The sequence below is a fragment of the Tachypleus tridentatus genome, chromosome 9 (assembly GCF_004210375.1).
Source record: "Tachypleus tridentatus isolate NWPU-2018 chromosome 9, ASM421037v1, whole genome shotgun sequence".
Taxonomy (NCBI): Eukaryota; Metazoa; Arthropoda; class Merostomata; order Xiphosura; family Limulidae; genus Tachypleus; species Tachypleus tridentatus.
This window is the reverse complement of record NC_134833.1, coordinates 94,773,387-95,037,672: the sequence shown is the minus strand read 5'-3', so window position 1 is coordinate 95,037,672 and position 264,286 is coordinate 94,773,387. Positions and strand designations below refer to the sequence as shown.

The window sequence follows — 264,286 nt, the reverse complement described above, 5'->3', positions numbered from 1 at the left end:
GGTACTTGCCTTACTGTTCAAGGACAGACAAAAAATAGCAAGAAGTGGCTCACATATCCAGTCCTCAGTCTCCTTCAAAATCCTTGGAGAAATATCTGGCCCAGAAATCTTATAATTCTTTATTAAACTATCCAGGTTTTCTTAACAAGCTCAGAATTAATGCAGTCGTATTGTTTGATTTTCTTTCTATCCATCAACTGTTCAGGATGTGGAATACTGCTTAAATCTTCATTAGTAAAAAACTGAAGAAGAAACAGAATTTAATAACCCAGCCATCTCATAATCATTAGATATAAGCTTTCCTTTATCATCTATAAAGGGCCCTACCCTTATCCCAGCATTTTGTGTTTACCCTTAATGTATTTAAAGAAACCCTTAGTGTTAAGTTTTATGCTTTCAGCCATCCTCTTTTCCAACATCCTTTTTGATATTCTAATTTCCTATTTGACCAAGTTTTTTGTTATTCTATAATATTGTAAATCTACTGTCAAACCAGTCAATTTAAATTTCTTAAATTTGTGATGCTTTTCTTTAATTTTATCTCTTATACCCTTTGTGAGCCAACCCCTATTTTGTACTTTCAGCCACCCTTTTCTTTCTATAAAGAATGTGTTTATCTTCAATATTTAAAAATTTATCTTGAAATTTTTCCACATTTGTTCAACTCCTTCAAATAACTCAGTTCCCCAATTACAAGAGATAATTCTTGTTGCATCCTTCAAAATTTAATTTTTTAGAATTTTTAACCAAAATATCATTATTCCTTATCTACAAATGTCACAAAACATTGAACCTGATAGAGTAATGATCACTTGCATTCAGATGTGTTCCAGTTTCAGTTTTCTCCACTATTTCTATGTTATAAGTCAGCAATAAATCTAAAATAGCATTCAGTGATGACAAGAAAACCCACTTGTAGAGAAAAATATGTATGTAAAAACAGCTTGTTTGGGTTGAGAAAATTTTTATGTAGAGGAGCGAACAACGTTTCGGCCTGACGATGACTAAAGAAGGCCGAAACATTGTTCGCTCCTCTACATACAAATTTTTTCAACCCAAACCAGCTGTTGTTACATATATATTTTTCTCTAAAATAGCAATATTTCAATAAGGTTCTTTGACCAATTGACATTTCCAAAAGAAAGCCCCTCAGTGTCATCATGGTGTGTCTGCAGACTTACAATGCTAGAAACCTGGTTTTGATACCCATGATGGGCAGGGGACAGATGGCTCAGTAGCTTAACTTCAAACAAACAAGTTCCAAAAACCATTCTCCCTCATGATTTGACTATAGCACTTCCCAGTTTGTAAGCTTTAAATTAACATTTCCATAATTTTGACTTCATTAACATTTTAAAGTCCAACCCAGCCAATCTGCTCATTCTCACATAATAACCTAATCTCAGCATTTAGCCATAGTAACCTACTTATAAGTTCATCTTCAGAATTAATTCTCAGCAGTAATCCTGCCACAAGTAAATTATGGTTTTTTTCTTTAAATTCATATATGAACCTCTTGTTTTTATCAGTTAGCTCCATTTCTTCTAGTTTGATCAACCAAGACTAAATGAAGATAATAGAAATATTAAAATCAGAAATTAAAACTATGCACCAGTTGATCATACAAATTATACTTATCATATTATCCAGTTGGAAAAACCCATCATTTTGTTTTGAATGATATTATATAAACTATAGAAATAATGAAACATGGTAAAAATGATAATATCTTAAATAAGGATGAGTTGGAAAATCAGAAAGTATGTAGATGGCATGACTTTTCTCAAGTATGTAAACTATGTTGTCACATGTCCAGTGGCTGATTATATTGTTGCACTGTATTTGTTTTTCACACTCTGAAGATGATGTGAATTGACATCAAAATATGTAGTGTGTTTTAAGACTGTTGATTGGTCCTAGATTAAAGATTTTAATTTCATTGCATACATAATAATGTTGATCATTGAAGTATTTTAATAAATTTTAATATTTAAGCATGTTCCTTGAACTTTAACCTTCTAAAAGCATGTTTGAAAACCTCAGTTATAACAGTGATAAATAGTTTGCTCATGATATACATATGATATTCATACTGTAGTAGATTAGTACTAATAAGGTAAAAATCATTCATTCATAATGAATATGTATAAACAAGAAGAAGAAATAATATAAAACATGATTTTTAAAATATTAACTGATTAATAATTCATTTTCATTTAATAATGGTTCATTGCATCTGGTAATTCTTATGTCTTTAGAGATGGTCTTCATCTTTGGAGGTTCAGCAACTTGATTTTAAGTTATTAAAGGAAGGGGATTTGACACATACAAAATTATAGAACTGTATTAAAAAAACTGCTTTTTTATTAACATGGGATTCATAAACCAAGATGACTCAAATTACTTTTTACTTCAACAGTAATTATTGTCCAGGACCTCCACAGGTACTTCCATTAGATTGTTATTTCTGCTTTACTTGATGCATTTGTTTTGCACCTAAATGTAAATTAAACTCAAGGGAGATCCAATTCAATCCACACTTTGACCAACATATGTTATTGGGTTATACTAGTTTTGGAGAATTCCATTCATCATTAGTAACCCTGAACACAAGTTAACCAAAAAGAGATGAGCTGGTCCTATGTCATAGTGAAAAGTATCAAATACACTGTTGGAGTGAATGAAAAGTATCATTGGCCCGTATTTTTGGAATACTAAGTTTATTTATTGTATCTGCTATTGTGCAACTGTATAATGTAAAAAAATGAATAGTGGCTTGTGACATTTTTTTCTTCAGTTTACCTCATAGTGACTACAAAGCACATTCACACCAACTTGGTTAACTTGTGTTCAGGGTTACTGTTGAGGTGTAGAATCCTCCAAAACTAGTGTAACATAACACCCTACTTTGATCAAAGTGCAGGTTGAACTGAATCTTCTTTGAACTTAGGTTTTGAGATTAAACATTTTTTGGATAACTAAGTTTATTAAGTAAATCAAGCCATTTATTTTCTTATATCCTAATATTGAGTCCAACTATCAAACTAACAAGCAAAATCAAATGTCTACAAGAGGTACATTATCATCCATCAATAACTTGACAGATGTGTTTGTCCTATTAATTGTAAAGTCTTGAATAAAATTGTATATCATGTTATTTATTTGTTTCTCAATGAAATTACATTTTATATAAAGAAAGATATTTAATGAATATATTACTTGCCTAAAATAATTATTTTTTCCACTTCTTAAGTTTAATCAAAATAAAAGCCACTGTATAAAATTCCAATGCAGTTTGCTCTAACATAATGAAATATACTTAGAAAAAAAAATTCTGTTGATATTCAGGCAGAGGCTACATGAAGTTTTCAAACTTACTGCCTGTGTCTCACAATCACCCAGTGCACAAAATAAAACTATCAATAGAAAGAGCACCCAAATATGTATTGTTTATAATGCTTATTATAGTTTTTTCCTGCAGCAAAGTTGTATAAAAGAATTCTAAATATTTACCCTAAATTGTCACTTACTAAGTGGTTTGAGTGTAAAAAGTACTTTCTTGCTTGATCATACGTAATTTTTTGCTTACACAGAATCTGAGGAAAGTAACAACTCTTATGAATACTTTACATCATTATTTCTTCTTTAGCTTAGTCCATGTTTATGAATAAATATAAATATAGGCAGCTACTCCACTGTGCCTTCATTGACCTCATTTCTTGTAAGCCACTGATTGACACTTCTTACTTACACAGATCCTTTGATGATATGTCATTCTTTTTCTTGGAATTTACTTTACTTTGGGGATATTTTATGTCTAGTCAGATGCTGTGTCTGTATGCTGTTTCATTTAAACCTTAAAATAAGAGACGAAAAATGAATAGAATTAACTTTTGAGATAGTTTTTATTACGCACAAGTATTTTAAACAAATTATTTGAATGTTTTAACTATTATTATGTCTGTAGCTCAGAAAGTTTGGGATATATCATTCACACATTCAATTTATGTAGTACAAGATTTAAATTGTTTATATTAATTATTGATGTTTCATGCAATACGATGATTTAAAACCAAGTTCTAGTAAGGTATGTGATATTTACCTTCCTAAGTAGCACCAAGATTTAATAAAATAATTTTTGAGAACATTTCCTGTTTTTGTTCTTTACAATTACATTAACTTAAATATTTCCAATTTTTGTATTTGTTGATAGCAAGAAAAGTCAGTGTGTTCTTTTAGTTTTGTGTTGTATAATAATCAAAGAATATTGAGTTTGATCTTAGTTTTAATTGCTTTTCAAAAAAGATTTACAGATATTTTCACATTTTTAGTTTAATTTTTTTAAGACATAAGGACATCCATAATAAATGTTATTATAGGATAAAGGTTATAGTGCATGTATATAAGGTTCCAATAGCTTGTTCAAAACTGATATATTTAACTGGAAATTGTAATGGGAAAATACTTTGGTATCACTATTATATTAGCATCACAACAGTGATTTTATACAATATTGCAATGAACCTGTTTAAAACACACACATCATAGCTATCGAGCTTTCATTTATAAAACTGTTTTATTACTGTGAAATGTAAGATTTATGTAGGAAGCATGGTTTGATACCTTTATTACATAAATGTTTGGAATAATATTCTAAGAAACTAATTTCAAAATATATTCTTTTGATTAAACTTTGTTTCTTTTACCCCTACCACTGACTGTGGTGAGAAATATTACGATTCAAGTGAACGTTAATATTACACTTAAGTGTTTGTTCGTGATAGGAAGGATAATACATACTTTAAATGATGTTAACACTGCCATTTGGGTTCACAGTTTCGTATTAATTAACTCAGTAAACAAACTTATTCTTAAAATGTGTTAGGTGGGTATTTTATGTGTCATTATAATGTGTTTTAAAAGACATCTTGTTACCTGGATTTGCAGTTCTAAATCTTTGTGTTTTGACTACAATTTCCAAGTAACAAAACAGATCTTTCACGAGTTGTTAATCTGGAGCCAAACACATAACCTGTATAAAAGTGTAAAAGTACACAATCGTTCAACAGTGCCAGCGCATGAAGTTGTAAACTAGTGAAATATCAATCAAATTTCTATTGTTAACAAATGTTTTTTATGTTAGAAATACATTAGCATTTGTTTAAATTGAACTGGTAAAATAGGTTTGTTTTTTTTACTTTCCCGCCGCCATATTGAAAGGACGTGATTAACACCAAAATATACACGCAAGCACTCATCCTTATATTTGCATTCCATATAAGATACTAAGTTGACAAAAATGATTAGGTATCAAGTTGTTTCTGCGTCATTAATCTGAGTATGTGATTAGTTATAAAATATTGTGAGCACAAACAGAATAATATGTACAATATAGGCCTAATTTCATTAGTTCGATACAGAAGAATTTCCTTATTAAGAGTCCTCGCTTGTACTATAATATAATTTTATTGAATGACTTGTATTAGGAGTTACTTTCGTTGTTAATAGAATATTGATATGCCTGTGTTTACTGTAATAATAAAGAAGATGAAGTAAACCTTAAGTGTCTTATTTTGTCGTTACCCCTAGATTCTAAACACAATTTTATTCTCTTTCGAAACATCCTTAAGATTTCGTAATTATTTTCGTAAAGATCTCGTTTTGTGAAGTAAATTCATTTACTTCCATACGTCATTCTTGACTAAACATTGTTATAATGTCCCATAATATTTTTATTCAATTTGTTAAATTTATTGTTTTAATTGCGAGAAAAATCCACTAAATTTTATATTTGTATAAGTTTTAGTTTAAAAATTAGTTCGAGGAATAAAATTCGAACTGAGTTGAGGAAGACTCCTTCCTCACTCGTTAATACTCGTTAAACTCCAATGTGTCATTGAACAAACACACTTCACACGAGGCCTGGCATTGCCAGGTGGGTTAAGGCGTTCGTCTTGTAATCTGAGGGTCGCGGGTTCAAATCCCGTCGCATCAAACATACTTGCCCTTTCAACTGTTGGGGCGTTATAATGTTACGGTCAATTGCACTGTTCGTTAGTAAAAGAGTTGGCGGTGGGTGATGATGACTAGCTGCCTTCCCTCTAGTCTTACACTGCTAAATTAGGGACGGCTAGCGCAGATAGCCCTTGTGTGGCTTTGCGCGAAATTCAAAAAACAAACAAACACTTCACATGTTCATCTGTGGTGCCTTATAACTGTAACGGCTCATCCGTTCTTTTATTCAGTTCGCAGTTGGTGCTGCCATCAGATTAACAATTCTAATTTACAGATAGCATTAGCCATGGCCTTTTAGCACATGCTGGATGTAAAGTTTGCGTTACAGAAATATTACTACTTAAACCTAGAAACTGAAACGAAAATGTTGACTAAATATCCTAACTAAATACATTATATGCTGGTGTACAAGACAATCATATACAGTGGTACCTCGGTTCTCGAACTTAATCCGTTCCAAAAGGCTGTTCGAAAACCGAATCAATTTTTACCATAAGAAATACTGTAAATTAAATTAATCCGTTACAGACCTCCAAAAATTACGCATTATGAAGCATTTTAAGTAAAAATATTGCTTATTTGTACCTGTATAATAATACTTACATGTATAAAGTCAACCACAAAAACTATAAACACAATAAAAAAACAAGAAATGAAAATTTAACTGCACTTTACCTGTGCTGAGGAGAGTTGATGGCGTAAGTGAAAGATGGTGAGGAACGTGGAGAGTAGGAGAGTTATTATTCTTTGGAAGGGAAGTCACCTTCCATAAAGACGTCAAGTAACTCTTCTGGGGTTCTTTCTCTTTTCTGTCTCTCTGCACCGCTACAACTCGCTTGAGACTCATTGGACCTATTTCTCACTAAAAACTTGTCTAATGAGGTTTGTTTCTGCCTGGCACCCTCCCAATGTCTCACCACACTATGTAAGCCACTTCTCTTCCTAAATTTTTCAAACCACTCCCTACTAGCCTTAAAGGCATCACTTGTATCATCACTCGTTCCAGGGGTGTTTTTCAGGAGGTCAGCATGCAACTGCTTTGCTTTCTCACAAATGATAGTCTCAGAAATGCTATCACCAGCTAACTGTTTTTAGTTTACCCAAATTAACAACAGTTTTTCTACCTCTTCCATTGTTTGTGATCTTTGTTTTGTAAGCACTGTCACTCCTTTTGCAACATCAGCTCCTTTAATGACCTCTTTATTTTTCAGTATGGTGCAGACTGTAGACTTCACCATACCAAACTGTGTAGCAAAGTCAGACACGCGAACACCATTCTCATACTTCGCTATGAGATCTTTTTTCACCTCCGTTGTGGCTCTAACAACTTTTCTTTTTTGTTTGCTGCTTTCATTATTCTTCTTTGACCTCATGGTGGCTTATTTAATTAGAATATTTAGGAAAACAAAAAGAAAAACGAGAACGTTCACAGCAGATTTTAGCGGGGGTGTGGACTGGGCGACAGGTGCGGGTAAAATGTTTTGGGCAAGCTTGGCGTGGGCTGAAAATGGTCGAACGGTCTTTCGGGTCATCAGTCGGGTTATTTCGGGGATTCGGGCCACGACAGCTTGGTTCGGGAACCGAGTTTATGTTCAACAACCGAGACATTTTTTTCTCAAACAATATGTTCGAGAAGGGAGTCGTTCGAGAACCGAGGTATCACTGTATAAGACCACACTGAACATTTTGATAAAATGTCTCTTATAAGCACAAAGCTATACAAAGGGCTCTCTGCGTTATGCCCACCACAGGCCTAGAAAAAATAGTTTCTAGCATTATAAGTCCTCAGACATATCGTTGTGCCACTGGGGGAGAGGGGCACGTATCAGGCTATCTGCAGTATTCATTGAGGGGAAACGAACTCTTCATTTTAGCGTTGTAAATCGGAAGACACCGCAAATTAAATGTATTTCTTTCTTTGGGGTTCTGGTCCGGTATGGCCAGGGGGTTAACGCGCTCGACTCATAATATGAGGGTCGCGGGTTCGAATCCCCGTCGCACCAAACATACTCGCCCTTTCAACCGTGGAGGGCATTATAATGTTATGGTCAATCCCACTATTCATTGGTCAAAGGGTATCTCAAGAGTTGGTGGTGGGTGGTGATGACTGCAAAATTAACCCTCGTGTGGCTTTGCGCAAAATTAAAAAACAAACAAATCTTTGAGGTTCGGTGTATAGATCGACCACTATTGTTAAGTAAGCCCAGGATGTTACTTTTGTGAAGAAATTCTGATAAATTATTTTTAAATTTTGCTGACCTGCACTGTGGAGTAATCAAGAGAACCACAAGTGTTTTTTTTATACTTTTCAAACGTTACAGGCACAACTTAAATCAGAAACGTAATAAAAACTTTACAAAGTTTTAATCACAATTGAATCCCTTTTTGTTGAAAAAATACTAAACCTTTTGATGTAGTGAACTGCTGTTAAGCGTTTACAAAATTAGTTTACATAATAGAAACTTACTTTTTGGTATAATACTAGCAATATTTTAATATAACGAATGAGAACAGTATATTTGAAATAACTGATTTGATTAACTGTAACTAGCATGTGAGATAAATAACTTATAGTTATGAAGACTAGATACAGCTGAAGTAACAACATACTTACAAATTAAACAAAAGTAAAATGAACAACTCAGTTTTGATTAAATATGATATTAAATGAAGAGTTATTACCGGGATTCTATCTTTGAACTTAGGTATAAGACAAGAGGTAAAATCAAGTATTGTTTTAATAATAAAAAGTATGCTTATAGACTGGCAAATACGGTACATTAGTTAGGGAAAGAGACGTACACTGCTGGCCAAAATCTTAAGACCAATGAACATAAAGGAAAAATATGCATTTTGCGTTGTTGGACTCAACCACTTATTTGAGTAGAGCTTTGAAAGATGAAAATAAGAAAAGGGAAAATAAAAAAATAGTATTTAATAGAGAAAATGTGAACACTATGAAATTAGCCTAAATGCCAGCTAGTCAAAAGTTTAAGACCATACTGAAACAAAGCGTTAATCGGTAAACACGTAACGAAATTTAGTCATTTGTGTTCAAGCATTAGCGTTGTCAACATCTCCCACTGACATCTTCTGTATTACATTGGGTAAAAACATGGCAAAGGCTAAAAAGTTGACAGAGTTTAAACGTGGCAGAATTGTCAAGCTGCAAAAGCAATTTCTCTCTGAACGTGCCATCGCTGGTAAGAGTGGGCGTAGTAAAACTACTATTGCAAATTTCTTAAAAGACCCTGAGGGATACGGAACGAGAATTTCAAGTGGTCTGTCCATGAGAATTTCGCTTGCGTTGAGCAGGAGGATTCGACAGGTTGTCCAGCAAGACACCAGGCGATCGTCGAACCAGATTATGAACTTCATAAGCAAGAAATAAAAATATTTGTTACTATTAATTTTGGTTTTATTTACTCTTGAAACGGAACGCTTTTGAGAACAGTGTTGAATTACATCTTGTTTGGATAGTGTTCTGTATTTCTCTCTTTAAGATTATTATTCTATATATAAAACCCAACATAACACTTTGCCGCCAAAGGAGAGATAGGAAATCGTTACTAGTTTTTATTTTAACTCTTCACATCTGTTTGACTCTTTATGTCAATGGCCGGAATGGCCAGGTGGTTAGGGCTTTCAACTCATAATCTGAGGGTCACAGGCTCGAATCCCCATCACACCAAACATGCTCATCCTTTCAGCGGTGGGTGCGTTATAATGTACTGCTCAATCCCACTATTCATTGGTAAAAGAGTGGCCCAAGAGTTGGCGGTGGGTGGTGATGACTAGCTGCCTTCTCTCTAGTTTTACACTGCCAAATTTGGGAAGCCAGCCCGGTTAACCCTTGCGTATCTTTGCGCGAAACTCAAAAACAGACTCTTTATGCCATCAAAGTGAAACGAAAAGTTGTTGTTGTTTTGAATTAAGCACAAAGCTACACAATGGGCTATCTGTGCTCTGCCCACCACGGGTATTGAAACCCGGTTTTTAGCGTTGTAAGTTCGCAGACATACTGCTGAGCCATTGGGGGCAACGAAAAGCTGTGTTTACTACCACTTACTTACGTATACATATTGTAATGTAAATACTATGAGGGGCGTTTTGCAACAACTTAATTATACAAGTATTACACGAATTAATCAGTATAGAATTTGTATTTTTATATGTTTTACAGTTAAATGTGGTTACTGATTATCATTCGTAGAAATTACAGGTGGTTTTATGAAGTATGGCATTCTGAAAATAAATGCTTCACAACGCATACATACTGTCTATTACCACTCGTGACTGAAGCGTAAAAAGATAAACTATAGCATGATACAAAATTGTAAATGTTCAGCGGTAGAAAATCTGTCAACGAAGCTACATAAAGATATGGAAATACATTTTGTGATGTACTTAAGTAAAGTGTTATACATGTGTTCACTTCATACATTTTGTTAGTCTATAAAGTTCACAGCCGCATTTGTAATATTGGACCTAGAATGAATCCACAATGCACAAATTTGCCGCGATCAGCCGAAGCGCCATCGCTTGACCTAAAAGTAATCTTTATAGGTATACAGTTAACGGACATTTCAACGAAGGTGGGGTCACGATTGCTCGGAAACACACTGCTTTTATTTTTATTGCCAGATTTTATTAATCTTCAGTTTTGAATTTTCACAATCAAAACTCTGTTAAAAAGGCGGTGATTGTATTTTTTTTCTAATTTCTTGTAATGCTTATTGCAATATGCCCTCTGAAATATCTATTATGTCACTCAACATCACCGTTTCAATGTTCTGAAGCCAGACAGCTTTGGCATTTGATTTGTATCAGTCCTCTTTCGGGTAAGTATATAAGTCAAACTGAGCAATAAAAAAATCCTTGTTAGGCTGGGTGTTCGTCTTATAAATCTGGATCGTGTGATCAAAATCCGTTGTCGAACATGCTCACCTTTTCAGTCAAAGGGACGTTATAAATTTGACGGTCAATTTCACTGTTCGTTGATAAAGAGTTGACAGTTATTAGCGTTGACTAGCAGCCTGCTTTACATTCTATCACTTTAAAATAAAGAACGGCCGACAAGGATAGTCCTCGAGTAGCGTTGGGTTCAACTCAACAAATAAATAAGCCATAAAAAAGTTAAGAACATTGAAACAAATATAAAGAAATGGTTCTGTGTATTTCCATTCGATTTCTTAATGTATCGTCCCTGTGAATTAATTTATTTTTACTTAATTAGACATATTAATTATTTATACGGTCTCCGGTCTTGATGCTTTGTTTCAGAGGATGACGAGTGATACGTTTTAATAACGAGATTTCTCTATGTAAAACTCACCACGCTTCACACAAAACTTTTAGTATTATACATTGGTGAAAGTGGTATAAAAATATCGCAGCATTAGAAATAACACAGTTAACCACTGTGAACATTGAGCTAACACTGTATATAATCTAGATAATTTAAATATGCCTACGTCTGTTTCGAGTAGAGAGGTTAATGTGAACAGAGGTAAAATTTGTGAATCAAATCACAAATCCTTCTATCAATATTTGTACTGAGAGATGTGTAATTTGATTCGTGTTGTTGTGACTCAACGTTCTTAGTGATAACGCAAAGTAAAACAACGCTGCACGTCACTTTTAACAGTCTCTAATTATACTGTTATAAATTTAAAGTTTAACTATTTACAGACTACAGACGTCAACTAAATGATCGCACAAAACTGACTGATAAAGAATTAAGATTTCTTTTCGTGTATTTGAATTTTTATAATTTGGTTTTAAATATAAAATATTAAGCCTAATAAGGCCTAGTGAATATTGGGATTCGTAGAATTAAAACCCGTTCCTGAAAAAAATCATCCTTTCAGTTGTGGGGCGGTAAAATGTGGCGGTCAATATCACTATTTGTTGGTAAGGAGTATCCTAATAATGGGTGATGCGTGATGTTGACCAGTTACCTTCCCTCTAGCTGTAACTTCAAAATAAAGGACAGCTGGTGAAGATAGTTCTCGAGTAGTTTTGTCCGAAAATTAAACAAGCAATTAAGAGTAGGGTAACATCGTTTATTATTGTTTTTTTGTTTTTTTACTTTTAAGTGGCTTCTTTTAGTATTGAAAATAAGCATGAATTATTTCCCTGCTAAACAGATTTAATTTTGTCGTAGAACGAATAATTTTTAAAACGTCTTTAGATTAGTTAATGAATAAATCAAAAACATGGATCGAAAGAAAAATGCTCTGCCAGTTCGAATAAAGTTTTACGGTAGCTTTAAGAATTAGGAGACTAAGCAAAAGCAAAGACTAAAGTTGCTTTATCAAAACATACGATGAGTTTGTTTGTTTTTTAATTTCGCGGAAAGCTACACGAAGGTTATCCGCGCTAGTCGTCCCTAATTTAGCAGTGTAAGACTAGAGGAAAGGCAGCTACTCATCACCACCTACCACCAACTCTTGGGCTACTCTTTTACCAGCAAATAGTGGTATTGACCGTCATATTATAACGCCCTCACGGCTGAAAGAGGGGCATTTTTTGGTAAGACAGGGAATTTGAACACGCGACCCTCAGATTACGAGAAGAGCGCCTTAACCAACTGGCCATGCCGGGGCCCAAAACATTAGACGGGAAGTTTGTTTGTAGTACAAGATACACAACGACTAATACTCGGTCGGTCTATCGTGAGGAATCGAACCTTTAAAGGTGAAAGTCTATAAACGTGCCACTTATCCACAAGGCTACCGATTAGACAGAATGATGAGAAATTTAAAATGAAAATTCTAGCACAGAATTCACCAGGGGGAGCTGAAGTTAAAAGACGCAGTTAAACTTCTATTGCTAAATATAGAAAAGTTATACATCTAAAAAGACTTGAGTCTGGTGTACCCTTATCCAGCTGTTATGTTGCCGCACTGTGAATTCAAGGATTCACGGTTCGCTTCCCGTTGCCACGTGATTTGCACGTAGTAGTAGTGAATGCGCTATAAAAATGACGATTGAGTTCTACTAATCGCTTCGAGAAGCCTAAGATTTGGCTGTGGTACTGTTGAATGGCTAAATTCTCTTTACACTACCAGCTCAAAATTAGAGACGGATAGCTCTTGTGTAGATTTACGTGAACACGCAAAAGAAAGAAACGTAACTCATTTCTAAGAGTAAATTTTGTTTTTCTAGAAAAAGAGAAGTAAAATGCATACTTAAATAAAAGGCTTATAAGACAAGTTCTTTTATATACGTTTTTTAATTTGTTCTTTTTTATCGGCGCAAAGCTACTAAGACTAAACTAAAACCGTGCCTAATTTTGAACTACTGACCAGCAGAAGGAAAAAAAATGACATTTTATCACCCACATCCACTCTAAGAGATTGACTATCACTCTTATAACGTACTCATAATTTAAAGTGAAGGTATATTTTTTATGTATCCGAGAGAGATTCGAACACTGTTCACCAGCTTCGAAATCTAGAGTACGACTACAGGACCAATGTGTACCAGAAAATATGATAATAATTAACAACACTGGAAGAATAATAAATAGTCATTGTTTTGGCCAAATGACATTCATCATGGTGTTAAACTTTAACCATTTTTTTTACCTTTTTTAAAAGTCAAAGCACTTTTAAAATTTTCTCTAACGTTTTTAGATTTTACCACCTCGAAGTAACTGCACTTGCTTTTGTTTTACAATGTGTGTCAGTTTGATTTTCACACATCCATAAAATTCTTTAAGTATTAAAAACTTTATGTTTACATTTCTGACACCACTGTTAAAATACAGATATCAGTAAAATTTCGGGAATGTAAACGTTTATGTGTTTTTGTCGTAAATATAATTAGAAAAAAGTTATCGAAAATGAAGTAAATATTCGAAAAAACTGAGCAAACAAGTTAATTTATTTTTAAGGCAAAATAACCTTTTTATTTTATTGTGACAAAATTGCACACCGTCTATTATCAACATGACACAAACGAAACGTCTAAAAAAATTCTACAATATGGAAAAGTCAAATTAATTTAAGAAACAAGTATGCATCGTCAACTCTCTAAACAAGCCCAAAGTTGCAGGTTTCTGCATGTTGATAAAGTAGCTAAAGGTTAACAATATCCTAGATAGTAAGATCGTATGTAATTTTAGCTTTACAATATCCAGAAAATAAATAAATATATACAAAATAAATATCAACAAAAACATATAGATTGCTCTAACAGTTTTTCCGCTCTCCATTTTCTCCGAGTGGTTTTATTTTATCTTTAGCTTTCTCTTTGAAGTCCTGTAAGCAGATAAGAATACAAATATTCTGAATTTTTTTGCATGAGACAAGTTTGTTGTAGACTTATTATTTTGGTTTTAATTTTACAAAAACTTAATATTTTGATATTTTCTGAGTGATTATACAGATTCCAAGGTTAGGAAGCAATTACTATAAATTTTGTAAAATGGCCAGAAAGATTTGAACAAATCTTACAACATTCATGTGATCGTTGTTTTAATCTAACTCGTGACAAGATCAACAACCCTCTATCCATGATTAACAATTTTAGAAAAAACTAGTCAAGGCTACAACTTTAGCATGAATAACGTTAAGAATCCGCTCATATCACCATTTGTAGATTTTTATCAAATACGAACAATATGTACTTTTTGATGAATCACGCTTAATTTTGTCTTATCCTAAACATTAAGCCAGCAACTTTCTGTGTGAAATGCAGACAATAAAAAAAGGGATTACATAATGATAAGAAAGCTTCAGACCTTTACACAATCAATCTTAGAAAACTCGTGATTGTGAGTTGAGAATTCTATGGATGTCTATAACTATGCCGTCTCAGTATTGAAAGAGCTTTCTGTAACATGTTCGATATCACTATGCCACACACCATTGACTGATGATAACAAGGTTGCGAAAAAAATTAGAAGTTCACTTTAACACATAACATTACAAACACTTGTCCTGCATGTATAGATTTCTTTGCAGTATCACATTTAGCTAGCTAGAAAACGAAACAGGTGCTTTGTTTTATATCTATAATGAAGAAGATTACAGCATATTTACCTCCATTTTCCTCCATTTGATCTTTATTTCTGATTTGTAGTTTAAACAATAACCTCCATAGATGAAGAATGTCCAGGGGAGAGAGATCGGTGTTCAACAAACTTGAAGGCTCTGAAGACATCGAATTTTCATATTTTTCTGTGCTATATGTGGGAAAGGTGTACGACTGTGGAAATTGTTCATCGTATTTTTTCTCAGCAACAGAGATACCGTACGACCTCTTTCTTTTCCCTCTACAAATAAAGTGTATTTATATGAATAAATAAGCTTAATGTAAAATCAGGTGAATAAGTTTAAAATTACAATCTATTAAAAGGTGAGTTTACTGATTTTCAGAAAAAGACTTTACGCAGTACAAACCTCATTTGAAATATAAAATGTCATATAATAATAATAATAATAATAATAATAATAAAAAAACACTTAATTTGATCTATACTATTAAAATGCATATAAAAATTATGAGATTCAATCGTGTTTAATGAGAGGATTTTTTTTGGACATACATGAGACATTTTTTGCAGATTTTCCACATGTCAAGGTGCAACGGTTTCTTCGAAGACGATTTAGTTCTCGTTATTTATATTGAGAAGAGTACGAGACTAAATAGGCCAATATCATCACACAGTAGTGTAAAATACACGATACAGCGTATGTTAGTTAAACTAACGAAAATAAAAAACTTTTAAAACAAAAAAGTACAAAGACTATAAAAGTGTCGTAAATGGTTTCCTCATTTTTCCACTAATATTTTATTACAAAAAATTTTTGTTTTGTTTTGGTTAATCCTCATATAACGCTATTCACAAACATAATGTTTACGAAGAATGAGGGTCGCGTATCCGTCACATTTTCAAAGATAGAATAATTGTTTTGATAGGATGACCATATGTATGTTCTCGCTACAGAAACTGTTCTCTTACACCGAACCACGCTTATGGTGCTGTTCTCGTGATAGTGGAAGTTTGGTACATTATTATAACTTTAGATTACTCTCGTATTACAGTTTCATTATTACTGTTGTTAAAAACGAAGTGATATAATATTTTAGTATATGCTCAGTAAAATCATTGTCACCTCACGTATTTCGTATCAAACAACTCAAAACATGTGTTTTAAGTATAAAAAGTATGGTCTACGAGTTAGTCCTAAGAACAATGGGTCGATAGTGATCCATTGGTTAGTATGTCGGTCTAAGCATCTGCGGGACCATTATTTGGGTCCCATTACTGAAAAAAGAAGAAAGAAAGGAACAACCTATATTGAAGAAATGGGATTTTTATAAAGATGACGATTTAATCCTATTATCTGGTAAGACAAAAGTTGGCGGTGTGTGCTGTTGACAAGTTACCTTTATTCTAGCGCCTGATTATTCTTCTACAGCTTTGCGAGAATTCTTGAAAAATAAACTGTTCTCTGTAGACAATATGTATTATAATGTCATTTTTGCATCTTTCTTTATTATCAAGTATTTGACACTTCATACCACAACGCAGTATATTTAACACACTTACAAAATTACCAAACCAAACGAATATAACAACAAAGAGGTGAAAGGGCCTTACAAATTCATAGGATCAAACACTCCAAAAGCGACAGGGCTCGTAATCTCCTTAGCACGGTTTCGGGCGTGTTTATACATTGCGATTAAAGTCTCTAATTCGGCTAATCGCTGATCAGAAACTCCACTACGTTTCTCTCTGAAAATAATTTATAAAAATGTAGAATAAATTTTAAAAAGATGTATATACTTGTTTTTTTTCATATTCAATATAGTTTTTTTTCTCAAAAAGAATAAAAATGATATCTGTCCACATACTCTCTATTTTCCCAACAACGTTAAAATATTATTGAGTGTCGTATTGTAAACTGGTAGTGTAAGATAGAAAATAATAATCTAATAACACAATGTCATACTGTAAACTGTTCGTTTAAGATAGAATATAGTTAAGTAATGACGGAGTGTCGTATTGTTAAAACTTATCTGTTACCAATGCCATGAGGTAACGGTGTTGAAACAGTGGCTTCTATGCAAATCAAATGCAGAATATAATTCAGTTAAAAGAAAAATCCCTTGTTACATACCCGAACCAAACAGTTAATTTTCATATTTTTTTAAAATTATCATTTTCCTGTTTTGTTTATTTGTTTGTTCGAGAATTTTGTGCAAAGCAACATAGAGAACTATACGTTTATAGCTGTCCCTAATTTTGAATTACTAGATTATACGAAAAATAGCTATTCCACAGCACGCGCCCAAATTTATTGGCCACGATTTTCTAACCAAATAATAAGTTTATAGTAGGCTAAGAGCTGGTGAAAGGTGGTGCTGACGAGCTGCCTTCTCGCTAGTCTATTAGCTCAAAATTAGGGACAGACAACGCAGATAACTTTTATGTATCTTTACAAATCTGTTTTTCGAAACACATTTTAGTAAATTATTTATGGAACAAATTACTTGTGTGTTAATAACTTGGTTGGTCATAGGATTCTTGATAAAAGAAGGAAAAAAAAACTATCAATATGTGAATACAATCGATAAGGCTAATTTAGCAAGATTCTGTTTTTCAAAGGTATTCTGAGGAACTTGTTTTGGATTAACATGTCCTGTTATCCGTCGACGTCTTGATTTATACTTGCTATGAGACTAATCCAGAAAGCAGGCAAAATGTGCCTTACAGGGTGAAGACAGATTTTGGTAAAGGTGACTAAAATCTATTACACACATATGATAGTGCATTATTATAAAAGGTTCACATGAATACCGTTTTTCCGGATTTATTAATATTACTAAAAACTTCTTCGTTGAGTAAACGGTTAGTTTAAGGACTTATAACAGTAAAATATAGGGTTCAATTTTCCGGGGTGGGTACAGCACAAATTGTCTGTTGCTTAACTTTGCTCTAAAATAACAACTAATTATTAATACATTATGAACATTATATGAATTTGAAAAATTTATTATTATGCTTACTATCAATTTGATTTAATTTTAGTGTTTGATTTATATTTGTCATATATGTTTATACCGAAATTGAAATCTGAAACTTGAAGGAGGGGAGCAAAGGGTTTAAACTGGAAGGTCAAAGCTACACACGTGATACCCTCCCCGTATCAGAAAACAAGCTATGTATTAAAATTTTTATATTTACAGAAATTCTAAACAGTATTTTAAAGTCAAGAGATAATGCAAAGATAAAAGTTATTATAAGTGGATAAAAGGAAAATGAACTTGAAAGCAGGAACAGCATGCTAATTTTACGTGAAACGTTTTCAGTCTGTATATAATGTTCCTAATATACACGTGGTGGAACAAAGAGAGAAACTTATCAGCAAGTAGTGTCTTGTATAGGATATATTTCCACAAGAGCTGATTAAAGAAAGGACATAAACGAAACGTTTCGTAAATATTTACTTGTTATTTTCAAGATAATTAATAGACAAATGATTATAATATGCAGTTTATAATAAACCAATTACAGAATTAACAAATTTTAATTTTTAAAATATATTTTTTGAGCAAAACACTTTTATTTAAATATTTGGATAAAATTATATGAAGAGGTAAAAACTGTTTTTTTTAAATCTACAATCGTCAATCAATAAATATTTTAATACAATAATAGCAAAAATTAAATTCATATTTCTTGTTCAATTAGAAAAAACAAATTTAAATATTCTTTGTAACTCCATGAGAGTAATAGTGTTAAAACTTACAGTCGAATTATTGAATTCTGAGTTGTTCTCTTCTTTGTTTTTTTTAATCATGTAAAGCATCATGATACAACGGTATGTCTGAGGGTTGAAGTTGCTAAAATTAGGTTTCGATACCCGTGGTGGGTAGAACACAGATAGTCCATTATGTAGCTTCGTGCTTAATTCTAAACAAACAAAGCGACGAACTAGTATGTAACATGCTTACCTATTGTAAGGTCTTCCAGCGGTTAAACAGAGCAATACTAGAAAGGTGGCAATAAATAAAGTCGGATTTATCTTCCTCCATAAAGCCATCACCTACTTTGTAAAACTCAAGCTCACCCTTGATGATACAGCGAATTTTTGGTTGGAGTCAGGCCTATTCCAATAGCCTTTGCTGACTTCTGAAAGCTTGCGTCTATTTTACTCGCTAGACAAAGTGGTAGTTTTGCAGGTAAAACTGAAATCATACAATGGTATCAACTTATTAAATACGCTTTGACATTATTGTCTCCGCCCTCTCTCTGTCACTTGACTTACGAACGAATAAGAACGCTCGACGTCATTCACTAAAAACATGACGCAACAGTTTTATGATAGATTCTCGATCAAAATGACGAAATATAATAAACCATTCTTAAAATTTTACTGGTAGAGGCTACAAATCTCAATTCTCATCATAAAAAGAAATTATTAATTACATCAAATAGATTTCCCAAGTCCAAATTGAAAAAAAGTGATGAAAAATATGTTATCTTAACACGTGACCCCACGTGCATCACTCATCTCATATACGAAAGATCTGACTTCATACAGAGTTTAGTGTTATATTATTTCTTATTTCACAACTATACTACTCAATATAGTTACAGAAAAGTCAATAGACACCTGATTAATGTTTCTGAAAAGTTAGGTTTTACAAAACTTTTGAAACTTTCGTTTTCTTAGAAACTTAGCTATTTTGTTTGTGTTATAAAACATACGCAGTGAAGGTGGTTGAAATAAATAATTAATTTTTAGATATCATAGTTAAGTAACTGTTATAAGATACTCATATTTTTTTAATACAGTTCTCTTTGTTTATTATAGTTAAAAATTATAAACACCTTATAAAGAATTACATTTCAAGTTATATCCATGTAGTTACAAAAATGGATGTATTGTTTTTTCGTCTGTTGGTTAGTTTAAGACTATCAAGCATTGCTATGCTAGTGCATACAGATTCTCAGTGTGTAATGATATTTTTTCATTTATGACGAACTGTGAATCTTATTGACCTGTAATACGAGGGAATGCGTCGATTTCAAACCGGATAAATCCTTCTTCGACACAATTCATATACACAGGGAATTGTGTGATAGTCTGACGGCTTCTTATGGCAGCTTTTTGTAATATTGTTTTCTCAGTACAGTTTATGCAGTTTTTGGAAATTTTGTCAGTTCTTTTCAATTTATTTATTACATATGCAACAAATTACTATCTATAGGACTATCTATAATTATTTCTCTTTGTTCATACTGACTCTTTTTTTTGTTGTTATATTCCTCTCTTATTAAGCTTACTGTCGCCCATGAACTATAAACGGCCGAGAACCTTTAATACAAATTTGGAACAATACTTTTAAATTACATCTTTAAACATGTGTCACAGGGTGTGTGTTTTTTAAACAAGTTGTTGAAATATATACCAATTGCTTTACCCTTTAACGGCTCTGCGTGGTCAGGTGGTTAAGGCACTCGACTCGTAATCTGAGGGTTACAGGTTCGAATCACTGTCACGCCAAACATGCTCGCCCTTTCAGTCGTGGAGGCGTTATAATGTAACGGTCAATCCCACAATTCGTTGGTAAAAGAGTAGCCCAAGAGTTGGCGGTGGGTGGTTATGACTAGCTGCTTTCGCTCTAGTCTTACACTGCTAAATTAGGGACGGCTAGTGCAGATAGTCCTCGTGTAGCTTTGCGCGAAATTAAGAAAAACAAACAAATTCCCCCCTTAATAGTGTTGGTCAACAAGTTGTAAAATATGAACCAGCTTCACAACTTTTTAACAAGATTTATTTACATGTTATGAAGCAAGGACCGGCTTATTAACCCTCTCATTCTACGATTCTCTATTTCATTACTGTTGATGTTTTAGAATTTTCGCGCAAAGCTACATCAAAGGATATCTTCGTATTGATGTTCCAGAGTTTGGACAGCCAGACAAGGGACGAGAATTTTGCTCACCGCCAAATCTTGGATTACTATTGTCTCACCCAATACTGGAATTTCACAGTTAATCTTATAGCACATCCATGGTCCAAAATTACTGAAAGCGTTTTTACGACAACAAGCTAAAAGCCACGAACCCTCAAATAAACAGTCGAAGCATATTAACTTCTAGGCCATTCTCGGTCCATTTCCACATACCTCGTAAAAATGTTTTTCTAAGTCTTCCTTATTGTCGTATTAGGCTTTGATTTTATGTCCGTATTTGTGTATTTAATTAATCATGTAATTCTGAAAAGGCATATCTTTCGTGATTGTCGAAATAGGTCTTGCTAGTTTAAACTGTTCCATTCAGAATCTCTAAGATAATGTTTCTAGCAGGATAGTTATGGTTGATTTAAAGAGTGCTTATATGTTTGTTTCTTATTCGGTGAAACAAAAGAAGAGATTTATTTCTCTTAGTTATTACAGTGGAATTTCACTGAACAAATGATAAACAGGATGGCAGTTTCAATCAAAGTAAGTAATAAACAGGATGGTAGTTTCAATCAAAGTAAGTAATAAAGAGGGTGGTAGTTTCAGTGAAGTTTCACCGAACAACCTATATACAGCATGGTAGTTCTAATCAGGCTTTACAATTGGAACAATAATCGACGTGGTAGTTTCAGCCAAGTGTCACAGAATAAACGAAAAGTGGGGAGGTGTTGTTAAATCAAGTTTCACTGAATAAATGATAAAGATGGTAGCAGTTTCGGCCAAAATGCAAAGAATGAAAGGCAAAGGAGGTAGTTATAAAGTTAGTACGGGTGGTTGGAACGGTCTTTAGAGCGATACATGTAACACAAGTGAAATATTTTGGGTATAAACATTAGATATAGTGGGAGGGGGAGGCATGAACTGATTTTTAAATATTTTTCTGATCAGTGTTACAATTATCATGGACGATGACTGGGTTCACCCATAACTGTTAATAGACGTTACGACACGTAACATCTTCCCGAAAACGGTAATTTAGTTAAGAAATCAAATGGTTTTAAGAGTTCTGCAACTAAACAAAAACACACCAATACGGTGCCAGTAGGGGAAGTTTGGTAGCTAAGCTTGATGTGAGAGGTCACTGGGAACTTTTTAACCAATCTGCCGATTGTAATAACTCTGCACCACTTGCATCTTAATTTGTATATTAGCAATAACTTGCACGTGCTGCGTTCCCTAACATTATTTCCAGAAACAAATAGGATACTTTTCCACGACTTCTCAAATATTCACTGAATGTTACATAGCTAGCTATGCAAACCGTTTAAACTACCAATACAGACTTTTTAACCATTCTGTATCAATCTATGAATGAAAATGTGTTATTTTGAAGTGTATATATATATACGTGATAACATATCTTGAAAGAAATATCGTAGATTTTACTGTTCAACTATCGTATTCTGATAATTTGTAGTATTTGCAGTTATTTATAATGTCTAATTCATAATTCCAACCATTAGTTAACAGTTTTTTTAGTAATAATGTCTAACTGATATCTACTGTACTTATTTGACATTTGTTTATAATGTCTAGTTCATATTTGAGTGCTTAGTTGAAAGTTATTTATAATTAAAATATCTTGTTCCTACTTGCTGTGCTTGCTTGACAGTTATTTTATGATTATAATGCCTATTTCATATTTACAGTAGTTTTCCGACAGGTGGTTATTATGTTTAGTTTATATCTACAGTAGTTTGTGGACAAGTGTTTTTAATGTTTAGTTCATATCTGCAGTATTTTATTGATAATTGTGTGTAATCTCAAGTTCATATTTGCACTAGTTTGTTGACAGTTATGTGTAATTCTAGTTCATGTTTGCAGTAATTTTTCGACATATGTGTCATCTTGACTTATTATCATAACAAGTTGCAAAAGTGTTTTCTCTCTTATTTTTACTCATAGGCTTTACTATAGTTTGTCGACAGTAGTGTCTAATCATAAGTTCATACATGCTGGATTAGATCGCTCGAAGAAAGTCATTCACATAATGTCGACACGTTGCTATTTTCTAAGCTTCTCTAATAAGATCATAAGAGTTTGATGAAATACCGACAATCGTAATAAAACTATTTCTAAAAGTATATGCTGTAATTAGAATGTTGTTATGTATCGTTTTAAAGTAACACACAAAAACACCTGTAATTGTTTCATTACATGAAACCTTGAAGTACTGATGTTCTTAGCTACAAAACTTTCACACCCTCTGCAAACAATGTAGCAACACTTGAAGCAATAGTTTTGCTTTTATCAAATTTTGAACCTGTTAAACAGAGTTCAATACTTGAATAATAACACAGCAGACTTCAGATGGCGTACAGGTCAAGTGCTTTAAGAAACTGTGTACTGTTAAACATTTCTGTAAAAGTGCTTCTAGTTTATTATATTAGTATCTAATCTAATCTTGGGATGTTGTCACAAGAATAAACCTGTAATTACTTTACAGTTTCATCAGCATGCTTAATTTGCAATGGCTAAACAAACACAGCCAAGGCGTTGCACTAAGAATTTCGTGGGCTTTCTTGTAGAAGATATTAAGATGTCTAATGACATACGATCTAAAAGAAGAAATTAACTCACGAACATGAGAATTCGAACTTTTTCGACAACATATCATGAAATATTATGAAACGTTTTATGTACCACTAACCTGTACTCACTTTTAGTTGAGGTTTGAGAAACTTGTTTGAGTCATTATTCAAAGAAATATTTGTAGTTTTAGATTTCTGGTTGTTAATAAAAGACTCAGTAAAAAAGCTAAGATAATATATTTCGTCATCCCACTCCGTCTAATTCTGTTTAAATATATTTCACAGTCTAATCATTTGTTTAAAAATAATTCACTCTATAGTATTCTGTTTACATATATTTCAATATCGGGTGTTTCCAGATTTCACGTGAATAACACTCGTGATACACACACGATACCAGTGTTTAAGTTATTTCGCTTTCTCGCGCTGTTCGATATTATTGAATGTCATTGACGTACTTTATTTCATTACAATAATTTTTAAAGTTCATTCTATCGGTAAATATAAGGAAACATAAGGAGAGATTAGCAAACATTAAAAAGTTTTATTATAAAGCAATAAAAGCAATTACTTCTGTAATATACCCTGGTATGATAACAAACAATTAAATCATAGCTCGACCAGGTCCCAGAAATTCACAAAGAAACCCAAGCCTCCAAGCCCGCTTTCTATTTCAACAGTTTCGAGAAAAATTTCCAGAGCAACTATCTGGGTGCTACCATTTTAGTCTTAAAACTGTCTTAACTAAACATTACAAAATCTCAATCTTTATGGAGTTCTTCGGAAAACGAATAAGGGCTTAAAAGAATTTCTAGGAAAAGTTATTAAAATAACAAACACCAAGACTGTAATTTAGAAAAAAAAAAATATATTTGCTTATGTTTTACAGAGCTTTAAGAAAACTTTAATATATAAAGTTAATCAGTGTGGCTATTCTCATCTTTGATTCGAACTGACCTACGAAATAAGTTTTTTTGCTTTCTTGGTAGATAAACTTTAATTTTTATTAACAACATATTCGATTTGTAAAATTATTAATTCCATAACAATAATCAGGCACTAAGTTAATCACAAAGTTCTTTTAATTTCTATCTGAATGGTGTGTTTCTGTTATTGCACGTTATCGTAAATTTATATTTTATACTATAGAGTATTTTTAACTTGAAAACACCTCAAGCGACACATATGGACTAAATGGATGGACCTTTCAAAGACCTCTAAGATTTAAGTTATAGCCATTTACAACTTTAAATCAGTGATTAGAGGGACAGGTAACCACTCAGTAAAATCTGCCGCCACGAGGCTTTGTCCGATTGAGTCTATAATAGGACTGACCATCTCTCTTAAAACGTGACCACAGCTGAATGTGTGAAATCTTGTTTAGCGACATCCCTTTACGAACTTTGGACTTTATATCACAGCTAGGCGTACTAACCTATAAGTCACGCCCAGCTCTTGCATATTCTAATCTTAATTGAAATGTCTTATTTTTGAGTGTAAGTTATTTTACATTCTGTACCACGTGTCTTACATGTCTCGTGAAACAATAACAATGTGAGAATAAAATAGTGTAGTACTTCACATTGATCATCAACCCATCTTTCATGGTCGCTCCCTCCGGTGGCTTAGAGGTAAGTCTGAAGGCTTATAAAGCTAAAAAAATAGGCTTCGATACCCGCAGTAGAAATAGCACAGATAGCCCATTGTGTAAAATTATGTTTAATAAGAAATCAACCAACCACAGACGTTAATGAGAATTAAAAACTTCTGTTGCATTTTATATATAGCCCGTTCCTATAGCAAGTGGTCAAAATAATTTGTTCCGTCAGTTTTGATTGACTATTCTGTAGTCAGTGGTCAGATTCTTCTGTCCCCTCCTTCCTTATTAACTATTGTATTGTCAGTGGTCAGACTCTTCTGTCTCCTCATTCTTTATTAACTGTTGTATTATTAATGGTCAGACTCTTCTGTCTCCTCAGTCTTTATTAACTATTGTATTGTCAGTGGTCAGAATATTCTTTCTCCTTAGTCTTTATTAACTATCAATTTTCGGTGAGTCTATCTGGTTCCTGTAAGTTTGGGCGCTGAGGTGATTGTTCGTTTGTTTCATCCTTTTCTACACTAGTGTGTAAAACAACTGTTCAACTTGTAGAAGGAATTAAAAACATACAGCCATCACCTTCTAGAGTTTAAAGCTAAGGTAAATATCAATAAATGAAATCTGTGACCCGCAATAACTTATATTTAAGAAAAGTGTTTTTCACGCATGGAAGAGTATATATTTATGTAATTAATTATAAGAAGAAATTATAAAAAAACAAGTAAAAATATCTTTCAGAAAAACAACGTTTCGGAAGAGGTAAATTCTATGCATATTTTCGACACAGATATTATAGCAAGCAATACTAAATTCGTGAATAATTCCTGACGGCCTAAATATAGAACTGATAATTACTTTCTTTGTATGTTTGTTTTACACGTACTTCTTACCTCTTCCACTTAATCATCCTGCACAGGCACTTCTGTTGTAAACTGCAACTGGAGTTCACATTTGTAGACAACTAAACGAAACGGGATATGTACACCGTTATAAAGCCTTTCAGAAACCACTTGACTTAGCACAACTTAATATAACAACAACCAATAAACGTGCCCATTACAGATATATGACCTTCTTTCTCTCACACACTACGTTGAATTGAAACTTATGGCTTGGCATGTTTAACTGTCTTAAGCCATTTGGTTTTAATGCTTTTAGCAGAAGATGATGTTAATACTGTCATTTTGATTCATATTAATTGTTAACTATTTTTCAGTAGACTAAAACCTTCACTTATGATCCTTTTTCTCACAACATATTCTCTTTTGGCTGATATAAAGTCGGTTAAAACACAAGTCACCATCAAAAACCTACGTCTCGTGCTTTAAGTTTTTATAAACATTATACTTGGTCTGACCGTTCGCCATAGTCTTACATCATCGTCAGTTGAATGATCTAATTATCATCACATCTGTTTTAGACTGAAGATAGAATTTTATGCCACAATATTAAATAAGTTTCTTGGTTTTTACACTCACGGCATTTATATACTTTCATTTTTTTTTCTTCTCATTCCAATAAGAACGAATTCTGTTTAAATGCTGTCAGTTTCTGCTTCCTGTACTTGACGTTCTTTACCAATGCTACACATAGAAGTAGTTATAAGTTATACACTGTCCTCTAGCAGTGTTATAGTGATAATACAAATGAATCCTTCAGTTAGATATTTTGTTGTTACAAGCTGCTACAATAATCTTATACAAATCGTATTATATTTTTATAACACATCGCATGTGTATTACTTTTAACCAAATCATTGTTATTTATGATATGTATATTTCTGTCAAACTAATCATTAGAAATCATCACAGTTGTATTTCTTCCAAACCAAATCTTCCTCAGTAACATGTGTGTTATGTGTTATTTCATCTCCTACCGTGTGTGTATTTCTTTTATACTAACTCTTGATTTTCTACATGTGTATTTCTTCCATACTAACTTTTAATTTTCTACTACATGTGTATTTCTTCCATACTAAATCTTTAATACTTATCACACGTGTATTTCTTCCAATAGACCTTCATACTGGTTGTACAAAATGAAGCCCGATGGTTAGCGTGTAGGGCTGTGGATCTCAAGTTCTGTGGTTTGCGCAACATCACTTCCATAAAAATAAAAGCTCCTTATTTTAGAAACATGAGGATGCATTTTAAAAATGACGGTGAAATCCCACTATTCGAATGATATAGCACACGAGTTGGTGGTGGGTACTGTTAATTATCTGACTCTCATTTTCCATATCACTTTAACACTAAGAGAGGCGACTTCAACAAAATGTTACCAGTTTTCACAAGTGCATTTCTTTTCTATCTCGTCTTTACCACTCACTTGAAGTAAAGCCCACTGGTGAGTCAGGGTAAGGCCGTGGACTTATAAGGCTTAAACTCGGACTGCGATATCCGTGGTTGGCAGAGCTCTTAGCGCCGTTTATATAACTTAACAATAAAATACTTTTAAAATATTGTACTTCCTAGTAACTGTCACCAATAGAAGCAGTTTACACTCATTTCTTCGTGGGAGTTTACTCAGAATTATTATTGTTATTAATTATTATGTAATCAATTATGGCCAAGCGTGGTAAGGCGTGCGACTCGTAATCTGAGGGTCGCGGGTTCGCATCCCCGTCGCGTCAAACATGCTCGCCCTTTCAGCCGTGTGGGCGTTATAATGTGACGGTCAGTCCCACTATTTGTTGGTAAAAGAGTAGCCCAAGAGTTGCCGGTGGGTGGTGATGATTAGCTGCCTTCCCTCTAGTCTTACATTACTAAATTAGGGACGGCTAGCACAGATAGCCCTCGAGTAGCTTTGTGTGAAATTCAAAAAACAAACAAACAAGCAATCAATTAAATTTGAAGATCTGTAAAATATTAACTCAGAAATACATTACTTTTTGTCTTTAAATACACAACCACAAATGTTGTGATGTTCAATAGTATTTAATACATAACTACAAATGTTGTGATGTTCAATAGTTTTTAATATTCTATTGAACGTTTCCCCTATAGAACAGCGGTATATCTGCGAACTTATAACGCTAAGAAACGCGTTTCGATACTCATGGTGGGCAGAGAACAGATAGCCTATTGTGTAGCTTTGTGCTCATCTCCAAACACATAAATAAATTCTGATGAAAGCATGGTTGGATTCTCAGTCTCCATAGTAACAACAACAAAACAATTTATCGTTTGCTCTTTTAGCCTTCTCTATGGTATCCAGTCCCCATGGTAACAGCTACAATAAGATAGATTGTCATTTTTATATTTCACAATACATGTAAAAATGAGGTTTGCACACTTACAGAGTTTCACACATAGGATCACGTGTTTTTTTATAGTAAAGTTGGAAATCCTCATTTGTCCTTAAAATTAAATTTGGCAGTGTGACAAAAATCATATTTAATTAGCTATGTTTATTATTAATTACATATGTTTAGTTTGACTTATTACAGATAGCTTGCTTTGATCAGAAGCTAATACTAATAAATGGTAGACACAGTTTCCGAATATGAGCTAGAAGCACGTGATTTTACACGTGAAATTGCAGTAGGTAATCAATTGTAGACAAGAATAGCAGGTTTACAGTTTGATAGCAAATTTTCTACAATGTATTTCACGCGTACAGTTGGTGATGGTCAAATTCTCAACACAATTGAAGGAGTCGGACAGTAGACAAAGTTGTTGTCTGTCATATTGTCTTTAGATCGGTCAGTCAGAATCATTGGCTTCTACAGTATTTCACAATGCCAATAGTATTTCCTTCTTGATTGACACTGTTAACAAAACCTGATATGCTCTTTATGATCAGAATGTATGAAAAAATTATGTTGCAAAAGAGCTGTTATGCAGTCTTCCCGAAAAAGATAAATTTGTTAATAGAATCATACTACTCGCAAAAACATTCTTTGTTTTCCAATGCCATTAACAACGGGCCATGCATAGCCAGGTGGTTAAGGAGCTCAACTCACACTGTGAAGGTCGTGAGTTCGAATCCCCGACCCAGTAAACATGCTCGCTCTTTTAGCTGTGTAGGCATTATAAAATTACGGTTGTTTCCACTATTCGTTGCTGAAAAAGTAGCCCAAGAGTTGTCTGATGGTAATGAATATTAGCTGCCTTCTCTCTAGTCTTTCATTGTTAAATTAGGGATGGTTAGCGCAGATAGCCCTGACGTAGTTTTCTACGAAGTTCAAAACAAATATAAGGGATATGTCCATTTTGTTGGCGATGAGAAACATCTGCCAGATGGGCAAAATATTATTGAAATTATATCTTTTTTACTCAGCATTTTTTGTAAAGAAGTGGTAAAACCTTTTCATTTAGCTGTTTTTGTTTTGTTAGAGATGTGAAATATTATGCGATTACACTTTCTCTTATTTGAGACATTAAATCTATAATATAATACCATTTAAGCTAATACTTTAAGCTTGGAAATCTCCATGTTTAATATGAGGTGTACACGTCTCGATTATTAGGATGCACCATGTGTTTGTAGAGGGAGTTTCTGAAGCAATAGTGTAAACAGTTTTTTTTGTTCTTTTGCGCATAGCTGCATAACGGGATATCTGTCCCGTGTTTATCGCGGGCATCGAAACCTAGTTTTTAGCATTATAAGTTTCAGACTTATCACTGAACCACTTGAAGCATTTGAAACAGAGATTGAAGACACTGCATCACAAAGTTACAAGTATGGAAAGTACAATTAAAATCTACTGACTCAGCATAAACGAAACTATATATATGTATATTAATTAACTAAAAATATTACTTTAGGGCTAACATATGTGTCCTTAGTACAAACATTAACTATAAATAAAAAAATAAATGTTTTACTTCGGTCAAAATACTGAGCCATACGTTCATAACAGTAAAAAAAACTATTAATACAGCACAATATATAGAACTTCTAAATATATATATTAAGAAAAAGGATTTGATATATCACGATATATTGTATATCTAGATATAAAGAAAATACTTTTATTAAATAAAAATAGATAAGGTTTGAGGATAATAAAACTAGGATAAATCACGAAATATCGAACTTATGAATACCAACAAATACGTATAATAAATCACAATATACTTTGGCTATGAATCTTGAGAAAATCGGCTTACTGGATAATAAGAAATTTCACATGGTAAATATTTATATGTTCAGTTTATGGATAATAGAAATGCGTATAATAAATCACAAATTAGAAGATTACTGGATGATAATAAATTGTACAGAATAAATCTTTATATGTCTAGTTTATGAATAATAGGTAAATACGTAGAATAAATGACAACATATTAGTTTTTTGGATAGAGAGAAAGCATGTTTGATAAATAATATGGTATGTTTGTTATATTGTGTCATAAACGTTGAGCCCCAGCATGGTCAAGCGTGTTGAGGCGTTCAACTCGTAATCTGAGGGTCGCGGATTCGCATCCCCGTCGCGTCAAACATGCTCGCCCTTTCAGCCGTGTGGGCGTTATAATGTGACGATCAGTCCCACTATTTGTTGGTAAAAGAGTAGCCCAAGAGTTGACGGTGGGTGGTGATGACTAGCTGCCTTCCCTCTAGTCTTACACTGCTAAATTAGGGATGGCTAGCACAGATAGCCCTTGACGAGCTTTGTGCGAAATTAAAAAACAAACAAACAAAGTGGATAGCCCTCGAGTAGCTTTGCGCGAAATTCAAACAACCATAAACGTTTTTTTAAAGAAATTTTGATCATTAACTATTGATAACAACGTTGTCGAATTTTGACAAAAGGATTATTAATAAACACGGGAATCCTCAAGATATTTCCTGGTAAACAAAAGTTTCAATTTTTTTTCAAAAATTAATTTGCAAACTATCAAGAATATTACAAATTCTCTTTGTAGAGTTGTGGGTTACGTTATTCATAGGTAATAATAAGTAACTGGGGAATATTCATAATGATAAATTATATTCGATTTTACAGCCAGAATTAATACAATTCCAAAGAATTCGTGCTCATAATTTTTCTTTTGGCTGGCGGCATAAATAGAAATATTTTTAAAGATGAACCTATAACGATATGTCATTTCAATTCAGGTAATTTAGTAGTCAGTATTTGCTTAATCTTTGCTTCACGTTATAAAATACACTACATAAACGCTAAAAAAAAGGTATTAAAGATATAGAGTTATTAAGTATTTCAGAGATTTCAAGATATACTACAGCATATAGTACTTAGCCTTGTACAATCCAACTCATAGTGATGATCCAGAAAATATGTATATTGTGTATACCTAAATTTAAAATGAAACATCACGAATAGTTAAACTTTACAGTAAAATTATTATATACTACATACTGTTAATGTGTACTTATAATACTGCACATTCTATATTTATTTTACTATAATTTTATAATGAATTAATGCAGTTATTCATTATAGTTAACTTGATTTCATAAAGCAAATGTGGTTTGCATTCGAGTGAATTTGTGGATCGTAATGTGTGTTTGTAAGTTTTCTTAATTCTTTAATATTTTTTATATTTTTTCATCATGAATGTTTAAAGTTTGTAGTGCCTGATCTGCTACAAAACAGTAACTGTGTAAGTTTTATTTTGTATTTGACCACAAGAATATTAACTCCACAAATGAAATCGAGCAAAGAAAGCCACAACTATGCCTTTGTCAAAATGTACATAGGTTAACTACTGTAAAATCGTGGTAATTAGAAAAAAACTGTTTATTAAAATGATAAGCGAAATGTCAAAAATATCGAGTTAGAAATTATAAAACGTTCTGAAGAACTGCTAGTTAACTCGGTGTGTTTGTTTTTACAGATATAATTACATGTATAAAGTGATCAGATAAGATCCTAAGGAAGTCAAGGTTATCCCCCATTGGTTGTTTGAACTTGTCGGGACTTGTTTCAATTGTTTGCTTATCAACCCAGGTTCGTTACAATAAAAACAGGAACAAATAAAGACTAAAGGTTAATTATAACACTTGAAAAAATTCACAATAGCGCTTTACAATTCTCATACGGTATAGCTGTGTGTATTTGTGTGTGTCTATGACGTTCACATGCGCTTTAAGACATTTACGACCTGGTCTTTCGCTATAACTCCCCATACTGAACATTGTTCTGTTTCTATGGTGATCCTCAAGTTTTATAAATTGTTTTCGGTCGCAATTTCCAGTTCCGGATCTTAATGGCATCTACGTAACTGCTGAAAGAGAGGTGAAAACATAACACGTGGAACCACAGCGGATGTAATGATAAATATATTTGATTAAATTTTCGATTAATAATTATGTGGTAATAATTAATGAAGTAGACAACAAAATGACATCGTTAAGCGTGCAGTTTAATATAAACTTAGACACGTCTCCTGAAATACATAACGAGGTGTCACTTTTACTGTCCAATATACACACATAAGCAATTTTCTATTAGCATCACAAATGGATTTGGACTGTTTGGTGAGTTGAGCGAAGAAATTGCAAATGACTGTTGACTCTAATAAATGCAAGTTAATGCGTGTGGAATATCACGATTCAAAATATGAGTATAATTTTGATGAGAATAACCCTCACAGTGTTATGAATTAAGCAGTATGCTGTTGTTAGTGGAAGGGCAAATAGGATTTTATGTTGCACGTCAAAAATATAAAATACAGGTCTAAAGAGGATATAATATCTTTATATATTAGCCACTGGTTAGAACATATTTGGAATGCTATGTTCAATCTTGAGTTCCTTACCTTAGAATTGTTGAAAAGAGTTAAGAAGAAGACTGCTAAGATGATATCTGGATTGGAAAGGTTAAATAGAAAAAGAGGTTAAAATCTCTGAAATAGTTTTATTTTGAAAAAAGAAGAATTATGTGGGATCTGGTTAAGGTGTTTAAGATGACTAAGGAAATTTACAGTATTGACGAAGCATCTACAGTCATGTGAAAAAGTTAGGACACCTTATGAAAGCATGTGTATTTTTGTAACATTTTTGGATATATAGATATTTAATCTCAATTTTAACAATACTGAGAGATTATAGGAATATAACTAGACAATTAAAACTGAAGAAAAGACTTTTCAAGATCTTCTGAAAATGTAATTCTACAAAAATGCATATTCTAACTGAGGAAAAAGTTAGGATACCCCCACATTTATTCCCACTTAAAATGGCTCAACTCACACACAGGTGTATCACACCAGGTGCACATGATTAGAAGATCGTTACTCAGCATTTTGAATGAGGCTTGCCCTATTTAAACCTCATACATTTAGTTTGGTGTGCCCCTGACTGTTGAAGTGAGAGTGAGCACCATGGTGAGAGCAAAAGAGCTGTCTGGGGTCTTCAGAAAAAAATTGTAGCAGCTTATGAGTCTGGTAAGAGATTTAAAAAGATCCCAAAAGATTTTGAAATCAGCCATTCCACTGTCCGGAAAATAGTCAACAAGTGGAAGGCTTTTAAAACAACTGCCAACAAGCCCAGGTCTGGTCGTCCAAGCAAGTTCACCCCGAGAGGAGACCGCAAGATGCTAAAAGAGGTCTCCAAACACCCTAGCATGTCATCACGAGACCTACAGCAGGCTCTGACTACTGTTGATGTGAAAGTGCATGCCTCTACAATCAGAAAGAGACTGAATAAGTTTAACTTGCATGGGAGGTGTGCAAGGAGGAAACCTTTGCTCTCTAAGAGAAACATCAAGGCCAGACTGCAGTTTGCCAGAGAGAATGTAGACAAAGACCATGACTTCTGGAAAAATGTTCTTTGGACAAATGAGTCCAAAATTTAATTATTTGGACACCAGAACAGAAGACATGTCTGGCGTAAACCAAATACAGCATTCCAGGAAAAGAACTTCATACCAACTGTGAAGCATGGAGGTGGAAGTGTCATGGTTTGTGCTGCTTTGCTGCAGCAGGACATGGACAGCTCACAGTCATAGAATCCACTATGAATTCTACTGTGTATCAGAGGGTGCTTAAGGATCATGTGAGACCATCTGTACGAAAATTAAAGCTGAAGTGGAACTGGACCCTGCAACACAACAATGACCCAAACCCAAAACATACCCGTAAATCCACCAAGAACTGGCTGAAAACTAAGATATGGAGAGTCTTGGAATGGCCGAATCAAAGCCCAGATCATAATCCCATTGAGATGCTGTGGGGTGACTTGAAACGGGCTGTACATGCAAGAAACCCCTTAAACATCTTACAGCTGAAAGAATTCTGCATTGAATAGTGGAGCAAACTTTTTTCAGACCGATGTCAGAGACTGGTAGATGGCTACAAGAAGTGTCTCACTGCAGTTATTTCAGCCAAAAGGGGTAACACAAGCTATTAGGGGGTAGGGTGTCCTAACTTTTTCCTCAGTTTGAATATGCATTTTTGTAGAATTACATTTACAGAATATCTTAAAAAGTATTTTCTTTAGTTTTAATTGTTTAGTTATAATCCTATAATCTCTCAGTATTGTTGAAATTGAGATTAAATATCTATATATCCAAAAATGTTACAAAAGTATACAGACTTTCATAGGGTGTCCTAACTTTTTCACATAACTGTATATTCTTACTTGATGGTGTGAATCTAAGACTAGATAATACTTGTGTAAACTATGGCTGAGTAGGAGTCATTTCAGCTAAGAAAGTGTTATTTTTGTAACAAGATGGTTGGCCTTTGAAATGGATTGCTTTTAAATGTGGTGGATATAGTTAAATTGAGGAAGTTTAAGGAAAGACTTGATAGATATTCAAATGATAATTTTTAGTGTTTTATTTTTATCTCGGAGTTAAGTATAATGGATAAGAGGGCCTTGACGCCCCAGTAATCCCTTTGTTGTTCCTAAATTATATATATAACTTGCAGCCAATAAAAAGTGTAACTCTCAAACAATTTAGCCATTCATAGATGAGAGGTTGTTGTAGTTTTATACTTGTACCCTCAATGAATGCTTCCTCTCCTCGCTTTTGATATGAAACATCTTTTGGGTACTTGACATTTGTATATAGTGCTTCACAAACAACACTTTTTTCATTTATGCTTAGAAATACATTTAATCAATATCTTGTGTGTTGTTTTTCAATTTTCAGTTATGTAGTTCTCTCAAGTTAATTATTTTATATTTGCAGCCAACATGTGTTATCTCCGTTTTTTGAACTGTGTGTATGTGTGTTTTCTTACAGCAATGCCACATCAGGCTATCTGTTGAGTCTGCCGAGGGGAATCGAACCCCTGATTTTAGCGTTGTAAATCCTTAGATTTACCATTGCACTAGCGGGGGACTTTTCGAGCTGAAAATCATTAGGTCGTCCAGTTATAAATGTCGTTTTTAAACTGCGAACTTTGTAAAAGAATAAATCAGTGTTGTAAAACATGCTTTATTTAAAGTAAGCACCATTTACTTCAACACTTTTGCCATCGTGTATCGATGTTGTTTATGCCTTTGCTATAGAAATAAAAGTATCCATGATTAATGAACTCCTTAAAAGCTTTTTCTGCAGCTGCCTAGTTTTGAAAACGTTCAATGTTCAAAACGTTGTCAAAGTGCTTGAACACTTGAAAGTACTTCAAAGTGCTTAACAAAATAAAAATCTGTTGAGGAAAGGTCTGGGGAATAAGGTGGATGAGGCAGAACCTCGATTCCCAATTCTATTCAATTTTTGGAACGTCATCTGTGACAGGTCTCATTAAGCCGATTTTGTTGGCCTTCAGTCAGCTCATGCGGAGCCCTCCGACCCAACTAACTTTCCAATCGCACTCAGTTGGTTAGCAATGCTTGATTTGCTTGTACTTAGCTTTTCTGCAAGCTCGCGTACTGTTATGCAAGGGTCTATCTCAACTGCTTCCCTTAATGTGTTTTTATCTAAGGATGGCTTCCTTCCACGACCTTCGTGATCTTCAAGACTTTCAAATCCATCTCGAAACTTTTGGAACCCGCTGAACTGTACGTTCAGTAACAGATCCATGGCCAAACGCCTAATTGAAGTTCCATGCAGTTTCGGTAGCTTTATGTCCAAGTTTGAAGTCGTAAAGGAAAATCAGACGAAAATACTTCTTGCCTGTGCTACCTAAGGGGTTGCGAAACTTACTCTGAGTAGAGTTGAAACAGCAGACAATTAAGACACCTTGTAAGCGAGAACACCAACGATAAATAACCCAATATTCAGAATCTAAATGTCATCGTGAGAATTCCAACTTTTATTTCTGGAATACCTAATAAGTTCTATCTTGCCCTGAAGTTTTTATATATTTGCACTGTTGACGAACGAAACGTGTTAATAATTAGAAGTTATGAAATCTTTACTAAATCTTATTTTTCCTATTGTTGATAACAACTGTCTTTAAGTTCTGTATTTCGAAAGTAAAAAAAATCAGCCATTCCGTTAATATCCTTTGAAACAACTTTCCTAGTAGATTATACTAAATTATATTAAATAAAACTTACTTTTGGTTATTACAAAGTTAAACAAAGAAATGAGTTTGTGAAATAATTAAAATAATGTAAAAGCTAATAATGTATGAACAAAAGTTAAAGTCAATATAAAGCTAAAACAGTGGGCGCCATGATAAACAGGAAACGGCTTTTATTGTCATTCTGGAGTTTTTGAGCAAATTTACACAAGAGATTTTGCACATAATTATTTCGAATTTTGAACAGATATGGAAGAGCGCAACTCGAAAACACCCTTTGCCATATTTACTGCTAATCTTATATGACCGAGTAGAGGAGTTTGACTATCACACTTATAACACATACAGAGCTTAAAGTGCGAAGAGCATTTTTTCAGCAACTAGACACGAGCTATGAATTCTCAGTTCTAAAGTTCAGGTACGTGTACGTACTACTAGATCACAACTTGTTCGTGATAGACAAATATTAAAAACACTGCTATGTATTCATATCGCACAATTTTTTTAAGTTTCATGTAATATCTTTAAATTCATGAAACCATTTAGAAACTTCTTATGAAGTGGGATTAAAATTTCTATGTACTATCAGTGTGAGAAGTACAGAGATAAAGGAACGATGTTGTCCTTGCTTTGTATGGGTACTACTAAAACTATTGAGTATATTACACTAATATTGAAGAATTGGGTACTATGGTTTGTAAATGCGCGGTTCACACATCTGCACGTACCCATATATTAAATGTGTGGTGTTTTCAGCTATTTTTACCCATCATACTAAATCTTTACTTATATAGGATTTCAAAAACATGTAGTGTTGATGTTACTGATTAATGATCATGAATTCTTCAGTAAACAAACTGATCAAAATACTAAGATAAATACTATGTCTAGTCTATCATTCGTTTCACCACTTATCACTAGGTTGTAAAGATTTTAGCGAATTTCATTTGCCGGGTAAGTAAGAGACGACCTCCAATACAGATAAGAAATATAAGAGGACTATAGTCTTATTTTTCCTATTTATTGACATAACTCACTAACAAGTAGTGAATTAAATGAGAGATTTTTTTATTTTTAACAAACGTACAGTTTTATTCAATAATAAACTTTAAAATAGATACAATTCGTAAACTTGACAAAACTTAACTGAATAATTTGTGTGAAGGTTAATGAATGCATATATTTCATGCATAATACATATTATGCACATTCAGTAAAATAATAATAATTTGTTTGTTTCTATTAGTGCAAAGCAGCAAAATATGCTAGTCACGCTTTATTTATCGCTGGGGATCGGATCCAGCATTTTGGCGTTGTAAGTACGTAACCTTACTGTGATCCACTGAGGTAATAGAAAAAGAATGGTTTTATTTTTCAGAGCCCTATATTGGTTTGGTTTGTTTTGAATTTCGCGCAAAGTTACACGAGGGCTATCTGCGCTAGCTGTCCCTAATGTAGCAATGTGACGGCCAATCCCACTATTCGTTGGTAAAAGAGTAGCCCAAGAGTCGGCGGTGGGTGGTGATGACTAGCTGCCTTCCCTCTAGTCTTACACTACTAAATTATGGACGGCTAGCGCATATAGTTTTCGAGTATCTTTATGTGAAATTAAAAGACTAACAAACAAAACAAATCAAACTATTTTTCAAGGTCTACTCTATGATCTTTTCTCACCACAGTTATGTTCTTCTGCTCGGTTTTTATGAGCTTCTAAAATGCCTAAAGAATTTTAATCGTGAATTTATGGATAATTTTAAATTTTATGTATCAAGATGTTACATATGAAATGTCGGATTTTCGTGTGCAAATTTGAAACTCCATTTTTAGTAGCTGGAAGAGAAACATTATAGTAAATTTATCATAATAATATAGTATATTGTCTGGTTAATTTCAAACTCACTTTATTTTTCTTATTCCAGAAGCTATATCATATTTATATTAATTTTTGGCACCATGAATAACATTAATATTCGTGTAATTTTTCTTGTAAGAGTTCAAGCTTGGTCACAGTGCGGCGACAGCAGCTCGTCATGTCAATTATGCATTTGACGATGGCACAGCTAATGAACACACAGCTCAGTAATGGTTTAGGAGATTTCGATCTAATGACACAAGTCTTGAAAATGAGCCTCTGGCGACCCTCAGACAGGCATTAATGAAGAATAATTGAAGGCCTCAGTTGAATCAAATACTTGCCAAACCGTGAGAAAACTTGTTGGCAAACTTGTTGTTTATTATTGAACAGTTTTTCGACTTCTTGAAGCAATTGGTAAGACAAAAATCTCGATAATGGGTACTTTACGAATTGACTGAAAAACTATCAAATAAAACGAATTGAAATTTGTTCCTGACTCGCAACAAAAACGACTCGTTCATCCATAGAATTGTCATCTGTGATGGATGTTTTTTCGAAAGTCGCCGACGATCCGGACAGTGGCTTCACTATGAAGAAGCACCAAAACATATGCCAAACTAATCTGTTTACCCATAAGAAACTTATGGTCAGTGTTTGGTAGTCGTCAGCAGGTGTGATACATTATTCATTCTTAAAACTCAAAAGAAAAATTCACAGCAGAGAAATACTGTTGTGAATGTGAAATTATGCGTCAGAAGTTGTCACGAAAACATCCAGCAATAGTCAGTCGCAATGGACCTGTACTGCTTCATGATAATACTCGACCTTATGTCTCATGCATTACTGTCCAAAAACTATACGAACTTTAGTATGGATCTTTACCTCATCCACCAAATTCATCAGCTCTTTCTTTTTTCAATAACTTATCATTTTTTTAAACAGTTAGACATTTTAAAGGAAAAAACGTTTACAGATCAAGGTTCAACTGAAAGTGCTTTCGAATACTTCTTTGCAACAAATGACGTCCAGTTCCTTAATATGTTATTTATAAGGTTTCAATTCGTTGGCAGAAGAGTGTGGAGTCTAAAGGAGCACATTTTGATTAAATAACTTAAAAAAAAAAAGATGTACTCGTTTCACAATTTCCTTTAAAATCCAACATTTCATATGCAACTGCCAGGTGCTTGGCAGATTATTTTTTTATTTATCCATGTAATTTTTGTGTTTGTCTTTTGTATTATTATTTTTCCTTAACTGCTCTTGTAACTAGCGTCGGTTCATTATTCCTAAGGCAGAAAGACTTTCACAGCTAACTTAACGATTACTAAGAGGCTAAGTTCTCATCATGCTGTGTTATGACTGTAGGTTACAGGTTAGAGTCCCATCACCGAATATGTTTGTCCTTTTTCTGTAGTGGAGGTAACGGTCATTCCCATTCTTTGTTGGTAAAAGTAGCACAAGAGTTGGCGGTAGGTGATGCTGGCTAGTTGCCTTCTCTCTAATCTGTCACTTCAATTGTTTGAAAAGCTATTGAAATGGGACATTGATTCAATGATAAGCCATAAGGGGACAGTAAAATTAAAATATATGAAGGAGTTCAAACTTTCATAAACTCAAACCTAGTAAATTGAAAACATTCACTTGAAACAAAATTTTCATCTGATTGCATTGTATAACATCCATAATTCTTTTCTACTTTGAGTCAAGCAAGAAAGTCGTTATATAATAAACAAATTAGTACAATTGATTATTTCATCACAATTCATAATTATTTATCAACCGCATTCTCTGTGTTCTATTATTTGTCTAATATATTTCATAAGGTTGTATTTAGTGGGTTGAATACCTTGTAATCAAATATATTGTCGCGCACGAGTTTTGAATAATTTAAGATCGCTGATTTTATTATAATAATACTCTCAATACACAAACACTATCGCGGGTTCGCATCCCCGTCGCACCAAATATGCTCGTCCTTTCACCCGTGGGGGCATTATAATATAACGGTCAATCCCACTATTCATTGGTAAAAGAGCAGCCCAAGAGTTGGGGTTGGGTGGTGATGACTAACTGCCTTCCTTCTAGTCTCACACTGCTAAATTATGGACGGCTAGTGCAAATAGCCTTTGAGTAGCTTTGCGCGAAATTCAAAACACAAACAAACTCAAACAATATTATAATTCGAACTTTAACTAAGAATATTACGTTGATCAGATGCGTTGTTGTTCACACGAACTAAGAAATAAATACAGGGAATGATAGATAATTAATTAAAATTTTATCGTAAAGAATCTATGGACACTTTCAAGAAATAAATTAAATAAAGATGTGACGTTGATCTTAAATTAAAGTAATAGATTCAATTTAAAAACGCCTCAATTTTGAGAAAAGTTCAGTTTTGTAAATTTCTGCTGTAACAAAGTTTGTGCTTTAAATAGACAAGTGAAGATACGTACAAACAGCACCTAAGGTTGAAGGAAATAAGGAGTATGAACGCTAAAAATAAAACTCACAGTAAGTGGAATCGAAGAAACATCGAGAAAGTTTTATATAAAATTGAAATTTCCGGTAACTGTTATTAACTGGAACTGTGTGAAGTGATGGAATTGTACGAACATTCAGAAGACTTAAATTTATGATTGACGGTATCTGATATTATATAAAATAAAAAATAATAGAAACGAAGTAGCACTGAGAACACTTGAATGAAACTCTGGACTTATATTTTAAAGAAAAAAAACGTTTGCAAATAAAAGTTCAACTGAAAGTGCCTTCATATACTTCACTTCATCAATACTTGCAGAAAGCCTTTGATAACGAAATATAAATCATTAGTAGCTTATATCATATGTGTCTAATCATTGTTTAATTACACTATGTAACAAAATGTTTACTTTTTCTTGTTCCTGAGCAGAAAGTATTATTTCCCAATTACTTATGTGAAAAGTAAATGGAAAAGACCTATTTTTCTTTTCAAACTTTGCTTTTGTGACCTGGGTTATGAAATTTTCAAATTTATCCATTTTACAGAACATTCCAGGTAGATTGAGTGCTGAGCAGCTGATAGAAAAGTTTCTCGAACTTACGAGAATTTTCAAGAACTTTCTAGAATATTGTAGAACTTACAAGATTTTTTTAGAATGTTGTGGAACTTCATTCATCAAGATGGGCTCTACTTCTGCCACAATGTATCCGGTCTGTGGGAGGCAATTGGAATTGCTTGTAACCCGAACAAGTGGCGCCTATTCATTGATAGCTCATGCGGAAGCCTCAAAGCTGTGCTGCTCCATAACGGGAATAAGTATCCGTCTCTTCCCCTGGCTCATTTGGTTCACCTCAAAGAGAAATACAACAGCATCAATACCTTGCTAGAAGCCTTGAAGTGTGATAAGTATGGCTGGGAGGTTATCGGAGATTTCAAAATGGTGGCATTCATGATAGGTCTCCAAGGAGGCTTTACCAAGTTTGCATGTTATCTTTGCCTTTGGGACAGCAGGGACACCGCAGCGCACTACAACAGGACCTTGAAGTGGACTATAAAGTGCACAGAGTTCCCCAAAAAGCTTAGTAGTAAGGAAAAAAAAAGCTTGGGGCAGTTTTGTCGCAGTGACTTGAGGCTTCTTGGGCAATCACAAGGGCGAAAATTATGTGGAACTGGTTGAGGCTCTGGCGAAGAGCTATGGCAAAATGGGCTGCAAGATACCCCTGAAAGTCCGTATCCTTGATGCTCATCTTGATAAATTCAAGGAGAACATGGGAGCATACTTAGAGGAACAAAGCGAGCGATTCCACCAAGATGTACTGGACTTTGAACAGCGCTACCAAGGAGCGTATAATGAAAACTTGATGGGAGACTATATTTGGGGGCTGTTACGTGAAAGTGATTCACATTACAGCCGCAAATATCGAAAACTATTCACTTTTAAACATTTTTGTATAACTTTAGTATCACATGTAAATCTTCATTCATATGTTGTTTTATTCAGACCTTATGTAAATGAAAATGTGGAAAGTTGCCTGATTTTACATAGAAAATAGGTTAATTTCTAAATTTCATTATCCAGGTCACAAAACAAAGTTTGAAGGGAATAATGGTCATTTTTTGTACTTTTACAACATGATCAATTAAGAAATAACATATACTATCAAGGAACAAAATTTGTGTTGCATAATGTTATTGTTTCTTTCTAATTGTTTATAACTACTATTAATCATTAACTAGTTCTTATCCTGAGTTTCAACTGGTAATCTGCTGCTGTCTTCAAGGAGAAGAAGTTAAGTTGAAAAATGTCACTACCTGTAGATTTAGGCTAACACAGGGAAACTCTATTAAATAAACCCTCGAAAAAAAACCCAGAAACAATTAACATCAGTCCCTGACACCACTCTACACGTTTATGACTCACCTAAAATTCACAAAATATACAGCTCTCTAAGTCCAATAGTGAACTGTGGAGGCTGACCATGCCTCTTAACTAGATATTTTATCCATCTACCTGACAAGTCAGTTCATGTTGTGTATATTATAAAAGAAGTGCAATAACATTACAAGACAGTAATTAGCTTCAATGTATCCTATCTCTTCACTTAGGTGACAACCTCTGACATACTATGTGTATTCTTCCAACAGTGTGAAAATGATAGGACTCTCAAAGAATAAACACAACTGATAATATTTACAATAATGGAACTCAAAAACAATTCACAGAGAAAATAGAAAAAGATAATTTCCCATTCCTTGACATGATAGCTAGCAAGTCATATAGCTTGTTATAACACTTGTTTACAAGAAGAACACAGTTTCCGGTAAAAGTAGGTACCATTGCCTATCAAGTTTCCAGAATGAACATCTGTAATGCTAAAGAAAAAAGAAAAACAAATCACTACAGCCTTCCTTAGCAATGGATACCAGTTACATGTGACAGAGAAGATAAACATAAAAAACCAAGATTAAGGGAAATGCATATACAGGAATATTGCCCAATATCAGAGATCTCTCTGAAATATCCAGATATTACATAAACAGCATCAAGTGAGAAGCCACACCGCAATACTGTTGCATTTAATTCGCACCAATCAAAGTGAAGATCCAGCAAAGAGGAAACACGTGATTGAGAATATGCCTTGTCATTGCGGTTTCATAAATATTAGAAAACAAAGATATAACAAAATAGGAATATTTTACAATAAGAATACTTCACGATAAAATGAAATAATGCTAAAAGAATAGTATTTGAAACAAACACGAGGAGAACACATGAAAAATATAAACAATCTCTACATCTATCTAACAGATAACATTCAGTCAACATAACAGAGAAGCCAACAAAACACTCAAATGATTAAGTCATTGAAATTTAAACAACACAATTCAGTTGAATGTATAATAAATTAGGACAGCAGCAGAGTAACAAACAAAATTTACGACATGAAATATATTTGTAGCAAACAATAATTAGCTACCAAATAATAATTATGCTTAGATGGTCGAATAAGTTCCCAAAAGGTCTCATGTAAAATAGAAATACGAAAACGTTGTTTTCAGAAGAATTAAGAAAAAGACACATAGAAGCAACATATTTTTACGAGAAAATCGACATCTGTTTATATGGTAATAACACTACAGAGCTACTCAGATTCTAAAGATAAAAAGCTTAGTACACAAAGGCTATGTTTAATAGAAATGTTCTTTTGTTTCAGCTTTTAGTAATGTTTAATGTTTACGATAACCACCAGGTGTTTGTATTCTGAAAATGAATGAGCTATAATTTATGAAAAACGTCTGAAGTTGTATGTTTAAAGGAATGAACTTCAAGTTGTAGTTAATTCAATGGTTCAACTGATTACGTGAACCAGAAGTAGTATCATCAAATAAATCGGATGTAATAAATCAAAATTTTTAAATCTCATAAGATTTTTAAAATAAAATTAACATAAATTGAATCAACTTTCATAAAAACAATTATGTGAAATGAGTATAAGTTTTCGACAGTTTATGGTACATTTTTGCAAGAAATAATACGTTAATGCTTATGTTGCCAGTCAGAAAGAATTCTAGGCCTACTGAATGTGAGGAAGTGTAAAAGCCTTGTTAATAAAAGTGTAGAATTACTTTTGTTAAGTTCGACCATGTTTTCTTGCTCTAATATTTCAATGGATCATGGACAATACAGCAACAAACAATAGGTACGCTATTTTCTGAAATGCATTACAATAACCACAATACAACCAAATGTTCTTTAGTCCAACTGTCTAAACAAAATATTTTTTTAGCTCCAAGTTCGGGCCCAACACTTTGTTTGATTTTATCGTAATGTCGGTAGTCAACGTGTTGTGCTATTCTAATGATAAAATTTACTTCTAGAACACAGATAACAAAGAACTTTATTATAGACATTCACTTTGTGTTTGAAAGGTTTCTCATAATCAAGCAATAAAGACGTAAACAACAACAAACTAAGACTAACGAAACTAGAATTCTGAAACATCAGTAAAGAAGAATATTTGGCATCGAAAACCGTAGAATAATGAATGGTAAAATAAGATCTTCGATCCAGATTTAAACTGAAAGATATATAACATAACAACCGGAAATCTTTCAGCTAAAACTTAAAAAAATTAAAAACTTTCTCAATAATGATGGCCTCTTTTAACAAACAACACTTAACTGAATAATTTCAATTAATATGTGATTTAACAATACTTTCGTGTCTTTTGTCTCATCGTAACAAACTGTATTAAGTACACAACTCTATAGAAATAGCAAGTATTAAAACAATCATAGTGCAACATTCTCTGAATGTTGAATTTAGCATAGAGCTGCTCGGGGTTTTCTGCTCTAGCTTTCTCTATGTTTGAAGTGATAGACAAGACAGAAGACATGTAGTCAACACTGCTCACCACCAATTCTTTGGCATCAAAGAATAGTGGGATGAACTGTCACATAATAAAGACCCACGATTATAAGGTTACGGGATTTGGTCCCGTGGCTGTTTTTCAGAAACACACATGCTACAGGAAATTTTACTATAATAAAGTTGCTATAATATTTGCATCATACATTAAATTTCAATATACGAAAGATGGTACAACATTTGCATCATAACAATTTACTAATAAATACATTAATTTCTAGAGTCAACCATCTTTCTTTCGTTACAACTGTGCGAATATTGTTGGTAACTAAGTTACCTATATTTGTTAATGTGTACAAGAACACATCTGACGAAACTTCATCTTCCTGATGGTGCATTCACATTGGCAACAAGGTTAAGCTTCAATTAATCTAATGTTAAGGAATCACGTTAGGGAGAACAAAGAAAATTAAAAACAGCTACAATTTTAAAAAAGTGTTATAAAACCGCAATATGCGCCATTTCGATTCGAAGATTTATCATTGTCTCAGTGAGGTAGCCGCTATTCACGTGTTTAATATCATTAGCCTGTTCTTTACAGCTGACAATAAAATTCAATAGAAAAAGGCTTCAATAAATTATGTTGTGATACCTTTGATATTTTATATTACAGCTATTACTTCGATAAAGAGTGTTAATAAACAGACGCCCACTAATTGTTTACTCGAAGAAGAAACTATATAATTAATATAATTGAGGGGTTTCATACACGGAAATATAATCAACAATTAAAACAATTAACTGTTTCCATAGCAACTTGTAACAGCAAACCGGAAGAATGAAGTCTCTAAAACTGCCTTTAGATTTACTTTAATTAGATGGCTGTGAGTGGTTAGAGCCCGCGAAGATTTCCCAGAGGTATATTAGCTAATTGTTAAAGTTCCGCTAAAACTGAATATCAGCAACAAACCTTTTATGCATTACCCATAATAAATTAAGATAAGTCCTAAGACTAATTTGCCTGATATCTAGTCACTTGTTAAAAGATTTTATTTGTTGACAATCTAATAACTGTAATCTCTTATAGAAAAACACTACATATAAAAAACAAACAAACCCGTGAGCCTAAGGCCCGCATTTACAGTATAATACGCTATAATACAGATTTAATGCTTGAACTATTACTCTGTATTTGTCAATTTAATGGCCATTGCCGCTATAATGCAGGTTTAATTTATTTGAACAAATCACGAACAGCAATTAGTAGACCTACTTATTTAGGCGTTCTAATGTAAATCAATGCTAAATTTTGGGTTCAGTTTCGTCGAATCTCTATGAAAGTGTTTTCGTGAAATACCCACCTTTCCTGTACTGGTAAAATTCTACATTTTATGAAGTATACAATTTTATATTAGACACTATACGACTGAATAGTAAGTTAATTTTAGAAAGAATTTCACCCGTGAAAAATCCATGTGTTTTTAAAACACATCATATTTCCTTTTTCTCTTTACAGTGGCATATCCAAAAATGAATACCAGCATTGTTAGGTAACGTTTTAGATAAGGTACCTACTCCCATAACACTCGTATATTTCGAGTATATATTCACCGAGATTAATGTATACAGATCCACTTGTTAAATACCACAGGCTATTGTGTTAAAAAATCGACTGTCAGTTTTTAACGGTTAAGTTATAGAAAGTCACGTGCTAATTTCCATGCATTAAGGTGTGAAAACCTTTGGTGCTAGTTACTATAGGTTAAAATTAAAAATAGACAAAGTACAACAAAAAACATTTTATAAGTCATCACAGGTTAATTTCTAAAAGAACCACGTGTAACTTTATGTGCGTTATACTTCCTTGTTAGATACAAGATCGGTTTTTATCCGTTAATTTGTGTGTTTAACTAACACAAAATTCGTGTAACACAAACTTCTAGATATATTATACGGCGTTGAAAGCAAATAGTGTGCCAATCTCCTCGCTATACTAAAAATGTTTGATATTCTATCATGTTAGAAGTGTATGTTTTTGGAAAACAGTTCAGTTTGCATTTTACAGTGTAACAATAAATTTTAATACTAAAAATCACGTAGAGATGATCGAAAATTGTATCAACCCCATATTCTTGTTTGCATTATTTTGGCACTGCCATCTCTATATCATTTTGCATCAATAAAATATTTTTTTATATCTTGTTTGGTAACATTTCTTTCCTTGATTGGAATTTATTGTATTCTATTAATGTGTGTAATAAAATTTAATATCATGTGTACTGGTTTTTTTTTTACTCTTCCACTTCCTACATAAAATATGGATTGACTACCTAAAGACACCAATTATATAATGTACAATACATTGAGTATTCTACTGTTACAGTCATTTAATATTAATCTATTACTGGCTGACATATTTTGTTTTATTTCATACTTAAACTTTTTTTAAAGAAACATCGTATTTCTGTACAAAATGTAACTTCAAGGAGAAATGATAACATAGCTTACACTAGAAGTATGTTGTTGTTGTTGTTTTAAATTACCACTAGTTATTACGACTGAGCGATGACATCGTATACTGTCCAGAAACACATAGAATGAATTTAGATTTAAACTAACGTTAATGATAAAGTAGTTGTAGAGTTAACTCAACTGAAACAAGAAGAAGAAAGATGAACAGTTTAGTGGGTTGGTAACTTTCTCGTTTGTTATTTTAGCGACAGTTGCTTGCTTTGTTTTTTAGTTTGTTGGGTAGAGAAACAAATAAAAGTAATGATGAAACTTTGTAGAATGAATGGCATTGTGGAAACACAAGTGTAGAGGACGACGTTTCGAAAGTCTTCCGTCTTCAATCTATCAAAGAATACAAATAAAAGTAATTGACAATAATCTTTTTTAAAGTAAAACTTTCTGTTATTGTAGATTTTTAGTACGCACATTTGTATTATTCGTATTGCCTATTGAGTATCTTGACTATCCATAAAACTTTACCAACTCTGTCATAAACTGTATAACTAAACAAATTTTTAAATGTTCATTTTAGACTTTAATGGAAGTGGTCTCGAAGTAAACGTCCGTTGGTGAAGGTTTGGTAAAAGTGCATGAGTTTTATTTAAATATTCAAAACAAAGCTAGGGAATTTTTTTTTTTTTTTTTTGCTAAGTAAGACCTGGATCTGCAACAGAATATCAACTGTATGTGAAATGCTTACAGGTTTTTGAAGGTGCTAAAAGTTTTGTTGTTCAAACAAAAGAAAAACTATCACCTTTTAGGAAATCGAGAAACACAAACAAGGTGTGAACAGAAATAGAGGACAGAAATTAAGAGTATTATCTTTCATTTCAGTTATATATTTTCGAGATTTCTATTCATACTACGCATAAATTCCATAAATACCAAAGTTGAGAGCTAAAATTTGAGGTAAATATCTTAAGATATTACGAACAATAAATCCAGTGTCGCCATCTGAAATGAAGTTATAAAAGCTCAGGTGGTTTTAACATATCATAAGACGATACATCAAGTGATTGGGCTTGATCCAAGCTTCAACAGACTGTTCACCTTTCTGTAATGGATAAAAAGATGAGTAGAGAAGTATTCTCTCTAAATGATTGTTTCATCTGGTTGAATATAGTCCACTAATATGTTTCATAAAGGTTTAGTTGTTTAACCATGGGTATATAAAGTTATAGTAAACAGCAAAACCATTTAGTATAAACGTCAAAACTGTTATGTTCTCTGCACCTTTCAAATATTGTGGAATTAAATCTTTTAAACTTTCTAATACTGGATTTATCTCAAAGGTTTATTTAAAGCGTACAGAATATTTGCATTGCAAAAAATACAAATTTCAAATATTTTTTCTTTTCAAATAATTTGTTTTATTCAGCGGAATTTGAAAGGAGTGTTTCGATGTTTCAGAGAGTAGATATTTGTCAAGAACTATTTATTAAGCTTGCTACAACACAATAAATTAAGCTTACTTTACAGTCTACAGCAACAAGAAAAGTGTGTGATAAATCGAATATGTAAAACCCTTTTTAAGCTTTAACATTACGAATTCCGGAAACGCGAAATTATTTTACAATGGTCTAAATCTTTAGAAAAGGATTTACGTTTCACTCAAACAAATCGTTTGTTTTATTTTCGAACGTTTACAACTGCAACTGTCGGTAATTTGCAAGTGTTATAGAGGTGGTAATAAAAGAATGAGAGGAGAAGCGGTGAAAAGTACGTGTCCGTTTTAACTACCGCTGGGCTCCTTATTATAAGATACTAATGCGTTATTATTTGTATTATATGTATTAGTGGTTAACGTTTTCTCACCACAATATTCCATATTTTCCCCTGATGACTAAACGGGAGTGTACAATTAAACTTGTAGTAACAGGCTGTATCATTCAAGAAATAAGAAATAATTTATTTGATTTACCTTTGGAGACGCAGGTGTTTCCTTTGTTACAATCCTAATTCCCTAAATAACTCCAACCTTCTCACGTCTACTCAGTCTACCAGTTAATTGAACGCTTTCCTCTGTTGCTATCCATAATCTACTGATTGGTTGAAGACTTTCGTCTACTACTATCCTATTTCCCTGTGGAAACCTCACTAATCTACTGATTGGTTGAACACTTTCCTCTATTATCATCTTATTTTTCTGAGTAAACCACACTTATCTAAGCCCCCCTCCCGCTAGTACAGCGGTATGTTTACGGATTTACAAAACTAAAATCAGAGATTCGATTCCCCTCGGTGGGCTCAGCATAACCCGATGTGGCTTTACTATAAGAAAAACATACACTAACACACTTATCCAATGATTGGTTGAAGACGTTCCTGTTCAAACATTGTATTTCTCTGAAGAAACCCCACTAATCTATTGATTGTTTGAAGACTTTCTTGTACTACCAATCAATTTCCCAAAGAAAAACTTACTAATCTACTGATCGATTTAATACTTTCCTCTATTATCATCTTATTTGCCTGAGTAAACCACGTTAATCTACTGATTGGTTGAATACTTATCTCTATTTTTTTTTTTTCCTGAGGAAACCCACTAATCTACTGATTGTTTGAAAGATTTCCTCTATTACCACTCTATTCCCCTGAGGAAACCCCACTGAAAACTGATTAGTTGTCTCTATCATTTAGTCGTTAGTAGTATTTTCATTCCAACTTTTTGGTGTGTCGAGCTTGGCTGGTTTTATGGTTAGTCTGTCGAGCTGTGAATCTGGGAGTTCATGGTTCGCGCTCCGCTGCAACAAAATCGTGTTCCCACTTTGGCTGTGGATGATTTACAAAATGCATCTGTCAAATCTCACTACTCGATCAGTGTAGCTCATGAGCTAGCGGCTGGTGTTGGTGTCTTGCTGCCGTCCTTTTAGTCTGTCTTTTGAAAGTCAGCAACGGCTCACATGCAAGCTCTTATATGGTCGGAACAAATATACTTCTCTTATAGTGACAAAATCTACAGTATGGAATATATGCGCTGTGTCAGCTGCTGAAGTCTATCGTTATAAGCTCTTAAGATTACTGTTGAGTTGTGAGGAGAGATTATTCCGATTTTATTCTTCAGTAGATGAGGCTGTGAATATACAGTTTTGTAGATAGATATACGATGAAAACTACAGGTCGAGCAGAGCTTACCTAACTATGTATGATATAACTTAATATGTCGCACAAATTACCTAACCAGGTAAAACTAAGATCCAGGAGGGCTTACTTAAATGTGTAGAACTACCGATTTACCATGTATTTATAAAAGTAGAGGTCTAGCTATTGTGTTTTCTTCGTTACCAAAATGAAGATCACTTTGATTTTAAGTTTTAAGCTGTTCTAATTTAATTTTGTTAAAAAAGACATAAGATACCGATATTTCTCTTGAGTGTTCGTTTTTATGTTTTATTTAGAGAAAGTAGATTATCACACCACGAAATCATGTCCTATCACAAAGTCAGTAGATTCTATATATAGGGATGGCCAAGGTACTCAGTTGGCATAATGCAAATATGCACGCTACAAATCAAGAATGACCTATAGTTTTACTTCAAAAAATTATTGTAAATTACTTTCATTTGTTTTTTTCTACCCAATAAGCTCCAAAACAAGGCAAGAAATCATCGCTAAGATACCAAACTAGCAAGTTACCAACTCACCACATTTTTCATCTTCTCTCTTCTTGTTTCAGTAAAGTTAACTCTACAACTATTTTAGCACTAACGTCATTTAAAGCCTAAATTCACTTTATGTGTTTCTGAATAGTGAACGATATCATTGTGGTAATTTAAAAAAATAACATTATTTTAGTGTAAACGATATTATCATCCCCCTTGAAATTAAATTTTGTATATAAACCTAGGGTGCTTTTTAGAATGTTTAAGTGCAGAATGAAATAGGAATTACCAGCCACTAATCGATGAATATTAGATGACTGGATCTTATATAACACACAATGTATTGTACACTGTACAGTCAGTGTCTTTAGACAATCAACCCCTGTTTTATGCAGGAAGCGAAGAAGTAAAAATATCAGTAGATATAATATTAAATTTTATTACACACATTAATAGAGTACAATAACTTTCAATCAGAGGAAGAAACGTCACAAAATAAGTAATAAAAACATTTTGTAAATGTAAAATGATGTAGGGTGGGAGCGCCAAAATAATGCAAACAAAAATATAGTGTTGATACAGTTATACGTGGATCATCCCCACATGCTTTTAGTATTAAAATTTATTGTGGCACTAAAACAACATACTTGACTTTAATATTACTGCAGCTGGAACTTATATATTCCTGACTGTTGGTATGCAGGTTATTCACTATAATATAATGATCGTGTCATGGTTTGGACCAATGTAATGTAACTAAAAGACTAGAAGTTATGTACAAGAGAAAACAAACTGAGTCAAAACAGCTCACGATTATTGCAGACTATAACAAACTTTCGCTGTCAGGTCGGTCGAATTAATCGACATCGTAAACATTTTGAATTTGTAAATTTTAATGTAGCATTAAATTTTAATAATAAAAATCCTGTAGGGAGATATACTTATAATTGTATCATTCCTATATCCTTGTTTGCATTATTTTTTGGTACTGGTATCCCTACATTATTTTACAGTTACAAAATGTTTTTATTACTTGTATTTCACAGTAACTAACCGAGAAATTTATGATTACTTAAATAGCTTTTCTAAAACATATTTCTACTCGCCATATAACTGACTCTCACGATCACAAAATGTTTCAGAAAAAGTTTAATTAATTGTATATTTTTAGATCTGTAATTTTTATCTGTCTTTATCCACATCTATCTATCTAGATTGAAGTTCTTCGGAAAAAAAAGCTCTTACTTTTTCAAACTTGCAACAACCATTACATTTATGTTTGTTATTCTTTCGAACTTTAAATATTTGTTTTCAACAGTTATTAGTTTTTGTGTGTGTTTTCTCTATCAATGGGTTTAGATTTTGTTTTCCCCAAAATTATATATATTTTTTAAAATCCCATTAGACAGGTCGGCAACGCTGGGATACGTCGCGATATCTCAAATTAAAATTTCATTAAATATATTGGTATTGCAGGTTAATTTATATATTCTAAAGATGGAAATAGACTTAGATATTTCGATATGCCAGATTACTGTTGACATATCCCAAGAAAAATACAGTACAAGTAAATGTGTCGGAAGCAGCTTAATTAGATTTAAGTTCTTAAACATATAAATCAGTAAATTACAGTTTTCTTCTGGTTAAAGGTTACACGGTACATAAAATTACCATTTATAATTACACGGTGTAAAGAATTATCATCTTGAAACTGATATAAAATTTGTATAATCGATTAGTGCAGTCAGTTAAGCGATTGAATCTACAACAGCTGCAAGACCTCCAAAAGTAGTTAATCAAAGCTCTAATATAGTACAATACTTGAACAATCACCATATATATATAGAAAATCAAGAGCATGAAGCTACTATAGTATCTTCAGAAATTATCCACTATAAACAGTTAGAAGATGAGTTGCCCAGTGTATACTGTCAGGAGCTTAAAAGTATATATATTATAGTACAAAATTTGAATGTGTTACCCACAGTATACAAAGTCAGTAGCATAAGACTGGTATAAGCCTTGTATAAGTTACACACTGTAGACAGACAGCAAATTTTAATTAGTCTAAAACATACAAATACACCCAATATAAGGAATAAACAGTTTAAATCTGGTACAACACCTTCGTGTGTTATCCAGTAAAGATATTGGTTAGATCTCGTATAAGTCCTACCTGAGTTACACAGTGTATACATTCATCAGCTTATATCGGATATACATCTGGATGAGATAACCAGTAAAAACATTCATCAGCTTAAATCACATAAAACACTTGCGTAAATTGTCTAGTATAGATAGTCATTACGTAAATGAGTTATAACATCTTCATGAGTTACTCAATATTGACAGTTATCAACTTATTGAATCGAATTTTACACCGGCATGACTTAGTCATAAACTTGAAGTTAGAACCGTGTTCTCCCACGTGACAAAACGTTTACTTACTCCTATTCAAACTCATTATTTAAAAATCGAACTTGATTGTTTAAAAAGTTATTTCTTGTCCCCTGTTTTGAGATTATTAAGCAATCAGAAATGTTAAACGAAATTTATCAACGAGTAACAAGGATATATCTGTAAAACTTGATATTGATTTATACCGGTTTTGAATTTCGCGTAAAAGTGCACGCTAATGAACCATAGTTTAACGTAGGCTACTCTTTTACGAAGAGTGAATAATGGAATCGATGGTTAGTGTGGATTCGAACCCGTCTTACGGTAAGATTACGAATACAGCACTTTAGCCACCTGACCCTGCCGAGCCACATTCGTTTCTTCTCAGAAAAATATTATATCAAGTAACACAGTTAAATTTATTAGTTTATTTTGTTAAGAGTCTGGACCATATGTTTTTTGACTCTCAACGCTCTCCATCTATATTTTTACGAGGACATGTTTTAGGATCTTAAACTTTAGCAGAAACTAGTGACAGCTATGAAAAATAGCCACACAGTCACGGGAAATAACGTCTCATGTATCTGTTTATAGATGAAGTTACTTATTATTTTCTATTCACATAATAATGTAAACAGGGTTAAAAACACTTTATAATTTAGTTAAGTTAAATAGTGGAAGTTTATATACAAGTATAGAAGCCTGAAACCGATCAAATAATAAAACAAACAAGGAGTGGAGCTGTGTTGTTGTTGTTTTTTTGTAAGTGTCTAGACAAGTCTACAAGTAGTTTTACTCTCTCTTCTGGAATGAAGCGAATTCCTTGCAACACATATACTCATGACTCTCTGTAATATGTTGTAAAGCACCAATCATGCAATCTGACGTAATCACCGTCAAGAGTGCGAACAAAATAGTGCTGATGAACGTAGCTTCCTCACGCAAATCATCTGGAGAAATATTATACTTTATACATATTTAAGTAATTTTATCTGTAAATAATAACTAAACAAACGCCGTTTTAAATTACTAGCGACTTTAGCACTTCTTTTTTTTTTTACAGGCATTCAAAAAATGCACAATTTAAAATGTCACGAGTGCTGTAGACATGACATTTTACCATAGTTACTACTAACAGCATAATAAAGAATTTCATACCGACATGTTTGAAAATAAGTAATTAGAACCTAGTGTTTGGTGAAAAACCATCGTGTAATACTGAATCTGGCTGAATAATATAAAATAATAAAAACAAAGTGAAAGCAAGACATTCCAGACAATAATGAAACATATCATTTGATTGTGTCCTATGCATCCACTACGGCTAAGAAAGAGTTGGATAATGTATTTTGAATTACTGGATTTTGCCGATTACTTTGAACATTATTGTCCTGTACAACTATTTAGAACTTAGTTGTGTTTTTTATTTCATATAAAAACAACTGAGTCGCAGAACTTTGTGGAGATGTCATCAGTCTGAAACATTAACGATATGCTTATGGTATAGAAATACTTGATTTCATACTTGTATGACTTTCAGAACATTCTTTAGTTAATTTAATTACCTTTTGACAATTCTTCATTCTCTTAGAAATAACTGGTATGAAAGTTATAAATATGTATACACACTCACACCTGTTTATTTTCAATGCGTCAGACATTTAATGCAACATCAAAATACAACTACCGTGTTTCTCCGATAATAAGACCTACCCATAAAATAAGACCTAGTGTGATTTTTGGGGATAGTTTTAATATAAGCCCTCCCTTAAAATAAGCCCTAATTAAGAGTGGCAGGAAGAGGAAAGAAATAAAAAAAAATAATTTATTAATTAGTTTAATAGTTAGTTTATTAGTTTGTTTAAGTATTAATCAGTTAGTTTAATAGTTTAATAATAGTTTATTTTAAATGGTTAGTTTAATAGTTTTACTTTGTAACTTCATTTTTTTAATACATCAAAATAAGACATCCCCCGAAAATAAGCCCTAGTGTCATATTTTGGAGTGAAAATTAATATAAGCCCTGTCTTATTTTCGGAGAATATGAATTTTAATTAAATAAGTATTTGTAGCTTTAACTTGACGTGATACACGTAGTTAGTTGAGCTATTTTTCAATCTTTGAAAATGTTTACACAACACATTTTCATGAAGCATCAGTTCACACATGTTCGATCACAGTTGTTAGAAATTTAGTACGAAATCTACTTATTAGCGCTGTTCAGGTTATATGAACACCTCCGTTTAAACTCCATGAGGAGATAACACGTGAAATTATATTTGTTTTGTTTGTTTTTTGAATTTTGCGCAAAGCTACTCGAGGGCTATCTGCGCTAGCCGTCCCTAATTTAACAGTGTAAGACTAGAGGGAAATCAGCTAGTCATCACCACCCACCGCCGACTCTTGGGCTACTCTTTTACCAACGAATAGTGGGATTGACCGTCACATTATAATGCCCCTACGGGTGAAAGGGCGAGCATGTTTGGTGCGACCGGGATTCGAACCCGCGACCTTCAGATTACGAGTCGAACGCCTTAACCCGCCTGGTCATGCCGGGCCGAACTTATATTTCCCGTTGAACTTGTCTTTCTGATAATAAAGCTACTTTGAGGTCCAGTTTATCGAAATTACAAAAATAATTAACAATTTACAGTTCTTCTAATTTTAGAGACCAAACTTTTAAGGAAATCGTAAATAAAAAATTATGTGACTTGTGCCACTTACAGCCAATTTCCCAAACTGATTACTTTATAAAACTGTTGTTCCTCTGCAAGTATGATGAAGGTTCATAATATTATAATCTGCTGCTTTACTACCCGTGGTAGGCACAGCACAAGACAGCCACCTGTGTAGCTTCTTACTTGATAACAAAGAAACAAAAGTCTTTCTACAAAGTTACTTTTTATATAACCTATTTTATTTATGGAACTCGCTGAAAAATTAAAAGAAGTGGAAAAATACTAGAGTTTTGTTTTTTGATATTCTTAATATGCCAGACGTCTTCTGTCTACAGTAAACAGAGAGAATGTAAAATACAACTAATTAGACATTTATTTTAATTAAATATTTGTATTTTTTAGTTGATATGATAGGCGTAGTTGGTTGAACTCGTTTTCAGTCTTTAAGAATGATTAATGCTTAAACATATTTCATTCAGTCATATTAATTATATGAAAATTTAACCTTTTGTGTTTACACAGTAACAACTTCGGATATGTTGTGTAAAATGTTGAAGCTCGGTCACTACGACGAAGCATCTCCTTACATCTAAACTCAACCTATTTTAAACATTGATTCTACCGGATTCAGTGCCTGTTTTCAAGTACATCCTGTCTTACTTGGCAATGCTGGCCAGACGTCTTTCGCAACTCCTGAAAGTTAAGCTACATAACGATGGGTAATATAAGGACACGCGTTCCGAGAGACACGCTGTTATTAAATGCAGATAGAACGACAGCTACGTTTCTATTTCAAAATTATATAGAAAATTAATGAAAATAAATATATTATCATTTCTAGATAGTAAAAATAATACGCAACCAAGAGCTAAAAACGTTTTGGGTTTGGTGTTCGATGTTAAGCAGAAAACTGCACAAAGAGCTATTTGTGGTGTACCCACCACATGGATCGAACCTCAAATTTTAGCGTCATAAGTTCGTAAACTTACCGGTGACCCACCGAAGGACTCCTTAATGATACCGATAATAATGCAAATAATTAAAAACATAAAAATGCATTTTTTTTAATTTTTTTAATAACATTATGTTATACCCGTTTAATAATGAGTGTCAGTTGATTTACCGCTGAGTTAAACCATTTCTTACATTCACAGAAGTGTACAATTGAATGCCCACTCCTAAAGTTCATGCTTGAAATGGATTTTGAGATTCCATGAATTTTTTTCTATCATTGTATTTACGTTTCAGAACATTTTGTTGTTGCATGACAAGGTTGTCTTTGTTGACGTCTTATGCAACTGAAAGCACTTTACCAAACACCTCCTCTCTCCTGGTAAAATAATCAACTTTGTGTCCTTTTACTTGAACGTAGTAACCGTGTTTTAAGTACTCTTTCTTTATAGCAAGTATGTACATCTAGAGCAAAGACCCACAGCATCTAAAAGCTCTACAGATATATTATAGTGCAACTCATCAATTTCTACGTTCTTCGACACAAGAAACCGCGCGACTTACATCATGAAAGCTGTTTCATAAAGCTTAGAGTGATGGTGATGGAAAAGCCAGCACGTTTCTCTTATCGTATAGCGTGCATACAGTTTTACGTCATTTCTTGAAAAAGGTGACCCAGGCTTCAGAGTAACGTAATAAACATTTATGATAAGCAAGGTTCTAATTCGATTTTTGTAGCACTCTTGCATGGAGGAATATCTAAAAATCTCGTATTAAATATTAGTTAGAAGCATCGTCTGTCTGGAGTGAAGTATTTGTTAAATGCTCCTTTTTCCTTAATTGAAAACAATAAAACCTAATTAAAAGTTTGTTTGTTTCTTGAAATTCGCACAGACTAGAGGGAAGGTAGCTAATTAGTCAACACTATCTATAGCCAACTCATTGGGATATTCTTTTATCAATGAAAAGTGGGATTGACCGTCACGTTATGATGTCCCAGTGTCTGAAAGGTCCAGCACATTCGGTGAAGGGAACCGAACTCACGACACGCAGACCGTGAGTCTAGTGTCCTAACCACCAAACCACAAAACGCCCATAACTAAAATAAATAATACAATAGATACCTCCATACATTCATCATGAATGTTTTAAAATTATATACAATTTCCGAGCCAACTGGAATTAACTAAATTTTTAATCATGCTAGGTAAAAAAAGATAGGAAGAACCATTTAATTATTTTAACAGGAGAACATAATATTTGTACCAGTCATTCATAATGTCTTTCTCAATTCTAGGGGTCGCTGACTACACCAATTATACTAATTAAATCGATTTTCATCAGGCTAAGAGAGCTTTTTCCTACCACTCGCAGTTTCTTCGATTTTATTAATCTGAATCTCTGTCAACCTTCCCTCATATCTAATTACATGCTCAAAGTGCATCCTACGTTTTTGACGTATGTGTAGTGTTTTGTTTTTCTGCATGTTCCACTACTTTCACGCTAGTTTCTGTTCTTCTTCATCATTATTTTATAACACCACATTCCAAACGTTTCCAACTGTCGTTTCGTTTCAGGAGACAAAACGTAGGACTGGCCATACGTAACATTTTAATAAGCTCTTCTTCGGTAATTATTATGAATGGGTCCTAATATTTTAAATAGAAGAAAATATTTTATTTTAATCAGTACTCCTTCCACATAGATGGAACAACAAAGTAGAAGGAAGTTTAAAAAAATCATTTAAGTTTGCAATTAATATTAACTTCTGATCAGAACAAACTATGTACTTATGGCGGAACTAAGGATCAATTTGTCAATCAGTACAGCAAATTAAAATCATTTTCCTTACGTTATTTTTATAGATTAAAATGCGTTCTTTAGTCATTGATGTACTTTCGTTACTACGATATTTTCGGTCATAATCCCAATACTATCTCACAAAACTTGGCTAGCTTAGAAGCTTTAGGTTATTCCTAACTACATGTATTAAGCTAACAGTGCAAAACAACTTTTATATCAAAAGTAATATAGTACAAAACAAATCAAACAAAAGACTGGTGACTTTTGCTTTACTAAATAGTATAACCAATAGTGTTAATGAGAGTTACAACAGATAAATGTCCCTCAGTGGCAAAGCGGTATGTCTGCGGACTTACACCACTAAAACCCGGGTTTCGATATCAGTGGTGAGCAGAGCACAGAGAGCCCATTGTATAGTTTTGTGTTTAGCTCTAAACAAACAAATAATAAATAATATATTATACCCTAATTAAGGAAAACAGAAATATTACTCCTCGGCTTCAACTACTGTCGTAAAATAAATTTGTTTGAAATACTTAAACTTCCTATAATACGTCTTTGTTTTTATCTAGTCTTTTTGAACAAAGAAAACTCATTAAGCCGCTCCTACCATTTAGCTTTGCATGTTACTGTTTAAACTATTTCGAATTTGTAGTAATAAATGGCAGTAATGTTTCCATATTACAACCATAAACTAATGTTATTAAATATACAATATAATAAATAGAGAATTAAAATAATATCTGACCTGTTAAGAAAATATAACAACATCAAATGAGATACAAATAAAAAAAACATTTTAAGCATGATATGTGTTGTGACTATCAATTTTATTTCTCTTATTTTCATATAAATGCTTAAGTTATTAATTCAAGGCATTTTAACATATATGGTTCTGTGTGAAACGTTGTTTTTATGTGTTACAGACCGAAAGAAAACATGGTTAAACTCTTACGATCATCTTTCAGATAGAAATGTTATTTGTATGAACGACATCTATCGGCAAAACGTATACAAAATTAATAACTTATAAATGATAAGGTTTTACTCAAGAGCTATTTTATCTAAATACTACGGCTTATTCCAAAACGTCATCTTTATAAAACTACAAATGTTTTGGTGAATATAAGTGGTATCGATTGCAAGAGTGGTCAACCTATTTCTTTATAAAAGTGTAAAGCTAAATTATGTTATGAGTTCTTATTTTGTCATAGTTAAACAACTTTCACTAGAATATTTTGCGGCAAAACCTTTAGAAAGAAGCATGAGTTAGTCAGATCAGCCTTATAAAGAACTTCCAATAATTTGACTATATTGCATCACATTTTGAATGTGGCTTCATACGACTACAGACTGATGACTACATTTATTTCTTGTTTTTCAACTCCAAACATTCATGAACCAATTGTAAGCTATGATACATTAAAAAAGCTACAAATAAATGGTACTTTACTTTCCTTTTGCTGGTATTTTGTTTCCTGCAATCTGAGAGGTATTGTGAAGACAACCTGTTTTGGGTGATTTGGACATTGCATATTTTAAATGCATTGAGTCAAGGGTCGAGTAAAATATTTACTGAAAAGTGACGAATTCCCTCTACCTTCCATTTCACTGGAAGTGGTTAACGAAAAGGGTAAAACTACCACACCTCCCAACTCATTGAAGATGCCTACTGAAAAAGGGACATAATTTCGTATCCTCTGGCCTTCCATTTCAATTGAAGTTCAATACGAATTGTATACTAAACTCCATTTCAAATTCAGTTTTGTATTTTAATATATATTGTTCGCATTTCTTATTAAAGTCATTTTAGGCTGAGATAAAAATTTTAAAATAAATAATTTTCTTTAATAAAACAAACGATAATTAGTTCGTACATTTAAGAAGAAATTATTTAAATGCTTTTATTAATGGCTTCTGATCAAAGCAAGCTACCTACATAAATCAGGACTGATAATTAGTTTGAAACATATCTATCTAACAGACTAGAAGTATGCAGTGCTACTTTATTATTTTTGTCCCACCAAACAAGTTCGTCATTTCAGCCATAAAGGTGTTATTATGAGACAGTCAATTCTTCTATTCGTTGGCAAAAGAGGAGTCCAAGTGATGTGTGTGGTGATGACTAGATGCTTTCCCTTTAGTTTTGCGCGAAACTGAAATCAAACCAATCGTTATTTTTGTAAGCTCAAACACAGTTGTTCTGTTTTCGAAGTCCTAAATAGCGTAATGTCATTATTTTATCTGAAACCTTTCCATTTTTTAGACGTTAATATTAGTTTAAGATATGGGTTTAGAAGTTTTTGCTTGCTTTTTTGTAATTATAATTTAAGCCATAAGAACTTCTGATGGATATAAGGTCAAAGCTATATGTTGATCCTTCCATGGTGTAATCTTTACGGCACGTTAAACCTTCCACCAAAGTATTAAATATACTTCACAAAAAATCTGATTTTTGTGTGCATAAACCATGTAATGTTTACTAAAATCTATTAAATTTTGTGAAGATTCGCTTAATATATTAGAAATTAGTAGTATGTAAACCGTAACGAGTACAAATTATTACGATGTTGGTCATATCGACCTATTCAGTGTTCAAAGTCTAATTTCTAGTGAATGTTATTGCTTACTGCAAAAAAACTATATTTTAAAAGCTTGTGCTTTTCTTATAGCAAAGCCACATCGGGCTATCTGCTCAGCCTACCGAGGGGAATCAAACCCCTGATTTTAGCGTTGTAAATCTGGAGACATACCGCTGTACTAGAGGGAGGCGTTTTAAAAGCAACATACGTTAAATTGATCTACCGATTGAATGCAATGTAAAAGAAAACTTGAATTATTTATCGTCTAAACTGGATTGATTCTCCAAATGGTTAACGGAAACCTCTTTCATTTTGTTCATTTTTCTCATTCTTTTAAAGCAATGAGGTAATAAAATTGGTACTCATCTTTACTTGAAAAGGAAAAGCCAGGGTCGATATTAAGCTCTTACATCAGTGATAATTTAGTTTTAACACAAGTTCCGTAAAAGATAATTCAAAACAAAACCTAGGTTCAAACGGTATAGAATAGACAAGGTTTGGAAGAAAACTTAAGAACATATAAGGCTTGCGTGGATAAGATGGATTTAAGTTTGTAATGTAACGATGAGGAAAATAATTTATAAAATAAGGACATTTTACGGATTTATTGAACAAGACACAAGGCAACTTAATACTACAAATTTTTCTTCAGAAAATAGCTACAAAAGAATGAGCAAAGATTACTAATTCGACAATGCTGTGATTTATTCTTGAACTTAAAGATGTGTTAAATGTAAGATGTTATGAGTGTTTACATCAAATGTTATTAACGTTCGTCTTTCTCATATACACATATCTATATAAAATAATTACCTGTATTAGTTGTGTTTTTAATCCTCACTACACCAACAAACAATGTTGTAAAATTTTTTATGACTATTGGTACTTCAACATCTATGCCTATCCATGAAGGAGGAATTAGGTAAGAATGAAAGTGGATCACAACCTGGTTCTATTCTTGGTAAGCTTAGCTGACATCTACTTGTTTCTAGCTCTTGCAAATATTGAGAGACAGAATAAAAACCAATATGAACGTTTAGTGAGCTTATAATTAAGATAAAACGTTTTGTTAATAACTAAGTGTCTTTATATTTTTAAACAAGCCAGATTAAAAACACAACAACATAGAGATATCGTAATAATTCTTCGCGATATTCGTTAAAGCACTACTGGCGGTTGGCATTTTTTACAGAAAAAAATTTGTGATTTTGTAAGCTTTTTAGTAAAAATGTAATATTGAAGAACATCTAAAACCTTTTAAAAGTTATTATACGAATAAAGAAATAATTTAATTTTTATTAATTCAATTTGAGATTTTATTAATTGCTTGCCGCATTAAGCCACACCCTGTAGTGTTGCAAAGTGAATAATAATTATGTATATTTTGCTTTAAATATGTCTCTATGTGACAGTTGAAAAATATTATATTATAATTTAACATTAAAAGCCTTGGTGCAAGTCTAACATTCATTACAGGAATAGCTTTACGTATACGAATGGCTTGTTCTTGTTCATTTAGTACAAAGGTAAGCAGTTGGATACTGCTGGAAATTAAACCCTACATATTAGTATTGTAAGTCCGAAATATTACTGTTGATCCAGCAGGGTACAAGTATAGGAATCCTTCCCGGCCAGTCTTACATACGCCAGTTGAGATAAGTCATTACATATATAACACAACTGGTTATATCTGTTCAACAAACTTGTCAAACCAAGCCACAGGGAGTCTAGAAACCAGATAAGCGTGAACGTTAGAAGAGATGAATATTATACATTAGACACTACATGGTAGAATGTGAAGGTTCTTTTTTTGTGTGTGCTGTTTGAAATGTGCTCTGGTGAGTTTTTGGAGGCAGTCAACATTTCGGGACCATTTTCACTGCATAAATCACAAATAGTATTACTTGATTGCTGGCTATGTAGTTGATCTCAAACTGATTATTTCTGATACCTGTATGTTGAAAAAAAAAAAAAAACAACCGAAAAATGATTAAGCCTAACTGGTTTTCTGAGTACAAGGTAACAGATATGAGAGTCAATGTAAAATTAAAGTATTGTTATTTTTAATTATCTAGAGGTTAGACGGATCATGTTCATTACGTTAAGTGGTAAAGTTATACTGGTATTCGCCGGTACTGAGTATCGGAGCTTATTTTTTTAATGAGGTACTACTGGAACTTATTTCAGTTGCTTTACACGTAGATTTCTTGTTAATTTTCAAAAACAGGTTCATTTCACCAAGCTGAGTATCTCTACGCTTTTTCAAAAAAAATCACCCCTGATTATGTTCTTTTTTCTTCTCCACTTTCTCTTCTTTCCCCTTATTTCCTAAATCAGTTATTCTATCTACTTTTCAACTTTTGTAGGAGATTACTTAACAAATTTAGTTTTTATTTAGTCAGCTGTATATACAGTTTAGATATTTAGGTTTTCCAGGATCGATTAAATTCTATCATTTCATTACAAAGGCTGTTGCACGTTCCTTAAAAAGATGTTTAACAACAGGTTGCGTAAAAAATTCAGTGAATAAATAAGTAGAAAAGTCCGAAGATGATAAAACAAATAAAACAGACTTTTAGTTTATTTCTGGTTTGGAAAAGATCGTTTCCTTGAAACGTCGCGAAGAAACTAAATTTCAACTATACTAATAAACTAAATTACAACTATACTTTTTAAGATGATGTATCTCCGAAAGTTTAATTTTTTATCACCCTCGCATTCTTCGCCACGACACAGCGGCTCACAAAATGCTCTAATTATTTTTTTAAAGTATAAAATTGTATCTTATAGCTCCGTCGTCTAATGACCGACTTAAGATCTAATTACAATTTTGTGACAAAATAGATCACACCCTTTTGATTTACGTATTTTACCGTGCCCAAGGTCTCATAGATTAATTTATTATAACCTTACTTTAGAGAATTTCAATTTGAGGTAGGCTGGTAGAGATCCTGATCACTAATAAAGTCGAATCGGGTATACCCGCGCTCTAAACATTGTATTGTTGGCGCACAAAAATATAGCTAATCAAAGTTGGGGGAGGTATCATAGATTAATTTATTTTAATCCGGCCTAAAATAATTTCTAGGGTCGCGGCTATTGAGAATTCCCTTTTGTTTTTCAAGTAAAAAATTCAAACTCACAATTCCATCTCTTGAGCGATTTCAAAGCTAATTACAGCCGCGACTATTAAAGATTCTTTCTTGTAATGCTTATTTATTTTATAAACTATATGTTGTTCAGTTGGTTAATTGGGTTCCTGGAGATAAACTAAAGTGTACTGCTTCGAGCTGGATATACGATTTTCGGGAGATCAACTAAATTATATTGTATCCAGTTGGATAGTTGTTTTTTTTTCAGGAATTATATTGAACTCTATTGTATTCAGGTGGATATTTGGTTTGCAGATGTGAAAGAAATTGCAATGTGTCCAGTTGGGCGTTTTGTTTTCAGAAGATAAACTAAACTGTATTGTGTCCTGATGGATGTCTTTTTTTTTTCCAGGAGGTAAACTAAACCGTATTGTGCACAATTGAAGATTTGTTTGTCAATGTGAAGTAACCTGCATTGCATCCAACTTTACTGTATACAACTGAATATTTGGTTATGAGAATGAAGTGTAATACGAACTTGTATGTAGTGAGGTTTGTATCTAAGAATGGAGTTGTGAAACCACGTTCTTTCGCTGTAACTTAGGTCAGTGGTTTAATAGGACTGATGAAACTTGTTAGCCTTTTCAGAACTTTCTTTGTTCGTTGGATAAATCAGTTTTTCTTTGGATACTTCGTAATGTATAGAAATTGAGTTGCATGCTGTTAACTTATGTGCTTATTCTGTTGTTACGGTGTTTTAAAACAGAGCTTTGCAGTTGTCAGGGTTAGGTACAATTTCTGTAGATTTATTTATTTATATACATTGTGCACGAGATGTCACTAAGAAAATTATAGCTTTTTTGTTTGTTCATTGAAGCGCAAAGCCACATTGAGCTATCTCCTGTGTCTACAGAGGGAATCAAATCGTAGAGTTTTCATTGTAAGCTCGTAAACTTACTGCTGACCAACTGGGGACACAATTAATCACTAATTTCTAAATAATCTGAGAAGAGATCAAAAGTTATATTGTTTTAGATATCATCGACGAGTGGTGTTCATATTTAGAAGAAATGAGGTATGATGCTCCTACGTAAACAGCTATTGGTATGATCTTACACCTCGTACAGGAAACTGTAAAGCAGGGTTATGCAGTAAACAGGCTATATAAACAAAAGTTTACTTGGGTTTAAGGAGTCGTAAAGCGTTCTACAAGCTTTCAAGCACGAGGAATTTACGTGTGTACAGAATCAAAATAACAGAAAGATCCTGTTTTCCGCATGAAATTAATATAAATAAAGTTTAGAAGAAAAGATTCACATTTATTAAAAGAACCTCAGGGTGTTTATACTAAATACGGGTTTGTATTAGCTTAAGCTACGATTTGATCTTGCTTTTCTAACACGGAAGTTTTAATTATCCACGCACCAAACAACCTTTTTTCCAATCACCCATGACCTCAACAACTGCCACCCGATTCACCTGACAGGTTTGACCGCCCTGACCTTTCGTCGTGCCATTTCTTAGTCACGTGTATTTCTCATTACTGAATAAACCGGTTCGTAACGGGACTCAACGTCCAAGGTACGCAGAAGTTACGAAAGGAAAGCCAGTCCTGCTTTTCACTTGCTGGTGTTAAGGTATACATTGGACAGACTGTAACGGCGTGTCTAGTTAAGATGCCAACTAGTCCCGAGGTAAGAACTTACTAATCAACTATATTATATAACCTACCCCTAAACTTACCATGTTCAGTAAAATTAGTTTAAAATAACATGGTACGAAGCTGCTTAACATGTAAAGTGAGATCAGAGGTGAGGTTTGAATAATTCTGGTATGAAGCAACTTAACATGTTCAATGAGGTTAAAGTTCTATATAATCTGGTACCAAGCGATGACTTTTCAAGTAAGGGTCTGCGATATGTTTTGTAAGGCTCCTCAAAAATACAGCAACTCGTAATTAATAAATTATTCATACTTTATAATATACAGTACTTTCTCTATTGTTATTACCAGAAATGTTTATCACTCATTTTTAGTTTCTTTAACTTTGAAATTATCGCATACCGTGAACTTGATTTGCAACTGTAATAAGGACAGTAAGTTTGTCAGTCCATTTTATCTCTGCAAATATATTGCTAGTCATGTCTTACAGTAGCATGTAATTAAACACATTTTACAGTTCCAACAGTTTGGGAGCAAAAATTAAAAACTGAAACCTCGGAAAAGTAGGACGCAGTAAATAACAACGAGAATGTGGTAAATGATAAAAAAGTAAATGGATGTTTGGAAGCGGTAAATAGAATGTCATTTATAAATATAAAAGGACGTCTTTGCCGATATGTGTGTATAACTAACTTGTTGAAGACAGTATTGGGAGCTAAAACTTTTACTGACACAACTTGTAGATAATGGATTGAGAAGACCTGAAAATGTATATAAAGTCCACTTAAATCATTTACACGTAAATGGTTTGGTAGTTTTATTCGTCAAAACAGATCACAAAATGTGTGGCTATATTCTTCTATCAGTCGAACATCTTGTAACATTTATCACTATTACACAGTAAATGATCCAAAAATAAAAATTATATTTTTATTATTGTTACGCAGTAATTAATCAGTTTCTGAAATGTAAAATCTTCAGCATCGTTATATAGTAATTAACAATGCTCCGAAATAAACAGCACTTACTTTTGTAATGCAGTAGTTAGATTCTGTAATGTACAGTATTTATCATTATTACACAGTGGTTAACCAGATTCTGAAAAGTGCAACATTTGTCATTGCTACGCATCAATTAACCAGATCTTTAGATCACGTCCCATACAGCATAACCACATATGCACAAATGTCAATCAAGAGTTGATTTAATCTAAATATAATAATTTATGAGTGTAAATAAAAGTGTAATAATATGTCAAACACACTGTATAAGCTACATATATTTAGTGCCGATGAGGCTTTTTGGTCAGTGCTAAGGCTTAAAGACGTTAATATCAGTTCTTTTTTACAGCTAACTGGTGGGGCATAAATTTGTTTTTCATATATTTCACTTGTTACAGTAAACGTTAGTGTGTTCATAAAACATTCATGACAAAACGTTTAATTTTCCATATACTTTTTTAAACAATAAGCATCTATCTAATTAATAAAGTTAGTATCGTTCTAGGGTACTATTTATATTCTGTGAATTAAGAGCTGTTTATATTAACGAAGAGCACTCTTCACCTTGTGCGAGTTAAGATCTCCTGCTTCTATTAATTAATATAAGTCAGCTTCATCTTATGTGAGTTAGAACTCCAATTAGTATCACTTTAGGGTAATATTTAGCTTCTGTGAGTTAGGAAGTCCTGCTGGTATTAACGCAGGGCAACCTTCAGCTTCTAGCAGTTAGGAAGTCCTGCTAGTAACCCTGTAAAGCACTATAAATTGCTGACGATTAAGCTTTGACTTCAGTTGACACTAGCATAAAGGTAAACGTTGTTTGACAAAGTGAGTAGATGGAATACAGCTGTTTAAGTAGTGACTTCAAATCATACCAGTGATACAATAACTGTTGCTAACAAGTACAACTAGTAGATGGCGTACAACCAGTGTTGACTACAGCTTAAGTAAATTTTACAATAAGTTTCTTCAGGGACTAACTTAGGAGGTGAGATACAGCCTTTGAGTCATTTTTTTAACAAGCTACTTAGAAAACTAGGTGAGATACTAAGTTTTGGTGGATTAAATACTGTGTTTTATGCACTTAAGTGCAACAAAACTTCGTTCCTCATCTAAAATCTGATGAAAATTTTATACTCATACGAGTTTTGAGTAACACTGACGTAAGTACATCTAAATGCCTTTTATTGTTCCAGTATTGACGAAGTTTCATGAAAATGCATCTAAACACCTTATTTCTTCGAAGTTGTAATAAATATATTTTCGTCTTTTGCTTTACAAGTGGGAAATACTCACTTTAGAACATGACAATTCACGCACGTTTAATCAAGAGGTTCTCTAAAAATCTCTTTATAGCATGCTAAAATAAAGGAAAATAGCGAACTACATAAGACAATAAATATATGAAGAAAGTTTCATTTTTTTATTTTTATATATGGGATGAAGCGACAGAGTCGCTTTTATTGCTCGATATTTTGTATTTCGATTTAAAACAGAACATTATAGAACATCGTACAGTTTCTAAACAACTAAGTTGGGCCTATGATGTAAGTAGTTTCCGAAGAAGCCTCAAGACAAAAAAAAATGTTTCTTTTAAAACCATCTCTGTGTAAGATCATGATATATTTTTTAAATGTTTTATGAAAAAATTTGTCATGTTGAGCCATAAACATAATAGTCTCTGACGTTATATAAACAGATAATTTCAGGAAGGTTAACTATTTTTGAGAGTAACTTAAAATTCTTTAAGGCAACATTGTATCCGTTAGCTCCAATAACTGATGTCGTAATTGATATAGCGCGTTAAATATCCAGTTCTAGTATTCAGATTACTTAAGTATCAAAGGCACGTTCACGTCTGTATTTTTGCGCTGAAACAAAGATTCCCTATGTAATGATATCTACAGTGCTTAACATGTACAAACTGTAAACACAATATAACATACAGACAATTTACACAAAAGTAAGTCGCTTATTCATTTGTACACAAGAGAGTTATCAATTATTAAGTTAATTATGTATGGTTACTTGGAGCGGAATTAACAATTTATAAGAAGCTTGGTAGCACACGTACAATGTAAATGATTCTTTATTCTGAAAAAAAAATGTATGTTTTGAATAACACAGCATGCCATTATCTCACCATGTTAAAATAACATAGTTATAACAGATACTAAGTTGTTTCGTATCAGGCCCCGCTCCAGTTTGTCACCAACTTAATTCTACGTACATTGTCAAGTTGCATAGGGTTAATCGCCTTGTAAAGTATATGACCGTTTAAATTAGACAAATGTTATACTTTGTTTGTTTTAAATACAAAACTGCCAAGATCCTACGTAACAATAATGTCCAAGTGACATGTACGTAGTGAATATGAACTGTGTAGCGAGCTAAAAAGGAAAACAAAATAAAAAATAAACTACTAATTATCAGTAAAATATCACAAAGCCTGAAATGTTTTAATAACTTTTTATGCAAACGAGTTCCTGAACTAAAACAACTCACGCAAGGCCTGTTCTTCAGAAGGAAATAATATCTTCCAAATGTTTTAACCTTATATCGTCATTACATATGCACAGAAAACAAATTAACACGATTTTCTTATACTAATTCAGCTAAGTAGAAATCTCTTTATACAATTTACTAGAGTCATTCAGCTACTTAAGTATTTATGTTTACATTTATTCCGCCAGGTGTCGTTTGGTATGTGTTTGTGTTTTTTTCATAGCAAAGCCACATCGGGATATCTGCTTAGCCCACCGAGGGGAATCGAACCCCTGATTTTAGCGCTCTAGATCCGTAGACTTACCGCTGTACTACCGGGGGAATGACTCGGGTAAATAATAAAGAAATATATTTTATCGACTTCTTAAATCTTTCACACCAGATATTAAGGATTAATCACATTTTACGTAAAACTTCCACTACAAAATATTCAAAGGTTATATAAAGTCTTCAAATTAACTTTTTTGTTCTTTATTTTAAAAATCTTAAATATTGATAAACAGAATAAAACAGTCTTTTTCCGATAATGCACAATAAAAATAACAACATATAAGTAATTATTGTTATGTATAATAAGCTACTTTTTATAGTTATCAGAATTCACTATTGTCTACATTTGTTTTAGAAATAAAATTAAAGTAACTGCAATAACATTGTTTAGTACCAATAATAATTAATAACATTGTTTAGTAACAATAATAATTAATATCAGTCAATGACATCTCTTGTATGAAAACATTTAAAACAGAATCATGGTTGTCAGTACGAGTTTTAGAGATTATCCAATCGTATTTCTGACTTTGGTACAAACGTGTAAAGAAATGTAGTTATAGTTGTTCTCTTGGTCATACAAGCATTTTAAACTCTAGTTAGCGCAGCTAGCCTTAGTGTAGCTTTGCGCGAAATTCAAAACAAAACAAACAAAAACGAAAAACAAACAAACTTGTTCAACGTTATGTTTATCAGTATTGCTTTTAGCCTAATTAGATGAGACCGTATAATGTCAGTAGCAGATGCTTTGGACATATTTAATTAAACCAGTAATTAGCTTGAAATGGATATTGCTCATTTATCAATTACTACATTGTTAAGAAGGTATGTTTAAAATTAGAAGAAGGAACTTTTTTTATTAAAAATTAGCCAATTTAATTGTTTTATTAAATTAAATTTCAGTGATATTTTGGTTGGAGTATGAAATACTTTAATTAATTACAAAATTAAGCCTTTACATATCATGTGTATCTCACACTCACGTACGAGCTGCTCGTCCTCAATCTCATGATTCATCTTAACGTAGCTTGAGTAAGATCGTGACATGTTTGTACTACTTCTGTTTAAGGTAGGGAATACCTTCTGCGGAGGAATCTCCGCTTATCCTGAGTAAACACAAAACTTTTCAGAAAAGCTAGTTTCTGATTGTTCTATTCGTTTACCAGAGTCTGTGACCCATGTACGTGGCATAATATATCATACTGTAAGGATAGGCCTAGTTGTGGGTGTATGTAACGCATCTTGGTAACTATAATGTGGGAAGTGAGGTGAAAGTGAAACGTCTAAATACAATATCTGTAGATCATGTTTTATATGATTACTCATCGGCATTTGTTTTATATAAAATTCGAAAGATTACAGATATAATTAAACAATAAACCGGAACACTTTGTAAACTGACCTTGTTCCTTCTCGGCAAAATATGGTACTTTATAATATTGTAATACTTGTTTCAGTAGTTTGTAATTTTCTTTAAATGTTCACATTTCTGCACTTCTAAGACTTATAATAAGCTGTTACTTTCTCCACCAAAAATTTGATGTGATAAAATTATATTTTTAGTTGGTTTTAACAATAATTTTTTTCTTTCAAAGATTGGTTATAGTCAGTTTGGAATAAATTCTTATTATTTGTAAAGCATTGTAAATTCACTAGTTTTTTATATTAATGAAATATTATTTTCACCTTCAACCACCTACATTTTTTTAGTACTAGAATTATGGTGAGATTCAAATTGATCATATCGAATTTATTAACATACTTAAATCAATTATTTATGCATCAAATTACTTGTGAGTTTATTATTTTGTTGGTTAACAGGGTCATAATGATATATAAGTCGCATAAAACAGTGTAAAAAATATCTCAAACAATTCCACTAATTACTACTGGGGTTTCTTATGTATTTTAGATAGAAAGTGAACTAGCTCATTTATTTGCTAAGAGGCAAATACAAAATTGGAATATGATGTAATATATGATCCTTGGGAGTAGTGTATGTTAACAAATTGGTAAAGTGATGGTTGAAGAGGTGAAGGGTCTTAATGAAGTAAAACAACTGATTGGCTCTGTATTTAATGTTCCCACGTCATGTTTGCTATATACAACAGAACCAAGTTCAATTGAAGCAAAAACAACATACTTATGAATGTTGTCAGCTTTTCATACCTAGACACCTGAATCGTAGGCTACACGTAGCTAGGGCACAGAGCTTGTGAGTTAAGTCACCGGCCTAGTTTCATTCAGCGTAAATTTCAAAGTTTTTTTTTAATACAAGTCCTAATCATCCCGAACAGTTTCATTCACTAAAGTTTCATATCTTTGTATTTATTAACAGTCGTATTAGAGCTAGAAGCATATATACTAAAAAATAAGGTTAATGAACTTTATTCTGCATTTCTAAAGATAAGCGAACATACTTGTAGAAAAATATTATATAGACTGCAGATGTTTTTTATTCTATTTATTTTAATTTGTTAATTTCGGATTTCTGATTATAAGGCTTCAAAAATATAATTTCCTAGCTACATTGTGTCTCCCACAAGTCATTAGCCAGGAAGTCTTTCGTTCAGTACCAAAACTTGTAAGCTTGTTGAAATATGAGAAGCAAAAGATTACCTGAAACGCTATTCATACACGTTGTATCAACCTGTTAAAATTACGTATTATTTGTATATATTTTGTTATTTGTCATTCTTCTGGTTAACCGAATACTTCCGAAAAAAATTACATTTTAGCTAATGTTATTACGAACGACGTTTACGTTGAAATAGCAAGACGTCTGGTAAAAGAGATGATAAAAGTATTGGTTTGTTTTGGGAGGAAATGGTTCTTTATTTTGTAATGATCTAATATAAAAATTTAGAAATATTTCTGGGGAAACACTTGATGACAATACAATAAAACGAACGCAACTCGTATAACATCGCACCAGGGTTGACTTCTGAACAATATTCTGCCCAAATTATATCATTTGTAACTTATACTCTCAAAAACAGCAGCTGATAATGATTTGAAGTAACAAAAGTTTTGTTTGATGAGCATGACTAAGAAGTAAGACAAATTTGTAAAATTAACTGGGGATGAAATTATTCGCGTTTAAGTTTTTAATTCAATGTCGAAATTAATTTTGATATTTAAATAAATTCTGAAAGTTGGGAGGCGTGTCATCTAAAACATGAACTCTTGCTTCAAAGTCATAAAGTAAGTATTGTGTTAAGGTGTCCATAAATGACTCGTCAGCTTCAACGACACAATGTAAGTATTGCATAAAAGTGTCCATAAATGAATCTTCAGCTTCAAAGTTACATTTCATTACACTAAAATGTTCAGAAATTACTCATTAGCTTCAAAGATAAATTTCAGTATTATACTAATATCTCTAGAAATGACTCATAAAATATGTAAAAATCTATTTTACTAAAGTATGCTGACCGAGGGTAATCATTAAGTACTTCTAACTGTTGTTTCTTTACCTACAAACTGATTTTTAAATAAAATAACCAACTTTGGGTTCTCAGTAAAAGATTTTCTTTATATTTCCATATATTTATTTTAATTATCGATAGTTTGCTGAAATAATTTATTAAATACTATGTACTTACTTAACGAGTACTGTTTTAAGTAATTCTAGACCTTACTCTACTTAAACACTTTGTGACCTATACCTGATTAAAAGAGTTTCATTGTGTATTCTTTATATTTATGTACTTGACAGAAGATATCTCATTTCTTTTTATTTGATCTAACTTGGAAAAGTAATCTGAGAACTGGAAATCCAGTTCATTCTGTCCCACATACACACCTTGAAATGAGATCTAGTTAACTAATTCTGCCTTTATAGTTTTGATGTTATCAAACTTCCGTCAAGCACTGGGAACTGTGTCATCAGCAAAGACAGCGTTTCAACAATTTAGATGGTTCAGTAAACCTGAGCAAGATGGCAGATAGTAACAAACACATCTGAGTGTAATAAATAGTCTTTTGATTGTTGCTACAAGCACCAACAACACTTAGTATTTAATTGCAACTTGATAGTCCTACTACATAAATCAATGTTGTTTGCATATGTTTTTTTAATAGTTCTCTTGATGAACACACAACGAATATTAGATCAGTGTTGTGAAAAAAAAAAAAACCGTATCAGATCTGTCTTTCGCCTGCCTGATCTTAAGACATTCGTTAATAAGCCTTATCAATGTTTATCATATAGTCCAGACCTATGTGACATCTAAAAGTTTATATGAAATATGTGGAACGAAAACTTATTACAATACAGTTAAACTAGGTATTATCAACAGATACAGGACAAGTAAATATCCATAAAAGTAGGATTAATGTACAAAAAGGTAAATACTGAAAAGTATAATGTATACTCAACAATAACAACAGCAGCTTGTTTCTATTTAATAACCACCTTTTAGCTTGGTACTATTTTCAAGAAAGAGAAGATTTTATAAGTTTGACTAACTTATTAAAACCTGTACTGTCACCTTAACTTTGGGGTAGCCAATTTTAGTGATGAAAAATATAGGTAGGGTTTTGTCATGAAAGTTGGGTTACAACATAACAAGTTTATAAAACCAATTCATATGCTTTAAATTACATAGTATAAGACAATCAAACAACAAAACATTTGTATTTCTTCGTAAATATGGCATTTCAGATAATCAGCTCTCTAGTGTTATTTGATTTTAAGTCTGTAGTAGACTAGACAAGAAGATTGTGATAAGTGTTTTCTAAGGAAAACAAAAATGTTAGTTATGAGTTAGTTTCCTTCACCTGCATAAACGTCTCCCGCACTTAAAAAATTCATAAAAAACTATTCTTCTTACAGTCTTAAACGAACACATACGAGAACCATGAAAAGCAAGTAATTAATAGTTAACAGAAACCACAGAAATTATTTTCCTTTCACAAAAAGCAGATGGTCAGCAGTCAGTATGAAGAGGTGAAGGGGTATGATCATGAGAAGCATGAGGTCAATAGTTAACTTGAACAGTGGGAGTTACAATCTTTACGTAAAAAGCAAGCGGTCAGCAGTCAATATGAACTGCAGGAGCTATTGTCCTTCCATGACAAGAAGGCGGCCCGGCATGGCCAGGTGGGTTAAGGCGTTCGATTCGTAAACTGAGGATCGCGGGTTTGAATCATCGTCGCACCAAACATGCTCGCCCTTTCAGCTGTGCGAACGTTATAATGTCACGGCCAATCCCATTATTCGTTGGTAAAAGAGTAGCCCAAGAGCTGGCGGTGGGTGGTGATGACTAGCTGCCTTCCCTCTAGCAGTGTACTGCTAAATTAGGGACGGCTAGCGCAGATGGCCCTTGAGTAGCTTTGCACGAAATTAAAAAAACAAACAAACAACGACAAAAAGATGTTCAGTAGTTAACAAGAACCGTAGCAATTAGTGTCCTTCTATGAAAAGGAAGTGGTCAATAGTCAACATGAAACACGAGAATAAGTGTCTTTCTACCAAAAGCAAGTGGTCAACAGAATAAGGAAAGTTCTAAGAAGAAGCGTCACTTTGGGAATCGAACATATACAGTATAATTGATTTTAGTACAATTCACTCAGTTGAACATTAGATACAGCAGGTGTTTTAGAACGTAAACTATAGTCTTGAAGACTCGGCAGCAGCTAACAGTTTACATGACGACATGGTGGTAACTAACTTCACACAAAATACGTATTAAGGTGATTAAAAAAAACAAAAGTGTAAGACAAAAACTGTGCTAAAAATAATACTATGTTTGTATTCATAATGTAGGTCACCAGAATACAGTATTGGTCAAAATGTTTGCATAATGTTCTATGCTGATATTATTGTCTACATGCATGCAATAGTTATTAAAATACCCGAATAGTAAAGTAAAAGGTAGCGTATGATCGGACAAATATGTACGACTTGTTATTCTGGTATGTGTGAGTTGTTTTTGAGCATTTGTTCGTCAAAACGCACATACGTATTTGATTTTGAATAACAGAGTGTGCTTCTAGTACAATCTTTTTTACAATATTGAAACAGCGTCCGACTAAAGAAGTCTACTGGTAGACGTCAAAAAACTACTGCTCGAGATGCCCGTGTTTTGATCATGTTAACACGTTAAGGTTGAAAGAAGTGTTACAACATGAATACATTCATTCCAAAATATCTACAAGAACATTTGATAGGTGATTAACAAGACAAGGTTATTTTGAAAGAAGAACCAATTGAAACCGGTATTAACCAGAATTCTCTGCTGTAAACGTGTTACATAGGCATGCTAATTTACGGTTAGAACACTAACGGCATGTAATTTTTTCAGATGAGTCCTGTTTACAGCTTGTTAAAGCTAGTGGTAGGATTCCTGTTTGTCGTTTGCCTAGAGAACAGATGACGAAAGATTATTTTTTTCCGTAGAGAACACACAGGAGGTGGTACAATTCATATTTGAGCAGCTGTTAATCATAATGGAAAATTGCTCTTCATATTATCCAAGGAAACATCAATGGCGCCTTCTATAGGCACCACATGGATGTAGTATTTTTGCCATATGCTAGGGCAAATTTTGGCAATAACTTTGTGTTTTACGGTGATAATGCTACTGCCCACTGTATGCTTACTGCATAGGATTGTCTTGACCAGGAGGACGTTACAAAGTCTCCATATTGTAACATCGTTGAGAACTGTTGAGCAGAATTGAGCGGAAAAATTGCTAATCATGATCCTAAACCAGCTACCGTAGTTGAGTTACAGCGTCTTCCAGTGAAAAGCTGGAATGAAACCGTGATGCATTACATCAATAACCTCATTGATAGCATGCCATATCGCTTTGCAGAGGTTATTAGAGTCGAAGAGGATTAGCAAAGTACTGAACATTTAATACAAGATAATTAAAAATTGCTATTTTAAAACGAGGAATAGGAATCGTGAAGAAAAACAGAAACAAATTGAGTTAAGTATACAACTAGGTACTAAAAATGAACAAACTAGGGTGGAAGTAGTATCTATATTATCTTCTCAAGCTACAAATCTCTGTTGTGACTTCATGTCTACATATAAATGTAGGAACTATTTTTTGGAACATTTTGATTCACCTTTTTCTTTGTATTTTTCACGATATCTCTTCCAATATAAAAACTTGCAATTTTTAATTATTTCATTTTTCAGCTTTTTTATGTATATTTATGGAGAATTATTTTGCCCATGGTTATATAATTTTAAAGTTCGGATAGCAGGCATCATTACTAGATTGTGACATGTTTTAATATGTATCTATGTTATAAATAATTTATTTTAGTGCTTCACTTAAGTATTTAAAAACTTTCTTCAGAAATGTTTAAGCAAGCGTTACTTGGAGATTAATACCATTTCTCATTACAAGGTTGTTTATCGTGAGTATGTTATTAAAAAAATACACGCAGAAGTGGCGCTCTCTACAACTAAAACGATATTATTTGAAGCCTGTGCGATGGATTTTCAAATATATACATTTTACGGTGTTAACCCAGTATTCTCGCGTGCTGTACACGAGTAATAGATAGATAATCGCAGAGTAAACTCGGCATTTTCATCTGCAGTAACAAGCAATAGATAAATAGGAATACTAAAATAAATGAGTACATAAAACATGATAATAAAGAGATTCAGAAAACGTTTACTTTGGGTTTTTAGATGGATTTACTGAAAACAGATATTTTGTTTGTATACTGACATGAAACTGCTGACGTACTTTGATCCATTTTCAGATAGATGTGGATAAGTCGGTGTATTTTGATACTTTTGTACACTGATGAATCTGTTGATGCATTTTTATTTATGCAGATAAAATTTGTCATCGTATTTTGAGTGCTTTAAACTAAACAGAGAACTTTTCAGCCTTCAAAATAAGTATGTTCATTGAATAAATTAGAGATATTCTTATTTTTCACTAATTTGTAATTAACTCACAGAAGTACGGCCATAAATATCGTTAACAGTTAGTGTACCCAACTGATAAATGAATATATTATAAACATTATTAGTAATAAAGGTGCTAAATTCTTTATTGAGTTAATTTGCAGCTCTGCTAAATCTTCTGGCCAGTCTGCAGTATTCTTACTGATTTAAAATGTTAAAATACGGTATTCGATACCCGCAATGGACAGAGTATAGGCAACCTTTGGTGCTGTTTTGCGTTAAAACAACAATGACGAGTTCTGGGCTATGTAGGTAACTTGTTTTGATCAGGAATTTTGATAATTGTAATGTTAAAATAGTTAAGAAAACTTGATAACTTTACACTATTTGTTTAACCCAAGTTTACAATGTAATGTTTCTTTGATGCAGCGTTTTATTTTGAAATTTTCAGTCCGAGAAGGGCTTTTATCACAAGCATTCACTAACGTCAGCCTTCAACGATGGATTTAGTAGCAGCAACGGCAGTGCCAGTAGTGAAAGCTGTGGAAACCACAAAATTAAATTTACGAAGAAAGACGGTTGTACACCAACAACGTGGATTTGCGTGATTTTGGCGCTGCTTTTCGTGACGGTAGGAGCAGCAGTTGCTATTTATTACGGACGTAAGCATAAGTTCATTTATTGATGTAGATTTGTTTTGGAATTTCGCACAAAGCTACTCGAGGGCTATCTGTGCTAGCCGTCCCTAATTTAGCAGTGTAAGACTAGAGGGAAGGCAGCTAGTCATCACCACCCACCGCCAACTCTTGGGCTACTCTTTTACCAACAAATAGTGGGATTGACCGCCACATTATAATGCCCCCACGGCTGAAAGGGGCGAGCATAGAAGAGATAATACAATATATACATCATAACAGGGTTTTTATAAGGCAAAAATACAGTATCAAAAATATTTTATGTATTGTTTTGGATCAACAACAAGAAAATATTGCTATTTTTTACAACGTCTAAAAGGAAATAAAACGGTTCAATATTACTTCTTTTGGATTCCAGCTTAAACTTATTGTTAACGCTGATAATTAATTTGTACATTCACGGACGCATTAAGTAATTACCAAAGGAGATAAATGGCTCAAAATTTTAATGTGCTAACCTGATTACAACAGCTAACCATAATTAAATAGACATACTAGGAATACTAACTGACCGTTTCCATGACGTCATATGCATATAATTCCAACGTTAAATACATGTACAGCTCGATAAAGACCACAGGATACTAACAGCTATGCTACGGACAAAAATATCTCGGAAATCAACAGTATTCTCATGGTGTTGTATAGTTGGACAATAGAATGACATTGAAATTTAACGACAACTTTCCAGGTGTTACGTATTATTATTATTATTTATTTCGGACGAGTTTCCGATTTATTATGTTATATACATTACGTATTACTATTTCAAATAATCGGAATTTTAATTTGTGTTTAGTAGTTAATTAAATGTTAGTATGTATTAAATTTATCTTAATTGCTAACAAGATTGATACACGCATTTTCCTTTTTTAATACAAATATGTTTTAATATACAAACATAAAAACAATACAATTTATAATAACGGTTATTACTAATAGTTATTACAAACAATGAGTTATATACAACAGTTTTACAAACTTACAAACATCACTGAGTTTTATATCCGGTCTAGAACTAAATAGTTTATCGAAGTCCCAGGTCTATGACAAGCAAATTAACTCTGAGTTGATGTTGTTACCCTCGACTAAGCTAACGCTGTTAGTGTAAGCACTAAAATAATTGTACAACGGTAAATCTGTTATATTGGTCACTTGTAAACTCACTATCCACAGTGAGTAGGATGACAGTGGAGTTTCAGTCATGTCTGAAACAACCCAAAGTCAGCAAAACAGATTCTTCATGTTGTGAGAAATGTCTTCCATGTGAAGGGCCATGCTGTTGCAGGACAGATACAAGTGTGTTTCTAAACCATCAGAAATTATCTTCATGGACTAGAATTGAAAAGTAGCTAGATGGAATCTACTTCTTACTTTGGGCAATTTGTGAACAGAATTGGGTATCACAAAACATATCACGAACACCTCCTTTCAGGATGTTTTCTAGCGAGTCCAGATTTTTACAATTCTCTGACTGATCATTCATTTGGGTTTGACGACTATTCTCACTTGAAATGTTATTGAACCATCTGCCAGCCACGATAAAGTATGTTGGTATTTCATTTATGATGTGGAGTGTCATCTGTGCGTCTGGACCGTCACAGCTAGTGATATGCTAAACGACTACTGCTGCACAATATATAATAATTATCAAGCAAGTCCGTTTACCAGCTCACCAAACAACGAATTGATTCATGCTTATTTACCTCAAGTAACAAAATAATAGTTTGTAAATGAGGGCATTTAGATTCTCTGGATCAGAACAATCGTCGAATAGGATATGAATTATTCGAGCATGTGTGTCCCATCGTTGATCACTTCCTGCAAAAATGTCCAAAACAAAGAAATCCTAGGGACATCAGTCCCTCAATTCTTCGTCAGTAATAGGGTGTAAATTAGCTGGCTAACATTTCAGATCTTGTAAATGCCATAACAAAGGGCGGATCCGCTAAATACTAAAGTTACATATGTAGTATTCGTTTCACGTTATTTTTGTAAACAATACTGTAATCTACTTAGAGTGAACGACTACTTACTTATTGGTAAACTGTGTATATTTAGCAGCTTTTTCTGATTATCGTAGGCTTAATTACGATCTTCACATCGTAAACGGTGAATTTTATATATAATAAAATATGAAAATAAATAAAATCTGTATAGATTTAGTTCTGTGTACTCCATAAACGAATGCTTTCTGAATATCCAGATACACCAAATCTAAATCCTTACCCTTATCTCTATATGAATTAATATTTTCAAAGCATATCAAAATATTTTTAAGGCAACTATTTCCCTGAATAAATCCATGTTGCCTGTCTGATAAAATTCTATACTTTGTTAGCTTTAAATTTATTTTGTGACTACAGATATTAATTGCCATCTTTGTTTCTTTCTTTCTAGTCCACTATCTAAATAAAGAGAAACATAGTGGTAAGTTTTCTCGTTTATCCTGTGGTGAGCACTAGAAAAGTAAACACATTGATCTTTTATTTGATACTGGAATAAAGTATATAAAATCTTATCTTTTGGTTAACACCATAGTAAACTGTAAACCTTTATCCTATGTTTAACGCTGTAGTAAAATGTAAACATTTAACCCCTAATAAGCACTGTAATAAAAGAACATGAACATCTGATAATAAGTATCAAATAATCACAAACTTAGTCAATGTTACGTAATAATACATCTCAGTTCAGTTAAGATCCTTGTTAAATAGAATTGATGAGAAAAATCAGGAGATGAAGTTAGTTCTTCTAATTAATAGAATATATCCACAACTCCGTGAAAGAAGTTCTGTAATTAATCTATTGTTACAACTATGTTAACACGTTTAGAGTTAAAATGGGAGATTAATAGCGTGTCTTACATTTTAATATAAAGAACAAATGTGTTGAGATTCAGATTCTTTTCAGAACGCGTCTTCAAGGGAACGTTTTCTGTAACAGACGGAGATAAATTCACAGAACGTCTCAAGGATTCTTTATCAGATGAATTTCAGACAAAAGTTCAACTTTACAAATCAAAGGTAAACTCCTTTTTCATTTAAACTGTTCAACCGAGATGAAAAAAAGACAAAAACAAAAATTGACTACAATGTATCACTTCTTAATGCTCAGCCAAAAAAACAATTTTAGCCCTACCCACGATAAATTTTTAATAAAATAAATAATTTAATTTTAAAATAAAGTCAAAATAATGAAAAATAATGTTTTGTTAATGCTTCATGGTACCATCACATGGTTAGAGAAGAAACTTAAGAGCTTCCATATCAAGGTTTCGTCCGTCCATTAAAATGTTTTAGAGCTTCACAGTGGAATAAACAACTGCAGTTAGATTATAAATGTTTCCGATTGAACCAGAAGAATCATTGCCACCTTTAAAGAGCAACTTGTCCAGTCTATTACATAAATCATTGGACTTAGTAGATTTCTGATTTATTAAGATACAATAATTTAAAGTAAAATTTATCTAACCAATCGACATAGTTATCAGATTTAGTGGCAAAAGCTTGGATTATCAGTTACCTACAAACTTAGGTCGTCAGTTATGTACAGGGTAGACTATATGTTATGTAGATACCAACAGCATCAGTTATGTACACTATGCATCAGTAATTATACAGAAATCTAAACCAACTGTTAAGAACAATCTGGGCTATAAGTTATATACAAGCCTAGACTATCAGTTATGGACAAACCTAGGCAATCAGTCATGTACAATATGCATCATAAATCATGTAGAAATATACATTATCAGTAGAAATCTCAATCATTATTTAACGATGAGTCTAGAATACCCGTTTTCAAATTAAGTGTCGTCCACACGTGTTTGTTTTATTATTTTCTAAAATCAATTCAATCAATTATTCTCTCGTTCAAAAATATTAAAAGCTTAAAGTGTGCTTATCTGTTCCCTTGAACAGAGTTTTTAGTAATGAGTACAATTTAAACAAACTGGACTCTTTCATAACAACCTTTAGATTAGTTAAACATTACTTCCAGGAAGTATCTTACAGCTTGTCTGTCACTTTTAGGGAGTATCATATTACCTGTTTGTCACTGTCAAGTAATGTCTCACTATCTGTCTCTCAATACTATCTGACTACCTTTATTGTCAGTACTAGAAAGTATTTTATTAATTGTCTTTCACTACCAGGAAGTGTTTTGTTACCTGTCTGAAAATACTAGTGAGTATCTGATTACCTGTCTGAAAATACTAGTGAGTATCTGATTACCTGTCTGAAAATAAAGTAATATCGAAACCAATGTAGTTCCAATACATGTTATTGAAAGTTATATTTTAAAGTAAAGTTATCTCTGCTATGTCGGCTGAGGATAATCCAGAATATTACCATAATGAATCCTCAAGTTTATCACTAAGCCACAACCTTTTAAAGAGATATAAGATTGATACTGAGTTATATCATCTGAAATGTTGTGATATTTGATATATAAAATATTGTAAAGTGCAGTTTAAAATTAATTTAGTGATACATATATCAGTATGAATTAATAACAACATCTAATCAAAGCGAGCTACCTAATTACACTATAACTAAAAATTATCCCACCGTAACGAGTGTAGCTAATAAAATATTACGTTCTTACTTATGACAAACAGGATTTGTTGTTGCATCGGCTAGGTATCTTTTGTATTAACGAAATTTTCTGTAATTGTCTCTTGATAGGTCAGCAGTAAGTTTAACGACTTATAAAAAACTAAGCTCCGAGTTTCGATTCCCCACAGTGAACAGTGAGTAACTTTACATTAGAATAGTAACAACAACCTTCTATAGAGGTGTTTCTTTGTAAGATTGCAGCAGTCAGACTCGCTTGACTCGACGAAGAAAAACTCGTCACGGCTTGATTGTCTCTTTAAGATCAAGTTTTATGGATTTCTAAAGTAAACGCCCGTCACATCATGCTTTGAAATATTTACCATGAGGTATGAGAGAGCTAGATCAAAGAACAGGAAACGCGTCCTTAAAATATAATCTGCTTGTTAGCAATGGTTAAAGAAATCACAGCGTGGAACTTTTATCTTGTTCTTATACATTTTTTAATTTTATTTATAGTTGGAGATGCTTTTCAACAGTAGTGTTTACAGTAGCGGTTTTGTACGTGCAGAAATTATAGCTCTAGAAAGGTGAGTGTCTGTAAAACTCTCAACAGTAGTGTTTAGTGTAGTGTTTTTGTACGTGCAGAAGTTATAGCTCTAGAAAGTTGAGTGTCTGTAAAATACTCAATAATAGTGTTTAGTGTAGTGTTTTTGTAAGCGCAGAAGGTACAGCTCTAGATAGGTAAGTGTCCAGAAAACAATCAAGCATGATGATTTTTATACGAAGAAATTACGGTTCTAGAATTGTGAGTGTTAAAAACACACCTTATAAGGGTGAATAGCAAGCTAAAATTCAGAGTGAAAATGTATTTTAATCGACATTTCAGAACATGAATAGTAGTAAATACATACTTTTATTGTAACTAACTTTGTGTGTTAAGCGTTTCGTGTTAATTTTTATATTCAGTTTAACTAAACATAACATGAAATATATCTTATCACCATACTTTTAGTTACTTTTATAAAACCAACGTATGTAAGTTGTGAAAACTATACCTGGTAAAGTAAAATTTACTATCATATTAAATAAATACTGTAAAGTGAAATGTAATAGTTGGTAAACGTAAAACTATATTTATTAAAGTGTAAAATCTGATTTCTGTAACGCTTTTATTAAAATATGCAAATATATAAAATATATTTAGTAAAATGCAAAATCACATTTAATAATGCGTGAAACCGTATTATAATAATGTATAAAACTACACCGAGTAAATGTGAAATAGTGCCTAGATATATGTAAATATGTTAATCCACATTTAGAAATATGTAATACCATTAACATAGCTCCTCGTTAAAGTAACCTGTCTAAACAGATAGAAACAAAAAAAAGACAAGTAAAATAACACAGATCATTTACTGTTCTGTTATAAGTAGGAATAAGCAAAATCTGAAATAAATAAAAATAATTTTGATAGATTAAAATGTATGCATTCAAGGACCGGGCGTGGCTTATTTATTGGCGTGGCGATCTGTAGTTCTGAAGATTCGTGATTTGATTTACTTAAAAATAAATTGCATTTTGAGGTCGTGAAAGTTATAAGTGGAACAGTCAAATCCCATTATTCGATTGGAGTAGTCCAAAAGTTAATGGTGGATGTTATTGATTCTGTTTTTCTTCTGTTCTGTCAGTTCAACTTAGGAACAAATATCACAGATGGACTTTGCTTAGCCCTAAACAAACCACACAATATAACTTATTTATCAGTTGGGTCTTCTCGTTATTAGCTACAGTCACAATAATGTCTCACGAGGTTCGACTAGTTTAAGAGATTTAGGTTCGTTCTAAGTCCATATATATTAATCTAACAATGTAAAATTATCTATTTGGTATTAAGAATACATCTAATTAGGACCGAAATATAAGTATTAAATATTTTAACCAGTACTGTGAATGAACCAACATTAAAACGAATAAAACTCACTTTCCAAACACATGGAGACTAGCTATATTTAAGGAATGTACGATGCAATAATAAACAACATCCAATAACAAGTAAAATCACATGTAAAATTGTATCCAGTAACACATAAAATCAAGTGCATCATCTTTCTTTTTACTTAGCGGACGCCAAAGTGACGATCTAGTCGTCCACTTCAACGTGTATCTTTCAACAGAAAACTTCCAAGGAGACTCTGGTGATCTATACGTTATTTTAATGGAAGAATTTTCCAGTTTAAAGTACGGTGTCTTTAACGGGATAAAAATTGATCAAAACTCTGTACAGGTTCAAGGTTAGTAAATAAACTGTTTACTATACTTCACAATTTCAAAATTTAATATTGGAGCATTGAATTATATAAAATATGTAATATTAAAGCGATTTTGAACATGCAACTCAAAAGGTCACGTGACGACAACCATGGCCGATATACAGTCACGACAGAATGGATTTATCAGATCAGCATTTTGACATTGTTTGACGTTAAACAGGTAACGTCATGCCATTGAAAATCGATTGTTTGTGTGAAAGGTATGTAACAGCCCTCAAAATATTAATGCATTCAGATATTAAAGATATGTTCAGATGGGGAATTTAGAACTTTCAAGATAGGAACATCTTTTTACTTAATGTGGCTGGAAGAATTTACAAGGACCACTCAGAAAGAGAACTGGGACAAGTTGTACTCCAGTAACAGTGGACGAAATGAGAATCTTGTAAAATATGAGAGCCCATGAACACAAACGTCAGTGAACAGCCACCTAGTTATCCCAGGTAACAGTACACAACATAATCAAGAAGGATCTTCATATGGGAAGGCAACACAATTTGTTTCCACATCACACCTGTTCAGCCGTTGCATACATCAAATAGCTGGAGAATAAAACAGGTATTCGTCTTATTCCATTCGAAGATATACTAGTCAAATCACAAGAGTTATATACTTTCAAACTATTGAAACTGGTATAGAAAAACGTTTGTGCTCTACGCTAGATGGACGATGAAAGGCATGCAGGGAAAAGTAGTGTACTCTGAACATGACAGCCTTAAAAGGGAACTTTTTGCAATGACATTTAAAATTCATAGCTATTTTTGAGACATACGATCGTCAGTATGAGCATGACTGTAAACATCAACGTTAAATGTAACGAATTTACGAAGCTATAAAACTGTTTTAATATAACGTATTCAACTTCTGAATTCTACTCGTTATTAGTTAATGCAAACATTGAGTCCAGCGAATTTCAGTTTCTCTCCTAATTTTTTACAGATTTTGAATAAACTCTATCTGAGAATTAAAACGAATAATGTGATTTATTAATATTGATAACTTCATAGTATGTATTATTTAATTCCTACGTCTGATGATCAGTTGCTTTTTTTTTTATCTTATACAGAAAGAACCGCTTCAGAAACAGAGATCTATGATTCTTGGATACCTCGCCAGCAATACCCTGGGTACCTTGAAGGACTAACCACTGACATCGTTCCTGTTACGTCGCCACTGCCAACGATACTGCCACGTCGCTGTGGTCCAATAGCGTTAGAATTCTGTAAAACCTTGTCTTATAACGTCACATCATACCCAAATCTGGTTGGTCACAGTAATACAAATGAACTCAAAGAAGATTTGATAACTTATCGTCAGATTGTGGACTTTGAATGTTACACTCTGGCTCAAGAGTTTGTTTGTCAAATTCTACAGCCTCAGTGCCAGAATGATGACGTCATATTACCTTGCAGGAACTTCTGTGAAGGTAAAACTAAGCTAATGCCATCGAATCTAACAATGGAGATTATTAAAGAAACATTGATTATTCGGCTTCTTTATGATGAACCCGTTTTTTTTTCCCTATTGAATAAATTTAAGAGCTGAAAATCCTGTACTTATGGGCGAATCAAGGATCAGACGGACTTGGGGCTGAATTGTTCTACTGGGCCTGTTATGATAGTGACTAAGACTAATATAAAAAAAACTAAACCTCATAATGTGTATTTTATTGGTTTTCATGGATGTGCATGCATAAAACTTAATTGCTGAGCGTCAGTGAACTAAGATTATACCTCGCGACTCAAAGCTAAGTTTTCATGTTAGATGAATTATAAATAATGTGTTCTGATTAACTCAAAAATAGCTCATACATATTATAAAGTTCTATTTCAAGTTATTATTGCTCTGTTTCTTCTATATAAATTTAACAAAATCTATTAAATGTTTTAATCTTTTTCCTTATTAAGCTCCAGACCTTAATATACCAAAATCCAAGGTCTGATCTTTCCAACTGACACAGCGCAGCTACCTCACTGAGTGGTTTATGTTTAACATTAAAATCTGGTTTTAAGACACTTCCACAGTTTTTGTTCAAAAGGTTTAGACATTTCTTCTGACGTAAAGTTTAAGTAAAGTTAATTTGAATTAAAATGATTTTATTGACCTGTTTAACTGTTTGTGAGTGGAAATAGTTGGCGAAATGTAGTCCCTCACTGGTACAGCGGCAAGTCTATGGACTTACATCGCTAAAAACAACGGTTTTTATTCAACTCGGTGGACTCAGCAGAAAGCTCGATATGACTTTGGTGTAAGAAAATATATACATGCTTTAACTGTAAGTGGACAATGATTGCTATAAAATAACATGAAAGAGTTATAAGTCCAGTTCGTTTCTTATGAACTTGTAATAGTTTTTTTTTGTTGATATGCAGATTTCTGGAGCTCTTGCAAAAAATTGCTTCCAAAAAAAGTTCATGACAAGATCAATTGTTCGACATATCCGAAGTACAAAGGTCCTGGATCGTGTAATCCTAAGCCCGGTAAGTTGAGTATCTTATAAACAGATTTAATATGAACACTGTTTAGATAGAAAAAAGGATCATCAGAAAATCAACTGTTCGACATTTCAAGGTACAGACAGCGGCTTCGGGTTTTGTAGACCTAAGTCTGTAAGTTGTTTATCTTATAAAATAGATAAAGAAATTATTTTAACCTTGGTAAGCGTTATCAACTCGGATATTCTAACGCTTATCTTTCATTTCCACTTTAAAATCAAGGATTTCTCTTCCTCGGCAAAAAACACCGTATAATAACTATTAAATCAATATTCTGAAAAAAAAAAAAAACGCCCGAAGTTCAGAGAATTATTTCAATCTTTTTCTCCGCTGAAGGATTTCTCTGAGTACGTAACATCGACTAGTGACTAGAAATAGAAATTATACAGCATGAAATTGAGTTAATTATTTGAATTTGTTTAACGTTCTTCCCCACCAAACATTTCTCTTAACAGCTTAGAGAATCGGGTTGAATCAACTTTACGCAGTCTTTCATCGTGAATACATCCGTAGCCTGATTGTTATGTTCAAACATGCGTAAAATATCAAGCAATGGTTTCCATTCACAGCTGGTCCACAAGACGACTGATTAGTTTGTTTGGTTTGTCTTGAATTTCGGAATTTCGCGCAAAGCTACACGAGGGCTATCTGCGCTAGCTGTCCCTAATTTAGCAATGTAAGACTAGAGGGAAGGCAACTAGTTATCACGACCCACCGCCAACTCTTGGGATACTCTTTTTACCAACGAATAGTGAGATTGACCTTCACATTATAACGCCCCATGACTGAAAAAGCGAGCATATTTGGGGTAACAGAGATTCGAACCAGCAACCCTTAACCACCTGGCCATGGCGTGCCCAAGACGATTTAAGAAAATTTGTTTTAGAATATAAAAGTACTGAAGTATATTGTTTTACAATGTAGCTTAAAAGTACTTTAAAAATTGATTATTGTGTGAAACTTGTACAGAGCTAGCTGATTCTCAGTTGGAAAAAGGTCAGAGACTGATCTAAAGTACAACTTGTCTCTTTGTATTCATGTAATAGATTACGTTAAAATGATAAAAAAGTTGCAAGGAAATTTAACGAATTCATGGAGAAAACCAGATTTTTCTTTATTATTATTTGGATAATCTTACATGATGATAATGTGACCAAACTTCGGCGGAACTGTCCCGTTTTCGAGCTACTTGTCACGTTGTCCCACAGAAACTTTAGTGGACGGGAAAATGTCGTGCTATGGGAAATGGTAAATACGGTAGTATTTAGTATTTCATAGCATCAGTTGATGCTAATGATTTCAAGAAAACATTTTATAATTAAATAATATAAAAACTTTAATCTTATCTACATTATATTTTAATCATAGAACGGTAGCTTCATGACTTCACACAATATTTGTCCTGTTCTAGTATAATATTCTTTACTTTCACATATTAACGTTCAAATACATAGATAATCATATACTTATTAAAGATGTAATAATGTGACATTAGTTTGTTTACTGTCTCATAAAACACCGTTACGCGTTAGCCATTGACTATGTATTTAAATTCATACATGTACAATGAAATCATTGAAACGTCGCATATCAGCTTTCACTATATAGTTATAGTGTTATAACTGACAAAAAAATATGAAATTAGTTTGCTTTATTTCGGGATATGTGCTGAATGTCAAAAATATTTTTTACAATTTAATGTAAACTCTATTATATCTTAAATTTTTACAGTTTGTATCGGTCTACATAGTTATTACTGTAACATTTCATTTATAGACCATTATCATTATATTAATATCCTAAACAAAATTTTATATTTTTTGAGACAATTTTGTTAGATAATTATCGTGTTTAAGTTAATTATAACTGCGGAAAAAACTGCGAAAAAAATGACCGTTTATTATATACAAGGACACGTCATTAATTTTTCTGATGCAACTTGTCAAAAAAATAACAACAACAACCTCAGGTTGTTTAAGAAAGACGTACTCTTGATTTCTTCAAAAAATAATGAAAATTATAATAATAAGATAGTATACATAATTTGTGAAAGGATGTTTTAAGTTTTGAATGCAACCAATTTTTTATTCATCAGCTAAGTGTCCCGCTTTGGAATCCAGAAAATTTGGTCACTTTACATTGATACCCCTATTGTAATCATGGTGATAACCCTTATGGTACCTCTACTGTTATCACGTTAGCACCTCTGTTGTTATTATTCCAGTATCTCTAGTGCTATCACATTGCAATCTTTTATTTTCAGGTTGTGCGAATGAGCTGAAGATCAGAAGTCAATTTGGTAAACTTTGTGATGGAGTAATTGACTGTCCTGATTTTTCTGATGAATTCTCGTGTGGTAAGATTTATGTAGACTATAAAATTGAAGATCACCATACATTAATGGAAATTACAAGAACAGAATAAATCTCAGCCATAAAGATGAAGTTAAGAAACAAAAGAGGGTTTGACTAATAGTGAATAATAAAAATATGAGAATATTAGCGATAAAATAAATAACAAATTTGGTTGAGAAGCGACAGTCTTCAATACATCCAGAACCCTAAGCTTGCCTCCTGGACTTACAACGCTGATAGCTCATTGTATAGCATTATGCTTAACTTAAACAAACAGTCCTTGTTTAAATGGTCAATGACACAAAATATATTAACTTTCAGTGTATTCAGAAGGCTCTCCACTTTTATATGAAACAACTGATACTAATGATTTCAAGAAAACATATTTTAGTTAAATAATATAAAAATGTTGATCTTATTTCCATCGTAACCAGAACTTTTGCTAAGTATTTTTTTAACTTTACAATTATGTTTTAACTTCATATTTTTATACGTGACGCCGATATATATGGAACTCATACACTGTATGGCCAAAAGTATGTGCTTGTTGAACATCTCATTCCAAAACCATGGGTGTTAATACAGAATTGGTCCCTCTTTGCTACTATAACATCCTCCACTCTTCTGGGAAGGATTTTCAGTAGATTTTGGAACATGGTTGGAGGGATTAGCTCATATACAGTCACAAGAGCTTTACTGATGTTGGGCGAGAAGGTCTGGCTCGCAGTCGGCGTTCCAGTTCATCCCAAAGGTGTTCGATGGGGTTGAGGTCAAGGATCTGTGCAGGTCAGTCAAGTTCTTCCAAACCAACCTCGGAAAACCATGTCTTTATGGACCTCGCTTTGTGCACGGGGGTATTGTCATGCTGAAACAAAAAAGGGCCTTATTCAAACTGTAGCCACAAAGTTGAAAGCACACAATTCTCTAGAATGTCATTATATGCTGTTGCATTAATATTTCCCTTCAATGGAACTAAAGAGACTAGCCCAAACCATAAAAAACAGCCCCAGATTATTATTTCTCCTCCACAAAACTTTACAGCTGGCATTATGCATTCAGGCAGATGGCGTTTTCCTAACATCCGTCAGACTGCCAGCTAGTGAAGCGTGATACATCACTCCAGAGAACGCGTTTCCACTGCTTCAGAGTCCATCACTTAAACTGATACTTGGCATTGCACATGGTGATCTTAGGCTTGTGTGCGGCGGCTCGGCCATGGAAATCCATTTCATGAAGCTCCCGACGAACAGTTCTTGTGCTGCCGTTGCTTGGCCATGTTTGGAACTCGGTAGTTAGTGTTGCAACTGTAGACAGACGATTGTTAGATCTTTACACGCTAGGCGCTTCAGCACTCGGTGGTTCCGTTCTGTGAGCTTGTGTGGCTTACTGCTTCGTGTCTGAGATATTGTTGCTTCTAGACGTTTCCACTTCACAACAACAGCATTTACAGATGGCCGGGTCAGCTCTAGCAGGGAAGAAATTTGACGAACTGACTTGTTGGAAAGGTGACATCCTATGATTGTGCCAAGTTGAAAGTCACTGAGCTCTTCAGTACGACCCATTCTACTGCCAATGTTTATCTATAGAGATTGCATGGCAGTATGCTTGATTTTACGCACCTGTTAGCAATGGGTGTGGCTGAAATAGCCAAACCCACTAATTATAAGGGGTGTCCACATGTAGTGTATATACAGACCTAGTAGCAACTATTCTAGTAAACACATTTAGTTATCTACTTGAACTTACTTACATAGGTTAAGTTTTAACTTCAAAAATATTTTTTGCGAGTGCACAATTTATGATAAACTGTACTCTAGAAAATCCGTGATCTTAACAACGAACTGGTTTACTTAGAGAACGCGATGTTAGTTAAAACAACACATATTTCATGTTGTTTTTATTCCACCTTTAATGATACATATTAAATTAAGGGCATTTTGAAGAATAATTTTTTCTTTCTAAACTATGCTACTCAAATATCTATACAAATATTACAAAGATCGTGAAACAAACACTTAATTTACTTCTATTTATTTGTTTTCGTTTCTGAGATTTTTGCATAATTATTAAATCAAGTTAATGCATTCTCTGTTTTATCTCCACATAGAAAAATATAGATACATTATTTTTCTGGATTTCAATGGCCTCTTTCCAGACATCTTGAATAAGGGTAATACACTGTAGAGTCTTGAAACACAAAACAAAGAATAACTACGTGACCGTACGATAATCGTAACAGAAGCGCTTGCTGATATAAACAAAGCACGCCATCTACATCTTTGAAGCTTGAAAATGTACTCTACATTTCTTAAAGAAAAATACTGTTTTTGGCCAAATTGTTTCTTTTTTTTTTTGCATTTCGTGTTTAAAAATTGTTTATATCTATCCCAAAATTCCGTGAGGGCGAATATACAGTCCATGCTCCAAATTTATAGATCACGCTTTATAATTTCCGTATGGGCGAAATTCCATAACCCGAACTTCCGTAACATGAGGGCAGACTACTTTCTTCAGAAACCGGATTTTGAAATTCTTGTTTTGCTAAAGAAAATTGTATACAAGGTCAGTTCAGTTTTTCTCTTTGACTACATGTAATTGTTTATTTATATACTATTTTGAATAAGGACAGTTTTTGCTAGAAGAAATTATTTCACGTGACTGTTGTTGGCCTCCTAGTGGCACAGCAGTAAGCTTACGGATTCACACCACTAGAAACCGGGTTTTCAATACCCGTGGTAAGCAGAACACATATATCCCATTGTAGCTTTATGTTTAGTTAAAACAAACAAACAAACAAAGTCAATTGTTGTTGATGAAAATGATTATTTAGGTAGCACCTTGACCACTACTATATCTGAATGTATCCCAATCGATTTATTAAATCCTGGTATTGGGAGAAAACATACTGACTCCACTGGATATGCCAGATGCAGTGTAATTAACATATTATTACATATTCTTATTTGCTTTTGCTCGCATGTTCTTAGAAATGCTTCTTTGTTTACAGATTATTGTGATGAAGGTCAGTTCTTCTGCGGAAATAAGCAGTGTGTACAGCAGAGCAAGAGATGTGACACATCTCCAGATTGTTTCAATGGAGCAGATGAACGAAACTGTTGTAAGTGGACACAGTTATTTTAAAGCACTCAGTCCTAGGCTATCTTTTATTATTTAAGTATTGATAACTGTTTCTATTTTAACTTTCTCTTTATTAAACGAAGATGACAAAAATATATATATATGAATTTTGAGGAATGTTACAAACACTATAATTTCACAATGCTATAGATGTTTCTAAAATAAAGTTAGTTAACAACACTACCTGTATTACAATTAAACGTAATATGAACATTTAGAAAGATATCGTAATACACAAGGTTTTGGTCACAGTATTTAAGCGATCGGAATGGGCGTAGCCACGTGGTTAACGTACTGGACTGTGGATCCGAGGGTTCATGATTCTTGTTTCTTTGCAGAGAAAATATGCTCCGCACCTTGGAATTGTGAATGCTATAAAAGTAATGGTCAAATAACATTATTTGACAGAGAGGGGTAGCCCAAGATTTGGCGATAGATGCTGTTGGCTATCTGCCCTCTCTAGTTTATTATTTCAAAATTAAATACATAAGTCCTTACATAACTTTATGCAAATATACTAAGCAAGCTGAACATTTAACAATTTAAAAGAATAAGCATTTACGTTTATTTACTTGTTTCAGAATAAATCAATATATTTTGTTTGTTGCTTAAGTAATTTAGGATTGATCTTCAATTAATAAATGAATTATTGAGTTAATAAAAGATAGTTACAAATCTGTTTTTCCATTTGTCTCTGTGTCTATGTCCATGCACAAATATCTATTTCTGTTTATAAATAACTCAAACAGACTTATCATAAAGGGAAGTTAAGAGAAAGAAGTGTGATCACTTATTGTCTAATTGTACATTAAAACTCAGTTCACGATAGAAATTTTTAAATCCTTAATTTGTTGTTCTACCATCCCTCTAGTGGCTGTAGCACCCAGCATATCCGATCTCAAGAAAACACCTCAGTTGAGATATCATGAAGGCTATTTGATATACATCGAAAGAGGAAAGTTTGGAAAAATATGTACAGATTCCTGGAAGAATACCACATCCGCGCCTCAAATAAATATGATACTTCAAACCTTAGCCATCTCAACGTGCAACATGTTAAATTATCAGTAGGTTAATCTTTTCTTTAACCCTAACTCTCTAATTCCCTATGTTCATGATGAATGTTCTAATTGGTACGAGTTATTAAGATACTTGAGATTACCGTGAAGCATTTTATTCAAACAATTAAATAACCTTAAATGAATATAATTTAAAAATACATTGCGTCTTTCCTTATTTCCTATACATTAACAGGGATAAACTTCAAGAATGAAAAATATAAATAAATATATACTAACGATAATTTAGCTTCAACAACTTACCAAGGCTGTTAATATAATTAATACAATTTCCTCATTTATGTGCTTTATACATTTTTATATGAGTTAACCATAACAATTTATTTTAAGATAGAAGTGATGATTAATAAAATGTTAAGGTATTTTATATCTGTTAGTTATTTGGTTACTCACAAATTCATACGGTAACAGTAAGTTAGCTTTCGTGTAAGTTATTAGTATTATTTGGACACTTTAATATTTAAATTAATGTAATTAAAAATTCGCAAATGCATGATTCAGTCTTTTTATTTACGATTACCTGTTCAAGAAACGAATAATTCAAGCTTTGCCAATTGGGTATTTAATCTGATAATAACATTTTTGTGCATACAAATCTTGATTGTTGAAGAATATGTATTGGTTTTAGAGTTCCACTGTCTAAAATTGTGCACTTTCTGAAATATAGCATTATAATATTTTTACTAATTACTGACATTAAATTTAAACTACATCGTCTGATAACTTATTATAGCTTGTAACAACTACTTTATTAATTGACTGAGCTATTCATTTGCAGAGAAAATGTTCAGAACCAAATTTTTTGTAATTATAGAACGGCAGATCATGTAGAAATACGTAAAGATGTGGAAGAAGATGGACTTTATGTGGAGTCGAAAGAGCCTTTATTGTCCACTGTGAAGTAAGTATCCATGCTTTTGCTTATTAATATCTTTACTAAGCACCATTTTTTTATATGAATGGCGATTGACTACTTATCTTTCACTATAAAATATTGTTTCTGAAAATGACAATTTCCCAGCAAACGTTTAATATATGAGATAGGGTTACGAGTTTTTTTCTGTATTAAGACTAAATCAACCTACGTGTTTTTTCTGACATCATGAATTACTTATTCATCGACCCTCACTGCCCTCTAGACTGTCTAGTTTTTATCTAGAAATTGCATATAATTTACTCATTTCATTTTCTTCGCACTTTTTGTTGCTTGAATACAGATTTTATATCACTAATGAAGTAAAAAGTTCACTCTTCTACTGATAATCAAGTTCTCCAGTTTTAAAATTAAAATGGATTGATCGTATTTTATCTAGGATCTTGATTTCAACTTGCTGACAATATATTTTTTTTTCTTATATAATAAACACATTACAGCATCATCAAAGTTTCAAATTTCAGATTCAGCAGAATGAGGCCTAGGTTAATCTTACCAGACTTATAACTCTTAACTTCATTATGACTGGCTGGACAGTCTGATTTATGATCTGTCAAAAGCTTTAATTTGAATGTTATTAAGCAGAAAGCTGCACAATGAGCAATCGTGCTCTGCCCATTGCAGGAATTGAACTTCTAATTTTAGCGTGATAAGCTCACAACATTATCGCTGAGTAACCACTCGATTTTGTTCTTATTTCATAAATAATGATAGAGTGAAATAGTTTTTAATAGTAGAATTACAGTAACTACGCCTAATACTCTCTTCAATGTTATTAAGTTAAATTATGCAAAACTTGCATAAAGAAAATATAAGTTTTGCCATGTAATTAATACATAATCAGTGATTTTTTATGATGCATTTATTTCAAACTATTGACAACATCATTCTAATCTCGCAGTAAAAAATTTGAGGACTACTTATAAGTATAATGTTTCAAGCCTTTAGAATTAGGTCTTCAATCTTCAGTCGTGCTTGGCCTGTTGGTCATATTTACGTACTATTGCCCAGAACCACAACTGTCATTAAAACAAACTTCTGAGAAAAGCAGAGAAGTCAATTTTAGATCATTTTTTTTTTACAGATTTTACTGAAGGCCTTCTACTTATGCGTGAATATTTGCTTATTGGACCAGTTTTAAGCATATGAAAAAAAACAACAACAAAAGTACACTGGAAGACTTGACACTTATTCTAACAAACAGATTCAAATATTATAGTTTCTTTGACTTTTTCCTATGAAAAATCCATTGATTTCGGAGATAGCCAGAAGCTTGTAAACTTCTGTGAACTTCAAATCCTTGTTCATTATTTTGTCATCTGTTAATTAGAAGATACACCCAATTTAATTACAATAATATTTTGGGTCGGAGGGTTCTCTTTTGTAAATATAACCTGCACTTTGCAGACGAGTGGTTTTTTTTTCGACTGGTTTTAAAGTGTGACTTCTTCGGAGTTTGTTTGTATTTGAAATACTCTGCAAACATTAAAGGTTCCCTTTTTACAAATGTTGTGTTCTTTGGGTGTGAGATATATCAGTGATATTGCATTTCCAGAATGGTCGGAAGCTCGTCTTGAACTAAATATATACATAGGTGCGAAATATATCTCCTGCAGCACCTCAGCTCAACACTCCACAACATTAGCAAATGCAAATCGTTGTTATAAAGTGCGGGTAACCATTGGCAGTAAAAGGTTCTACTGAATTAAATAAAAAATCAAATAATTTCGAAACGTTTATGAAATCATAGTGAACATTATAGCATGAACATAACTAGATCAAATTAAAATTAGAACTAAACTATTAGTTAACTGTTTTGGATTAAGCGATAACCCTATTATTATACTAAAGTCTAAGATAAAAATAAAGTACGTTAAGAACAACAACAAAAAATAAAATTGAAGTTCTGTTGTGTACTTAATTGAGGGTTAGTTAGTTATCACCATTAGATTCCATCTAGGAACATAGGGCCGCAATCGCTTGCGGATTCTTCAACAAGTATTTAAGTGAGTAGTTTGTTAGCCCACTGCACTGAGCCGTCCCTAATTTAGCAGTGTAAGACTAGAGGAAAGGCAGCTAGTCATCACCACCCATCGCAAACTCTTGGGCTACTCTTTTACCAACTAATAGTGGGATTGACCGTAACATTATAACGCCCCCACGGCTGGGAGGGCGAGCATGTTTGGCGCGAACTCTCGGATTACGAGTCGCACGCCTTACTCGCTTGGCCATGCCAGGCCAATTGAGGGTTACTTTATTCTTATTGTTAGCTTTTATATAAGAACACTTTGAAAACGGTTGAGTTTAACCTGCTAATGTCTGGGATTGGCTCGGTTTTGTAAAAATATGTAACAAAATTTAAAATTATATTTTCATTTAATGATTTGAGATATTAATATTTTCGTTGGTATTGTTATATTCAACAGTCAATAACAACCCGTAAGACTTGGTTTAGTTTAACACCAGTAAGTAAGCGTAAGTGTATTTATTTCATTTTAGCACAAGCTATTTCTACTATGAAGAACCCTCAACGGGGAGAAGGATCTCCGAATGTCTTAAATATAATATATACCTTTAAAACATGGGCTAAAATTGAAATGGACATCCACAACAGTATTAATGTTCGGTTTGACCATCATATTGTTTGGTTTTGGTGTATAGAGCATAAATAGCTAATCAAATATTAAGTTAGGTCTCTATGTTATATTTTTTTTAATAAAACTCAAGTTTTGATGAGGGAAAGAATTCAGAAACACATACACATTGGTCTTATGACTGAGATTCTAACTGTAGGATTTTACATTGTTTCTGTTAGGTTCTCAGAGACTCCCTGTGAAAGTCGTCATGTTGTTTATATGAAATGTGGAAACCTTGGTGAGTAACAATTTAAATGGTAACGCATTTTGCAATCATGATGAAAATTATGTGTGATTATTCTGAAAACAAGAATACTTTAATAAAACATGCCAGTAGTTAATATAGATTAATTCTTTAACTCACTTGGGAAAAGCGCTTGTTACTTCTCGTAAAATACTGTCAATGATGTATCATGGATTATAACAGTGCAATTAAAATGCATTTGTTACTATCAGTATACATAAGTCTGTAATCATAAAATAAACAAAAAATAAATGTAAACATATATTAAACTAAACTATCCAGGCTTTATCGGTCCAAAAAAGATTTTCAACGGTTAACTGGAAGAAAGTTTAAAGGGCAAGATATATGTAAAATCATGTTTTACAAAGCCTACTAAAAAAGACATACAAAAACACCTAGAAGAATATTTGACAAAGAATGTCTACTGAGAAAGACGTACGAGAACACTTCAGATTAGATTTGACGAAACACTCTGTGAGAAAGATACATGAAAATACATAGTCAGGTTATACGAACAAAGCCTTATGAAAGAGACATACAAAATCGCCTGGAAGCAGTTTCGTTTTGTTTGTTTTGAACGTAAAGCTACAAGAGGAATATCTGCGCTAACCCTAATTTAGCCCCGTAAGGCTAGAAAGAAAGCAGCTAGTCATCACAACCCAACGCCAATTCTTGGGCTACTTTTTTACCAATGTATAGTGGGATTGACAAAGGATTATAACGCCCCCATGGCTGAAAGGGCGAGCATGTTTGGTATGATGGGGATTCAAACCCGCGACCCACAAATTGCAAGTCGAGCACCCTAACCACATGGCCATACCGGCCCCTGTTAAAGCTGGTGGTAGGATTCGTGTTTGTTTCATGCTTGTGGAACAGATGAGGAAGAACTGTTTTTCCTATAGAGAACGCGCAGTAGGTGGTACAGTACATGTCTGAACAGCTATTTATCATAGTGGAAAACTGCTCTTCATATCCTCCAGGGAAACGCCAATGGCTCCTTCTACAGGCATCTCCCTTATGATAGTGCAAATATGGCAATAACTTTATATTTCAGAATGGTAATCCCACTATCTACAGTTTGCTTATTGTACAAGAGTGTCTCGACCAGAAGGATGTAACAAGCTTGCCATGATCATCAAAGTCTTCATATTGTAATCCCATTGAGAACTGTTGGGCAGAGCTGAGTCGGAAAATTGCTAACAATGACCCTAAACTAGCTACTGTAGCTGAGTTGTAGAGCCTTCCAGTGAAAAGTTGAGATAAAATCTCAGTGTTTTACATCAATAACATTATTGACATCATGTCACGTCGCCTTGCGAAAGTTATTAGAGTCAAAAAGTGCCGAACGTTTAATACGTGACGATTAAAAATTACTATCTTAAAAAGAGGATAGCGATCGTTGAAAGAGTACAAAAATAAGTTAAATGAACGTGGAAAGATTTTATTTTCAAGTCTACAACTAGGGACTAAAAAATGTAAACAAACTAGGCTGAAAATATTATCTATATTGTGTATACTATACTTAACAATTTCAGTGGACTGAAAATAGAGATTTTTTAGCTTGAGAAAATAACGTAGATACATTTTATTTACATTTGAATTAAGCTTGTTTGAGAATTATTTTACACTACCTATTCTTCTTTATAAATTAACAGTTTTTAATTATATTGTTTTTTTTTCTGTTTCTTATGCCCATTTATGGAGAATAACTTTTAAGCTACAGATATGCATATGTATTAAGTTGAATGTTACATTTTTTTAACAGTTTACTGTCGAACTGTTTTTTTTACCCAACTATTATTTACTGAGTCAAGTGGTTTTATGCCTGATCTTTCGTATGAACATACGTTTAACAAACGTTGAGAACAAAGGAACCGTTAACCTGAAGATGACCTAGGAAGGTCGAAACGTTGTTCTCTGCTTATCAATAAAAGTGTTAATACCCATATCAGCCGTTCTGAGATACATTTTTATTTTAAGTGGTCTTCTCGTTAGCAAGAAAGGAACTATTCACGACAACATCGCATAGATTATGTATTCATAATTAATTGAATGAACGTTCAATGAAAAACAATCAACTTTTTAAATAAGTCATGGATATTCGCAGTGTTTTGTATAGTATCTGTCTAGGTTTTGGTGGAAAACAGCCAGCTGATTTTGCTGTAGGCTTGTAAAACAAAAATGTGAATAACAATAATAAAGTAATACTAAAATACACACTCACGTTTTAAGGGAAATTGAAAAATTAGTATAATAGGTCACCACTAACAAGAGTAGAGAAATTCAGTATGGTAACTGTTTACTGTTAGCGTTCTTACTGAAATGATACCAAAGACAAAGTAAAACAGTGAGCTTGAGAAGTAATTAATGCTATAGATTGCACAAATTATTTTATGATTAATGTATATTTGTAAAACACCCGATGTTTTAATACAGAAATTTAAGGGCTTAGAGATATTCTTCAGGTCAAAGAAACGAAGAGTCTGGAATTAATTTTAAAACTATCCTGTCACATATTCAAGTCTGTAGTGGCATAGTGGTATGTCTGCTGACTTCATTGCTAGAAACTGGATTTCTATACTCATGGTGGGTTGCACAGATAGTCCATTGTATAGCTTTGTGGTTAACTCCAACAAACAAACAGACATGCTAAATACTGCATTTATTACTGTTGTCCAAGTTTCAGTAAAATACTCGTAGCCGTTTTTTTTTCTGTAGCGGCTTGCAAAACTATAATAAATAATAATGAGGTTGTAGAAACTGCTATAAATATACACATTGTCTAGCCTAGTAAAACGAATCTTTTCTGATTAGCATAATGGTGCCTTAGCACCTTCTATGTTTTTTTTTATGCTTAAATGGCGCCCCCTGCTAGTACAGCGGTATGTCTTCGGATTTACAACGCTAAAATCAGGGGTTCGATTCCCCTCGGTGGGCTCAGCAGATAGCCTGATGTGGCTTTGCTCTAAGAAAACACACACTTAAATGGCTTCGATTTGTTTTGAATTTCGCGCAAAGCTACGTGAGGGCTATCTGCGCAAGCCTTCCCTAATTCAGCAGTGTAAGACTAGAGGGAAGGCAACTAGTCATCACCACCCACCGCCAACTCTTTTACCAACGTATAGTGGGATTGACTGTCACATTATAGCGCCCCTACGGCTAAAAGGGCGAACATGTTTGGTGTAACGGAGATTCGAACCTGCGACCCACAGATTACGAGTCAAGTGCCTTAACCACCTGGCCATGTCGGGTCAAATGGCTTCGAAGAGTTTATGTTGGTAGCAAAGAAGAACTTACAAAATTTTAGAAGATGGAAATCTCGACTTTCAAGAATCAACTTAAAAATAGCCTTACAACACTTGCATGAGATTATTTAGTAGATGTACATTGATTTTGGCGCATATGCCTAGCTGTTTTTGCTGTAGACTTCGGCAATTGAATGGTTTCGAAGAGAAGCTTGACCAGCAGCGATGACAAAACTAATAAAACAATCCCTCTCTTTCAAGAATCAATACAAAAGTTATCCTATGCCCTGTGAAAGAGTTATTTTTAATAGGTTTGTCCAGGTTTGAATAAAACATTCATATCAGCTTTTACTGAAGGCTTCTGAAAGAACAATAATAATAATAACATAAAGGAAAAAATGATGAATTTTGAAGTTTGTCTAACAATAATAAATCTACTTTTTTTGTACCATTAGTGTTTTAGCAGCCTTAGCCATTGAGATAGAAAGTCTTGAGTATTGTTTCAAGAACAAGTCTCCTTTTAAAGACGATTTTTGCCCTATACTGTATTCTATATTTTGTGAAATTTTTAGGCGAGCCCTATTATGAACTGATAAGCCTGTTTCAGACACTATATTATTTATAACAGTTTGATGATATATATTATTATTATATATGTTTTGGTAATGTTTTATTGCGATAACTGGAATACTGAATGACGCATCTTTCTAGACATTTGATAAAATGGTTTGTTATTCTAATAAATTTCTCAGTTCGTACGTAGCATCCGTCTCATTATACAAATTACATATTTAAATGTTTAATATAACGAGTATTTCTCAGTTTGGTACCGCTAATCGTATTTTTATTCCATCTTAGTAACAATGATCTTATGTGTTACAAAATATGTAACCATTTTGGCAAAATCTGTATTGATAGCAATTTTGCTTAACAGACACATAATATATCAATCCGAAAATTCTAAAATGGAAATATTGAACTGTTTTGTCATTTGTTTTCTTGCATACAAACACTAAACGAGCTCGTTATGTCTGACAGTTTGATGTTTTCTCTCTTCAGAATGTGGCATTAACACTCCATCTAAGAACAGTCTTCAGCCTGCACAACTACAAAAAGTAACCCATGGCAACTGGCCTTGGTACGTCGTCATGATACAGAATGGAGAACACGTCTGTGATGGTACTTTAGTTGATCGAGAATGGATCATTACTTCCACTGTTTGTTTCAGCAAGTAAGGACGTTCGTGTGTTGTTAAGTACAAAGTTAATAATGAGTTAATTGTGATGTTTTTATTGCTAGTATCGAAACCAAATTTCAAACATTTTAAGCATTCACACTTGCCACTGAGGTACAACAAGTTAGGATCATAAACCGTTTGGCCTTATAGTATACAGAAACATGATAAATGTAGACATCTTAAGCACATTTTCATTCATTTATTGTATAGAGCTCACACAAGGGATTAACACCGAAAACAATGTCAATGTTGTTAATTGTTAACAGTCCGCACTAAGTACAAGTAGATACTTCCATATCATTACAGGTTTAACAACTTTAGACTCCAGTTAGCATTTAGATATACAGTATTGTGCAAAAGTGTTAAAACAAGGCATTTTATGGTACTAATTCTTCCAAATTATTACACAGTATAAATTTCAACACTATGGTAATGCTTCACTGATCTCTGTTGACAACTGAATAAACCAGGGTGAGAATACTTATCATTCATTAGACTTCCTTCATACTTGTACCAAGGGCACGTCATAAGGGTTCTTCTTGAATGAGCATACTGATCAACTTAAGTGTATGGTACCGTATGGTACCGATATATGTTGTATAAATCAATTTAATGGAACTCCATAAATAAACTTTAATGAAAACAGTGTTTAACATGATATATTAAGTTTTATTGTCATGCCACAACTCAAAAAGCGTAGAGAATTGTCAGTAGATCAAAGAGTTCAAACAAAAGCTTTATGTGATACTGGTTGGACACATTGCTGCAAACTTGAAATGCTTCTCAATACTTCCAAATACTTTACACTGTAAAGTATGTTCTAGATCGTGAGACAGAGGCAGCTAAATTTAAAGCTAGGAAAGGAAAAGGCAGAATACTTAAACTTAATGATGCTGATATTAAGTATCTTCATTTATGCAGTCTTCAGGACAGAAGGAAGATTGCCACTGATCTCAAGCATGAGATAAATGACCATCTACCAGATACAAAAAAAGTGTCCCGATCTATAGTTTCAAGCAGACTCAACGACAATGGAATATTTGGTCGTATAGCAGTTACAAAACCTTTACTTCGATCTCCAAATATTGTGAATACATTGAAATCTACTAAAAAAGTACAAAACTAGACTGTTGATTATTGAAAAGGGGTGTTATGGATGAATAAGTCCAAGTTTGAAATATTTGGTTCAAAGCGTTGGTTGTACGTCTGGCGGAAGGAAGGTGAAAGATAGTTACCTAGATGTATAGCACCTATGAAGCGTGGGAGAGGTAGTGTGATGGTTTGAAGGTATTTATCTGCTGAGGCGACAAAAGATATTTTGTAAAATAGATGAATAATGGAACAACACAAGTACTATTAGATACTTATCTTTCATGATATAGCCAGTGGTTTGGGTATTATTGGTAACGGATTCTATTACAAAAACATAATGTTCCCAAACACTTATCTAACTTATACAGATACCACTCAGCTAAGAAAGAAGCCACTGGAGTCATTCAAATGATGTACCAATCTGACAGATCCCTAATATCAACCCAATTGAGCAGAACTTCTAGTTGATAGATCAGAAATTTAACAAATCAAAAGTTACTTCCAAAGGATACTTTCATTGAATGTGTTGCAACAATACCTTAAAGACTGTATGCAATTATTATAGCAAAAAAAGAACACAAAATGTTAACCGTTTACTGAACTCAAGCACTTCTATTGAGTTTCTGTTGTACTAATTATAAATATTTAAAAAAACTTTCACCTTCTATTGTTCTTTGAAAGTAACCTGAAATCTAATTTTTAACTTTGCCTAACACTTTTTCATAGTGCTGTAAGATTATTAATTTAAAAACTGAAGTTGTTCATGACTATTTCAGGTCAGATTATGAATAGAGTGTAATGTGTCACAGTGTTTAAGTACAAGTTATCTTATGCATCGCTCTATAAGGTTATTGGAAATTATTTGATCCAGATATTCGCGCAAAGTTATCCAAGGACTATATATACAAGCCGTTTCTATTTTTAATCTGATAAACTGAATGGAAGGCAGCTAGTCACTAGCACTCACCATTAAATCCTGGGAATCTTGGGTTAGTCTAATTGAATAGTGGGATTTTGCTGTCACTTCCGCAACACATTCATAGCTCTACAGCAGGAGTAGGCAACTTGTTTTTTATATTGTCCATAACTGTGGCTAATTAAAACAACGTTGGTCACACTATTAAAAAAAATTGAAAGATGTTAGATTAATCAAAGTAACTGCATTTCAACTAACCTTCAATGTGAAAATTGATTTGGGTTTTCGTGAAATTTGGCTTAATATCTATGCTCAATGAGCATCTCAGCTCTGCCTCTAACTTTATGTTAGTAAGCCGAGATCTGTAAATAGACTTGAGAAAATTTAGCGTAGAGAATGTTGACTCACACACCTATGTGGATCCAAACATGGCAAATAATTTTGAAATTGCTATCTGTAAATCTGAAAGACTCTCATTTATCTGAATAGTGAGCCACATCTCTCTGATAAGACATTTTTATTTACCTTTCATGTGTTCTATACTTTACAGGGTAAGCATCTCGTCTTCAAATCCACACTTATCCAAAGACAAAAAAGATGTAATTTCCTTACTGAAATCTTCTAAGTCAAATTGAAATGGATCATGCAAAAATTCAAATATCAATTTCAAATTTTAAAATTCGGAGAAATGTGATTCAAATTTTTGAGATAACTTTTTGATCCAGTTTACACAGAGATAATCTTTAGCATCAGAGAAATCATAGTCCTTATTATTTTCTAGAAAACTATTCAACTTTGCAAAATGTGTCAAATCATTCTTTTGTAATTGTTCTGCAAGAAGGTTTAGCTTTAGTTGAAATTCATGAATAGACTGTGATTGCTCGCTTATTATTTTACCTCTTCCCTGAAGCTTCGTATTCAAATTATTCAAGTGAACCATCATGTCGCACAGAAAGTGCAAATCACATTGCCATTACAAAGTTTCAATTTCAGGGAAATTTTCAGTCTTACCTTTTTCAACAAGATACTCTTTTATTTGAGGAAATAAGGAAGTAAATCGTTCCAAGACTTTTCTTCTATTTAACCATCTTACATTTGCAAAATCAGTAAGATCATCAAAAGTACAGTCACTGCTTTTCTTCAAAGACTTAACAAACTGTCGATGGATGAGAGAGCTTCCACTTCTAGTATAATTTAAAATTTTTGCAACTTTTAGACATCTGAGCACATAAAGTTTTCTGATGCAAAATCTAGTGGAAAGATGGCAGTGTGGGTTTCACATTATTTTCAATTAAATGCTGCTTCAAAAGCGAAACAAATCCTAATTTTGCCACAGTCATGGTGCGAGCACCGTCTTTTGTGACAGAAACCAGATTCTAAAATCCAGACTGAATGTTTTTGACATTTCAGTAATTTTCTCAAAGATGTTTTTTTTTTTCCACATGTTCGATCTCGTAATCCACAAAGACCAAGCATTTTTTCCTCACTAGAAGATTTGAAGTTACATATCGAACCCCAAATACAAACTGTGCAGTGTCACTAACATCTGTTGACTCATCTAGTGCTAAAGGAAAATATAAACAGTCTTTTTGTTGTTCAAGCAACTGATTTTTCTATGTCCTTCACTAACACTAGCATTCTGCGGACAATTGTTCTTCGACTTATTGCAAATTATTTACCTTTTGAAGAATATCATCTTTATTTTTGAATCATAATTCTCCAACAAAGTTTCAATGACCACAATCAGTATTTCTTCTACTAGTTCAAAGTCAGAAAATGATTTCTTTTTTGAGCTAGAATCTAAGCTACTTGGTAGCTAGCTAACGTAACTAGTTCTAATAATGATAAAAATCATTTTAGGCTTCCCTTTTCTTCATGAAATTCAGACGGCTAATCTTATTCAAACGATTTTTGCTATCAACTGGAAATTTTGCATCAAATTCGTTGTGAAAATTGTTAAAGTGTTGCTTAAGGTTATATACTTTATTATTCCTGAAACCTTTGTTACACAAAATACACTCTGACTTATTATTTGCTTCAATCACTGCAAATTTCAACTCCAAACTTTCATTAAATTCTCGTTTCACGTTTTTTCAGTCACGCGCCATTCTCATTTCGGCAGTAATGCAGAACTAATTAAAGTGTCTTTATTTTATGAGTGTTCACCATCATCTGGATTCTTTCGTTTTCGAATTATCCACTTATCCATATTATGGGATTAAAAACAAAATATATTTAAACACTTGAAAGTTGCACGATAAAAATATGTTTGCAAGCGCATGCAAAACAACGCACACTCGATAATAAACATCTCAACCCGACTGATGCTACAAAATGGGCGGAGTCTGTAGCAGTGATGAAGCGCGCGACATTAGTGATGACGTGAGACAGTGCAATTGCTGATTACCAAATTTGCGATAAAAAATAAATTATGGGTAAAGTTGATTCCTAAACTCGAGCTTGCCACAGTTGTGCTATCCACTGGCCTCTCTACTGTATGGAGCGCAATTTGTGGCAATAAAACACGAACCGTGGATCCTTAGATTCATAGTTCAGCACGCTAGTCGCCACATTACACTAGAACAATAACACATCTGTTCTTCCATTTCAATAAATGAAAAACTAAATATGTACAAATTATCTAATTCACTATAGTTTCAAACTTTCTTATATTTTAACGCTGCATAATGTTACATTCTTGTAACTTAGATACCCCAGGACCAACTGGACCATTCGCCTTGGAAGTGTAAGATTAGGATCGTCTTCACCATACGACCAAGAACGACGAATAGTTGGAGTCTTAAAATCGCCTTTTGGAGCTAGAGGAGTAACTCTAATAAAACTGAATACACCAGTGACTATGACAGACTACACTGCCCCTGTGTGTCTACCTCAACCAAACATGACAATTTTACCAGGAGATAACTGTTTTACTCTAGGATGGGATACCAAAGGTGAGTTAAAATGTCCCCTGGTAAAAGAATGTTAATTACACTTTACATTTTATTAGCATAATTTTTATATGTCAGTGAAGTAATCAGCCATTGAAGATACATGCTTTCACACCATGAGTGAAATGTTTACCATATTTGTTTCACTGAATTTTTTTTACCATGCTGCAGTGTAATGTAAACAGTATAGTTGAGTTAAAAGAGGCGCCATTTTCATGAAGGGAATCTTTTATGTTTTCTTTTAAATTAAAAATAATTATACAGCAGAATATTTAGGACAGCATCAGTCTGTGAAAACCACAACCCAATCCAATTTTAACAAAGCACCCGCAGAAAAGTAAAAATTTGCAAAGATAACCTTTGAACCCTAGAAAAAGCCATTATGATGGGAAGTATGTAGCTTCTTGAACCATTAAGAGTATAACGAACGGAAATTTGAGTGTTAACAACGGTTCACAAGCCAAATGTTAACAAGCTTCCAGCTACGCCTCAAATCAGTTGATGTTTCCATACGAAATGTGACATAAGAAAAATCAACGAAAGAAGCCACACTTTTGGAATAAACTATTAGTGCAAAGACTAGAAAGCTAGTTTTGACTCTTTAGAACTAGATAAGACGTACACAAGTTTCAATGCAAGTTTCGCACTTTTCGTCTTAATATTTTGTTTCAAATATGAGTTTTTCCATTGATGTGGTTAACATACATGATATCGTGAAATTGTACACTAAAATGGGAATAGTAAATAAAATCATAGAAATCTTATTTTGCTACACACCTAATCTGTTCAAAGATGTAGCCATAAAGGTGTTTTGTAACTTTATTTTGGTTACACGTACTCCAAGAAGACCTAATCCTCATACAATGGAAGGTCTGTAGAGTGTTTGTCTGGAGACGCTGGCTGTTTATTATTCATCTTTTTGTTCTTACGGTTTCTTGTAACAGATAACAGACGTTGTCGATTTGGACAACAGTGAATATTTGTGACCATCTATGCTTCACAATAATAAAAGTTGTTCCAAGGGCAGAAGGGAACCTGAAACACCTCTTACAAACTTAAAAAAATGATAACACTTTATCTCCAAAGACGTCGTTGCAAACTTAATGGTTTTGGATCATTAAATAAACAAATAAAGGAAACCAACAAATTTGCACTGCCATGGGGAGTATGTTCATAGTAAAGTTAAGTACAGAAATGAAACTCAATAACTCGTGCGCTTACAAATAGTGGACTTTTCTATATTAGCATTTGATACATTCGTGGTTAGTTATTTCATCTAGTTACGTTATTGTTGATGTTTTTGATACTAATATTAGCTTGTTGTGAAGTTTTTCTCATGCTTTGTTATGCTTAAGCATTTTTAAATTTGTTGTGATGTGTCATGAGATTTGTTAGAGTTGGATAAGTTGGTATTAAATTTTTGAGGAGTTTACCATATATACAATTTTTTAGGTTTGTAATGATATTTACGGCATTACTCATGGTTAAGTGTGTATTTTTAGGTTTGTTACAACAATGATTTGTGCAGTTTGCCATAAATGGAAACTTGATCATTATTTGTTTTTCAAGGTGATCAATTACAGCAAATTATGGTGAGGATAAGCTTTCCGGAATCTTGTACAACCAACGAATCATTTCCATCCCACGACATTGAAAACATATGTGCCGAAATGGTTGGAAATACTTCAACTAACATATGTATGGTAAGACTTTCGTTATTTTCGTGAAGTGTCTTTAAAATCTGCTGTTCGTTTTGTAATGTTCTTGCAAAGCCACATAAGAAAGCTATCTCTGCATATGCGTTCCTAGCTTTGAACTGATAAACTGGAGAGAAGGCAGCTAGATAACAGTATTCACCATCAACACTTAGGCTACTCTTTTCTGACTAAGTTGTTAAATTTTATCTTTATTCTTATAGAGTGTCCACGCCCAGAATGCATAATGTATTCTTTCTGTAAATAAATGTAAACCATAAACCTTCGATTTACAGTCTTGGCCTGTTAACCATCAGGTCACGTTTTCCCAAAAATTACTATTAAATTTATGTCTATATATTTGATGAAATTACTGTGCAAGTTTAAGTTTATCTCTCAATAGCAATACATGTTACTCATCCTTGGGCGAGCCAAACAAATGCACAGTGGTATGTCTACAACTTATACTGCCAGAAACTAGGTTTCGATACCTGTGGCGAGGAGATCGCAGATCCTTTGTGTAGCTTTATGCTTAACTACAAACAATAACAAATTAACATCATTGGACTACAGCTTTTGAAATATGTCAGCTAGAAAGAATAGAATAAAAGCGAATATAATAACGACCGAACAATGAATCCTTTATAAAACTAGCTCATTCACTCTAGTATTTAAATATAGCCCTTTCCTTACCGTTTTTCTGGAGACATGAATAATATGTTTTACAGTTTTACACCTCATAGATAATGTGCCACAGTTATGTTTTGTTGTTGCTAGGTTTCTACTGAATGGAATATTTAGCTGTATAAGATTATAAGAATTTAACTTTCATTTTACCCTGTTTTCAGTGTATTTTATATTTAACGTTTGGTGATAATACTACGTAGTAAAACGATTTAAGTTTTTTTTTTTATCGTGACTACATACAAAACAAACAATCGGTACACATAATTTTAACAAAAGAGCTGGTCTTCTGAGTATCAGCTTGTAACCAAGTCAAAACGAATAGTTCCAACAAGTGAACCAATCTTGCAAGCTTCACCTAATATTTAACAAGTCTTTTCAACATGCAAATTAAATCTTTAAGTATTACATCTAAGTATTAACTCTCTAAGTGTTAAATCTTTAAGTATTACCTCTAAGTATTAAATCTTTAAGTATTAAATCTCTAAGTATTAAATCTTTAAGTATTACCTCTAAGTGTTAAATCTTTAAGTATTACCTCTAAGTATTAAATCTTTAAGTATTACCTCTAAGTGTTAAATCTTTAAGTATTACCTCTAAGTGTTAAATCTTTAAGTATTACCTCTAAGTGTTAAATCTTTAAGTATTACCTCTAAGTATTAAATCTTTGAGTATTACCTATAAGAATTAAATCTTTAAGTATTACCTCTAAGTATTAAATCTTTAAGTATTACCTCTAAGTGTTAATTTTTTAAGTATTGCCTCTAAGTGTTAAATCTTTAAGTATTACATCTAAGTGTTAAATCTTTAAGTATTACCTCTAAGTATTAAATCTTTGAGTATTACCTATAAAAATTAAATCTTTAAGTATTACCTCTAAGTATTAAATATTTAAGTATTACATCTAAGTATTAAATCTTTAAGTTGTTGCCGAATAATATTTTAATTTTTCTATTCTTTTTCATTCCACAAAACTGCTTATTAATAGTGTATTGTTTCAGTTACACTATCCAATATTAACGCGAATAATAAAGTTCTTTTTAAACTTCTGAAAATATTTGAGAAAATAGTAAAGCAAATAGTTTGTGAATGGAACAGTCTAAAGTAGGTAAGAGTGGCCGTTCCATATTTAGAATCATAGCTGAATACTAAACTAATGATTATTTATCTTGAAGTTTCTTTAGTTGAGAGGTACTTAGATGTTTGGTCTATTATTGTTTTACGTTCTTGTTTCATTCCACTGCAGGGAAAGGAACTAGGAGGACGATCTCTATTTTGTCAGAAAAACACTAAATGGTATCTAGCAGGAATTGGAAGTCAAAAAGAAACTTGTGAAGAATATGCCGTGTCTCGCGTATTTCAGAGAATAACAACGCATAGTCAATGGATCACGTACACCATAGAATCTCTTCGACCAACCTGAGCTCAGGAGGTGTTTTATTAGCTAATTGGTACATACTGCTGCATCATATCAGATAGTGACCTCACTAGTAATAGGACAAAGGTTTCATTAAATTCGTGTTATATTCATGATTTATAGGCCTCAAGTTGGCAGATAAGATGTTAGAAATAATAAAACTAAAACAAACTATTACATACTTGTTATCTCATTCCATTTCGCCGCTTTGATATTTCATGAAACCAATTACGAAACAAACAAAATCGAGCCTTATCTACACTGGATTTTACTTCTCCACGCAAGCATTGTGTCACTACAAGAAAGGCTGTATTTACTTCCCTATGTAATTGTTCATTGTCACTACAAGAAAGGCTGTATTTACTTCGCTATGTAATTGTTCATTGTCACTACAAGAATTATTGTATTTACTTCTGTATGTAAGCACAGTTTATTGTAACTACAGGAATAGCTGTATTTACTTCTCTACGTAAGTGCTGTTCATCATTACTACAAGAATAGTTATTTACTTCTCTTTGTAAACTCTGTTTTTTGCTGCTACAAGAAGGATATGAGATCCAGTTTTGTAAAGCTGTGTATATTTTGTATGAATAGTAAAGAAATTTTGATTTGTAATACAAAACATTTTTAACGCTTGTACGTGTGTGTGAATATTTGTTTGTTTGTTTTGAATTTCGCGCAAAGCCACTGGAGGGCCATCTGCGATAGCCGTCCCTAATTTAGCAGTGTAAGACTAAGAGAAAGAAAGCAGATTGTTATCAACGCCAACTCTTGGGCTACTCTTTTACCAATGAATAGTGGGATTGACCGTACCTTTATAACGCCCCCACGGCTGAAATGGCGGGCATGTTTGGTTGAGACAAGGATTCAAACCCGCGACCCTCGGATTATGAGATTTCTATCTGGAAGCAAATTTGGATAACTTATAGTGCTTAAATGTTGCGTCAGTGCAGCACTGCTACAAATGTAATTTTAAAGAGTTCATGTATCATGCATAGTGAGAAACTGTTTTATTCCGTAAGGACCGTCTCACTGCCTCTTCGCATGTGAAATACATAAAGAACTTTTACCAGAAGTCAAGAAAAACTCGGCTTGTAAAAAAATATATCATTGTATATTTTTATTTTGTTTTTCTACTATCTTGTTGTTCGGATGAGTTCAGTTTTAATAGATTTAAAATGTGGTCGCATTTCTGTAAAACATTTTCTTTGAATCTGAAAATTTACAGAAATATTGTAATCAAAGAAATAGTCATTCATGGTCGGCATGAAAATATTTGCATTTTGTTGAATTGACACCAGTTGGTACAAACGTCAAAGTAAGAACGATGACCTTCTGACCTCAATTTAAATAAAAAATATAACAAGTGTTAACAGAATATTATATTTTAAAATTATAATCAACGATAGACATAACGGACTAAGTATCTGGTAAAGACGTATTTCAATTAGAATTAATTAATAAAGTACAAAGAAATCAATTTTAATAAATTAATAAAAAAACAACATACATATTTCAAGTTTTTCCTTTATAATTAATACGTATTACACTAATGGTGATTGTTTCTCTATTGTGCTACCATCTAGTGAGTATATTTATATATATTATAGCATTTATTATGTATAGTAATTTCAGACAGTTTAACGCTTGTATATATTTTGACTATTCCTCAAGCTCAAATTATTTTGTATATGCGTTTTCATTGATGGTATTATACTTTTACCCATATTTTGGAACTGATTTTATCTAACAACTCTTATTTCACCACGTATCACAAATTATTCGAGTAAAGTATTCACTTTTGAAAATCATAAAATTTGCCATCTACTGCCAAAAAACGAAGATAAATTATAATAATTTCTAAGTATTTCTATGTGATGTTTAAAAGACAGAACACATGATCAACTAATTAAGTAAGGTATATTAAACATTTTTCATAATATATTAAAATATAAACACCATCCCGAAGTTCTACATCAGATGCCTAACAACGTAATATTTCAAATGAGTTTACTGAGTAGAGTTTTAAAAAATAAATCTATTAGTAAAGTATGCATATTTATTTGCTCAATAAAATATGGGTGTATGTGTTCTCGGGCTATCTGCTGGGTCCATCGTGTTTAATAAAGAAAAAAATTGTTTTAAGCGAAACATAATGACAATTAATTTCGAAGTTGTAAAATTATTGATATTTTGAAATAATGTTTAGGGACAGCATTTAACTCTTTAACAAAACCTTATTTGTTATTCACACTTACAAGATTGCTTACTTTAAAACATCTTAATAAATACTTTAAAGGTTAGGATCTACGTGCCTAAAATACCTGATTTGATATCTTATGAGTGTATAAGAAATAAGTTCTATTTGATAGTATTTTCTTGTTAAAAGGCTATAAATGAGTTCATTTTATTTGCATTTGTTTTAATGTGTTGATTATATTGTTGTAGCACAAAGCTATACAGTTGGCCATATATGCTCTATCCACCTCGGAGAAATGAGCCTCGAATTTTATCCTTCTAAGTACGTAAAGCTGCTACTGATTTACCGGGGGCTGATTTTATCAAAAGAGCCTAATACTTTAATAGCTTTGTTGTAAAATGTTATGCTGCTTTTCAAGTATATTGGTAAAAGCTTTACATAGCGAAGGGTTTTATTTTAGTATATATATTAATACATTTTGTTCACTTTCAAATTTATAGTTACCATTTTAATGTTTGCTTGTACTTGTATAATTTTCACAATGACTGTATCAAACTTTAGTGATTTCCATGGTTGAAAATTATAGTTTTTCAAACACACTCACTCTCAGTAGATATTTGGAAGGGCCTATTAATTTTATTTTCAGCAACAGATAACAGATGGCATTCAACCGACGTAACTAATACTTTATGAAGTTAATTTATAAATATTTATTGCAAATATATATTTTATTATATATTAAATGTATGACTGCTAATTTATCATTTGTATCGCTGAATATTTATTTATTCATTCGTAAGAGTATTTCATAACAAATTTCTGTCAAACTAATTTGTTATAATAGTGGCATCTAAAAAATTATACATGAAAAGACTTAAGGTTGTAAGGCGCAGTGAAGTGCTTAATCCATTTATTATGCTGTAATATGCCATATTTACATCTTTACTTTCCATAAAAGATTTTACGGGCCCTATGGTGCTACTTTTGTAATTTTAAATAAATGTTCTAATGCGGTGAAAAACAAACGTAAAGCTTTGCTTTTTCGTGTATTTATATTAAGCTTGTAATTTGGTGATAGTTCTCGTACTCGAAGAAGAGAGAAGCGTTGCTTGTATGAATGAGTGAGTGTTAAACTGATTAGTCAGTTGTGGTACGGTACGAGGTGGTGTGAAAAACACGAACATAGTTCTAAAAGCTACCGGTATCTATGCCTTTGTTTTTGTAGTAACATAACTATTATAATAATTTTGTATTCGAATTAGTAAGTTGTGTATTTCATTTATAAAAAAAGCGTGTGTACAGGAAGTTATGTGACACTGTTGTACTATTTTCACTTAACGTTATCAAATAATGTGATAGGGGCTATTGACAAAGTGCAAAGCAGTAATGGCCTTCAGTGTGTTTATTCAAATTTCAAACTGGAAATGATTCATTTTGTTCAAATAATAAAATCAGGTAAAAAGGACGATTAAGCGATTATTGGTAAGTTATATATATATTTAAAAAGTTTTAACAGAAAATGTAAAGTATTAGTATTGCAGAAACACAGCGAAATTGGAATTAATTTAATTAATTAATAGTGTTTTGATCTGCAGTAATGAGGTTGAGCTAAATTAAAGACAGTTTGGTAATTGAAAATGTGTATAGTATTGGTTTAATATCTTTCAGTTATTGAGATATTAGATGAAAATTTGTAGTCAACATGTAGTTAATCTGTCTTAATGGTATCTGAAGCATTGGATATAAGCAATACAATGTATAAAATGATTTGAGTTGCATTGATCATTTGTTATAAAATATTTTTATGAACTTTAGGATATTTTTTAGATATTAAAGAACCAAAGGGTGTTTTTTGCATGTTTTCAAACAGTTTTCCTTTCTCTAACATGTTTTAGCTGGAAACTGAATGAATGATAGGTATTAAATGGTTTTATAGTCTATAAATTAGATAGACCATCTAGATTATAATTTGTGTTAATGATGTGTTGATTAATTTTAGATTAGTTAAAATATTTTGTGTTTATTCAACACTGAATAACAGTAATAAAATGTCAGAAAAGAAAAATGTAAACATGCAAACTGATGAGAGTTAATTTTGAATATTTACAGCAGAGTGATAAATTATACATTTTAAAATGGTAACCAGAGCTTAAAGTTACTGTTTACTGTTTTGTTATATATTTTTAATTATTTTCTACTGTAATGTACAACAGCTAAAAAATAACTTCACTCTTTCTCCATAAACAACTCTCCAAATGCAAGTGAAAATAAAGGGGAAACAAATATGTTATACATAAGTTGTTGACTAACTCATGAAAACATTATTAGATATTGTTAGTAAATATGAACTTCCAGTTGGAAGTAAAAAATAATATATAATATGTCAATTACACTGTACTTGGTATGTTCAGTGCTGAAAGTAGCACAACTCAATTGCAATCAGAACTATGGTAACTAATAGTTTACAACTGTAGCAAAAATTGACTACTGCTTTCATGTATTTTGTGAGAGTATTATACAGTGATAAATATAGAACTAAATGCTATTGCTCTAACTGAATTTTATAAAATTTTTGAGTATTATTCAATGATAGTGATTCTTCCTTACATTTTAATTTTTAAGTAATAATCAAATGACTGAAAGCAAAGTGACATTTTGTGTATGCTGAACTTCAGATTTTTTCTTTCAAAGGGCCAGCATTTATTTTCTAATTGGATACCTTTATGAATTATATATTAGCTGGAATTTCTGGTTTTTGTCATATATTAAGTGAAATTTTATTGGTAATGACTAGTTTTATTTCTTCATTTTTTTGTTGTAAGTACCAGCTTAGAACTAATTATAAAACCATAACATGTACACAGATAGTCATAGCTTGTAAAATTACAAAAATAAATAAGTTAGTGTTACAAATTCAATTTAAAACAATTTACCAGTGTGTATGTACAGTCAAATTTTTGTTTTATTTATTTGGAAGCTATCTGTCAATATGATTGAGTACAAGTTTGAAAATTCCCTTACTTCACATGTTGAACACCTGATATTGAGTTTCAGCCTGTTACAACATAGTACTCGTATCAATACTATACATTTATAATATCTGTGTAAGGATTGAAGGACAGAAAAGTTGACATTTTTTTCTAGTTTTTCATCTAAGAATATTTGTTTGAGGTATGTGTACTTAGCTTAAGATGGTAACCACTGTTTTACAAAGGTGGAAGTCATACCTACATTTCCATGGCTGGTTTCGTTTTACATAAAATGCAACTAGTAACATGTCATTATAATGTACTACAACTTTATCAACACATAAATATATATATTCTTTTTTTAAATAACTTTAATTTGCTTTCATTGTTGTTATCGTTTATTTTCAATGAGAAGTGATTGTTTAATTAGCAATGGACTTTTAACAAAAAAAAGGCTTCTGTTGACAAAATAGAAAATTGATGGATTGTATTAACTTGTTTTGATTTCTGTAATTTTCATGAAATGTGGCAAAAGAAGATACAGTCTGTAGAAAGCTCAGAAAGACTTGCAACATGTGCTGACATAATATTTAGCACATGATAACAGTGGTTCTGTACTTTTTTTTATCTGATACATTACGTACTTTGGTTCTTGAGATAATATTAGTTTGCATAATGGTAATCATTATAGTTAGAGCTGGTACTGGTTATGCATTTCATGTAATCTTGCTCTGATCACACCATGTCTTTAGTGCTGCTTTTTATATGTTGTGATGTTCTCGATGTGATTCAAACCCTGGTAGCTTAGTAAGCTGGAAGACTTTATTATGAGCTAGAAATCATAGTTTCAAGTGGTGATTATGGCAAATTGCTTTTTACGTGTTTCACATTATCACAATTTATTACTCATATAAATATGATGCATTTATGCTATGCATGTAAGAATGAGGTGTTCATTATATAACCCAATAACTTGAGGAGAATTGTATTAGAATAGCTTGTGAGATTAGTGCATGTATTTTGTAATGATGCTTGTTGTTAGAGGTAGGAATAAGGCACGTTATGTGATACAGTTTTAAGTCGGCATTTTTAGTTTCATTAGTATGATATCAAACTTGTACCATTTTCTTTTTCTCTTGTGGGTTTAGAAACAAGACAAGAAAAAGAAAGACCTCCTGTGGTAAGTTTCTATGGCTCAGGATATTGACATAATGAGTTTGCCACCAGATGTCCGAGATAGGCTTGCTGAATTGGAATTGGAACTATCAGAAGGTTAGACACTGCTGCTAATACTACAAGTTTTACATGTCCAAAAGATAGCCTACATTTAATGTGAAATGATGAGAAGTGTGATGAACATGTCTTATATGGATGCGATGTATGCAGTTGAAGATTGTAAAAGTACAAAAGTTAGTCTTATATTTAAAATGTAAGAAAAGAAACCTTTACAGGTTCAAAACACTTACTGTAGTAAAATATTTGTTACAGTTGTACCAAATTGGTATTTATATGATAGATAATAAAGTTTAAACAGTTTACTGAAAATCCTTTATATCGATCTGTCATAAAATTGTTTTTTTTTTTAAATTATGAAATGTTCTAGTTGTGAATTCCTTCACAGGAAACAGTGGCTTATTAGTGTGTCTGGAACAGTATTTAGCTATTAAAATGTTTTGTCACATGTTAAGATGTATCATATGTTTTTATTGCAGCTGTTTGTAAATAGTTACAGTAAACTACAGGAGAGAACACCATACAATACATACAAAATATTTAAAGAATTAAGTTTACACTTTATATAACAATATCTCTTAGCTCAGTACATGTGAGACCAATCTTGAAATGATGGCACAGTTAAATTAAGAATCATTAATTTTCTTAAGTGTAAACACTGTGAACTTTGTAGTTAAAATTGTTGTTGAAGCTGAAAAGTTTGACCACAGAAAAAGATCTGGTTCCTGTGTTATAAGGAATAAAAAAAACTAAGGATTGTGAGCTTTGTACCAGCAAGATAGTTACACAAAATTTCTTTTAAAGCTAAACAGTTTTGATCATGCAGCAGGATCTGGTTTCTGTATCAAAAGAATTGTGAACTTTCTATTAACAAGATAGTTAAATAAAATTTGTGTTCAAACATAACAGTTTTGATCACACAGCAGGACCTAGTTCAAACCTTGTTAGAAACAAACAGGTGGAATAAAGTTACTTTCAGAAATGAATTTATGTTACATGGCACTAAGTAGTATAAAGAAATTCAAACTCAGGCAAAAGTGTATTGTAAACACAACCTCTTGCACTGTGCTTTTGTGTGGAAAGAAATTTTATTGAATGAATTTGTTATATGTGATATATATATGTATGGTTTTCACTTATTAGATGTATGCTCTCTTGCAAACCTATATTCACACAATTCTGGTTCCTGTGTTATAAGGAACCAAAAATTATAAATTTTGAACTTTGTACTAGCAAGGAAGTTATATAAAATCTTTGTTGAGCTAAACAATTTTGATCAAAAAAGTAGTTCTTGTTTATGTATTAATATGTAAGTGGCAAGGTCTACTGTTGTTTTCTAGTTAACAGTGTGTATTGTACCAATCATGATTTAGAGATTTGTTTAATATTCTGAGATATTATAATGTACAGGTGAAATATTTTTTATATATATTAAAATATATATAATAATGCACGCAGTCACTTCCTATAGTATTCAGTGGATAAATTTCATTGTTTAGGATGTATATTACATAGGTTCTTCCACATCCAGCAAAATGTATGGGAAAAGACTGTAGCAGTCATAGAATAATGGCCTTAATATGTTTTATTTGGTAGTAAACATACACAATATTTTTAAAGCTTTTTATGTTTGCTGTTAAATGAATTAAACAAGACTCACTCCAGAGGTGTATCAAAAATAGATCATTTGTTTTTTATCCAACCTCTGGAGATGATACTGATCACTAAAATAGTGATGTCACATTAGTTTAAAAAAATACATAGCCTTTGAAAAGGCACATTAAAAGGTTTTTAAGTTTGTTAATAGGATTCAGATCTTTAACAGTAAACAAGTCTTATTCATACATAACAGAAGTGTTAAACCTTACATCATATTGCTCGGAGTACATATGTTCCATAATTTTTATCTTCAAGTACTAAAATAATTTTATATGTTGAATACTAGTTATAATGATAAATTTTCACAAAACAATTCAAACCTTATGTTGAAAAGCAATAGTCTGCATTGTTTCTACTTTAACTTTGATCCAAAATAATTTTTTTTGTGGAGAGAAAAAATACTCCATGATAAATGCTAGTTTTAATTTTTTTTATTCAAAAACAATTCTGTATTTAAAAATATCTAAAAATGTTATTGCTAAGTTTGATGACCTCCTGTGTTTTAAATTTTTCATTTTTGAGTTACCCAACAGACAAAGTATCAAACAAGTAGCTCTCCTCATTTGTTTGTAACTCAACATGAGAATCTAATTGTCCGTATTTGTTGTAGTTTGGCATAAAAATTCAGTTTCCATTCCATTGTAGTTTGGCATAAGAGACAAGCTTGTAAGGCTATAAGTACATTGTTGTAAACATATAAAACGATCCAAACTTTTTAAAAGACCAATTATTGATGAAAACATTCATAGAAATTCTACTCATTTTTCTACCCACGCCTTTACTAAGGGTGAGTAAAAATTCTAAAGACCAAAACATATAAGAATTGAAAGGCGACATAGCAATTCAGTTGCTCAGTTCTCTGTCTATGGATCTTATAAGGGTGAATAAAATAATTATTTGAAGGCACAGCAAGTGATTGAAGAGTAACTTTGCCTATAGTAGCAAGGCCTAAAGTACCTTTTCAGTTTAGTTTTAAGTTTTATATAGCGATATTGAAGTAGCAAGCCCTAGCAGTACCTTTCAAGTCACATTTATACTTATCTGTTATTATATATGTAGCCTTTTAGTCACATATAATCTGCAGAAATAGGTTAGTTGTTCCACTGTAAACAAGTTAAGTCTTTTACTTGTCCACAACTGTGTGTCTATACGCTTATCTCTCATGCCAAGCTTCAAGTCTACTACAGAATAACGAGGGCTGGATTCTCGTGCCAAGCTAACAATTAAAGAGGAAACTATATATATTCATGTCAAGCTACAACCAAATAAAGAACCGATGGTTGTTTTATTCTTGTAACAGACAGACGATTTTCGTAGTATAATTTTTTAGCAGGGTGAAGAGGCTAACGAACTTACAGGGGAGATAGAAGGGCTAAAACGATGTGTATTTCCTTTATTTAATGTTGGCATTAGGCAATATTACTAGTACGTTACTGAGTGAGCGATAATCGGTAATAGAAGACTGTATCAAATTCAGGAAGATAGTTCAGCGCGTGTTGTAATATTGGTAATGTAGTTTCAATTCTTGTGTGTAGGGGTGTTAGCATGGAACGAATGTGGTGCGTTTTGAAACATTATCATGTAATACGATTATTTCTTTCTTACAATAAGGCTTGTGTATTTGAGAAGCACTTTGCAACCAAGATTTTCAGCTTGGCTATCAGAATACATATATTATCCTTGCATTATCGTTATATGATACAATATCAAAAACAAACATACATACATATTATGTCTTGGAACTTTGTTTCTTGGTTCAGACAATGCCCAACTTAAAATTTATATCATAGTTCCTATATTCACCTGTTTGTGAATTAATACATTTTAGCAATATAATATCGAATTTGTTAATTGTATTTTAATCTCAGTAGTAATACGTTAATTTATTAATGTAACAAATGTATCTATCTGTGAGCAATTTCTTACGAAGTTTGCAAATATATTTTACCTTTGTTTTCTTAGGTGTATGAAAATTTGTGTTGGGCAAAATTCGTGTATTATTATTATTTAACTTGTTTGTTTTTGTATTATACGATGTTAAATTATTTGTTTTCTTTTCTAATTGTTTCTTGGTAACAAAAATTTTAATACAGTTTGAGTACAGAATTGTTTAGGGAACTATATTTTAGTAGTGGTAGATGGTTTTATAATAACATATTAAAATAATCTGAAGTCGCTTAGGGTTTGCAACAGTGTATTAATACTGGCAGATAACAATGATTTATAACAGTGAGTTAATGTAACTAATTAAAATTTTTAAACAATCGTTTGACAGTGGTAAACCAAGTAAGAATTTTAACAGTGATAGGACCAAAACCGGGTTTCTAACAGTATTAATAGTGATGCTCATAAAATATTTATGACACCTATTAACAGCAGTAGACCTCTAGAATTTTATAACGGTGTAATAATATAGTTTGATCACTAAATTTTGGTTTGTAACAACGTAATAATAATTTTAATGCTGGAATATGACTAATGGTTTTTATAATGCACCAGTAGTGTCCTCACTAAAATTTTGAACAATATATTAACAGTAGTAGCTCATTACGAGTTTTTGATAATTTAGTGCTTCAAGGGCACATACCGCTATTTGTGTAGATGAAAACATGCATTGCAGTTGTATGACGCTGCTGATGTTCATATATTGATCTCGTGTCTATGGGTGTGAGCGTGGGTGTATTTAAGAGTTAATAAGGGAGTGTGTGGAGTGAAAGATATGAGGGTGTTGCTCGATAAAAAATAGAAACATTGTTCAATACGTTTTTATCTTAACAGATAAATTTGATTAAACAATATTTTTGTGAAACTCGACATATAATAAAACCAAATGTAGCGTAAAGGCGTAATTAAACCATGTTTCTTTGATCTTTTAAAACTGTCAAAGTAAAGAAAAGGAAACATGAATGCGTTGTACAGTATTTGTTTTTACTCTAAGATCAAAAGAGTTGCGAATAGATAAGGACAGTTTTATAGATTTAGTTATTAAGTTTCATTATACTCCGAAATTCCTATGAACTTAAAATTTAAAATACATAAGTAATATAGAAAACAAGAGTTTATACATAGACATTATATATCTACTATATAAAACAAAGTATTTGTACGGGAATAAAGTACGCGGTCAAATATGCATCTTTTCTTATCTGTTCCTTGTACGTTTCCACATTTATTGATCATTTAGTACCAAACTTGGTACAGTGATACGGGATGGCAGGAGGAGGTTGGATCCTCCATTTAATTTCATATTGATTCAATTATTGAAAATAGTATGTTTTTCATTTGTGTATTGGCACCTCCATGTATTTTTAATGCACTTTTAATGTTTAATTATGTTAAGAAAAAATATAGAAACAATTCCCTAACGTTTGTTACAAACAAAATTTTATTTCTACTGTCTAAAGAACGGTTGCTACAGCTAAAATATATATTTATATATCTGTATGTGGGTGTGCGCGTTGTATTATGGCTCAAAATAATATGCTCCCAATGACGAGTCTAAAGGTTGAATACCGATTTCGATACTCGTGGTGGGCACAGCACAGATAACCAATTGTGTAACTTATTACGTAATTAGAAACAAACAAAACAATATGGCGTGTTGCTTTACAAATAATTCTATACTTTTCAATGGGTACAGAACGGTCAATCTCGGTCTCTGTAACGTGATCATCTTAGTAAATAGCCTCTTCAAGGCTGTGTTTCTTATTTTTACTTACAAGACGACAGCAACCAAGTCACGACCCAGTTTCTTTCATTGGCTAATTTTTAAAAAGAGATTCACGCATATTTCGAGAGTTTCGCTTCAGGAAACTGGAGAAACTGAACTATGCGAATACGTGAGAGGGCAAAGTTTTGTTTGTTTTTGGAATTTCGCACAAAGCTACTCGAGGGCTATCTGTGCTAGCCGTCCCTAATTTAGCAGTGTAAGATTAGAGGGAAGGCAGCTAGTCATCACCACCCACCGCCAACTCTTGGGCTACTCTTTTACCAACGAAAAGTGGGATTGACCGTAACGTTATAAGGCCCCCACGTCTGGGAGGGCGAGCATGTTTGGCGCGACTCGGGCGCGAACCCGCCACCCTCAGATTACGAAGCGCACGCCTTAACGCGCTAGACCATGACAGGCCGAGAGGGCAAAGTTCCAACTTTAAAAAATACGTGTAATTTCGTATCGACTTTACATCGGAATTTCGGATATTTTTAATATATATGTTAAAAAAGAAAACATGTTCTAAAAACATGAAAAAAGTTGCACTGTGTCATATCCGTCAGTCTTAATGTGTTATGAACGAGTTGATTAAATTAGTCAAACTTTTTGTTGTGGTTCGTGTTTAAACATTCGTAATACTTTTTTCGGTTTGAAGTTATTTCCATGCTGTGTATATACCCATATTATATATACATGAAGTTGGAATAAATCACATTATTTTTTAAGAACGAGATTTTGTACCATTTGAAATTCGTGGGCTTCAGAAAGTGGTTAATTTAAAATTAAATGATGATTGATTTTAATTGTTTATTTAAAAAATTACCACCATTGATATGATCTATGATTAAATCGATTTCATTATTCAGTTTATGAGTACATATTTTTAATTTATTGGTTTCATTAAAAATTCTTCAGTCACATTCAAACTCAGATTTATTTTTGTTAATAAATGGCTCTTATATTCTGATTCATTCAGGACTTCCTTGTAACCATAAGTCTCGTGTGATTTTGCGAGAGATGGTTCGTTCCTGAGGGACTGGTTCAAAACAGGTGTTTGTTATGTACTCGAGAAATACACGCGTACTTATCTAAAATTGATATACGCTTGCTTATATCTTTCTAGAGCGTATAGTAATGAATGTGTGGAGTTATTCTGGCCACAATGGACTTTAGTTTTCAAATCTGTTGTATACGCTAATTGGCGTGTTAATGTATAGTACATTTGTGGCATATTCAATGTTTTTAAGTTTAACCAATTGTCACACGAAATTGGACAAACTTTACACTATTCAACTTCTAGAAAGTACTGCTGAAAATTCAGTCACGTGGATCAAGTTACTACAAACATTTGGAATAACAGATCACCCACGTACGCGGAGGGAGGGGGTATTCCACCAAATCCCCTAACTTGAATACTGTCAGTAAGTTCATGTTCATGGTTGACATCTGCTTTCCGCCTGTTGAGTAATTACCTGAGTGCTCTAGCTTTAATGCGTAATTGTTAATTGTTATGACACTGCGTTGAAATTATATGTAATGTATTTATGGAAAAGCGTCCCAACAGAATAGAACACGTTAGTATGTTACTTCAGTAGTACATATAGTGATTGAAATAGCTAACATACTATTGTAATACAGAGTTATTTAAATTAGTAACATAATTTAACAATCAATAATTACTCTGTATGTAGATAGTACAGTACTATAATAAAACATATATATTTATGTTAATGTAACTCAAGCTCCCCAGGTAGCGTTACAATAGAATGATAATTTCTTGACGTTTCATTGGATGTTTGTGTGAACAGCCATGTTAGTGTTTAATCTATATTTCATGCAAAATTTCTTCCAGATTTAATCTTATAGCACCTAATGGTGATTGTATTTTGCACAATGTGTTGGCTTTTGCTATCAGAAATTAGACCCCACCATTTTCAAGTATTCTGCAGTATGGGCCTGAGATATTTTAAGTTGACACATTTGTTATTTATCTATTTTCTTGTAAATAGCAATGCATTCACTTGAAGGCAAAATGTAAATATTTGTTTGATTAAAATTGAACATATACTACACAGTAGGCTATCTGTGCTCTGTTAACCAAAGGTATTAAAACCTGGTATCCATCACTGTAAATCTCTGATATACCACCATGAAGGTGGAGGGGATATGAACACTTGCATTTTTTGGGAGGGGAATATTGTTTAAGTGTGACATGTTGTTGACTGAAGATGGAATTTTCTCAGATGGTCGTACTCTGTTTGCTTCTCCTATTTCTTAATAATGATCCTGTAGTGGCACTTCACTAAGCCTGTGCTTCTTCAGACAACAGTCATGTCACTGTTTCACTTTTCTCTTGTGCATCTTTCTGAAACTGGTCGATGTCTGAAGCCCATTATATACTAAGTGTGTTGCAGTAACTTTGTTACCTAGAGTATAGAATGTGAATATTTTCTGTAATTAGTAATTTGTTATTAGATCATGATGCAAAATCACCCATTTTTCACAAAATAATGGCCTCATATGGTAAGAAATTTTTTGAAGATGTTTAACATCCTAGAAGATTTTTGAAATTTTATTTCTGTAACATGTGTATATACTGGGCTTTATACCTATGAATATAAAGCTCATACTAAAGCAGAACAAAAGTACAAAAGCCACTGGAACTGCTTAGACTCATTTAAGTATGTTGTTGAACCCAATCACTGATTGGGATTTCTTTAGCATCTTATTATTGTGATATTGTGGATGAGGACATGTTTGGCTGTCATTGTTTTGAAGTCTATTGCTCTTCATGATTACACAACCTATAAAATAACCCAAAGAGTGTGATATGCAGCCATACAATGCATTTTCTACCATCTTATGTTAATGTATAAATATTCAGAAAATTTCAGTTATATGTATTTATATATTTTCCACATAATGCTTAGTTAAAAAAATGTCTAAGTTTTTTTTTAACTACCTCTGTTTTCAGTCATTTTTGTAAAGTAAAAACGATTGTCTGCCCATAGATGGTATAGCTGTTAAGTCATTTCCTTAAGATAATGTCTTGTCTGTCTCTGAAAGGTATAGTTGTTAAGCTGCACCTTTTCCATGGAAATTGTGACAAACGTTTCCTCCAAAGGTAAGTGTGTAATTGCTGATTTAATTAAGTAACTGAGTTTTATCTGGTCTAGAACAAGCTTTTAATGAGTTGGTTCACCTGGAATAAATCTTGAAGTAATTCCAATCTAATTAATCTAAGTTTAACAAAATGACTATCAATCATCCAGAATAACATGCACATATTATTGTTTTGTGTTTGAATAAAGTGTTTCAAATTCAGTTAGTTTTAGTAGAACTCAAAGTAATTTTTTAATTTTTTGTCAGTCCTCCCCATTATGTAGTGGCCCTGCCTGATTTGTTCTTTTGAATGATACTGAGAAAATGTTGGTACCACGACCATGGAAAAGTATTCTGATTTTTCTGTTTTCTGTTGTTATTCATATTTTTTGTGACTCTTAACTTTTCCAGAGATACCAATCATTACGATTTGAGCGTAATCATTATGATTTTGGTGTATACATTACGACTATATGCTCATACAGACAAATATTACGACTTGTTGCAACTCCCAAATTATTATATATTATATAGGCCTACACAATAAAGTGATAAATTGTTCCCCCAGGGCTTGAAAGGGGTGAAAAGAAAATTTCTAGTGAAATACAAATAAATTTAGTTAATAAATAAAAGACATAGTCCAAATGGCTATTTGCGATAATCATGTTTGTGCTTGAAATAATAAAACATATTTGTATCTTTGACATCTACCAATAGTTTGAGTGCAGTGCTTCTCCATACTGGGTATGTGGGGGAATCCATAGTTATGTCATCAATGCTTGTCAGCCAATCAACCCTCACGTAGATGGGTATTTTTTGTTTTTAAAGTGGCATAGAAACACCAATGTGATTGTTCACAAAATGAAAAAAAGAGGCCTCGTTCACCAGATTGTCTTGTTTCTGGCAAATCTAAAAGGACTAAAACTGTGAATGAAAAATTTAGAAAAAAGTATAGTGCAAAATATCTGGTCATTGCATCAGAAGTCAGTGACAGTCGTGCGTTTTGTACAGTTTGTCACATCGATTTTTCGGGTGGCGCATGGCAGGATAAACGATTGTTCCAGACATACAAAATCGGCATCTCACCAACAAAAGGCTGAGATGAAGACAAAAATGATGCAGATAATGATATTATGAGTAAGAATTCAGAATATGAAACCATAAATGTAGAAGTGATGTTCATGCAATTCGTCATTGCTCATAATTTACCCCTAGCTGTAGCCGATCATGCAGGACATCTATTGAGAAAAATGTTCCCAAACTCTGATATAGCAAAAAAATATGGCTGTGCTAGAACCAAAACTACAGCCATTGTACAAATGTTGGGTTATGAAGGTGATAAAATGATTTCAAGCATATTTACTAACAGTGTTTAAAGTTTAGCCACAGATAGATCCACAGACATGGATGACTCAAAACTGTATCCAGTGATTGTATAATATCTTGACCCTTTGCTTGGAAAAATTGTTTGTTCTCTTTTGACAATGGTGAAATGGAAAAAAGCTTCAATGGGAGAGAATATTTTCTAGCTTTTGGATCATGAACTGACAAAGAGGAAAATTCCATGGGAAAACTGTCTTAGTTTTTCTTCAGACAATGCCTCAGTTATGTCTGATAAAGGTAAAGATGTGAGGGGACACATCTCAAGATGACAGCCTAGCATTTACTTCATGGGCTGTGCCTGTCACCTCATGAATATTGCTGCCCAGAAAGCTTCCAGAGAACTGCCGTGTCCAGTTTCTGATATATTGATAGATATCTCTATTTTCTGGACAAAAGTACTAGCAGAAAACAACATTTCAAAGAGTTTCAAGGATTGTATGACAAAGAAACAAGAAAAATTCTACAATGTTGTTAACACAAGATGGCTATCACTTAGGTTTTTGCCTCAACAGAATATTGGACATGTGGAAGCTATTGAAGAAGTATTTTCACTGTGAAAAGGAAAAACTAGATTCAAAAGGATCTAAACGTGCAACTCAGTCAGGCAGCAAGACTTTAACAGTCGGGATATTCTCTCAGCCGCACAGGGACACAAGACAACAGTTTACAAAGACAGATAAAGAAACATTTGATATAACTCAATATATGTTTGAACTAAAGAAGAGACAATCAATGAAAAAAGAAGAAAACAAAAACTAGCAAGGAAGTAACCAAGAAAAGTTGTGTGCAGAGCAAGTTAGTTAAGTTAACAGTTTTCTTGGACAACAAAGTGAACTTGTTATTTTGTCTTTTTCTTCAGTCTGCAATTCCTCTATTTGAGCAAGCCAATTTGATATTGCAAAGAGAATAACCTTGCATACACATTATGCATAGAACTCTGATTACACAAGTTAAAAATATACTTGTCAGATACATCAAGCCAGAATATCTTGAAGGCAACATCACTGAACTTGACTACAACAGTGAATCCTTACACAAATATGATGAGGCAGCTTCTATTGGAAATGCTGTCAAGGAATACATTGTTAAATATGAAAAAGATCTGGATCTGATCAGTTTCTACACCAGTGTCAAGAAATACTATATTGCAGCTTCAAATTACATGATGAAACATTTCCCTCTAAATGATGAACTTCTGATTCACGCAGAGGTTGCTGATCCAAAACTGAAAGTCAGCAAAGATTACTCTTCTCTACGCTTTTTCACAGACAGGTATCTTGTCCTTGTCAATACACATGAGCATGACACTATTGACAAGTTGGAAGGGCAATATTTGAACTATCAAATTGATACTTTCTCAGAAACTGTTCTTCAGTTGAATGTTGACAAGTTTTGGGTTCAGCTGTCTACAGTTAAGGATGGAAATGGCAACCATAAGTATGACATTCTGTGTAGGGTTATGAATGGAATTTTTACAATCTTCCATTCTAATGCTGACAGTGAAAGGATATTTAGTTTAGTGACTAAAAACAAAAGCAAGTTTAGACCAAACTTGAGTACCTCAGTTTTGAGCTGTATTATAACACACAAGATGTGTATGCAGTCAAATGGACAATGTCGTTATAACTCCCAACCATCCAGAGACATTCTCAGGAAAGCAAAGGCTGCAACATCTGCAAAACTATTACAATAAGTGTCATAAACATGATATAAACTAGTTCTTACACAAAGGCTTTTTCTGCTTACTGTTTGTGCATGTTCAATATTGTTTTACCAGTATGTTTGTTACTCTGAACTAAATAAAAGACATAATTTCAAAAGAATTTTTTAAATTTATTTATTAAATACACATAACACAGTCATAAATGAGCAATCTATAGCAGTAATAAATAATAATGGGTATAATAATAATATAATGATAAACAGCTTAGAGACATTGGTGAGGCCTAGTAGCTGCAACTGATAAAGGGCTCTGTCTATAATCATTACCCTCAGTCATTTGAAATAGTTGGCATCTCTGCTTTTCTGTTATCAAATTTAAAGATACATTTTTTTAAGATATGACACAAGTAGAAAACTCAAGACCAAAAGAGTGAATGATCCAGTAAAGAGAAACAGTTAAGTAAGAGAATTCTTGAGTCTAGGAGATGACTTTTACACAACTTTGGACTTTTGCCAGTGCTGCAAAAGTCAATGAATTTAATCCCTCTGCAGCTGAAGATGTAGGAGTATCAGCCAACATTTGGTGCACTCAGAATGGCTGATTAAGTGTTACCTTTTAGGATCAATTTCAATGTAAGGGAAGCATGAAGCAGTCTGTACAGGACTCCTAGACCTTTATCAGCCAGAGTAATCCAATACCAGCTTTTTTCAAATCCACTTGAAATTGGCTGAGGAAAACAAGTGTTGGTGATGGATGAAATTCACCATTCAGAGCTGTTTTCCTAGTAGGTGAGACAGTAGATTCAGAAAGGGGCAGTAAAGAGCCTCTAAGTAGAGCATAAATTATAAAGAAAGCTGAAGTTGCACAGAGCATATGGACAAGTTGCCAACAGTAACTGAATAACTTGCTATTTAAATATAACTGATGTCACTATGGGACCAAATGTTAATTGGGTTAAGCAATGATACCATACCATCAGATAGGTACACGTGATTCTTGTATTCCTTTTAATAAAGAAAATACATTTAAAACTAAAACCAGAAAAATGTTTGCTCATATACACAGAAATGGAATTTGTCAGTCACATAATGCTGTGACTTTGTGTAGAGAGTTTATTTTTGTTTTATGTATAGATTAATCATCACTGGCAAAGGGCTTGGTATCATATGTATTTTGTACATTTTAAGGAAATGCTGTGCAATACTGAAATGATAATTTTATTTTACAGGGGATTTTGTGTTTTGTTGTGTCTTGTTTGTGATCTGTCTCAAATGATGTTTTATGGGTATAATGTTTTGTGTGAATTTTGTGTTTTGGGTTTAATATCAGATGGTTTATGTAATGTGTTACTTCAGTATTTTTTTAAAGGATAATTTTTTTTTCTGAAACTGTTGTGAAAATTTGTTTCTGTTGTTTTAAGTAATTTCAAATGGTTTGACAATTGTGTGATAAATATTGAATGGTTATTATAATATGTATATTATTGTGTTCATGAACTCATTAATAAAGGGCATTCCCTTTTTTGTAATAGACATTTTACATTAAAGGATTTTATTAATATATTTTATTGAAGAGGGATTTTGTTGTAACGTCTGAGTGTCTTTGTTGGAGAATATTTTTCATGTGTGCTTGGTAAAAGTTTGTTTAAGAATTATGCACTGTTGCTTTGTTAAAAATTTGTGTAATCTGTGCTGTGTTTAAAATGTTTCACAGGGGTGAAAGTTACAGCAATGCTTGAACACTGTACATGTATAAATTTAATTGCATGCAAAGTTAAAGATTCATGCTGGTTTGAGGATAAGCCTGAAATATAGGTTGGTGGAAAGTGTGGTATGTTGTCTTCCATTTCATTCCTTCTTATTTTAATATATAATTTTTCAAACATTTTTAGTTATACAGGTATATGCACAGTTTCATTCATAATGTTGTGAACAAAGTGATTAATATGTTTTTAGTTTAGCAACCTTTGTTGTTAGTCATTTCTTTAGAGTAACATTTAGTGGTTTTCAAGTTTGTTTGTTTCTTGCATAATTTCAGCAAGTTTTAGCAGAACTCATAATTATTTCATAATATATTTTATATATTATGTCTCTCATTATATAATGGACCTATCTGACATACCCTTTAGAGAAATTTGTCTTACCTGAAAATTCCATGATTCTGCACAAATTTGTTTTTTTTCTATATCTAATTTTGTAACTAGTTAGGATTATGTTACAAAATTTTCCACGTAGATTTTTCTGAAAAATATTCTCTAACTATATTTTAGTTCTATATTTCACATAGATATTAATACTATTCAGTATAATACCACACAGCAAATTATAGATGTGGTCATAGAATGTGTCATATAGATTAACGTTGGTATAGCCAGTATATATAAAAAATATTTTGTGGCAAAAGACTGGTAAAAGTTAATGTCGCAACCATTAATTTATAGAGACATTCAATGAGATAACATGAAAACAACAAAAATGATGTGAAATTATAAATTCCTGTGGTTTTGTGTTGCAAGCAATGCAGTCTTGTCTCTGAAAAATCGAGTGCTATTTTATTTAATTTGTAAATGTCATTTACTTTGTTACACATCTGTATGTATGTTCAATGAGCACCTTTAGTCTGCTTCCATTCACTTTTTCTCTACTCATCTGATAAGGGTTTAGTCATCTAATGCAATATATATATAGACCTTGGCATTTTTTTATGCTTTGTTGATTTTAAGTTAAAAAAGATCAAAGTATTGAACTTTTACACATAGTAGTTACATTATACTTTAGGGTGGAAGATTTACCTACACTTTGCACAATCCTTTATAAATATGATTCTTTTGATTCAAAATCTCTTGAGAAAGGCTCATTTATGCCAACATACACCATATGAAGGTGATCACACATTGTTGTACTTCAGTTCACTAACATCATGTAACTTTGATGAAAGGTCAGATTTCCTTCTGTCCAGTGATAACTGTTGTTAGTCAGGTACACATTTGTCCACTGAAAACACATGTATTATTGCAGTTCATGTTTCCTTCTGTCAAGTGACAAGGTATAAAAGTTGTGGAAGATCAGATGTTCAGTCTACTGACAACATATGAAAATTGTGACATATTTATTATCAGGTCATTTATGTGCACTGTCAACGTGTACAGATTAGGATAATCCAACTGCCTTGTTAGATCTTAGTTTCAAAAAAATGTTAGGTTCCAAACTAAAGTTTGTATGCCTTCTAGAATGATTGAGGGACATAAGGTGTTGATAATGTCCAAATTGGAATATTCGTGTTAATCAGACATTTGTTGCCACTTGTTTGTTATTCTGAGTTCATCATTATTACGGTCACCAACTTTACACATGTTTACTTATCATGATTAGAAATTTAATACATAATATGTGTTAAAAGTCAATCTCCAAAAACAAATGCGCTCACAGTGTTCCCTGTGATAAATGATGGTGACTACAAGTATAAGTACTGGTTCAAAATGCCACTTTTCACAGTGTATACATGACTTAACATGCATAAATTGTTTTGTTTATGTTTTGTTAAGAGTTAGTATAATAACAATTAGTGTGTACTGAGAAGGAAAGCAATAAATAGTCATGTGAACAACACCTTGTGGAATTTCAATGGCACAGTCTCAAAAAAATGAGCCTAAGGTTTTAAACCTGGAGAGGAAGTAATCCTCACTTGAATCGAGTCTAGTGTCTTTGGTGACTGATGCAGAAACTTAAATCCCATTGAAGTTCATGTGTGTTTTTTGTAAAGTGAAGGTTTTTGATCACATACTTGTTTAGAAGTGTTTTGTCAGTGTCAGGTTTAAGTTGTGTCCAGCGAGTTTGCATTTTTGTGTTGAAGCTTTTTTTAATTTCTCAATTTGTTTTTATTTCAATACACCAATGGAGTTAATTTTATTTCTCTGTTTCTCCAACATGAATAATCTGTCTAGTTGGTATTAAGTCAAACAACCAAATGTTAAAATATCGTTCTTAATCAGTTCTAACATTCAGACTTTTCCTTAATAGCAAACAGTGAAGCAATTAGTGTAAAGTAGAACCTAAAGAGACTAGATTTAATTATTACTTAGCTATAATGATTGATGATCAGTATGTGAGTGGGGTTAAAAATCAACAAATTAATGAGAAAAACAATATTCTCGTGCTACAGTACCCTTTGTGAATTTGTATTTTTTCAGTGTAAAATTAAGTTTTAATAATCTGAATAAGAGAAATTACACACCTAACCCTTACTAACATAATATATACATATTTGTGTGTATGTGTACGACTAGTGAGTGGGATGTTTTCCACCCATCATAACGTGTTACTCAGTAATGTATACATGGAACTATGAGGTGGTTTTCAGTGACGGTATTATCATATAGATAATGTGTTACATATGATAGTGCCATTTAGATAATGAGATGCTTGTGATAATGCCATATAGTTGACATGTTCTTTTCATTATACCATCTAGATACTCAACTGTCTTTGGTAATGTCACACAGATAATGTGATAATGCCATATAAGTAACGAGTTGCATATGATTATATTTGTATTCTTAAGACGGCTCGTATGGGTATTAAAACTTTAATGAAAGTACACAACAACATTTCGACCTTCTTTCAAACTCTCTTTATTAACCTGAAGATAACATAAGAAGGTAGAAACTTTGTTCTGTACTTTATTTTAATTAAAGTTTTAATACCCATACCAGCTGTCTTGAGAATACATTTTTACATTAAGTGGGTTTCTCATCATTAAAAATATGATTATATCATCTAGATAATCAATTCTTGTAGTAACGCCATCTAGATAATAAATTGTTTATGCCAATACCATCTGGGTAATATATTATACCATCTACCTATCAAGTTGCTTGAGATAATGACATCTAGGTGTGTGTTGCTTGTGGTAAAATCATTTAATTAATGAGTAAATTGTAATAATATCATCTGAGTAATGAGATGTATGCAGTAATTTTATGGAGGTAACGAGTTGTGTGTGATAATACCAAATATGGAAAATGAATACTTTGTGGTAGTGTATTGTAGGTTACGAGTTACTTGTAGTAGTAACATCTCGATTATGAATTAATTACCAGTAGAAATAACATCTAAATCATGAGTTGCTGCTGGTGATGCAACAATAATTAAACTCTAAACATTTTACAGTGGTATAGGAAGCCACATGGTAACATCTTAATTAACACAACCACAATAACACTGTAACAATTGTACAGTTTTGTAACTTGTTTGGATTTTTGAATTTCGCGCAAAGCTACTCAAGGGCTGTCTGCGCTAGCCGTCCCTAATTTAGCAGTGTGAGACTAGAGGGAAGACAGCTTGTCATCACCACCCACCGCCAACTCTTGGGCTACTCTTTTACCACCGAATAATGGGATTGACCGAACTTATAACGCCCCCACGGCTGAAAGGGCGTGCATGTTTGGTGCAATGGGGATTCGAAACCGCGACCTTCGGATTATGAGTCGAACGCCTTAATCCACCTGGCCATGCCGGGCCAGTTTTGTAATTAATCAAGTGATAACGTTGCTAAACCAGAATTACGCTTGACTGAGTTTAAGCAAGGAGGACTGACGTGTTATATTTGCTTATTAAATTTACAAGTTTAAATCAAAGTGTGAACAAAGCAGTAGTAAACATCAAAATCTCACACCTTGTTGAGTTATTATTCCTCTGAACAGAGGTATTTGAAATTTGCTTGTTGTCATAGTCGCTGTCAAAAACCCGGCATGACGTAACTTGCGTATTTGTCGTATTTTCCTATTGTATTCATTCAGCTTTTGTACGACAGCAAAAGGTGAGTGTGTTCTGATGTGTAGTGAATATTCTTACATTTCTCTGGCAGCAGTTTTCTTCGTAACAAATGGGGACAAAAAATTCAATCTGCGAAAAACCAGTGAAGTACTTTTTGTTACCACGTGTTTCGTGGGGCTCTTTTGACACATGCGCAGCGGTAAGGCTTGGTAACAAAAGATATGTTGAACATTAAGGAAACATCTGTAGATTTAAATTTTTCTATATTTTTTTAAAGCTACCATTAAATATATGAAGCAGTTGAATGTATTCTAATTGGTGTGTTGGTTTGTTGGTAATTCAAGCAAATGAAATGGAAACACTAAGAAACTCGAGTCATATTTTTGACGTATAAATACTTGTTTAACCAATTGACTGTGGTTGCTCTAAACGCACGTGGAAATTTTTACAAGTCTTTCGTACTCTGTATACGGCACACTCCCATTCAACTGCCGATCAACTGTCAATGGGCTAAAAATGACTTGTGTACAGAGTTACTTATTTTCTTCTCCCAGTTTCAAGACGTTTTGGGTATTATGCATCCCAGTTTAGGGATTTATTAAGTATTTTTAATCCTCCATTTTTACGTATTTAAACTTTATGGATGGCAATACATTTCTTAGTTTTAAATCATATAGTGCATGTGTGGATTTGTCAATTCAAGTTGATGATGTACTGTCTCACTGTTATAGATTTATATTAATTTTTACATCCGAATTTGACCCATAAAAATACTCCTTTCCCAAGGTTCTTGTAACAGGATAATTTTTTGTTTTGTATTATTTTCTTCTTGCTTATCATATTTGAACGTCACTTTTTTGTTTACCCAGAAACAACATATTTATGTATTTATTAATAATTTATTGAAAATAGTTAAATACTATAGATCAAAACTAAAAAAACACAAACTTCTAAGTTAATGAAACTCATTTGTAAAACAACTTGACAAGAAGAAAATAACAACATAACACTACGTGAGAAAACTAAACATTGATTATGATTAGAGTGTATTGATTTATCATTTTTGCAATGATGTTGCTATCGAGGATTTCGGTCGTAATCGCAGTAATATTTCACGAGATTCAATCAGTTTATAAGATTTAGGTTATAGTTGTAAATGCGGATACTAAGATGCTCTGCAAAATTTTGTTTGCAGATGTAAAGGCTAATTGCAGTTCGAAGAAAAAAGGTTTTAAAGGTTATAACCAACAGTATTGATGAAACCAACTTGATTGAAAAGTGGGATATATCGTTACTTACTAAACACCCAAAACCCATTTGTTGCTTAGTTTTATCAATAGTTCTTTAGAAAATTCAGTGTTTCTTTCTGGATTCTATAGTTGAAACCGTTGGGAGGATCATTATGTAATTACGTTTTTAAGAATGTAACATATTTTTCCTTTTTCTAGTTGCAACTTTCATACAACCAGTAATGAAATTGACTGCTTGTCATTCGGTTTCATTAACGTTGAAACATGACTTAATTAAACACACTAACTAGAAACCAGCGTTGCTTTTGTTTGATGTAACATTGTTTATTGTTATTTTGGTACTTAATCATAGTGTATTATCAAAATACATGTTTGCTTTTATTCATTCGTTGTTTCGTTGTGTCTCTACTTAAGGTGTTTCATGTAGTTTGGAAACAAAAGATAACTGTGAAACTTAGGCTTATCTATAAATATTGACCTCACTGTCGTTATCGAAAACGACTAGAGGAAATGGTAAACGAGTGATGTAACATTCGGTTTTAAACAACGTTGTACCTAAAAACGCAGAGGTGGCGCTGTTTTACATTTTATTTCTTAAATATCGGGTGTAAAGTTTTCAGGATGCCTTTCCTATTTTTCTCCATACAAAGAGAAGTTTCGACGGGAATCAAGCTGACTGATATACGTTTATGTTTAGTTCGTCATCATCGTATCCGGAGAAGCATTGATTATGAATGACATCATTCCTAGCCCTTCCTAGAACTTAACGAGTCCTATTTTATTGGTTGTTGTATGAATGGCGAAATAAACAATTTACGTTTAGTACACATAAATTGTTTTTCCAGCTGTGCTTTAGTGTCAGTAACGCCAAACTATTAGTCACAACAGTTTCCACCTACAAAAAATAACGTCACCAAATGTTTATATTATTCATTTTCTTGAATATGATGTGTATCTATATTTGAGCCTCTGGAAATAAATGTCAATGCATTACCAAACTTGGAAGAATCTGCACGTGTTGGAATATCTCATCTTGCCCATAATAATCAGTGACTGGTTAGTTACTATTAATTTAAAATGTCATTGTGTTGCAGTGTTACGTTTCGTGTGTGTGAATCAGAGAATACTGGGACATTGAAACACTGATATTTTATTAATGTTAAGTGTGAAATGGTAAGGAGAACTAATGGAACAGAAACGTTGAGGTTTTATCTGTGGTTAATGTGATAAGATGAATGCAGGTATAGTGAAACACTGAGGTTTTATCTGAGTTTAGTGTGAAATGATAAGGAGAATGCTGAGAGACAGAAGTATTGGGGTTTTATCAGTGTACAATGTGGCTTAATAATAAGAATGTTGGAAGATTGAAACATTCAAGTTTTATCAGTGTGTAGTGTGGTTTGATAAGAAGAATGTTGCAAGATTGAGACATTCAAGTTTTATCAGTGTGTAGTGTGGTTTGATAAGAAGAATGTTGCAAGATTGAAACACTCAAGTTTTATCAGTGTGTACTGTGGTTTGATAAGAAGGATGTTGCAAGACTGGAAACATTCAGGCTTTATCAGTGTGTAGTGTGGTTTGATAAGAAGAATGTTGCAAGATTGAAACATTCAAGTTTTATCAGTGTGTAGTGTGGTTTGATAAGAAGGATATTGCAAGATTGAAACATTTAGGTTTTATCAGTGTGTAGTGTGGTTTGATAAGAAGGATGTTGCAAGACTGGAAACATTCAGGTTTTATCAGTGTGTACTGTGGTTTGATGAGAAGAATGTTGCAAGACTGGAAACATTCAGGCTTTATCAGTGTGTAGTGTGGTTTGATAAGAAGAATGTTGCAAGATTGAAACATTCAAGTTTTATCAGTGTGTAGTGTGGTTTGATAAGAAGGATATTGCAAGATTGAAACATTTAGGTTTTATCAGTGTGTAGTGTGGTTTGATAAGAAGGATGTTGCAAGATTGAAACATTCAAGTTTTATCAGTGTGTAGTGTGGTTTGATAAGAAGGATGTTGCTAGACTGGAAACATTCAGGCTTTATCAGTGTGTAGTGTGGTTTGATAAGAATAATGTCGCAAGATTGAAACATTCAAGTTTTATCAGTGTGTAGTGTGGTTTGATAAGAAGGATATTGCAAGATGGAAACATTTAGGTTTTATCAGTGTGTAGTGTGGTTTGATAAGAAGGATGTTGCAAGACTAGAAACATTCAGGCTTTATCAGTGTGTAGTGTGGTTTGATAACAAGAATGTTGCAAGATTGAAACATTCAAGTTTTATCAGTGTGTAGTGTGGTTTGATAAGAAGGATATTGCAAGATTGAAACATTTAGGTTTTATCAGTTTGGTACAGAATGATACCTCGACAGGTTTTGGAAGATAGTTTGAGAAGCAGGAACGAAACACCAAGGTCTAAAATAAAATTTAGATGTAATATAACAGAAAAGCATAACGTTTAAATGGATGGAGGTTTCTAGACTTTCGCGTGACCTCTTTAGTCCACTTTTTGTTTGTGAAAGAGCAGTTACACCCAAGTTCATGAGAATTTGTCGCAGTATTTCACTTGAGGACGTAAATATTTTAGACACGTGTTGAAAAAAAAAGCCACGCATGAGCACATGACTAGTTTTAAATTCGTCGACCCGTTGTCATCTCAACATGCATATTGAATATTTTCAAATAAACTTTATATAAACGAACATTTAATTTCATAGGACGTAAAAAGAGAAGACAGACTGCTTAGTATAACAGAGGAAAAAACTGTTGTGAATATACCTTCCTCCCCTCAGTTTGTATAGTGCCCAGTTATTTTGTTAGTATGTAGTCATCCATGAATGTAGGCGTCAGTTTTATTAATAATAAAAGATAGAGTAATGCATATTTGAATACGAAGTTAAGATAGTTTATGTTAAAAAAAACGTGTTTTTTTTATTTTCGTGAAAATGTTTGATTTAATTATTATAAGTTAGTTTTTCTGCTTTTGTAATAATTATGTCAATTTTTTCCATTTTGTTATATGCTAAAAAATTGTATATCAAGGTTTGTGAACTTTCATTGAAAACTTTGTAGGTTTTTAATTATATATACACATTTCTCTCTAGAAATTGTCAATCGCATGAGTCACAGGTTTAAGTAAGTGCTGCCCTCTAACAACAAGTAAGCTCTAACTTCATATATTACGTTTCTACAGCATTTAGAAAACTTAAAGCTTGGGCATTTTGTGCTTTTAATCCAAGACGTTCGATAATATATATATATATATATCAATTATAAGAAGCGTGTACGATGCATTCCAAGTTTTGTTGCTCCTAAAGATGTATTTCACGTACCCACAAGGACGATCGATTTTGCAACTAGCACGTACTTCTAAATCTCCCTCTTTCAGAATGGTTGAACCCTGAATATGGTTCAACTGTCTTGGACCAGTCCGTTAGTAACGATGAGTTGTCTATTATCATATTGGAAGGTTATGGATTTTTGTCAGTTTGCATCAGTTTTCGGTCTTTGTTGTATAATCGGTTTGCATGTTAATCAACGGAAACTCTTTGTAAGTAAAGGGTACGTGTATTGTAAGGGTTATGGATTATCTGGATCAAAGGCAGCGAACAAACATTCGTTTTTATCAACTTTCTGCTAAGACCGGATATGAAGACCACGTGGTTTACTGATGTTATATTGATGCCACTAGAAATTCCTAGAACAAGGAGGTACCACATGTTTGAGAAGCAACTGTTTGTATCAATTAATATTGAACCTAGGAGTTCTGAAGACAAAATAACTGACTGAATGGAAGACTTCGTGTGTTGAGAATACACTTTACATAATAAAAAATCAGACAGAACCTATCTAGTTATCGAACGTGCTTGTGGCTGATGATTTGTGACAATGGACAACACTTCTTGGTTTTTAGTATGCCAAAATAACAGGTGATTATTTATACACTATGTCTTGGCAAATGACTAAACCCCCTACTTCTCGCCACGTACCACCTCTCTGGGCTAACCTCCCCCCTGCCCTCTGGTCAGCTCTCATGGAGGACGGGGGTGCATGTTCTCAGTCTGATTCGTGTTCAGAATCGTCAATGTTTTCTTCTAAAGTCTCGTCAGATGGTTGTGATTCAGATTTAGAAGGTGAGATAGAACAGAAACATAGTAATGTATACCTTGGTACAGATATATTTGCATGCATGCTATTTTGTTAAGTTTATAGCAAATCCATGTTTATAACTTTTTGCGTCAGAATTGTATTACGTGTATTGAGTTGTACTTCTTTTTATTCTTAACGAAGTTTGCTGTTGTTTACAGATTTTGATAATAATAGACAAGCAAGTAAATAAAATTATATTGCTGTAAGTACGCCATTCATAATTGTTTGGTGATTTATATTAAACTTTGGGTTTATAAGTACCAGTAATAGCAAGTAAAGGTAATATTATTGTATCGCAACTGGAGAATGTGTTTACATCAAAAAATATTTTCTTCCTGAAATGTAAACATGAAATTGAGTAAAAAAATACCTAGAGGATAGTTAAACAAGCATTGACTGCCAATTTTTAGCAGGAAATTCTTCTTAAAACTGTCTCATTGATTATTTGTTTTGTTTTTTATTCGGGTTTGAAATTCTTGCATTCGTTCAAAGAAAGGTTGATGATAAATACACAAGAGCCAGAACGTAGCAACAGACGAACGTTTTGCGTTGTATGTAACGTTTCGGATTTATTAACGACTTATTATTTTTAGGCCCCCCGTGGACTTGGGGATGTGCTCGTTATGTCTGGTTTATTTTATGCTTTTAGTGAAGTATGGGTGGGGGGTGGTAGGAAGCGACATTTGGTCGTCTGGTGGGAGTGAACTAGCGAGTGTGGGATAACAAGGAAAGAGATGTCTCCCTGCGAACCATTACCAACAAGATTAGACCTAATTAAAAAAAATGAACGGGGAACACACACACAGTTCATGAAAGACGTATATGGGTAACGTTAACAGCTATCTGTACCAAAAAAAAAAATGTACATGAAGATATATCAGTCTTTAATGTAACATTTGTGATCATGGTTTGGATCTGATTTCGTAATTTTTTATTGTGCTTAAATAAATGATGCAAGTAGAATAGAGGTCAAACTTTCACCATACATCATTCAGTTAATCACTTTTTATCTTGTGATGTATCCCTGTTTAAGAAAACTTTTGACAAAAATGATATTTGATCAAGTGTCCAAGTATACGAAAACCAGTGGCAAGTTTCTTTTCATTCCGTTATTGTAGTTTTATGTCGAGCGCTAATAAGTTATTTTTATTGGTTCTTAAAAAAATAAACAACCCAAAATCACTACTTATTTATTTTCCTTGAGGAACTCGAATTCTAACAAAAATTGTGGTTTTGTACCGGTATAAGATTTTCTAAAATTTCAATCCTTTAGTTACTTGCTACATTAATGTCTTGTGATTAACAAAATAAAATGTCACTAAGAGTATGCTTAGTTTCCAGGGGAATTCTGGTGTTGGCAACTGTTGATATAACAATTAGAATATGGTGTTCCCGGAATGAATTCACACGTGGAAACTGCTAACGTTACTTACATTTACATCACTGAAAACTGGTATATAATATACATTTAATGAACCTGGGTGTAAAAAAAAAAAGACATTCAAAAGTATTGTTAAGTGTATTTTAATCAAACCAAATCTTTATTATTAAGGTAGCGGATACGGGAGCAGGATTTAATTTCCACAGGAAGCTGATAAAACCAATCGTTAAGGCCGTATACCGTTTCTGTTGTTTCGAAACTACTTGTTACCACGACTACGCAGTAACGTGTAAAGTAAATATTTTTATTCATTATACAATTACCGCCCGAAGGAATAAGTCAAAACAGAACAAATCGGGCGAAATTGTTTAAAAATATGTTCTGTTATAAGATTATAAATCATCTGGAAATATTTTAACAAACTTGTACCTCCTGTTCAGAACTGAGGAACGTTTCGATCTGCTGTAGCGCTAGAAATTCGATACGTCATCTTGAAAGGGGTAAATGACTCCTGTTAAAACCTTGAAAATGAAAAAAATATTTTTACTCTTTATGTGAGTACCAAGCTAGAAACTACCAGCCCACCACTTTCCGTCAAATTTTTACAACCCGTAAACGTTATAGAATATTATGAATGTGATAAAAAAAAATAATTAAAACTGCAAGACAATCATAAACATAATTTTATCTAGCTTTCAGAGTCTAAAACAATCATCAGGGTATGAGTTGGATGACAATATGTCTGTCTGTTGTGACAGTATGTTTCAGTATATGTGATATACCAGTAGGTGCACGTTTACATAAATTACTGGCTTAACTCGGTCTTAGTTCACAACATAATTTTGCTATTGAAATGTTAATGTGCTATACTTTATAGATAAAGATATATTTTGAATGTTAACGATGTTATATTTTTGTATGTGTTATTGGGAAGTGCGTAATAGCCAAAGATGATATCGTTCCATGAAAATTATGGACCGAAAAACAAAGTATTTATGAAACATAAACTTGAGGAGAGGAAACTGATATTTTAAATATATAGTTTGTTAGTGTTCACAGAGTAACTTAAAGTAGCAACGCGTGTATTTGGTTTGTCACAGTTCAGAGTATGCTTTACTGGTAACGTGAACATAATTTGTCACTGTCCACGGAGAATACATTGCTGGCAACGTATATTTCTGGTTTGTTGCTATTTACGGAGTATTAATTGCATTATTTGTTCTGCTTCAGTTACTTTGTATAATAACTAGTACTCAACAAATGTGTCGAGAATTCAGTAATCGAGTGTGAAAGGAAATATTTTGTTATTGAAGAGGTTGTTCAAGCTGTGTGAGAAGTAACATGATGAGTTTCTGTGAGATATACTATGTAATTCTTGCTAATTTTACTTTCGGTGACTAAAAGCGGGCTGGTCCTGTCACGTAATTAATTTATCACCCCCCCCCCGAGTAAATAATAACCAGAACAAACGCCATATATATTTTAACAAATATTGCGTCCTGTTCAAAAAACAAACAAAAAACACTTCGTGTCAGTCTTTATGGTTTTCTTACCATTCTTCATGGTATGTATGTGTTTTGTATTTTATGGTGTATCATATTGAAAGTATCAATATCATTTTGTTTACGTTACGAAATAATCATATTTTATGGCCTTTTTCTTAATGAAGTAGATTAGTTTGCATATAAATTCGGGTTTTAAGTCTTAATAATATTTACATATTAGTTTTCTTTCACTTGCGTTACTTTATATTATTGTGAACTGCAATCATTTTTACAGCAGCAGGAATACTATAGTTTAACTCCCTTGTGTGTGAGAACAGTGCAGTTCAGAAATATTTCATCTTCTTTGATCATATTTTGTACAAAGTTAAATGTTCCCCAAGGACTATTTTATTAAATTTTGTTGAATATAACTCGCAGGTTAAGGCTATACTGTTAGAAATTTTCAACTCGAAACCTAGAAAGAGGACCTTGACAATTAGACTTGTAACTCTGAAAGTATATATTTTGTATATATTTTAAGTTGTTAACCAGAAAAGTCGTAATAATTACAGGGTGGATGTTGCAGTGTGTAAGTGTCTTTCCATTCTTGTTACCATTATACAGACATTCTATATATGTATAAAAAATATATATATATTCGTGTTAAGTGTAATTTCCCTTAATTCTAACTAATTTTCGAATGAGACTTTCTACTGAATTTGTTATAATTAATTAAATATTTTCTCCCTTCTTATAGTAACTCAGGGATAAGCTTCAGGTCTTATGACGCTAAAATTATGAGTTCTATCTTCGTGGCAGATGCAACGCAGACAACTCATTGTTAGCTTTGTTTTAATCGTTGTTATTATTTTTGCAGTTTTAACGTGAATACAAAAGCCGTCAATTTACCTTTGTTACATAATTATTTGGGGAATGTTGGTGAGATTCTAAAATGAAATTGGAGAAAGACCAGTTAATCGGATTTAGTGAGTGGTTGGACAGAAAAAGTTAAAAGATTGTCAGTAATGAAATTCAAGTCAAACTAGATCCATGTGTATACTAATGTAGACATATTTAGTAAAGTTTACTGATGACATTCATGTCGTGGGTGTTTCCAGCTGTATTGAGGATGTTGAGGTATTACATAATAACTTGGACCTTTAGTTATAGTAAGTACAAGGTAATACGATGTTAGCATAATTTTAGTGAACGTTTAATATTAATGGGAGTCAATTCAGTAGCGTGATTAAAGAACAGGATATAGGGATGGATCAAAACGTATTAAAACAGTGCATAGCACTGCTTATGTCACACAAGCCATCGAAGCAACGTCTTTACTAGTTGAACGTTTCGGAATTATACACAATTGGTCTTGAAACTTCAAGCCCCGCTTAATTCTTCTATACATTATCACAGAGAAACATCATCGCCCCAAAGGCGTCGCTAGGCGCTAACACGTGGGATCTGTGTCCTGAATCCCCAGTTGGCATCCTGAAAAATCAGAATAGAAAACCGTTATCGATGCCATACTGAAACGCCGAAACATTCTACATTCTACGATTATGAATTCGTGTCCCAAATGTTTTAAGCACGTAGCGGCACCTCTCATCCTCTCCCCATTCCTTTAGAAGAACTTGCATTTCTAACTTACTGTTGTGATAATTGGGAAGGTCTGATAAAGTAAAGTTTACGTTTTACGAATGAAAACTCAAACTTTAACAGAAATAGTAGCTCTTTTTTCCGTGTTTTATTCAAACAGAATGTTTAACATTTCACTTTCCTAACACAGGTTTATTATATTTTGATGTTACTACACTGTATTGAAGTATTTTGTTTTGATCATTCTTATACACTGCTGGCCAAAATCTTAAGGCCAATGAACATAAAGAAAAAATATGCATTTTGCGTTGTTAGACTCAACCACTTATTTGAGTAGAGCTTTGAAAGATGAAAATAAGGAAAGGAAAAATAAAAATAAAAAACTTTTTTAGCATTTAATAGGGAAAATGTGAACACTATGAAATTAGCCTAAATACAAGCTGGTCAAAAGTTTAAGACCATAACAAAAGGAAGTCCTAAACAGGGTAGGAAATGCCCAACAAGAGGTCTCAGCAGTGAATTGCACGGCCGTCATTGCGAATAACTTCAAACATTCGCTTTGGCATGGCCGATATAAGCGTTTACAGAAGGCTGGCTGGAAGGTTATTCCACGGGGTGAAAATGGCTTCACGAAGATCATGCACTGTTTGGAATTGACGCCTATTTCTATAGACTTCCCTTGCCATCCATCTCCAAACATTTTCATTGGAGTTCAGTTCGGGTAAAGACGCTGAATGGTCCAAAAGAATCACGTTATTTGCCATGAAAAAGTCCTTTGTCCTGCGGGCATTGTGAATTGCAGCGTTTTCCTGCTGAAAGATCCAGTCATTTCCACACAAGCGAGGGTTTTCAGTCAATAAGGATGTTCTCTCCAACATGCCAATGTAACCAGCTGCTGTTTGACGCCCCTATATAACCTAAAGATCCATTGTTTCATTGAAGGAGAAAACACCCCCAGATTATGATGGAACCTCCTCCACTCTGTCGTGTAAAAAAATGTCTCCGGTGGGATATCCTTATCGTGCCCGTAACGCTTGAAGCCATCTGGATCATCCAGGTTAAATTTTTCTCATCAGAGAACAAAACCTTCTTCCACTTTTCTACGTCCCATGTTTGGTGCTTCTCAGCAAAGTTTAACCGAACTGTTTCGTGGTGTGGAAGGAGGCGTGGCCTTTGAAGACCTTTATGGTTTTTAAAGCCTTTTTCTCGTAGATGCCGTCTTATTATTCTTGAGCTGCATTCTGCGTCCGTAAGGGTCTTATTCTGATTCGACGATCGGCTGGTGCCTTGCCAGACAACCCATCGAATCCTCCTGCTCAACGCCAGCGAAATATTTTTGGATCGCCCACTTAAAATTCTCGTTCCGTATCCCTCAGGGTCTTTTACGAAATTTACAAGAGCAGTTTTACTACGCCCAATCTCACCAGCGATGGCACATTGAGAGAGACCTTGCTTTTGCAGCTCGACAATTCTGCCACCTTCAAACGCTGTCAACTTTTAGCCATTGCCATGTTTTTACTCAGTGTAACACAGGAGATGTCAGTGGGAGATGTTGACAACGCTAAAACTTGAACGCAAATGACTTGCGTGTTTACTGATTAACGCTTCTTTTCAGTATGGTCTTAAACTGAGACCTCTTGTTAGGCATTTCCTACCCTGTTTAGGACTTCTTTTTGGTATGGTATTAAACTTTTGACCAGCTAGTATTTAGACTAATTTCATAGTGTTCACATTTTCCCTGTTAAATGCTAAAAGGTTTTTTAATTTTATTTTCCCTTTTTTATTTTCATCTTTCGAAGCTCTACGCAAATAAGTGGTTGAGTCTAACAACGCAAAATGCATCTTTTTTCTTCATGTTCATTAGCCTAAAGATTTTGGCCAGCAGTGTATATTGCTGATAAGGGAATACGTATAGTTTCGAAACGTTGAACTATTGCAAATACAACTGTTACTGTGGCTGTATTCTTTATTATTTGTAGTGCTTTGTTGTTAATAGTAAAACTAATAGAAATTTATGGTATATTTATATACATAGATTATAAGTCCAAAGAGGTAGTAATTATGTTTCTGTATAAATCACTAGCTGGGCCTTATTTAGAATATTGTTTACAGTTTTGCTTTCTAAAAAAAATATGTAAAAGAAATCTACAAGGATGATTTTGCGGACAAAAGTTTATCTTGCATGGATTGATTAAGATCTCTCTTGCTCTATTTTTTCTTATATTGAGAAAGTTCCCAAGATTACCTGAGTGGGGTCAAAGATTAAAGACCTTCGATTTTTTTGTTCTGTGTTTTGAAAATAACCATAAAGAGAGAACATAAGTTTAATATTTGGAAAGGATAATTAAACTAGTTTTCAGTTAAGACCATTTTATTTTTCTAATAGGATGATGGACTTATAAGTTATCGCCCTCAATGGTTGAGGCCATCGTTTTACAGGAGCTTAAGAGGATAATAGATAATTACTTTAACGATAAAGGTCGGGTTTAAATTTTTCATTTTCCCTATGGTAAGTGTACAAGGACAACTTAAAAGTCGTCTTGGCTCTCTGTTATTTCTATGTTACAAATTGGTTTTATAAACTTTTCCAATAATTTGTTTTTAAAGAAATATTTTGAATGAGTACCATATACCAGCTCTAAGGAAAACAGGATGCTGTGGTGGAAAACCTATTTTCCTATGTTAACATCTTTAATCCTAAACGCTTTCAAAACAGTTTACAGAACAGTCTCTTGGTCTACAGAATTTAAACCATTTTTTACGTACACACAACACTTTACTGCCAAATGGTTCTTTTTAACTACTGATACGACATTAAAACTTGAAAATCTTTAAACTTTTGTTAGTACAAGTGTGAAGTTTCTCTTGTTCGGTAAGTGGCTTTTCAAATTTAAAATTGTCGTTTATTGCGGAGCGCATTATTTATCAAAGTGTGGTACATGTACCACCGGTGATACGCTGCAGGGGTGGAAAATGAATGGGGATACCCGCTTTAAAATGTTTTGCTTCTGAGCCCATAATTGGTCTTATTGACGTGGGGCCGCATCTGTGTCTTAAGCTCACCAACATCGAGCCCGATATCCCTGTCTGGTCACAGCTAATTCCACCCATCACAGGTCTGGCATGGCCAGGTGGTCAAGGCACTCGACTCGTAATCTGAGGATCGCGGGTTCGAATCACCGTCTTACAAAACATGCTCGCCCTTTCAGTCGTGGGGCGTAATAATGTGACGATCAATCCCACTATTCGTTGGTAAAAGAGTAGCCCAAGAGTTGGTGGTGGGTGGTGATGATTAGTTGCCTTTCTTCTAGTCTTACACTGCTAAATTATGGACGGCTAGCACAAATAGCACTCGTGTAGCATTCCACGAAATTCAAAACAAACTCATCTAATCCGCCCATCACAATGGGCAATCATCATTTGTATTTCCAGGTACATGTGCAAATTTAAGTGTAATAATTATTGCTTTACATTTAATGGATAGTATTAATAAAATACACATAAGCTTTTGTGCATTTTTCTTTATGTACATTATAATATTATTATGTGACTGTGCTCCTTTCTCGTACAGCAGTCAGATATTGCTGACAAACTCCGCCCCCGGTAGTACACTGTTGAGGCTGAAGTCTCAAAAGTGGTACACAGATTGTTAAAGTTTGAGAAACATTGACGTGGTGTATATCTATAGAGTTTAGGACCTGTACAACGTCAGTCAGATTTTTGTCATGATATAAACATTAATTAAAAAACACAAACACATAGCGTTGTTCGTGTTATTAAAGTATTGTAAATTGTTAACATTAACGTGCATTGTTACCTCAACAAGCTTTGATATTATAGTAAATCGAAATCGATATTTGAGGCTGTCTTTGTCCTGTTGATAGACAGTCGACTTATCGTAGAACGTCTTTTGCGGCGGAAAATATACGAACAACTTAAAGTGTAATGGCGGACGGTCGAAAAGGTTCAGCATAGAATGGGCTTTAAATCTTTCATCATTTGCCTTAATGTTTTCTACTTTTCGCACATTTGTTTATAAATACATCTAATGGACATTTTATCCTCGGGTATTAGTTTTATTTGTGAAGCCGTTCAGATGAAGCCTCAATTGAGCAGAGAAGTGAACCAATGGAAGTTGGGGGGGGGGTGCAGGTACGCAACAACAACGAAAGACTTTTTGTTACAAACGAAAACATTAAATGTTACAATTTCAGGGGAATTTCATACACAGTTAATTAAGAAACACCTATATAATTTTTCCGACATTTCCTTTCCAGGAATATGCATTTTAAAAAAGTCAGTCTGTTAACAATTGGTGTAGTAATTTTCCTCTGTGGAAACTTGTTTGTACGAGTATTGCCTCAGTATTTCATTAAATACCAAATTGTGCATATCTGGCCAAACTATTGCAATTGCAAACACTTGTAAGTAATACCTCTCAAAATATTACATAAAATTACCAGCTTGCATATTTTTACTGGTCTGTAATTTTGGTTCCTGGAACATTAAGTAACGTGAGAAAAGTCCAATGTTTACTAATTATAATAACAGAAAATATACTATGGAGATATAGTAACCCTAACTGGCCTAGAATGCACCAAAGAGCAGGTACACCCTTTTTGCTTCCTTGGACTCGTAACCCCAGCTTTCGGAGGTAAGATCTAGGATCAGCCAACAAGAAACTAGTAAATTAAAACAATAATAACTATGCCCAGAAATCAAATAAGAAATGACAGAAAAGTATTAAAATCACAAAACTGGGACAATTACGGTACACGTCTTAACTAAAAAAAAATCAATCATAAGGATTTCTGGACACATTTGGAAAGGTTCACGAAGTGAAACAAAACAAATACCCATACCTATCCAACACTAAAACAGCAGCAAACTGGTATACTGCAACAAACAGAAAATAGCATCAATAAACATTAAAAACTGAACGAAACTAATATGAATAACCATTTTTCTGAATACCGTAAAAACAATGTATAAAAATAAATCAACATTTATATACATCTGACTTCACCACTAAAATCTCGTACAGCGAAAGAAGTGAGCAAGATGAATACGATAATACAATTAATTAAATACATCACAATTTCAAAAGTACAAAGCAACATAAAACTAATGAAAAATAAGCATTGGAACAAGACAGAATCCAAAGTATTCTCCTCCTAAAAGGGCTTTTGTGATCGTGTGAACATATGATAGCATTTTTTGAACTTTTTTTGTGATACCAGACCGCACACCAGTCGCTTGGTAACGCGCTGATGTTGTTTTTTTTTACCCGAATGATGGTGAACCAGCAAAACACTCTGAAAACTACAGAACCGTAAGCTTAACCAGTTTTTAGAAAAATTATTAGGAAAAAATGTATAAGTAGTAGACTACTGACGTATCTCAGACATCATCTCAAATTCAAAACGGATTTTATAAACCTAGACAGACAACGGATCACTTAAATAAACTTACAGAATAGGTAATCAGTAGTGTCATTAAGAAACACTACACTGTTTAATGTTTCATCGATGTTGAAAAAGCATTCGATAGAATATGGCAAAACGGCCTTAAATTTCAAATGTCTAAAATGGGGCTTCAGAGAGAAATAATTAATTGGTTTCCTAAATTTCTGGGGGGTGGGAGCATCAGAGTACTTCTGAGAGAAATAATTCGCTTTTTCCCTAACTTTCTGAGGGGGGCGTCAATGTCTATGTTGAAAAAATATATACTCAGAAAACTTCACCCCCAAGGTAGGTGTCCCACAAAGAGGTGTAGTTAGCCCTACATTGTGTATCATGTGTGTAAGCGCCATGTTTCTAAAAGATCCAAATTTCACTTTCTGCTAACCGTTCACAGATGATGTTGCTATCGGAAAGTGGTGCCGAAGCATAACAGCAACTTATACAACCATTACTAAATTAAATAAAAAGGTTCTGTAACAAATGGAGAATCAAACCAAACACATATACACAAGTAGTACTGTTCAACAGTACAATCAAAACACAGAGAATAAAACCATGGATTTATCTGGATGGGACTCTCTCTCTTGGTAGCAACATCAGAAAATGCTTAGTAATTGTTGTCTATTCTAAATTAATGTGATGGTAGCACGTAAGTAATATTAACTCTACAATATGGCAAAGAGCATGCTATTTTAGGAGTTTGACGGGAAATAACCAAGGATCCTTGCCCAAGAACATGCTAAAAATATACAAAACCTATACAAGACCAATTATAGAATACACTTGCATAGCTTGTATGAATGTATTAAAACACACACAACAGATTACAAAACAAAAACGACAACACACAGAGAAAAGTACATACTTACAAAAGCTCAGAGTTCCATGATCAACAAATAATTCTGTACAAATATTCGAATACACTATTCACATCTGACAGACTCCCAAATAATTCGCTTCAGTGATATAACAAAACAAACAAACATGGACAACAACGAACTAATGAGCAACCTAGAGCTACATCATACGTGATAAACCTTCTCTAGACATAGTGGTGTTTTATAAAAATATTTATGTCAAAGTATGATTATGTGTGTATGTATGTGTATACCTGCACCATGTGGAACAGGACTGACTGTATGTGAAATCGTATGTAAATGCAGTGTAGTGAAAAAAGTAAAAGTTATCTTTACCCCAAGAATGGAAATGGCTTGAAAAGGATATAATAAATTAAAATATTTGCAATCAGTCGTCGATGTATTAATATCCTTGAGTTATGCATCAAAGCAAATGGATATTAGCAATAGACCAGTGAAAAACAAATAACGAGAAGGAAGATGTCTAATGAGCGCCTAACACACCTGTAGATCACAAGCCTATAACTACTGATCCAGCATACACAAAAACCCAATGTAGATAACGTGTTAGACATCTTGTTGTAGTCAAGCTACGTCTTTTCTGCAAAATACGGAAAACTGCTGTAATTGTAAGAACGCATGAATCGCGTAACGGCTCAATAAATAACTGTTCGGTTAGGTTAGGTTTGGTTTAAATTTCGCGCAAAGCTACACAAGGACTATTTGCGCTAGCCGTCCCTAATTTCGCAGTATAAGACAGCTAATCACCACTCACTGCCAACTTTTGGGTTACTCTTTTACCAACGAATAGTGGAATTGCCGTCACATTATAACGCCTCCACGGATGAAAGGGCGAGAATTTGGTGTGACAGGGATTCGATCACGCGACTCTCAGATTACGAGTCGAGTGCCTTAACCACCTGGCCATTCCAGGCCGGTCCAGTTAGGAGGAAGAGGTGTAAAACGCACTTGACCTGCCATTAAAGTTCAAAATATCATGTATTATTTAGGAGCCTTTGCTGCTTGAGTTATATTACATCATTTCCTTGTTCTAAAGGCACGTGGATAATGTTCACAAGTGGGTAAAGAGTGTTTCCACATTTCCCCAGGATGGGGATCCAGACCATCACAGATTAACCTCAAGCTGTAGCTGGCACCCATTTTACATCTGTGTTATCTGAAGCAAATTTTCGAGACAATGTCTTGCTCAATAACACAATGGTTATAGGCATTGGTCAGATTCGAACCCGAAACCTTTCGATTACAAAGTACTGACCACTAGGTCATGCCAAAGTTGTTAGAGCAACTGTAATACTGAAAGAAAAAAAAAATGTTTTTTTAATTATTTTTGAACAGCGAAAGGTCCTTCTTGGTCTCTTGTTATGTTCATGCTTAGTACGGTTTTCGTAGTAAAGAGTAAACACCTAGTTTATTTACATTATGTCTATCTTTACGTGACAGTTTTGCACTAGTTTATGTGTAATGTATTTTTACTGTGTGATAAGTATGAAATAGTTTGTTTTTAACGTATTTTTATTTCATGTGATAAACGTGCACCAGTTTGTGTGACGTGGTTCTACTGCATGCAGTAACTATGCATCACCAGTTTATATGTAATGTATTTTTACTTCTCGCGACGAGTGTGTAACATTATGTGTATTATTGTTTTTTGCGTCATACGACAGGAGTTTTCTTTATTTCTGGTTTTTGTTGTTTTCTTTTTTCTGATTAGAGTGAGAATTTTATTTTGTGATTGACATGGGACGGGGCATTCGAGTGCCGAAGTTGCAACATACATATGAACGTGGTCTGATTCCCAAGTATTATGTGACAAGTATGTCTGAAATAGCACTTAACCTTTTCACATCATAAGTTAACATCTAGAAATAAATTCTTAAAATCAGAAACAAATTCAAGATGGGTGTAGGGGCTGAGAGGTTCCTCTTCTGTCCTATGGAAACAAAACCCCTGACGTAGTAAGTTGACACCAATAAATGTGTGAAGTGTTTTTACGTTAGTGATAAGTACACATATTACGTATTTATGTACGCGTTTCATCACGTGTATTATATGTTTCCTCTTCTTGTTTATTCAGTTTTTCATTCGAAAATTCTTCATTTAGGAGACTTTCTTTGAAACTGTTACACGAACTTTCAGAACCTCACAACAAACTTATTTTCGAAATGCGAGGACGTTGTAGTTGTTTAATTCTTAGGGATTTTTCGATTATTTCTAACAATAAGATGTTGTCTTGTAGTCCATGTTAAGTCTTAGGAACGTCACGCGTGTGGATGGACTAAAGGTCAACGATCAGGTCAAGTTCTAGAAGTGACACAGCTATAAGAACACTGTTTCCTTGTGCTATTTCGTGAGCTTGTCGTAATAATTTTACAAGACTCGTTCTAAATTGTTTAGTAGTTCACCGGCTGCAGGAGACAACATTTTCAGTGCACGTGTGAAAACTGTTTGTTTATTTAAATATAAGCTATAATTCCAAAACTGACGTTCTTGACTCTTGCATTACCGAAACGTAACACCGCTGTGAGCCCTCGAAATACACCATTTTAACTGGTATATTACTGACGTTTCTCACATCGTTCATTACCATTGAGGGCCAATACAGTGCACCGATTTAAGTAATGTTGCTTTTTCCTATCACAATACAGAGAAATTCTCAGCTGTTATTAGTTGTATTAATTGGTAGATACATTTTAAATTTTATTTTACATTTTGTATGTAACTGTAACCAACAGTCAGTTTAATGCATAAATAGTACAGAAAGTGTTTAAAATGATAATGGCACAATCCAAAGCATTATTAATCAGTATATATTTTAAAGTTTTATGAGAAGCATAATTCCTAATATGTCATAAAAAGTGATATCCTGTTTTATTATCCTTCACTTTTTTTTCCAATAAATATTGATTTATACAGTGAACTATATTTCCATCTCATATTACAGTTTCATAGCTGTGATAAGACAATAAACAGTGCGCTATACAGTAAAAAAAATGTTCTCATATTACGAATTTAAAACCTTTATGCAGTATTTCTCTAAGGGTGGGTCACAAGTTTCCAGGGGTTAAGGAGCTGTCTGCGCTGAGTCAACTCTTGAGGCCCAAAGGTGTCCGAGAGGTGCACATATGGCCTTTTATTATGAACTGCTACGAACTGGTCAAGATACATCAATAAAGTTTTCATCCTTTTTGTTTGACTAATTTATTTGACAAACACTTGTAGTAAGTCAATAAACACTTAAAAAATGTATTCTTACAATACAGTTTAAAACATTAAGTCAATAAACACTACGTTACCCGACAAAATATATTCCTATAGTACAGTTTAGAAGACGCAGTAAGTCAATTTAGCGATTGTTTGATGCAGAATTTATTACTGTTATTGTTAGATGAGCTAGTTACAGCCGTGTGACTCTGGAATAGAGAATAATGATTAATCATATAACCTGAGCGAATAAACCAAAACAAAGAAAAAAGTTGTATAGAGCGCACTACCGATGTGAAGGTGGATATGACGCAGTTCATGTTTGGTTTGACTGAAAATTAACAACAATTACATTATATACACAATTATGTATATGTTATGTATAACGGAATCAACCAATAATCTGTTAAATATTAGAGAAAATACTATTGGGGTAAAAGTGGCTTAAATTTAAACAAAACATTGAGAAGTGAAACGTTAATATAGCTTTCATTAAAGCCTCTTCTCACCAAGATCGGCATTGAACAAGAAAGTCAGAATGAATGAGAAGTCTGCAGTATTGATTAGTGGTATCAATTGCACAATTAGCGGTATTTTTGTTTATGTGTTTTAGTGTTACTCGTGCGTTTTTAGGGATCATGTAATCAACATATGAACAACAAGCAACTTGGTGCATAAACGATTTATAAAACATGTTTCAAAAGCATGTAGTGTTTTTCATCGATAACTCTTTGGTTAAAATACGTTCACGTGGGTCCCCTGTGTGTTATATACAGAAAATGACTAATTTTTCACTCACTTTCTTTGGCCACTTTTTTGTGTTGTAACAGACAAAAACTTAAAAGTGCTCAACGAGTCTGTGGATTAAACCTATACCTGCTTGTTTTATGTACTTCGTTCATTCTGAAAGTAAAACCTTAACACTCAGGTCCACGTTCCTACTTACTTAGTAAGTGTTAATAACATACGGTGTGTGTGTTATGAATATTTCTGTATATAAAATGTTGGTGATATAACCTTTGGTAATGTAACCTGAACAGCACATTTATTCGACACGTGGATACATTCTTATAACGCTCCCATCACTACTACAAATGCAGTCTGTGTTCAGCTGAATATCGCGAGCTTGAACCTTGGACCTTCTGATAATCACCCCAGCTAGCTAAACATTAGATCGTAATTCAGATCGATCTTAAAAGTACTTAAATTCATATGGATTTTGTTCTAGTTTATTTATTTTGTAGGAACAATGACTTGTATGTTTCAAATTTGTTGGAATAATTTTTACTTCGTTAGCAATTACATGCGTATTAAAACAAAGAAAAATACTTTTCAAAATGATGAAACACTCTTTATCGTTACTATTTGTAATTTAAAAGTATATACTCAGCCGCACGTTTGTTATATCCATGACAAAAAATGGAAAATCATTAGAATTAGTTCTGACATGAGCTCGTTTTGTGCATTGACTGTCTAACGGAAATCAATATGTGGTGTGGGATAACCTAGCGTTAGTGTACGATCCGAATGAAGCTCGTTGGATCGGAGGTAATGTGGCTTTGGTTCATAAGCATAAGCTCGCTGTATTCGGGGTAACATGTGGTTGTGGCGTTGATGTGCAAGCTCAAGCTTGCTGTATTGGAGGTAACGTGTTGACATACAAGCAGAAGTTCGCTCTATTAGGATTATTATGACATTGACGTACAAGCAGTAGTTTGTTGTATTAGTGTTAACATAGTATCGGTGTACTAGTAAGAATCTCGTTACATTAAGGGTAACATGGCGTTAGTGTACAAGCAGAATATTATTATGTTGGCGTTGGTGGACAAACATAAACCTGCAACATGCAACACTGGGGTAACATGGCATTGATATATACAAGCAGAAGCTTGCTGCGTTAGGGGTAATGTGGTATTGGCCTTAAAGCAGAAGTTCGCTGCTTTAGGGGTAACATGGCGCTGGTGTACAAGTAGAAGAAACCGTTATTTTTTTGGTTGTGCAGCTGGAATTCAAGAGGCTACTGAACCACATTGGTACTTACATTTAACTTCATCACCAACCATTCATTAGTACAGGGCTTTCATAATTTTCATGCATCCTAAAAAAATTCTGCATATTTTCAAAAGCTAATTTTCAGGTATGGAAAAGTTGTGGAGAATTGTGACCATATGAAATGCATTATCTGATTTAACACAGTTGATAATCTAACTTAATTAAAATGTGATTAATTATACAAGTCGTAAAAAATGGTAAAGAAGTAGGTACAAATGGTGATGCAAGTGGTACAAGTAGAGGGCTTTCAAAACAACTGCCAACTGTGCTTGTTTATTGTGCTTTAAATACCAAACCTTGAAAATCAATTGATGCAAGCTATTTCACTCAGCATTTACCTTCTTTGTGGATAAATACAATTCTGGTATGACTTTGTACTGGAATTTTAACCATTTTATTTTAAGATAACACTTAATATGTTTAGATCTTTATTTATGCAGTACAAAAACTAGCCTTTTAGCTTCAAGGATGTGTAAAGAGAAACAAATTAGGTTAATGATGAATTACACTTGACAATGAATCATTAATGAAATTTGTTTGGTAAATGCGATGGGCTACTTATAACAAGACCTCTGATTGGCTGCTCACCTCCTGTAGTTTGCTTTGAATTTGCTTTGAAAGCCCAATAGGCTTGTAAAGATTCTTATCGATGGGAATTAAAGATTGCTAACTGACAAACTTCTTTTGTTTTTATCCCAACTAAGTTGCATAACTAACTGTCAAAGCTATAATAGTAGTAAAAAACACTAGTTGAGTGTTTCAGTAAGTTATTGATACCCATAACAAACATTTATTAACTGGATGTGTCCAAGAATTTTCAATAGCATTGTGTATAGTCTGTTTGTTTTGAGTTTCGTGCAAAGCTACTCGCGGGGGCTATCTGCGCTAGCCGTCCCTAATTTAGCAGTGCAAGACCAGAGGAAGGCAGCTAGTCATCATCACCCACCGCCAACTCTTGGGCTACTCTTTTACCAACAAATAGTGGGATTGACCGTCACATTATAACGCCCCCACGGGTGAAAGGGCGAGCATGTTTGGTGCGACCGGGATTCGAACCCGCGACCCTCGGATTACAAGTCGAACGCTTTAACACGCTTGGCCATGCGTGTATATGTGTGCCCAGTGTATATATATGTGTGTGTGTGTGTGTGTGTGTGTGTATATATATATATATATATACTCTTCAAAACAAGAAACGCAAAAGGAATATTTTTTTATTTTAAAGAGAAATATATGTAATAACGTTACAAGCTCAGAGTATGTGATGTTACACGTGTGAAGACACTGATTGTCAGACCAAAATGACAATAACAGTTGTGCACTTTGAAAACGGAGGAAAACATCGGATTTTTCGCCAAAACGCATGCGTGTCCAATAAATTTGTTTGAGAGATCTGCATGTTCTGCAAGTGCAACATGTGCAAAATCCCTATAAAAAGTGACGGGTTCTCGGTTTCCATAGCTCAGTGTTAAGCCACCGACACGCAATACAGTTACGCCAAGACTGACTGAAGCACAACGCAACAACGCCATTGGTCGCTTGGAAGCAGGCGAATCTTGATCAGATGTTGCCAGAGCTGTGAATGCCCACCCAAGCACCATCACAAGGCTATGAAATCGTCACCAACAACATGGATCAACTCGTGACCGTCCACGATCTGGCAGACCTCGTGTGACCTCGCCCGCACAAGATCGCTACATCCGGTTACGTCATCTTCGGGATAGGACCACCACTGCGACGTCTACTGCCTCAACCATACCAGGGCTGCGTAGGATTTCCGGTCAGACCGTACGCAACCGTCTACGAGATGCAGGAATCCGATCTCGATGTCCAGTCAGAGGCGTCATCATCACCCAGCAACATCGTCAAGCACGGCTGCAGTGGACTCGGGTACATCGGGTATGGCCTCATCGACGATGGAGGCATGTTTGTTACAGCGATGAATCACGTTTTATGCTTCGTAGGCAGGATGGAAGGACCCGTGTTTACCGTCGCCGAGGTGAACGTTTTGCAGCAAACTGTGTGCAGGATGTTGACAGATATGGTGGTGGCAGCGTCATGATGTGGGCTGCCATCGCCTACAATGCCAGAACAGACCTTTTGCACATTCGAGGGAATCTTACGGCTTAACGATACGTCGACAAGATTCTTAGGCCCCATGTGCAACGTCATTTTTCAACGTCAAGACGTTTTTCAACATGACAACGCCCGTCCTCACACAGCCCGACTCACCACTGTCTTCTTGAGACACCATAACATCAACGTTCTTCCCTGGCCCTCCAGATCACCAGATTTAAACCCCATCGAACAGCTTTGGGACGAGTTAGACCGACGTCTGCGACGGCGACAACCTCAACCGCAGACTCTACCTCAGCTTGCAGCAGCTTTGCAGGCTGAGTGGACAGCCATTCCACAGGATGTGATTCGTCATCTCATCGCTTCCATGGGCATGAGATGCCAGGCCGTTATTGATGCTCACGGGGGGCATACTCGTTATTGACGTTGAGTGACGTTAAACTTCACCTAGTGAGCGTGGACTTCGCCTTTGCAGACTTTGGATGTTCAGCAGTGGGATGTGCAAAGTTTCACACATGTCATACAGAACTACACGGAATAAACTTGTTAACAATTTATCTCATATTTTGCCTTTTGCGTTTCTTTTTTTGAAGAGTATATTTTTGCTATCCCATAGAAACCAAGACAAGTAATTTTATTTCTAACTTCATTTTGTGCAGTATTTTATTGGTTGTTTTTTTATTTTTTCAGTGCTGTTATGGTATTATTCACTAAGCATTTCTGTGGCATAATAATGTTATAATGATGAAATATGTAATATGCTGTAATAAATATTTTTTTTATTTTAGTTGAGTTTATGGCTCAGAGGTAGTTTGTTTGTTCGTATCGCTTAAAGTATAGGTTCAATACTCACGATGGTAGCAAAGCAGCTAGCCTGTTGTGTAGCTTTATGTGTAAACACGACAAACAAAACAAAGTATGATAAGACAGCCTATACTAAGAAACTTAAAATGGTGGAAAAATTATTTTCACTCTTGTTTTTTTCTGTAATTTTTTTATGAGAATGTGTGTTGTGAAAATGTCAGGACTAGTGTAAAACGATTATGGTTATTATGTAGTGTAAGCTGATTCATATATTGATCATCCAAACACAACAGTTAAACTACGTAATGCATGATGCGTACAAAGTTACATCAGCAAACCTGTGATAAACATTTGCTTTTAAAAATAGCTAAATTTAACACTCACACTATATTTAAAATATCTACGTCATAATACTTATATTAACTTAAACAGTCATGTATATCTAACAATAACATCATTTTAAATATCGGGCACAAAGTCTGTTTCTTATTTTAATATTTTATTATGCTCCCTCTGGTGTGAATAACTTCTTGACATCACCGTGACATAGTATGCCTGAGGGACTGAATGTAGTTCATTAATCCTCATACGGATTAGTACTTCCTGCAGTTCCAATGTGCTTCTCTTTCTTTTTGTTATCCATTACCTTCCAGTAGATTTTAATATAGTTAAGATCTTTGCTGTTGCTCGCACAATGGCATGATTTTCTCCCTCCTTCGAAGATAGTGTTATACCTGAAGCATTTAAATAAAATATAAAATGTCTTTTTAGTACATGTAGAGTGAAATTTTACTTCTATTGCATAGAGCCCGTGAATATTAACAGTTTTTCTTGCCCAAGTCATTCTCGAATATTCAATGACCATCTTCACTGGACTGGTACCGAATTTTTTTCGTTAACCAGGACTCGAGAATCTCTATGCAGTTGCCAGCATTGATAGTACTTTTCACATAATGGATCCATTTCACACCCTGGTCAATGATGTTTCGCCATATCACTTGACCCTGCGGATGCTCCATAACTGCATTCAAACAATGAATGAAATTTTTACCCACATCGGACGTTGTTTAAAGCTCCTTTCACCAGAACCATTGAAGTTGGACTTTGATTCTTCTGAGATCACTTTGTTCCACGTTGCGTCAGTCTAATTACCATATTTGGCCAAGTTGAACCACATATTGTTGGTGAGAAGGAATTTTTTTCTTGGCCATCTTGCTAGGAGACAGGCTGAATATAGTATCGTGATAGATTGTTGGCAATGACCGTGAAGTTTCCTGACTTGTTCTTTTGATATCTGTGGCTAACAGCCGACGATCCAGCAAGTTCACGCATTTCAGAACATGATTGTCAGCTGCTGTAAAAACATTCTTCCTGCCTCTTCCCTTTCGCTAGTCAACACTGCTTGCCTTTCTTTATCTCTTCACTCAGCGACTGATGGTGGACTGATTAAATTCAAAATTCTTCTAGCAAGCTACCTTGTTGGAAGTCCCTCTCTGCTCAGCGAATCATTAACTCCTTTTTTCATAGTTAACTCGCAACATTTGTTCCTGGTAGCAGATTGACTTCTAAATTAACTGTCAGTAAGAACCTCTGTTTATAGGCCCGAAACTTCTGATGCAATGCACAAATATCCTATAAAGATCCCAGTGTAATAATTATAAACAGTATTGCATCATCCATGAAACACATTTATACTTTCATGCATTAGGGTCTAAAACAGACAATTATCCCGAAGAAAAGTGTGAAAACAATTGGGTGAAGCAATATTTTTTTTCACGACTGAGTTCACTCTTGTAGTTTGTCAGTGGGTTTAAAAGCTATTAATTAGTTGACTAATTAATTCATTTAAAATATTCTAATAAATGAATTTTTTTACAGACTATTTTATGAACTTTATATTTTGTTTTTTGACACACGAAAACTTAAGACAAATTTTGAACTCTGACCTTTGTACAGACGTACTTATAATTCCTGATGGACGCTAATACGTCAGGAAGCACTAACCGTATTTAATAAACATACTGTGGTAGCTTACAGAAACAAAGCTGGTCCTTGGTATCGAAAATGTTTAAAAATCCTGGTGTAGAGAAATGTTGTTGAACTTCTGAGTTTAATATCTTTTTCTGCCGTGTGTTTATTTATACCTCTCTGTGTGTCATATTTTGTACATAAGTACGTTTACATGTCTTATCCAACTCTCTTTATGGTTTCTTTATGTAGTTTTTGTTTACTTGCATCTTTTTACTTTCTTCAATATTGTAGACAGTGTTAATTCTCTTTTGTTTTCGGTTAGAAATCTGGCACATGAAACCAAGAATGAAAGATAGAAAGACGTCTGTCACCTTACGATAACACGTTATGGAATAAAGAATAAATTGACAATTTATTTTAGTAACTCGGAAACACACCCATGTCTGTCTGCTCGATTCGTAGTCAGAACAAGTCCGAGATTGTTCGATTTGATTGTCTGAACACGCCCCTGAGCTGGTTCGAGCCGCATTTCTGTTCATTTTAATTTGAATATTTTAATTTCTTTGATACGAAATGCTTTTAGAATTAATTTGTAGTTGATTCGTCGTGCAACATTTATTTTTTACATTAATTCGAAATGTTTAGAACTAATAATGCCTACTTATATTGTTTTGTGTACTAGCTGACGTTAGAGAATTCTTCGAATGTTTATGGGGTACAGTAATATTGCTGTTTTAGTAGTACGTAATTATAGTCGTGTATATGTTTATACCTTTCATTCTGGAAGACAGTACTAAAATCTATTAATTACAATGTAAGACGCTTTCCTTGTTTAATTTCTAGGATGAGTGATTACGTAAAACTACTCAAAAAGTGCCCAGTTATTTTATGTGAAGTTTTTAATTTTCATACAGCTGACCATCTAAAACTACCACTTTTCTATCTTCATGACGGCCTTTATTGTCAGTTTAAAGGTCAGATTTGAGATTTCTTACTAACTATATCATTGAGTGACTAGTATAAACTGTGGTTTCTTAGCTAAACACAAATAGTCGTTTGAGTTTACTGAATTACACAGTTAATACAAGAGTTTGGAACAGGTTCAGGAGAGTCTCGTAGTCTAACCTGTTGTCGATGGAATACAATATTCCAGAAATGGTGCTTGTCCCTGTACACCTTTAGTGTTATGTGTTCCATTTCTAGGTAACATCATATGTTTGGTTTGGTTGTCTCATATTTTAAGTATTTAATTATTTTTTTGTTTTTAGATTAAATCTTGTATCAGCTTTGGTTGTTCAATGTCTTTTGAGTTATTGCTTAGACAGTCCTGGCGTGGCCAGGTTAATATATCCGAAGTGTGAACCAAAGATTTATTAATTCTTTTCTGTTACTACAGAGATAAGGTGTAGCCCAACAAATGACCGTGAGTGCTAAACCGCCTTCCATTAAGTTTATCAGTTTAAAATTAGGAATTACTGTTAGCAGATAGCTGTTTATGAAGGTTTGTACTGTCTGCAAAACTAAATTTGGATATAGTAACCAACAAAATGTCCCTCATTTCTGCCAACGATAGGACAGTTATGAAATCTTTTAGTTAAATAGGGAGGTAGTTCTTGTAGTAAATTCCCAGGATTGTGCACGAACACCTGTGTGTAAATTCTTCACAATTTTATTGAATATGCATTAATTAATTAATAAAAGTCTTATGTAGTTGTTAAAACGGCAATAAGAAAGTTAAAGATATACATTTTAAAAGAAATTTCAGTTAAATAAATGAGTAAGTGAAATATGTGGTTGTGAAGTGTTATTGAGTGTTTTGTAAAAATTGTATCAGGTTTTGATAGCAGTCATAAACAATTACTAAATTATGCATCATGAGAGGCTATCCTCAAACAAGTAATCATACTGTGTCGTAAATTCATTCATCGGCACGTTCTTATATTATGCTATCAGTTCCTACATGCTAGATAAGTTATCATAAAAACTGATCCCAAAATAAATTGTAATAGTATGTCATGGATTTCTGTATGCTGAATAATTTACCGTAAGAACTGATTTTTTCATAATGGTATAGAAGTCGTGGATTCCTATACGCTGGAGTATTTAACGTTTAAATGCAAAGAAGCGACACATTTTCTTAAAATGTATATTATTGTAGTTTACTTGTGATTCACCTCACTCATGATAAATTTTTATCTCATGTATCTGTGACAAAATTATCTTAGGTTTTGTGTTTTCAAAGGAATAAACTTAATTTACTAATAAGTCGTGTCAGAAATTACTTAATCATACCAAATTTGCTCAATATCCTTTCTTTATTTATATAGAAAACCGTTATTTTTCTTTCCATTGTATTCTGTATTTACGATGTTTAGGACGTACGTGTGTGATTAAAGTTTGACTTGCATGAGCAATTTTCAAATCCTTGATGTTTGATTCTGGAGTGACTTGGATTTCGAGATCAAACACAACTTTGTAGGGAATGGTGTGATGACTCATGCTTGACCTTCACACACAAATAAAATTTCTTTTTTTTGTTATAGCTTTTGTCGACACTTTAAACTGTGCAGCAGAATTAGGTTTGCTTGTCGCAAAAGAACTACTACGTTTAGTAGATCAGTCGCAAATTAGGGCAAACATGTTTGTTTTATACAGTTCACCTAATTTGAGTTGATTATTAACAAATGTGGAATGACACTAATTTATATTAAAACTGTTTTGTTACTGGACATTTGACGTTGCATAACAACATTTAATAATGATGTTCAGCTTGTTTAGTTAAGACAGCCCTTGTTTCATACTGTGGCACGTAGAGCATATCAAAATATTTGCATTTTTATTTTATTTTACCAGTTCCCGTTCTCTTTTGAAACCTAACGTTTAGTGAGAACATGTAAACGTAAAAGAGTAATTTATTTTCTCACTTTTTAAAAATCTAGTGACTACAGATGATGCTCAGTTAGCACATGTAAAGGAGTAACTTGTTTGTATTTAATCTTTAGTTGTTTTATGTTTTAAATCTAGTGACTATACAGATGATGCTCAGTCAGAACATTTAAAGCAGCAACTTGTTTGTATTTAATCTTTAGTTGTTTTATGTTTTAAATTTAGTGACTATACAGATGATGCTCAGTCAGAACATTTAAAGCAGCAACTTGTTTGTATTTAATCTTTAGTTGTTTTATGTTTTAAATTTAGTGACTATACAGATGATGCTCAGTCAGAACATTTAAAGCAGCAACTTGTTTGTATTTAATCTTTAGTTGTTTTATGTTTTAAATTTAGTGACTATACAGATGATGCTCAGTCAGAACATTTAAAGCAGCAACTTATTTGTATTTAATCTTTAGCTTTTTTTTTAAATCTAGTGAATAGACAGGTTTTGCTAAGTCAGAATATGAAAGGGAGTAACTTGTTTGTATTTAATTTTTAGCCATTTTGTGTTTTACATCTGGTGATTATATAGGGGATTCTACGTTTGGGCACAAAGTTTCTACATTTCTTGCTCCATTTCTCTTGATGGAAAGTTATTATTATTTTTTAAAGATATGTCCCTTGAGTTCCTTTATTTAAAGTGCCATAAAAAAGAATGTGCCACAAACTTATATATAATGATTATACTATAATTTCTTTCCAAATGAAATGTCTAAAACTTGCTTTTTTTACATGTTTCAGGTGATATCACTCAAAAAGGGTACGAGAAGAAGAAAGCAAAATTAGTAGGTCCTTATCTCCCAAGCCACGCAGCAGGTAATATTTGCCTTCCAGAAAATGTTCATGTGTGCATGCTTGTTGTAGACCTGCTTCGTAACAATAAAAATAACATTGATTATGTAAAGATAATGCCATTTTTCTTTATAAAATCAAGTTAACTTAGAAGTAAATTTATATGAAATCAAATGTACATATTGAATCTCTATTTTAACATAAACAGCTTTTTTTCATTGCCAAATGATACGAAATTTGTGAGAAAGCAATATATTTTCTTGGAAAGGCTTTTATTGTCAAAGGTATGTCAAAATATTAAGCTTGTGGGATCTAGACGGTTTGGTTCATTAACCACAATATATAGCAATTAGCTGGATTAGATGAACCTTCTAGTTTATTGGTAATATAACATGATAAATAATTGCTCAATGACATCGTTAACTTTATTAGCCATGTGACGTGACAAATCATAATTCAACTAGATGCTTGATTTATGGGCTGCATGATATAACAAACCTTAGCTGGACTAGATTGTTTCATCAATTGTTCACATGATGTGCAAAATCATAACTGAACCAGATGGTTTCATTTAATAGAACTTGATGGTACATATTATAGTAGCTCCAGATGGTTTGGTTCATTGGTCACATGATATAACAAATCATAGCTGGACTAGGTATTTTGGTTCATTGACCACATTATTTTACAACTCACAGTTGGACCATATAGTTGAGCTTACTGGTCATATGATGTGACTAGCCATAACTGGATCAGATGATTTGATTTAATGGGCACATGAAGTGACAAATTATAGCAGTTCTAGCTAGCTTGATTCATTGGCTACATGATATGATAAGCCATAGCCAGACCAGATAACTTAGCTTATTGTCATGTGATAGGACAAATCATAACTGGACTAGATGGTTTAGATCAGTAGCAGTGTGATGTGAATCATTGCTGGACTAGATGGTTTGGTTCATTAGCCATGTGATCTGATAGTGCAGAGTATTCTATAGTTGGTTATAGTAATGTAGTTTTTGTATAAATAATTGAGTTTAACACTGTACTACACAAACTCAAGGTAGTGGTGAATGGTTGTCCATTGAAAGAGAGGCGAAGTTTACTTTAGTCTGAGTTTTTTTTAACATTTTTCAAATTAATAAGATAGAAATTATTTAATCAGTAGGCAACAGAGACTGCTTATTTATTTTACTTACAACTTCTGACACCAATGAAAGGAGTTGGTTTTTGCATTTTCAAAACTAAAATTGATGTGTAGTGTACTTAACTTCACTTTACGTCATTTGTTTTCCACATAACTTTAGGTTGAACAGTTTAATTAGTATTATAGTTGATGACAAGTGAAAAACAATTCAGTAGGTTTTTGTTGTTTTTAACTTTTAAAAATATTTAATAAAAGTTTGAAGAATTAAATATAAGTTGTTATGTTTTTCATTTAAATTTATAAGATTCATATACAGTGTTTCAACTAGTACATAAAAATAGATGTGTTATGATCATGGCACTCAAGAGAGGATCAGGATTTTTGTATTTTGAGAGTGTAACTCATTTTAGGATCTGGACATTTATAATGCAAAATAATGTCACATGAAACCCAATAAAAATTAACTATATCGGTGATCTGTATCTTATAACACTTGTTCACAGTTGTAGAGAATGAAGTGAAAATAGTGCTAAAGAATCCAAACAGTAAGGTAAAAGACTGAAACTAAGTAACTTGATAGTCATAGCAGGATTAGTCAAAACTCTAGTTCCTGAATGGAGTGAATGGACAACAGTGAATTATTGGGGTGCTTGGAAATATGAAAATGGAATTCAAGGCATCCAAAAATTTTGACAGGTGCACTCAGAAATTTGGACAAATTGCAACACCCATCTGTTTATGGTTCAATAGAACACTGAAATTGGAAGGTGGGGTAGACAAGTTAATCATAATTGTAGAATTCTGCATCGATTTCCCTGTATTCAACCCCACATTTTTAAATTTATTCAGAGCTTCACACATACCAATATTGCTTCCATAATGACCACATGATATGAAAATTCATAACTGTATAAGATGCCTATATTCATTGACACACGACATTACAAATCATAATTGAACCAGATAGTTTGACTCATTACTTACTTTACTATGACATCATAAAAGAGTAGACGGTTTAGTTTATTGGCCACATGTTATGACAAATCAAAGTTGAATTAGATGGTTTAGTGAATTTGAAAGCATGAATGACAAGTGACAATGGTTTTGTCCATTGTGACAAGATATGAAAAATCACAGCTCTACTAGATGGTTTGGTTCATTTGCAACACAATATTTCAAATCATAGCTGAACTACATGGTGTGATTCTCTGGTTGCATGATGTGACAGGTCATTTTTGGACTTCATGGGTGGGTGATTGGCAGTATGATATGACAAATTGTAGTAGACTATAGTGGATTATAATTATTATTGCTATGATATAAAGTATAAGTTTAATACTGTATTGACCAAACTAAAGACACTAAAAATGTTTGCATATAGACAAAGAAGCCAGATTTACTTTATTCTAGGTTTGTTTAAACATCCTGCTAATTGATAAGGTATAGATTATTTAACTGGTACATTACTATGTTTGATTATTTATATTTCCTACAACGAGCAGCATGTGACTGATGCTGTAACAAATGTAAAGAATAATCATTATTTATTCTTATTATTTATGAGACCAATGACAGTAAGATGGTTAAGTTCATTGGCCACATAATATGACAAATCACATTTGGATTAAGAGGTTTGTTTTGGTCACTTGGTACTAAACATTGTGTTTTTAGTTACTGCATTTTATAAATTTCATTTCATTTGACTAAGTGAATTTTAATTTTGTGCATCTTTGGGATTAACAGAGAAGACATTATTTACAATAAAATATTTTGATTGGCTGTCATTTTTCTGACTTAGACATTTGTGTTATGTTTTGATTAGATCACATAATGAGCACACTGCAGATAAAAACTAAAACTTTTCTGAAAGTGTAGAAAGCATCTTAAATGATATAAAAACATGAGTTAGACCAGAGATTGTTTGTTGATTTATTATAATATCTACCAGTTAGTTCAGCACTGTGTGATTTTGTTATTTTACTTATTATGAAAGATACAAGAAGCATTGTTTATATGAGAAAAGTTTAGAAAATTAGCCTGGAAATCGAATGCCTATTGAAGCCTTATTTATATCTGAAGTTGGTTGCATCCTTAGCTGTGTGAGACAGGACTTTGTTTTTCTTTGCCTGAAAAATCTCTGAAAAAAACCTGCCCAAGAATAGAAATTGTAATAACAATGGTGTGTTCTCATCTTCATGCTATTGTGTCCTTGATTAACTAAAGTCTGAGATGTAATGTTCAAGTCTTCTGTATTTATAGTAGTTTCCTCTTCTTGTCATCTTCTTGGAGCAGCTTTACTTTTATGAAAGCTTTTATCTGCAGTTGTAATATGTCCTCTAATGTTAGAACTGAAACACTTTCTTTTTTATGATTTACTTCGTTCATCCTGAGTAAACAGTTGTGTAATTAAATAATTTTGTTCACATTTCCTGGAAATATGCCTTTTTAAGTTGCAGTTGAAACATTTTCTGTTTTATGGTTTACTTTTCCATTCTGAGATAAGTGTTGGCTAACTTATCCTTTGAGTTATTCTAAACTTCCATCAGAAGTGGTTAATGTTGTCTCAATGTTTGATTTAAGGATCCCATTAATCCATCATGGTGCTTTTAGTTGTTTATCTGCAAATTTAAGTTATTCAAGTCCTAGCACTGAATGAACATCTTTCTTTGAAGATATACATTGACTTTTCATTAGCTAATTTGCATATTTTGATCCACTATGGCATATATGAATTTGCCTCGTGTCAACGAATTCATCACATGAACTATTTGGATTAGATCATCAGGCAAGCCTTTCCATATCTTTAAACAAGTTTCAGTCTTATCCTTCATTCCTACATTGCTCTTGAATTTTGCTTTAGAAACTTCCTTGTGGTGTGCTTCCCAAATCTGTTTGTTCAGCCACTAATGCTTAGTAGTTATTACAGCTCTCTCTAAGAAGGCTGCTTAATGTTGTTGAAGCTGGTCTTTTTAAACATGCAGCAGCATGAATAGTTTAATGTTCTCTACTCTATCCACATATCTTGAAAAGTAATTCAAGCCTTCTCCCTGATATACATATCCTATAATACCTGTTCTTCATAGTTTGTTGGTTTATTAAATTCGGTGATATTGTTTAACTGCCTTGCCATATACCAAACTTGATGAAGTAGTGATGTAGCTGAAATACTCCAAGGAGGTCATGAAGTCACAGATAGCAAACCATTAGTGGTAACAATTATAAATGGTTTATAGCAATTGATATTTGGGAATTTTGGAGCAGATTTATGGCAGGTTTGATTCTTACATTTTCCAGGTCAGTGTATAGAGATTTTATTCCATTTAGTGTTATTTTATACATTCTTTTTTACTTCTTCAGTTTTTTTGTTATCATCCTGAGCTTCTTTTGTTTAAAATATTTCTGTACTTCTTCAGTCATTATGTTTTCCTTTTTATCTTCAGTCTGTACAGTTTTTATATCTTGTCTTCCATCAAACTGGTCTTGTTTTATAATCCTTCTGTAATCCTAATATCTCGTTCCTCTAAATCAGTGGTTTCCAACCAGGGGTGCGAGATAACATTTGTTTTGGCCACCTTCACCTCTATTCTTAAATAAATAATTACTGTGAGGGGTGCGAGAACATATTAAAATTTTTTAGGGGTGCGGGACATAAAAAAGGTTGGGAACCACTGCTATAAATCCTCTTTTAGATTTCTGTTTATTTTCATTTTGTATCTCTTTCTTCATAATTTCCTTCTTCGTCTTTAAATTTTCTGTTTCTTTCTTCTTGGCCTTTCTTTCCAGTGGTGGTTTTACAAGAGATTAGACCCTAGGCAAGAATTTCTTATGGGCCAGTGAATATGCACACACTGTTTTACAATGCCCCATGTTCTACCAGCACTTGCTTAATGAGGCATGTTTAGGTTTCTCACAATCCATGTATATGCATGACAGAAACTAAGAATTCTTGGATATGCATACAATTAATTATTATTTTTATACATACTCACTGCCAGATGATATACCTGTTCAATGTGTGGGGAAGACAAAAGGATTCTGTACTGTGACGTAGAGTGATCAGTTCCAAATGCTGACCTCTCATATTACTCTGTGTGAATCCTAGATATATACTTTGGGTTTGTTGGCAATCTCTCCAGAAAATTTTTCACTTATAAATAGAAATACAGGGTTTTCTCATATAATGGTTTAGATGACAAATATTCTAAAAGTAATACAACACATTTATTAGCAACAAATTTTTCAATAAATTGCCATTTCAACAGTACCATAAGACAACAACCGATATCTTAATAATGGTTACACCATGTAATTATAAAGATAGTATTCGCTCATGGGCCGTGGAAAACTGGCGTTAGGCTAGCGCGAACCCAGATGGATCTTTAGAGTAAGCCTCAGGCAGTTCCCTGGTTCGCGTAGGTCTAGAACCGCTACTGAATATTTTCACTGTGGCATCATGAAGCTGAATTTTGATTTTAGTTTGGTTTTACTGAAATAATCCCACTCCTAACATTAGTGCTATAAAACTTTTGTTGTTCGGCATGTTCTTTATGGATTATTCGGTAAAGAGAAGGATACAAAGTTCAGTACACTTAACTAATAGTAGGCCTAACTTCACAAATAAATAATATCACATTGGGATATTCAACTTAACTGATAATTTTCTCTCATTTATAGTGCTTCGTAATAAACACAAACCTAAAATTTACAGAGCAAAACTAACTAAGCAGCTAACTCAGTAATCATTCAAAAATCTGATATCACGTTTCATGTTGTTAAAGACATTCCCTACACTTTGAAGAAAGCTCTAATTATTATTTGCTAATAAGCCAAAAACAGTACAAAAGTCTAAGCTATATAAAGCTCGTAGTCGGCTATCCATTTTATTCTATGAAAAGTCACCGTCAGTTTTTTTTTGTTTTTTTTTTGTTCATGTTGCTGAAATTGGAAGACTGGAGGAATGCTACGTTGTCATGTTTCGATTTTTCATAATCCAGAAGTAGTAGTAATCTTTTTACAAAATGCGTTGGAAGTCACTATTTATATTAAGAGAAGCAAGTAATTTGATATAGTAACTATCCAGGCCACTTTTATGTCTGTATAACGCAAACGACCACCTAGTAACACAATACTTAGTTAAGCTGTGTTTGTAGTACTTTTATCAATTCTAAAGGAACTGTGTGGCAAGCAACTTTTGGCCCACCCTGTAGATGTGAGGATAACAGCAACCAGTAGGTAACATTTTAGAAACAAGCATCTCACAGTTTATATATATATAAAAAAGGAGGAATTGGCACTTAAGATGTAAATTTACATCTGGCTTTTCGTGATACAAGAAAGAAAGAAAATTATACGTTTCTTTAAATCGCATAGTACTAACTACCGTAGACAAAGCATGATCGCTGAAAGCGTGGAATCTTGTTTTACTGAAATAGTATGGATAAAAATATAAATATTTAGTCTCCTTATACGGTATTATAAATTCAAGGATTACGGTAAGCTCTAAATTGCTGAAATGTTTTATTAAATAGAGTGAACAGGTAAGATATGGAGACTATTTGTGTTTCACTTTTCATTGACTTGTTTGGGTCAGTATATAGTTCTAGGGTTTTTTTTACCTAAAGTAATTAAATTTTACTGTTTATACGAGCACTAGTATTTGAACTGGAAGTTAGTATTTATGAAACGTTAAAAAATAAAGAAGCTTATGTTCATAAGTTATGAAATTGACAGTCTGTTTAGACTTTGTTAGAAATATTTTCAAGAATCATTTCTTTTTTTCGCACACAAAAGCTACACATTAAGCGATAGTGATGTAATATTAGGGAGGGGTTTTGTGTAAAAGTAAGAAACGTGAGGTTACGCCAGACCATTCATTATAGCGGGAAAAAATACTGGCGACTACTTCCAATTTGCTAGTAGTAGACCTTGCAACCAACCGTCTGAGATGAACAGTCTTCCTCAACGTAACTTGTGTTCACTAATACTAGTCTGGTGCCTCACGTTGACGTAATTTCAACCGAGGTGAAAAAAACAAACAAAACAAAAACATAAACTCAGGAATGTCTTACATTAGATAACAAGTTTTATTTTGTAGGATGAAGCAAGCGTGGTAAAGTACTGACTTAGAAAAGTATGGACAGAAATCTAAAGACTGAATATATTTGGTGCAGTGAAAAAGATTAAGCGTTAGGTACTTTTTCTTTTCTATAGCAGTGCCTAAGAAAGCCATTGACCCTTTTTGTTTAATGATTTTAAGACACAATGGTACATTTAATATACATTTAGATTAAGTCACGTTGAATTTGGAGTTATTCTACCTTCAGTAATAGTTTTAAGACATTACGTTTTATTGACAATTTGATGTAGTTACTTCACATCGCTATCAGGCGATAAGTCTGAAGATCTATAATGTTAAAAAAACTGGTTTGATACCCGTAGTGAATACAGCACAGATAGCCCATTTTATTGCTGTATGCTTAAGAACAAACAAAAACAAAAAACAGCTCAGACCTGGTGTTATTTCACCTTCTTTCTCTTGATTTCAAGACGTAACGGTATGTTTGATAGACAGTTGGATTCGGTCACTGTTTAGATCTGGAGTTATTCCACCTTAGTCATGATTTCAAGACGTAATTTTATATTTAATAGTTGGATTTAGTCACGTTAACTTTGGCGTTATTCCATTTTCTTAGCCATGAATTTAAGATGCAATGGTATGTTTGATACACAGTTGAATTCGATCACGTTAACGTCGGAGTTATTCTGCATTCTTATCAATGATTTCTAGAAGTAATTGTATGTTTTATAAACAGTTGGATTTAGTCACATTAACGTTGGCGTTATTCTGCATTCTTATGCATTATTCTAAGAAGTAGCATTATGTTTTATAAACAGTTGGATTTAGTAACATTAACGTTGGCGTTATTCTACATTCTTATGCCTTATTCTAAGAAGTAACATTATGCTTTATAAACAGTTCGGTTTAGCTACATTGATTACTCTCATTTAACTTTATTATTAAAATACTTCAAAAATTGTGAATTATCATTTATCTCTGTTTTTGTTTTATTTTAATATTCCTTTTAAATATATTTAACAAGCTATGAAAAATAAAAACCTGTATCTGAGTGTGATCTTGCAAAAACAGCCCAACTCTTTAGATTCGCCCCTTCTTACTTTCTGAGTTCCTGAACTGTTTCTATAAAGCTAAGATAAATAAACATTACTTTTTAAATTCATTTCACGTTCTGTTTCTTTTATTACATGTGCAGTCATTCCGAATTGAAGGATGGTGAACCTTTTTAAATAATAACAAATTAAGTAGCAAGTTGTGTTTATGGATCATATTGATGTTATATCACAAATTTGAAAAAATAAAATAAAAAGAACAAAATGGAATGTAAGTAAACCACAATAAGATTAGAATTTATCTTCAAAGTCATTCAAACCTTTGGAGTTGGATGCATGATGTGATGAGTAAATAATGTCAAAGTAAATTATTTGATGGAGTCAGGTGGAAGATGAAATACAGTCAGGAAGGTTATTTAATGTAGTCATATGGATGATCTGATGAATGAGTAATGTCAAGGTGGAATAGGTGGGGGAGTCAGATGGATGATCTAACGAGGGGGAACGGTCAGGTTAGGTTATTTGGTGTATTTGGATTATTTGATGGGTGGGTGATGTGAAGGTGGATTATCTAATGAATGGATAGGTTCATAATGAATTATTTAATTGAGTCAGGTGGATGATCATGTGAGTGGGTAATGCGAGGCTGGATTACTTGATGGATGTATCTGGTGGATGATATAAGTAGCAGGTGGAGTCAGGAAGAATTATTTGGTGGTATCAGACCGACGATAAGTTAGTGGTTTAAGTTGTAACTGAACTCAGTTTCACGTGTGTTGTAGTTAGTACTAATGATGATTTTGACAGATGTATATGAAAGTATGAAAAAGTGAACTGCAGGAGACAAGAAATCTCCTTGATTGTCATCAGGCCTTGCTAGCTCTCATTCTCCTATCCTTCACAAATTATAATAAATACTTATATTATCGCAGAAACAATCATCTATAAGAGATACTGTAAATGTTCCATCGAGAATTTTAAAGGCATTTTTGTGTTCATTTTACACATGATCTGCAAGTCCTGATGTGTGAAATTCTGTATCAGAGTGACCTTGCAAAAACAGCACCATTTCTTAACGCTCAAATTCTCATTATATATGAATATATGAATAACTCATATGTGTTATGTTGCTTTTTCAATTCATTTCTCATCTTGTTTTTTATTACATCTTGTAGCTTTCGATTTTGAGGGGCAACGGATTTTTCTCAAATGTGTAGTATTTGTCGCACTTTGACGTATGAATACAGTGGCTCCGAGTTTTAAGTAATAAAATATTCACTAGACCTAAGTAATTGACTTTACTGCGGTATATCTAACACAGAATCTCAAAGTAAATGACAAGCTATAGTTCCTTAAATATGCTGATTTGAACAGACAAAACAATGTTAAGCCATATGAGTCAGTGAATTGCATTATTTAGCTAAAAATGACAAAGTTAAACTAACATAAAAGTGTAAAATAACCGGAATTAGTTACAAAAAGGAAACTGCAAGTATTAAAAGCAGTCGTATTTCATTAAACTTTGAATATACCAGTTATTTAGTAGAATGTGTGGTGATAAAGAAAGACACGGCGTGTAATAATTTTGGAAAAATAATCTTTTATTAAAGATAAAAGAATTCTACTCTGAAGAGATTTGTTACGAGAGGAGCTCTATTTTCAGTTGTCTCCCAAGAAGAAGAAAAAAAAAAGAGGAAACACAATGATGAAAGAAAAAAAGCTCTTTTATGTTTGTTATTAAGCACAATCTGTGCTCTGTCCACCACGAGTACCGAAACCCGGTTTCTGGCAGTTTAAGTCTGCATACATAACGCTGTACATCTGAGAGGGTGATTTATGTTTAGACTTAGGAACGATTAGTATTAAATGGGATAATAGTTGTGTTACTATTAAAAGGAATACAACAAAAATTTTGCACTGATCAATCTGCTCCTAGTGGAAGTTGTGAATAATTTTAGTGTTGGTCATTATATTTAAATATATTCGTCTTTCTTACCTATTGTTTCGCTTTTTTTTTTTTTTTTTTTACTGGTAGCATTGGTTTTACCATGTACCTGTACTATCTATTTCTTGTTGATTATCCATTTCACGGCGGTAAGACCGGATATTTATAGTAAGTTGAACGACTGTAAATGAATACACGTCTGTATTTTATTTAGACGAAGTTTTTTGTTTTTTTTTGTCAAACTTGTCAGGTACAGATTGTCTTTTATAACCGACGACGTAGCTCACGTTATGTCTAGCGCATTTATAACCCGGTTAATGAATGAATGATATTATTTTTGTGGCACGTGACATTTGTAAGCGACTCAACACGTAAACATGTCAGGTGGTGACGACAAGATAATATACGAGCGCTGAAGCTTTCGCTCAGTATCTCGATACCACGAAGCCATTTTTATGTAAGTTACGTGTGTGATATTCAAATATAAATTATTCTTAAACATTCATGATAATTCTGGCAAATAATGCCGACCCCATGATTTCACTGTGCCATTCTTGAAAGCTTTTAACAAATCAAGATTGACTTCTTCCAAGAACCTGGACTTTGTGACAAAAGTTAAGGACTGTGAACATTCATAAATTAGGTTAACAGCTAAAATATTAGAAAAAATATGCATATTTTGGGTTACATCGTTTCAAGATCTGTCAGAGATTTATTAATTGGTACGATTTTTATGAAGTTTTAAACTTTAGTATATAATTTCAAATAAGAGACGTAATGGTTTTATTTGTTTGTTTAATTTCGCGCAAAGCTACTCTAGAGTTATCTGTGCCAGCCTTCCCTAATTTAGCAGTGTAAGACTAGAGGGAAAAGATAACCATCATCACCCACCGCCAACTCTTGGATTACTCTTTTACTAACAAAGAGCGGGGTTGACCATCAAATTATAACGCCTCTACGGCTAAAAGTTGGCGAGCATATTGGGTGTGATGGGGATTCGAACTCATGATCCTCAAATAACGAGTCGAGCGCCCTAACCACTTGGTCATGCCGGGCTGGTATTATTACATTAAGAATTCAGTAACCTGAAATATTACTAATGTTCAGTCTATGTTATAAAGTGCAGAATTTTGAACTATTTTCTCGTAAACGAATGGTTTTGGGCATTAAACACTGTTTAGGAAAACTGTGTGTCTATCACAAAATCCAAAATTAGCGCAGTTTTGTTGTATGATGTTTTCCATTTTAAGCAGTAGATTATTGTATTTAGTCTGCATTATCTGATGCTAGGTGGCTCTATCATAATTTTATTGTGGTCATTACATTTATTTATTGTGGTCATTTATTTACCATACGTTGGTACGATGTCTATAGGTAATTTTGATAGATTATTATATACATTGTATGCTTTAGTTACTTATCATCGTTTACTGCATAAGCTTGGTTATTTGTATTAGTTAGTACAGTTTAATCAAATGTTAGAAATGTAACATTTGCAGTAAAAGTGAAACACAACTGCACTTAAGAGTATACTTTTAATGATCGACTCTGAGAAGCACCGTAAATTACATTTCACATTAAAAAAGCAGTAAGTAATCGTATGACTACATGTTTGTGTAAAATATACGATGACGAATTGTGTTAAGTATATTACAAGCTTTTCGTTGATAAATTATAAATGAATGGGAAAAGTATTTGTCTATACGTATTTAACATCACTCTTGTTGTATATACTTTGATGTAAATAAATACATATGTGTCGTTCCTTAAACACGTTTCGAATGCATGTCGCCAAACATGCTTGCCCTTTCAGCCGTGGGGGCGTTATAACATCGATTAATCCCATTATTCGTTGGTAAAAGAGAGTAGCCCCTAAATTGGCGATGATGACAAACTTGTTTCCCTCTAGTCTGTTATTACTAAATTAGGGACACTAGTGCAGATAAACCTGGTGCAGCTTTGTGCGAAGTTCCAAAACCAAACAAACCTTAAACTATCGAGCTTAATAATCGCCGAGTAAAGATACTTATGTACAAGAACACTTACGTTAAAAGTGAGAACAAGTAGTCAAAATAGGCTCACGTAATTTTATTATATTTTTTGAAATATTCATGCGTATATATCTATATATTGATTTTTGTTTCCTTTATTTTTTCATGTATAATTACCATGGAGTGCATGTAAGACCGCCGAACAGGAAACAGTTAATCGGTTTAAGTTTTGTTTTTTAAAGGTCGTATTTGATTTAACGTAGTTTGTTAACTGTCGGGAAAAGTTCTGAATGTTATTTTACTGAGGAATTAGGAACATTTTGAATAAAAACAGCCGGAATGTGGCCGTTTGTGTTGAAGGGCGTATATAAATATTACATGCAAATGTGAAAAACAAACAAAAACTTAATCACTTTCTTTTAATATCATGTATGTATTTTGTAATCTTCAATTTTAATGTTGCATATTGTCTATACAGTATTAGTTTTCTCAGTAAAAATAACATGATTTACAACATTTCGATTTGGATTAGTTTATGTAGCCGGTTTGTATGAAAATGTGTTAATATTCCGTGTTGTGATAAGGCTGAACGTTTCTATGACTCATAAGTAATTTCCTTTTTAAGAAAATACCGTTTTAGCACAGCTGGCGTTAACGATAAAACCACTAGAGGGCGTTAAAAAGCTGTTCAAGAATGTTCCAGCCAAGTTATTCTATCTTTTGCTTTGAACAAAGCTAAAAACAAAGAGTAAGGGATAATAAGGCAGTAGTTCACTTAGTAAAATAAAGTACTGTAGATAGAAAGTTAATAGATGCTGTACTTTTAAGTTTTGTTTTTAAACAATACAGGAAAAATGTCATTATCCGTATATATATATATATATATATATAGCGTTATCATTTATTAAATGTGTCAGATGAGAACAGACAAAAGACATGGAACAAAATTCAGGTATTGATTTTTATAATTTTAATTAAACCAAATTTCCCAATCAAAACTTCAGTTATGAACAATATCCTATTATTTAAAATGTTTCTAGTTAGAGGCACCTGTTGCAAAGTGAAATGATAAATTTAGGTTTAACAGAAGTTAAGGTTTGTTCATTAACAACACAAGACTCTACATTTATCATATACTCAAGTTATGGTAAGTGTATATAAATATATTTCTATTGAAAAATAATACAGTACAGTGTACAAAACCTTGATATACATTTAATAAATGTACGATACGCGTTGTTGTTGTTCTTGTTTTTGTATTATTGTCTTACTTACCTTCATAACTACAGCGCCACCTATCGTTCCCGGTTCCGCCAGCCCTTCTACCCGAGCAAAACGGCTTGCTCGGCGAGCTCAACGAAGACTCACGAGACACGAGAGTCGATATCACTCAGGTAAGTTCAAATTGCATCTGAGTTGCGTTAAAATCATGGCTCATAAATCATAAAATGTTTTGTATACAAAGTATAAGAAACCTAATTTACTCTTTAGAATAGAATTAGTTTTCCTCTAATTTTCTTTAATACGGAAAGTTGGTTCCTTGCCCAACTTCACTGCAGAATTCGGATGTGGGATTAATTCTACCCAAATCTCTAATTTGATTCTTTATTAAACAACGTTTGAGGTTACTTATACACATATACCTTTCGTTTACGCTTTCAGAGATTCAGTTTACTTTCCGACGTTGTGCTAACAAAGTTGCATGCTGTTATAATCTATACATAAATTCAAACTAAAAAATCTGTTGTATCAGTAGCTTTTATTTCTTACTGTGTACGAATTAAGATATTATTAAATATTCAGTAAAACTGTTATCTTTATAATCTCTCTTCCCTTTCGTACTAATTATATACAGCTAGTCCTGTGTATCTCATTCATACACCTTTTGTCACGTTATCACTAATATCGTGAATGTGTGTGAAACTTGTTTATTGAATCGGTAGGGATTTTCTCGTACAAATACTGTCTAATGCTGAGTACAATCAATAAAGATTACAAGTTTTAATTGCTATGTCTGATACGCGAATATTATGTAATATATAGCATAATAAAGCACTGTTGCCCAACACTTTTCTGCAATTTATTTACTCTATTAGGTTGCTTGGCTTTCTTTCTGGACTTCTTGAGAATCTCTTCAGTGTGAATAAACAATGGAAAACTTTGATAATTTTTCTGTATGTTTACAAGACGTGGGAACTTTGGCATTATTGTTTTAGATTAAGAAGTTGACCCTAAGAAGCTAACTAAATGTTGTAGACAAGAATGTTTAACCTCTAGGGATAGTACATTGCATTACCTTTGAAAGGCTCGAGTGAATTTCAAACGGTACACGGTAGACCTATGACTGTTAACTTATACTCTATAAAGTTATAAGTCTAATTAGACAAGGACGAGTTTCATCTACGAAACAGTACACAATAGGCGTACTGGTAATTGATTTTAGTAACAGAGTCCTACCTGTTCCCTTTTTATCTAAATACTATTCCCTTCTGTGGTAACGCATGTGTGTGGTGTGATATAAATGGTACTTAAACGTTAAATGTTCGAAAATAATAACATAGTGTTACAATAATGCTAACAAAATTTCCAATATTGCCTTCATACCTTTTGGGTAGTGTAGGTAAGTTGATTTAAAACAAATGATGGAAATCACCATATAATGAGTTGGACAGAGGATAAAATTTAACAGAGAGAAAGAAAGATGTGCTAAGTAGAATAGGATTTGGATGGGAGATGGAATTTAACAGACAATAAGGCTAAGTGTACTTGAGATAGAATTTGAGTGATTTTTTTTTTTTTACAATTAGAGAAGGTGTTTACAGGAGATAGAATATAACAGATAGAAATATTAGGTAGAATAGAATTTGGACGGATATAAAATTTGACAGATATCTGTGCTCGATAGGGTAGGAAGTCGATGGGGAACAGAAAATGGCAGAAAGCAGAACAAGTATGACAGATTTGGGTGGGGAATGAAATTTGAATATAATTTTGTCAAGCAGGGTAGAACTTGGACTGTGAAAGAACTTGACATAAATGAGTGTTAAGTAAGATTGAATTAGGCGAGTGTTGGAGAGTATTAGTAGTGCTAATTAGAATATAATTTTTCATCATATTATAATTAATAAATTAAATATAGCCCTTTATATTCATTATTTACTATACCTTTTTGTTTATCGTTAAGCTCAAAGCTGAACAATGGACTACTTGTGCTGAGCCAACTTCGGTATCGAAACTCGTTTTTTAGCGTTATAGTCTTTCATTCTTACTACTGAACGACTGAGACCCACTGTGCTTAAAAATCACTGGTTGGGAGTTGTTTTCGCGTATTTGATTAAATGCGCATATTACATAGATATGCAGTATAACTGATCGTAGATATACGAATAACTGACATTATGATTTTCATATTCCTGCCTGTCGCCTCTCCCTCCACTTCTACCCACTTTCAGGTGGCTCAGCTTTAAGATTCAGGGCGTATAAAAGTAAAAACTGGGTTCCTGAGTTTCGGTGGACTGGACAGAGCGAAGATCATCCATTTTACAGTTTTGCGCTTGAACGAAAACAAACATCTAAATGATTCTGTTATATTGGTTTCTTTGTACTTCACGTACGAAATGGACATTTTAGTATGCATGAATATTATTACATTGAACCAGTTTTATTATCTTGGAAAATTGTGTTAGTAAATTGACATGAACAAATTAAACAAAACTATTATGACCACGCGATTGCTTGACGTTTGGTTTCAGCGAAATAATTATGTATATATTTGGATGTAAAATACTCAAAATAGTTACTGTATATCTGGTGTTTGATCAGTGCAAACATATATCCGAAATAACTTTATCGAAGTCACGTTTACACTGAGATTTTTCACTTAGGTTATAGTTACCTAAACAGCTATTAAATTACATTTAAAGATTTAAATAACATTAGTGTTAACGTATGGTAAACGACGAATAAAGCTAAAATGACAAATTCTATAGTGTAATTTTCAATATTTTCACTGATTTTGAGGGCATAGTGGTTATGTCGTACTGTGGATATACGGGCTTATCGTTTACCGAAAATCAAACAAAAATAGTTAATCACTCCTGAATTAAGGCGCGTCTGATTAATTACTTCCCTGTAACTCCAGTCAATACATCAGTTCATAATTAGGGACGATTAGAGAAAATGGCCCTTGGTTAGCTTTGCAGAATATTCTAAGAACAAGCACTAATTTAAATCCTAATTTCAATAAGTTTATATTCGAGAAGATTGAAGAGTTGCATATACACATGCAAAATTTGTACAGCTAGTTTTACATACATATATTTATAAATTATTATTTTATTTTTATTTTTTCATAAATTGCTTTTGCATAATACATAGGTTAAAGGAGTTGATTAGTCGGTGCATTCCCTTTCGAGCAATTGTCGTTAGATACGTCATACCATTTGTTAACATTTCCGTTTTACCGGTTTCTGCTGTGCCCAATATGAAAATAATTCTTGATAGCAGAGCCAAACTTAATAAAGATGAGTAAAAGATAAGATTTGTTATATGTTCGATTTAAACTAAGGAAAATATGCTAAAATATAGCTGTTTTCTTGGAATAATTGTTTTTTGATTTTTTATTGGTTTATATATAATTAGTATATGATTCTAGTTTTGAACAATTTCTACGAAACTTATCAAACATTGTTGCACCTTACTATAGTAAGAATGGTGGTTTTTAACTACCAAGTTCTTTTGGGGCCATACTGTTTCACTAATCAGTTGCCCCCCCCCGCTAGTACAGCGGTAAGTCTACGGATTTACAACACTAAAATCAGGGGTTCGATATCTCTCGGTTGACTCAGCACATAGCCCAATGTGGCTTTGCTATAAGAAAAACAACTAAATACTAATCAGTTTGGATGTGAGATTTAAAATTGTATAATTTGAAAACAAGTTCTCTGTTTAGCTAAAGATAAGTGTTAACAGTTGCTTGAATACACGAAACCGTTTGGTTTTCTTAGTATTTATGTTATTTGGATACCTCGTTTGAATTTTCCCAATTGCAAAGAAATAATTATTCCTTATTGCGAAGTAAACTAGTTGTGTGGTATGTCCTGGTGGTTAGAGTGCTTGACCGCTAATCTGTAGGTCATGTGTTTGAATGGGACATTGAACATTCTCACACATGTTAAGAGATTGTTAAAGATTAGCACAAGAGTTGACAGTGAGTGAATCTGGATAATTGTCTCCCCTCTAGTTTATTATTTTTAAATTAAGGATAACTAGCACAAGATAACCCTCAAATAGCAGTGCACAGAGTTCAACAAACAAAACAAATAAGCTAAGAAAACCTACTATGAAATGCTCAGAATACAAACTTTATTAAACAGAGCAGAAAAAGCTGTAAAAAAAAAGAGAAAGAAATATATATTTGAAGACACATTTTAAAGACTAATATTGGTAACAGTTATCATTGTTAATTTGTCAAAAAGTATTAGAAGAGGTCATGTAAAACAGTATAAAAATATTTCCTGTCCAAAGTAAATATCAATTTTATGTGTTTTTGTATCATATCCTGACAGGAATGATTAATGATTAATCATGCTAAACTTAGGGAAATTTTAAGATTAATTTTTTTTTTACTCTTATTTTATTAGATGATAGTTACTTATGATCTGTACTTAATTACTTAGGAAGAAGCTACTTGCACAATTAAAGTTATTGAATAAGTTATAATTTCTATTCCCAAATTAATGCCAGTTAATGAATGTGAACATGTATAGATGTTTCTCAATAAGTTAGACATGAAATTTAATAGTCAAAATTTTATGTAGATCAATTCTTATAGATAATACTGCAAAAATGATTAAAAGTATAGAAAAATATGTTATTGCTTTACCGTATCACATCAAAAGTTGTACAGCTTTTTTTATAAATGTTGTTAATGGGTTGTTTATGAGATTTTGTTAGTAACATCAGTAAAAATTACATGCATTTGAATTTAGGCCACAACCTATTCAATAAAACTGAATGGAGATTAAATAAAAACTGCATCCAATCAGGAGTTTGTACAAGAAAGGCAGGATATAAAATGTTAAACTTTATCAAGACAACTTACCAGCAGGAGTTCTATTTGATATATTTTATTTAAGTGGGTATGTACTACAGACCTCAATATGGTACTTCAGACTGTCAAATACTTGAAGTTTTAGTGATTTGCAGGAACAAAGAGGCTTGATAAGTTGTGCAAAGGAAATGAATACTGTGTAACATTTAAACAAAAATCCTTGATATAATTGTAACAAAATATATAAAATTTTGATTACATTAAATTTAAACTAACTTAAAGTGTTTTAATTCAGCAGTTGAGGGCTTTAATATACCATTTGATACTTGGATCATAACAAATGTGTAGTCTTCTCATTTAAGTTAGACATGTCAATTCCTGGCTTATATTTAAGAATGGAATGCTGATACTCTTTGTAATGTTTACATATTTTTACCATTGTTTAGTATATGTAAAGTCATTAGTGTCCATAAAATACTTATAAAGAGATTGTGTAAGAAAGTAATCTTGGAATTCTGTCTTTATGAGTAAGAAGCAGTTTTGGATTAGATGTCCTCTCACTTTGGTTGGAACTCCATGTTGTTAAATTTCTTGATATCTGCTTGGTAAAGTAGAAAATTAACTATATATAAGTGTCAAAGAAGTTGGAAATCCTTAGAGATGTCACAAGAAACTAATAAATTTATATGCCATACAATAGATAAAATTCTACAATATTTTTCCTGTTAGATACCCATAAAGTGCCAGGAAAAAAAGATTTGTTATCACTTTTATTGTGATGCAATTCCATAAGAACTCCAAATGTGAAAAAATGATTTAGGTTTAGAATGTTAAATATATTATAGATGGACAGCCAATCTGTCTTATGTCTTCATTAGAATTTGTGATGAAGTTAAACTCTGGTGTAATTAGGTTTCAGAAATGGGCAGAGCATCACAATCTTTTGTAATTCACATCTTGTTGGTATAATGCCTAAATAAATAGAAAGATCTTTAATAATGGTTCAAACTAATTAGAGAAGATGATGTTCTTAGAGCAGACATTATTTCTTTGATACAGGTCTGAGAATTGAGTCAATTCTGTGAAGTTTAAGAGTTCCAGGAAGTTACTGAAATAAAGTCCTTTGTATTTATCCCAAGGCAGCTTTGTCCATTTATAGGAACTTGTTTATAAAAAAGAGACTTAAAAAAAGTCTTTATAGGTTTTTATATTGTAGATAAGCAGTGGTATACATGCTTAACTTTTCAGCATTTTTATGAAGGATGTTTATTTTCATGTTCATTTAACTTGTTAGAATTGTACAATCATATATTTGATATATGCAGTAGATTACAGAAATATTAACTTCAAAAACATTATTTAGTTTAGATGTATTTACAGTGATAATATAGAAAGTGATAAGCTATTTGTACCACATGGAAATGCAGGTATATTATATATGACTATGATCAGTATTTAAAAGTTACAGTATAACTGGAAAATAGTTAATTCCAGAAGCTACTGTTTTCACTTTCTTTTTAGAATAGTGTAACTTTCAAAATAAGAATAGTGCAAATGAGGAAGTGTTACATATGCTTTTGATAACATGAGAAAATAAATAAGTATTCTGATTATCATAAACATAATACTCAAATAAGTAAAAAAAACAAGAAACACATGTTACATTTAATAACATAGCAGTTGTAGTTATATTTTATTAGTTTTTACAGCTGTTCAGAGGTTTAGATAAGATTAATTTAAACCCTTTTTTTTCTTCAGAGATTAATTTTGGCTCAAAATATGAACAACCACTTATATGGTACTCTATTGAGTACTTGAATATATTATTGATTAATTATTCCCAGGCTACTGTGGTCAAGAGTAGTGTAAATATTAAATACTCACAATTTGTAAGGTGCAATTGGTGCAAGTATTGGGTTTTATTTGGGAATACGGGACTGACGTATATTTAAGAAAACTAGTAGTGAAGTCGTACAGTTTGCTTATAGAGGTTTTGAACGTTGAAGGAAAATTTGGAGGTTTCATAAATATGGTAGATGCTATGGATAAAGAGAATGGTAAAGTGATAGTTATGGCACCAGAATTTAAATAATAAATTAGGTTTTATGTTTGTGATAAAAGATAACAAGAGAGACAGTTAGGGATAAGAATGAGGTTATTGTTGTAGGAGATTCTGCAGTATGATATATGGGGCTAAGTAGGGAGAAAAGAATTAGTTCCTGGTGCAAGGGTGGAGGATATAATTGTTAAGAGTAAGTGATTTAGCAAAAGGTGCTGGAAGTAATGCAGTTTTTGTAGTGCATATATTGGCTAATGATGTAGGAAATGGTTGGTGAGAGGAATTAGTTTTTACTACAAGGCATTAATAATGGTCTTTAAAAGAAGGGTCATAATAACATAATTCTTTCAGGGATACTGCCAAGACTTCACTATGTTCATGAAAATGTAAGTTGTCACTAAGGCTGAAAGCTAGACTGAGGTTAATATGCAAGGATGAACTGGTTTATTGTTTTAATTGTTTAAAAAGGTTATTGCTTGTATAGATTAGAGTATAAGTGTGGATTTGGTATGGATTTTCAGAAAGCATTTGACAACGTGCCACAGAAAAACTTGTTAAAAGTTACCTCTTTAGGTGTGAGGAATAAGTTAACTAATTAGATGGAAAACTTTATAGAGGGAAAAAAAGCAGACGGTAATAAATGGAGTGCATTCAAATTAAATTAATGTTATGAGTTGGGTATCTTGGGGCTCAATATTAAGACTTTTGTTCTTTTTAATTTACATTAATGATGAGTGTATTGGTGAAGGAATGGTTAATATATTATTAAGTTTGCTAATTACATTAAAACTTTGGACGCTGCTACTTTACAAAGGTATTTAGATCATTTGGTGAGTTGGTTAAATAAATGGCTGGTGGCTTTTATTTATAATAAGTGGAAAGTAATGCATGTAGGATATCACAGTTTGAATTATGAATATAATTGTGATAGAATAACCTTAACAATGTTATGGAATAAAGAGATGTTGGTGTTCTGGTTGATCAGTCTCTAAAGCCATCCAAGCAAGCTAATTGCAGGGTGAATTGGATTTTAGGTTATATCTACAGGAATTCTGAACATAAATCTAAGAAGGTTATAATGTCATTGGGTAGGCCACATTTAGTGTACTTTGTTCTGTTTTGCTTTTTACTCAAGAAGAGACATTAAGTTTTAAGAAAGGGCTCAGATGAGGGCTATTAGGATGGATTAAGGTGTTTTGAGATTGTTAAGTGGATTGATAACACTGATACATCATCTTTTTTTTTGTATTCAGTGGTGAGACTACAGTACACAAATATAAATTTTATGCAGGAAAAAGTTTTCTTTAGCCACAACAGTTTTTTTTTCCTAACATGTAGTCTTTAGATGTAGTAGGTGTGTTAAGCGTACAACTTTGAATGATAAAGGCTAACTTTGTAGAGTTTGTAGTGTTTAGTTTGATTTAGTAGATGGTCAGCCAAGATGGCCCAAAAGTTCCTGTGTTTTCCTTCACTGTTATGTAATGCTATTTCAAATCATTTTATTAACAAAAAAACTGCTAAAGGTAGCCTGTTAAGTTATTGTTCGTAGTTTTCTTAACCAATAAGTATTATTATACAGTTATGAAGATTTTGATATATTTGATTTTGACAGGTTAATTTTGTTTGTCTCTCATATATAAGTAATTATTCCTGGAAAGACATTCAAATAATGAAGGTCTCATTGTTTTATGTAATAAATGATGTGATATCAGCTGTATAGTGTTTTTTTATGTAAACTGTATACCATTGTAAGTGAAAACAAATATATGACAAGAAAACTTGTGGGAATCACATATTTGTTAAAACAGAATAAAACAGAATAAAACAGAATATAAAGTAGTGGCTGGAACTGAGTAGAAATACTTGTCAAGAGCATATTTTTTCTGTTTTCGTCAAGAACAAATGGATTGAATGTACAAACTTCAGATAATGACTTTTCAAATTTAAGTTTAATTTTATGCTAATAATATTATTTAAAGCAACATAGTGATGGCTGTATCTATTTAAATTTAAGGAAGTTATTGATGTAAAATGAGATGAGGCATTCTTTTTGTTATTTCACATTAACAATATAGAATACAAGTAATTTTGACTTGTCCATTTAATAACATAAATTTAACAGTTGTGCTTATTTTATGGTGTTCTTAAAGTTTAACTTCAATTTGTTTTCAGTTCAATCAGAAACAATGTATTTGATTATAATATATTATTTTTCACTTTTACTGCATAACACTTTTTATAAAGACATCATATGTTATACTCGGAAGTACTAATATTTAGAGTACACAAAGTTTTATAAGTGATTAAAACAATTCATCTTTTTAACCATAGAAGTGGTGAAAATAATTATGCAGCTTTTTTGTTATTGTCTAGTATTTTCCTTCTTTTGTCCCAAACACATTTTTCATTTAATCAGTTCCAACATTGATGGAGTTTGCCTCGGGGAGAATCCATTTTCAAGGACTGAATATATTTTTATTCATTTTTATACTATTGAATGGAAGTGTTTTAATGATTTCTAATTAGTATTTGAGATGATGGTTCATTTGAACTACAAAAAAAAAGTAAAATGTTCATAATCATAATTACATTCTGATTGGCAAATTTTAAAAGCAGTGATTGAGTTAAGGTCACTCTTGTCAGTTCAAAGATTTTCAGTGTTTGAAAATGTCTTACTTAAGTTTTCATGCCTGCTAAAATATAGATTAATTTATTTATGTAAAACAGTTTGTACTGGTTGTTAATTTCCATGTCAATTGGAACTCTACAGGAACTTTAATGAATTTGAGCAGAAATTTCATTTCTTTCTTTTAAAATTCAGCCCTATGATTAATTTATTTCTTAATTTTAAATTTTCCAACATTTTTTTTGTAATATTTTTTTTATTCTTAGAAGTCAGACAGGAGGCCGTTCAACAGGCCATAGCTGCTATGCAGAATAGAGGCAAGCCTTCTGTCCCAATGCCTTCCAAGAGAATCTCTGTAATGGCCACATCACCTTCTAGAGAAAGACATCAGTCAGGTTGACATTTTTGTATTATAATATGCAAATTAATTATGATATTGATAATAAAAAACAACACAATATTGTGTGTAACAGTTGGTGAAAAATAAAGTAAATGTAAGAAAATGCCAGAAGTTTTTGACATATAATATCTTGTTTTGACACGTTTGTGCACCTTCATCAGTTTTACATACAGGATGTGCAAATGTGTCATAACTAGTTTTTGTAATATCAAGACTTCTTATAGCTTGTTGCATTTACTGTGGATTTTCATTAGTTATATCATACATGTCTCATGTATTGACTAAAGCTGGATTTAATAGTATACAATGTTTAGAACCACAGTGTGTCAGAAGTTACTTCTTTAATAGAGCAGTTGTCTTCAGATTATTTAATAACTGTACTTACTGTGCTTTAAAAAGAGTTTGTCATTATATGATACATGTAGACATTTTTTTACCATTTTTTTCAAAGCATGAATTCATTTTTATTTTTCAAATTAACTGTATGAACACCATGCTTAATTTTACTTTGTGTCAGAACTTTTTAGTTGTGTAGTTGATCATTGTGTAAAATAAGTTACTTTTTTACAGTTTATTTTATAGACTTTCACCATAAAATACAATTATTTAACACTTAGGTAGTAAAATATATTATTCATGGACTTCCATCATTACTGTATTGACAAAGAGAGAGAGAGAGATTTATTTAATACATAAACAAGTATTTTAGCTATTAAAATGTATAATTCTTGGACCTTCATGATTAGTGTAAAAAAAAAAAAGAAAGAAGAAGAAATATTTATTTAACAATTTAACATTCTGTTAAATTGTTATAAAGTGTTATTCATGGATCTCCATCATTGCTGTAAAAATAAATTTATTTAACACTTTAACAGCCAACTTGGATGTTATATGTTATTCTAAATAAACAAAGTGTGCCTATTCAGTGTTGGTACATCACTTTTTGTTATTTTTGTATCATGTTCACAAAAATATAGAATGGTAGAAAGGTATTTCAAGGAATTTCTAGCATTAATAATCCTGAGTTCAAACTGCCCTTAATCTTTAAATGTTATTTTCAAGTTGTAATAATTAACAATTCTCAGAAGTGTATTTACTAAAATTGTTTTTGGAACATTATATATTGTACTTTTCTCTTTAAATTTGCAGATAAATCTTTAACTTCTTTTAAGTAATTGAAACAGCTTTTGTTAGAACTTATATATAGGCAAGAATGGCTCATTTGAGTTGAGATTTTTTTTTTTTACGTAAAGGAGTGCACAACGTTTTGACCTTCTTCGGTCATCGTCAGGTTCACAAAGATGGTGACCGGAGAAGGTCGAAACGTTGTTTGCTCCTCTATGTAAAAAAAAAAAATTCTCAACCCAAACGAGCCATTTTTACATATATATTTTTCTCAACATCACTGATTTGTTAGAACCTGTTTTTTTCTTTAGAGTCATCATTAATTCTTCATTATATTATCATGTACTTTTTCAGACTCCTCATCAGATGAAGATAGTGTTCTGAATGAGGGGAGTACACCTGAACAAGAAAGATGTTCTCGTCCTTTTCATCAGATCCTGGGGGTGCAATCTGACACTTCCAGTACCTCCTCAGCCAGGGAAACTCCTCCTCCTTGTCAAACAAATATTCGCTTTGACAATAGCAGTAGAGGAGGTTTGGAGTTGGAACGTAGTGGTAGTCGACATGAAGGAGTGACAAATCTGGCAGATGTGATGCAAAATCTTACACCTAGTTAGTAGTTATGTAATAACTTATAGTATAAGAGCTGCTAAAATTCTATAATAATTACAATTTATAATAAATAGTCTTAAGTATAAGTGGTAGACCAATATCCTCTAAGTCATCAATTGGAAACTTTCATTGCAAACTTTTAATTAAACTTCAGTTAAACTGTTTTACGTGAATTAATTCCAGTGTGAAATAAAGAGTAAGGACATAGAGTGAAATGTGACACATTTTCTTCAGTACAATGCACTATGGTACGTAAAAGAGTGGATTTTTATAGTTAACACTAGATTTTTAAGTTTAAAGTATGAAAATATATTATTTTTTCTATTTTTCTTAGTTTCTTACTTCTTTGTAAATTGTATGGTTTTTATTTTCCAAGATACACATGCAGCTATTTAACTTAAATAATTGTTCTAAAAAATATACAAAACTGAAGAGAAATTGCTCTTTAATTATATAGTTTTCCCCCTTAAAAACAGGCAGACATTGAAGGGTCACATTTTTCTCTGTAATTAAAGAGTTCTAATCATTTCTAGCTATGTTGTGTTTTGTATTTGTTATTCAGTGTCAATGTTCTGTTGTACAGGATATCGGACACACACTAGGGCTAAACTGAGATTGACAATGTAATTGTTACTTTATGGCTGTGCAAACAAAACTGATTTGTGTCCTAATGGTCATTGGTAAGCTTGGGAGTGTTTTATACTTAAATTTAAGAGTTCTGTCCTTGTGGTAGGCACAGCACAGATAACCTTTTCAGCTTAATGACGAATAAATAAAGCAAAATTAGTTTAAATAAAAATGTAATTCTAGGTATTTTGTTCATAGAAGGTGCATTTTATTGTACTCCTGTGACACTCTTATAAATAGATATGATGTAAGAGTACTGCTCAATTTTACTCAACAGTATGAGGAAGCACGTAATGGAATTGGTTGAAAGCAGGTTTCAATGATATTAAAAGCAATAGAGATTAGACTTTGTTCTGTAATCCTTACTCTTTGGATAGGTATTATTAATTGAAGTAATGATAAGTATGAGTATCCAGTTGATGATTGAATGTAGTGTAATCATTATTGTTTTTGTTTTACTACATTTCATATTCCTTGTCAAAGTAGTATATTAAAGTAGTTAAATTAAATACTTGGTTGATTTTTAGACCTGACTTGTCTGTATAGCTTGCTATGATAAGAAAAAAAACTCATTTATGACTTTGGACATGGTAAATTAGTGCCAAGTTGATAATAATTTTATTCAGTGTCTTGACTTTTTTAGAAACTTAGCCCAACAAGTATAAATCTGAGTAAAGTATGTAGTATCCACCACTTGATTTATTTTTAATTTTTCACTGCAAATGAACCTTTTACTTGATCATACTTGTTTAACCATCCAATGAATTGAGAAAAACCTGGCTGTAGAAATGTTCATAAATTTATTTTAAAAAGTAGAAAGCCTACCCTTTTTTTTTTCCTTAAATGAATATCAGAAAAAGATAAATAGTTCTTGGTATTATTGAAGGTGAAATTGCTAGTAGTGTATCATTTAATCACCAGCGAGAGTATCACATATCTCCCCTTCTTTTGAAAGTGTCTTTGAAATATCTTTCGTGTTCAAAAACAAACTAGCCTATGTTATTAAAGATTTTATATGTTTGAAATGTCTTGTCCATTTTGTTCCCTATAGGTATTAGTCATATAACTTATCTGAACTTTATATTTAGAATACTTAAAAACATTATTTTATTCACTTATTTCCACATAATTATTTTGAATGATGGAAAATACAAGTCTTTGTATTTGTAATCATAGAAAAATTATAAATTCTGATATCTAATGTTCTTACCTCATAGTGAGAAAATGATGTTGAAATACTTTCACAACTGTACTTTTAATTTTCAGAGAAAAAAAGTCCAAAATCCCAAAACTTGCGAGTTTAATTTCCAGTTAAGAACTGTTATCAAATCATGTTGGTCAGTGTATTGTTTGAGTAAAATTATACACTTTTTTAGATTTGAGTATTCAACCAGATCTCACTAACAACACTGATTTTCGAAGTCAAGGAGACCAGTTACATGGCTACAACCAGGCTCACATGTCTTCAGTACGTGTTACACAATTCTCAGCTACAGGCTTAGAATACAATACAGGTGAGTTGCTGTATATAGTTAACAGATTGTACCTGCCTTTAAAAATTGGTGAACTATATTTGCTGTGATATTTAACTGTGGCATTTAAAGAAATGTTGTTTATCTTCTTAATAAATGCAATTATTTAATTTTTTTAAACAAATAACAGAAGAAAAACATATTGTTATGTAATTTAAGCTACCATATAATGTCTCTTTTCACTTTTAAAACTATACATGAAGTAATTATCTAAAACAGCTGTATTGTGTACTGTTTGTAACAAAAAAGATGTTTATGGTATTTACTTGATAGATAAGATGTTTATTATTTTCACTGTGTTTTTTATTGCTTCTCTTGTAAATTGATATGAATAAGCAAGATAAACACATTTTAAATACACTCTATTTTTGTGATTGAACGGCTAAGTTAAGAGACCATTGAATAATTTTAGCAAATCCATTGAAGTGTCACATAATTTCCCAGTGGGACTGTCAAATGAACCACAAGTAAGGAGTGCAATGTAATCATTCTTTTTAGCATTATCACATCCTCAAATGAATTGGTCATATAATTTTTAGTTTTTAAACATGACTCATTCCTCATCAAGAATGCTGCATAATCTCCCAGGGGAAGTGTTACATATTCCAATCTGTTGAATATGTCACATCGTCTTTGAATGAATTTCATATAATATCTTTCTTTTAAAGTTTTGCACAATCCTCAGTGGAAATACTTGATGATTAATCAGTGGTATCCAGGTGAATACTTTGTTACTAAGTGTCAATCAGTAACATTTTATTATTTGGAACTTTGATTTAAATTGCAAAATGTATTCTTTTCCATATGAGTTTGAATACATAAAACCTGTTAAGTAGTTAAAAGTCTTCATCTTGGTAATGTTTATGTGTTTGGTATAACTTTCAATTTTTTAATAGTAATTTGATTTATTATTAGAAAATATGAAATTTAAACAATTTAGTTAATTCAGTTTTTTCCTTCCTAGGAACTGGTAAATGGAAAGTTTCATCCAAAATTCAGCAACTGCTCAACACGTTAAAGGTAATTAAATTAATATTCCTTCCTATATAACAAAGTCATTTGATAGTTCATATCAGTTTTTATGTGTTATCTCAATTTATCAAATTAATGAGGTATTTGCAGCTATTCACGTATTCTTTTATACTAAAAGTGTAACTAAACCAGGAACGAATAGAAATGTCAGTTTTGCTGTTTAATTCTAAAATTAAAGAATACTTTCTTTAACCTCAGCATTATAACTTTAGTCTTTTTTTTTGTAACCTTATAAAAGGGAACTAATTAGACTAATATAATATTTAGATGCAACAAAAATCGAACTTTTTTCTTGAAAAAACAAAATGTACATAATTTTTACATTATCTAATTTTAGCGGCCAAAACGAAAACCTTTACCAGAGTTCTATGTGGATGATGAAACACACTTAGAGAGTAAGTAAATTTAACCAGCAAATTCATAAAAGTTAAAAGATCTAAAAAATGTGTTGAAACATCAAAGAGATTTTAAGAATAAGAAGTAACCATGTAGGCTTGGAGACATAAAAAAGTTGTTTAAGAGGTAGTAGTTTGGAAATAAAACTAGCTAAGAAAATGAATGAAGATACGCAATCTAATAACATTATAAAGCAAACTTAGAAATTGAGTAACTTTTATGAAATAGGCTTGAAAAACTGTTAAGCTTGTAAGTCATATGTAAAATGTTAAAAACTATTTTCTTTATTACATTCTGAAGTAAAAATGGATTTAACATTAGTTATATGTATTCTTGGTTTTTATGTGTTTCCTAGTTTTGTAAAGATAGGGTGTTATTATAAATGATCTAATATCTTACTTGTCGAACGTTTTGATTTGATTTTATATTAGTTTATACAGCAGTGTGAATGATTCATGTTTAAAATTCTCAAAGTAATAATAGAAATAACAATATTTAAGAATGCTGAACTTGTTTGTGTAGTAATTGAATTTCCTGTTGTTAAAACCACATAAGACTTTAGACACACCCACACAAATTCCTTCATGCTCTCTTATTGCTGAAGGAGGGTTAAGTGTTCTGGGACTTTAGTTTCAACTTCAAGCATAAAGCTACTTGGATGGCTGGTATACAGTATTCAAAGTGTTTAGGGAAAGGTTGTGCTACTGCTTGTTGCATGCAGATTGGCTTCTCCTATATTGTTATTATTGCAAGAACATAACAAAACATTGGTTGTTACAAATAGGAAGATACTCCTTGGTTTAATAGGACTGGAAGATCAGTTTTGTGTAACAGAATAACAAAAAGTTGCAACTGTTTCTATTCCTAGATGTAACAGTAACTGAACATACAAAAATCCCAAATTATAACTTAGGATATTTGACATGAATAAAACCATTCAGATATTAATATAAATATATTTTGTTCGATTAAGCAGTGTTCTGAATAACAAGAAACATTTTTGTTATAATCTTACTTTATGGAAAACTCATTAAATAGTAGGTAAAGTTCAGGGACATTGTTTAGTTTCAGTTCATTATTTAGTATTAACTATGACATAAAGTGTAGTGATAATGCTTAGTAGATTCAGCTAACCATTTAGTGTTAATCATGAGGTAAAGTATAATGACATTGCTTAATTTCAATTTAATGTTAACTATGAGATAACTTGTAGTGATACCGCTAAGATTCAGCTAACTGTTTAGTGTTAACTGTGACTTAATTGTATAATAGTGTAATGTTTTCAGGTCGAACTGATTTCCATACAAATATTTCATAATAACAGCAGGGTCAAACAGTAGTCTGTATTTGAAAACTTAATTAAGTTTTCTGGTGAATGAAGCAATGAGACTGAGCAAATTTAAAATCAAGTAAACAATTTTTATCTCAGCTAAGCAAAAAGAAGATGCAATTTGCTTACTTGCACAGACAATAAAACTGCTGCTTTTACCAGTTCATGATTAGGTTTGTAGCTTTATCTTTCTCAAGATAGACTTCTGTATAACTAAATATGCAATATCCAAAAAGAACTATCTTGTAGACCTTCAGAAAAAAGTGAATTAAGAAACTAATCTTTAATATAACAAGTAACCTTGGTTTCTTATCCAGTTTTTGTGTCCTTTGTAACATATAAGTATCATCCATTCAACCAGCAAAGAATATTATAGTCAGTGACTCTTTTTCCTCACTGGTTTGCATTATTACTGCAATATCCTCTTGAACAGAATAAATGTTATCTATTATAGAAAATAAAGTAATTAAAACTGAGCAACTTTAGTGGCTTTCAACCAAGTGTTTGTATCAAAACTACATAGAAACTAGATTAAAGAAAAAGGTTTTTAATTTCTATACAACTTGAAGCAAGTGAAAAACATATGATATGCCTGCATATCAAGTGAAATTATTTAGTTTCAGCTAACCATTTAAGTATGAGATAAAATATAGTGATACTGCTTGGAACTAACCATATACTTCCAAATATGAGGTAAAGTGTTGTAACACTGTTTAGTGTTAACTACCAGATAAAATGTAGTGACACTGCTTAATATCAACTAACCATATAGTGTTATGTGTGAGGTAAAGTATAATGACATTGCATTGATTTAGGTAACCATATTGTAACATGTATTAGCTTAATTTAGTTTTAAAATATAGAGGCATTAATTAGTTTGAGCTAATAATTAAGTGCTAACAATGAGGTAAAATTTAGTGACACTGTTTAGTGCCTATCTTAAGCTGATCATTTCATATTAATTATCAGGTAAAAGTGACTTTGATTAGTTTCAGCTAACCAACTCCACCCAAATTCCCCTCAACCAGAAGGAAGCACAATGAACCCTCATTTAGGTGAACAGCTTATGGTAAGTAACAGTAGTTGATTTTCAATGCTGAAAAAAAATAAAATAAAATAAAATGAGTAAGAATTAGCTAGTTGTGCAGTTTATTGGTGTTTTTTTAGATATTACAAAATTATGCCATTTTTGTAAGTTGACCCTTTCTATACTGGTGAGCTTCTTTCAGGGATCCAGTGCAAACATGAATATTAAATTTCAAAATTGAAGAAAAAATAATAATTTGAAACCTATTTCAACACCTTTTTTATCTGAAAATATTTTGAAATTATATTATCATTTTGCAACATTCATTTGATGTAGTATACAATAAATGTTTCTCACTGTCATGAGACATTTCATCTGTAAAGAACTCTTTCATTGATCTTAGAACTGTTTTCTACCCATCCGAAAGCATAGGTTTATATTTACTAAGAAACATTAATCCATTAAGAGCATAATTATAAATATTTTGTTTCTCACTGGATTTTTGTTCTCTGTTTAAATTCATTAATGCAGTCTCTCAGTTTGTAAATAAAAACAACATAACCACCTTTTTATGATCTCATTGCAGGAGCATGAACAGTATTAATGAAACTTAGCTTTCGAAAGAGCTATAGGCAAATTGTAAACACTATTTATAGTTAGATTAACTACTTATATAAATGTAGAGTGAATAAAGTGGAGTAATTTATTATTTTATGGGAAAGTTTTTAGATGTAGCTTCTGTTTAGAAGAGGAATTGCATTTAGTTGGTGTTAGTTATGAACCACCAATCTGGAAGATTTTGCTAGTTTCTTTAGATGTTATGTTTGTTTCTGAAAAAAAAAAATTGTGTTAATTATATTTTTTAAGGTTATAAAAATGTTTTGTATGACAGGACATCAAGTAAGCCCAGTTAGGTTTAGAGAGTACAGTAGGCTACAGCAGAATATTCCAGTTATTGAAATATGACTTGTATTCCTATTTAATGTTAAGTTTATTGTATTAAAACAATGTATGTAAATAAATAATTTAATCTATTGAAAAGAAACCATATTTATTGGATTTAAATTGATCACTGCCAAGAATATTGTCAGTATTAACATTATTATATAGCCTTACCTGATGTAATTATGACTGATCACATTGTAGGTCATAATAAATCTTAATCAGTTTTGCCATTTTTATTACGATTTGCAGTTGGCAAAATAAAGTAAGAAAATAAATTTGTCAGTGAGTAACAGTCTGATTGTACATATCAACTGGAACTTTATGATGAACAATAAAAAAAATTTCAATGAAAGTGTTTTTTGTTTCTTTTTCAAATGGTGTCTCATAAAAACTATGTCAGTTTCACAGTATGAACGTATTAAAAAATGAAACAAATTACACAATTTTTCCAAACTGAAACTAGGTACAATTTAGAAAGTTTTACTAATTTTCATACAATTTAGTTAAGTATTTCCAATGTCAAAAGGAAAACATCGAGGGACACCTGTGGTTCCCCCTCCCTTCAGATCAGTATATATATATATATATAATGTTTCATATGCCCAATACTCTTTTTATTACCTGAAAATATCCTTTTGACCCATAATAAGAATTATTTACCACTTTTCATATAAAATTATATTTGAAAGCTTTTATGTTCTAATAATAATAATTTTAGGCTTTAAATATATTTTGGCATATTTTTGGTAGTAAATTTTCAAACTATTGCATATTTTTATTTTAGGACATAACCTGAAGATTGCATAAGTCAACAAAACGTAATGCAATTAATATGAAAGCAAACTCTATGGTAGTCAGGTATTCATATGAGGAATAAAACTCCATATCCTTCATTACCATATTTTAGGTGCCATCTGGCCTTCCCAGGAATTTAGAAGCAGCCATTCAAAGATATGGTTCTGCCACTTTCAAAGCCCCTGTAGTTACCGTTTTAGATACCAATGGAAAGATTGGAAGCCCTCTGACATATGGTAAGTCTTCGAGTTTTACCTTAAGTTTTCATTGGTAGCTTTCAATCTAATTTTACACAAGAAATATGGGTGCATGTGATAGTGATTGGTCCATTAATGTGATTATGTTCAAATATTTCACTTTTTTCATCTACATTGTTTTTAATGCTCAAAGTCTTGATTATAAATAGAAAATATTTGAAATTGTATACAAAATTTGTCAAATATTATGATAACTAATATGTAACAGAACTGCAAGTTAAATTGTTTTAAGTTGTTATATACAAGAATGAAATTCTAAAAAAAAATAGAGATATTCAGTTGGGTGAAATGGAGTTGTTTTCAAAAAATAATAATAAATTGTGTGTAAATTTAAAAAAACTGTAAAGCAGCTCAAATAAGTTCTGGTACTAGTATAGCTTTGAAACAAGTTTTGGTATTCAGTACCAGTAGGTACCAGCAGAATTTCAACCCTAGTTATATAGATACCTAAAACAGTAAACAGTTTCTGCTTAGTTATGTATTAATTGTCTCTTTTATATCCCTTGAGATACTTTTAGCTGTAATAATTTCTGTTGCATTTCTCTAATTTTTTTTTATTTCTATGGGTACTTTACAGAGACATTGTTATATGTGAAATATAACAGAAATTACAGAACATTATTTTCAGAATAAAACTACTCATTCATCATGTTTCTTTTGTAATGTCTTTAACCGTATCATGTAATCCTGAAATACTTTACCAACATATAACTTTTGAAAACCATCCTTCAGAGATATTTGTCACCAAATTTTAGAAAAATAAAAGAAGAGTCATGGTAACATAACATATGCTTCTGTAATAGAATTATTGTACAACAAACTCATGCTGTGGTCTCTTGGATTGAGGACTCCATTCTAGGGTTAAAAACTTTACTGAGTTATAATATTGCAGTATAATATGTTTATTTAGATTCTAAGTTAGTAACACAATTTGTGTGACTTCATTTTGATTCTATTTTCCAAAATAAATTCCTTAATTGTTCCATTTATTAATTTTTTAAAATAACCAAAATTTAAAGGTTTTATGGAAAGAAAACATTTTGAAGTTTTAAGTGTCTTTTTACCTTTTATAATAAGTGAATCACATCATTAAAAGCACCATCAAAGTAAAAACATCTTTTTTTTTTGTCATCAGGAAAGCTGCTAAGTCGGGCACAGAAAATAGCTTATAACATTTTGAACAAAACAGGACTAAAAGGGGAAGATGGAATTAAACAAGGAGACAGGGTTAGTTGATTTTAATTCATCTTCATTAATGTAATGTACTCATCATGGCCTATGATGAATCTTGTGCTTTATTACTGCAGTTTATTTTGATGAATCAAAACATTTTCAAAACTGTTCAAAAAAGATGTCAGCTATTTCCTTTGTTACAGTTGGTTCTGTAATATTTTCATTATTCAACACATAATTCTGCTTGATAGTCAAACTGTCAGCTGTTTTGTCTTTTAAAATCAAATAAATAGTGTCATTGTTGATGAGCCACACATAATTTTTATTAGCAAATTTTAATAATAATATATTTGATAAATTAATGAAGATTTGAAAACTAAATTAATTTTCTGACTAAGCATTGTCAATAATTAGAAGTAGTTATGCTTAATAAAAGCTTCATTTGGCACATTTGTTACCAGTTCAAGTACACACCTATACTATAATCTAATAAAAATGTGTGTTGTTTGTGGTTAATTGTTTTCTATATAATAAACAAAGAATTGCATTTTTGTTGTTTTTATGATAATATGAGATTCAAAACATTTTTTTTTACTTTTCAAGGAATTTTTTTTTTTATGTACAAGTACAATAATAGTAACTAGATGATTGAAATGCCATCCATATCAACATGAGATTGATTGTTATTATCCGTGTTTTGTTTCTGTGAGACAAATAGTTTGTTTTCTGTTGAAAGTAACTTGACATTTTACTACTTTTTACTTTTTTAAATGAGTTGAGACCAATATTGTGACCATTTTCACCTAAAGGTTGCTCTTGTCTACCCGAACAATGACCCAGTGTCGTTCATGTGTGCATTCCATGGATGTCTGATAGCAGGTGTAATACCTGTACCCATCGAGGTCCCTCTTACGAGAAGGGTGAGTATTGTTGTTCTGCCTGAAAAGTTCAAAAACCTACAATTCTTAATTTCTGTTAATGTGGTCCAACTAAGATGATGAGAATGATAACACTTACTTTTTGAACTATGTTACTTATGTTTTGATCTTTAAAGTCACTCATATTCTAGGAAAAGAGGAATCCCAATATCTGGAAAAAAATATTAGAAGTATAAATTATGTACTGAGATTTGTGGTCTGTTTGAATAAACTAAAAGAGGTGTACTGTATGTTTATTATAAAATAATGAGATTCACTTATTTAATTGTAAAAGAAAAAATGTATCAGTGGGTGAAAACAATATAATTCAAAAATGAAGTACTAATGTTTGATAGAAAAAAAAAGAAGAAGAAATGTTAACTGAATGAAAATTGTTTTGAGGCATTATAGATACATAAAAGAAAATGCTGTAAAAACTTATGGAAAATGTTTAAAAATAAATTTTGTAAACAATAAAAAGAACAAAAATAATCTAGATTTTGAAAACCCCTGGTGTCCTTCCTTCTGAATAAAGTAGAAGAGCATAAATAGGTGAAATGTAAACTACATAACTTCAATGTGAAGTAACTGATTGATTGTACATAAGTTAATGTGTTATTTCTTGATGGAATTATAGCTAAAGTCCAAATGCTAGTGACTCAGTAAAGGCTTCTGTGACACCCATGAAATAATCTCTGAAATAAAGAGCCATTATGGTGTTAGCTATACACTGAATTTGGTAGTAAGAAAAAGTTTTGTCAGAATTTGTTTTTGATTAATGCATTATATGTTTTGGAGAGAGGAATTCATAATAAATTCTTCCATGTAAAAATATATGTGCTGCTAAAACAGCATTGCCATTGAATGTAAATATACTATGCTTCTATAGCTTTAGTCATGAGAAATCATATTTTGGAGCAAATAATTTTAAACTGTTTGAAAATCTCACTAAAACATGTAGAGTCTCTTACCTCCCTGGCCCAGTATGGCCAAGTGGTTAAAGTACTTGACTGGTAATCTAAGGGTTGTGTGTTTAAATGCCTTTTTCACCAAACATGCTCACCCTTTCAGCTGTGGGGGCTTTATGATGTGATAGTCAGTTCCACTATTCATTGATAAAAGAATAGGCCAAGAGTTGGCAGTAGGCTGTGATGACTAGCTGCCTTCCCTCTAGCCTTACACTAATAAATTAGGGAGAGATAGCCTTTATGTAGGTTTTGCACAAAATTAACAAACTATCTTCTCTCCCCCCCCCCCCCAAAACAAGAAAAGTTAATATCCTAAAATTTCAAGATGATAATAAACAACTAAAGCTAAAATCATTTCACAGAGTTTGTAAAACAGTTGTGCACTTTATTTTATCCTGTGTTTTACTGATCTACTGACATATTAGTTACTTATTTCAAATATTTTGGATACCTGGCTACTGCTTTACAAAATGTAAATAAATGGCAGATGGCTTTTGATTATAATAATTTCAAGGTAATGCCTGTCAGTTATTATTATTTAGATCATGCTGTAATTTTTATGGAAATGACCTTCTTAGGTTTTCTTTAGAGAAATATTGAGTACAAGTCTAAAGAAGTTATAATTTTATTGTATATGTATAAGCTCTCTACCTTAAAATATTGAATTGATGGAAAGGTTTCAGAGGAAGGCTACTAGGATGATACCTAGGATGGAAGGGTTGTCACATGAGGACAAGCTAACTGAAATTATTTTATCTTAAAAGAAATAAGTGTAAGAGGTGCTTAAGATTGTTAGAGAAATTGATGATGTTGATAAATAATATTCCCTGTAATTAATGGTTAGATTGATAAGACTTAAGGACACAAGTATAAATTCTGACAAGTCAGGAGCCATCTTCAGTTAAGATAGCTTTACATTCAGATATGGTAGAGGAAGTTAAATTAAGAGAGTTTTATAGAAATATTAATAAGTATTTTAATGATAATGGCTAGCTTTGAGCTTTTTTCTTTTCATTTTGTATAGTGGATGAGACAACCTAGATGAATCAACAGTTCCTTTGTTGTCTGTACATGTTGTGTTATATGTATGTGTGGTGTATTGACACATCAGTTGGTTACTTAATTCTCACTGTTACTCTTGAATGTGGTCATGTAAATAAAACAAACATGCCTTATAACAATGTTTAACTCCTTCATTATAGGTTGGGTGGAATCCACCTTACTTATAACCACAAAAGTGTTAATGAAAGTAATAATAATATGACCTTTGATAATGTATGCATATGTTTACAAAAACTTTCCAGGTCATTGGTAAATATTACAAGGCTTTTGTACACAAAATATCAAGTTTTTGAATTAAGTATTAATACTTTTTAATTAAAAATATTCTTGTAAATATTTTTTTTCAGAATGTTGACTATCCAAAATGCAGAATAATTTTCATTCTAAGATTAAAAATACTTTTATGCATCAGATAATTATCAGATGTTTTTAAGAAAAAACTTTATATCTTCATCTGTAATTTTCACTATTGAATCATAATCTTTGTATGTGTTTGGTAGATTTGATCAATCTTGTAATCACCATGAAAAAATAGAAAATAAATATAAATTATGCTTTTTTCTTTCTAGAATGACTTCAGAACACACTTATCTAGCCTGAACAGCTTAAATGTCATAACATTATATGTTTAGATATATTTATTATTTTTTATTATATTGATCTTTCAGCTATTGTTGAATAACATCATAGAAGTTACAATGACATGGTGCATGTGCACTCATGTTGTTATATCCAAATATATAAAACTGATCTCTATAAATTGACTTTTCTTGGCTGTGTTTTAATGGACCACTATTTTGTAATACACACTTTGTAATACATTATTACTACTTACAAAAAGGTTTTTAACTCATTTGTCTTAAAGCAATGAACAGTAAATAAAGAATTAAAGAAAACAACCGTCTTATCTAGATTTGCACATGCAGGATAGGTATAAAACAAATACTCTTTTGAGGGATTAATTATATACATTTGAATAACCAAAAAATCATAAGTTACTATATCAGTACCATAGAATTCCATTATAATGTATTGAGTGTAGTAACTAATCTTTATTTGGTTTTAAAAAATATGAAACTTTGAACAGACCAAAGACTTAACTTACCAGCATGAAGATTTGTTTCAAATGAAAGAGATTACACCGTTATATTTGAAAATGACTGAGAATATCACTATGGTGGACATTTTGTTGCTTTTGATTGGTTTTTCACATATATATAGAAGTAAGTGTATATCAGGGACTGTTTCCAAAAATGAAAGAGATGTGTGTGACCACTATGTTTGATTAATTACATGAACAATATCTTAGCAAATAGAAAAGATAGGAGCTTCTTATGCTGGCTTTTCAGTATTGGTAATTTGAGTTCCTAGGCTTTTATTTTGACATCACAAACAATGAATTTGAACCAGTTCTGAATCCAAAATGCCACATGACATACAAAAATCAATGTTTAGTTATGTTTTCTAATATTTACTTTTAAATTAACCTGTTGACTGCCAAGTATTTCAGCTGCTACAATACAAGTCTAATGCTTCTTAATTTTGTAACTTTTTTGTGACGCCATTTTGGATTGAAAGTGAAACAATTTGTAAGTAGGTCAAATGCATGTATGGTGCTGACATCTAGCGTTGAAGTAAGGTATTATTGAGAATGAATTAACTCGTCCGTGGCACTGTGTTACCAATCGGCTTGGATGAGCTATCTCATCTACGGCACTGAACAGGTTAAATAATATATAATATGAACATTTGAATAATAATCTACAGTTTGATACTAACTTTAATGGTATAAATTCATAAAATAGTAGTTTGATAAATTTTCAATGTGAGTTAACAAATGTAATGGTGTTGCTTTTGACCAATGACCCATATGGAAAGGGCTATGACTACATAATCTGTGTTTGGGACATAAGTATTGTTAGCAAGTGTTGATATTTTACACAGTTTTTTCTAAATAGAACATCTTAATAACAGTTATATTGAAAGCTGACAATTTTAATAATTCAGTTTTAGCATCACATTATGAAAATCTGCAACTTTCATTCCAGCCAAAAATGTCTTTCATAGTGAGGGCAACCAACTTTAGAAACAATTCATTCTAGTTTTTATGAGTAACAATGTATGAAGAGTATTTTTAGTTAGCTGTATTCATTACAACATCAATTTTATAAATTCGTTTTTGTAGTGACTTCTGATAATTCAGTTTTACAGTTTCCTCTTGAAAAGTTGTCACCTCAAATAATCCTATGTTATTTGAATACTGATAGATAAGAGGAATGGCAGCTAACCAACATCACCTACCACTAACCCATGGATTACTCATGTGTAACCCTAATTTGTTGATAACACAATTTTCTGTTGTGAATAATGAATCTGCATATCCACAGTTCAGAATGTTAACCATTAAGCCTGTTCATCTCATACTGTTATATTAGTTTGTACTCTTGTGCAACCTGAAGAAAGGATATTCTTTTTCAAACTTGCCAGAGTTTACCAGTTTTAAGTTTCATTTTACGTAATGAAATCTTTAAACATGCTTGTTTAGTTTTATATAATGTTTATTTAAGAATAAACCTAATAGTGGCAAATTGTTTATTTATAAATGTGACTTATATATATATATAATTGAAACATTTACTCTTGACTTAAGTTGAAACTGGTGAGAATAGAGTAAAATTTGATGGGTTTTGGTTCAACATATATTTTACAACATCTATATTTTAAGATCTGTTTAATCATGACTAGACATTATTTAAAATTGAATTTATTAGTAACATGGAAAATATTTTATCAAATAACTGAATCAATCTAAACTTATCACTAGAAGTTACTAATTTCAGATTTTAAATTTATGGTAGAAATTTATATTCAGTAGTTTTTGTGTTTTTTTTTTTTTTTCCAAATTGTGGAGGCTAGAGGCTTTCCTTGTATGAGTAGTTGCTATCACTTGAAAGGTGTAACTCACAGTTCAAACTGACAACAAGAATATTGTATACATACTTTTCTAAAAACATTTGACAAGGAGTAACCAGTTTTCAGGTTCTAGTTAGTAGTTATGTTCACATGGCTATGTCACAAGGAGTGAGAAGTTTGGTCATTACAAGTATAGGTTATGATTTTATAGTTACTACACTCAAGGTTACATAGGTTAAGAAGTCTGGTTATTACAGGAAAAAGTTTTGTTTGTATTACTGCCATCCCCATGTTCAAAATTGCTTGGGGTGAGAAACCTGGTTGTTACAAGTCTTGAGAATTTTTATTTTAACAAAGTAAAATACTTATCTAATTTTCAACTTAGCATCATTGTGGATTGATGTTTCTTACACTTTAAAGTAATGTTAACAAATGAAAGTATATGTTTCTGTCTATAATTTTTAGAGGAGTTTTGTAATTGAAAATAATGAATAAATCAAAATTACTATTCTTTGGAAATTTCACCTTATGATTGTTCTTATCTGTCATTTTGTTTTGTGTGTGTGCATGCTGCATTAGATGAATTTGACTTGTTTTATCTTCAGGATGCTGATTCATTGCAGATAGGGTTCTTGTTAGGAAATTGTGGGGTTAACTTTGCACTAACTTCAGAAGCCTGTTACAAGGGCTTACCTAAAACTTCGGCAGGGGAGGTCCATACTTTTAGAGGTTAGTGCAGCTTAGTCAAGCTTGATAGTATGTAAAAACTAAACAGAATTTTTTCATGCAAAAATTTCATTTTTAAATCTAATACCAATTACCAGAGTTCATAGCATGCACTGTTATAACTGTATTTTTAACTTCTAAATAATTACCTGTGTTCACAGCATTTGAATATTGTGATTTTTACACATGTATTAGTACGACAATGATTATAATTTCTAAACAAGTACTTATGTTTACAATCTTACTGATTGGTTTAAGCATGATTCTAATTTTTAACATGTGTAGACAACACATGTGAATTGCTCTAGCATTTTAATTTCTTAATAGTTACTTCTCAAAAGTATTGTTATAGCATGACTGATTGTTAATAATTAGATATGCACACTTGTGAATTGTTATGATTGTATAACTAACAAAATTTTAATTATTAACAATTACTTTTGTTTGTAACATATTAGAATTGTTATAACATGATTCTAATTTCTTGACAATTTAAAAAAAAACATATTTGTGTGTCAACATTGGAGAATGTTAACATTACAAGAAGGTTGGCTTTTATTTTCTATAAAGGTTTTTTTGTGTGTCAACATTGATAAATTGTTGACATTACAAGAAATATGTCTTTTAAGTTCTATCTGGCATGTGACATCAATTGTGAAACCACATGTCTAGTGTAACACCTGTGGTTTAATTGGCGTTTCATCATTTTCTGTAATGAAAATAAGTATAAAATTTGTATTTGTAGTGAAATTTTGCATATACAGGGGGTGGACAAAAAACTGTAAATGTTGTTAATTTATTATATCTTTTATAAAGAAAAATATGTAAAACCTATGTGCACTAGAATGCACTTGACAAGATCTGTTTAAATATGATTTCATATCTTAATTTTAACACTCATTTTCATGAATATCTTAACTTTTCATGATTTTAGTTACATTTTTTATAGAAAGTGTTGTGCACCTGCTCTAGTTTCTTAGATCTTATTTCAGTTATCAAAATGATAAAACAAGTTTATTTACAATAATTGAACACAAAAATGAAATTCAAAATAACACAAACCAGTTTCGCAAATTAATATTTAGTCAGCATTCCTTTGGGTTTTAATACTGCTTTACATGGACATGACATGCTTCAAGTGAGTTTATGCAGATATTCCTAAGTGATTGACTGTTATCTTTCTTCAAGAAGTTCAGCTTCTGTGTTTGACTTGTTATGGTTTGTTAATCGGTTTAACTCAGCCCATAAATTTTCAGTCAGATTGATATTAGGTGATTGACCTGGCTATTCCATAACATCAATTCTCTTATTTCTAAGACATCTTTTAGTGACTCCACAATTGCAGAGAAAGTTGTTTAATCATTTTGTAGGCTAATTGTAATATGAAGATGTAAGAAACTACAACAGGTCTACAACACTTGTTATTAGAAAACATAGCTAAAATCAGGTATTTAGAAAAGCCATTGTTAAAATTAGTACTTGAGATAATATTTGAACAGATCTCGTCAAGTGCATTCTACAAACGTATAGTTATACATACTTTTCTGTTATCTAATAAATGATATAACAAAGTTACAACATTTTCAAGTTAGGCCACTATTTTTTATCCCACACCCTGTATGTTAAATGAATAATTTTTAATTCTTCTAACATTTTGTGTAGAGGTTTAATGTGGTTTTGGATGCCTTTTTATACTTCAGTTTCATGGTTAAATTTCATGTACATTTTAAAGACTGCAAGATTTGACAGCTAAATTGTTTTTCTCTGCACAAACTTAAACTATGGTTATTGCATGTGATAAATGATTACACATTAACTATTGGTTCATAGGATGGCCAAATCTTCACTGGTTTATCACAGATCACCTAAGTAGACCTCCAAAAGACTGGATGCCTCCACCTAAATTATCAGATGAGGCTACTGCATACATTGAAGTGAGTAAACAATCTTTTCTAGTTAAGGAAATGCTGTAAAGTCCAATCTAAAGAAACAACTAATTATTTTTAGTCATATAAGATGTTATGGAGAAAGCAGTTTTTAAGGTATTCCAAAAATGTTGTTTGTGCCTTTTAATATGTGTTAATAATGGATCAGTCATGTTTAGGTAACATACTAATAGCTTAACACTTTTCTTTAGGTAACTTGTTAACAATACAGTACTATTGTGTTAGAATATTGTGCTAACATTGTTATACCCATTTTCTATATTGTGTTAAAAATGGAACATAGATGTTTGAATATTAATTAATTAATAGTTGATAAAAGACTGTTACAAAAGCTGTAACAGTTTCATTCATTAAAAAAAAAAAAAGAGTTGAATTTAGCCAAATTGTATTGTATTCTGCATTTCTATTCACAAACTGGCTATTTAGGTTAGCTGATACAACTGAGCACAAAACACTAAAATAAACAACAAAGTTATTAGTGATGTTTTGGGTCAGTGTAAAATATTCATTTGTAAGATTTGAGGTGTTAAACCTATGTTCTTTTATGAACAAAATATATCAAAAGTGGGTTTTTTATTGTAAATTTTATCAAAAATAATTTATCTTCTTGATAAACTTCTGTATTGTTAGCAATAAATATTTCCATTTTTCATGTTCGTATATACCTGTTAGAAATGTAATTTTTAAATACAGATTATATACATTCCTCATAAATGTAAGTGTGTACATACATTGCTAGATGATAAACTAAAAGCTCTTAATTTAGATTTGAAGTGGTTTGAATTGAATTCTAATAATTATATAATTAAAAAAATGTTTTCATGTTCCAAAATAATAAGATGCTTTAAAGTAGTTAATTACTGAATTTACTGTAATCAGTGTTTCATTTAATTATAACAACAATGCTAACAGCATAGAAATAACCATCATCAGTGGTCAGGTGACAGATCTTGTTTTCTCTCTTTCCAGTACACTGTTGACAAAGATGGTTCTATGAAAGGTGTAACTGTAACTAGGTCAGCCTTGGTAAATCATTGTCGAGCTTTAACTGCAGCTTGTAATTATACTGAAGGTATGTAGGAAAAAACATTTGTTTCGAACATTATAACTTACTTATGAAGGAAGGGTATGATATTAAATAATTCTGAGTAATTTTCTTTTAAACTTCTGCCATGTATTATTAAATATAAAACATTGTTATACTTCTGTGAAGTACAGAAAAATTTATAAGTAGATGTGATCATGATTAGTGTAACTCAACATCATGACTACTACAGCTCAACATAATGATTTGTGTAACTCAAGATAATAATTAGTGTACGTGTCAACTTCATGATTATTATAACTCAAAATAATTAGTATAACTCAAAATCATGATCAGGCAACTCAACATAATAATTAACACAACTTAATGTAATTATTCAAGTAAGTCAGTATAATTAATAGGGTAGCAGAGTTAACTAAACATGATTTTGTTGAATAATATGAAGCATGTATAAAGTATGGCATTTTTTAATTTTAGAATTTAAAAAGCTGTTAATCCAAGCCCTCTTATTAACTCAGTAAGAAGCCTTATATCCAATTACTTTTATTAAGCAACCTCAGCACTTCTGTTAAATATGTGGTAAACTTAATAACTAGAGCACTCTTATTAAGTAAGTGATAAACTTGTTAACCTGTTAAACATTTAAACATGTGTTCTTCATATGTTACATATCTCATATATTTTAAACTTTTAAATTTTTTCTTCTTTCAGATCTGTTGATATGTTTTTAGGTGTTTATATAACATTTCAGCTATTCATGAATGACATGAGTAGATTATGTAATATTTTTGTAGGAGAAGTTATGGTATGTGTGTTAGACTTCAAGAGAGAAGTTGGGCTGTGGCATAGTATTCACACTGTAAGTACTGATTCTGTAGTAGTAATGTCTTTTTTTTTGTCCTGTAATTGCTTTAATAAATTAGTTGTATTTAAACATACAGTATTGAATGTCATTTAGCCATAACTTTGTTTTTGTTCATTGTAGTTTTTGAAAATAAAATGCTGCTGTTTGATTTTATATATATTTATTCTCATGTCATTATTCTCTATTATATTAGCCAAAGTAATGAGTCATAATCTTACACATCATAAAGACATGTTTATGTTGTTTCAGATTTGAATCCTATTAATTTGTATAAGTTTCTGAAACATACTATAGCTACTTCTATGTGTGCATATGTGTATATATACTTTTGTTTATTTTCTAGAGTGTGTTCAATGGAATGCATGTCATCTTCATTCCATATTCGCTTATGAAGATTAATCCAGCATCTTGGATGCTAATGGTCTCAAAATACAAAGGTAATAAATACCTTGAGAATTAAACTGTACAGATGTATTTCTCTTCAGTCAAGTAATATCTTTGCTATTTCTTGTTAGTGGAAGGTGAATTGTACTAAAAGGACTTCAACAGATGATCTTCATAATTGTGTAGTAATCACTCAACAACAAAACCTAACAAAGGCAGATATCAAAATATATAAACAGTGCCTCAAGCAGTTAGTTTCCTGGAACGTTTTTAAATATCAAACTTCTGCTGATACTTAGCTAATGTATGTTTCAAATCTTTTAAACTTTTGTCTAAAGCTTTTCTGGTAGATTTATATGAAATATTCCCTTTTCTTCAAACTGTTCTTCTTGTTTAATTCCTAATGATTTTCAGAAAATGATGAAATGAACTAACTGTATGTTGCAACTAGTAACGAAAGTTTTTACATGAAACTTTTAATCACAATGTATGTACCGTTAACTTTCATAAGTTATTTAAAATCTCCAACAACAGAAACCTCTGTTGATAAATTAAAATATTGCATTTTTTGAGTTTTTTTCACTGTATTGATTAATGCACAAAATCTAAGTAACTGCGTGTTTGTTGTCTTTGTCATAAATAAGAAGTGTTGTTTATAGTCTAGATGAATTTAGATTTCTTTTTTAATATAAGAATTAACAATGCTGTTTTTATTATAGAATGCATTAGAAATTACTCTTTTTGTTAATTTCCATTATTATTGAGCCTTGCATGCTTTGTAGTTAAGGCATGTGACTTGTGAGTTATAGGTTATAGGTCCACTTTTTTTGTTGATAAAGAATAGCCCAAGAGTTGACAGTGAGTAATATTGGTCATCTGCCTTCCTTGTAGTTTGTCACTTCTAAATTTGAGATAGTTAGCATGGGTAGCTCTTCAGAAGCTTTACCTGAAAATCAAAAAACAAAGAACCATTTACTTTTTTTTCATAGGTTCTTCTGCCATTTGCAAGTCTCGTGACTTACATTGGGGTCTATTGGCCACCAAGGATCACAAAGATGTCAACCTGAGTTCTTTAAGGATGTTGCTTGTGGCTGATGGATCTAACCCATGTAAGTTAAGTACTACCTGTAAGTCATCAAAGTAGTAACTACAGTAATCCATGTAAGTCATACAAGAAATAAATTCAGTAAATCATGTAAGTTTTACAAGTAGTAATGCAGTAATCCATATGTCATAAAAGAAGTAAGTTCAGTAACTATATAAATCATGCACAGTAATTGCAGTAATTCATGTAAGTCACATGAGTAGTGAATTCAGTAATCCATGTAAGTCTTTCAAGTATTAACTAAAGTCATTTATGTGAGTAAAGTCATGCAAGTACTAACTACAATTCTTTACTGCTTTTGTATCTAATCAAAGATGTAATCCAGATTGTAAGGGTCATGCAGTTAAAATGACAAAAGAGATATCAGTAATGGTTTTCAAGTTTGCATGTGTAGCACAGTTGATCAAATTAATAACATGTCCACCTTGTATCATTATGAAAGTAACGTATGACCAAATGGTTGTTATGCAATTAGAGACATGGTGCCTACAGATTCTTTTTTTTTTTTTGGGGAGTGGCAAAAGAACATGTGCTTAAGTGGAAGCCTAAATTTTACTATTTGATCTTTCTCCAGGGTCTTTGTCATCTTGTGATCAATTTATGAGTGTCTTCCACAGTAGAGGGTTGCGACCTGATGCTATCTGCCCCTGTGCAGCTACTGGAGAAAGTCTGACAGTGGCCATCAGGAGGTAAAGAAGGAGAAAGAATAAACACAAAATCACAACAAAATAATAATTTCAAAACTGAAAAGTGTTTTACAAACAGTATCCTCTTTCTTTAATCCTTTTATTTAACCAATCTCGATATTGATTGGTTAAAGTATGAATCTCTTGAGGCTTTCACAGAGTTACTTTTAAAATTTGATTAAACTACTTTATCTGCAAAATTTAAATTATAATTAAACTTTTCATATTATATCAGGTTTAAGTTTTTTAATTTTCAAAAAGAAATATTTAAAATTCTCAGTCTCCAATTTTTTGTATCATTTGATATTTATTTGCTCTGAATTACACAGTTTAGAATTTTTAATTGACTGCTCTCCGTATAAGGTTAACTCATTCTCACAATCAGTTTTGAGGTATTCATCATCAATCTTATAGTTTGCTATCACTTAGATCACCTAGATCAAATAAGGTAATTATTTAAAACACATATAGCTTAGATAGAAAGCCAGTTAAAATTGTAGTAGCTTTGTTGCATGTTAATATTTTATGTTCTAAGTTGCACAGTAAGAATAAATCTTAAGTTATGTTATAAGGGTTAACTTTCATTGTGATTTCAGGAAAAAACAAATACAAGACCGTAATCTTTGGTAAGATATTTAATTAAAAAATCCTGTTGTTTTTTCATATAAAAGTACATATTGTTTACTGAAAGCTTACTACATTTCTTGAAAATACACTTATTACATGAATAGTTACAGTATTTATAGTTTTGTGGTTACATGGTGATTGAAAGCTCAGTCAAAATGACCTAGCTTATATACTAAAAATTAAGAGACAGATAAAGTACTGAAATATGTTTATTTAAAACAAAATTTTATATGTTTATACATGATTCAATAGTTATTAAATACTAGGAAAATTTGTGTTAAAAGTGATGCATTTCAGATTTTAAAAAACAATGACATCACTTTACATACAAAGTAAATTTCAGTTGAACCTTTATATTTATCAAGACTGTAATGTTGAGATAAACATGGTATTTGAAATGGTTACACTTATGAAATTTTTAAAACAACTCTGCTGCAAAATAGAATTAAATTTAAGTATTGGAAGATGAGCATGATTGTAGTTCAAGAATAGTGGGTTTTTTACAAAATAACTTGGATTTACTTTTTAATTGTATAGATTAATTTCTCTTGTATCCAAATAATTTTCTAAAGATTAATTCAGTATTGTATTTATGTCACTTTTACTAAGATCTGGTAGACCAGGACCAGGTTCTAGTGGTAGAGGAGTATTATCTATGTCAGCTCTCAGTCATGGGGTAATCCGAGTGGATCAAGAAAACAGTCTTACATCTCTTACTTTACAAGACTGTGGACTGGTTATGCCTGGTGGTTAGTTTATTTTTTATCCTAATGAAGATATTATCATTACAAACAAAGATATCACATTCTGAGCATATGCTTTAATTAATTATTTTAAAGCAATTTATTTCTTAAAAGAAAATTATTTATACACTTGTATAAAACTATAATAAATGTAAATTGAAAAACATTATACAAGAAATAAAGGATTTTCAGTGTTTCATAAAGACATAAATTTATAATTTTAGCTAAATGTTGTAGAATTCAGGTGAAAATTTTCTTTATAATTATAATATCAGAATTATCATAGGAGTACTAAACAAATAGTTTGTAAAGGTACATTGTTTGCTTTCCAATAAAAAGATGTGAAAAGGTAGCATAGTAGGATATTACTGTGACATTGTCTATCTGTTTGTTAGTCCATCCATTTATAGACAATTACTTCCTGCATAATAACTAGAGTTCTAAATAGCAGACTTTAAATAAACATCATGGATCATCTCTTTTGAGGATGGAGAAGAACTCTGATGATTTTAGGATTATAAAAGCTGAACATGAAGGTCAAGTTCACCACTTCCAAGTAGAAACTAAAATTGGTTTCTACTTGATACCTTAAGTTCTAAAACAGCAGATATTAACCAAAATTTGCACATCACTTTCCACTGAACTAGAGATGAACCCTTTTGATTTTGGAGCTAAAAGTCAAGGTTTGAATTTCAAAACAGTAGAAATTTATTTGCTGCAAGAAAGCAAGCCACAAAATTCATTCTACAAACAACTAGAAGAAACACAGAAAGCTGATGATTGAAGGTATTTGTGCATACTACTGATGGCTATTCTTATTTAAATTGATGCCTTGAGTCTAATGTTGTTACTGATGTGGATTTTGAAGAAGTTTTAATTTAGTTCAGACATTATCATATTTTGACATCAGCATGTCTGTTTTATGATTTCATAAAATAAAGACTTTGAATAATATGGTGATATCGTACACATTTTTTATTAGTGTGTTCTTACACACTGAAAGTATCATTTTTTATATTTTTTTAGCTCAGGTAGCTGTTGTAAAAGTGAATGATCAGCCACATTTGTGTAAAACTGATGAAATTGGGGAACTCTGTGTAAGCTCTTCGATGACTGGAAGTGCTTACTGGGGACTTCAAGGTCTCACCAATACAATATTTAAGGTGATTAAGGATTGAGTTATGAATACAGAAGTTTTGAACTTATTATTAGAAATATGTGTAAGGCATTTTAACTCTTTTTACCATTTTATAGATAAACAACACTTCCAATAGCAAGTTTATCTTTAGATGTGTAATAAAGAACAAAACAAGGTATTTCATTTTATGTGTTGAAACTGGTAAACTTTGAAGTTTGAAGAGAATATATTTTGCTCATAGTATACAATTTTGAGCACACAAGGCAGTAGCTAGAGATGAACATTTATAAAGACATACATACAAGTAAAAAAAAAAAAATTCAAAAAAGGAAATGAATGTGGGGATGGCTAATATTAATTAGCCAGAAAAAATTTTCTTACAAAAAAAATTGTTTGCTTTAATTCAGTTTTTCAATAGACATTAGAAGGTTGTATTTATAGCCAAATTCTAAATACAATGAAGTTCCAACTGTAATATTTATTTTTTATTTATTATTGATCAGTAATTTCTGTTTATATCCTGTACTTAAGGATTATTAGAGAAACCTCAAATTTGTATAAGCTAGCTGACTTCAAGGGGTAATGATAACATTGTTTACTCTAGATTTGTAATTTATGACAACTGGTTATTAATAATACTTATAAAAGCAAATACTCTTTTTGAAATTGTGTCATCTTTGTGAAATTGGTTGACACCATTGTTTTTGTTTTTGAGTTATCATGTAATAAAAAAGAGAGAAAAATTTGAACCTTTTGCTGTGATTTTCACCAACATTACCAGAAAATGTGACTCATTATGTAGATATATTTTATAAAAGGAAACACTGTATAGTATTGTAAAATGTTGATGACTTATTGAGAAGATATTTAAAATATCATTTCAATGAAAATTTTGAACCATCTCTAAGTAAGCAGTATTACAACCTCCATGGCAGTGAGATTTAAAAATACATATTAAAGGTGTTAAGAGCAATAAATTTATAAATGTAACTTCTGACAGAAATTATTACATAAAATAAACTTGAAAAAATTCAAACTTTAATTGATAGGTATGTTTTCATTATAAGAGATGTGGTGTATAAGCTTTTCAGGACATTTATTTAAACATTGTATTACAATACATGGTTTGCAATAAACACTTGTGCTATAGATTAGCAAGAGACTATTTTAATTGATTTAAAAATATTAAAAGTTCTGTGAGTAAAATTCTTTATTTTGTAAATATTTACAAGTGGTCATAATACTATTTTCATTCTGACATTTAGAGTATTTAAAAGTAACTTGTAAAATCAGTTGGATATAATTTATAAAGTTTTTAAAGTAAAAAACATGATTGAAGAGGTATTCAATGAATAGATGATGAAGAGGTTTTACCTTACTGGTATTTATTAAGTGTAATTTTCCATTTACTGTATTTTATTCATCATCATCAGGTTCCAAATACAAATTTAAACAGTCATTTTGAATGGTACAGAAAGAATGTAATGAAATGTGAATCTTGTACAAATTTCAGTATATATAAATTTTGTACACTAGCTGAAAGCTTGTATTCAGTAAGATACCAACATTGAGTAAATTATGTTTTTTTTATCTCTTTATAAAATATTGAAGGTTGTTACTGTACCAAAGTAATACTAATTAGCTAATTATTCTTTTGTTGAAGCAATAAGACTACTTAGGTTGTAATTATTCCTTTTACATTCATATACCATATTACTATTGTATCGTTTTTAAATATATATTTATTAGTTTGGATTTTTCTACTCTCTTCCACTTCCATAACACACATGCATGATATTTTACATGTTGTTACAGGTTAAACTATTAACTCCAGATGGGAGGCCTGCAAGTGAGCATAATTTTATAAGGACTGGTTTGTTGGGCTTTCTTGGTCCGGTATGTGTCAAAATTTGACGTGTTTTTTTTTTTTTAAATCAAATACTGCTTTTATGTAACACGTGTAAAAAATTTAACAAACATTAATTAAGAAAGGGCAAAATACAACAGTGTAATAAACATGATGTATTTATGTTAGATTAGCCTTTTTTCATCGTATTGTTCTAACATTCAAATTAATAATTATTAATGAATGAATAATATAAAATAGTGTGTTTAGGTAGTAACGTTTATTATGATGGACAAAATCTTTTACAATTAAAAGACTACAAAAACTATTGTTGGATAGAGAAATTTCACCTATATTATTGATAAGGAATAATCTAATAACTAGGTGAAATATGTCTTTGAGAAAGTAGATGCTATTTCAGAACATTAACCATTAAATGGGTATTTTTTTTCTCCTTAATTATCAGTATCCTAAAATACTACTGAAGGTTTCTCAAGTTTTTATTTTGTAAAATGTATGTGAAAAAATAGTACATTTGTTACAACTAAAGTGTTTTGTATGAAGAACAAAATTATTTTGTTTCTGAGTAATTATTTTATTACAGATGTGTATTGTTCATTAATTCATCTAAATAAAAATTGAGAAGGTTGATAAGGGATCTTCTATACAAATTGATATTTTCTTTTAAAGTGTGGAACAATTTTTGTTATTGTTTTAAAAACAAAATTTAAATGACATTGTATCAAAGAAAACTTATGTTTAAAGAGTTTATATATAAAATAGCTTTCACACATAACAGAATTCAAACTGTCAGCTGCAATATCGTGTTTATAATATTTTGGCATTGGTAAGGAGTTTGTTAATTTATCATTATGACTTTCAAGAAGGAATTGTATTCATGTTTAGCCTAAGTCACAACAAATTAGGTTTTGACTTTTTTTATTTTAACTGTCAAAGAAGAGTTATGTTTGGATTATCCCCAATTTTTGTTTCTGTCTATCAAAGAGAAATGTTTAATTTGGTTGTCAAAGGAGGTTTGTTTTTGTTTTTGGCTCAATTGACTTCTTTATTCTGTGGTATGTCACCCACCTAATTTTTATGCATGCAGATAGACTATGCAGCTTTTCTTGGTGATTATAAACAAACAGCTTTTTATTTTATCTATTAGGGAGGACTTGTTTTTGTCTGTGGTACCCGAGACGGTTTAATGCAAGTCAGTGGGAGGAAACATAACAGTGATGATATCATAGCTACTGTTCTAGCAGTGGAACCAATGAAATTTATTTACCGTGGCAGGTGAGCAGTTATTGAAATATGTAATAAAAATTCATAAAGTTTTGTTTCCTTACATAGAAATTATTTTTCACAGATATTTGTGTTATTACTTTTAGTAGAGCTCCAGTACAGAAACACCAGTTCTTATTTTATTTTTTAAAATTATTCAGCTAATTATGAATCATAATTAATTCTAAAAATGCATGCTATTTCAGGATAGCCTCAAAGTAATGATTTTTTATGAGTAATTGTATAAAAAACACTTTGCTGAAATGGTTATATTTCTTTAAAACACTTACAAGATATTTTTTCTGAGAACAGTTCTGATTATTTAATAACTACAGTACAAATAAAAATTGTTACTTTTTTTTGTACAAAACTGTTTGAAATTTATAAACTCCAGGTTTTTGTATTTTTAAGGATCGCTGTGTTCTCAATTCGTGTGCTCAGGGATGAAAGAATATGTGTGATAGCAGAACAACGACTAGACTGCACTGAGGAAGAGGTAATATGCCCCAAGAGCTTGCTCTGCAATTAATATTCGTTCTTTAAATAGTTAATAAAGCTAACACTTACAAAATTGATGACAATGGTTTTTTGTTGTTTTTTTTTCATTACCTTAGCGTCATTTGCTGTTATACTACTAGCTATGATGTGGTAGATAAAAATACTTTTCAGTGCAACATGAAAATTAATGATGGGGGAGATAAATCATAGCAACCTACATACTAAAGATCATGCATAGTGTTTTGAAAGTTATTTTAAGTTGACAAAAGAAAACTGAAATTACGTTAATCTACTGTGAAAAACAAAAAGTAGATGTTTGGATGAAGGGTTTTATAATTTTTATACCAAGTTATTGCATTTGTTAATTACATACTGATAAGATTAAATGTTTTGATGCAGAGCTTTCATTGGATGAGCAGAGTTTTACAGGCAGTTGATGGTATTCATCAAATTGGAATTTACTGTTTAGCCTTAGTACCACCAAACTTTTTGCCAAAGGTGAGCATCATAGTTGTTTGTCATGTTTACTCTATTCATACTTTTCTATTTTATAAATTATAACTTTAATAAACTAAGAATTCTGGTCTGTTTTCTTCATGTTATCTGCTACAGTATTTTGACTTTTACAATTTGAGAACAACATTGGCTTGATTCTTATGAATGAAATTTAATTTTAGCTAATTCTTTACTCTCGTTTTATATTGTATTTTAAGTCTTGTTATTTTGCTTTACTAAATTGAACTCATAAAGTGAAACACGAACTTTCAGTTGAAACCTATCTTAAAATTAATATATTCTATTTGAAACTAAATATCTATAAATATAATAACACTATGTGTCAAGAAAAAACCTCTGTGAGAAATGTACTTTATATATGTGATGAAAAGAACTCTATTCTACTGAAACACGTTTTGATATATTTTATGTTCTGTATATTTTGCATTTATTGCACATTTTTAGAGTAGAAAACTGTTTTAGAAAAATAAAAATGTTTTAAGAAACCCCTTGGTATTCATGCTTTTAAGACTCCTTTGGGTGGAATTCACTTGTCAGAAACTAAACGAATGCTTTTGGAAGGAAATCTTCATCCTGTTAATGTGTTAATGTGTCCCCACACATGTGTTACCAATCTTCCTAAACCTAGGGAAGTTCACTCAGGTAGGTTCCTTGAAACACCTTTCTCTAAAAAAAAGTTAGTTAATAAACATCTGTAATGTCTATTTCAAGAATATTGTAATATACTTTAGAAGTTAAAGCATTGGATGTTTTTAAAGTAGTGTAAAAGAGAATTTGTTTTGCCAGAAATGTTTTTTCTGTGGTAATTTCCACTGTGTGTGCATATATCAATTATATTAAGTACATTCTGTAGGATTTATTGGCAGTTAGATGTGTAGGAGGAAATACTTTAATACTTAATTTGTTATTGGTTTTGATGTTTTGTTTATAGAGGTTGGACCGGCATCAGTTCTGGTTGGAAGCATGGTTCAGGGTGTCAGACTGGCATCAGCTCAGGGAAGGGACGTGGCACTAGTTGAAGATGTGAGCGATGCCACACGCAAATATCAGTTCATTTCAGAAGTTCTGCGATGGAGAGCATCTACCACTGCAGATCACATTGTCTTTACATTGTTGAATTCTAAGGTGAGTGTGGCATTACTGGTTCATTGTGCTTTCTTGTTACTGTATTTAGTAATAATTACACTTTTTGTTCTATCATTGTTTTAGATGTAATTATTTTAACATCAAGGTAGTCAGGATAGGGTGTTTACTATGCTGTATAAGTGTTACTCTTCAAATCATAGAAAAGCCAGTCCTACAAAAGTTGCCACAGAAATCACCCTTTCAGCATCTAGAGAAAATTTACGTGCTAAACAAAGTGAAGGTCTAAACAGGATACTTTACACATATTACAACAGTTACACATGCTCAGCAGAAGAAAGATCTAGACAGGATACTTCACACCTGTTATGACAATTGTGCATCCTTAGTAGTTCAAAGATCTTAGACAAGATACTTCATAAATATTAAAATAGGTGCACATCCTCAGCAGAAATAAGACCTAGACAAGAAACTTTACACTTATTACAACAGTTGCACATTCACAGCAGTACAAAGTCTTGATAGATTGGTTACATCACTTCCATTATGACATAATTACCTATGTATTTTTTCTGTTAGGGAGGAGTGGCATCATCTCTAACTTGTTCACAACTACAAAAACGATCAGAGAGAGTTGGCTGTTTATTGTTGGAGAAAGGGAAACTCAACACAGGTGACCATGTGGCTCTTGTCTACCCTCCGGGTGTTGACCTTATCTGTGCCTTCTATGGCTGCCTTTATGTTGGTATGTAATCTGTTTTTTATTAATTATTTAGTAATGTAATAACAATTAAGAAAATTGTCTAAAATTTCCCAGAAAATTATCAATAAAAGAATATTTCTAGTTATAATTCTAATCTAGTTCAAATATATATATATATTATGTATAAACTTAATATTTTGGAAGAATGTGGGCACCATGAATTCTAGAAACTTTGTTAAATATTATCCATACAATGACATACCTAGATTAAATTGTAATCCACTGTAATTGAAGAGACAATGTTTTTGAAGAATGTGGCTACCTGGAATTAAGAAAATATTTAAAATTATCAATTGAAATTTATTTTTAGTTAAAATGTTACTCTAGTTTGAATATACAAGCATAATTTTTGAAAGAATGTGACTACTTTGAATCTAGAGACTTGGCTAAAACTTCCATTTAAAATTATCAATACAAGAATATTTCTGTATAAAATTATAATTTAGTTTGAATATATAAATATGATGTTCTGAAAGAATATGACTATTCTGAATTAAGAAAATTAGCTACAAATTCCATTGACAGTAATACATATGAGGACATTTGTATGTAAAATTGTAATCCGTAGTTGTATTCATATAAAATGGTAATTTTTTTTCTGAGGTATATGTTTTTGCACCCTGTGTTAACACTTATTTTCTATATAAAATTGGGCGACTAAACCATATACCTTGCATAGGATGCTTGACTTAATATCTGAGGATCATGGGTTTGAGTCTCATCCCACTAAACATATTTTCCCTTTCAGCTGTGGGGATATTATTATGTGCCAGTCAACAACACTATTCATTGGTAAAGGAGTAGCCCAAGAATTGCTTGTGGGTAGTGATGACTAGCTGCCCTTCCTGTAGTGTTTCACTGCTAACATTGGGACAACTACAGCAAATGTCCTTTGTGTAGCTTTGCTTTAAATTAAAAAAAAAAAAAAATTGGCCAAAATAATTTCAGTTCCAGTTATCTATGTAAAGCTGTTTGTGAAAACTGTTTTATTTAACCTGCTGCAAGAACATTTTAAGCTGCTTCTGACACATGCCATTTTTTTGTTACACAGTGTTTTCCACCTGGATTGAATATAGTCATATGATTACAACACCGCAGTCAATGCATATTGGAATAATAGTGCACAAAAGGAAATTATTTGTATGAAACACCATATACCCATTTTCATTTTATTGTGTCTTATTTAATTAATTTCTTGTCAACATGTTACAAAAACATTCAAGCTAAAGTTTACATAAAAAAAACTATTTCAAAGATAAATATGTTGCTATTATATTTGATGTTTTTATTTCTCTGAGCCATTTATGGTTTAGTTAGCTTAGTAACATTGCAAGGAATATTTAGTTGTAAATACCTGTGAGTGCATTATAATTGTGAATTATACTTAGTTTGTTTTGTTAATTTTAGTAAAGTCAAATCCACCAAACTCAGATCCTTAAGATTAAAATATTCATGATGTTGGACCAATTTCTGTGCAGTCCACGAAATCATGATTTACATGGAGTCTTAATTCTAAGTGAATGACAATATGAAAACTGTTTGAGTTGAAAAAGGTTTATGATATAGAAACATTTTTTTTCTTAATTTACTAGCTGAGATGTGCCATATTCAATTACAAAATTTTGATCCAATGAAGAAATGTATATATTGTTTTTGTTATTGTAAAAGGTGTTGTACCAGTTTGTATTCGGCCTCCTCACCCTCAGAATTTACAGACAACACTACCAACTGTCAGAATGATTGTAGACATCAGTAAATCTGCATTAGTTTTATCTACAGCACCTGTTATCAAGCTACTGAAATCCAAGGTGTGCAATGCTTTTACTACATCTATAATTTCTGTTAATTTTCTTTATCGCAACAATAATCCCTCTTTCCAGTAGTGTTATACCACTCTATTTCAGTAGAATTCAATTGTTTAGTTATTATTGGCATACTTTTATATAATTATAACAATTAATATTTACTTAATTTGAATGATATTTCATAATAAAAAAATCCTTAAACTCTAAAATAATATAAATATTAACTCTATTCTTTAATGAAATTTAATGTCTTGTTATAACTACTGTGGTGAAAAGGAAAAATATAATTTTTTTGAAGCTTAAACAGAAATGAATTGAAAATGAACAGTTACTAGCCTTCTGTTGAAAATTACTTTTATGAATAGTGTGTGTATCTCATGTTTTGTTTAGGAAGCAGGTAATGTGGTAGATGTCAAGACATGGCCTACAATACTGGATACTGATGACCCACCCAAGAAAAAATTAACAAATATCTATAGAGCTCCTACTCCAGAAATGATTGCTTATCTGGACTTCAGTGTTAGCACAACAGGAATGTTAGCAGGAATAAAAGTAAGTCAGAACAAGAATTTTAACATAGGTAAAGGTAAGTCTCTCTGAGAGTATTATCAGAAATAAAAGTAAATCACAACAGAAATGTCAGTATGGATAAAAGTAAATCACAAATTGAATGTTATGGATTGGTGCAAGTCACTACAGAAATGTTAATGTGGATAAAGAGCCACAACTGGAATGTTAGCAAGGATAAAAGATAAAAAGGAAGCCACAACAGGAATATCAGTAGATATAAAATTAAGTGACTACAGGAGTGTTAGGTTGTAGGAAACCAATCAATTTTTCAATTCAACTCAATTTTGTAATCTCTAACAATATACTGTTTAGTTAAACATCTTTAGGGACTAAGATGTGTTTTATTGATTTAGCAACAAACTCTTTACAGAATTATAAAAGGAGTTGGATTTAGACAGTAACCACTGTATGATTCTAAACAAGTCAGTAATTTAATTTTTAATGCATGTTATGTACTGCTTATCTTTAAAAGTAGTGTTTCATCATGATAATTTTGAGTTCCTTCTGAAATCTTCAAAGTCCACTTATTTCTGATGCATTTTTTAGTTGTTTTATTACTTTTCAATCTGTTTTACTTTTGGGTGAGATATTTAGCAGATTGATTTGATCTGTCTTTAAATATTTTCAGATGTCTCATGCTGCTGCTACCTCTCTCTGTAAGAGCATGAAATTGGCTTGTGAACTCTACCCATCTCGTCATGTAGCTCTATGTTTAGATCCGTACTGTGGGCTTGGCTTTGTGCTCTGGTGTTTGAGCAGGTAAGATAGTTAAAATAATAACAGATACAAACCTTAACTGGCAGAAGTAGTCAATCTTACATATAATAATGGAAAAGATGGTGATCAGTTGATACAGTTGGTATTACAAATAAATGTTAATTTATTGCAGTGAAATTCAATTTTCAAAGAAACTTTTTTACCTGTTGAGTGGGCTGATGGATTGTTTTACGTGCATATTAAAATAAGTAAAAGAAAACTGAATATTTGTAGACATTAAAAAATAAGATGCTAAAATATGGTTTTAATTTTTTAATATTTTATGAAATATATCATTGTTTTACATTCTTAAATTTTGATAGGTGCACCTTGGAATCAAAATACAATTACTCACTTCTGTATATGAAAAGCTTACTTTTTTAAAAAAACTTTGTTATATTTTTTAGAAGTTACTATTTCAGTTACTGATATTATTTTTAATTTTGAAATCCAGTTGTTTTGAGGAAAGGTAACACCATAAATAGTAACCAAAAAAATTTAAGCTTTTGGTTATTTTTGACATTTTTGAGTATATAAAAAGTTTTACTTTTGTTATAATGAATGACATTTTTTTCAACAGTGTCTATTCTGGCCATCACTCAATCCTCATTCCTCCCTCTGAAATAGAGGTTAATCCAGCTCTGTGGTTGTCTGCCTTAAGCCAATTTAAAGGTAGAAAGGTTTTTGTGAAATATAACTACAAACTAAATAGTTTCATGAATATATTGCATCTGGGTCTTGTAACTTTGGTTTTTTGTCTTCTTTAGCACTCTTCTATGGCCAACCCTTACCATTTATGATTTTGTTTTCAGTTACAGATGTTCCCAAATTAGAAGTGTTTACTTTACTTTGTACATGCAAGGGATCATTTCTGTGTTGATTGGTTCTTTTTTTCTTCAGTTATTCATGAGTAACTTGAAATTTGGATAACAGTAAGTTGTATTCAGTAAAGGATAAATGTAGGACTTTACACACTGAGTTATTCTAAAGCTAGAATGTGCATATTGTCTTCAGTTGGAGTTAACAGCATACATTTGATTTTCAACCAAAAAATGGATATTTTGTTCACATAAAAGTTGTAATATATAGAAAATTTTGAAAGTGTCATTATATAAATTGCAGTATAAAAGATGTCATTACCTACTCTCATCAAAATGTTTGTTAAATTCAATAATTATATTAATCTGAGAAAAAAGGAAATCATAGACTGCTGGAAGCTCAGAAAATTGTGCTTTTAAACATTTCAAGCTGGTTTTAAAGTGTTATCAGAGCATCACAAATTTTCAATTGTTTCATGAGAAGTGACAGATATTGATCAGCCTTGCAAGCAAATTGTAAGTCAAGTTACAGTATCTAGTGTGGCTATATATGAAAGAGCATTATCTGTGAAGTTCATAGAATGTGCTATTCATAAATATAAGTACTTGTGATGAGGAAAATGTCCATTTCTCCCAAAAATGCTTGTGACTGTTCTGTTTTTCTGTAAATTTTATCAGTTACTACAACTTAACAAATTTTGCACATTTTGTGATCTAATGAGGGTGATTGTCCCATCTTCAAAAGTGGACAATCACTTTCATTCTCAAGTATTGTTAGGGATTCTTAAGTACAGATTTAAAAGTAGGCAGTAAAAATGTTTTGGGTGTATTTTTGCATATAAGACATGGGATTTGTGTAAAATACTTGCATACCTAAAGACCTATGGATAGTAAAACATCTTAAGTGAGTGTGTTCCATAACTCTGACAGACATTTGTCACTCGGCCTATGTTCCTTGCCATAGAATATGTAAAGAAATATTTTACTTTCAAGTTTGATGAAAAGAAGCCACATTTTAGAAAAAAGAGAGAGATAGAGGGTGAAAGCAACATCTTTAATGAAAATATTCACCTTGAGCCCAGATTTTAACTATATAAAACATTCTATAACATATATATATATATATATATATATATATATATTATAGTGAAATTAAGTAATTTGTATCTGAATAAAGTTAAATCAATAAAGAAAATCATGAGGAAGGACTGTGATAAGAACAGCAAATTCTCACCTCTGATTAATTATATTATAACCTACCAATGGCTTGAATATATTATGGTTATAATATAATTAATCAGAGGGTGGGATTTGCTGTTTATAATGCAGTTCTTCCTCATAATTTTGTTTATTCATTTAACTTCATTTAGATATAAATTATTTAATTTCACTAAAATTTATTCAGTGTATGTGAATGATCACTGTCTATGTTGCACCTTCCATTGCATTTTTCAAACTTTATGAAGTGAAGTTTAATAGCCTATCAAGGACGTGAATATTTTGTGGTTATAATATAGTATATATAGTTTATTTTTTTCATTAAACTATTAAAGATATTTTAAGGTTTGATGTTTGCTGAATCTTTAGTTAGTTGGTGTACTATATTTTTGTTTTTAGTTCGAGACACTTTCTGTTCATATGGAGTGATGGAGATATGTACCAAGGGATTAGCGTCCTCTATCAACCAGCTCAAGGTAAGTAAAACTTTCCAATTCACTTAGAGCGTAATTAAATATAATGTTTCTTAATGTGTGCTATGATTCACAAGTTGTGATGCTTTGACATGAGAATTGGGTACTGGAGCTGACATAACCATTTTAGCATAAAGAACAGGTGTATTTGTGAAGATTTATTACTGTCATTAGTTTGAAATCTTATCCTTATATATATAAAAAAAAAGACAAAATATAATAGTATTTCCAAAACAATTCTGAAAGTAATCTGTGAAAGGCTAATCTCAGAAGTCCACAATTCAGTTTCTTAAAACAAATGGTCCTTCTCCAAAGTAAGGCAGAACTAAGACTACAATCCTAGCAAAGCTTGTGCATCAAATAATCTCTTGTTATAAAGACAACATGACCAGCTAATAATGTCCAAGATCCTTCACTTATGAGAAAACACTGAATGAAGGAAAATTCATATTATTAATCATACAGTTTGACTTATTTCTAATAATAGTTACTGTTCTAGGTAAAAGTAAAAATTAATGTTAGATAAAGCCATAATTTTTTAATGCTAACATTTCATTGAGCTTTGTTCACCAGCAACGAGGTGTCAACTTGAACTGTGTTCGGACTTGTGTGGTTGTAGCAGAAGAAAGACCCAGAGTTTCTCTCAGCAATTCTTTTTCCAAGCTTTTCTCCAGCCTAGGACTTTCTCCTCGGGCAGTCAGTACCAGTTTTGGGTGTAGAGTCAATGTAGCTATTTGTCTTCAGGTGTGTATTGAAATAGGAGCCTCTACTTTTGTTTCTACCACATTAACATCATTCTTGTATTATGTTAATAAGAAATAAAAACTTCTGTTAGTAAGTAAACACTTATTCCTTTTTATTTAAAGTTAGTTTCATTAATATTGTTGTATAATGTTTGAAATAATTTGGAATATTATTAGTGTTTACACTTATGAATATTATTTTGTATTGCTTAATATTTTGCATTTAAGTTGAGCCTTGTGAGATGTTTTAGGATTTATGGTTGTAAATAGTATTAATTGTAAGGGTACTCAACTGATGAATCAATGAATTTTCTTTGTTATAGGTTTTAGTCTTCTTATGTAATGATTTAGGATATTAAGTATTTTTGTCAGTTTCTTTTTCAGAATGGGCTTCATTAATTTACAAGTTACTTTTTAAAAATGTTCTACATATGGATTATACCATATTAATAAGAAGTTTATTTTGTATTAGTTTTTGAATCAACCATCTGCTTCATATATGTTGGTTGCACCTGTATGAAACAACTTTAAAAGTGGTGATATTATTCATACATTTACAAAAATGTTTGTATTGAAATACATCAGGAACCATTAAGTACACATGACTTTTCAGTAGGTACTTTTTTTAAACCAAGAACTTTACTAGTAATTCTGACAAATACCTCCTGTTAATTTTCTTTGTGTCATTTATTTTCATTGTTGTACGCAAGGTAATTGTAAAGATGCACCCATATTTAAAATTTAGTTGTCCTAGAAGAACTAATTTCACCATAGACACTGTAAGAATCAAAAGTTTTGTTAGGAAAGTTTGTACAGGTTGTTACAAAAAGTGTTTAGTAACCTTTTTATTACTGTCACTCAGCATACACCTTTTCTTGACAGTGTTCATTAATTCTTGTGATATCCTATTACTATCATATTAGTACAATATGGTTTTAAAACAGTAGTGAAACTTTGTTTCTCTGTAAGAAGTCATTTTTAAGCTATAATCATTTCAACTATTGGGTTTCCCTTATAATTACTTTGTTTTCGGTATCTTTTTATTAGATTTTAATGATGCATATCTCTTTAGGGAGCATCTAGTCCTGACCCATCGACTGTATTTGTAGATGTACGTGCCCTTAGAAATGACAGAGTGACACTAGTAGAGAGAGGAGCACCTCACAGCTTGTGTCTTGTAGAATCTGGGAAGTTATTGCCTGGAGTTAAGGTTGTTATTGCTGATCCTGAGACCAAAGGTCATTGTGCTGACTCACACCTTGGAGAGGTATAATAGAGTTTATTATTCAAATACTTATGATGCAAAATGGGAAATTTATTTGAGTTTTATCGCATTTGATGTGCTGGCTTATGTGATTGAGGTATTATGATGATCTTATTTCAGTAAGCATATTAGGTTGACAGGAAGTATTTATGTGTTTACTTGTTACTTATGAACTTGTTTTTGTTTAACTTAATTTGGAAATAATAAAAATAACTGACAAATATATTTTTAAGATGATGAATTGGAAAATGTAAAGAATGCTAAAAAATGCTAAAAGATAAAAATGTCTTTAATGTTTTGATCAAACACGTAACTGTGTTTTTCTGTACTAAAAGATGCCAAGGACTTATTAAAATAGTAGAAGGAAGGGGGAGTTGTCTGTTATGGAATTGTTACCTCTTTGTTCTAATTCTAGAATTGCTAAAAGCAATCCTTATTTTTGTTCATAAATTTTGTGTATTTAGATTTACATGAGAAATACTGCTGTCTTTACAGATATGGATACAGTCCCCTCACAATTCTACTGGCTATTTCACCATTTATGGAGATGAATCACTACACAATGACCATTTTAATGCACGTTTAATGACAGGCGACACTGCACAAACGTATGCTCGTACAGGCTACTTAGGGTTCTTAAGAAGAACTGAGTCAGTACAGGCAGATGGTGGTGAGGCTTAAACTTTTAAACATTGAATTTTTATTTAATATCTTACTGAAAAACTCTAATATGCTTTTATATAATTATTAGCTCTTTAAAATAATTGTTTTATATGTGTGATGGAAATAAGTAATTAATGGACTAAATATTGAAGAAAAAGCATAGTCTGATAAAAATGAATTATTTTTTAAGTTATAGACTAGTTTTAAATCATTTGGTTTTTTACTGAACTAAATTATAACACTTGATTAGTATAGATGAATTTTATTGTATCACTAAGTACAAAAGAGCAGAAAATCATCATATGGTTGAACTATACAAACTATTATTTTAATTTCCTTAGAAATTAAAAATGTGCTCATAGAAACATGTACAAGAACTACAGTTTTAGTTAAAGATGACATTAATGAGATACTTACTGTTCTTTTTTTCATTCATTAACTGCATTCGTAAACAAACAGAAAATATAAAGTTTTTATTAGCCAGTGTTTAACATTTTATTTTTTATACTTAGAGCTTCATGATGCAGTGTTTGTAGTTGGAGCACTTGATGAAACAATTATGCTGCGAGGTATGAGATACCATCCTATTGATATTGAAAACAGTATACTACGCTGTCACAAAAAGATATCGGAATGGTAGGTTTTTTTATTTTTAGGGTTTTGCCTTTATACAGTAAACCAGAGAAAAAATAATAATGCATTGCATAAGAAATCCCATACTACTGACTAGTTGTAGTTTTGAAATCTGTCACAAACCAGGTTGGAAACAGGAAACATTGCATTACTTAGGTTATTCAAGGTCTGTAACAATTGTTTTCACATCTTGCCCCTGAAAATTTCCATGATGTGGAACTTGCTAACTTAATAACTTTGACAATTGTCAAATAAGATTGCATATGGTTATTTCATGTTACAGCTATAATATTAAGTTAAGTGTCCAAATGCTTGAGAAAAATGCCATGATGAACTCTGCATAGCCTAAAATTGATGTGAGGACACTACTATATCACAAGGAAACAGCTTTATATCTTTATACAAAGTGGATGCCAATCAGATATGGTTCCAAGAATTCAACATTCTGATTCATCTGTAAATCAAATACTTTGCTCAAATGGACTGTTCGAGGGCATAGACCATGTATGGTTGATGTACCTTGGATTACATGTGAAAGGAAGTGGTACAAGAATGAGTTCACTATAGGGCATAAAAGTTGCCTGAAATAGAGATTTCTATTAATTAAATTTACCATTAATGTTGGAATATGGGGTTTTAAGGCATAGACACACATCTGTAGATAAACACCAACCCTCTCTGTGTTCTCAAGACATGGGAAAAAGCTTGGTGAAAATTTTATTTGCACATGTACCTTTCTAACCTTTGACCTAGATGTATTACACATGTATTCTCTTTAACATGATACAGTAAGTTGTAATTTGAAATATATTTCATTTCATTGAATAACAAATCTTGTGCCAGGGACCAATGTCAGCAAACTTGTTTAGTACTGAAAAAGTCAAATTGCCACAAGTCCATTTTGTTTTATGTTCTTAAGCACACTTTATCTCTTTATCTGAAAGTCACAACTTGTCATTCAGTCTTCAGATAGTTTCAAACACACTTTGTCTCTTTGTATGAAAGTCAAATAGCCTCAAACACATTGTCACTATCTTCAGATAGTACATAAAGGCACTTTTTCTTTCTCATTATATGAAAGAGTAGGAAAAAAAAAAGAGTGTTTTTTAAAACTAATGATTTACAGTAAAACGTAGTACCTTTTGTATAGAAAAATATTTGGTTGATATTGGTGTATGCAAAATCCTGAAAATTTAAGAAAATACATAATTGACATTTATAAAACTAAACAAAAAATCTGTGTGTTAGATGGCTTTTTCATCAGTGGATGTAGTATGGTGACTCTGAGACTGCATACTTTTTTAGTAGCGTTCTTTCAGTTTCATATACAAGGTGGACAATAGCAGTCATCCAATAAATATGCTTAAGATGTTAATTATGTTGTATTTGATGCAACTGACTAAAGTGGTGATATATATATATAAGTGATCACTTCTTATTAATTTCATTTCTCTTTATTGGAAAGGCGGTACATTCTTACTATGGCCACCCTGTGTGTGAAGTGTTAAAAATATTTTAATTTTTCATCACAAATAAGATAGATTTTAAAAAACTTTTAGTTTCAGAACTTGTATATTTAATACACTGGAGCCAGTCCCATCATAATGGATTCTGCTAAAGTGTGCTACTCATTATAACACAGGTTCGTTTTGAACCTCAGAATTTTCATTTAAATATATATTGTTTATGAGGTCATTTTAATACGTTTATCTGTAGATTTTCAAATGGCTTAGCACTTTTTCAAAGGACCTCGCTATAATGCGGTTTCATGATGTGGACTGCATTATAACAGGATCCGAGTGAATTCTTTTCTGCTAGCTTCATCAATACAGACATTCTTTGAATTGATTACAAGTGTATTTTTAAGGTTACTGCTAAACTTAGTTTTGTTATTATAACTGAAATACTTGATTATTTTCAGTGCTGTGTTCACTTGGACCAACCTGTTGGTGGTGGTGGTAGAACTTGATGGAAATGAAAATGAGGCTCTAGATCTGGTTCCCTTGGTGACTAATGTTGTCTTGGAAGAACACCAGCTCATTGTAGGTGTAGTAGTTGTTGTGGATCCAGGAGTAGTCCCAATTAATTCTAGAGGAGAAAAGCAGCGGATGCATCTTCGAGATGGATTTTTAGCTGACCAACTTGATCCAATCTATGTGGCATATAACATGTGACAAAAATGACAACTCTTCATAAGTTTCATGGCAAAAACTTTTGACCAATCAGTGATATCTGTTACTACTTGTCTTTTTTTATTATTATTGATTTTCAAAGAAGGTGGATGTAAACTTTTTATCAGTCTGAAAAATGCATTGCAAAGTTATATATATATATTATGGACCATTTCCAAACACCTTAAAAGAGCTTGGTTATACTTAAATAGGTATTATAATAAAAGATGTATGCACCATGCAAAGACATGGTTTATTCATACATCATAAAGAAGTACTGTTTAATCTATCCATGAGACATATAGATAGATAAATATGTTGTGAGTGGTAATCTGTGCTTGATTAGGCAATCACTTTATCTTAGAACAAAGTCGAAATTATATATTATTTTATAAGTTTTCATCAATGGGTCTGGTGTCCTGCAGAAGGCCCTAGATAGTTAAATGAAGTTAGCTCATTTGAAGACTATGGTTCTTTATTTTATGGCATGCAGTTACAAATGAAACATCCCTGTGAAACAGTTTTACCAAGAACATGCTGACCTCTGGATCTTACTAAACAGGACTCAATGACTAAGAACCTAATTTAATGTGAAAGGTTTTTAAACACCTCTGTAATAAATATTGCCTTGGCTAGGTAGGCTTATACAAGTGTTTTACATATCAAAATTTAGGAAGTTAAACATTATCTGTTTTAGTAGTACTGTGTAGTCAATAACTGTTAAAGGTTTGCAGTTGCAGCATCATATCAGCAAAAGAGAAACTTGAAGTTTTTAATTTATTGATCCATAGTTTAATTTTTAAACAGAACTTTCCTTTTATCTACTGTATTAATTATTGATTCAGAGCTTATGTAGCAGTTGCACTTAATACCATATTGCTAATAAATTTAAAAACAAAGCATACGTGTTTCACTTAACTAGATCAATTATAATAAGGTGAAAAGTGGCATTTAGTGTATAGAAAGGAGTTTACCACTTCCCAGATGTTCCATGAAATGTCAAACTGGTATTAAGTTCACTGTACTAGGACTGATAAGTTTTAATGTATTAGTTTAGATCAAAGTCTGTCAGGAAAGACATTTTTTTATATAATGTACAATGTATCATTCTTTAAGAAACTTTGGTAATCTGTTTAGGGAAGTGAAACTTAATGTTTTTGTTTGCTTCTAACCAAAGAACTTTATAATATGCTCATACGTAATGGAAACAAGTGTCATCATAGACTGTATTAAATATTTTAAGTTTTTGGAGTGAAAAAAGGCTATGTGTAAGTATTGTAATGATGTTTTTTTCTTTAAAACGTACATTTTTTTTAGATATAGAATAAATTAAGTTGTGTAGGATACAAATTAATATTGTCATGCCTACATTCCTACCCAGTGACTTGAGTGCTTGTAATGCTAAAAAAATTGTGGTTTTATCCCTGTAGTTAGAATAAAACAGGTATTCCATTATCCAGCTTTGCCCTTGAACAAAAAGAAACAAACATATTTTCATGCATAAATTAAGAATTATATATTTTATTTGAATATTTCTTCATCAGTCAGTAAGGTTTCTATCTTAAATTATTAAATTATCGTTCATCAAAACATATTATGGTATTTGAATTCTTTTTACCATAAAACGTCTTTGATAGATTGTTCAAGCAGTGTGTTCATGATCATTACCCTCGAATGGGGAGCAACTGCCTGTTCTGTTAAAAAACCCAAGTGTAGAGGATGACGTTTGAAAAGTCTTCCATCATCAGATCTTGAAGACAAGTGAATTTTCAAATGTTGTCCACCATGCTTGTGTTCTCTATAACAGTTCCAGTGTACTCAATATTGTACATACTTAGCTACAATGGTTAAGAAACTTTACACTAGGCTAGTATGAAAAACAGAGGTTTGATGTATGACTAATATTATTTAAAACATGGTAATGACAAGATTGAACATTCACAGTAAAGTTAATAGTGGATTTCGTTAAACTAATTTAGCTAATGCATGTATAAGTAAGAGAGCTTTGTTAAGTAAGTCTGTCCTTTCACGTTTTGTACATGTCAGATTTTAGTGCCTGTTAATACTTAGAGTAAGTTCCAAGGATACTGAATAGTTTCTAGATTCAATACTTCAGTGAATCCAGCCATTGAACTTTAATTTTGTGTATTTTATGCTTTTATTTTTCTAATCATTTAATATAATTATTTCTCTATCCAATTTGAAGTAAAGCAGTTTAAAGTAATGTAGATTAAAGTTTAAAGTGTGTAGATTTTGAGTGAAATGCATTTTGGTAGCTATAGCTTCATTTTGTACATAGAAGTTTGTATAAAAAAAGAAAAATATATATGTATTAATCCATTCAAATCAAATAAGAGTTGATAAGTAGATGTACAGTGTGGTGACAAGATATTCCATACTTTGCTCAGTGAATAGTTTCAAGAATGAGTTTTTGAAAAACTGATTTAAAAGACGTTAATTTATAGATGTGTGAAAAACTGTGCATTGAGCATAATATTTCCATGTTATAGTACTGATGTAACCATCAGAAATCACTGAGTTAACAGTTTTGAAGCTTGTTTTGAAGCTTGTTTAACAGCTTATTAACATAGAATATAGAACAAAATTGATCAGTTCATTTTATTAAATAATACTTGTTATTAGAGAAATGAGGAATTTCTTGTAAGTGGAATAAATCACAATATTGCTGTTATGCATGATTTCAAATTGACAACAGAGATGTAATATATGTGGCATCAAAGCAACATACATATAGCAGTATGTAATACACGTTTTAATAAAAATGCATTGTTATTCAGATTTTTTTATCCATTCAGTGAAATAACACGTTGAAAGTTACACACTCCAATTCTGTCCTCACAAGTTTATTTAGAAGAAGGATCAGAGGAAAACAGATTACAAGGTTAGCAGCTATTGTTGTCTGTCTATTCAGTACCATGACACAAGATGTACATTTTCGACTTTAGTAATCTATTGTGATGTATGATTGTGTTGCAGATTAACAATAAACATGTTTAATGTATATAAAGTTTCGTAAGTCAAATGACTAAATATTAAATACAGCACTATCAGAATTATATCAGATACTTGTGATGGTAACAGGTATGTTTAATGGCCTTCGATCTCCAGTTTTCTTTTCTGAATATCTGGTCGATATGGTAACCACGTGTTTTATTTCTTAGCAATTGTTCAAGTGGTAAAAATAGATGTTTTGTTTCTGAGCAGCTTGCTAAATGATAAACTCGGATTTTTCTGTACAAATTTTTGATATGTTAAACATGGATATTTTTTCTGGGAAACTTGTCTTTACAATAAACTTAAGATGAATTTAAAAGTGTTTACTTATAAAAATCCACATAAAAGCAATCAGGATTATCATATTTTTTCTCTATTCACAGATTTAAAAAATTATTTTGAAGAAAGAAGGGAAACAACTTTGCTGGATACTTTTTATGTATATGATGTTTATAAATGGAGGCTGAATATTAAACTTACCTTCATTGCCACTCAAATCACACGTCATCTCGCAAAATGTCATAAACATTGTTCAGGTAAAAATCCAAATAAATCTACATAAAGAACTTAAAGTGTGAAGTCTCAGTTGTAATAAGTTACGTTATATTCACACAATAAAACTACAATATCAGTGGAAACTATACTTAATTTAATGAAACCCCGTTTTTGTATTTGAGTAGAATCTCGGGTTTCAAGTTCATTGAACAATTATTTAATACTAGTCTCGACCAATAAAACATTCGAAGTAGTTTTTATGAATTCTTTTTGCTTGAATTATTTTTTATTCCATCATTTTCATACAGAATATTTAAACTATGTTTTTGTGCAGCCATTATGCTAGCGTTAGATCGATAAATGCTGGTGTATTTCAAAAAAAATGCAGTCAAACAAACAAATTCACATGTAATTTTATTCGAAAGACTACATGTACCTAAATTTAATAAAATACGCTAATATAGTAAACAATAAAGTAATGATATTTATAATTGTATGAAACAGTTATGAGCGTTCAGTATATCATAATTTTTTTATGAGTTGGAAAAATGAATCAATAACGCAGAATAAAACCCGCATTAAGAAAAAAAAAGTAGCTAAAATATATTTATAGCAATCTATGAAACGAACCGAAGCTAAATTATTACAAAGTAAATATAAAGATGTAACGAAGGTAAACTTAGCTCAATGCGCAGAATCGTCTTAATGAGTGTTCACAAAGTCATATAGTTTTGAAGGAACTACGCATGTATATTTTAAACCTAAATTAAAAATCATGTCAAATAAGTTTACTTCGTGTAATTTGCTTAAATTCATACTGTATTCTTCCGCTTGGTTTCACTTGGATGGTAGTGTATTAAGAATTCTGTTCCTAGTTTCTTTCTGCATTTAGCTTTATTTAAACAAAAATGCTTTTAAGGATCTTCATCCATTGTTAGATTTACTCAATATTTGGAGCATATGTATCCTAACTGTTCAATATGTATGAAAACCAGGCTGTGTGATTATTATATATGACTTAGACCTCAATCAAGGCTTTTATTTCTGAAATACATTTAACACATAATCATAAACAAGAGCAGATAATACTTGCATCGTCTGATAAATTAAACTCTACTCAACAAGAGTATATACTTACTGGCTAATTATGAACTAAGATTACAAAAGATTTAATCTAACAGTTAACTGAACATCAACATCTTGCACATTTAATCGAACTTTAGTTAATTTTGTGCATAATTAAACATAAAAGTCCTTATTACTTAGAAATAAGAGAAAAATGACTGAAGCCTACAAATTTTAAAGAAGTTTGCAGAAGGATTTTAACAACAAGATGAAGAAGCAAAGGGAATTGTATCGAAGAACATCAATGCAAGGATAAAACATCCATAAACAGAATTGTCAAATACAAAGATAAAACCAGCCACACCTCTCTTTTACAGTGGCTGAGGAATTACAACTTTAAATACCATTAAACTACGTAATATAAAATTAGAAGACCCATCTGATGCTCGCCTGTTACCACTACTGGTTTGCAACCTCTGACTGTATGATCTTCCTGGATTATTTCAGCTAATCTACTACTTCATCAAGTTATAGAATTTAGCACACCTGTTCTACATCGCCCAGTCGAGAAACTACTGAATAAATTATGACTGATAAATACCATGTGAGTAATGCCTATCACAGTTTAAGATCATTCCCACATGTGGTAGTTGAAGTTTGAAAGTACTAGCTTTAACAACATTAGACAACTGAGAGCTGTGTAACATCAGAAGGAAGTTTCCAAAATAATGATTGAGATCAAAGTAAAGAGCAAATAGGAGATCTGACCTGAAGTTAAAGGTGAGGAGGAAAGTATTGCTCAGTTGTCTGAACAAAAGGCTTTACGTAAAATTACGACTTCATTGGCACGCGAATAATTTATAGACGTCATAGTGGATGAAGATAATGTGAATTAGAATAAAGGATTTTTAACCCTAATATGCAGAGGGTGGGATCTTTTGGACTCAACCTTCAGTTTGTTTTTTGCCACTTTTATGTTTCTTTAGTTTCCTGGTTCTTCTTTCCGTTAGTTCTCAGTTAACTATCACTAAACAATATCTAATAATAATAAAAAATATATGTCAGTTATATTCAGTTCGGTAAAATAAAAGCACCGCATTTAGCATTTCGTTTATGAAGTGGGAAGTATTATAATAAAGCATAATGAAGTCAAAATTTTGTTCATCTAAATGAACATGTGAGGCGTCTTCATCTTTTGCTTCATTTGAAGATTAATTAATGTACTATATTTCTAGCAAATAAAATATTCTTGTATTTAAGTATAATAATACAATAAGGAATCCATGTGACTTCTACTATACATTTACATACATCTTAGGATTAAAGGAACATTATCCATTTAGCAGTGAAACTTGAATCTGTAAGTTCCAGATTAATGACTAAAATCGCTATCCAAGAATTATGGAATCGCTGGATTAAATAATGTATAATATGAACTCCCTCTTATAAAGGTATGTGATTGAGAAAACGGACAAAGGATTAGCTTCATATAAGACCTCAACTGAAAATCAACATGTTAACCGTCTACCTAAACCAAAACTCACCGATTGTAAAGACTGTATAAATATTGATAAACAGCAAGAGGTCATCCCATCTTTGTATCACAATTGACTGAAAACTAAAATCACTCAAAACATTTTTCACGACTGTACATTTTAAGGACAGTAAATGAATGAAGAATATTTTGTTTTGTTCATTAAAAATTTGATCGTACTCTGTTTCATATATTCAGCTAATAATTTAATAATTCTAATGTCTATACTTGTGAGTATTAATGTTATTAATTTTATGAAGTTGGCTTATTGTTAATTATAGATTTTTAAATTTCATGCGTCTTCATTTTATTAATGTGATAGGATTATATAAATTGTTTAGCAGCTCGTGAAGGTTGCAGTGTTATGGACAATGTTTTAAATTATAGTTGCTGCTTCATCACAAAATTATACTAGTGGACTAACTGTTCTCTATACACCAAAGGAATTGAATATCGAATTTTAGCGTTATAAGTTCGTAACATGTTTTAATCTAGACTTTTTAAGGTGTGTATTGTTGATTGCCTAGTGGGAAGTTCCTCATAACGTCATGAATGTAACTTAATCACATTAACGGTTTTGAAAGGTCCCGCACTGGTACAGCTGTAAGTCTTCGGATTTACAACGCTAAAATCAGGGGTTTGATTTCCCTCGGAATACTCAGCAAATAGCCCAATGTGTCATTGTTATAAAAAAACAAACAAACACACAGTTTTGAAGATTTAAGGCTTTAGACATGAGTAGATTGGTTATTAAGTCTATTAGTAAGTTCCGTTAAGGTTGTTATAGTGAAATGTTCAACTTGCGAGTTTCTTAGTAATTTAGTTGGTTCAGTGCTTTGAATATTGAACTTATGTTCTTGACGCGATAATAAGAAATAAACTGCACGTTTTACTGAGCTTGAGAGATTTGCAAGAAAGTGAAATTTTGATCATACACATATGTTGAAAGAAATCTAAGACTATTAACAGGGTGAAAGAAGGAAACGATTTTCTGAAACCTTTTTTGTTTTTGAGTACTTGAAAGATACCGATACTTTAGAAGGCGTATAGCTGTTAGTATTTAGGAGTTGCTGACAGTACATATTAGTATTTTCAAAATGGGTGTGTGAGATTGTTATACACTATTAAGAGTTGCTGATATCACAACTTAAGGTTTCCAAACTGGGATCATGAGATGGCTGAACACGTTTACATTTTTCTGACAGTACAACTTAAAAGGCTTTTTTTTTTGTCTTGGAGTATGAGATAGTTGACACTGTTGAGAGTTGCTGATAATACAACTTAAGGTTTTGGAGTTGGGAATACAAAATTGCTGGTCATTCTTGAGCGGCGAATTATGTTGGTATACCTTGTGTTCTCATTTGTTATTCACTGTTTTTCGTTTTCAAATCAATTCAAAATTTCTGAAGCACCTCATTGTTGATCATTGTTTAAATTTACAACAAGTATTTATGATAAACAGGTGTGGATTATACTCGTTACACATTTTTTTCTTAAATGTTATAATCACGAATGTGTAGGTTTTGCGGGTTTAATTGATAATTTTTATTTGTTTTATTTAAGAGGCTTACATGAACTACAGAATAGAAATCTGTCATATCTTATCTGGTCTGATGAACCCCTGTATTAAACGAAAGGTCTTGTAGACAACAAATATGACAAATATAATGTGATTGACATATTATTACATTTTTTTCTTCGCTTTCACTCATAAGTTCGTAGAATATGTAAAGTCTAAAGAAATTGATGTCTTCTATATAAAATCTCTAAATAAAAATTATATATGAAAATTCTTTCATCCAATTTGAAAACGCTATAATATGAATAATTTAAAGGAAACAGGGTGTTGAAGTAAAATGTTTTAGCTTTTAGAAGTCTTTCGCTATTGGAGCTTTCGTAGAGCATGCGTATGACGACATATTTCTTCTATACAGATAACATTCTGAATATACACAACAGTTTTGCCATCTCTTTATATAATCTTACGACACATACCTGTTATCCAGTTAAGCTGAGGAACCATCATACTATCTCGTATATATATCACTTATCTTATAACAAAATGTAATATGTGCTTCATTGTTTAAATAAAAACAATATGACTAAATACCCACAAGTTATCTTTAAAAGGGTTGTATTTGGGTGACACGTTTCATTACATGGAATTTGTCTGTTCAAATGTATAAATAATGATATGGTAAATATAATGAAGTGAAATCTTAACGTTTTCTAACACATTCGTATGAGTAGCTGTACAATCCATACAAATATCTTGATTTCTGAGTAGAATATTCATTTAAACTGGTTCACTTCTTACGGGTCACGAAACTGGTATGTTTTGATGGTAACAGCTGGGATTCAAAAAAGTAATACGGAACCTTGGTTTATAATTCTACATATCTGTGGTCGATGGGCTTAGCAGTTCCAAATATATATAGATAATTTGCAACGTTTCCTAATTGGACCTTTACTTGCAGAAGGTAGGTTAAGAATACTAAGTTTATAAGTTAATAGAAGGAAGCTGTTTTGTTTTTTGTTTTTTTGGTCTGGAGATTACGAACTTCCTGCTCACCAGAAATCTTGGGAATATAAATGTGAATAAAAAATACCTAAAGGCATACGCGACTAATTTATCTTTTTCACGTGGCTAACAAGTCGAATAATTAGAAAGATTAACTATGCTTTTGAAAATATATAAAGAAACTCTGAAGCTGTTTCCATATTTATTAAATGATGGTAAAAATAAAATGAAATAGCAGTTAGAAACTAACGTGTTTGTGGGGTTAAATAAAATGCTTCTTTCAGTTTTCAATTTGATTAACTTATGTCAGTGATGAAATCACAATAATAATGTGAACCTATATACCTATTAATCTGTCTATTGTAATATTCCCGCAAAACAGTTAATCGTGTGGGTATTTTTCTCTTATAGCAAAGCCACATCGGGCTATCTGCTGAGTCCACCAAGAGAAATCGAAACCCTGATTTTAGCGTTGTAAATCAATAGACTTCCCGCTGTACCAGCGGGGGATAACAGTTAATCAAACTACGTATTGTGCCCCCCGCTAGTACAGCGGTAGGTCTACGGATTTACAACGCTAAAATCAGGGGTTCGATTCCCCTTGGTGGGCTCAGCAGATAGCCCGATGTGGCTTTACTATAAGGAAAACACACACACTACGGAATGTAATACTGTCCTGGAATTGTTTAAGACAATTCAATCAGAGTTTCACAAGTTTACGTGGCCAGGTGGTTAGGACGCTTGACTCGCAACCTGAGGGTCGCGTGTTCGAATTCCCGTCCCACCAAACATGCTTGCCTTTCAAATGTGGGGATATTATAAAATTACGACCAATCCTACTATTCATTGGTATATCCCAAGAGTTATCAGTGTTATACAAAAATAAAACACATAAACAAAACCGAGCTTGCACACAAAACTTACCCCGCATAAAAGATCAATGTACAATGAAAACCCATTACAATTATTTGGTTAGCCAGACAGGAAAGTTAAGTTTCTATTTCTGAATGTCAGATGCTGTCTTTACTGAAAGAATGTCAGTTAATTGTCATTTAGTGAAAAAAAAATCTTGCATTTAATCAAAGCAGGGAAAGTTAAAGTATCACTTGAACGAATCTGTTTAGTAACATCAATACGATTGAAAGAACAATGTGTGTCAGTGCTTGTACGCGTGCTAGCTCATAAGGAAACACAATATATCTAGAACTGCAAAATGGTACTTTTATGTTCATGCGAATGCAACTAAAGTACGACGTTTAAAGCATTAACTGTAAAGACTATTACAGTCCCCCAGAGGTAAAGGGGTATGTCTGCCGACTTATAAGGCTAGAAACCGGGTTTCGATACCCGTGATGGGCCGAGAACAAATAACCCTCTTCGTAGCTTTATGCTTAATAACAAACAAGACAATTAAATCACTAACATAAACAAACATGCAAGGAAACATATTAAATTAATTCTCACCTTTCCATGACTTATAAATAACCTAATACCACTATATCCCAGTATAAATTATATCAGGCTTTTAAAAATCGACAAACAGACGTGATGCTTAAATAAGACTCGTACGAGAAACACGAGTTTTCTCGTTATATAATATACAGCAATTAGATTTAGTTTTCATTACCATAACTTTACACATTTTCGATGTTCCATAGTTAACACATTGGAGAAAAGCAAAAGCTACAGGTTCAAATGATTTAGCTACATAAGAAATTTACGAAGAAGCATATGGCCGCATTTGATTTTTACATTCCTTGATTCTATTATTTTAAAAATTCACAATTTTATAACTATTATTCCTTTCTACGTATTTTAATAACAAACGTCTAAAAATCTATAATTAAGCATAAAGTTTAATAACTCTTCATACACGATAAACGAGTTTATCTATTAGGGAAATAAAGTGTCACACCATTTCAGATTTTGGTGATAGTAGACCCGACACCTTGTTAATACTATTACGGAGGAAAAATAAGTGAAATAATGTCAAACGAAGACAGTTAAAGCGAGAGTAAAGCGCATTTTTTTTTTTTTTTTGGTTGGGACTGACTGTTTGGTAATAAAAACAATTAAAATATTTATTAAAGAGATATCCCCCACCCAAAATACTCTTTACTCTGCAATGTTACAAGTTTAAAAATTCACTATTTTATAACGATGTTTTATTAAGGGTTTGACAAAAACAACTCTTAATCAAAGATGCCGATTATCCAGAAAACAAGTGGTTGTAAGGTTTTTGTATATATGAGGCAGGATTATTACAGCAGACGTCTGTGACTTGTTGGTGATAAATTTTAATAATAAATAAACAGCACATAGTTTACTTATTTATAATATATTAAAATAAGTCGCATGTTTGTTAAACTGTTGGTTATCACATTTGTATCTAGAGCTTTAAATAATTGTCTTTTTTTCGTCAAAATCCACGAGTATGGCTCAATCATTGTAGAACACAACTGAAAAGACGAATTATTGTTCCCTGCGCTATTATTAGAATACATTTTGTGATAAATTCACTTTAAAAATCGTCACGATACGCTCTTCGTAGCTGGACTCAGATATACCTATCAAACGGAGTAGTTTTTCGACGCGTATCTATATCTCGCCAGAGGTCTAGAATGTTCTACAAATATAATTATGCAATAATGCTAAAACAACGAGAAAAACACAGAAAGTTCTAGTAATATGGTTTAATAATGTAACAATCATTATTCATAACTATTGAACTACACAACGAATAATTCTTAAGCAACTACATAAACAACCCTGCGATAAATTATCGCTTCTAAAAATGACTAAATTGCACGCTCGCTCTCTATAGCTATTTACATTTTAACTCTCTTGTACTAAACTTAAACAGAATCAGTCGTGGGTATCTAAAAATGTTAATACACAAAAATGTCGTGTACAGAGATATCATTCATTGTCATTCTATATTTTTACATTCTTTTACTTCAAACCTAAATACAGCAACTCTATATTCTGCTCAGCAGGACTTTTCCTTATTCTTTTACGGCTAAATAATACAACAAGAACATTGTTTGAAGGATTTGTCTATTAAAAACATATCTCATATATATATATATTTTTTTATATATTTTTACTTGTTCTTGTTCATGGGCAGAAAGTGTTATATATATATATATATATAGTATATCACTTGTTAATTTTGTATATATGAAAACAAGTTTTGAACTTCTGCTCAAACATAAAGCACACGCTTCATATGCGGAGATCGAGGGCACAATCCTATCTGTATCCATTTACATGTTTTTGCTAAACAGTGCTTCGGCACCTAAACAATTTTTATATATACATCGTACGTAAAGGACGAATATATATTTTATCTGTGAGTATTGTCTAAGATAGCATGATCTGACGTGCATAATTTTTGTCTTTCATGAATACCTTTTCATACATGAGTTAAAGATAAATTTATCTTAAGCTTTTGTTTACTAAATATGTTTTATAAAACGACTTCTATAACTGGAGTGCTAGCACGTAATATAGAATGCTTTAAACACCAGTCAACATTTTGTCATTCATGGAGAAATCCTGCTGCGTAAGACAAAACTAAATTTAAACTCAATGTGACCAGCTTAAACAATGACTGATATGAGTAATATGAAACAATTAAGCCTGTGAGTTAAAATTACTTCATATTTACCGTGGAAGGAGATCTTATTTTGGTTGATTTATCTTTTTGTCTGTAAATCATTAATGAAGTGAAATTAAATGTTTATTTTTTCCTCTGAATATTAAATACAGGGGGCTGTTTGAAACCAATGTTAATGATCGACAAATACAATAAAGTTTCAGCTTGTCTTTGGTAATACTTGTGCCCGTGGATATACAAATTAAAACCCTTACCCTCTTTTAGCAGCTTACTTAGTTAAAGTGTGATTACACTAAGTAACCAAATTTTTACTTGTTCTTGTTCATGGGCAGAAAGTGTTTTTCCCAATTGCTTATGCCTAAAGTAAATAGAAAAGACCTATTTTTTCTCTTCAAATTTTGCTTTTATGACCTAGGAGCGTGTGATGAGAACATGATAGGATACTATATTTGAAGGGGGCTGATACGTGAAAATTATTTACATTACAGTCCCAAATATGGAAAACCTTCTCACTTCTAAACATTTTTGTTCACTTTTGTATTACTTTAGTAAAATACTTGTAAATCTTGATTCATGTGTTGCTTTATTCATATTAAGACCTTATGTAAATGAAAATGTGCAAATTTGTCCGTTTTTACATAGAGAATAGGTTAGTTTCTAAATTTCATTATCCAGATCACAACAGCAAAGTTTGAAGGGAATAATGGTCATTTTATGTGCTTTTACAACACGATCAATTAAGAAATAACAAATATTATCCAGGAACAAAATTTGTGTTACATAGTGTTTTCTAATTAAACCCTTCTGGAAGTGTTATACAACAGGATTTTGCGACATGGTGTAAAAATAAATGCGTGCAAGCAGAAAACATCTGCAGTGTTGATAAAGCAAAGGAAATAGTGAATCAGGAAGAAACAAACTAGGCTACTTCATGGCCGTCTAACAGTGGCACACATACATTAGAAGGGAAAATTAAACAGCTTGTTACAAAAATTTGCTTTAGAACAAAGAGATTCGTTGCATTTAAAATAGGCACCTTTCTTGATGCTTCACATAAGATAATTCACATAGGTTTAAGTCTGCAATAACGGCGTAAGGAATGTATTCATATACTATTCTCAAGGAACGTATTCAAACGAATGATCGTCTGTAGAAACCAGTATCAGCGATATCTGGTATATGAGAAATGAAAATATATCGTCATTTTTGACGAAACAAATGTCTACATATGTGTCTTGCAGCTTTATTATTAATGTGTTGCTCATGCAACATTTTAAAAATGTACAAAGTAGGTCGCAAGACTTTCTTCGGCGAGTTAGGGAAATTGCAGTTTATTCATTTTCTAAGATACTCAGAGAAATGCATGATATTCATTTTCCAGAATAACGTGTTTGCTATATACCTATTTTTCTCAATGTTGAATTTTTTTCAAAAATTGTAAGATACAAGAAATGTTTTCTTTATATTTTTTATTTGTCTGATATTTAGTGCAAAGTTACACAATAGAATGTGTGCAATAAGTTCATCCTCGGGAATCGAAGTTCAAATTTTAGGGCTGAACCACCAGGGTGTTTTTTATTTGAATGGAACTAGAGTTAGTTAGCGCGAGGGCGCAATAATAAAGTGATTGTTTTGTTGTTTTGAATTAAGCACGAAGCTATACATTGGGCTATCTGTGCTCTGCCCACCACAGGTATCTAAACCCGGTTTTTAGCGTTGTACGTCCACAGACATACCGCTGAGCCACTGGGGGGGCATAATATAGTAATGCCGATGGTGTAGCTCTCTAAGTTTAAACTTATTTTATAATACATAAAGCAGTTTGACAATTTAAAAAAAAAAAATCATAATTAAAGTGAGTTAAAAGTCCCGCAAACCGGCAAAAAATATTTTGTTATGTAATTGGACTTTTGCGTAGGGTAGACAATGGATATATGACTGGAATTTGTCCATTTTAAGATCAAAGGCAGCAGTAATTTATTAAGACATTTCTTTCTTACAAAATTATATTTTTTATATACGGATAAATCGGAAGTTAGCTTTCCAAAACTTCTGTTTGTTTTCCATTCTAAGTTAGCATCTTTGGTTTTTAAAGAGCGTGAAGCCTCCTGTCAGTGTTTGTTCTCATGTCTGTTACTTGACAGAAAGCTTTAAATTTTAAACAACAAGACTTGTAATTTCTCGTCACAGAGAAAACAGTGTGAAGAAAATAAAAAAGTAAAAATGAATGATATGTCAAGAGCTGAAGTTTGCTGCAAAGGTTGAAACAAAGTTCGAACTATGACTTGAACTATAAGAAGACTTCACAGCAAAAAGAAGCAACTTGAAGCTTTCAAAAAACCGAAGTTAACTCCTATTTCAGTCTTATAACACACGATGAGAAGACGATTTAATAAAGTTATATTACAGAAAAGTGAAATGATCATAAAATCGAGCCATGTTACGTGCACTCCTTTTCTCCTAATGACATTCACTTTCGACACAAATAAATCTTAGACATTAACGCAACTATCTCACTTCATATTGGTAGACATCAAACAGTTTTCTTGCATTGTTTAGCCATAGCCGTTTCTAGACTAAATTGGAAATTTCTAATTTATAACACTTACAGTCAGATCTTGGGTTACTCTTCTATAACGGATGTTGGTAGGGTTAAACCACTATTCTTATAGCGTCTCAAAGTCCCCGACGACCCGAATAAATTTTAGTGACAACGGGACTGAACATTCATATTCACAATCAGGGTACCCTAACATCTAAGCAACGCCTGTCTACATGAGAAAGGAGTTTAATAAGCTAGAAATATGACATAATTTAAAAAAAGAACAACGTATCTTTCTGATTTCAAGGGTCTGTTGCCCAACTATTTAGCATAATGTTATACTTTAGAAATATATATATTTACTAATTGAAAATTAAGGCATAATTGTCACTATGTGCTTAAGAGATTCGGGGTTCCAACCTACACTTCCTTTTACCGGCGATCATAGTTTTCTATTCTGATTTTTGAAGACAACAACAGAAGCACGCTTCTATTTTAGAGACTGTACTATGTTGGCACACAGTTTGTCACGATGACTCGGTATGGCGCTCACATCGTAATCTGACCGTCGCGGGTTCGAATTCCCGTAGCACCAAACATGCTCCCCCTTTCAGCCGTGAAGGTATTAATGTGTGACGGTCAATCCCACTATTAGTTGGTAAAAGAGTAGCCCAAGAGTTGGCGGTGGGTGGTGATGACTAGCTGCCTTCCCTTTAGTCTTACACTACTAAATTAGGGACGGCTAGCACAGATAGCCCTCGTGTAGCTTTGCGCGAAATTCAAAAACAAACAAATAATACTGTTACGAACGAGTTTTCTATTTTTTTTCATAGATCTTTCCATGATCCACAGCTAGGCGATTAAGGCGCTTAACTTGTAATCTGAGGGTAGCGGGTTCTAATCCCCGTCACACCAAACATGCTCGCCCTTCCAGCCGTGTGGGCATTATAAAATTACGATTAATCCCACCATACGTTGGTAAAAGAGGAGCCCGAGAGGTAACAATGATGACAAAACAAACAAAAAAAAGATGAACAATTTAAACGTTGCTTATATAAAAAGTTATTTTTATTTCCAAGTATACAAAAATAAAACAATAATTCCAGAAAGTTTTTGGAAAACAATAAAACCTTTCTCTTCTCGAGGGGCACAATAATGTTTTAAACATACAAGTGTAAAACTTTTTTAAATAAGCAAAGAATTAGCAAATAAAAATAGAAGCACCAAAAAGTAATGAAACAAAGTAGGAAGGAGCGAGATAACATTAAGACATTTGGTGGTTCAAAGTGAGTGTGACCATCATTCCATTCATTACTGCTTCGTGTGTTTTCTGTAGCTTGGTAATTGTTGAAACGAAATAAAAGGTTACTTTTTCTGTTGTAAGCTTTGTTTTAATAACTAAGTACAAATATATCTATGAAATAAAATTACCTGACTCTAACGAAATACATGACATCATAAGGGTGACTGATGTTGAAAGTGAGATAAGAAGCTCCGATAGCCATACTTTGGTTATTTGATACATTATAACTATCTGACTGGTAAATGATTGGGCTAACAGACTAGTCTCAAAACCGCTGATTTTAAATTTTGTAAGGTTCATGAGTATTTAGAAAAGATTAGCTATTGATAAAACAAAATTCATGTCTATAGCCCCCTAGTGGCACAGTGGTATGTCTGAGGACTTACACACTAAAAACCGGGTTTCGATACCCGTGGCGGGCAGAGCACAGATAGCCCATTGTGTAGCCCATTTTTGCCCAATTCTAACCAAACAAACAAAAATCAAGTCTATAATTGGATCAAAGCTCAAGTATAACAGAAAGCAAGGGTGGGTGGAACAATAGCCATACTCACTTAAAAATCACACTGTTTGAAGCACACCGTTAGATGTCAACAGGTCATACTTAGTTTGAAATAATGCAAAGATAAATTATATAAGTTATCGTTCTTTCGAAACATTGTGGTATTTTTGAGACATTTTTCGTTGTTTACAATGCTTCAAGAAGAGAGAGAAATATATGCTTGGAACAGCATGTGTAGACCATTGTGATGAAATACTAAAAAAAACTAGCTAATGCATTGGTGACGCTTTATTTTGAAAGAAAAGTCTTTCAAGGATATACTTGAGAACAGATGTTTCAACCGACACTGATACGGCAGATCGTGAGAATGTTGATGCAAACTTCATCAGAGACTGGACACGAAAATCAGATCAACAGACTGACACCGGCATAGCAGATATAAAGTTATAAGAGTTATTTATATTAATTGAAAAACAAACAAACAAACTTACAAGTAAGAGGTTAGTCAATATTTTGATGCACGAATAATATCCAGAAGACTAGAAAAGATACATGTCAATAGGCAGTTGAGTTATCGTCTTCTACTGTAGTTAATCATTGAAGCTTTATTTATTTATTTTTTTGGTTCTGAAAAAATAATAAGTTGAAAAAAGTCGTCCAGTTAAGTGACAAGTCTTCGGAAAGTCGCAAGGATACTAAAGAGAACTGGTATAAGTACTCCTGTTTTTGGTCAGAATTTCAGTTATGGAGTTGAGCTTATGCTGTCAAAGAGATCTGCTGTCAAGCTACTTAGAGAAGTTGTGAACCTAAGATATGATACACGTAGCAACCATGCCAGTGTCTCCCCCTCAAGGTCTAGAGAATATTATTCGCTCGAGCTTCACACAAGTAATCAACGCTACTTCTCTTGAATCGAAGAACATAATTAGAAATTTGATGTAAAACTTATAGTACTAACGAGGATTCAAAAGTACATTGACTGAGCCTAGATTGGTAACATTTGAATAGAGAGTTACTAAAGTGAATAAGATATTTCAATAATACCGTACGGTTTTCCAAAAATTGTTATATTAAACATTGGGATGTACTCTGAACCTCAGCCTCAATTCTTTATTCCAGCCATAAACTTCCTCGAGTTAGTGAGTTGTGTGTTAAACTCGCAATTTAATAATACGAATCCGAAAGAGGCAGAAAATAGAAAAGTCCCAAATGCCGGATCTTTCAGAAGAAAGTTCCTGAGAAGTAACAGTGGCGTTACATTTGCTATATAGTCAAAAGTATTTATATCTTATAAGCAGTGCTTTACTCAAAAACATAACCTTCGTAAACAAACTAATGGTTTTAATTAGGTAAACACATCGGATATCCCAATGTGGCTTTATTATAAAAACTACAAACATCTCATATATGAGTGAGACAAGTATCCAAAAGGTACTACTTTTAGAATTCACTTTGAGTCCATTTAATGATATCGAAAACATTTATTTCTTCGACTACAAGATTAACAAGCTAGATTGGTTAGTTAAAAAAAATCAGATTCCTTTGAGTAATTAAAACATCAATGTTAAGTTGTTTTCTAATTGCTTAAGGAAACTGAAGTGTTTTAAAATTTTCCGAGAAATACCTGGTTCATTAATTAAATAATTCTAGCTTAACAAAATGTTTTCCGATAGGTTTGAGCTCGTAGATGCTTAAATAATAATTTTATTTATTTTTAAAACATTTATTTTTATCTGTCAAAGCAGTACTAGGTGACTAAAAAATCTCACTGAAATAGTACCTCTCTACTTCTGACTCATGAAATATAATAAAAGTTTCGAAAACTACCAATTAACCTACTCTATTTGAACTTATCTTTTATATGACTCAACTGTTTTTATACACTTTCCAGAAGATTTTCGTCACTAACCCATGCACATCATGTTACGTCAAAACTCCTTCTTGCCAAACAACAAAATAGAAATTTAGAATGTCTTACATCAATGCTTCATTTCTGGGTTGTAAGTTCCCGGTACAGTTCTATTTCACAAAGAAAACAATGTTACATTGAACTTTCTTAATTGCTACTAATCTAAACCTTGACAATTAACAACATTAATATTAAAAATGGAGATTACACTCATTAAATCATCAATTAAATCTGTGAAACAAAATTTAAAAAAACCAAAAGTTTTGCCAACAAAACATTCTTTACTCATTTACTGTCCCTGAACTTTCCATTCCCCAATATTTTTGTTTTTTTCTCTGACTTATTATACAAATATGGGATGACTCTAGTCCTTTATCAACACTAGTTATCATATTTCTTGGGTGGATGATTGAGGGAATCCATTGGTGGCCCTTTATCTGACGAAACTCTAAGACTAGTCTCGATATGAACCTTGAGCTGTTCAACTGATTGTTTACTTGTGACAAAGTCTTTTATTTAGTAACCAGTTGGTTATTCTGTTGTTGATACACGTCCAAAGATGATAAGCAGTTGAGAGTAAGAAACTTCTGAAAGTATCCTCGCTCTTAATAGTTAGAAGTTAAAAAGATTTCACTTATATAGGAAAAGTGTATGTGAAAGTTTTAAAAGTGTTCTTTTTCTTACATTGTTTAATAATATGACACTCTCTAAAATAAAATTATTACTTCATTTTTAGATTTAATTTTTTTAAATATTCACTGAATGCAATTTCTAGTTTTATCAATAGTGTGAAACTTGTAGAGAATTGCATGAATTTCACACAGTTTAATATAAACAAATCTTCAAGAGCTTAATTATGGCATATGATCCAAAATTAGTAATTTTATCTCAACAGATCGTAGCTCACTATCTGCTGGGCCCGGTATGGCCAAGCGTGTTAAGGCGTGCGACTTGTAATCTGAGGGTCGCGGGTTCACATCCCCGTCGCGCCAAACATGCTCGCCCTTTCAGCCGTGGGGGCGTTAAAATGTTACGTTCAATCCCACTATTCGTTGGTAAAAAGAGTAGCCCAAGAGTTAGCGGTGGGTGGTGATGAATAGCTGCCTTCCCTCTAGTCTTACACTGCTAAATTAGGGACGGCTAGCGCAAATAGCCCTCGAGTAGCTTTGCGCGAAATTCAAAACAAACAAACACTATCTGCTGTAGTTTCTTACTTTTAAGTATTTTAATATTTTACCAATAAGTTTTCAAACAATGATTATTGTTATAATTGTTTCTATTGTTGGATAGATTCTCTTAAGTTATTCGTTACTAAGAATAATTCAAAGCTTTATCCGTTTAATTATGACAAAAACGTTTTATTTCTTTAAATATGAATTAGATTACTAGTTTTTATTGGTAAGCCAATAACGGCAGTGAACGTTAATGCAACGGTTTCTATTTTTCTCTTTTTTCGCGTTATACACAACGTACGACGTATCTTTTATAATTTTGTCAAGAACAAAGACAATATTCCAAAGCTAAACAAACTAACTAGGTTAATTAATAAATAACTACTCCAGATTAAATGTCACACTAGAAGACTCAATACTGATATATCCTCGCTTAACTCGCAATTTATATACTTCTGAAACTGTTTTAAAGCTTTGGAGGAAATTCTGTGCGTTAATTAAACTACTTGCTTATCACGTGATGTCAAATCTCCCTTTGCCTAATTAAAAGTACAAACTTCTAAATTAAAAAAGTACAACAATATATAGATTTAGTTCTAGAAGTAAAGATTTTGTTATAATCAAGGTGTCTTTTATATTCTAATAAGCACCGCAAAGATAAAATAACATGTAGATTTAACAAGGATCACAATCAAAATTTTGTTGCTATGGAAATGTAAATAATGGTACTGCTAAAATCTTATTTATCTATTTTACAACGAGCTCCCAATTTAATAGTGTTCTTTCTTTTTGTAATCAGCTACAGAATGATTGTGTGAATGCTAAATGAACACACTGATAACAGCGATTGTGTAACTTATTTCTATATGCATGATTATGCACAATGTCAGCTATAGTACCACAATAAATCTTACTGTGCTTCGACATTTGTTTGTTTTTTAATTTTGGGGCAAAGTTACACGAGTACTATCTGTCCTAGCCCCTAGACTGGACTAAAGTGAAGGAAGCTAGTCATCACCACCCACCGCAAATTCTTGGGCTACTCTTTTACCAATGAAAGAACGACCATCTTTGGTGTAATGGAGGTTCGAACCCGCGACTCTCAGATTACGAGTCGATCGCCCTAACCACCTAGCCATATCCGTCAAACTGTTCATGATATGTACTAATTTAATTTAGGGCTACTTAATGGCTTTACTGTGTTTTACATATTTCCTTTGAGCTAAAACATTGGCTTTTGATTTAACTAACGGAAACTAAAGTCAAAAGTAATGCAAGTAGTTTCGCTAGGATATATTTTAAATAATCAGTGATGTAGAGAAAACCCACTTGTAGAGAAAATTATATATGTAAAAACGGTTCGTGTGGGTTGAGAAATTTTTTACGTAGAGGAGCGAACAACGTTTCGGTCTTCTTCGGTCATCGTCAGGTTCACAAAGAAAGAAAGAGGTAACTGACCAGTAGCAAACCACATGTTTGAAGGGGGTTGTGTAACTAAGTGTAGGAATGTAGAGGGCGTGTTCAGATCTTTGAAAATATAATTTTATATTATTTATTTTATTATTATTATTTTTTTTTTAAATATAGGTATAAAGGTGTTCCTTTGTATTGGTTTATTTTGGGCATATTCAAACATCTAAGGTCGAAATGTTGTTCGCTCCTCTACGTAAATAATTTTCTCAACTCAAACAAGCCGTTTTTACAAATATATATTAAATAGTTAAACTACAGAATAAAAAACAACATTAAATGAAGTGTTCATGGAGAGATGATCAGCTGGTGGCACGTCACTAGTCACGTGTATGTTTGTTTGTATGTGTGCTTATAGTGACATTCATTTCAACCCGACGCTTTCTTAAGGAATGAAATTTATAATTTTGTTTTGAAATAACAAATGTAAAATGAGTCAAGTTTGAACTGAAAATGTCGTCTAGCTCCAGCCTAAAATAAACTAAGCTTCTAAAAACTTAAAACAAAAAAATTGTTTAATTAGTCTCAGTTGCTCTTTCGTCATAGATAAAGTATGTACTTAAGTGTATAACTCACAAATTTGTTTTTGATCTCCTCCCTCATATAATGATCGTTTTCTTTGTACGCCTTTCGTTACACGAGCAAGGAAGGTTAGCCTCGTTCCCACTCTGGCTGCTTTACAGTCATTTTATTACACACTGAAAAAATACACGAAGGAAACCACTAAAACAAGGGGCTTAGTTACAGTAAGTGGGCGTTACAGGAATGTGATTTGAGCAAAATTCGAATTAAATGCATAGATTACCTATAACAAATGGAATAATGAGATGGAAATTCTATTCTGAACAACTGTCGTTTTACTATGATATAAAGCAATCTTTTCTTTACATCAAATCAATATGTTGCTTTTTCTCTCTACCAACCACAGTAAACGCTGATGTTTTTTGCATTTTATAATCCAGCTGCTTGCACAATAAACTCGCACAAAAGAATCCAATCGGTTATGAATATTTACAGTAATTTGCTACTGAATAAAGCAAGAAGTGATTTACAAACTCTGTATTGTAAAATTCGAATAATTATTTCTGGTAACAAACAAAAACAAATCTAGATTTTTAATCACATTCCCCTGTTCGGCTGTTTCATTTAATATTTGTTTATATTTTAAACGTACTTTAATACAGACAATAGGCCCGGTATGACCAGGTGGGTTAAGGCGTTCGACTCGTAAACTGAGGGTCGCGGGTTCGAATCCCTGTTGCACAAAACATGCTCGCCCTTTCAGCCGTGGGAGCGCTATAATGTGACGGTTAATACCACTATTCGTTGGTAAAAGAGTAACCCAAGTGTTGGCGGTAGGTGGTGATGACTAATTGCCTTCCCTCTAGTCTTATATTGTTAAACTAAGGATGGCCACTTGCGCAAACCGTATTGCAGATTTGCGCGAAATTAAAACAAACAAACAAACAAACAAAATACAGACAGTAAAGTTTAGTGCACACTTTATTCGACCGAGTAAAGCCAGGCCGCTTAGCTCAACATTATCGTTTCGTCAGCAGTGGTAATGTGTCGTATTACATTAAAATACGTTCACTGAAGGAACGAAGAAACAAATATTGCAAACATCAAACTCTGTCAGAAGTGTCGGAAAAACTTTACTAAGGAAAGACACAGTTGCTACGTTAATGTTAAAACTATATCCGCATCAAACATTGCTAATTTGAAAATCTTCGAATTATGTTGTCTCACTAGAGAAAAGGGACGAAATTACGTTTCAATGTAAAATGACAAGAATGACATAAGAGGGCTTTTAAGATACTGTAAATGCATGAAACTTCATTGAAATTCAATTAAACTTCATTTACCAAGTACTTTCGTGTTTCAAAAAGCTGATTTAGTCAAATATTTTTTTGCTATTTCATATGCAACGATGATTGATACATTTATAAGTGTCTGACCGGTAAATGTGATATTTTAACAAATATTTGTCAGTTTTCTTCTAGTATCTTAAATGAATCCACTTAGTTTTTATTTTAAACTAAGTTATTTAACTTCTCTTATGCTATACTTAGCATTAACTTCTGATCAGTCCCGATATGGTTCGTGGGTTTGAATCCCCGTCACACCAGACATGCTCATTCTTTCAGTCATGGGGGCATTATAGTGTGACGGTCAATCCAGTTATTCTTTGGTAAAAGAGTAGCCCACGAGTTAGCGGTGGATGATGATGATTATCTGCCTTCTCTCTTGTCTTATACTGCTAAATTAGGAAGAGCAGCGCAGATAGCCCTCGTGTAGCTTTGCGCGAAATTAAAAACAAACCAACCTTCATAATCAGAACGCAATATAAATATACACCTCATAATGTGAATAACAAATTAAATGTACTATTTAAAGTATATTTCATATCAGTATTAAAGTGATTATGTTTTAAATCGCTGTTAACGCTCATAATGGCTCAGCGGTTAGACAACAGGTTTATGATGCTGAAAACCGAGTGTCAATACTTGTGGTGGCGACAGCATAAATAGCTCACTGGCATTTTTTATTATTAAATTTAAATACCTAAAGATGACATTTCTTATTATTGAACTGAAATATGTGAAGATGGCACTTTCTATTATCAAACATGTTCGCCCTTTCAGCCGTAAGGACGTTATTATGGATACAATCGATCCCACTATTCGTTGGCAAAAGGGTAGCCCAAGAGTTGTTGGTGGGTGGTGATGAGAAATTGCCTTTCCTCTAAGATAGCACTGGAAAATTAAGGATCGCTAGTGCAGACAGATCTCATGTAGCCTTGCGCCAAAATAAATAAATAAACAATTTCGAAAAGTTATAATTTTAAAAAAGGTCTAAAGCAGACTCTAGATTGAAATAGGTTTAAACTTTGATAAAAGTCAATTCCCTACTACCACTACCACCTTCAAGATTTACCGCTGAGCCACTGATCTACACTCGATTATATTGTTGTAATTGTTTTAAAATATCTATGAGATTGTGTACTTTTTATTATATTACTTCCTAGTTTGTATTGAGTGTATTTTAATTTCACTCAATTTTATGAGAAACAAAGTAGTCCTGTAGCGTAGTTTGCTCTGAAAAAGGGCTCTGTTGCATGCTTAAATTGTAATGTGTCAAGTATACCTCTTCTGGCAAGCTTTCCCTGCTCTATCTACTGTACAAGTAAAACGGTTTTCTAGTATACATTCAAACAGTCCGATTGCACAAAAGTCCAAGGACTTGACCACTGTGTCTTCTGTTTAATTCACCAACTGTTTGAGGTATTTGACGGTTGAACGTGTACGACTTGGCAGTAACTTGTGAGGTGGATATCCTTCTTGGTTATACTGCGTACTGTTGCCTGGTTCAGTTTTCACATCTGACCTTTATTTTGTTGATTCTCAGCTTTTTCAAGATGTCGCACTTTGCCGACCATGTAAACTCTTACTCCAGAGCTTCTTTGGTCTGGTTCTTGTGCTCCAAGTTGATGTATATTCCCTTATCATTTGATGTCATTAGATATCTGGAATTATCTCTATTGGATATTCCACATCTCTTACCGGAATATGTTTTAATGATCTCAGTATATGAATATCTTGAGTTAGGAAGTGCTGTTACTTGGCTTTCAAAAGAATAACCAATTCTCGAATTGACATTGCTCTGCCAACTGTATGTCAAACAACAACAAAATGTAGTTCTGAAACATTGTACTATATATATATTTGCTGTGGCTATCACATGACTAGCTCATTTGCATATCCAAGATTATTTTAATATAACGTTCTCAATCCTCTGCATGATATGAGGCGGACGTGCTGTCATTTGAATAATTCAGTTTAAGCATTGTTTTCGTTGGGTTGAACTAACTATATAGGTATGAAACTACATTTAACTACCGTTGTTTTATTTTAAATTATGACGTTTGCTTGTAGAACAGTAATTAACGTAACATTAAACGTATGTGGCTTCACTAGTGTCCAGTTATGGCAGGCCTAATTTTTAAATAACTGATCAAAGAGAAGAAAGTCAAAACTCAGTAAGCCTACGTCACAAAAAAGGTGGTTTTGCCTGACTCTTGAACTGAATAATAGAATCAAATGATTGTCACTTCCACAAAGCGCTCACAGTTGGAGTCTCGAACGGCGGGCATATCGCTCCACATTTCGGCATCCTAACCTCTAGAATACGCTCGTGCATACTAAAATCAGCGAAGTTAATTACAAGTTCCTCGAAATGAGCATTTTCTGCAGTATCTCTCGTTCAACTCCTGATTCCTTTGTAAGCGGGGTCTCTACACAAAACTTGCTTGTATGGATGGCAACAGTGGAAGAAATGTAATTCTTTTATGTTACACTTCGTCATGCCCCTACACTGACCTATACTATTTGTGAAGACGAATCAAAGATAGGAAGTTTATTGCATTGTTCAGAAATTACATAACATATTATTCAACTTGCAACACACACACACAACCAAAAAAATAACAGAAACATTGTATCATTTCTAGATGATACTACACCATAAGACTAACCTACTACTAAAGTGATTGTGTGAATTGAGCTGTAGTAACAATAGTGATGATCCGAGCTGTAATAATGACAGTGATGGTCAAAACTGTAATACCGCCTTCAGTGATCAGAATAATATTAATAATAACGACTACAACGATCAGAATTGTAATACTGATAGAGCTAATAAAAACTAGTTTCATCTTTTAAGATTTAAACACTGATAATCTAATGGAATTATGTAACAGAGGTCTTTATAAACTCTAAGTTAATCTCGGGTATTTGGCGCAGTAATATGACAACCCTCTGCAGAGACAGAATTATTTTAAACTGGTGTTTCGTTTACAGCCAATTTGTATATTATATTTCGATAAATATTTATATAGTGGAATTGCTGGATATTATACATTATATTTAACAGAGAAATCTAATACTAGATGGAATACCTTTGACATTACTTGGGTTTCAACAAGCAATCCTTATCAAAATACAAACTTTAGAGAAATGTATGGTAAATTATTAAAAAATAACAATGCGCTTGTTCTTCAGCTTTATTGATTTTATATTTGAACGGTACATTTATTAGGTTCTAATCTTCAATCCAACTTCTTAACCTATTCAGATCATAAAGTTAATAAATATACTTTGTCTATAGACATTTTTTTTCGTCAGAGTGTGCAAATTTAAAATATGGCTATGTTGTTAGAAAAAGGTCCTTTAACATCTTCTGCCAGTATCTGTAAACATTTCACTTGGAAGAATGGAACCACTATAATTAGTACCAGCACAGAAAGCTCATTTAGATAAGAAATAAAGGATGTACAAACAAAGGTGGGTATTTACATTCTCCATAATAGATATGTTACAAAATATTGATTAAATAAAGAACACAACCTTTTCACAACATTGTTTGCTTCTTAAACTGGAAGCCTTATCTTTTCTGGTTTTTCTTTATTGCAACGAACACAGTAGCTTTAAGAAATAAAACAAAAACATATACTTACGTGCCAACAATGCACCTTTACCCTTTGTAGGAGTAAAAACATAAGTACGAATAACTTGATATATCTAACAACACGTACATGTTTTGTATGCGATAATACGTTTTAAAATTCATTGAAATGTTTTCACTTTTACTCGCACTCTTAAAAGACATTTTTGAAAATAATACTGATAAAACGTGTTGAGCAATAACATTTTAACAAGTCTAGAGCATCCAAGTTAAATAACGAATTTATAAAAATATCCAATTAATAAAGTACCCTTTTTTGTAAAGCTCTTTCGTTCTCTTTGTTGAGAAAAGAATGCTGAAGTCTTTCGTTATCGCAAGGTATTTCTTTAAATGTTGTCTGAATGTATATAAATATTGTAATTTCCTTCGGTTTTAATTGTTTTTTGTTTCAAACCGCTAGTTGGCGTCCTGTGAATCCAATATCAACTTGTTTATGACATATTAATGTGAAGTTCTAAGAAAGAAGAGGACAAAACAGAACTTTATCTCCTCATTTGTCCAAAACATGTACAAATTACGACGAAGAAGTTCAAATATTCCACAAAATTTGTAAAAAAGTTATGCCTCTCATAGTTTTGGACAGATACAGTATATTTACCTTGAAAAATCCTTTAGTTAATGCGCAATTGAGGTATAAAGACGACTTTCAGCGAAATTTGTGAATACGAAGATTTTAAACTGTCCAATGTTTTATTCTTGTTGCTAGTCAGTTTATAACATACAAGATACCTTACACAGTAAGATTACCTTTAGTGGTAATTCATCTAAATTTGGTCCGGCATGGACAGGTGGTTAAGGCATTAGACTCGTAATCCCAATGTCGCGGGCTCGAATCTCCGTTACACGAAACATGCTCGCCCTTTCAGCCGTATGGGTTGTTATAATGTGACGGTAAATCACACTATTCGTTGGTAAAAGAGTAGCCCAAGAGTTGGCGGTGGGTGGTGATGACTAGCTGCCTTCCCTCTAGTCTTATACTGCTAAATTAGGGATGGCTAGCGCAGATAGCCCTCATGTAGCTTTGCGCGAAATTCAAACAAAATCATGTACATGTAACAGTTGTGCTTTGGAAAGGGGTTTAAATTTTGATAAATATTTCTTCACAATCGTGCTAATTAGTTTTCAGGCAAACAGTTCTTAAAATAATTCTGTATGAAACAACAGTTCTTAGAACTAGCATTACCATTAAATTATGCTTGAAATCCGGTGTTGTGAAACTTCTGTAGTTGAAATAAAAAATTGAAAAAAAAGGTTCATGGTAATAAGACACATACCTTTATCTTACGATTTAACACTTTGAGAACCAAAAACTGTAGTTTAAGGTGATTCTAAGTTTCAAGAGGAATCTTTATTATATTTAGACATTTCCATTCAAACTTTGTAAAAAACGTTCGAAAATAGAACTTACGTTTGGAAATTACAAATGTGTTATCAATATAACTTTTAAAGAAAATCGGCTTAAATTCATCAGAACATAACAGTAACCATAATTTATTTTAGTAGGAGAGAAAAATAAGAAAGGGGCTAATATAGTATTGTTACACATTTTAATTAGTCATAAAAAATTCTTTGAAACATAAAATGTTATTCTTCTGTTGTACAATGAAATACTTCATTAATTAAAACAACTATATTTCAAAATCGTCAAATATCAAGTTCATACATAAATCAGTTACTCCTTTTGTATTCTAAGGACGGCTGGTATGGATATTAAAATGAAATCTGTTTGGTTTGAATTTCACGCAAAGCTACACTATGGATATCTGCACTAGCCGTTCCCAATTTAGCAGAGTACGACCAAAGGGAAGGCAGCTAGATATCTCCAACTACCGCTAACTCTTGGGTTCCTCATTTACTAATGTAGTGGGATTGATCGTAACATTATAACGTCCCCATAGCTGGAATGGTGATCATTTTTGGGGTGATAAGGTATTCGAGCCTGCGACCTTCATATTATGAGTCGAGTGCCTTAACCATTAGGCCATGCCGGGCCTTAAAATAAAGTACAGAACAAGTTTTCTACCTTCTATGATCATCTTTGTTAACCTGAAGAAGATCTCAGGTCGAAATTTTATTCTGTACTTTACTTTAATTAAAGTTTTAATACTCATATAACCGTCTATAGAATACAGTTTTACTGAATTTAAGTGAGTTTCTCGTCATCATGAATGAGATTCTTTTTAACGGGTTGTTATTGTATAGCGATTCTATATAAAGTTTATACGACGCAGAGAAATACAGATTTTTAATACCTAAAGAGAGAAGTTAAAAGTACCGCTGAGTATTCATGAGTGATGGTTGATTTTATAAAATCAACCAAAATAACTTGATAGTTTATAATCATACACGTACTTAGTTTAAATATGATGTTTCGAATGTAATAATCAGTGTTAGCAATTTTAACTAACTCATGTTCTATTACAGTTACTGTTAAAGTAATATTTTTACACTGATATCAAACTTATTTATCACATTTTTATTGGTTGTTATTTTTCTTGCTTTAAATATTGTTTGTTTTTGTATCAGAAGATGATAGCTCGGCCATATTGTTTTGGTTTTAACTTGGTGACAGAATAATCCCAACAGTTACAGTAACGTAACAATAATATATATTTAATAACACTTGCAATATGAAATACTATATGAGCGTAGAAAAATATTATATTAGAGATTAATTTTCTGTTTCTTATTAACAATTGTTACGAGAACAATTGTTGTGGTGAGAACATCTTTCACAAGTTGACGAAACATGATTTTAATTAATTCTATCTTGTCATATGATATTATGTCAGGCCTAATATATTTTTAACAATACATTCTTAACTTAGTCCTTTAGGGATCTTCAAGAATTAGACGAACGTACAATAATAGTATTTTAACTACACTATATTCGTTACATCTATTACAGAGGCTCGTTTTGTGAAATTTGGTATGCAACGATAGTAAAAAAAATCATTATAAAGAAACATTTATGAACAATATCAATTACAACGATTGAAATAGGTGCTATATTTTTCACGCTGGATAATGAAAACTGATTATTGTAGAAAACATTATTGTACTTTATACACCTTATACAGTAAAGACAGTGATTAATTTAGAGTTGTATTTTTCAGTTTGAGTAAAAATAAACAGAACTGGTTTTCGCATACGAAAAGCTATTATACTTTATACTCTTTACATAAGTAAACTGTTTAATAAGTTTGTTTAGGTTTAGGTTTAGGCTCAGGTTTCAGTAATAAAGTCGAAAGTCTGAATTTTTTCATCATTTACACATTTGAAATTTATCATCTTATTTGTTTTTGCTCGCTATCAGTGTATTACAACTATTAGCAAGTTCTCTCGTGGATCCGCAGTAAGTTTACGAACTTACAACGCAAAATCAGAAATTAGATTTTCTGCAGTGGATAGAGCTTTGCAGTACGAAAATAACAACCTATTAACAAAACGGTGAGTCTCAATATTAATTTTTTATACTCTGTTGTAGTTATTGTTAAATATAATATTTTTTTTTCACTGCTATGAGTGTCTTATTTTAAATATATTTTGAATAGATGATTGTTTTTCTGACTCAAAATTGTTGTTTACATTTGTTTTCGAAGACGACAGTTCTGATATTATCTTGGTATTGACTCTGGTGACAGAAAACAAGTATTGTACATCCCGTATCAAAAGTAATATAATGATACTTCCTTCTAATTCTGGCTGGCATGGTCTGATGCTCGACTGGCCCATGGAGACGTTATAATGTGACAGCCAATCCCACTATTCGTTTGTAAAAGAGTAGCCCAAGAGTTGACGGTGGGTGGTGATGACTAATTGCCTTCCCTCTAGTCTTACACTTCTAAATTACGGACGGCTAGCGCAGATAGCTCTCATGTAGCTTTGCACAAAATTCAAACCTTCTAATTCTTTTCTTTTCCCGTTGTTAGAGGCGGTTCTTTTAAAATAATTTTGCAACCTTCTTCACTGTTTCTCCAGGGCATCTTTTAGGATCTTCCAGATATCCACACTGAAGTTGCATGGGGCTAGATTTTGTCTTTTTACATCTTTCATGCTTATCCAAGGAATCTATAGCCTTGTAGCAGCTCTCTGTATTATGGAGTTGTTTCTTGATAAAAATAGGTAAATACACAGTACCATGTAAAGTTATTATAATGAAGTTTTAAGCCACACTAACGGACCAATAAAAAATTTAAATGGAGACTAGTTTCGATATTTTATATGCCATCTTTAATCCAACATTCGTTTGTGGTAAAAACACATAGACTGCATATTTAATAACAAAAGTTTCAATTTCTTGAACGGCATATGACGTCAGAATAGTAATCACCTTAAAGTGATCTTCAGATATATTTAATTTTTGTAACCTTTGAATTAACAAACTTTTCATAATTATTTTTAACATAATTTTTAATTCTTTGCATTGTCGTGACTGATTCCAGGTTATTTTATGATTAAATTATCTTATGTGTAGAAAAATTACATTATCTCTATGACTATTTTTAACATTATTTTTGTGTTACGCGAATCTAATACCTAAAGTTCTATCCGTTTCACTAACATGAACTTTGTCGCAGATTTAGCAGGAGACTATATAAACGCCATGTTATTTATCTTGAAAAAATAGTTTTTTGACGATAAGAATTTTTTAGTGGTGTTGATGTTTCTATTTAACGCATGATTTACGAGAACTGACACAGAAACTCGTGAATTTCTTATATTTAGGATAATAAAATTTCCTAAGAATTTAAAAAGAAAGTATTAATATAAAACATTGTTTACAATCAACATGACTTCAGAATAAATGATAATAATAATATTCTGTAGATTGTCCAGTTACTGTCGTCAGTGGTTATACTAACTCTGAATGAATTTCTGTCACTTTAAAATTACTATACCACTTTTTACTGTTTGTTTGTTTCGGAATTTTACGCAAATATAAACAAGTGTTATCTGTTCATACCTTCATTATTCATTGAGAAACTAGATGAAAGAAACTTAGTTAATAACATCTACGGTTAAGTTTCGGGCTATTTTTGTCTGATCGAATAGTATGATTTGACTGTGGGTTTTATAGCTCATCCATAGTACCAAATCTCCGAAGACGTTTTTGCTACAACGGTTCGCGAAAAGGGAATCTGAGGATTCATAGTACAGGTAATCTGACCAGTTGGTCATGCAAGCTCTCTCACTCTTTTGCCCTTGTGGTACGTGTGTTTGATGGAAACAAAAATTGAACGAGCAGTCCTACAAGTTGTAGTTTTGAGGAATCGTTAGATTTAATGCAGAAAATAATCTAAACATGCCTTTAAATGAACAAGAAATAATGAAGTGTTTTTAAAGCTGTTCAAGTTTATAATTTAGTGAATGGTCAATGTAAATAAACATAGCTGAACTGAAAATTTTTGCAGTTAAAATAATTCGGCAAATCTGTATATTAGACACTGACAGAACTAACTGAAACTGTTTCCCTTGTACTAAATAACTTCATTGGGTTTTAATAGGTTTTGTTTCATGTATGTCTAGAGGCTAATTGCATAGAAACTTGGATAATCGTGTCTTAAGAAGCATCCTTTGATGCCAAGACAACAAAAACTT

The 264,286-nt window shown here is 32.3% G+C and overlaps 3 protein-coding genes across 18 annotated transcripts; 2 read left to right on the top strand and 1 right to left on the bottom strand.

Moving 5' to 3' along the window:
• Nucleotides 1-13,909: 13,909 nt before the first annotated feature.
• On the bottom strand, nt 13,910-19,232 carry LOC143227195 (uncharacterized). Its single transcript, XM_076458688.1, has 4 exons — nt 18,988-19,232; nt 16,631-16,765; nt 15,066-15,298; nt 13,910-14,282 (listed from the first exon to the last, which is right to left on the bottom strand). The coding sequence occupies exons 1-4, from the start codon at nt 19,074-19,076 to the stop codon at nt 14,263-14,265; spliced, it is 477 nt and encodes a 158-aa protein (XP_076314803.1). The 5' UTR covers nt 19,077-19,232; the 3' UTR covers nt 13,910-14,262.
• Nucleotides 19,233-66,432: 47,200 nt separating this feature from the next.
• On the top strand, nt 66,433-112,500 carry LOC143225798 (transmembrane protease serine 4-like). Of its 3 annotated transcripts, XM_076455819.1 has the most exons (17): nt 66,433-66,540; nt 78,618-78,828; nt 81,262-81,291; nt 81,775-81,887; nt 83,937-84,007; nt 85,545-85,714; nt 86,820-87,179; nt 88,126-88,233; nt 90,512-90,604; nt 93,610-93,720; nt 94,612-94,807; nt 95,634-95,720; nt 98,569-98,627; nt 102,938-103,109; nt 107,833-108,077; nt 109,644-109,777; nt 111,699-112,500. In XM_076455819.1, the coding sequence occupies exons 1-17, from the start codon at nt 66,523-66,525 to the stop codon at nt 111,873-111,875; spliced, it is 2,355 nt and encodes a 784-aa protein (XP_076311934.1). In that variant the 5' UTR covers nt 66,433-66,522; the 3' UTR covers nt 111,876-112,500. The 3 variants fall into 3 exon arrangements, with proteins under 3 accessions (XP_076311934.1, XP_076311935.1, XP_076311936.1); XM_076455820.1 differs by lacking the exon at nt 90,512-90,604; XM_076455821.1 differs by lacking the exon at nt 78,618-78,828 and having other exon boundaries at nt 66,452-66,540.
• Nucleotides 112,501-114,962: 2,462 nt separating this feature from the next.
• Nucleotides 114,963-234,814, top strand: LOC143225797 (disco-interacting protein 2-like). Of its 14 annotated transcripts, none has more exons than XM_076455809.1 (39): nt 114,963-115,270; nt 118,187-118,310; nt 165,537-165,611; nt 179,088-179,192; nt 188,802-188,930; nt 190,415-190,672; nt 192,676-192,813; nt 193,796-193,851; nt 194,201-194,258; nt 196,579-196,658; nt 198,469-198,592; nt 199,749-199,840; nt 200,596-200,706; nt 206,252-206,375; nt 208,203-208,306; nt 209,288-209,390; nt 210,158-210,222; nt 210,572-210,665; nt 211,602-211,721; nt 212,292-212,406; nt 213,640-213,779; nt 214,800-214,936; nt 216,727-216,807; nt 217,926-218,053; nt 218,453-218,537; nt 218,939-219,037; nt 219,565-219,697; nt 219,987-220,180; nt 220,718-220,883; nt 222,570-222,709; nt 223,097-223,258; nt 223,905-224,035; nt 224,613-224,704; nt 226,468-226,544; nt 227,115-227,285; nt 228,357-228,551; nt 229,044-229,218; nt 229,724-229,847; nt 231,766-234,814. In XM_076455809.1, the coding sequence occupies exons 2-39, from the start codon at nt 118,229-118,231 to the stop codon at nt 232,016-232,018; spliced, it is 4,716 nt and encodes a 1,571-aa protein (XP_076311924.1). In that variant the 5' UTR covers nt 114,963-115,270; nt 118,187-118,228; the 3' UTR covers nt 232,019-234,814. The 14 variants fall into 14 exon arrangements, with proteins under 14 accessions (XP_076311924.1, XP_076311923.1, XP_076311932.1 ...); XM_076455808.1 differs by having other exon boundaries at nt 115,197-115,524; XM_076455817.1 differs by having other exon boundaries at nt 115,197-115,551; nt 196,585-196,658.
• Nucleotides 234,815-264,286: the final 29,472 nt, after the last annotated feature.

Excerpts from the sequence above, each read along its gene's own strand:
- LOC143225797 (XM_076455804.1), top strand. The coding sequence starts at position 140,751 with ATGTCTTGGCAAATGACTAAACCCCCTACTTCTCGCCACGTACCACCT. Across the intron at positions 218,538-218,938 it reads TAGACTGCACTGAGGAAGAG|AGCTTTCATTGGATGAGCAG; the intron begins GTAATATGCCCC and ends GTTTTGATGCAG. Across the intron at positions 220,884-222,569 it reads CTATGGCTGCCTTTATGTTG|GTGTTGTACCAGTTTGTATT; the intron begins GTATGTAATCTG and ends TTATTGTAAAAG.
- LOC143227195 (XM_076458688.1), bottom strand. The coding sequence starts at position 19,076 with ATGGCTTTATGGAGGAAGATAAATCCGACTTTATTTATTGCCACCTTT. Across the intron at positions 16,766-18,987 it reads GCTGGAAGACCTTACAATAG|AGAGAAACGTAGTGGAGTTT; the intron begins GTAAGCATGTTA and ends AATTATTTTCAG. Across the intron at positions 14,283-15,065 it reads TCAAATGGAGGAAAATGGAG|GACTTCAAAGAGAAAGCTAA; the intron begins GTAAATATGCTG and ends ATCTGCTTACAG.
- LOC143225798 (XM_076455819.1), top strand. Across the intron at positions 81,888-83,936 it reads TTCAACTTTACAAATCAAAG|TTGGAGATGCTTTTCAACAG; the intron begins GTAAACTCCTTT and ends TTTTATTTATAG. Across the intron at positions 103,110-107,832 it reads TCCACTGTTTGTTTCAGCAA|ATACCCCAGGACCAACTGGA; the intron begins GTAAGGACGTTC and ends CTTGTAACTTAG.